The sequence below is a fragment of the Equus caballus genome, chromosome 2 (assembly GCF_041296265.1).
Source record: "Equus caballus isolate H_3958 breed thoroughbred chromosome 2, TB-T2T, whole genome shotgun sequence".
NCBI lineage: Eukaryota > Metazoa > Chordata > Mammalia > Perissodactyla > Equidae > Equus > Equus caballus.
Genome location: NC_091685.1, coordinates 86,591,662 through 86,870,886, shown reverse-complemented (window position 1 = coordinate 86,870,886; position 279,225 = coordinate 86,591,662). Strand labels below are relative to the sequence as shown.

Genomic DNA, 279,225 nt, shown 5'->3' with positions numbered 1-279,225 from the left:
TGTCACTCCTTAACAGCCCTCCAAGTCACACAGGTAGTAAAGTGAAGGTGCTACAGCAGTGACTGAAGATATTGTTCTAGAGTTGTTTTCTAAACCACCCTTTTAAACATCCTGGGCATGGTGCCTTGCATTCCTAACTTCTCCTGACAGTTTTGGGGAAGATGCATCAGGATATTTTATCGCCTTGAGGTGGTCATTGTTTGAACTAAAGGTGGCGCTTGACCCAAAGCTGTCCAGTGACCCACAAGGTTGTGGGCCTGAGGGCTTTTGCCCTATAAAGGTGATAATAAACTAATCTAAATTTGTCCCTCTGAAATCTGGACTAAAGGTTTTGCAGCCCCTTGGCCAGTTGTTGGTGGAAGGAGATGGACAGAACTCACAAGGATGGAGATAGGAGAGGCCTATGAGAGAGACCATGTGAGTCAGACAAGCTGTGAGAGGTCCATCCATAAGCATCCTTACAGTAAAGCCCCTTCTCTTCAGGTGCTCTGACGTCCTGTTTTTGCTTTGAACAATCAAAAGTGCTACATGCTCATTTTCATTTTAGTATTCCCAGTGATTTGCATAAGCTTGACACAAAGCATGTTTTACTGCTTATGGAAATGAAATCATTCATTTGTTCTCTCAAACAACATTGTGTTCAAGATCTTGGGAAAACTCCACATAAAATGTCATGATTACAAAACACAGTATCAAGGGAATTAGCAGATAAAACCCAGATTGGGAGAAAATATTTGCAAAAGATGCTTCTGATAAAGGACTGTTATCCAAAATAGGCAAAGAACTCATAAAACTCAACAATAGAAAACAAATAAACCAATTAAAAAACGGGCTGAAGAGCTTAACAGACACCTCACCAAAGAAGGTATACAGATGGCAAATAAGCATATCAAAAGATGCTCTACATCATGTGTCATCAGGGAAATGCAAGTGAAAGCAACAATGATACACCACTGCACACCTATTACAATGACCGAAATCTGGACCACTGACAACACCAAATGCTGGTGAGGATGTGGAGCAACAGGAACTCTCATTTATTGGTGGTGCGAATGCAAAATGGTACGGCCACTTTGGAAGACAGTTTGACAGTTTCTTACAAAATGAAACAAACTCTTACTTTATGATCCAGCAATCATGCTTCTTGTTACTTACCCAAAGGAGATGAAAACTTATGTCCACACAAAAAACTCCTGCACACGGATGTTTACAGCAGCTTTCTTCATAATTGCCAAAATTTGGAAGCAACCAAGATGTCCTTCAGTAGATGAATGGATAAATAAACTGTGTTACATCCAAACAATGGAATATTATTTGTTGCTAATGGAAATGAACTATCAAGCCACGAAAAGATAGAGAGAAATCTTAAATGCATGTTACTAGGTGAAAGAAGTCAATCTGAAAGGGCTACCTACTGTATGAGTCTATCTGATGTTCTGGATAAAAGCAAAACTATGGAGACAGTAAGAAGATCAGTGGTTGCCAGGGGCTGGGTCAGGGAGAAATGAATAGGCAGAGCACAGAGGACTTCTGGGCAGGGACTCTACTTCATATGATGCCATTAAAGTAGATTTATGTCATTACACGTTTGTCCAAACCCATGGAATGTACAACACAAAAATGAATCCTAATGTAAACCATGGACTTTGGGTGATAATGATGTGTCAGCGTAGGTTCATCAATTGTAACAAACGTGCCACACTGATGGAGGATGCTTTAACGGGGGAGGCTATGCAGGTGTGGTGAGGCTGTGTGGGAAATCTCTGTACCTTCTTCTTAATTTTGTTGTGAACCTAAAACTGCTCTAAAAAAACTGTTTCTTTTCAAATACCAAAAAAAAAGCCATGATTCTTGATCTCAAGGAATTTATTATGAGACATATACACAAATATCTACAGACAAATATATAGTAATTTTAAGATGGCTAAAATAACATGTATCATCTAGGATGCTTTCGGCTTCAAGAAACAGAAGACCTAACTTAAAAAGGCCTTAAACAATAAAGAGAGCTCACATAACAGAAGTCTGTAGGTAAGGCAGGTCTAGGGTTCGTTGGTTCAGTGGCTCAACGACATCATCAAGGACCCAGCTTCCTTCCATCTTTCTGCTCTGCCATCTTCAAGATGTTGACTTTGGTCCTGAGGCTTGTTGCCTCATAGATGTCAGATTGCTACTCCTCCTCCAAAGAGCAAACGCTCACACAACAGCCTGAAGTCTGGCACAGAGAACCTTCCTGCGTCCTGTTATAAGGAAACCTTTCCCAGACACCCACCAGCTGACTTCTCCTCACTTTTTATTGTCCATTTTACACCTGTCACTGGCAAGAGAAATGGAATTACCTTTGTTGGTTTAGCCTAATCAAGAGTCACCTCTGCTAACACTGTACTGTATAGTTGAAATTTGCTATAAGAATAGAACTTAAATGTTCTCTGTCACACACACACACAAGGACAAATAAGTGAGGTGATGGATGTGTTAATTAACTGGGTGGGGGAATCCTTTCACAATGTACACATATATCAAATCTTCACGATGTATACTTTAAATATCTTACCACTTTATTTGTCAACTACACTTTGCTAAAGCTGGAAAAAAAGAGCCACTTCTGAGACTTCAGAGAGGCTGATGAAGCACATGACTACCCAGTTCCTCAACCAAACAGGAGTCTGGTTAACAGGAAAGGGGGGACGTAAAATGACTCTTGAGCGGGCAACTAACGGTATCTGTCCCATGGGGGTCAAAAGGGCAAATAAACTACTGACAAAATAAAATAAAGTCTAAATTAGAGTGAAAGGTGGTAAGAAAAATCCAGATAAAATATAAATTAAGAAAAAAGTTAAATATATCATAGTTTAATGAGAAAACATAAGTTGAGGAAAATTAAGATCTAACTAAAATGTCAAATCCAGAAAACTATAAGGATGAAATGATAAAATGAATTAAGACCAGCAGTTCTCAAAGTATGGTTTTTGGACAAACAGCACCAACTCATCCTGAGAACTTATTAGAAATGCAAAGGTTGGGCCCCACCCCAGGGCTACTGAATCAGTTACTGAACCGGAAACTCTGGGAGTGGGGCCCAGCCATCTGTTTTGACAAGTTTTCCTGGTGATTCTGATGTAGCTCAAATTCCAGGATCCAAAAGGAAAATAGACATTTTAAAACGTTAAGGTTGCAAAACTGAAAGAATCAAGAGGCAAAAAGGACAAAATGAAACTGGCCACTGGACCAGTTCCAGAGTTAACGCCCTTGTGCTGGGCAGACAAGGTCCCCTGATCCCCTCCACCACCCCTCCACCCGCTCCCAACTGACCACCTATTTGATTGTCCTGCCAAAGCTAAAGTCAGAGGTTCTCACGCTGGTTACACTTTAGAATTGGCTGGAGAATATTTAAATGTCGTGGACAGCTCAGATCCTACCTCAAGCCAATTAAGTCCGAATCCCTGGGCTGGGGACCTGGCCCCTGTATTTTGAAGAACTCCTTAGGGGATTCTCATGTATAGCCGTTGTTTTAAGCCCCTGGCATAGGGCCTCTGGGCTGAGGGCTGAGGCCCTTACTCTTTGTGGCCCCCTTTGCCTCACATTTGCTGCTCAGACTCCAGTGGCCTGGCTAAGAACACTTGGAAAAAGACACTGTGAACACGTGCGCAGCTCATTTCTTTTCTCCAGCAAGCCTGCACATACCTGTCCTACCCACATGCATCTGACTCTCAGATAACTCCGTCTGGATCCCACATTACCCAGTGTGGGAAAGCAGAGGCTGTTGCTGAAATCCTTCACTGATGTCTCTCACGTTTTCTAAACACTTGCTGGGAACACAGTGTCCTCACCCCCAGACTGGGCCAGTCCTCCAGCTAAGCAGCAACCTGTCAGTGCAGCTGCTTTGGATGGGTTCAGCATGGCCCCCACAGGGGCTGGACATAGCAGTCAAAAGCAAACCACATGAGGCCAGCCCTGGTGGCCTAGTGGTTAAGTTCTGTATGCTCTGCTTTGGTGGCCCTGGTTCAGTTCCTGGGCAGGGACCTACACCACTTGTCTGTTAGTGGCCATGCTGTGGCAGTGGCTCACATACAAAAAAAAAAAGAGAAAAAGAGGAAGATTGGCAGCAGATGTTAGCTCAGGGCAAATCTTCCTCAGCAAAAAAAAAAAAAAACGCAAACCACGTGGTCCACAGCTCATCTAAGCACTCCCTCCAAAAGTGACCCTACTCAAGCTGATCTAGTACTTTGCTCTCTCACCAAGAATGGGGCCACCCTTTTACCTCAAACTTGCTTAAATATATTAGCTAGTTATCCTTCCTAGTTCATTTTCATCCCCTCTCTAACATCTGACATGTGCTCACTTGATCCCTTACCCTAAGGCACTGGACTCCTGGGGCTCAAGGCCCACTCCACAGACCCCTCATTGAATCAGGAATGCCTGCAAGGTAAGACACTGCCTGCTCACTTGGAGAAGGATTTCTGGAGTCTGAACATTAAAAGACCAGAATTCAGGCCACTGGTCCATTCTTGATTCTTATATATGTATATGTAATTATATATTTTATGTAATTATACCATATGTAAACATCTTTACATATGTGTAATTATAATGTTATACATACACATATATAAAACTCCTCAGACTACAAGTACATATATAAATTCATATATATGCATAATATTATAATTACATATAATATACAAAATAATTTGTGATATTATAATTAATATATTGTATATTAGTTACATATGATTATATATTATATGTAATTATAATATATATAAATTCCTTTATATATTATATATTATATGTAATTATAAAATTATATAATATAAATACACATGTGTAAATATATAATATTGTAATACTGTGTCTACATATATATAAATTCCTTAGGTTCTCAGAGATTCTGATTTGAGTGGTCCAAGGTGGTGCCTGAGCATTTTAGAAGATTCTTAGGTCATTTTTCTGAGCAGCCACCGATTTAGAAGGAAAGCTGTGTAAACTCCGGTCTCTAGATAAGGTAAATACAACATATTTAAAATAAAAAGGAGAAATCCAGCTAACAGAAGTCCCCACATAGCTCACGTCAAAGGGAAGAAGGCCCGGCCTGCTGCCTCCTCTCTGCCCTCACCCTCTGGAGAAGCGTTACCATCGAGCCCACAGCAGACCCCTCAGCCGCACCGACTCTCCCGTTGAACCTTGCTCTCTAGGTGATGTCCCAGAGGCTCTGCCCTCACTCCCTCTCCCAGATAGGGAGCTCAGGTCAATTGTCTCTTTACATTTGCCCCCTGACTACGGCTAAGCCTCAATTGAACCAACAGACACAAATAATGCTCCCGAGGCTTCTTTCCTCCTGTCCTCAAGGCTCAGTTGAGCTGAGTCTCCCCAGCAAGGGTGAAGCAAGATCCATGACAGGGGTGCCGTACAGAGACCAGCAGGCAGCCGTGGAGGTTCGACAGAAAAGAAGATGGAGAGGGCTGGGAGGTAGGGTGGCCATCTGTCCTGGTTTGCCAGTTTCAGTGCTAAAACCAGGACAGTGTTGGGGGAAAAAACCAGGTCAGTTGGTCGCCTTATGGCCAGTCACAGCTTTGTATCCTTCTGGAATGGAAACTCAGGTGGGGCAGTGAGGTCTTACTTAACACAGCGTATCATACTTTCGTCATTGTTCTGTGAGCATGCAGAGAGCTCATTCTCCAATTTTAATTTTTGCCTTTTAAAAAATTAAACAATTGATGTGTCAATCATAGAAAAGTTTAAATATTCAGAGAAGCAAGAAGAAAATAAATAAAATCGCTTGTAATCTCACTTCCTATCAAAAACTACTTTAAGAGTCTAGTGTTTTTCCTTCCAATCTTTTTATGCACATATATTCTAAATTTCTATGCATATATAAATACGTGAAATTTATTTTTCTCCTAGAGAAATCAAAGAAGTTGGGAGAATGGAAAAGATCATTAGGCACAAATAAAAGATGGTGTACCGGGGCTGGCCCCGTGGCCGAGTGGTTGAGTTCGCGTGCTCCGCTGCAGGCGGCCCAGTGTTTCGTTGGTTCGAATCCTGGGCGTGGACATGGCGCTGCTCATCAGACCACACTGAGGCAGCGTCCCACATACCACAACTAGAGGAACCCACAACGAAGAATATACAACTATGTACCAGGGGGCTTTGGGGAGAAAAAGGAAATAATAAAATCTTTAAAAAAAAAAAAAAAAAGATGGTGTACCAGGGGAAATGAAAAATAAACCATGAATGATTAGAGTAAAAGTGGAAAGCATGCGAGCTCTGCCGGGACCCACAGCCTTGCTCTGAGGCATCAGAGTGAAGCTTTGTTCGTGGAGGGTGGTGTGCTAGAACCATGAGGCCACGCTCCCGGCATCCTCTGGGATGGTGACCAGCATTCTGTGTTCATTTCTAGGCTCCAGACACAAAAAGGCTGGACAGCACTTTGATGGGAGGCCACGGCTGAAAAAGAGAAATAAAGATGACGAAAGGGGATTACAGGGAGACGTTTGAGCAGAGGTGAAAAAGAGCAGAACTATTCACCCTGAAAGGAAAGGAAGTCTGAGAGACAACTTAACAACCCTCTTCAGGATTGTTAAGGCAGATGAAGGGTTTGCACCCACAGGGCCATGACCCGCTGTTCTCCACTCTCACTAAAGACCGAAAAAGGAGAACAAATATTCCCGTTGGTTGATATCTTCACAACATCTTTGAGATCCTGAAGGTGCTTGCACAAGGGGTTGAAGTTTATGCAGGAGAAAATGCTGTGAGGGTTGTTAAAGCATCCAACAAAATTTTCTAGGGAGGTAACAGACTCTTCTTGTAATGACCAGTCAAAATAGAACCATTTTTCCTCAAATAGGGATGCTTTATACATCACCCTCCCTAAGGACAGGCAATAGCAGGTGCGCCTCCCATGTATACAAGACACTGTTCGAATTATCTTTCACTTTCCTAGATTCATTCAGTCTATGAACCAATCATTTGAGGTTGCGGGGAAATATTCTTTTCCCATTTTCCAGATGAGAAAATGGAGGTTTAAAAAAGTGTAGTGACTTGCCCAAGGTCGCACCGTGAATTGTGGAGCTAGAGTACATTCTAGACCTAATGATTCTTCGTTTCCAGGACTCTTGCCACACTCGTTGTTCTCAGCCTCTAGCACACATCAGAATCACCTACAGGGCTTGTCAAAACACAGTCGGCTGGATCGCCCCCAGAGTTTCTGATTCAGTAAGTCTGAGGTGGGGCCTGAGAATTTGCATTTCTAAGAAGTTCCCAGGTCGTGCTCATGCTGCAGTCTGGGAACCAGAGAACCACTGAGCCACCACCGGCCCTGCCGGCCAACCACATAGGGAATGGAAAAGAATTGCATAAAGGCCTGGGACCCAGAGAAGTTTTATTTAACTTGAAAAATCATCTCCATGGAGCTCACTAACTTCTGATCACCTTTGCTAACTGGACCCGTGTTAGCAGAGCAAAATAACCCGCCTTCCCAAACAGCTTCCCAGAACAATATGACCCGGAGGGGTGGAAGTGGAGCAAGAAATTGAGAAATATTGAGCACTTATTCTCATCTGTGGCAGGCAGTCTTCAGGGTCTTTTTTTTTTTTTTTTTTTTGGAGGAAGATTAGTCCTGAGCTAACATCTGCCACCAACCCTCCTCTTTTTGCTGAGGAAGACTGGCCCTGAGCTAACATCCGTGCCCATCTTCCTTACTTTATATGTAAGACACCTGCCACAGCATGGCTTGAGAAGTGGTGCATAGGTCTGCACCTGGGATCCAAACAGGCAAACCCCAGGCCGCCAAAGCAGAATGTGCGAACTTAACCACTACACCACTGGGCTGGCCCCTATAAAAATGTATTTTATGTTTGCAGTTATTCTTTGATATAGAAACATATTTTCTCATTTTACAGATTACGAAACTGAGGCTCAAGAATGTCATACATGAGGCTGGCCCAGTAGTGCAGCTGTTAAGTTTGCACGTTCTGCTTCAGCAACCCAGGGTTTGCTGGTTCAAATCCTGGGTGTGGACCTATGCACTGCTTGTCAAGCCACGCTGTGGCAGGCGTCCCACATATAAAGTAAAGGAAGATGGGCACGGATGTTAGCACAGGGCCAGTCTTCCTCAGCAAAAAGGGGAGGAGTGGCAGCAGATGTTAGCTCAGGGCTAATCTTCCTCAAAAATAAAAAAAAAAAGAATGTCATACAACTTGCTTAAGAAAAGAATTAGACTATCCAGCTTCAAAATGTATTTTTCTTTGACATCATAGATTCAATTATTTTAGATCCTTTACCTGATTTCTGTTATACTTATCCTAATTTTTGTTAGGACCTCGGCACATTAGTCAATGTTTCTTTTCCCCTCTTTTCATGGTTAGTTATTTTCCCCCCAGCCTATGGCATTATACTTAATTTCTTTTTTATTCATAAGGCTCTTTTTTGGACTTTGGTGCCTAAATCATGTAGGATTTGTTAGTTGGCTGATTCATTTGATGCAAAAGACCTACCTGGGAGAAAATTAGTTGGGTAAATTGTGGTACATCCATGTGATGATGTTTTAGTACATATTGACATGGAAAGATTGTCATGCTATATTTAATTTTCAAAAAAGCAAGTTAAAAAACATGCAGAGTATATCTTTTCTACAAAAATAATCATATGTAAACATATATATATGCATATGCAAATGCACACACTACATTCCAACATATAGAATCAAGAAGAGGCTGCATCAAAATGTTTAGAGTGATGCCGGCTGGGTCCATGGCCGAGTGGTTAAGTTCACACGCTCCGCTTTGGCAGCCCAGAGCTCACCGGTTCAGATACTGGGTGTGGACCTACACATTGTTCATCAAGCCATGCTATGGCAGCACCCCACATAGAAGGACTAGAATGACCTACAACTAGAATATACAACTAGGTACTGGGGCTTTGGGGGGTGGGGAAAGAGGAAGTTTGGCAACAGATGTTAGCTCAGGGCCAACCTTCCTCACCAAAAAAGCATTAAAAAAAAAATGTTAGTGATTAACTCAGAATGGAGAGATTATGGGTGACTTTTTAATTTTCTCCAATTTGCTTTTCTAAAGTTCGTAAGTTTGCTTCCATGGGTATACATCATTTTGTGTAAGAAGGCCGTCTTCACCCACCCTTAAATTTTCCCCTGTTCTCTCTTCACACTGAGTTCTTTACATGTTCCTGGGGTTTGTTCTCCCAATTAGATATTTAGCTCTATGTTCTTCTCTATACCAGAAAATAAGAGTTCTTTGGGGGCAGAAACTAAAAAACCCTCCCACCCATGTCCAGTTAGCAAAGCTCCCTGGGGCCCATATTTCGTATGCACAGTGGGAGCACATCCAAGGGCATCTGAGAGCTGAACGTATATAATATTATTTCTTCAGCACTCCTGGGCTCCGCAGGGCATGCAGAAGAATGGACTACACCAACTCGTAAATCGAAATGATTTATAACCAAAGCAAACCTACCATAATAAATACTGATCGAAATCAATGAACAAAACTTATATGTTGCAGCAGCACCCGAACAACATTCAAAAATTAATAGCTGGCGTTTGAAGCCCTCGGTAGAGTAGTAAATTCTCTAGCAATTCTGCGCCCAGGTGAGTCGACTCCAGTGCGCTGTGGACTCACAGCTGTGCGGGTTTGAAGACGGAGGATGGTGCAGTGTGACGCCCGGGCCCCTCAAGGAACAGGCTCAGGTCCAGGCCTCTTCCGGTAAAGACCTTTCTCCAGTGGGAGAGGGACCACCAGGTGACGCCCCAGGTCAGGCTGACCTTGCTAGGTCACATCTGATGGCCTGGGTCAAACCACCCACCCAGTTAAAAGGAGTGGGTGGCAATCTGGTGTCCCCACAAACAGAACCATCTTTGACCTCCAATGCCACTGGAGCCAGAAAGGGAAGGAATTTGTCTTCTTTCAGGTGAGTTTATGGAAAGGATGAGGGAGAAATCATTCACGGAGCAAAGAGAAACGTTTGAAGCCAGAACGTCTCTAAGCCTGCGAATAAAAATCTATGAGTCCTCAGAATAAGATCATGAGGGTGACAGCACTGTCTGGCCCAGGTCCCACCCCTTAAGCACTTCATCTAGGCAACCCCCCTGAGGACAACAAAGGAGCCACCCTCCTTGGGGCCTGCTGGGCCGGCCTGGAGGCTGGTTGCTCTAAATGGATGATTGTTCTCTAAGGAGCTCTCAGGGAGAGCAAAAGTGAGAAAACCATTTCATGGTTTCTGTCTGCGAGGGTCAGCCTCTGGCATTCTTGGCCCTTCTCCTGAGCCCTATCCATCACTGTCACTGTTAGACACATGGGGTGGGAGCTGGGTATGAACAAAAAATGACTTCATGGCCACTGCCCTGCTGGTTAGGGAACATGGTAACTATTTGCAGCTGGGCACCCAATGGCCAACAGTGAGGTACCATTTTGCTACATTTCCTCTGGGGGCTTGATGAAGATATTTCTTCTGAATTATATCTTGGCCCTATTGCTGTACTGATTGTATCGCAGACTCACTTCCTCTCTGAGGTGATCTCTTGGAACATATGAGTGTGGGAGGCTTCTGTTCCCCGCCCCAGCCTGCCTTCCTCCTGTGAATTAAATCCACACTTCGGCCCGAGCCTTCAGCAGTGAGCAGGTTATCCATGGGGCGTTTCTTCTCCCCTCAGCACTCAGAGGGTCCAGAGTGCAGACTGAAGCCCCGGAAAGACAGGCAGGCAGGACAGCAGTGAACTGGCCAACGTGGCTGTACCTCACAATCTGAGCACAACAAGACACAAAGTCGCTGTCTAGCCACAGTCTCATATTCTGCACTTCCACCTTCTGTGTTTATAACTCCTAACCCCTCCATGTGAACACTGGCCGCCTATCCCTCCTCCAGAAAGACCCAAGGGAACAGTACCTCACTGAGCTGTCTTCTAGAGTCACAGACTGTTTCTCATCTCCTGCATGCTAACTATAACATACCTTTGCCCCTCCTGGAACAGAACCAGGGCTTCCTTCTCCCTTCCTGTCCTCCTCCGTCTTGTGTATCCATCTGAGAGAACGTTCACTCCGCCCTTCTACATTTTCATCAGACACTCCTTCTTTTGGTAGCATCACACAGGTCTTCGTTATCCGCTTGCTCTCTCCTTATCAATTTCGCAGGGTACACTGTTTTACTTTGAGTTTCTAAAACAGCTTATGTAGACAGGTACGAGAGAAACAGTCCTATGGTGTGGAGAGCCTCAACCTCAGCTACTAAAAATGAAGCTGGAGCAAAACATTTGAAGAGGTCACCAAAAGAGCTAGATGGATGGCAAGCAAGCACATGAAAAGATGCTCAATGTCAGGCCAGCCTCATGACCTAGTGGTTAAGTTCAGTGCACTCCGCTTTGGCAGCCTGGGTTTGGTTCCCAGGCATGGATCTACACCACTCGTCAGTGGCCATACTGTGGCAGCGACCCACAAACAAAATAGAGGAAGATGGGCACAGCTGTTAGCTCAGGGCGAATCTTCCTCAGCAAAAAGAGGAGGATTGTGAACAGATGTTAGTTCAGGGAAACTCTTACTCAGCAGCAAAAAAAAAAAAAAAAAGTTCAATGCCATCTGTCATTAGAGAAATGCAAATTAAAACCACAGTGTGAGCTCATCACACACCTAGTAAAATGCCTTTAAAAGAACAAAACAAGCAATATCAATCACTGACAAGGATGCGAAGCAACTGAAACTCTCATACACTGCTGGTGGGAATGTAAATGGTACAACCACTTTGGAAAACAGCTTGGCAGTTTCTTATCAAGTAAAACCCATGCATATTATATCACCCAACAATCCCACTCCTAACTGAAATAAACATCTATGTTCACGTGGCAACCTTCATGCAAATGTTCTTGGTGGCTTTATTCAAAACTGCCCAAAGCTGGAAACAACCCAAATATCCTTCTACTGGGAATGGATAAACAAAGTGTTTATCCTACAGTGAAATATTACTCAGCAATGAAAAGTAATGAGCCACAGATTCATGCTACAACATGTATGAGCCTCAAAAACATGCAAAGTGAAAGAAGCCAGACTTGAAAGTCTACATGCGTATGTTTCCGTTTATATGATATTCTTGCAAAGGCAGAATTTTAGGGACAGAAAACAGATCAGTGGTTGTCAGGGACTGGGGCTGGGGAGAGCAACTGACTACAAATGGGCAGGGAGGAATTCTGGGAGTGATGGAGCTGTTCCGTATCTTAATTATGGTGGTGGTTACGCTACTGTCCATGTTTACTGAAACTCATGGAACTATACACATAGGGTGAATTTTACCATATATAAATTATATCTTAATTTAAAAAAAATAAAGCCAGAGCTGGAATCTGTCTTCAAGCAGGCTGTGTAAATGCCCATGATGCCATGTCTCTAGTCAGCTGTCCTGAAGGGGCATGTCACTGCTTTTCTCTTCCCCCTCTCTAGGAGAAAGGTCACCTCAGAGCCACTGAGAATAATGGCAGCTTTCCTACAGGCTTCTAGCTCTGGAGGAAATTGCTATTGCTGCTTAGTTGACAGAGGTGACACTAGTAAAGAAAGTCAGCTTGTGTGGCTGGCTAAATGTAATTGGAAGGGGCCCGTCAGAGCTGCCCTTTATAAACAGTGTCATAGAATCAGTGGTCACATAGTAAGTGGCAGTCACTGATGTTGAACATGGTCACCATAAGCCATTTAACACCAGGATAACCCCCAGGGAGAAAGTGATCAGAGGCAGCTCTGCCTACCATGTGGTCAGCACATGACAAGCTCAAGAGGGTCCCCAAACCCAGGTCCCCCCCCCATGCCTCCCCTTCCCCTGACGCACAGTGCACAGTGCCATGGGGCCACTGTCCTGGTGAGCAACACCTCACTCTTCAACCACAGAGCTCTCTGACTTTCGCTTAGAAAGCAGAGAGCCAGGCATGGCTCGGAATGGACAGGCCTCCACTGTCCCTTGTTTCTCTGATAAGGGAGGTCTGTTTCAGAGACAGTTTGGGAGTGTGGATTCCCTCCATCACAGAAAGCATGTGTTCCTGGGAGCCAGCCTCCCACTGGCTCTGGAAAGAATCCTTTGGGCCAGAGATGGACTGGGGCCTGGATGGCTCTCCCAGATGAGTTTCTTCCCAGTTGGCCAAGCCCAGGGCAGGGCCTTAACAAGGCAGGTCATCTTCCCGCAGTGTGGGGGCCAAAGGGTGGCAGGACTCACCCCACCTCTGGTTTCTACCTCATCCTGGCTCCAGGCTTCTCTCCATTATCTTTTCTCCTCGTCATTCTTTCCTGGCTCTTGGTTATTCTGACCAGCATCTTCTCTCTTTCAATCTCTAACAGCTTTGTTGAGGTATAATTGACATACAATAAGCTGCACATTTTAAAGTGTATAATTTAATAAATCTTGACATGTGCATACATCCAGGAATTCATCACCAGAATCAAGATAGAGAACGTATCTATCACCCCCAAAAGTTTCCTGGTGCCCCTTTTGTAATCCCTCCCTCCTGCCTTTGCTTGCCACTCGTTCCCAAGAACCATGATCTGCTGTCTGTCGCTATAGCTTAGTTTATATTTTCTAGAGTTTTATATGAATGCAATCACACCTTTTGCTCTTTTTTCCTTTTTTTTTTTTTGGTCTGGTGGCTCTCAGAAAAATTATTTTGAGATTTATGCATGTTACAGCATGTATCAACAATTCATTCCTTTTTATTGCTGAGTAGTATTCCATCATATGGCTACACCATATGTTATCCATTCATCTCTTGGGGGACATGTCAATGTTTCCAGGTTTGGGCAGCCTTTTTCTCAAACCAGCTAGGCTGGAAGTTCTTCAGGAAATACCCAGAGCTCCTCACTGCCAAGGCTTCTTGCTCTGACCCCTCCTGACCTGCTGCGGTGGATGCTGTAGGAGTCGTTCCACAGAGCATGGGAGGAGTTGTGGGGACAGCTGGCCTCACCACACAGCCCCTCTGCCACCCCATCTCCCTACTGCCTCCATTCCTCTCAAATCCTCAATGCCTCTCAAATCACACTGCCCCCCGCCTTTTTTTTTTTTTTTTGAGGAAGATTAGCCCTGAGCTAACTTTTGCCAATCCTCCTCTTTTTTTGCTGAGGAAAACTGGCACTGAGCTAACATCTGTGCCCATCTTCCTCTACTTTATATGTGGGACACCTGCCCCAGCATGGCTTGACAAGCAGTGCGTAGGTCTGCACCCGGGATCCAAACTGGCAAACCCTGGGCCAGTGAAGCAGAATGTGTAAACTTAACCGCTGTGCTACTGGGCTGGCCCCTACAACTGCCCCTTGATTTGAACCAGAAAGGGAGGTGACCCTATGAGGACTGGGAGGAACGGAACGATTCAATTGTGACACCTCCCACTGCTTGCCCTTTGAGAAGAAGGCACGTCTCTGCAGAGTGGTAAACTTCTGACAGCTTTATAATACTGGCTCTTGGAACATGTTTTTAAGAGACCAATATAGCATCTCTATGGCAGTGCTTCCTAAACTTTGATGTGGACACAAATCATTATAGGATCGGGCTAAAATGCAGATTCTGATTCAGTAGGCCTGCAATGGGGGCCTCAGATTCTGGATTTCTGGGAGGATCCTAGACGATTTGATGGTGCTGCTCTTCAGACCACACTCTTGGATGGGGTCCGCCACAGCTGTTTAATCATCTAATAATTGCTTTTTAACAAGTGTTTAATTACTACCTATAAAACTCCACTAAATACAGGCTAATCCCAGCCTTCCGTCTCCTGGAGATCCCCGCAGCTATCCTGAATTGGCCAGGGCTGCCTGCTGAGTGCCTCCACGCTCCCTGGAAGCTGGGCCTCCCATTAGAGCTGGGTGGTGTCAGATTTTAGAGCGTCAAGAACAGCACCTCCCACTGGCAAAATATCTACCGTGTCTCTTGTTTGCTGCCTTATCCCTTAGTTCCTGGGAAATAGTAAGTTCTGGAACTAAGACTCTGCAGAATTGGGTTATGGGATAGGCTGAGAGGTGGTAAAAAAGAGAAAAGAAACAAGGGTATTGATAGGAAAAAGAGGAGGAACTCCTAATTGCATTCCCAAGGCTGATCCAGCGAGGGGCCCAGGGACTGAAGGGTGGATCTGAGATGTGCCGGAAGTCTGAAACCTAGACCTCCAGGAAAACTCCCCAAATAGGCCTCACCTGGCCCACCACTCTCGTTAAATGCCCCTGTTCTTCCTTTCATTGGCTCTCCATAACTCCCGTGTTTGAGGAATGGCTGCATTCATTTGGCTCATTCTTCGGGCTGTATACACTTCACCCAGAGCCTAACTTTAATGGAATCTTTTTTCTGTGGGGGCTGACTATCACAGACTCATCTGGAAGGGAAATGTGCTGGCAATGGGAACTGGAGACCACAGATCTCTGCGTGTAAAGTTCTGATAAAGTGATTCACTCAATCACGCACATGAGTGTTTATCTCCTACCATGTGCAAGGCACTGTGAGGACAGTCCTTCCCCTCAAGGGAGGATGACACATAAGCCCATATATCTATATTCACCCCAGTTGGGAGGTACAAATGAAATGCTTTTGGAGATCAGAGAAAAGAAGGATCACTTCTAGCTATGGGACAGGGGGAGAAGGCAGCCAGGAGCAGGTGGCATTGACCTGAATGATCGCTAGGAGCTGGGGAGAGGGAAAGTTAGAGAGAGGATACTCCAAGCAAAAGGCACAAAGGCGGGAATGCCTGCTGTCTTTAGGGAAAGGAAGTCACCCAGTCTTTTGTCGGGAGGAATAGAGCAGGAAGGTATGAAGGGAGGCTGGAGGCCTACCTTGACTCTATTTCTACCTGAACTGTGTTTGGTGGCTCACTGAGGCTACAGAGTGACAGAACCAAAATGGAGCTTTAAGGTTGATCGGCCCCAATGTGCTTTGATGGATGAGAGTGGAGGGAGTCAGGAGAGAAGGAGAATAGTTAGGAGGCCGTTGTGTCAGTCTAGGCAAGGGCCTCGGCCAGCACAGGGTTCTGCGAACTGAAACGGCGGGCTGAATGAGAGGGTAGGGAAGAAAGACGCCCCAGGATTGGGTGACTACGTCAGGGGTAATGGAGAGAAGGCAGTGATCACGCTGTGATTTTGAGTTTTCTGGTAGAATGACAGCTCCAAACCATGCGTTTGGATTTAGTTAAACTGAGGCGTGTATGTGAAAACGTCCAGCAGGCAGTTAGAAACACAGATCTGTAGCTTTGAGAGCCAGGGCCTCCTGGAGACACACATTTAGGTTACTCACATTGAGGTCTTTCTACAAATGAGCCAGCAAACAGCTGAGACTCTCTAGTACTCCACACAGTGCTACTCACTGGGGCAACAAAAGAGAGAGAGACAGTCTTCCCTTGTGTATTCTCGGAGTCGTAGAGGAGACAGGCCCCTCCTGCAATAACAGATTCCAGTGCCCGGGGCAAGGGCTGCAGGAGAGGTGTATTCGGGGTGCTGTGGGGACATGGCTGCCCGTGGGGAAACCCTGGGGTGGATGAGATGGCTGAGGAGGCTGGGGCAGGCTCTTTTCTTGAGAGCTCACGATGTCCCAGGCAGTGTACTGTGCACTGCAAATTGCAGGCTTGTGACCACTGTGCTGCACTGTCCCACTACGGACTGCCTGCATTCTGCAAGCAGAAGAGAGAAATTGGACAGAGAAGGAAAAGGAGGGGAAGAGGGCCCAGGAGTAGAAAATCAAGATACTGAGATGCCCCTGAAATCAAAAAGAAAACAGTTTCAAGGGAGAGCCATGGTCATCAGTGCCGAATGCTACCGAAAAGTCAAGGAGGCTAAAAACTGAGCAGAAATGACTGATTGGGGACTAAGAAGTCATGGTGACCGTTGGTAGCAACTTCAGTTGAGAAGCATCAGAGAAAGTCATATTCTAAGGGATTAAGGAATGAGTGGGTTATGAGAAAGTAGAGGACCATTGAGTGTAGATGCTTTTTTTGAGAATTTTGGTAATAAAAGGGGAAATGAGTGCTGGTGGTTCAAGATGAGAGCAATTTAGGATTTTTTTTTTTTTTTTTTTTTAAGATTAGAGAGTCTGGGCCATGTTGGTATTCAGAGGAAGAAGGAACCAAGGGAATGGCAATGTTTAAAGATTGAGGAGATAATCGATGATCTAGATTCCAGGGAGAAAGTGTGGAGGTCTCCTCAGCTGCTCGCCTCTAGGGACCCTGCTCTCCACGTGGCCATCACTCAGCCCTCACCTGTGCTTGCAGCCCTTGCGGGGGGAGGGGCTGGGAAATGGGCTCCTGGTCAGAGGCATTCTGGTGGGACCCTGAGTCCTCCTGGAACCACGCTGCCCTGACCAGTGGCTTCTCCCTCCTACTCCGTTTCCCTGAGAGTGAATCTGTGGCCTGCAGCCCAGTTTCCTAGTGGCATTATTTCTGCATTCTCACCTGCAGATAAACTCTTGACCAGACCCAAAGATCTTAAGAAACTGGTTTTTCTAGTTCTGAACATTAGGATCCTCTGATAGCCACTGCCAGCTCCTTTAAGTGCTGACCATCTGTCCGTCTAGATTTGTGTGAATGTCGACACTCAGGATTCGGGACTCGTTTTGGAAATTTTGCTAGCTGTTCTCCCAAGAGACTTTACATGGAAAACAGCTTCTTAACACACAGCTATGAAATAACCTACCTTATTTGCACCCAATAACTAGTGAAGGCCCTCTCCAGTTTAGCTTAGCCTGCTGTTGGCTTAGCTGCGGGGTTGAGAGCAGAAGAAATAGTGACGAAGAGTGTCGGTCAGTGGGGGCGCACCCCTTCCTCCTGGGAAATTTTTTTTTTTTTTGAGGAAGATTAGCCCTGAGCTAACTACTGCCAGTCCTCCTCTTTTTGCTGAGGAAGACTGGCCCTGAGCTAACATCCGTGCCCATCTTCCTCTACTTTCTATGTGGGATGCCTACCACAGCACGGCTTTTGCCAAGCAGTGCCATATCCACACCTGGGATCCGGACCAGCGAACCCCGGGATGCTGAGAAGCAGAACGTGCGAACTTAACTGCTGCACCACCGGGCCCGCCCATCTCCTGGGAGGTTTAAAGCAGGAGAAAGATTAGGGAATTCAAGCAGGTCAGCTTCAAGCTGCCCATTCTGCAGCCCACCAGCCATCCACCTATCCATTCATTTATTCATCCTCTCAATCACTCACGGATCTGTTTACAGTCAATAAAATTTGTGAAGCAACCACCATATGCCAGGCACCAGAAACAAGAGACAGAAACACTGAGAAATTCTCAAGAAAGACTGAAACTAGCCCATCAGTGACTCAGAGACCTTGACACACCCAAAGTCTCTCTTGCTTCCAGCCAAGGAGCAAAGGAAAAACCTGTTTTATTCACACATCTCGGTGCTGGGGCTTACTTCAACCAATTAGGATCTCAGGTCTCTCTCACCCTCCGATTCTCCTCCTAAGGGGTGTGAGCAAAGCCACCATTTGGCAATTCTGGGTGAAAGGCAAGCACAGGATGCCAAGTCATTTAAAGACCTTGCCCGGATTGCCAAATCTAAAGGTGGGGATGAACACTACCTGCTTAGTAATTCTTGCTATTCATCATGGCAACAGGAAAATGAGTACATGTAACATTTGAAACTCAAATCTAACACCAGGCCTTGCTCCAGCAGAAGCCCCATTATTAGAGGCTTCTCAGCTTTCCACTGCTTAGCAGTTAGAGACCAGAAGTGGGCCCCACTCATCCCAGCCCCCCCACCCGCCCCCACAGATGCCTGCTTCTGGCTCACGGGACCCAGAATCCCACCAGCCTCATTGGCTCCTCCAGGACCAGAGCGGAGCCCAGGCTTAGGCCAGGGAGAGGAAGAGGCAGGGGTCTCAACTACAAGGTGGAATGAAATGAAACACGTGACAATTGAGCAGGAAGGACAAATGCCCTCACCCTGCCACTGTCCGACAGGGGAATACGCAATGGGATTACATCTAAGAAATGCTCGTTTAAAAGTAGATTCGTATATTAACATTTCTGACTAAAAAGAAAAATATTGTTATCGCGGAAATTTGTAAAATATTGAAAAGGACTAAGAAGAAATAAAAGTCACCCAGAAATAACACTTAACATTTGGTCCATTTCCAGTCTTTTCCTCTTTGCCTATATATGTATATATATTTAATGTATTTACAAAGTTGTTAAAAGTTATCAGTATTACAGAGACTCTTTTGTAATCTGCTTTTTTTTCACTTCAAATATCATGTCCATTTCCTCATGTTTTTATTTATTTATTTTGAGGAAGATTAGCCCTGAGCTAACATCTGCTGCCAATCCCCCTCTTTTTGCTGAGGAAGGCTGGCCCTGAGCTAACATCTGTGCCCATCTTCCTCTACTTTCTATGTGGGACGCCTACCACAGCACGGCTTGCCAAGCGGTGCCATGTCCACACCTGGCATCTGAACTGGCGAACCCCGGGCCACCAAAGCAGAAGGTACGAACCTAACCGCTGTGCCACCCAGCTGGCCCCTGTTTGCCAGTTTTATAGAAAATATTTTTTCATAAAGTTATCAGCTATTTGCATTTTTCTTTTATAAAAAAGCCAATTTGTTTGTTTACACGTTTTTTTCTATTAGGGTATTCTCTTTTATTTTATTTACAAGATTTCCTTATATATTAAAGTTTCAAATCTGATGTCTGCTATGTATGTCAGAAACATTATTCAGGGTGGTCATTTGCCTTTTAATGTTGTTTACACTGGTTTTTTAAAATAGACAGACATTTCTAGTTTTTGCTGTGTCAAATTCACTGGTCTTTTCCCTTATGTTCTATCTTTAATGCCATGTTTAGAAAAGATTTTCCTATCTCAAGAGAAGATGAATATTCGCTTCTATTTTCTTGCAGTTCTTTCCAAATAACGTCATTTAATGACTTTATGATCCAGTGAGGAACACTGCAGCAAATCAGAACAACTTATCCAATGACTTGATTGATTGCCCAGCTCAATATCTACTTTGCCGCTATTTAGAAAACATCCCTTTTCGAGGAAGATAGGACTCAGTGCCATTTTGTGGGTCTCCCGGGAGCCGCCCACCATCTGACTCAGGGACTTTCACTCTCGAGCTCTCCCAGGCTTCATCTCCCATCTCAGAGGTTGCCTGCTGGAGTCAAGATGATTCCTTTGCTGCTGTTGATGGGAGCTGTGGGTTTACCATCTGTGTGCACTTGGACCAGTTTTCTTTCCTCTTCAGGCTCCTCCAAAAAATATGTTTAGGAAAAACAAACATGTAGAGCTTCCAAAGACATTGGAAAACTGGTCCAAGTTCTCCAACATTTCTTTTAAAAAATAATAATAATAATAATTGCCTTTGTAGATGCTCACTAAACCTTGTCCCTGCTGGAACAACCCCACCCACGGGACCACCCTCTCCCTGCCTGTGATCCTAACAGCAAAGCTGTTTTCCAAACCCCACTGGGCATTCTTGCTGAGGGACGGGAAGACTCAGGTTATTGAGCTGCATTCTCTCAGCAGGCACTGGAAGTAAGAAAAAGATAATTTACATGCACAAGAGTCACACACTGCCGGCATAGAGAATCTTTCTAGACAAACTTTACCAGGTGGGGAATGAACGAGATGCATCCTAACTGCCTGAGCAAGAAGCTGACAGTCGAGCAAATGGAACCATTTGTGAGTAAAGAGCCTATGAATTCAATATTATAATATTTCTCCCTCCCTATTTTGAGTAAAAGAAAAATGTTCTCTCTGTATAATTTATCTTCATCCCCTACTTCCATCATCTTCTTTTCCCTGTATTACCATTACTACCAAGGTCTTTCAAGAACGTTCTCCAAGAGAAGTGTTTTCTCCCTACAACGACAAAGGTGTAAATGAAAGGAGTTTCTAGTGAGACAGGGGAGGAGGGCCTAGTCCCAATCTGACTGAATTCTTAGACAACAACATCATTGTGTTAATCCCACAGTTTTCTCCCTCCCCTCCCCTCCCCCTGCCCCCAGGAGAAGCAGGTCTGCCAATGTCTCTACAACTCTGAGGCGGAAACCAGCAGTAAGTCTGAAGTTAGAGGCAAACAGTTCCTTCTCCTGAAACAAAGGGAGAGGAATGCCTATGAAATACCAACTTTCAGTCACTTTCAATTTCTTCTCTCACAAACATACTTAAAACAGTCTTTAGCTAAGGATTTAGTGGGATTGCTAGGGGCAAAAGAACATTAAAAGTAGAAACGAGAAATTCTAAGAACTTGGTACATCATACTATCATACTATACCCAATAACCAATAGTTTTGTTTTTTTAAAATCACTTTCTGTTTTAGGACAGTTTTAGATTTACAGAATTATGTGAAGATAGTACAGAGTTCCCATATATCCAGTTTCCCCTATTATTAACATCTTACAGTAGTATGGTACATTTTTTTATAATTAAAGAACCAATATTAATACATTATTCACATTTTCTTAGTTGTTACCTAATATCCTTTTTCTGTTCCAGGATCTCGTCCAGGATACCACATTCCGTTAGTTTGTCATGTCTGCTTAGGCTCCTCTTGGCTGTGACAGTTTCTCAGACTTTACTTGTTTTCGATGGCCTTGACAGTTTTGAGGAGTCCTGGTTGGGTATTTTGTAGAATGGCCCTCAATTTGGGTTTGTCTGATATTTTTCTCAAGATTAGACTGGCTTAATGTTTTTAGGAGGAAGATCACAGAAGTAAAGAACCATTCTCGTCACATCACATCCAGGATGCATGCTATCAATATGCCTTACCACGGTTGATGTTGACTTTGATCGCCTGGCCTGAGATAGTGTTTGCCAAATGTGTCCACTGTAAAGTTACTGTCTTTCTTCCTCCTTTCTATTGTACTCGCAGGTGGAAAGCCACCATGCCCAGGCCACACTTATGGAGCGAGGAGTTACACCCCACCTCCTTAAGCACGGGGTGTCCACATTAATTACTGGCGTTCTTCTGCATCTGTCTTTTCTTCTCCACTTATTTATTTATTCAGTCATTTTAGTCATATCACATTGATTCACGGACATTTATTTTATTCTTTAGGTTAAAATCCAATAACACTTTAACCAATAGTTTTTTTTTTAACTTTTTATTATGAAGAATTTTGATTATATACAAAAGTAAACAAAATAATACAATGCGTCCTCATGTGCCAATTGCCCAGCCCCAATAACCATTAAGCCACAGGCAACTGTGCCGCCAGAACATCATATCATTTCATCCCTAAATATTTCTATATGTCTCCGAAAGACAAGGATTTTAAAAAAATAACTATAATACAATGACCACAGCTAGGACAATTAACAGTAAGTCCTCAAGAGCAAACAGTCAATGTTCAAATTTCAAATTGTTTCATAACCGTATATTTTATAGCTTTTCTTTTAAATCATGACCTGAATATGATCCATATCTTATGATTGGTTGATGTGTTCTTTAAATCTTTTTTGATCTATAAATTCCCTCTTTCTCTCTCTCTCTCTTTTTAAAGTCTTGCAATTTATTTGGTGAAGGAATCAATTGTATGTCCAGTCTGGATTTTGCTAATGGCTTTCCTGGGGCATAGTCCAGTATTCCCCTAGCCTCTGTAGTTCTTTTAAATTGGTCGCTGGATCTAGAACGCTAGTAGTTTTAAAAGCATCCATCAATTGTCAGTGAATAGTGAAACAGAGTTTTATCTATACTGTTAGTGTGACCAAGGATACAGAAGCAGGTCTGGGCAGAGCCACATTCAAGCCTGGGACCAGTGTGGCCTTTAGGTCCTGCCTGTGATACACCTTAGGAGATGGATACCTTTGTTATCTCTGCCCCTTAACAGGCCCAAGCAAAGGCACCTCTGCAGAGCAGAGCACTTTCAATGCCAGAACCTGCTGAGTCCTTTGTGGAACGACATAGGACACTGACACATTACACCCCTCCACGACAAATTCCCCCTCATCGGACTCGTGGAGACCCAGAGGTCGTGGGGCAAAGGCCTTGGCCCTGCGTCCAGGGCACTCTGGAACTGTGTCATGGCTGGTTCCACTGCATGGCACCAGGGGAGTTCAGATTCCAAGAACTCTATGTCCAGTGCTGTGGATTTGTAGGAAACTTTCTTGTTCTTAAGAGATACGTACTTAAGTATCTGAGGTGGAGCATCAAAATGCTACAACTTATTTGCAGATGGTTCAGGGTATATATATATATATATATATATACTATATACACAATACATATGTAGAGGTAAGGGAGGGCCTCTCTAAGAGTGTGCCATGTGGAAATCTGAGGAAAGAGTGTTCCAAAACAGGGAACCATAGGAGCAAAGCCTTGAACCAGGGTGCCCTAGCCAGGCAGCTAGGGTGGTGAAGCTAAAAACCTAAATTTAGGGTTCCAAAACCAGACGGGTACCTCCTGCAGATCCTACTTCCCTCCATCCTAGTGTTTATCGCGATAGGAACTTACTCTACTCTATAAATCGTTTGCTTCTCTCCCCACTAGAGCATGAGCCTGAGACAGGAACCAGCCTCAGGAGAGAAGGCCATCTGCAAGGCCCTGGGCCTAACAAGATCGGCCCTAACCAATCAGCAGGCTGGGAGAATCAGACAGAGGCCACCAAGATCCACATTCCACAGCCTCTGGGCTTTCCCGGTTACACATGCGCCCTGGAGTCCGCTGAAGGTGACCCCAGCCCCAGCAGCATAGTAAAAATCACACCCAGGAGTGGAGAGCTAGCATGCTAATGAGACGTGCGTCATAGGAGGTGGCATCTTGAATGACAGCACAGGCACAAGGAAAGCCCCACCTCTACCTGCCATGACAAGGCCCTCCTCCCCAGCCTTTGCCTAATAAAAGCCCCACAATCCTGCTCCCCAAGGAGCCGGTCACCTGCCCCTTTCCTTTCCGCACCGGCTGCTTTGGGCCTCTCCTGTGCACAAGCTAATAAACTTTTACTTTTCTACTCCTGTTTGCTGTCTCTCATGATTTCTATCCTGGGTGACGATAAGAACCCAAGATTCCATAGCAAACCCATTAGAGAAGGAACCTTGTTTTTCTTATTCACCCTGTACCACTGCCTCCCAGCCTAGAACAGTCTGCAGCAGGAGGGACTGGATCAGTATTTGTTGACTGAATGACGATGTATGAATAAATGGTCAAAATGTTTGTTTAGCCCAAGAACGTCTCCAGGGCCCATTTCTGCCTTGGCCTCCTGCGCACTGCTGGCTGGAGGGGAAGAAAGGAATCTGATCTCAATCAAACTGACTGGTCAGATCTCCCGCTGCAGCTTCTCCAGAGTGTGAGACGTCTCAAAGAAAGCAAAGGGAGGGGATAGTGCTGCTGCTTGAACGGCAGACATCTGTGGAAGAGATGGTTGGGATGAGCGGAAGAGGAGGACCACAGAGGGGAACTTTGCTGCTTTTCAAATTATTCCACATAAACAGAGTTTGGACCCCACCCTCCCTTTCCTTCTGTGGACCCTCCTAAAATGTGCATGCATGGAGGGTGGAGGAGTTGCTCTGGGTGTTATTTCATCCTTGCTCAGCAGCTCTCTCTCATCAGAAACAGGAATGCAAAGGGCCAAGGGTTAAAATACCACTAAGAACCCTCACCAGGCTCCCCACTGGGCTTCACAATGTGGTGGAATTAATCTCCTAAGGTTTAGGCATAACCCACCGACTGATTTTATTATCATAATTTTTCAATCTGGAAATACACAGTAGCAGGCTGCTTTTAAAGGGAGATTGACATTGGCCTGTAGAATGTTGATGATCTAGCAGAATACAGTGGAATCCAGGGCCACGTTTTCTCATAATTTTTAGCAGACAGGCCTATTCTGGTGCCAAGAAAAAAAAAGAAAATGAAAACAACTGTCTGGGAGATCAAATAAAATGATAATTCCGGACTTTAAAAATCAGAGTTGGAGGTATGCCACAGGGCTCAGCCCTCTTGTCAAACATGTTTTAAGAACAGCAAGTTTCTTAAGTACAGCACCACATGCGGTATTGGCAAACCGGTGAGAGTGCTTCCCCGCCTTGCGAAAACGTGTGCATTTACTCATCTCAAAACACCTTGAAATTGTCGAATATTCAAAAGTAAAAATAGGACTTGTCGTGTCACGTAAGTAGGATTAATGAACCAAATATACCTGGTATGTCAGAGAACAAACGCCTGAAGCATGGAAGGAGCTGGAAGCTTGAAAATCTAAAGGGGTTTTTTCATATCATTCCCAAAAGCCAAGAAAACAAAATAAAAATGATGCCAAATTGTTCCAATATTTCTCTCTGCTGGAGAGTTTAAAATCTTTTTAGGGAACAGTCCCGCCGTTGAGGGAGAAAAGAACATCAAGCCCTTGACCTTGTCACAGATGAAACTTCTTAAGAGACTTGGCCCTTTGCCTCAGACTGGAGCTAGACACGCCGAGTCCACAGACACATCAGAAATGGAGGTGGGGATCCCCTTCCAGGAACAAATATCAGTCTAGCCACTTGGCAAATGGATAAGTAAGCGTTCTGTTGGCAGACAGATAACACTGAAGCAAAGAGACAGCTTGAAAGTTTCTGTAGCTTTTCTCACAATCAAAGGAACAGAAAGTTGGTTATAGCAACCAGCCCATTATGGACTAGAAAACCTAGCATTAAATATTCGATTGCAGCACAGCTTGTTCATACAAATGACTAATCTAACCAATCTAAATACATCTAACAATAAGTAGACATCTGTTTTATAAGAATCGTCATCTAAGTTTTCATCATAAGTCATCATAAGTTTTAAGAACAAACTTAAAACTGCTAGCAAGATCAAGCAGATTCCTTTAGAGGATAAGCAAGGTTCTAAAGAAGACCTCTGAAATGGAAGGAGGCTGAGTTCACTGTCTTATTTTTCTTTGGATCTTTATCTCCGTTTCTTTTGCTTTCAGGGTAGGGCAAGTCCTTTCTTAACAGTGCTCAGTCACTGTCTTAGAAACTACACAAGTAAGAACACGGCTGGCCCAGTGGCACAGTGGTTAAGAGTGCACGTTCTGCTTTGGCGGCCCAGGGTTCACTGGTTCAGATTCCGGGTGTGGACATGGCACCGCTCAGCAAGCCATGCTGTGGTAGGTGTCCCACATAGAAAGTAGAGGAAGATGGGCACGGATGTTAGCTCAGGGCCAGTCTTCCTCAGCAAAAAGAGGAGCATTGGCAGCAGTTGTTAGCTCGGGGCTAATCTTCCTCCAAATAAATAAATAAATAAATAGACAAGTAAGAACAGATATAGGGACATAGGCTGTGGAAATATCCTCCAAAACATATGACTTAAATGATAACAGTACTTTTTAAAATAGTTTGAAATCTGAAACTGTTTTCTAAGATCTGTATCTAAATATTAGTCTGATAACTTTTTAAAAGACCAGGCTTTCATGAATTCACTTGGAAAAAAAAGTTTGTTACATGTGTATGTTGGAACCAAAACAATGCCTTTAATTTTTAATCTCCTTTTCTTTATTCATATAAATGAAATAGTAATTTCTCTCTTATTGTTGCTACTGGATAGAAAAAATGCCCCCAGTAAGATCCTCAGCAGAGAGCGCTGATCATGTGTGCGATTTTGGTCTCTCTTGCCTGTAATATGCACCATTCATCCTCTGTCTATTTACTGAGACCTACTACGTACAAAGAAACGAACTAAAGGCTTTGGTGTGTATAGAGTTGATGTGGATCATTTTCCATGGGTGTCTAGGATAAGGAACACGCAGACTTAGCAACCGGGAGACTGAGTTCTAATCCTGGCTCTGCTGCCAGCTATGCATCTCTTGGCAAATCACTTAACCCCTGGAGGCCTCACCATCTTCACCTAGAAAACGAGGGAGAAATCAGATCAGTAGTTCTCAACCTGGAGTCCATGGCTCTCTAGGTGTTCAAGGATAATATTAAGGGTCTATAAACTTATATGGGAAAAAATGCATTTTATTTCCACTAACCTCTGACTGAAAATGGGCATTTCCTTCCATTGTGAACGTGGGCAACAAACCACAGTAGCATCGGCTGTGCTTTGTCACCCATAGAAGTCACAGATATCTCCATATTATATGGCAGTTTTTGCAGATGTCTTGAACTATTGTTTAGGTTCATTATTACTTTGAAATTATGGTAGTTATTTGACATGCTGCTAGAGTTTTTTTAAACTAATATGTTAATGAAAAGCATATATATGTTACTGTGTTACACATTTGCTTTTAAAAATATGTTGAGAACTCCACCTCATACCCATTAGGATGGCTACTATTAAAAAAAAAAGAAAAGAAAAGAACAGGTGGTGTAGAGTAATTGGAACACTTGTAAACTGTCAGTGGGTCTGTAAAATGGTGCAGCCACCATGGAAAACAGTATAGTGGGTCCTCAAAAAATTAAAAACGAATTATCATATGATCCATCAGTTTCATTTCTGGGTATATACCCAAGAGAATTGAAAACAAGGACTCAAACAGGTATTTGTATACCTACGTTCATGGCAACATTATTCACAATAGCCAAAAAGTGGAAACTACACAAATGTTCATCAATGAATGCATGGATAAACAAAATGTGGTGTATACATACAATGGAATATTTTTCAGCCATAAAAAGGAAGGAAATTCTGACATGTGCTACAGTATGGATGAACCTTGAGGACATTATGCTAAGTGAAATGAGCTAGGCACAAAAGGGCAAATGCTGTATGACTACAGTTCTGTGAGGTACTTAGAGCAGTCTGATTCATAGAGACAGAAAGTAGAATGGTGGTTGCCAGGGGAGGAGAGGAGAATGGGGAGTTATTGCTTACTGGGTATAGAGTTTCAGTTTTGCAAGATGAAAAGAGCTCTGGAGATGGATGGTGATGATGGTTGTGCAGCAATGTGAATGCATTTAATAACACTGAACAGTACATTTAAAAACGGTTAAGACGGCAAATTTTATGTTATGTATATTTTATCATGATTTTTTAAAAAGCAATAAAAATGTATATTGATAACTGTATTTCAACATGATTGCCATTTCTGGAATCTTATGCATTTTATTTTATGCATTTAAAAATATTATTCTGAAAGAGGTCAGTAGGCTTCAGAAGAATGCCAAAGGGATTCATGACACAAAAAGACTACAAACTCCTTAAAAACCTCAAAAGTGTTTTGTTGGTTTTGAATTTCTATGATTCTTTGAAATGGAAAAGGAAGAAAGACAAAAATACCTGTTTTGTGAAATGGATGAATGCTGCCGTATGTAGGAATATTTGAACCTTCACTATAAATGCATATCTTTTTTTTCTAATAAGAATTTTAAGCTGAATTCAGAAACATTGAAAATGTTCTTTAAATCTCAAGAAAGAACAATCATATTATCAGCTGCCCTTTTCTACAAAGCACTCACCTTGGGAGTCTGGTCAGGTGCTCTGTGAATGATTTTAACTATTGATTACAACTAATCAAGCCAGATTTTTTTCAACATTTGCCAAGATACCAAAACAGGTTAAGAACATGGACTTTTACATCATTTTGCAGATAGGAAAAAAATAGAAAAGATCTCCTTCCACTTTTTTTATGTCCTAACTTCAAATGAAAAGAGGAAAGTATCTCAAATCTTCGAAACAATTTATCTGTTTCCATTACCTGCCCCAGCTGGCTCCACCGCAGGAGGCGCAAGGTAGTTTAGGCAAAAAATCAAAAGGAATTTTCCTCCTCAAGAAGTGAAGCCTTCTTTATCAATTCTGTTTTCTATATCTGATCCCCAAGGTTTTGTCTAATTACTTATGCTGCAAATAGGTCATTTTCAGTTGAAAGGATTTTAATATAAGTTGCTGAATAGTATGTCATCTGTATAGGCTGCATGTCTTACAAAATACTTCAAAATACTTTCATATCCCTTATCTTAGTGTCCTTATGACGGCCATTTTGTCTTCCAGGGCTCATTTGCAGAGTCTGGAGACTTTTTGGGGTGTCAGGACTTGGCGCTGGGGAGTGCTCTGGCATCTGGTGGGTAGAGGCCAGGGCCAGGGACACTGCTAAACATGCTGTGATGCAGAGGACAGCTCTCCATGACAAAAATTATCCTGCTCAAAGTGTCAATAATGTCGATGCCGAGAAACCCTGCCTTATCTAATTTTGCTAAAAAGGAAAGTGATTTTCAGATGTCTCTTGAGAGCCATCTTGGATGAGGGAAGGTGGGCAGGGGAGGGGAGCATAAAATCACACTGAGCCAGACTCACTAAGCAAAAAAGAGAGAAGTCTCAAATAAATAAAATTAGAAATGAGAGAGGAGAAATCACAACAGATAGCGAAGAAATACAAAGGATCATAAGAGAATACTGTGAAAAACTATATGCCAACAAATTGAACAACCTAGAAGAAATGGATAAATTCCTAGACTCATACAACCTCCCCAAACTGAATCAGGAAGAAATAGAGAATTTGAATAGACCAATCACAAGCAAAGAGATTGAAACAGTAATCAAAAACCTCCCCCAAAATAAGAGTCCAGGACCAGACGGCTTCTCTGGAGAATTCTACCAAACATTCAGAGAAGATTTAATACCTATCCTTCTCAAACTATTCCAGGAAATTGAGGAAGATGGAGCACTCCCTAACACATTCTATGAAGCCAGCATCACCCTGATCCCCAAACCTGACAAGGGCAACACAAAGAAGGAAAACTACAGGCCAATATCACTGATGAACATAGATGCAAAAATCCTCAACAAAATTTTGGCAAACCGAATACAGCAATACATCAAAAAGATTATACACTATGATCAAGTGGGATTTATACCAGGGACACAGGGATGGTTCAACATCCGCAAGTCAATCAATGTGATCCACTACATTAACAAATTGAGAAACAAAAACCACATGATCATCTCAATAGATGCAGAGAAAGCATTTGACAAGATCCAACATCCATTTATGATAAAAACCCTCAATAAAATAGGTATAGAAGGAAAGTACCTCAACATAATAAAGACCATATATGACAAACCCACAGCCAACATCATACTCAACGGACGAAAACTGAAACGCATCCCTCTCAGAACAGGAACAAGACAAGGGTGCCCACTTTCACCACTCTTATTCAGCATAGTACTGGAGGTGTTGGCCAGACCAATTCGGCTGGAAAAAGAAATAAAAGGAATCCAAATAGGCAACGAAGAAGAAAAACTCTCGCTGTTTGCAGACGACATGATCTTATATATAGAAAACCCCAAAGAATCCATAGGAAAACTATTAGAAACAATAAAAAGCTACAGCAAAGTTGCAGGGTATAAAATCAACACACATAAATCAGTAGCATTTCTATACGCTAACAATGAACCAACAGAAAAAGAACTCAAGAACTCAATCCCATTCACAATCGCAACGAAAAGAATAAAATACCTTCGGATAAATTTAACCAAGAAAGTGAAAGATCAACACAAGGAAAACTACAAGACTTTCTTGAAAGAAATCTATGATGACATAAAGAGATGGAAAGACATTCCATGCACATGGATTGGAAGAATGGACACAGTTAAAATGTCCATACTACCTAAAGCAATCTACAGATTCAACGCCATCCCAATCAGAATCCCAAGGACGTTCTTTACAGAAATTGAACAAAGAATCTTAAAATTCATATGGGGCAACAAAAGACCCCGAATTGCTAAAGCAATCCTGAGAAAGAACAAAGCTGGAGGCATCACAATCCCTGACTTCAAAGCATACTACAAAGCTACAGTGATCAAAACAGCATGGTACTGGTACAAAAACAGGTGCACAGATCAATGGAACAGAATTGAAAGCCCAGAAATAAAATCACCCATCAATGGACAGCTAATCTTTGACAAAGGAGCTGAGGGCCTACAATGGAGAAAAGAAAGTCTCTTCAACAAATGGTGCTGGGAAAACTGGACAGCCACGTGTAAAAGAATGAAAATTGACTATTCTTTTTCACCATTCACTAAAATAAACTCAAAATGGATCAAAGAACTAAAGATTAGGCCTGAAATAATAAGTCTTCTAGAAGAGAATATAGGCAGTACACTCTTTGACATTAGTTTCAAAAGAATCTTTTTGGACACCATAACCCCTCAGAGAAGGGAAACAATAGAAAGAATAAACAAATGGGAGTTCATCAGACTAAAGAGCTTCTTCAAGGCAAGGGAAAACAGGATTGAAACAAAAAAACAGCCCACTAATTGGGAAAAAATATTTACAAGTTATTTATCTGACAAAAGGTTAATCTCCATAATATATAAAGAACTCACACAGCTCAACAACAAAAAATCAAACAACCCAATCAAAAAATGGGCAGGGGACATGAACAGACATTTCTCCAAAGAAGATATACGGATGGGCAATAGACACATGAAAGGATGCTCATCACCACTAATCATCAGGGAAATGCAAATCAAAACTACACGAAGATATCACCTTACACCTGTTAGAATGGCAAAAATATCCAAAACCAAGAGTGACAAATGTTGGAGAGGTTGTGGAGAAAAAGGAACCCTCATACACTCTTGGTGGGAATGCAAACTGGTGCAGCCACTATGGAAAACAGTATGGAGATTTCTCAAAAAGTTAAAAGTAGAAATACCTTATGACCCAGCCATCCCACTACTGGGTATCTATCCTAAGAACCTGAAATCAGCAATTCCAAGAGTCCCATGCACCCCTATGTTCATCGCAGCATTATTCACAATAGCTAAGTCATGGAACCAACCTAAGCGCCCAGCAACTGATGATTGGATAAAGAAGATATGGTATATATATACAATGGAATACTACTCAGCCATAAAAAAGGACAAAGTCGTCCCATTCACAACAACATGGATAGACCTTGAGGGTATTATGTTGAGTGAAATAAGCCAGACAGAGAAAGACGAACTCTGTATGACTCCACTTATAGGTGGTAGTTAACATATAGACAAAGAGAACTGATTGGTGGTTACCAGGGGAAAGGGGGGGGGGGGGTGGGGGGAGGGCACTAAGGGTGAAGTGGTGTACCTACAACATGACTAATAATAATGCACAACTGTAATTTCACAAGGTTGTAAACTATCATAATCTTAATAAAAAAAAATCACACTGAGCACTTCAGACTTTGCTTCTTAGCTTAAATGCTCACCAAAACCATGTGTTTCAGGCATTTTCTCCATTTATACAAGTGAACAAACAGGCTCCATGAAGTTAAGCCACTTGTCCAGGTCCTAAAGTGACAGAATGAGAATGAACCTGGGCCATTCTGACCCTACAGCTTATGCTGTCTCTGTTATCTGTGCTGTAAGTACTGAAAATTCAGCTTGAGTGTAATAGAATGAACCTCAAAAAAAACAAATCCCTGGTCTTTATTAGGTCCTGCCACACCGTAGACAGAGACTCAGGATCTTATACAATATCGCTTCTAGCCTAACTCTTTGTTGCTAAAGCAGCAGCATACAAAAGAAGTATTAGATTGGTTCTAGGGGAGAAGAAATGAACTAAGGAGAAAAAATGAGTCTGTACGAAGCTACTAAATAACAGCACGATATATTGTAGCATAGTGTATTGAATGGAAACAATAGTGCAGAATATTGACAAGTGTTGAATTACTTGACACCAGTAGTGAGTGCTGTGGGAGTTGAGAAGGAGACGCTGGTGTGGGGGAGTAGACAGGGGGCTTCATGAAAGAGTGAGAATTGAGTTTTGAGAGAGCACAGGATTTGAAGACAGAGTTAAATTCAGGAGAGGAAGGCAATAAATGATTCTAAGTACGGAGTGCTCTGGAGTCAGATTCCCTAGGTTTAAATCCTGCCTCTAGCACTTAATAAGTGGTGTGACCTTGGGCGAAGCGTTTAACCTTTTTGTGTTTGTTTTTTCACATGCAGAATCCAGATACGACATTTTTTATTAGGTTGTTACGAGAAGTAAGAGAATGCCTGTAAAGTCTTAGCATAGTGCTTGCCCATAGTAAATGCTCACTGAATGTTAGCTTAAAAAGGGGGAGAAGGGTAGGGTGTGTGTGTGTGTGTGTGTGTGTGTGTATCGAGGTTCTTATTTAGTGGCAACAGAAAGCTAGCTAACTTAAGGAGGAAATAATTTTGCTAGAAGGCTACAAGGTAGCTCAAGGAATGGACAGAAGGCAAGAAAACCTGGATTAAGAAACCAAGGGCAGCTGGGTCACTGAAACTATAGCCAAACTACAGGCAGAGTCCTGCCTTCCACTGGACTCACACAACGAGGAGGTCCCCCAATAGGAAGGGCATTAAGATGTTGAGTAGCTCCTAGATTAGCAAATATCTACTAAAGTAGGTGTTATGTTTTGGGGGGAGGAAGAATGGATTCTAGGGTTTTGAGTTTGATGGTGAGGGATAACAGGAGAAAAGCCTCAAATACTGAATGGGCACAGGGTCAGTGGGTAGGTGATCAAGGGCGCAGATGGAGCCTTCTGAGGGTGACTATACGAGTGATGAAAATGAAAAGTGGCATGAGTGGAAAGGAGCATTTCTAAATCTTCTCACCAAAGCACCTTGGCCAGCAGGCGGAGGAAAATGAAATTTCACCTCTGAGGGACCGGAAGGAGCAGCCCAGAGGAGCCTGCCACAAACTCAAACCTTCTTTTAAGTGTCCTAGTTAGTCTCTAAAGTTCCTGTGAATTTAATGTTCTTGCTTATAATGTTTATTTTAATATATAACATAATTTAGATTATATACTAGTTAAATTCTTTAATATTTTCTCCTCAAATCTTCAAGTAAAATTAGGATGTCACAGGAAAATATATTTTATCCATGTGACTTCACATATCCCCACCCAAACTGGCCTTGTCCTCTCCAGGGAGATCTGCAAATTTTCAAGCATTCTTTCAGCAAATGTTGATTAAGCCCCTCCTATGAGCCAGATGTTAGATACAGTCACGTGCAGCACAACAACATTTGGATCAACGACAGATCGCATATATGACAGTGGGCCCATGAGATTATAATGGAGCTGAAAAATTCCTATCAGCTAATGACGCTGTAGCTGTCCTAATATCATCGTGCAACATGTTACTCACGTGTTTGTGGTGACACCGGTGTAAACAAACCCACTGTGCTGCCAGTTGTATAAAAGTAGTGCACATACAATGATGTCAGGTGCATAATACTTGACAATGATAACAGATGACGAGGTCACTGGTTTACGTATTTACTGTAGTATAGTTTTTATCATTATTTTAGAGTGTACTCTTTCTACTTACAAAAAAGAAAGTTTACTGTAAAACAGGATGCTGTATTACGTCAGCGGCAGCCTCATACGTCTCGTGTTTACCACATCTCTTGATTGCATCATTTTCTCTTGTGCTTAATTTAATCTCATTATGGCCCCTAAGCATACAAAATCCACTGCTAATCTTACTAGTGAGAGGCCACATTGAGTGATTGACCTAGAAATGAAATGAACAGTGATTAAGGACTATGAAGATTGAAAATCAGTGATGGTTAATACTTGCCAGTCAGGCATGTCCCATTCCACCATAGCTGCGATCTTGAAAAACAAGTGCAAAGTGATGGAAGCTCTTAAAGAATCTGCTTCATTGAAGGCAATGAGACTAATAAAAATTCTAGAAGGGCCTATATCAGACGTGGAGAAATTTCTAATGACCTGGACTAAAGACCAGACATAGAAGGGTATCCCTCTCAGCATCATGAAAATCGTGGCCAAAACAAAATGTTTGTTTGCTTTGTTGAAAGAAAAGGCTGGACGTGCCTACGACGTTGAATTTACTGCTAACTCTGGATGGTTCAAACAATTCATTACACAATGTGAAGGTAAGTGGTGAGTCGATAAGTGCCGATGTGAAGGGAGCCGAAGAATTTTTGGAAACTCTAGATAAGCCGATTGTAGAGGAAAATTACTTACCAAAGTAAATATTCAATGTGGATGAAACCTCTTGATTCTGGAAACGGATGCCTAAAAGGACTTTCATCCACGAGGAGGACAAGTCAATGACAAGTTTCAAGGGTTTTAAGGACAGGATAACAGTCTTTCTTGGGGGCAATGTTGCAGGCTACAAATGGAAATCCTTTGTCATCTAGCACAGTGAGAAGCCCAGGGCCTTCAAGCATATCAGTAAGCACACACTTTCAGTGTACCACAGGAGCAGTAAGAAGTCATGGATGACCCAGTCCCTCTTCCAAGCCCCTGAGTTGCTCTGCCAGCAAAAATGAAGTACTGTTTGGAGAACAACATACCTTTCAAGATTTTGCCTATTGTTGATAATGCTCCCAGGCATCCTCCTTTTATTGGTGGTCTTCATCCCAATATCAAAGCAGTGTTTCTCCCTCCAAACACCAACTCTTTGATCCAACCAATGGATCAAGGAGTTATAGCAGCTTTTAGGCCTACTACCTGAGGAGGACCTTTGCCAAGGCTATTGGTGCAACTGAGGAAGACACTGATGCAATTCTGGAAGGATTATAACATGTATGACCGCATCAAGAACCTTGCTGGGGCTTGGGGTGATATTGCAGAGGAGTGCTTGACTGGCATCTGAAAGAAGACTTCAAAAGATTTGCCAAGGATGAGGAGCTTGCAAAAATCACCAAGGCTGTGTTTGAGATGGCAAACAACTTTAACCTGGGTGTGGATGAGGATGCCACTGAGGAGCTCCCAGAGCTGGTTCCTGAGGAATTGGCTAGTGAGGAGTTGCTGAAACTGCAACGGGAATGCACAGCTGAAGAAGAGGCAAGAGAAAAGGAAACTGCAGGAGAAGAAAAAGAAGAACCCCCAAGAAAATTCACAGTGAAGTGTTTAGCAGAACCCTTTGCACACCTCAACAAGCTCCGTAAAAATTTTGAAAACGTGGACCGTAGTACCGAAAGATTTCATTGATAGAGAAGAATGTTCACAGTCCATTATCTACTTACAAGCAAATAGTCTATGATGAAAAAAAGAAGCAAACCACCATGGATATATTTCTGAACAGAGTCACATCTCCTCAAGAAGAGCCTCAGGCAGGTCCTTCAGGAGGTATTCCAGAAGAAGGCATTTATCATAGGAGATGACAGCTCCATGCATGCTATTGTCCCTGAAGACATTCCAATGGGACAAGATATGGAAGTGGAAGACAGTGATACTGATGATCCTGACCCTGTGTAGGCCTGGGTTAACGTGTGTGTTTGTGTCTTAGTTTTTAACAAAAAGTTTACAAAGTAAAAAAGTAAATAATTCAAAAAAGAGCAAAAGCTTGTAGAATAAAGATATAAAAAAAGAAAATATTTCCGTGCAGCTGTAAACGTATTTGTGTTTTAACTATTCTTACAAAAAAGTCAAAAGTTTAAAAAGATTAAAAAGTGTATAAAGTAAAAAAGTTACAGTAAGCTAAGGTTAATTTATTATTGAAGGAAGAAAGACATTTTTTAATAAATTCAGTGTAGCCTAAGTGTACAGTGTTTGTGAAGTCTACAGTAGTGCACAGTAATGTCCTGGGCCTTCACATTCACTCCCCACTCACTCACTGACTCACCCAGAGCAACTTCTAGTCCTACAAGCCTCATTCATGGTAAGTGCCCTATACGGGAGTACCATTTTTTAATCTCTCATACCGTATTTTTACTGTTCTTTTTCTATGTTTAGATACATCCATCCTTACCACTGGGTTACAATTGCCTACCATATTCAGTACAGTAACATGCTGTACAGGTTTGTAGCCTAGGAGCAATAAGCTTTACTATATAACCTAGGTGTGGAGCAGGCTGTACCATCTAGGTTTGTGTAAGTGAGTAGACTCTGTGATGTTTGCACAATGAGGAAATTGCCTAATGAAGTATTTCTCAGAATACATCCCCATCGTTAAGTGATGTATGACTGTGTGAAGTGAGTAATAACTGGTGAGGTCCTTTTTCTCACGCTGCGATGATCTATATCATCCTCCAGTCTAAGGAGCATAAACCCTAGAGGGCTGCGAACAAATGTAACTGGAGAAATATAGATGGAGCAGATCAGAGTGGGTCTCAGCTCCACAAATATCAGGCCTTAAAGAGAAAAAAGAGTTCACACCAAGGAGGAGAGGCAGTCAGGAAAAAGAGAAAATCAGAAAGTGGGCAGAAAATATATACAGACAGACAATGTGTATGATGTCGTTACTAACAGAATATATATGAGAAAGAGAGGCAGCACAAAGGAGGCGGTAAAGAATTCTGCGGAGGAGGAAATGTTGGCCTGAAGCTGATTTTAAAGGATGATTAGGAGCTGACCAGCAGACAAGAAGAGAAGGGCGTTTCAGGCAGACAAAGATAAAGCACTGTGACATAATGTGGTGTGGCGGGGTGTTTTCAGGGTAAGGAAGGGAGTGGAGAGAAGATGACTAAAGAGTTGATCAGGGGTCCGATTGTGGCTCTTTTTTCTGTCTGTCCCATAAGTGCTGAAACTTTATCCAAAAGCAATGGAGAGTCACCCAAAAGTTTTGTAACAGGAATGAAAGGATCAAATTGTTTTCAAGAAACATAACCATGGAAGCAATGAGTGGGCCTAAAAAGGCAAAACCAGTGGCTGGAAGGCAACTTTTGAGACTAGTGAGATAGTCTAGACAAGAGATAGTGAGAGCCTGAGGTGAGAAAATTGCTGTAGGGGTTGAGGGGAGGGGACAAATCCAGTAGTGATGAAGATGACAATGATAAGTATAGCAATAAAAAACCCCAGGTAAGATGAATAGAAATATTACTATACACTAGGCACTGTTCTAAGGACATTACGTGAATTATTTCCTTTCGTTACTTCATTCAATAAATATTTCTTGAGCGTCTACTATATGCCAGACACAAATCCAGGCAATAGGATACAGCAGTGAATAAAACAAACAAAAATCCTTGCCCTCATAAAACTTAGATTCTACGGATACACAATAAACCAGATAAAATTTAATAGTGTGTTAGATACTGCTAAGAGCTAAGGAGAAAATAATACAAGGAAGGGGAAATAAAGTGTGGTGGAGGGGTGTAAAAATTTTACATAGCAGAGCCAGGAAGGGCCTCAATAAAGGGTGAGATTTGAATGGACTTGAAGAAATGGGGGGAACCAACCACAAAGATATCTGGGGGAAGAGCATTCCATGCAGAAGGAATAGTATGTGCAAAGTCTCCCCAGAGGCAAGAGTGTACCTGGTAAGTTCCAGTAACAGTGGGGAGGTCCGTTTGACCAGTTTTAAATGAAAGAGGAAGTGAAATTGGAGGTAGGATAAATTCAGACTTGGAAGGACTTTGGCTTTTATTCCGAGTAATATGGAAGCCACTGGAGCATCCTGAGCAAGATAGTCACACGATGTGACTTTAATTTTAACAAGATCACTCCAGCTGATTTTTGAGAATAGATTGCAGGGAAAAGGGCAGAATTGGAAAAACCACTAGTTCTGTAATCCAGGAGAGAAATTATGGTGGCTCAGACCAAAATGGTTGCAATGGGGGTGGTGGGAAGTGATCAGTTTCTGATTACAATTTGAAGATGGAGTCAACAAAATTTACTGTTGGATCAGATACAGTGTGTGTGTGTGTGTGTGTGTGTGTGAGAGAGAGAGAGAGAGAGAGAGAGAAAGAGAGAGAGAGAGAGAAACTAAGGATACATCTAAGGGTTTTGGCTGAGCAAGTGGAAAAAGTGGAATAGCCCTTAACTGATATGGGGTAGACTATAGGAAGAGAAAGTTATTTCTGCAGGGAGGTAGGTATCAGGAGTTGGATTTGGAACCTGTTAAATTAAGGATGTCAAGTTGGTGGTTGGATTTATTGGCCTGGACTTCAGGGGAGTGGTCTGCACTGGAGGTAAACACGTAGGAATGATCACCATATAGGTGATGTTTAAAGCTATGAGACCAGATGAGATCAAGTAGGGAGCGAATAAATAGAAAAAGAAAGGGTCCAAGGACCAAGCCCCTGTGCATTCTGACATTCAGAGGTTGAAGAGTTGAGGAAGAAGAAACTGAGGAGATGAAGACGGAGCAGCCAGAAAGGCAGGAGGAAAACCAGGCAAGGGTGCTGTCCTGGAAGCCAAGGGGAGGAAGTGTTTCAAGGAGGAGAGCGTCAAGCCACCGTAAAATGGTGCTGATGGATCAAATTAGAAGAGGACTGGGAAATAACTACTAGATTTATCAAAATGGAGTCACTGGTACCCTGCTAAGAGCAGTTTCTGAGTGGAGAGTCAAGAAATAACAGGAGGAGAGAAATTGGTGTCTGTGAGTATAGATAATTCTTTCAAAGAGTTTTGCTCTAGAGGGAATGAGGGCAATATAGCAGTGCCAGATGGGGGACTGGGGTCGAGAGAGATTTTTCCTAAGATGGGAGAAGTAATAGCATGTTTGTGGGTAGATGGAAATGACCTTGTAGAGATGGAAAAACTAATAAAGAAAGGAGGGAGAATTCTTCAGTAGTGAGGGAGATGGGCTCTAAGGCGCTAGTCGTGAGTTGACCTTAGCTAGGAGCTCAGTTCATCTGTAGAGACAGGACAGCACAAAGAGAATACAAGCACAGAGAGATGCTTTACGTTTAAACTAGTTAAACATTAAATAACACGTAAAATTCAGTTCCTCGGTCACACTGGTCACATTTCAAGTGCTCAGTAACCACATGTGACGGGGGCTGCGCTATCAGACACAGCAGATGTCAAACAGTCCTGTCATCGCAGAAAGTTCTTTTGGACAGTGCTAGCCCAGAGTATGACCATGGGAATAAGTGCCTGAGGTCCAGTGGAGGATGAGACTGTTGGAGGAGAGGCCAGGGTGTTGGAAAGGTCACCTGTGTGTAACCTGAAATTGCTGAGACTCAAGGCGGGGTCATTTTGAGAGAGTGAGAGGGGTGTTAAAATAATCAAAAAGTGATAAGAATGGCTGGAGACTAAGTGTTACGGTCTGATGATAAGATCATCAAAGCTGAGCCAGCGTGGGCTGGAGGCAGCAAGGAGGAGAAAGAGGAGCCCCACCCCACCTCCAGGCCTCATGGGAGAGAATCCAGCCACCACTGCACAGGGCGGCAGGGGAAGCAGTGTCCCCAGGAAAAAGAGCCAAGTTTCAGTTAGGGGGTGAAGGGAACGCTCAGAGGAGAGACAGATTTTGGGGAAGGAGGATTTTGCTGATGATTGACTCAAGTTCCAGAGGGAGGTGAAAAGGTTTCAGGAGATGGGGAGGGGTGCCAGATGAGGTGAGAAAAAGTGGACAAAGTCATATGGGGATTAGTCTCCCGGGATGAGAGATGACCTGAGAGCCCCAGGTCTTGTGGGGATGGACATCAGCAGGGATAAGGGACATGATGGGGTTAGTCCTGATGGTCACAAGGCAGATACTGAGGGATCCAGGGGTATTCACAGGAGCTAGACAGCTTCTGGGGATCCCCCTTGATGGCTGCTGGGAGAGGCATGGAATCCCACACAGGGGTGGTCTTACACTGAGCGGGGCCCTCTCTTAGCCACTGCCTAATAGTGGCCTTATTTAATCCCACAACACTGTGAAGTGAGTACTGTTATTCCAACTTTACAGAAGAAGATATATTCAAAAAGCAATTAGGACGTAAAACCAACAGGACTGGGTGAATAAATGCCTTAAATTGCGAGTTGAACCTGGTCTTAATCACCAGCAAGGACGTTGCGAGGGAGCCTATTTGGGTGTGAAAGTGGAGGGGAAGAAAGGACTGGGAAATGGATTCCCGTTCGAGAGGTTTTGAGTTGAAGGTGCGGGCAGCGGGCACTGACCGGTGGAAATGGGTTGAAGATGGTCCGAAATATAGAGGTAGGCTTGGCTCGTGCATCAGAGCGGGAGAGGTTGGTTGGGAAGCCAGCAGCCCTAGCCAGAGCAGCTTTCCAGTCCCCAGATCTTCCCCAGGTACAGGTCTTACCACCACAGGGAAAACGGAATTGTTTTCTAGGGGTGAGAAACCAGAAGAGATTAGAAGTGAATTTCAATTTAGGAACTTGATAAAATCCCGGCTGTGGCCTTCAAACTACCCACATAATATCTTTTCACTCGTGTTCTGAAGGATTCTCCCTCAATTATATTGCTGGTTTAAGGCTTATGCTCTGGAAATATCGCTTTAACAGTGACCTCTAGTGTTGGAAAGAGATCTCTGCTATCTGAGGAAGCGGTCTGAACACAAAAGTTCCCTTCACCTGAGTTACGGTGTGGATTCATATTGCCAGAAGGTACCTGAATAAATTATTCAGTCCGGCTTTCTGCCCGGAGGGAGGACATCGCTTGAACAATTCCAGGTCACTTCCCTTCAAGGCAGTTGTAATGGAGCTTGAGAAAGTTCAGAGAAGGGCAACTGCAGTAAACAAGGCGCGAGATGTACTTCCTGTGAGAACAGATTTTAAAAGAACACACCACAGACTAGAAAGTGGGCACGAATAAAACACTGAAACAGAGAACAAACAAATCTCCAAGTGCTAGATGTAACAGGCCCCTACCGCTTTTGAGCATTTGCTTCCTGAAAGGCATGCTTACCACAACCCGTAAGCCATCAATTATTAGCCAAGGGGATACAGCTGAAAGGGGGCAAAGTCAGGATTGGAGCCCAGGCTTTTTTTTTTTTGGAGGAAGATTAGCCCTGAGCTAACATCTGCAGCCAATCCTCCTCTTTTTCACTGAGGAAGATTGGCCCTGAGCTAAAATCTATGCCCATCTTCCTCTACTTTATACATGGGACACCTACCACAGCATGCTTGCCAAGCAGCCCACCATGTCTGGACCCGGGATCTGAACCCGTGAACCCCAGGCCACCAGAGTGGAATATGTGAACTTAACTGCTGCACCACCGGGCTGCCCTAGAACCCAGGCTTTTTAACTCCCATGTCTGTGCTCCTAAGATCTAGACGCAACAACACTTTAATAAACGGGAATGCTAATGTAGATACAGCATGCACATAAATCAGTAAATTGGCAAAGGTTGAAAATATAAATTTGTTCAACAAAAGTGTGGATGTGGACGTGACATTTTGGGAACGTCTGGGATATTTTCGGGCACGGGTGGCGCACCCAGCATTCCTCAGCCCTAGTGAACCCCTGATCTGACCCCTGATCTCACGTGCTAGTTCTCATGTCTTCAGGACATACCGAGTCTATAGGCCTTCAGAGAAGAAATCCCATACAGGCTGAGCTGTGCACTTCAATTTTTAATAATCTTGACTAGCAGAGAAGTTCTTCATGTCTGATCTAAATCCCTCCCATTGATGCCCATTTTCTTTTATGCTGTCATCGGTGAAGATAGAAAACAGTTGGGAATAATCCTCCCTGACCCTTTCTATGTGTGAACACCAATGTTAAGTCACTCTCCAGCCTTCCAGTCTACCTGCCTTTGCGATACAGAGCCCCCATCCTTTGGAATATCTCCATAGGTCTTATTGTCTATCTTGAGGCTTTAATGCATCTTATGGGACCATTTCCAATCCTAAAGAGAAGTATATGTTTATGTAATTAATAAATCATAAAAATCTCTGCCTCCATAACATTTACACAACGTTTCTCATTTTCAAAGGAATCTCGTATTCTTTATCTTGCTTGATCCTCACGTTTGTCCCAGTTTAATAGAAGAGAAAGTGAGGCTCCAGGAAGTAAAGTGATTTGCCTGTGGTCCCATAAGGGAATAGTGGAAAAAATAACAAGATTGTCAAGAAAAGATGATACATGGTATTTGATGACTCAAAATCAGAGAGAATTATTTAGATGGCATGTAAGGGTTGAAAAACAATCCGTTTTGCCTTTTCTGTTTGTTTTGGTAGCTATCAGCATCTAGTAATTCAAATATCTAGCAAATGAAACAAAACAAAATGCATTCTCCCTTTGGGGTCATCCTCTTGGCTTTCATTTTCATAACTGGAGCCCAGAGCCTCTCCTTCAACTTACCGGCCTTAGGTAGCTGCCAACACAGGGCCACCTACTTATTATGTGGTGCCAGGCACTGTCCAACCACTCTATGTGTATTAACTCATGAAATCTTCACAACGACCCCGTGGGATGGGTGCCATTTTTAGCTCTCATTCTACAGATGAGGAAACAGGCACAAACAGGTTAAATAATCTGCTCAAGGTCATATAGGTAGTGCTGGTGACTATAAAGGTAAAGTTTATGGAAAAGCCATCGAAATTCTGCTACACAGCAGTAAGCATTCATTACAGACTATGACCCATTATAATGCTGTAAGCTAGGCAGGACCAATGTGATTTCAAGGATGCAGGAGGAATTTGGGTCTCGCTGAGGTTAAGGCATTCAATGTTGGTCGTACAGCGAGGCAGGGCTGATATCAGTTGGCACCCACCAGCATGGTCGGACTAGTTGTTAAGATGATAAATTTTTATGTACAGGTTGGCACTGTCTGCTGTCTCAAGTCCTCCCAGGCACCCCCATCTCCCCTGCTGCCCAGGCCTCTCCCCTGCAAGCCCTCCAGTCTCCCTGTAGCCCAGCCACTCCAGAGGCCCCTGCCCCAGTGATGATTTCACTCAGCCCTGCAGGCTCCCTTTGGGAACTGGGAGACAGGAGCGGGGTGCTGGCAGGGCAGGCGGCCGGAGGAGAGAGGGCAGCCCAGGACACGTGGCTTTAAGGGGTGTCTGCTGCATAGTTGGTTTCACTTTTCCTCTGCATTATTACCCAAAAGACAAAAATAGGGAACAGGAACAGCATAGAAAGTATTTTGTTTTCATATTTGCTGAAGAAACTCTAGGTGTCCGAGCAAGGAAACAACCCTGTCTGTGGCGCAGAGGTGCCCAGGGCGACTTAGAGGAGAGAAGAGGAGAATTTGGGGAGAGCCAGAGGGCTGGAAATGAAGACTTAAAGATTCTCTTCTCTCTGTTTGGGGGATACATAGTAACGCGCGTGCATGAAACCCTCCGATATAGTGCTGAGCCCTTATCTGATGCTCAGTAAATACGTATGTACTTTCTTGACTGACTAAGTTCTGATGTAAGTGATTCAAAAAGAGCAGTGAGAATCTGCTTTCGGCCTTGAATTTAGTAGGGGATTTCTACAGCTCCAGAGCAGACAGGCCGGGGCCAGGAAGGGGTCACCAAATAAGGAGGCGTCGCTTCGGTAAAAAAAGAGAGTCTCTGAAATGGGCCCAGTAGTTATAAATACCAAGGGCAAATGCCTGTAAGCTGATGTAAGAAGATGAATCGGAAGAGCATGGCTGTCTCAGAAAAGACCTGAGCATAACCGACTGTTCCAAACGTAAATCCACTGGGTTAGTTCTGAGTCTCCGTAGGCCTGACACGGAAAAGAGGGCAGCAGGCAAGGCGCCCTCCGTCTGCACAAACACTCTCCTGCCAGTGCCTCTCAGGGCACAAGGAAGCAAACAGAAGCGAAGGACAGGATAAATGGCACAGGGTGAGAAGTCAAGATGATGAAAGACAACCAACAGATGGAGCCTGAAAAGTAGCAAGGAGTTTGAGAAGAAGTGTTACTCGATTGACAGAGATTCCACGAAGAATCTCTTGTTGAGTTGAATAAACTCATTCTTGCAAAGGATGTAGCAGAAAGAGAAATGAGTCCTAAAAAGCGAAAGGTGGTTGTATTGCTTTCTTAGGGCTGCTGTCATTTCGTGACTTAAAACAATAAAATTTATTCTATCACAGTTCTGGAGGCCGGAAGTCCAAAATTCAGGTCTTGGCAGGGCCATGCTCCCTCTAAAGGCTCTAAGAGAGGATCCTTCCTTGTTTCTTTCAGCTTCTGGTGGCTCCTGGCATTTTTTGGCTTGTGGTAGCATAACTCCAATCTCTGCCTCTGTCTTCACACGGCCTTCTTCCCTGAGTGTCTCTTTGTGTCCTTTCCTCTTTTTTAAGAACACTGGTCATTGGATTTAGGGCTCACCCTAAATCCAGGATGATTTCATCTCGAGATCCCTAACTAACTACATCTGTAGAGATGCTATGTCCAAATCAGTCCACATTCTGAGGTTCTGCATGGACATGAATTTTGGGGGAACATTATTCAACCTACTACAGTGTGTGACCCATTGCAGAAAATGGACAAAAAGAGGAGATTATGTATTTAGAAGACAGGAAATTGGTGTACGATTTGTGATTAACTTGTTATTCTTACTTCAGTTATCTATCTACTGATTGTGGACAGTCAAAAGCAAACTTGACCTTCATCTGTACTATTCTGTAGGACAGTGGTTCCCAGACGCTGGACAATGGAACAGCAGTGGTCTGAGGGGAAGTTTTCAGAGGCTGAGGTATCTTACCCCATGAACCCTGCAGGCTCTACGTTGAGGCCCTGGGCCTCCAGCTGCCCAGCCTCAGCTAAGAGCAGCCACTGAGTAGGAGTTTCTTAGAGGTACCAGGGCTCCACTCAGATACTTCAAGACTTGGTAAGCAACAAGGGTACCCTCAGAGCTGTCAGCGAACTTGCTTCAGTTTACACACAATATTCCAAATTAAGGGAAATGCCACTAAGAGCGTTACTCCCATTTTTGTTAACAAATCTATGAGAAACTGAATTTAATAGCAAATGATAAAGATAAAATATGAGAATAAATTGAACATTTATGCTCCACTTCATGATATCCATTGAGTATATAACCACAAGCTGATAAATGTGTATCAAACAATTTTATACAATGTGATATTGTAAAATAAAACTTTACATTGTGATTCTCCTAAACTCAAAAATAATATATATACTTGTAAAAATATATTTCATCTGTGTTTGTTGTCGGAATACTAACTGTCCTTTATGATCTGTCCTTTTACTTTGGGGATGTCAAATTATTATTTCTTTCATGAAATAATAGTAAAAATAGATTTTTGCCTCAGAAAATATAAAGCGGGCAACGTTTTGTTGGTCCTATGCTTTTAAAAAAATTTTATTGAATATATTCTACATTTCAATGATTTATTATTCAGTTGCTTTGGAGCACAGAATGACTTCAGAAATAGATTTCAGAATATAAAAGTATTTCACTGTAAGAAAGCCTGCCATTTAAAAGTCAAACTTAAAGGACAATTTGGTTAAAATATGATTATTTGTATTGTTTTGCTTTAAAGTAAGAGAGTTTGGACTTAACAGAAGTTACACCATGGAGGTCGTTTACACAATAAACTCCTAAAGTGTATCTATAATATGATTCCATTTTATATTTAAATCCAAAATTTCAACATTTGTAACTGGTAGATCAAGTTACACCTCCAGTTCTTTCCTGAGGCAGTTGTCAGTAGGCAAATTATTCCAGCTACAGCACCCACCTCTCCTACCCCGCCGCCTGCTGCCCAGGGGCTTTGAGATCTGGTGGGCGGAACGACCACTGAGGTGGAAGCCATACCCAGACTGGACAATTGTTCTTCCCAGGACATTGGCTTCTCTTTTCCTGGGCTTTTACTCTGATTGACCACCATCCGACAAAAACTGATAGTGATGGCAACGTTCCTAGATAGTTATTACAATCGCTTTCAAATGTCAAAAGACCTCAGACTTCCTTCAGATAGAAACTCTCACCCCTCGTTTAAAGGAAGTATTGATCACCTGCTCGGTCCCAGGAGCTCTAAGGGGAGTGGCTTATTGTCTAATTGTGTTTTGTCTCTATATCTCCTTGATGTTTCTCTTGTGCAATTGTTTCTATGCTTCCCTCCCTGTCCACTTAGGGAGAGAAGGCAGAAGTTTCGGATGCCTTACCATGAGTTGTTTTTGTCAGCTGCTTATAATTAAAAAGCACTAAACTGTCTTGTAGTCTTTCTGAATATTTCAAGCTTTTAGAAACCAAGGTCTTACTCCTTGCATTTTAAATGTTTGAGTTACAACCAGAGGCCTTATTTACCAAAATCCAGGGTACAGTCATAATCTAAAAGATATGTATGTAACATGGCTGACTTGCTTTCTAATTGACTGTCAGGGAAAGTTCACCGTGTGCTTACATATGTGGGTACAGCTGCATGCATGTTTCTGGCTGATTCCCAATGAAATCTCTTATCCACCTCCATGGAGATACACAGTTTAACTTGATGCATCCAGACTGCTTGATAAATCTTAAAAGTTCCCATCACAAGAAAAAAAAATTCTGTAACTATATGTGGTGATGGGTGTTAACTAAACTTATTGTGACAATCGTTTTGCAATATGTACAAATATAGAATCATTATGTTGTACACCTGAAACTAATGTAATTTTGTATGTCAATTATACCTCAATTAAAAAAAGAAACCACTTGAGCTCTGCCTTCTAGAGAAGAAGCTGGCATAGACACAAGGATGGCAGGAGTCTAAAATAGATGAAAAACACTTAGTTTCTTCTTGGTCTTTCCGGTGCTTCTGCAATTCATACATAAAATATATTACGTCCTTGGAAACGGCCTTTTCCCCCCTCCCCTCCTACCATCGTGTCAGAGTCCAATACATCATAGTGTAAGCCAGATGTAAGCATCTTTTTGGATTGAGCTGGCTGGCAAATTAACTTATGCTAAACGGCTGTCTGCCCATGACTGTCAACTCTATCATCTTTGTCTGTCTCCTTTTCCCTTTCCCAGACATTTCATTTCACTGTGGGTGACATTTCATTTCATTCTCAATACCATTTCATCTCCTTGCAATGTATGAAATTTTTCAGGGAACAGCTTACTCGCTGACCCTTCTGAAACTGACAAGGATACTTGTGCACTTCAAACAAGTTCAATAATGCAACACGGCGTGGCTTTCTTTCCAGTCTCTTCCAAGCCAGTCTAAACTTCAGAGGCTGAGTTCCTTAAAAGGAGCACATGTCCCGCCTGTGCTCGACCCTCAAAACTGGACATAAGCCTGCCTTGTAGACACACGCCATCAAGGGTAAGTGGTCATGTGAAGGTCCCTAATGGACTAGCGGGCAAAGGTCATCTGGAAATCAGAAATCCACAGATATTTTCTGAGCACCTGCAGTGTGACCTTGGATATAGGGTTGATCTCAAAGTCACCTTAGGAACACATGATCACTATATGCTTTATGATAATAGGCAGAGATCCATATTTCTACCATAGCCACTTTCTGAAAGTCCTCTATAAATATATGTAGGGCTTTAAATTCTTTCTACCTCTTCAGTCCAGATATAGAATCATTTTTTCACACGACCTTTTATTGAGGTCCTACTAAGTGCCAAAATATCTATTAAATGCTGAAGATATGATGCTGAAAATGATAGGTATGGCTTAGTTCCTCACAGAACTTATGGGCTAGTTGAGGAGCTAGACAAGAAAATTATTATTATTATTATTTTTTTTTTTTGAGGAAGATTAGCCCTGAGCTAACGTCTGCTGCCAATCCTCCTCTTTTTGCTGAGCAAGACTGGCCCTTTGCTAACATCCGTGCCCATTTTCCTCCACTTTATATGTGGGACGTCTACCACAGCATGGCTTACCAAGCAGTGCCGTGTCTGCACCCAGGATCGGAACTGCGAATCCCGGGCCGCCGAAGTGGAACAGGCAAACTTAACTGCTCTGCCACCCGGCTGGCCCCTAGATAAGAAAATTATTAAGTAAACGAGCTGAGAAGTATAAAATGCTGTGGGAGCACACAGAAAAAATCCCTTACACGGGTCTTGGGAATCAGGAGGGCTTCTTGGAGGAAGCAATATCTAAACTGAGACTTGAAGTGTGAGTAGAATTTAGATAAGGGATAGTGATGGGCCGACATCAAAGCTTTCCCATGGATTAAGCATTGGCTGGTGTAGGGCCAGCCTGGTGGCACAGTGGTTAAGTTCAGCACGTTCTGCTTCGCTGGCCGGGGGTTCACCGGTTCAGATCCCGGGTGCGGACATGGCACTGCTTGGCAAGCCATGCTGTGGTAGGCGTCCCACATAGAACGTAGAGGAAGATGGGCACAGATGTTGGCTCAGGGCCAGTCTTCCTCAGGAAAAAGAGGAGGATTGGCAGCAGATGTTAGCTCAGGGCTAATCTTCCTCAAAAAAAAAAAAAAGGCTGAAGCATTGGCTGGTTTACTGTAGTAATCAGTGTAGTAATCACTCACACACACATACACACACACTACTGCGGACCAACTGTAACTGACATCTTACTATTTCATGCTCTCTGAAACCTGAGATGTCGTTTCTCATTCTCCCTCCCAGTCTGTACAGCTCAGGCTTGTCCCAGCCTCATAGATCAGGACTCTAGGAGGAGAAACATCTATCTCTTTTGTAGAACAACAATTACCAAAATGACAATAACTAACATTTGTTATCATTTCTAAAGCACTGGCAGTGGCTCATTTCATTTGATTCTTGCGATTTGTGACATTTTATTATCCTTATTGAACAGATAAAGAAACAGAGGCTCAGTGAAGTGAACTGATTTGACCATAATCACACAGTTTGTAAGTGGCAAACTGGGACTCAAATCGCGATCTAAGAAGGGTCAGTATATGTAAAGTGCTTTGAACAGGGTCTGGCTCATAGTAAATGATACACGGATGTTGGTTAAATATATAACAAAAAACATTAATAAAATAGGCTTTCCAATTCCAAAAACAGAGCTGTTCCCTCAATGGTTTCCCATGTGTCCTGTGGAGCAGTAGAGTTCTTTGGGGGTCACTGGGACTCTAGTAGGCAACGCAACTGGGACTCAAGGCCCACCCCACCCCCATGCTGCCAACCAGAACAAGTCTACCGCTTACTTTTCTTTGGATAATTCTTTGCTTGGAGAATTTCTTGGGGGTCAAGGGAACAGGGGGTCGGAGGAACAGCCTCACCAAAGGCATAGTATGCATACATTCTACAACTACTGTGTGGGGATGATGGTGATGTTATCGGAAAATTGTAACCTCAGCAGGAGAACGAGAAACGAGGGCTTCCTAATTTCCAAATGCATAGCGTCCCATGGGGGAGAATAGTTTATATCAGGTGGATCACAGGCAGAAGTAGCGTTATCTCCTGGGGGTGGGGGGCGGGGGAGAGACCTGGAAATTTTCAGGTTGAGAGATTTACATTTAAATCCCAAGGCTTGGGGGGCCGGCCTGGTGGCGCAGCGCTTAAGTTCGCACATTCCGCTTCGGTGGCCCAGGGTTCTCCGGTTCAGATCCCGGGTGTGCACATGGCGCCGCTCATCAAGCCATGCTGTGGTAGGCGTCCCACATAGAAAGTAGAGGAAGATGGGCATGGATGTTAGCTCAGGGCCAGTCTTCCTCAGCAAAAAGAGGAGGATTGGCAGCAGATGTTAGCTCAGGGCTGACCTTCCTCCAAAAAACAAAATAAATAAATAAAAAAGAAACCCCAAGCCTTCAACTGGCTAGTGTTGAAGAGGGGGCTAATAACCCCCCTTTATAAGATTATTGTGAAGAGTCCTTGGTTTTGTTTCACTGATGTATCCCCAGGCCTGGAACAGCACCTAGCACATGGTAGGTGCTCAATAAATATTTGTTGCATGATTGAAATGAAATGATAATCATGAAACTTTCTAACCCAATATCTGGCTCATTGGAGACATGTTACTTTCTGCCTGGGAAGATGAATCAACTGGATGGAGGCAGAGAACGCTTTTGGAGAGATGGTAGACTGAAATAGTAATAATAGGTAACACGTAAATGCTCTGTACCGGGTACTATTCTATGTGTTCACACAGATTAACTCCTGTGTCCTTAGGAAAGTTACTTAACCTCTCTCTGCCTCAGTTTGCCATCTATAAAGTGGAAATAGTAAAATAATAATAGTTCTGACTCATAGCTTTGTTGTGAGAATGAAATAGGCTAATCCATGTACAATTCTAGAACAATTCTTTGTACATAGTAAGCACTCGATATGCTTTAACTCTGATTAGGTTGTGAAATCCCCACTACTCCGTGTTTTCCTAATGTGCTGTTCTTCTGAATTCAACACGGAAATGCTTTCCGAGTTGAGATGAAACCCATGTAGGCACGAGGAGCATTTCCCAGAGGACACAGGATTGAAGCTGGGCCTCCAAGACGTGGATGGGCAGAGTGGAGTGGGAAGGGCATGCCAGGTGGAGCGAGAGGTATAGCTGGGCATGGAGTTAGAATCATCTTCTAAAATGCTGGAATTCCAGCTTGGCCGTTTACTAGTTTCCTCACCTGTAAAATCAGGATAATATCTGCCTCATGGGGTTATTGCTATTCAGGTGTCATAGGAAATAATGAACATGAAATTCTCAGCACAGTGCCAGGTGCATTGTAGGCATCCCATATAGGTAGCTGGCATTACCATTACCACAGATGAGATAGAAGGGCAGAAATAGAAGTTTGTGAGACAATGAGAAAACTAGCCGATTCCATCCAAGAAATGAGCTAGCCCTGGCTGCCCAGAATGTATCATTCACTTTGTGATTTTTCATCTGCATAAGACCTTATTAGCAGCACAAATCTGGTTTAAGAGGAGCCTTAAGTTTTAATGGTTTGGATTTGGGGCGTGGGAACTGATTTTGAGTATACTACTTAGAATAGCTTCTGGACTTTTATTTAAATTGGTAAACGTTAAAGTTACTGTGAAACTGAATTACTGGAAAGTGAACCAGATAGTGCATTTTGTAATTTGCTCTTTCCTCAAACGCCTTCGCACAGGCAGAGTCGTGCTCCTCTTAAGTCGCCTTGCCTCTGATGGGGCAGGGAACAAGAAGTAACATGACCCGGGATTACGTTCCAGCCACTCCTTAACATGCTTGATAGAAACTTTGAGCTCCCAAAATAACTTTCTTGACCTCAGTGCTCTTTGGGCTCTGGTATTCCCTACTTGATCCTTTCATCCACCCTACACTGGATATCTCATGGAAGCATGAGCTTAGGCCTAACTTTTCCTTTCATATCTATGGCAGGAATTGTTATCTCAATCATTTTTAAAAGTTTCATTGTAAAAGTTACACGCACCTTTGGAATGGAAGGGCATTTTCTCATCGGAGCTTGATGTGATCAAGGCTAGAGTTTTGTGGATTGGTCTACAATATGCTCAAGCCTGAGGTGAACCAATGGGCTTGTCTTCTGCAATCTACATGTGGAAATATTGTAAATGTACACTCTTTCCTCCTTACATACGATGCTGAAAATATCCAACTAAAAATCCATTAGAAATTCTTCCAACCTGGATTAACTCACCCCGCACTTCACCTGTGCAGGCCTGGGACGCTCTGCCTGAAGACTTCCTGGCTGCTGCAGCTCACAGCAAGCTCTCTCTGAACCCTTGGAATTCTTTTGTCACACTGAGTTGAAACTTAGCGTATAATGGTTCTTATCACCCACTGTCTTCTGTCTTCCCAACTAGATGGCAAAATCCAAGGGAGAAACCAGCTCTTTGACTCCTTGATCTCCTCTCGCTACCTAACACAATGACTGGTGGAGAAGGCTCTCAAAATAACATTTCACCCCATGTGGCAGTCCTCCTCCCTGGTCAGAAATAGCTTGACTAATAATGCTTGTACGATGGAATCGTGATTTTCCTTGCTCCGAAAACAGAAAACACATCATTCCTGGGAGGTTAGCTTGGGGTCTGTAATGTTCAGTTTTTAAACACTGTGTTTCTGGTGCTTCACTAGATGATAATATCACAGAGTGTCACAATGAGCGAGTCCCGGGTGGGGAGATTCAGCCCGGTACTAAGCCCCAGCTCTGTGTTCAGCCTCTAGAGAGCACAAGGCCTCACACAGTTCTATTTATTCACTGGCAAGGGGAGTTAATTCCTTGTAAAAATACACAAGCAAGCTATTAAAAATAACATTCAAAGAAGAAAGTTAAAAATAATGCACAAAAGAAGACCAAATTGCATAATTCAAATACATGTTTAGAAAAATAATTCTATTAAAATCATTTTAATTATTTATTGGTAACACTGACGTGTTTTAAAAAGAAGGATTAAATGTGGGATGTTAGCTCTGTCTCCTCAGAGACTGAGGGTTTTTTTTAACGTTTTGTATAACTTTTAATAATGAAGACTTTATAAGTGGAAAGATGAAGCAGGGTTTCTTAATAGTGAATCTCCTGAAATTCTTAGCAAATTTTATATACCTGTCTTTTTGCTGGGGAAAATCAAAGCTTTATTTGGATTCTCAAAGGAGGCTCTTAAGAAGAGATTTAAAAACACAGGTGTTCTTCCTACACACCACTCTGAGTTTAATAGGTGGGATGGAGATGCTGCCAAATTACCTTTATTTCAACTACATCTCAGGTGCATTTTTTAACTTATTTCAAAGTAAACAAACCCCCCTCTATCTATAACAGTCTCAAGATTAAAAAGAAAAAAAGACACCACAGGTAGTATTTATTCAAAGGCTAAGGTTACATAATGATCCCATGGGCCTCTGGAACTTGACAAGGATTTCTAGAGTTGCTCTTGAGAGCTTTGTCCATCTGGAGTCCTCACAGGAGTGGGGCTGCTAAGTCATTAAAAAGTGTCAGCTTTTTAGTTTGCCTGATTAAAAATGGAGTATCATCTCCCTCAGGTCCCACAAAAACCACTAGAAGTACTTAACTGATTCCCACACATGCAACCATTCTCTGGGCAGTTAATTAGGAGCTGTGCCTCTCCCAGACCCAAAGACGTTTTCAAACTGCTCAGCACAGTGTCTATTAACATGTTGAAAGTGAAAAAGGTTGCCTGAGCTGATGCGAAAAGCTCTCAAAGAAAACAAAAATCAAAAGAGCCGTCTTCTAACCGAGGGCATTGTGCGAAATAAAGTTAGTTTTCAAGAAGTCTGGCTTCTTGTTAACTAAATAGGGTGGAGGTGGAACAGTGTGAAAAGAAAAACCGGTTTTCAGGGAAAGTAACTTTACCGGCTCCTGCGAATGTGCTCATCATCAAGCAGTGAATGACACTCCATCTGACAACAGTGGTTACTCCAGGGACAATGACAGAATTTGGAGAGAAGAGTGAATGGTCCTAAAAATATATTTTCTATCTTTTATGTTAAGGATAGCTACAGAATATCATTAAAATATCAAAGAAAATATCCAAAATTAAAAATGAGAGAAAGAACCTTATCTGTTGTGTTTTCTGTGTCCTAAAATAGACTTGTCTTCTTCCTTCTTGACACCCGAGCCCCCGTCTGTTATACAGAACAACATATCTTGTTACTATACTAGACAAGAAAAAAAAGGAGGAGGAAATCATTTATTAGAAATCATTGTTCTTAACTAAGCATTTATTTCGCCTTGTGTCATTTTTTCCCCCTCCTCAGGTGTTTTCAAATCTTCCTTTTGAGGCTCCAATGTTAAAATACATAGCTTTTTGGTGGATTATAAATTTCTTGTTCAGGAGCATGGAAGATATTTTATTCCAATGGGATGTTAATTCCCAATAAGGCCATTGGAGAGCACTGGCCTAACACAACTCAAGCTGCCCCATGAGAAACCACAGCTTAAAACAGAGAATTAGGAGAACCTTAGTTATTATTCAACCTGTGCTTCCTCATTGCACACACATATTAACAGAGAAGTGGCAGAAAGGAAGTCAAGAATGTTAATATGAGATCATTGAAATCTATTTTATTGGTTTTGTAAGGTGTACATCTTATGGTATGACTTTATTTGTTCCATATATACACTCTTTGCTTCCAGGTTATAATTTATATTATTAGCGTTAAGGAAATGGTTTCACTATGGGAGTATGTGTTTGGAGAAGGAGGTCAGTTACAGGGATCTGAAATGAGTTCACTTCAGGTCCTATTCCAAGTTCAGGGATGGAAAGATTTCTCTTCCTCACCCCCACCATCTCACGAGGTGTCCAGGGCCCAGCTGCCCTTCTCTTGGGCAGATAAAAGGTAGGTTGCTCACATGAGGAAGTGGACAAGCTCTGACAAGGTCTTGGGGCTAAGACTGGAATGATTTCTGCAAGGTGGTCACCAAGGAAAGTACTGGCTGTAGTCAAAGGAAGACTTCCCAAGGGATGCTGTAAGGAGGCAGGACCTCTGATGTGAGGCCTGGGCCCAGGCAATAGACACTGCCCATTCAGTGCTCATTCCAGTAGGAACTGCAGAGCCAGTTCAACTCCCATTAGTTCCTTGGCCTTCAAATAATGTCTGTCAGTGACCTTGGCTGTAACCTTCCTCATTATTATGTGGCCCCATTGATCTCTCTGCTCTCAGGGTCTTTCTCTATTGCTTTTCTCCCCACACCTGGAGGGAAATTTTCATCTTTGAAGAGACTCTGCTTTCCTCACTCTATTTTCTCTCTAACATTTTGCATATGTCGTGAGTTCCATTCTTCTGCTATGGCCCAGGCTTTGGAAAACAAAGATAGAAAGAGTTCTCCTTTTCCTCCTGCATTTTTTCTTATAAAGGAGATAGTTAATGCTTACCCAGCCCTAACTACTGGCCAGTCCCTGCAATGCTTGGCTCCTACCTGCCTCATCACACTCTTCCTCGCTCAAGATGCTTTCTTTCAGTTCCTTAGCTGATTCACGCACCTTCCTTTGCCCAGAATGGTCTTCTCCTTTTGCCTCCCTTGCCTAGTTAACTCCTATTTGTCATTCAAATCTCACATCCTCAGTTCCCGACACTTCTTCAGTGACTCCTTTCCTAATCTTGAGACTAGGTCAAATTCCCATATTATGTGATTTTATAGAAGCAGGTACTATTCCTTCAGCATATTTATTGCAGTTGCAGTTTTATATTTGTTTGTGTCATTACTGAGTAATGTCTGCCTCCCCAACTGGACTGCCGAGTCCATAATGGCAGGGATTTTTTTCACTCTCACCACTAAAACCTCAGTACCTGGCATAATGAGTATGCTAGGCTCTCATGGAATAAGCAGTCTTTTTTTTCTCACTACAATCTTTAGAGTCATTAGGCTTGAATCAATTCTATTCAGAAAACTTCCTGAGCAATCAAATAAACTAGGTGAGATTAATCTGGACTTCCTACGATTTTGTATGATTTCTTCCATAGAATAATTGAAACTGGCAGACAATGATCAATTTTGGAAGAAAAAGACTCAAAGTTGAAATTCCATAGCCTAAGTATAAGTAGATGTTATAAAAGGTTATTAGCCTTTAGAAGACTTAAACTGTACACATTATAGGTCAGGAATGCAGATACATACTTTTTTTTAAAAAAAAAGTAAACTTTACTTGCCCGCTAGTCCCCATTCGCATTTAGTGGCAGAAAAACAACAAACTTAATCTTTCCACTTAAATATAACTGTCTTTTAGTATAAAGCTTAATTGTGTCTGAGAAATTATTTGGACATTATAGGATTTAAACTCTTCTCCAGCGTTCTCTCAGTACAGGTGCAGAACTCGTTCTAAACAGAAAAGGCATTACAACAGAAGAAACTAGTCAATATGTGGTGGTGACTTTCCCTTTAGGGAAAATAAGATTAGATCCTTGCCTCTCCAACGTAAGTTAATAGAAGAAAATACAAAGAAATATTTCATGGTTCTCAAGTAGGGACAAGAAAAATAAAATAGTATAAATAAAAGAAACAAAGAGATTAAGTCTTCTCTACTTATAAATGATAATGAAATGATCTGACTAGAAAACAAACGTGAATTAATAAGAAACTTTGGTGATGAGATTAGATAAACAAAAACAGTCACGCTTCGCTTACTGATGGGGATTCATTCTAAGAAATGCATCATTAGGCGATTTCGTCGTTGTGTGAGCAGCATGGAGTGCACTTACACAAACCTAGATGGTACAGCCTACTACGCACCTAGGCTGCATGGTATAGCTTATTGCTCCTTGGCTACAAACCTGTACAGCATGTTACCGTACTGAATACTGTAGGCAATTGTAACACAATGGTACTTGTGTATTTAAACATATCTAAACATAGAGAAGCTACAGTAAAAATATGGCATAAAAGATAAAAAGTAGCTCACCTTGTATAGGGCACTTCCACGAATGGAGCTTGCAGGACTGGAAGTTGCTCTGGGTGAGTCATTGATGGAGTGGTGAGTGCATGTGAAGGCCCAGGACATTACTGTGCACTGCTGTGGACTTCACAGACACTGTACACTTAGGCTACACTAAATTTATAAAAGATATTTTTCTTTCTTCAATAATAAATGAACCTTAGCTTACTGTAGCTTTTTTACTTTATAAACTTTTTCATCTTTTTAACTTTTTGACTCTTTTGTAACAATGCTTAGCCTAAAACACAAATACACTGCATATCTGTACAAAAGTATTTTTTCTTTATATCCTTATTCTATAAACTTTTTTCTATTTTTTAAATTTTTGGGTTTTTTTTTACTTTTTAAAGTTTTTTGTTAAAAACTAAGACCCATGGGCGGCCGGCCTGGTGGCGCAGCGGTTAAGTGCACACGTTCCGCTTTGGCGGCCCCGGGTTCGCCAGTTCGGATCCCGGGTGTGGACATGGCACCGTTTGGCAAGCCATGCTGTGGTAGACGTCCCACATAGAAAGCAGAGGTAGATGGGTACGGACGTTAGCTCAGGGCCAGTCTTCCTCAGCAAAAAGAGGAGGATTGGCGGCAGATGCTAGCTCAGGACTAATCTTCCTCAAAACAAAAGAAAAAACTAAGACACAAACACACACATCAGCCTAGGCCTACACAGAGTTAGGATCATCAATATCGCTGTCTTCTATCTCCACATCTTGTCCCATTGGAAGGTCTTCAGGGGCAATAACATGTATGGAGCTGTCATCTCCTATGATAAATGCCTTCTTCTGGAATACCTCCTGAAGGACTTGCCTGAGGCTCTTGAGGAGGTGTCACTCTTTTCAGACATACATCCACAGTGTTTTGCTTGGTTTGATAATGCATCATCATAGATTTGCTTTTTTTTTTTTTTATCATAGATTCGCCTGTAAGCAAATGATGCACCATGAACATTCCTCTCCAGCAATGAAAAACTTTTGGTGTTAGGGTCCATGTTTTCAAACTTTTTAAGGAGCTTGTTGAGGTCAGCAAAGACTTCTGTTAAATCCTTCACTGTGATTTTTCTTGGGGGTTCTTCTTTTTCTTCTCCTGAAATTTCCTCTTCTCTTGCCTCTTTTTCAGCTATGCATTCCCCTTCCAGTTCCAACAACTCCTCATTAGTCAATACTTCAGGAACCACCTGTACCTGCTCCTCGACGTCATCCTCATCCACATCCTGGTTAAAGTTGTTTGCCATCTCAAACACAGCCTTGTTGATTTTTGCAACCTCCTCACCCTTGGCAAGTCCTTTGACGACGTGGACGAACCTCTTGAATTTCTTCTTCCAGATGCCATTCTTATACTCCTCTGCTGTATCACCCCAAGCCCCAGCAAGGTTCTTGATGCAGTCATAGGTGTTGTGATTCTTCCAGAATTGCATCAATGTCTTCTCAGCGTCTTCCTCAGTTGCACCAACAGGTTGGGCAAACCTCCTAAGGCAGTAGGCCTAAAGAGCTTCCATGACTCCTTGATCCATTGGTTGGATCAAAGACGTGGTGTTTGGAGAGAGAAACACTGCTTTGATATTGTGATGAAGATCACCAATAAAAGGAGGATGTCTGGGAGCATTATCGACAATAAGCAAAATCTTGAAAGGTATGTTATTCTCAAACAGTACTTCTCCATTTTGCTGGCACAACAATTCAGGAGGGCATCTTGGAAGAGGAGCTGGGTCATCCATGACTTCTTACTGCTCCCATAGTACACTGGCAGTGTGTGATTACTGATGCTCTTGAAGGCCCTGGGGTTCTCACTGTGCCAGATCACGAAGGGTTTCCATTTGTAGCCTGCAACATTGCCTCTAAGCAACACTGTCATCCTGTCCCTACAAGTCTTTAAACCTGTCATTGACTTGGCCTCCTTATGGATGAAAGTGCTTTTAGGCATCCATGTTCAGAATAGGGAGGTTTCATCCACAGTGAATATTTGCTCTGACAAGTAATTTTCCTCCACACTCAGCTTATCTAGAGTTTCCAAAACTTCTTCAGTTGTCTTTATATCAGCACTCACAGAGTCACTGCTCACTTTCACATTATGTAAGCAGTAATGATTCTTGAATCGTTTATACCAGCCAGAGCTAACAGTAAATTCAACACCGTAGGTGGGTTCAGCCTTTTCTTTCTACACAGAAAACAAACTTTTTGCTCTGGTGTGATCATCATTGTGCTGAGAGGGATATGCTTCTGTGTCTGGTCTTTAATCCAGGTCATTAGAAGTTTCTCCACGGCTGATATAGACCCTTCCAGAATTTTTGGTAGTCTCACTGCCTTCAATGAAGGAGATCCTTTAACAGCTTCCATCACTTTGTTCCTGTTCTTCAAGATCATAGCTATGGTGGAATGGGACATGCCTGACTGGCGAGCAATAACCATCACTGATTTTCCACCTTCGTAGTCCTTAATCACTGTTCATTTTGTTTCTAGGTCTAGCACTCAAGATGCCTTCTTACCGGCAACATTAGCAGCGGATTTTGTACTCTTAGCAGCCATGATGAACAAAAAAACACGAGATTAAATCAAGCACAAGAGAAAATGATGCTATCAAGAGATGCAGTAACCATGAGACGTATGAGGCCGCTGCCACCATAACCTGGCATACGGTTAACCTGGCATACTGTTTCACAGTAAACTTTTTTTTATAAGTAGTAAGAATACACTCTAAAATAGTGATAAAAAGTATAGCACAGTAAACATGTAGACAAATAACATAGTTGTTTATTATCAAGTATTATGTACTGTACATAATTGTAAGTACTACACTTTTTGGGACTGGCAGTGCTGTGGGTTAGTTTACACCAGCATCACCAGAAACATGTGAGTAATGCATTGCACTACAGTGTTACAATGGCTATGATGTCACTAGGTGATAGGAATTTTTCAGCTCCATCATAATCTCATAGGACCACTGTCATATATGCAGTTGTTGTTAACAGAAACGTCATTACGTATTGCATGACTGTAGTCAAAAATCATTCACTTTTCTCTGTACTTGTAGTATGGTGAGCCTTCCGTATCTGCGTGTTCCACACCTGTGGATTCAAGGTTGTGTCTGTTCTGAACATGTACAGACTTTTTCCTTGTCATTATTCTCTAAACAATACAGTATAACAGTTATTTACACAATATTTACATTGTATTAGGTATTATAAGTAATCTAGAGATGATTTAAAGTGTACAGGAAGGATGTGCATAGGTTATTTTTAAATACTATGCCTTTTTTTTTTTCTTTGAGGAAGATTTGCCCTGAGCTAGCTTCTGCCGCCAATCCTCCTCTTTTTGCGGAGGAAGACTGGCCCTGAGCTAACATCCATGCCTACTTTCTATGTGGGATGCCTACAACAGCATGGCTTGCCAAGCGGTGCCATATCCACACCCGGGATCTGAACTGGTGAACCCCGGGCTGCCGAAGCAGAATGTGCAAACTTGACCGCTGCACCACTGGTCCAGTCCACTATGCCATTTTATACAAGAGACTTGAGCATCTACAGATTTTGTCATCCTTGGGGCATCCTAGAACCAATCCCCCCAAGATATTGAGGGATGAGTGTAGTCAGAAAATTAAAAAGGGAAAATATTACATTCACTCTTGCAACGAAGCTATAAAATACTTAGAAATTAATTAAGAAAATGAAGGATATATTTGGTAATCTGAAGCAAATATGGTAATATTAATTACGTAAATTGGTAGATAGATATCTGTATTATATATACTTTCTCATACTTTTTAATGAAAAATTTAAAATTAGAGTATGTTAAATTAAAGATTATTCTCTTGTGATATTATATGTCTTCTTTTTCTAAGTTTATTGTTGGCTGACTTTACAATAATTGTGAAAAATTAACAGGCTTGCAGTGCCAACATCTGAGTCTTCCTTGTTATTACTTGCTTTATTTTGTTTCCTTAGGTTTTGGTAACTAACTTCCTGGGTTTAATTTGGTAATTAATTGTTCATTACATGAACAGTTGAAATTCTCTTAGATACCCACTTTAGAATATAGGGGTGGGGCAAATATCTTTCTGCAAACCACTCCAAGAGTTGAGAGAGGTGATTCTGAATTCTTTTGGGGGAGTAGTTCCTAAAGGGGACAGGTAGTAACATGAAAATGGCTCTTATCTCTGTGCTGTGTTAGTTATGTTGCAATATAGAAAATGAGGCGTGGTACCAACCAATAACATGGCCAGTGACTTTGCATTAACAACAAGGAGAGTTTAGTGGCATAAAAAGAGGAAGTTAGGGGAAAACAAAACAAAACACAAGACTAATCTTTATTTCTAATACAGGAAACAAGACTCTGTAACCTTTCACTTAGTTCTCCAAATAAGCAAATATTTAATTGTATCAATAGCCTGCTTGTATCTAATAGGTATGGGGAAATATAAGGGGCTTATACAAGAGTCACACGTTTTTTAAAAAAACCATGATCTTGTTGGGATTTGACGACTAAGAAAAAATAAGTACAAGTGGAATGAAGTGGGGCCCCTATCTTTTCAATTTTTCTCTCTGACACATTGGCTAAGAGTTCTCTAGTCAAGGAAGCTGACTTCTTTGGACTTAAATCGGGCTATTGCATGAAGATGACGTGTAATTTATAATAGGTTAAACCAGCACGTCTAGATTTTCACCAATTCAGTACTATGCTATAGTTCCTATTTTACTTGGCAAGGAATTTTCTAGCCTTGTGCTGACAGTGAGATGTTCAACAGGAAGAACTGGAGGAAGAAGAGATTTTAGTTTCGGAATCTGCAAGTCACATTTAGAAAATACCCACTTCAGCTCAGGCAAGTAAATCTCCATATTATATGCAAGTGAAAAAAAAAAGGTTGGACTTTGATGTTTCCTTCAATAAAAATATGGATAATCAATTTTCTATTAAAAACATTCAACTAGTGGGGGCTGGCCCCGTGGCCGAGTGGTTAAGTTCGCGCGCTCCGCTGCAGGTGGCCCAGTGTTTCGTCGGTTCGAATCCTGGGCGCCGACATCGCACTGCTCATCAAACCACGCTGAGGCAGCGTCCCACATGCCACAACTAGAAGGACCTACGACTAAGAATATACAACTATGTACCGGGGGGCTTTGGGGAGAAAAAGAAAAAGAAAATAAAATCTTAAAAAAAAAAAAACATTCAACTAGTTTTCAGTCTTTTGTTTTTAAGCTATTGTAAGACTGCAATCTTTTATCTGGATTCTGAAATGTGAAAAGGTCTAAAAACCTTTTTGTAATCCATTTGGTGGTAAAAGTGGAGTTGACATGAACTTATTTGGCAATGAAAACTATACAGCTGTTAAGTTATTTACAACATTTACATATCTGACTTCATGTGAATATGTTTCACTGCAGAATTATTAATGTTTGATTGTGGGATGCTGACCTATACACCCTGGAGGTGTCATATAACATGAAGTATATGCATATATTACCTTTTTAAAAACTGAGAAATTCTGATTTCTGAAACATATTTGCCCCTAGGGTTTTGGATAAGGGACTATGGACTGGTATACGCTGCAATAAATGATCTTAATATCTTTGATTTGTTAGGATAAATCTATATCATGTACTATATATATATTTTTTTTTTTTTTTTTTTTTTGAGGAAGACTGGCCCTGAGCTAACATCCATGTTCATCTTCCTCTACTTCATATGTGGGATGCCTACCATAGCATGGCTTGCCAAGCAGTGCCACGTCCACACCTAGGACCGAAACTGGTGAACCCTGGGCCACCGAATAGGAATGTGAGAACTTAACCGCTGCGCCACCAGGCGGGCCCTACAACATATTTTTAAGTCAGATTTTTTTGGGTTTGAATTCTAGTTCTTTATTTATTAGCTGTAGCTATACTAAGTTTTCTCAGCAGTAAAATGGGGATGGTAATAGTTGAAGTCATTCTGAGGATTAAGTAGGTAACACAGGCTAAACACTTAGAGCAGTCTGGTAATTCGTAAGCATTTAATACGTCAGCTATAACTATAATAACAGTGTACCGATTCGTATTTGTGACAACTGGGCACCCATTTCTCTATGCTCTTGCTCACATCTGGTATTACCATTCTTTATAGTCTTACCTAATATGATAGCCCCTCCCCAAAAGATATCCCATTATTTTGCTTGCATTTCTTTGATTTCTAGTGATGTTGAAAATATCTTCATACTTTAACTATCAGTATTTCTATACTCAACTATTTTTCTTGAGTGTCATACTTTTTAAAACATCTTCCCTATGAAAATATTATTATTTACATTTACTTATATTTTTCCCAGTATTTGCAAGTTTCCTTTCTCTCCTTTTTCCCCCTTCCTTCCTTCCTTTCTCTCTTTCTGTCTTCTGCCTTTCCTCTCTTCCTTTCTTTCTTCCAGAGTTTAATCCTTTTAGGATTCATTTTGATGTATGCCTTTTTTAAAAAATCATCTATTGTTAGCCAGCTGCCCCCAAACCCATCACTGAATAAGCTATCTTTTCCACCACTGATTAAAAACCATTCTTGAGTCAGCCCTGAGGGCCTAGTGTTTAAAGTTTGGTGCTCCCCACTTCAGTGGCCCAGGTTCACTTTCCAGTCTCAGAACCACACCACCTGTCTGTCAGTTGCCATGCTGTGGTGGTGGCTCACATAGAAGAACTAGCACAACTTGCAACTATGACATACAACCACATACTGGGCTTTGGGGAGGGAAAAAAAAAAAAAAAAAAAGAGGAAGATTGGCAACAAATACTAGCTCAGAGTGAATCTTTCCCTGCAAAAAAAAACACCCCAAAAAACAAAAAGCTAAAAAAAAAATTCTTATCATATGCAAATTCTGTCTTTTTTTAGACATCATATATTATTCCTTGGCCTGACCTCTTAATTCTCTTGCCCACTCCACATTGTTTAACCTTCTGATACAGGTCAAATACTCTCTATTTTTATTTTTCAAAAATGTCTTAGATATTGATACATATTTGTTCTTCCAGATAAAACTCAGAATTATTTTGCAAAATTTTCAACAAACCTGCATTGGGATTTTGACTGAGATTAACTTGGAAGAAAGAGACACATTTCAACATTGAGTCTTTCCGTTTATTCAAGGACATGAAATATGTCTCCATTTCTTCTTGAAGTTTCGTAAACTTTAAAGTCCTTGCTAATAGCTATAGCTGATTAACAAGTTCTGAAATATGTGCAACCTTATAGTTTATAGCAAATTGGAAACTAAATTGATTAATAGTTGAATATATTTATTGATACCAGTTGTTATAGCCTGAATGTTTGTGCCACCCTGAAAATTTATCTATTGAGAACAGCAGGGGAAGAAGACAATTCCTCTACCCTCTAGATCCTTCTGGTCAGTCTAAGAATTAAATTGACGTGAGACAGAGTAACAGGAGAAAATCAATCAAAGTTTAATAAGATGTATACATGGGAGAAACCCAGGAAAACCGAGTAACTCACCAGAGTGGCCGAGATTGCTACCTTAAATACCGTCTTCAGCTAAAGACAAAGGAGGATGTTGGGGGTTGGGGGGAGTCAGTTAAGGGAGGTTCCCAGAAAAGCACAGTAAACAAGAGTAAGGTTATTATGCAGATTTAAGTCCTTGCCTTCTACATCTATTAGAGTTTCTAGAGAAAGGTCATCCCTCTCTTCCTGGTACAGAGAAGGAGACACCTTTACAAATGGAGATTTCCCTTACAAATGTAAATGTCTCTTAGAAAGGGTGACTTCTACTTGGTTTTCAGCGCTTCTCCCACTTCTGAAGTTTTGCAAAAATGACCAGCCCAAAATAACACCAGAGAACTTGCTTGCCCCGTTCCTCCTCCCCTCCCCCCCGCACAAAGAACAGGTCATGTGAGCATACAGCCAGAAGGTGACTGCCTGCACCTCAAGGTGAAAGCTCTAACAGTAAGCTGACCATGCTCGCACTCTGATCGCAGACTTTCAGACTCCAGAATTGTGAGAAAATACATTTCTGTTGTTTAAGCTCCCCAGTCAATGGTACTTTGTTATGGCAGCCCAAGCAGACTGCTAGAGTAGTGTGTTTATTAGTCTTCCCCTAGACTCTGGGTTACCCTTGGCTTTACAAGTTAATCACGGCCCAAGAAAATAGCACAATTGAATCAACTAATGGGGTGACAGAAAGGGCTACTTCGTGATGAGTACTTATTTTATTGAATTGCTTTGCACAAGGATCAAATGAGGAAAAATGAAAGTTTCTAAGTCACCTTATGTCCTCATTCAAAATGAAAATAATTTTTTAGTTCTACAGATGAATTGCATATTTCTAGAAATGTTGGCTTCCCTATGTTATTGCACAGAAGAATGCCAATGAGAAAATTGTCATCGATGTTTAGTGTCCACAGGGTTAATACTTGGGCCTATCTGGAAGTAGCAGCATGGAGGCACTTTTCTAGTCGTTCTTTTCAGTTGTGGAACACGTCAGAGTTTGCTAAGTGCATTCACATACAAAGTTTTCTTTCATCCTCAAAACAAATTTAAATGAAGCGTCAGTCTCATTTACGGATGGAGCAAATTGAGATTCAGAGAAATGAAATGTCTTTTGCAAGGTAGCATAGAACTAGAGCTAGATTTTACTCCATTGAAGGAATTTTTCTGAGAGCTTATTGTGTGTACACTATGGCCCCCAACTTAGGCCCTTCTCTCCCGCGCTGGTGGGATCTCCTCTCAGCAACTGATATAGCTTCCTGGCTGCCTTATGCCGTGCTGTACTTCTCCGAGCTTGCTCTAAGGCAAAGATCCAACCCATCGCTGGACTCTGAACCTGTGGGCAGATGTGTGATGCTGCCTCTCCTAAGGGACAAATCTCTTTCTGCTAGTCTCTGCCTAGCCCCTACTGGGCCAATGACGGCAAAGGGCTTCTCCAGACATCTGAGGTGTTTGCTTGGGAAACTCTCCTTCAACTTTCCCTCTCCTTCTTTCCTCCCCCTCCCAATTATCCTGCTTAGTATACAGTCAAAGGGAGGTTTGACATTTGCTCTTAGGTCCAAATGAGAAGCCAGGCAGGCACATGAAACCCACAGGCCTTGATTTACTCATTGTCCTACTTTATCCTAAACCAAACTTTTCTTTTTTTTTTTTTTTGAGGAAGATTAGCCCTGAGCTAACATCTGTTGCCAATCTTCCTCTTTTTTTGCTTTTCTCCCCAAAGCCCCAGTACATAGTTGTATCTCCTAGTTGTAAGTCATTCTAGTTCTTCTACGTGGGTTGCCATCACAGCATGGCTTGATAAGTGGTGTGTAGGTCTGTGCCCAGGATCCAAGTCGGTGAACACTGGATAGCTGAAGCAGAGTGTGACAACTTAACCACTTGGCCACAGGGCTGGCCCCAGGTAAGTTCTTTTTTGAAAAGACAAGCGACATTTAGTCCCAACTTTGTACTGACTGTGTATAGAGAGGATAAATGAGGAGTGAGGGATGCAGCAGTGACTGTCTGTCTGAGGAAAAGTGAATTTAAAAAAATTTTTATTCTGAAAATCATTTAAATTTATCTTGTAAACTACACAGAAGAGTGGACAATATTAACAATTTAAAGTTTATCTCTGAATTTAAATCTGCAGGCATCTTTTTCTTATTCTTTACAGGAGTCTTGTCTCATTTTATCACCTTTAGATTTATTATGCCCCACAAGTCAAAAATGGATCATGTCAGAGTGGGGAATAAACGAGTAGATTAGTTTCTCAGCACTTTGGAAATATTAAAGTTGCTTTAAATATTTTCTTTAGAACTCCACTGGAACCTCTGTGTTAGACTGGTACAGAATTACCAAATCAGAAGGTCCCGGCATTTCCCTAGTAACAGTGTTCTCAGGAGAGATCTTGTGAATAGAGTCATGAGCACAGATCCAGCATATTCTCTGAAATACTTCACCCTTGGGCTCCTAAATTCAAGGGAAAAAAAATAGAATTTTCTTTTATACATTATAGAAAAGCATTGTGGAACATAGAGGAACGCAGGACTAGGTGACAGGGAGCTACGGCATCTCAGTTCTGGCCCTGAGATTTTAATCAAATCATCTTTCTGGGGTTTAGTTTCCCCATCTGAAAAATGGAGATAATAATTCATATGTCATAGAATATCTGTAATTGATACTGGTTAGCACAAGGTTGACATAAGGGAAGCCATATTGTAGAAAAGAAACCACATTTTCTTTGAATGATCTCTGATTAACTAATCCAGCTGGACATGTACCCTCCAGGACATATACATGCCCTGTAGATTTTATGGCCCCTCCCAGCTGCAATAAATTGGTAACTTTGTTTTTTTGAGTTCCTTATTAATGTAATGACCTCTAGGGCAGAGAGTCTAGGCGCTTAGCCATCATCAATGACAACTGAAAGATCTGGGTATAGGGCAGTTCTCCAGTCTCTGATGCATATCCAGTAAAACAAAAGATTATCAGGAACTAAGACCAGATGTCTGCCCCACCTGGAGACCAGCCCCCTATATAATTGGCCTGTGGTCTTTGTTCTGTCCTTTCGGACATTAGTCAGCCATCTTCCCCCTTGCTAGCAGGCTGTAATGAAACCCTTTCTCTCCTACCACCTTGCCTCTTGACTATTGGCATGTCTTGCAGCAGGCAGACGACCTCTCTTGGGAGGTAACATAATGATTAAATAAAAAATATTTGACATCAAATGGTATGAACTAGAGAAAGAGAGAAAAATTATTGAGGGCTCAATATAGGCCAGGTACTCGAGTTACAGCTAGGGTTCTTAAGAGAGATTAAGGTCCCTGATTTAGGTCCATGATTCTATCACAACAAAATTTTAAATCAAATCATTAATAAAAAATGTTTTAAATTAAATTTAAATGATCCATATTTCACTCTAGAAGAAACCCTCTTAATTTTATTACATATTTAAGGCTTACTTTACTAAAGCTCAAAAGCAGAATAAATCAACAGTGGAAAATAAAAATACTTTCTATAAATATTTCCTTCCAAATGTGTCTTTTGTTAACAGACTAATAATAATTCATAATAAAAATAATCTGTATGACGTTTTACATTTTTTCAAAATACTTTTCAAAGGAGACCCTAAATTAGATGTAGTAAGTTAAATAAGCATAGTATTAAAATTTAACAACAGAAAAGTCTGACACATTGTTATATTTTCCTACTGTTTAAAAATTATTTCATGGATGGAGAGTAAATAATTTCATACAATTTAAAACACTGTGTAGACAAAACTTCCTCCAGCAGAAAGTTAATCCAAAATGTTACCCATTAAATGTGAAAAAAAAAAGTATTAAAAACATCAAAATACACGGAAAGGACACTCAGTTTAAATCAAGAAAATAATTAAATATTATATATTAAAAGTTTCAGCTGTTAAAATTAGAAAACTATGAACCACATAAGATATTTTCTTTTTTTAGTAACTGCATATGTATCTTCATAGTACTTTTTAAGAGTAATCTTATTGAAACATAAATATCATAAGAGTTTAATAAATGTTTCACTAATGTATTTTTCTATCACACACACATATATACATACAAATATTTAGGAAGAATCCATATTATCTTCTGATTATGACCAAAAAAATCTGATAAGGTCATAGTCTTTCATTTGACCTTATATAGAAATAACTTGAAAGTAATGAGACATATATTTTTAACCATTTTGGTATATAATTGGATCAGATTTTATTTTCAGTAGTTTTTCATAATTTCTTATTAGGAAGATAAGCTAGTAATGAGAAAAATAAAGTAATTAATTATAAGTATTAAAGTTAATACTTGATGCTTAAGAGTCTAGTTAGAATATATGTCTTAAAAAAATAAATAAGCAATAGATGGGTATTTTATTTCTTAGGCAAGGTAGATAAATTAAAATATTTTAGAACATGATCTGAATTTAAAAGAAAAAAACAATAGAAAACAGAAATTAACAATTCAACCTGAATGAATTAAATAGCTGGAGAATTCTTAATATTTTTGACATATATACCATATGTTTTAAGTACAAGGCCTCTGAAATACATTTTCTACTCCCCAAAACCTTGCTAAATTGAAATTCACATTCTTCATTGACTTACTCATTATTTAATCTACCTAGGGAATTTTGCGATTCAGACCAAAGACATTTGCAAATAAACCAAAGATTACTAGCTTTTCATTTTTTATGTTTAAGTGGTATTTTCCCTTTATATATCTTAGATAGTGAAATACATCAAGAAAAGCTATTACTCTTCAGATGTTGTACAATAAATAATTATTTAGATGATAAAGAGTTAATAAAAATTTCAATATCTGCTAAAGAATTATGAAGCCCATCATTTATATCTTGACTTCTAAGAAAATTTTTAAGAGTATCTAAAGCAGCTATTGCCTCATTTTTTGATGGTAAAGGGAGTTCGGTTCCTAGAGATCCACCGTCATCCTCTTCGTCAGAAGCATAAAATCCTGTTTCATCTGATTTACTTTCTTTGGTCCATACCGAATCACCATCTGGCACTGCTTCACACGTCTCCAAACCGTCATCCAGGGCAGCATACTCTTCTACAGATAGACCTTCAGGAAATTCCACTCCTGCTGCCTGGGCATGGGGGACCAAATCAAGACCAGTGTCTGTCTCTGCATTTGTCTGGTCACTTTCTTCCTTTTGAGATTTGAATCCTGCCTCTTCATAGCTCTTTGCAATAGTCTCTGGGGTTACAGCCCTCCAACAGAGATGCAATGTATCAATTGCATCTATTAAGGAAAACGTAAATTCTTTGCTGCCTTCAACAGAGCTTAAAAATTTCTTGATAAGACAATGTCGGTATCTGATTTTAAGGCTTTGAATAACACCTTGTTTCATGGCTATAAATTTGGAAGATAAACATGATGGAAAGAATGCTAACTCAATGGACTTGAGGTTCTTTACATCTGGATGTGCAGGAAAAGAATCAACAAAAATCACCACTCTTCGTTGCTGGGCTTGAAATTTCTCATCAAGCTTCCGCATCCATTGATCAAATATATCTGAGGTCATCCATGCCATTCTGTTAGCTTCATAATACACAGGCAATGACTTTATACCTTTGAAACAATGTGGATTTCTGTTTTTTCCAATGATAAGCAGAGGAAGTTTCTCTGAGCCATCCATGTTTGCCCCAACCACCAGAGTTATTCTGTCTTTGCATAACTTTCCAATTGAACATGTTTCTCCTTTAAATGCAAATGTATTCGTAGGTAACATTCGGTAAAGCAACCCAGTCTCTTTTATATTAAAAACATTTTTAGGATGATAGTCATTTAAATAATAAGGCAGTACGTTTTGCTGCCAGACAGTTGAAGGGTCTACTGCTATTCCTGTAGCTTCTACAGGTTGAGCTCTGAATACTAAGCCGTATCTGGATTTAAAGCGATCCAGCCAACCATTACTGCACTTAAAATCATTATGTCCCAGTTTCTGGGCAAAATCATTAGCTTTTAGACGCAACATTGGACCATTAACTGGTACATTTAGACACTGAGCAATTCGATACCACCTCATTAATGCCTCTTCCAGATCTGTGTAAAAAGCAGTTCTCAGTCTTTTTCTCTTTGGATCAAATCTCAGCGATTCAAAGGCTTCTAGAACCTTGTCTTTATTCTTCATAATAGAAGACAATGAATTTTTTTTTATTCCATATTCAGCTGCAATCTCTGCCTTTTTCTTGCCACTTTCTACGGCATTTATAATATCGATCTTTTCTTCAATGGATAGACTTTTCTTTTTCTTCACTGTTACCGGCAGAGTTGAGGTATCTCCGGAAGCTTCTGCCATCTCAACCACAGCTTACGTAGAGATTTCTCGTCCTTCTGGTGCCTGTTTCTTTAATTAAATTTCTTTTCCAGTATGATACAAATTGCGGCTTTCTGTCCCACTTCATATACTGAAAGTTGGTAAGTGTCTAGTAGTTTTATTCCTCAGGAAATTGATGAGTAAATATATTTTTTTCAAAGGATTAGAATAAGAAGAATGTTACGTGCAGCTAGAATATTTTAGAAGAGAAACTTCCTTCTCAGGACCTTGTGTAGCTCAGTTTATAGTTTATTCCGAGTTCCAGAAGTCAGGCTAAAATAGAATCTCATTATGTCAAACCTGTCCAGTCCTGCTGATATATTTTTGGAACTTCAATCCTTTAAGATGATCCATTTTATCCATGCGCGCATTCAACCTCCTATTAATTCTCTACAGAAGGCCTCAGAGATAAGAAGAAAAAGCATTCAGTAATTTTCATGCAAAGTGTTACCCATTAATTTCCAAGTCTCTTCAGGATGGAGAAGAAAATGGTAGAATCCTTCTAAGACTTGATGGTATATCTTCTGTGTCTTGAAAATGTAAAAAAAAAAGTCATTTTAGCAACGATAAGTCAATTAAATATCAAAAAGAACATTTATATGAATTAGTTATGCTTTTAAATAATAATGAAAGAATGAGAACATGTTTCTGAAAATACAATAACCTAAACTTCCAGGAGAAATGCTTACCTCCTAAAGGGGCTCTTAAAAAGCTCTCTAGCTCTGCTCTGTGCATTTGAATACTCACTTGCCTTTCAGTGCTTTATAATATATACTTCTGAAATAAATCAGACAAATTTAATCTGTTTTGAAAATGTGGGTTTACCAAAATTACAGAACTAAAAATGATGCTGGATAGATATTTGGTGGCTATTTTCTACATGAAGTCACAGACTGCCCCCTCTGACTTCTCTAAAAGAAAAATACAGTCAGACAGTAGTCACAAGGTTCAACTTTTAATAGCACATGGCAGACAGTGTCTCCTTTATAGGAGTCTGGTAGAAAATGCTTCACTAAAAGTCAAATCAAGCGATCCCATTACAAATTTTTTAAATCTAAATCCTATTTTACCTAAATGCTTAAAATCCTAGTAACTTTTGTATCAATTTGACACGTTAGCTGGATGCACAGAGACCAGAAATACTTGACAAAATGCATAAGAATAAACAAATTATTTTTTTATTTTTATTTTCTCCCTGCTTTTTCTCCCCAAATTCCCCCAGTACATAGTTGCATATTCTACTTGTGGGTCCTTCTAGTTGTGGCATGTGCGACGCCATCTCAACGTGGCCTGACGAGTGGTGCCATGTCCGCTCATCTGAACCAGTGAAACCCTGGGCTGCCGAAGCGGACTGTGTGAACTTAACCACTCAGCCATGGGACTGGCCCCTAAAAAAATTATTAAGAGGATATAATGCAGAAAAAGACTGAGATTAAAAGAGAGGAGAGTGACCTTGCGTCTTAACCTCTTAGGACTTCCACTTCCTTATCTGTAAAATAAAGGGCTTATCATACATAGAATAAGGATATTGGCTTTGGTGCCAGACAAACCTGAACTGACAAGCGACTCTGCCATTTAGTACTTATGTGATCCTGGGTAGTTTACTTAACCACCGGAAGCCTCAGCTCCCTTATCTGTAAACTAGGCATCATTACAGCACCTACCTCATTCGGTTATTGCACATTCAACGAGCTTCAGTGGCAGAGTGTAAAGCACTCAGCACAGTCTTTCAGCACTTACAAAGTGTTCAATGAATGTGTGGTGATGATCGCATCATCATTGTCTTCTCTCTAATGTCCCTTCAGCTGTGTCAGTCTATAAAATTCAGAGATTTTACAAAATCCTACGTGCAAGTAGAAGCAAGAATCTCACCTTAAATATACACTGAAAGCAGAGCTCTTCTTAAACCAAACTGTACTGTGAGAACAGTCACAGGGCCCCAGGTGGGCTCACCCCTACCCTCCTACACAGCATCTCCCCTACCAGGATCTACAGGCTTTCGGCCTACTGCAGGCCAAGGTAACCAGCTAATTTGATAAGCAAGTGTTACTCCCTGTGACATAGTGTGGGCATCTATCCTTCTAGTTTGTCTTTCTGTCTCCCAGGTTTCAAGATGACACATGCTTTTTCTTTCTTCTTCTTTTTTTTTTTGGCTGAGGAAGATCTGTCCTGAGCTAACATCTGTTGCCAATCTTCCTCTATTTTTTTTTTTAAGTGAGCCGCTGCCACTGCATGGCCACTGAAAGACAAATGGTGTGGTTCCACGCCCAGGAACCGAGCCTGGGCCGCTGAAGTAGTGCGTGCTGAACTTTAACCACTAGGCCCTTGGGGCCAGGCCCAACACATGCATTTTTTTGCACAAAATCTTTTGACAAAACTCCTCTGCCTTTGTAGTTCAAATAAAACAAGTAATTTTCATCATAGAAACTAAAACCAGTAAAGGAGTTTTTGTTGTTGTTATTGAAAAAAGTCTTAATAATAATTAGGATAACCCAGGGCTTTAGTTTCCAAACTGCTTTACATCCTGTATTCCAAACAACTCAGGAGGAAGATATAGCTGGATTTTAAAGCTCATACAGTTATAACGTGGTTGAGTGCAGTCTGGAAATCCAGGCTTTCTAATGTCAAGTCTCCGTTCTTTTCACTATATTACAGTGTCCTTGAATCACATTGGGATGACCTCCTCTGAGAACAGTTACACATTCTATACCCCCAACACCAAGCCAAGTCAGCATTTCCAGTGCCTATCCAAACCTAACCAAAAAAACAAACCAAAAAATACCCTGAAACCAATATCAGGCCTCCACAGAGGAAGAGGCCATTATGAATTCTGTGAACAGCAGATATCAGCCATATCCCACTGCGAGGGAGGGCTGCCCTTTATAAGGAAATATTTGACCATTCAACTAAAAAAAAAAATCTTGCTCATATATGGGACTTCCCTGTACATTTTTCTGCAATTTCCTATAAGTCTACAATTATTTCAAAATAAAAATTTTAAAATATCTTGCTTTTATTAGGAATATACCAACATTAAGAAATTGAGGTAGCAAGAATCAATTTTTTAAGAAAAGACGAAACCAAGCAAAATTACTCTCCAAGAAAAAAAGGGAATCTCCCACCTTCTCTCTTCCTCCTTTCTTTTGTTCTTTCTTCTTCTTTTCTTCCTTCCTTCCTTTTTTCCTTCTGCCTTATTTCATTCGTCAGAAATAAACCCTATCATCTCAAATAACAAGGATTACAGAAAAAGTAACTTGAATTTCCTCCCTTACCCCATTCCAAATAAAGCAATACATATAATCAGAGATTACTGATTATCTTCACCAAACTGAAAATAGTGACATGTTTTTTTAGGACATTTTTTTTTCTGAGAGTTAACAGTATATATTTCCTTCTAAAATAATAGTCAATGCTACAATTTTCCATGGTAAGATACAATATATCTTTATTCCTGAAGCAATCATATTTCTAATGCCAAACCAGAGAAGATAGACTTTTTTCCTAGAAAAGAATAAGGCACCAATACTGTCTAATCAATGAAGCTGACATTTTCCATTCTCCCACTGTATAATGTCTGGGATTTTTTTTTTCCAGGAAGTAATGGCAGCAGCTAATACTTCTCAGAACTCATTTTCTCAATTAAGCTCATTAATCATTTTACCCCTTGAAAATATTACAGCAGAGAAATGCTGTACTATCTGGTAGGGACTATTTTCTCTATGTAAAGCTAACTAAAGAACAAGAATAGGTAATTCATTAAAAAATTGAACTCCAAATAAAGAGAACAATGGCCAGTTGTACTGGTCACAGGAGAAATGTAAATCTTCTTTCAAAAGAGAAGATACTTTTTTGTCTTTTATTTTTGCCTATCAGAATGGCAGCACCTAGTGTGTGCTAGGATGTAGTAACATAGGTTGTTAGGAGGTATAGAAATTGGTACGAAGCATATGGAGGGCAAATTATACAAAAACCTTAAAAATGCACATAACTTTTATCCAGCAAGTCCTTACCCAGGATTTTTATCCCAAAAGAACAATTATAGATGTAAAAATAGTCTAACTTACAAATGTGTTCATTTTCCATTGCTGCGTAACAAATGAGCACACATTTAGTGGCTTAAAACAACACCCATTTATTATCTTACAGTTCTGTAGGTCAAAAGTCCAGATGGGGTCCCCTGGGTCCTCTGTTTAGCACCTCACAAGGCAGAAATCAAATGTCAGTCAGGCAGGGCATTTTATCTGGAGGGTCTGGAAGAATCTGCTTCCAAGCTTACTCAGGTTATTTGCAGAATTCAGCTCCTGGTGGTTGTAGGACTGAGGTCCCTAGGCTTTTCGTTGGCTGCCAGCAGAGACTGCTCTCAGCTCCTGGAGGCCTCCCTCAGCTCTCTGCCTGTGGCCCTCTTCATTTCAGCTACAGAGAACCTTCCTCATGTCAAATCTCTCTCACACTTCAAATCTCTCTTACTTCTTCTGCTGCTACCAGCAGGAGAAAGCTCTCTGCTCTTAAAAGTCCCATGTAATCAGTTTAGGCCCACTCAAATTATCTCCCTTTTGGTCAACTCAATGTCAATTGATTAGTAACCTTAATTACCTGTGCAAAAATCCCTTTTGCATGTTATATAACATAATCATGGGAATGACATCCTATCATATTCACTGGGGAGGGAATTATACAAGGTGAGGGTGATTGCAAGTCATCTTAGAATTCTAACACACAAGAATATCCCTAACATTGTTTTATAATTATAGACAAAACTCGAAATAACGTAAATGTGTAACAAAAAGGATTAGGTAAAGAAATTAAGGAAAATCTATACGCTAAAACACTACTGAGCCACTGAAAGAATAGTTAATGATATGAGGAAGATTCTATAATATATTAAGTGAAAAAAACAAAATACAAAACCATATGCCAACAATACAACATATATTGAAAGTTACATGAAGGCAGAGGCTTATGGCGATTCCTACAGTGCTTCATGACCAGCAAACAGTAGGTTCTCACAACAATTTGTTAAATAAATGAAGAAAAAGAAATATATGCATAGAAAAAAAAAGACTGACCAAATGTCGAATGTTAACTCTAGGTAACAGAATTATGAATAAGTTCCGTTTTTTTTCTTCTTGTAGTTAAAACAATTTCTACTCTTATGCTCTACTCTTTCTACTATTCATGGGTTTTTAAAAATGTTCCATTAATCAGTATCCCCTAATAAAAAGTATGTTTCCAGGGAATTATACTATGCAATCGGTAACTAAATAACTCTCCATGAGAAGGGAGCTGTTGATAAAGAGTGATGAAATTATTGTGACATTACCAGAATTCTCCTAGAAAAGAATTGAAGGTAGCACCTTCTTCTTTCTCTTGAGGAAATAATATTGATAAGCAGTATGCAGTATTCAACATTTAAAGCAAAGAGGAAAGGTCACACATACATTTAATTCATTCAGAAAGGAATAATAACACTATCTTTCAACCTGTTGCCTCCTTTCCCTCCTGGTCAATAAATGAAAGACAGGCTGCCTGAGTTTCCCATAAGTCAAGTGAATAAATGGTACGTGATTTTTCAAAAGCTGAATAATAGCCCATAGCAGTGCAAAGGTACATGAGTAGATAATCCTCATGTCATAAACACATATGGCAGGCAGTTATTCCCTTTTTTCTTACCTCTCCAAATATAAAGGCCAACTGACAGAAAAGTAGTAATCTTCTAATCTTCCTAGAGAGAATGGACAGGCAAAATTCCCCAAACTCTAGGGTGAAAGAAAGGAAGGAAGGAAGGAGAGGGGGAAGGAAGAAAAAAGGAGGGGAAAAAATTCTCCATCTGAGCAAGGTTAGGTTTAAAATAAGGTGTTTCAGTTAATATAAGAAATTTTCCCCAAATCCAAAGAATACTGGCCACTGCTTCCTTTTTCCCAAAGAAAGTGTATAGAATTTCACTGTTTTCCATCACCAGCTGAAGTAGCTTCCAGTGTTTTCTTCGAGCCAATCTACATTCTAATTTCCCTCTGGGCAGCAGAAATCTTAGGAAGAATGAGGACTAACCATGCACAGTACCAGAATCGCACTGGACTAACGAGTACCTAACACAACTAATAACACCTTCACCAAGCAGAAGTTAGTATTAGTTTCAAGTGGTTCCAAGCCCATCAGAATCTCCATCAAAATCACCAGCAGTTGCTAAGGAAACTATCCAGATAAGGACAGATAACTAAAGCAAGTGTTCAAGAAACACCTCTGAGCCTAACAGTCTAACAGTTAGACTAACTTGAGTGAAGCTAAGCATCCCCAAACTCAGGAGACAGCTAGCAGGAGTCCTTAAGGCACCAGCCAGCTCAAACAGTTAAGCATGCAACATCCAAGCACCAGAGAGCACTGCCACGCACCTCTTCCTAGTCATCCTTCTGAAACTCTAAGAATAACACTTGTACTCAGCCACAAAGTTCCATTCTTTTGGGATCTATTTCTTATAACCGACAAGACTAACAGGATGGCTTTGAACAAAAAAATCCACAGTAAACTACAGAACTGCAGTTAGTTTTAGTGAATTGGCATATATATTTGCTCTTTGGTGAAAGACAGAGCCATTTAAGATAAGGGCCCTTTATACATAGATTTATTTTGGGGGATTTCAGTACTGTTCTTTGTCAGAGAAGGTGTCCTGGAGATCTCAGACAATAAATAGTTAGTTACTTTTGAAACATTGTGGTGTCATGGGTATTTACTATTTACAGATATGGGGAAGAAGATATCTGTAAGAGGAGATACTGTTCACTATGCTGGAACTTCCTAGAAATCCGCACAGGCAGAGTCCTGCCTTTGGGCACTTACTCATTAAAAACGTCTTGTCAACTAATGAGACAAGGAAAGGCAGGTGAGAAGTATGGTCTCACGGAGGGTAAATCCCACGAGTGCACTATTATCCTTTGCATTTCTGCAAGTGAAACGGCGGTAAAAATGAGCATCCAGGGTTGTCAAAGGAAAAGCAGTGCAGAACCCTGAAGGGAGATGTGTCTGGACGGATCAACCGTATGTGAGGTTAAGCTTCAGGGATGTCTCCAGCAGTCCATTCCCTTCCATTCAGTGCTGGAGATAAGGGAGAGCATCCGAAGCACAGGTTGGGGCCTCAACTTAAGGAACTACAAAGGGCTCTGAGAACAGGGATTGTTCAGGGGTTTCTGTAAACAGGGCAGTGATCTACTTAAGAAGTAACGGGGCAAGTAAAGAAAGCAGACATCGGTCTCTGGTTAAAGAAAGAGGAACAGGAAAGAAAAGTATTCCAGGAGCCACTGTCAGCGAGGGAGCAGACGCAGAAAGTGATCAGAAAGACAGAGCAAGTAATAAAACTCAGGGATGCCGGGCGTGGGGGTCTGGTTTTCCCGAAGGAGATGGGCGTGAGTGACGTGGCCGGAGGGGGGCTCTCCAGGCACTGGGGAAGCGAGGGTGAGGCGCCCGCATCCCGTCTGCTCCCTTACCCCCGCATTCCCTCCACCGTCCCACCCTCGCGGGACTGGAATAACCTTCTACGTGCTTCCCGGCAGCTGAGAAAGAAGCTTTGGCTCTCCAGTGATATGCGTGGCGTTGAGCTACGTCCACCTCCACCCTCCCGCCGCCGGCTCACCGTCTGCTGGGGGGACGCCTAACGCGTGAGGCTGGGGTGTGTGAGTGAGAAAGAAGGGATGCTGAGGGCTCCTGGAGACCTCCGACCACTCAAGACCAGGCCGGCGCGCCTTTCTGCAAGCTCCCAGCTTAGGCAGGCGCATGGGACCCGCGCGCACACCCCTCTCTAATCCGGCCGCAGCCAGAAAATTACCCGGGCAACGGCACCGGCAGAGCCCCGGATGTGGTTGCTAGGGCCGCAGCGGGAGGGGCGGGGCCAGCCTCCTGGAGACGGGCGGAGGGGGCCGGGTGGGAGGCGCGCTGGCACCATCGAGACGTGGCCGGGCCGGGACAGATTCAGGGAGAGAGAGGCCGTCCAGGGCCAAGGACACGCTGCTTCCGGTCTCCTCACTTCCGGCTCAGTTGCTCTCGGTGCTGGTGCTGGAGGCCGGGTGGAGAAGCGGCCGGTCTGAGTGTCCGCGGCGGTTGGTCAGTGTGAGGCGGTGACAGCTGCAGTTGCTCCCCGCCCCCGAGGAGCCGAGGTGCGTAGGGGGAGGGGAAGAAGGAAAAGGCCCAGGTCTCGTTTCTGCTCGCTTCTTGCCAGGGTTGCGGCGATTCCAAAGAGCGGAGGCAGGGATAATCCTCGACGTGAGAGCTGCCGGGTTCCCCGAAGACAGGTGAGGGCGGAGCTGGCCGGCCGGGCAAGAGGCGGGGGAAGGCTGGGCGGAGGTGGTTGGCGGGGGCGGACACGTAGCCTCTGGGTTCGCCGTTCCGGACTTTCACAGGGCACTTCCATCCTTAGTCTCTGCCGTAGCTGCCCAAGTATTCGGCGTTTGGTTTCTGCCCCTTGATTCCTCTTGTGCCCCTGAGTGTGTCCCCGAAACAGCCGGGTGAAGAGGGAGGACTGGCCCTTCCAGGGCGGCACCCTTTTGGCTTTGCATGCATTGGGTGGGAAAAGGGGTTGCAGGATCCAGGTCTTTCTCGACTAAGTCTTGGAGGGGGGCCACCTTCAGGCTGGTGTCCAGCCTTCGTTTCTCTCTCTCCTTGCATCCCCCACTTCCTCTCTCCCGCAGCGAGAGGAAGGGAGAGTGATAGTCCCTCGGAGAGGTTCACCGGGCAGTGGTGCTGGGAGGAGCCTTGCCTCTGAAATGTCCCAAGCCTGATCGTGCCTGTGGGACGTTCAAGGAACGCTGGAGTTTGGGAAGGAAGGTTGTGCTGTCGTGTCCTCGTCTGTTCCTCCTTGCCAAGTTACTACTGTTTACGTGTCTAGGAAGAGGAAAGAGGTTTTCTGGGTTTTTTTTTTAACCGTTTCTAGACGCCTTTTCTTCTTACTTTATAATTACTTCCTTTGTTTTGTTCTTATCTCCTTCTTGAGTCCTTTGATCTCAAAACTGTTTGTAGTTTACCCTTCCTTCAGATTCTTTAGCCACTCCCTTTTAGGATTTTTGTTCCCCTCCCTTCATTTTCTCCTGGATTAAAGTATATAATTTCTGTAACTCGGTTCTTGTTTGACAAGGAAAAATGGAAGATTTGCAGGACTTTTCATAAACTTGTGCTTTCACCTGCAAGGGTGCGTTCACGTTTGCCACTTAATTAACTTCATTGGCGTGGAAATATGCACCAGAATTGGTTAAGTTGTCAGTCCTGTTTAAGGCTGCAGGAATTGGCCGTTTCATTGGTGCTATCTCAGAGTGACTACAATAGACTGTATGTTAGTACTGTTTTGATTCCGCTTTGCTTCCATTTATTTGTTTTCCTTGCTCAACATGACCAACACCCTCTCCCAACCACCACATCTAACACTCACTATCTGAGAAAATAATTCTGATCTTATTTTATTTTCTGGATTAAAATCTCTGCCTCAGATACTTTCATTCCTTTTTAAGTTGATGAATTAATTTGCCTTAAGCCTGGGTTATGCTTTAGGGTCCGTGGTCTAGGGGTCAGTGACTTTCAAGGGTCTTCCTCCTCCTTACCCTAGAAATTATGTGCAAAGCTTTGTTTGAGTGCATTCTCTTTTTTTTCTGGGGAGAAGGTCTATTCTTTTCATCAAATTATCAAAGGAGATATATAACCTCCAGATAGATTAAAAACCACTCCTTAGATAGTGTCTTGTTGGAGTTAATGAAAACTATTTGTGGGGCTAATTTTTCAAACTGTAAATAGCTTGTTTTGGGAGAGTAGAATGCAGAGATTCTAGCTTTATATGGAAATCTCTAACTACTTCAAAACTTCAGTGTTACTAAATTCCTTCCTAGTCCTAGAGAAGGAAGTAAGACTGCCTACTTATTTAGTTCCTGATTTGTGGTCTTGAGGTTTCTTTTTAGGGATAGCTGTTTGTGGCCAATGCTGTGGAGATCCACTGGATTTATAAATTAGTGTGTTTATTATTATTTAATACATTTTAAATATCACCAACCTACGAGGCACAGTTCAGAGTAAAAAATTTAAATTCTGGTTGTACCTTGCTTTCATTTTCTTGTTTTTCACTTGAGGCATCTACTTTGGCTTTGGCTTTGCTAGGAAGGGCAGATAAGATGTTTCAGTGGTGTCCATAAACTTTTGATATGTTGCTGCTTATTTTCCCAGCCCCTTTTCCTCCATTCTCTCTTAGGTATTTTAATGATTATTCTCTTGTGTGAATAAGTTAGTATCCTTCCAAACATAATGTAAGTGTAAAGTGCATATTTGAACTTAGTGATTTGGTTGTAAAGTGCTTGTTGATTGAAGGTTGAAGTTGTAAATGTTTGACAATTGATTCAGAGAATGTTAGAACTCGAAGAGACCTATACAGCTCATCATAGTCCATATAGAGTAACCAGTTTCTTCTGCTCAAAGAATAAAATAATTTTCCCTCTGTCTAGCATCCTCACTTGGGGCAGCAGAAAACATAACTTTGTAAAGAGTACATTATGCTAAATTAGTTTCCTTCTAGGGTACTGACAAAGTCAGAAGATAGATTATATCTAACACTATAACAGTAATTAAGCTTTGTTTGCTTACTGTGTGCCAGGCATTATTGCTAAGTACTTAACATAATTATCTCATCTAATCCTCACAGCAACCGTATAACATGGCTAAAATCCCCATTTTTATAGATGAAGAAACTGAAGCTAAATGATTAACTGAAGCTGAAGTAATCTGCTCAGAATTAACACTGGTGGAGAGAGGATTGAACTTAGGTTGTCTCACCCCAGACTGTGATCTCTTAACTGCTACTCTAGACTGCTTCTACCATGTTTCCTTTGCATCTTTTTTGGCATGAGTTGGGGGTATCTCACCTGATTTTGAATCAGACATTAAGAAAAGAAGATATTTTCCTTTATTAATCTTCAGTGGATGAACACCTAGTTGAATGTCCTACCAAAAAGTATGATAAAAAGAAATGAATTTGGAGGAGGCTTGTGGAGTGTTATTTAATAGAGTTTTCCCATGGGGATGGATATAAATCTATGTGTATGTGGCTGTGTGTGTGTATACTATGACATGTGAGGAGTAGAAAATGTGACAATAAATGTTTTAAGTAATAAACTTGGCATTTTAAGAGTCTGGAGGTATAAATACATTCCAGAATGATAAATTTGGAATGGAGTAAGGAACAAATTCAGGATGGAGGAAGGAATAAATTCAACAGGGACTTTAAGATAATATGGCTGTGGATGGAAAACTAATAATATATGTACAGACTGGAAAGAGTAGTTCCACATAATATGGAAGATGATGAGTTAGGGACTATGACAGTCTAAAAGTCAGATAAGCAGCAGCATTAGTTCTAGGATGTATGAAAAAGACTACAAAGCAAAAGAGTCTGAAAATAATCTTATCTTTTGTCTCTATGATCTTTAGATAGTCATGGAAGCTGCTGAATAGCTCTTGCAGATTCTCAGCTATCCTCTACAAAAGTATATATTTTCCTTTTCTTTTTCCTTTATTCCTTTTCTCTTTCTTCTTGCCTCCATCTCTTATTGCCCTCTCCTCCATTACTTTTAAACCTCTGTCTTAGGATGATTATAGGCAGGTATTGCTGGAAATTGCCCAATCTTTTGTGAAAATATGGCAATATCTTTACCATAGTCTCACCTAAGAGTTTTTATTTTGTTTCATTTTTGTATATCTGTGATAGCGTTGGACTAGCAGCTCCTTGATGTTCAGGCTTGATCCTTTCTGATCCTTTGGGGAACTGTGACATGCTATCTTTGGAGCAGGATGGTAAGAACAGCAGAGTTGTTGGTGAGGCTTAAATCATACAGAGGAGGGAGTCAGCTGGCCAACTCCAGTTGCTGCTAGCATGAGATAGTGTTGTAGAGCAGGGTTTCCAAACTTTTCTGCATCATGGCACACATAGAAAATGATTATATTTGTATGGCAGACTATAGCCAGGCTCACCATAGCTCCCTAAAGGCTAAGGGTGGGGGAGAGGGTGTTAATATTTCACCACATCTATAATCCATTCTTGACACACTGGTTGGAAAGCTTTGCCCTAGAGAAGAGGAATACGTTAGTCTTTAATTCCTTTTGTTTATTTAGCATATAAAGTTTTACAAAGCACTTTCACATACATTCTCAGTTTAGTTTTACTCTGTCCGTGTCAAGTAGGTAGAGCAGGTAACATCACCATGTTAGAAAGAAGAAATTGAGATTTTAGATGAAGTGCTTTGTATAAGGTCACACACCTAATAAGGGATGGATCGGGAATTCAAGTCCCACGTGGAAAGAGTCCCTGGGGGTTGAGTCAGTGGCGTGTAACCGCCAGGGTGGCTGGGACCCCATCTGTTAATGTTTCAGAGTGCTACCTTCAGCATCTAGGGCAGTGACAGGCACATAGAAGTCCATAATAATTGTCATTTATTGAGTGCACTCTGGCTAGGCATTATGCTGTATAGATATCTGTGTATTAGGTATTCTTATTTTTCTGTTAACAAATGAAGAAGCAGGTATAGAAACCAGCAGAAGTAATTAGTCCCAGGTCACTCAGGTAGTAAAAGAGGAACCACAAGACTCATAAGCGAAGTTGCTTGACTCCAAATCTTGTACTCTCTTCACTGCAGTAACTAAATGATTTCATGACACTGTGGGGGTGGAGAGTAGGTTCCAGTTAAACTGTGTGACATTGGTGGCAGAGAGTGATGGTGAGGGTGGTGAAAGGGAGAGAGGCAAGTGGACTATTAAGTGTTTACTTTTGGCAGTGTTTTTTTTTTTTTTTTAAATATTGGCAACTGAGCTAACATCTATTGCCAATCTTTTTTTTTTTCCTTCTTCTCCCCAAAGCTCCCCACTGCATAGTTGTATATTCATATGGGACACCGGCTCAGCATGGCTTGGTGAGTGGCGCCATGTCCACGCCCAGGATCCGAACTGGTGAAACCCTGGGCCACCTAAGCGGAGCGCGCAAACTTAGCCCCTCGGCCACAGGGCTGGCCCCAATTTTTGGCAGTTTTGAGGTAGCTTTCTAGAGATGATGGTTATCTAATAGAATTTCCAGGATGTTTGGGGATGGGGATGAAGAGAAATGTGATAAAACTCGAAGAGAGTAACTTGGCCATTGGTGCTACTTCTAACAAAAGGGTTAAAAATGTAGATCCTCTTCATATATGGCTAAATATTAATTGTAATTTATTTCTTAAAGGTAGGTTTACAGATTATTTTTATTTTCTATTCCTCTATTTCCTAATTTTTCTATATGGCATATTAATTACTTTTAAAATTAAAAATATTTTTAATTATACAAGTAATATATATTCTTGAAATAAAAATTCAAATAGTATAGTAAGCAGGTGGAATGGAAGTTTCCACTCCTCTGATCCCTCTGTCGCCCACACCTGCTCCCAGTTAATTCGCAAGGTAGCTGTTAGAGAGAAGCTGAAATTCATGAGGAAGCTCTCAACTGGCTGTCTCATACCAGAGCCACGAGCCACACGTGGCTATTTAAATTAGTTAAAATAGGATTAAAAATTCAGTTCCTCAGTCACACCAGTCACATTTCAAGTGCTCAGTAGCCACATGTGGCTAGTGGCTACTTTATTGGACAGCACAGGTATAGAACATTTCTAACAACATTGGCCTACCCTGCTAAAACTTTAAAATACTATACGATTAGTGACAATAATTACTATACTGTTGAACCAGAATTTTAAAACATCTCTGTTCCCCGTGGTGCCTAGCAGTTTTTGTTTTGCCCGTGAAATATTATTGCCACGTTCTTTCTCCACTTTTTGTTTTAACTAAATCCAGATGGTCGAAGTCTAATGTTTTTCTTGGATATTTGGGGATTATAGTTAACTGCTTTTCTAGGATAAAGATGTCAGCTTTTCTAGGAGCATGAGTGTTTTCTGTCTCCTCTGAGCTCCAGACCTGTATATCTTGCTTTCTAGTTGGCACCCTCTCTTGCATATATTAAAGATATTTCCTCAAATACAACGTGTCTAAAACTAAACTGATTTCCCCTTCACTCAAAAAAAAAAAAAAAAAAAAACCAAGCCCAAAATGTTGCTCCTCTTTCTTTTTTCCTTATTTCAGTGAATGAGTCTATCTTTCCAGTTGTAAAATCCAGAAAACTAGGAATGATCCTAACTCCCTCTTCCTGATACATCCAGTCAAGTTTTATTGATCTTACTTTCTAAATATCTCTTACATCTGTCTACTGCTTCCCTTTTCCATTACCACCACTTTAGTTTGTTACCATCATCTTGCCTGAAATTTCTACAATAGCCTCCCTTCTTGTCTACGCACTTCTGTTTTGGCCCCTCTCTAATCCATTATCTATCTTGAAGACTTAGTGATTTATTTTGAAACACACATCTGCTTGTCACTCTGCCCTTCCTCGCCACTCTTTTTACGGCTTCCCATTGCTTCTAGGATAAAAATAAAACGACTTACTGCTTAGCCCTCCAGCCTCATCTTTTACGATGTTTTGCTTAACTCTCCTCTTCAGCCATGCCGGCCTTCTTTTACTCCTTTGTGCTTGTCTTGCTCTTTGCCACTATAAGGCCTTTGTATATGCTTTTCTCCCTGACTGGACCGCTCTTTCTTTATTTTTGTTTTGCTTGTTGGCTCTTAGCCATCATTCACACCTCAACTGAAGTTTTGCTTTCTTAAGGAATATTCTAACCTTCCAGATTAGGTAGTAACATCATACATTTACCACAGTGGCAATTGACATTTATTTGTATGATTATATGATTGGCTTTCTCTTGTACTGCCTCCAGACTCTGTGAAGACGGGGGCCACATCTTCTTTCTTTATTGGCTCATTATTGAATCCCTAGGACTTAGCTCAGTGCCTGACACCTGGATATTGATTGAATTTTCAAGTTGATCATATTAAAGATTTCAGTTCATGGAGTTTTGTGATATGGGATTTTGAACATGAATATTTATAAATATGGTAATTAAAATAGTATTAGTTAAATTGCCAGTTATACTGGTTTTTTTAAGTGCATGCAACAAATTATTATTTTAATAGTATAAATTTACATTATCAATTAATAATATTGTTGAAAACAATAATTACTACAAAGTATAGCCTAGTTTTCTTAGATTACTGTTATGCGCTGCTTAATGGCATTTTGATCAATGACAGACCGCATATATGACAGTGGTTCCATGAGATTATAATAGAGCTGCAAAATTCCTATCGCTTAGTGATATCATGGCTGTCTAGTGCAACACATTACTCACGTGTTTGTGGTGATGCTCATGTAAACAAACCTGTGCTGCCAGTTGTATAAAAGTATAGCACATACAATTATTTACAGTACATAACACTTGATAATAAACAACTATGTTACTGGTTTGTATATTTAATATACTATACTCCTTATCATATTTTAGAGTGTACTCTTTCTACTTACAAAAAAAGAGTTTACTGTAAAACACTATGCCATGTTAGGCTGGCAGTAGCCTCATACATCTTGTGTTTACTGCGTCTCATGACTGTATCATTTTCTCTTGTGCTTGATTGAATCTCGTGTTGTTTTGTTCATCATGGCCCTTGAGTGTACAAAATCCATTGCTACTATTGCCAGTAAGAGGCCACGTTGAGTGATTGACCTAGAAATGAAATGAACAGTGATTAAGGATTACAAAGGTGGATTTACCAGTGATGGTTATTGCTTGCCAGTCAGGCATGTCCCATTCCACCATAGCTATGATCTTCAAGAACACGAACAAAGTGATGGAAGCTGTTAAAGGATCTCCTTCATTAAAGCAACGAGACTATAACAAAAATTTGAGAAGGGTCTGTATCAGACGTGGAGAAACTTCTAAGGACTTAGATTGAAGACCAGACCTAGAAGCATATCCTTCTCAGCACTCTGATGATCACACCAGAGCAAAAAGTTTGTTTGCTGTGTAGAGAGAAAAGGCTGAACCCACCTACAGTGTTGAATTTACTTCTAGCTCTGGCTGGTTTAAACAATTCAAGAATCATTACTGCTTACATAATGTGAAAGTGAGCAGTGACTGTGAGTGCTGATGTAAAGACAACTGAAGAAGTTTTGGAAACTCTAGATAAGCTGAGTGTGGAGGAAAATTACTTGCCAGAGCAAATATTCACTGTGGATGAAACCTCCCTGTTCTGAACATGGATGCCTGAAAGGACTTTCATCCATAAGGAGGCCAAGTCAATGACAGGTTTAAAGACTTGTAGGGACAGGATAACAGTGTTGCTTAGAGGCAATGTTGCAGGCTACAAATGGAAACCCTTCATGATCTGGCACAGTGAGAACCCCAGGGCCTTCAAGCGTATCAGTAATCACACACTGCCAGTGTACTACAGGAGCAGTAAGAAGTCATGGATGACCCAGCTCCTCTTCCAAGATGCCCTCCTGAATTGTTGTGCCAGCAAAATGGAGAAGTACTGTTTGAGAATAACATACCTTTCAAGATTTTGCTTATTGTCGATAATGCTCCCAGACATCCTCCTTTTATTGGTGATCTTCATCACAATATCAAAGCAGTGTTTCTCCCTCCAAACACCACGTCTTTGATCCAACCAATGGATCAAGGAGTTATAGCAGCTTTTAGGCCTACTGCCTGAGGAGGACCTTTGCCCAGGTTATTGCTGCAACTGAGGAACACACTGAGAAGACACTGATGCAATTCTGGAAGGATTGCAACATGTATGACTGCATCAAGAACCTTTCTTGGGCTTGGGGTGATTTCATCAAGGAATGTATGAATGGCATCTGGAAGAAGAAATTCAAGAGGTTCGTCCACGTCTGCAAAGGACTTGCCAAGGATGAGGAGGTTGCAAAAATCAACAAGGCTGTGTTTGAGATGGCAAACAACTTTAACCTGGGTGTGGGTGTGGATGAGGATGCCATTGAGGAGCTCCTAGAAGTGGTTCCTGAGGAATTGACTAATGAGCAGTTGTTGGAACTGGAACGGGAATGCATAGCTGAAAGAGGCAAGAGAAGAGAAAACTGCAGGAGAAGAAAAAGAACCCCCAAGAAAATTCCCAGTGAAGGATTTAGCAGAAGCCTTTGCACACCTCAACAAGCTCCTTAAAAAGGTTTTCATTATTAGAGGGGAATGTTCATGGTGCATTATCTACTTATAAGCAAATCTGTGATGAAAAAAGAAACCAAGCAAACCACCATGAACATATTTCTGAAAAGAGTGACCTCCTGAAGAAGATGCTCAGGCAGGGCTTTCAGGAGGTATTCCAGGAGAAGGCATTTGTCATAGGAGATGACATCTCACTGTGCTGTTTTTGCCCCCGAGGCCTTTCCAGTGGGACAAGATGTAGAGATGGAAGGCAGTTATATTGATTATCCTAACTGTGTATAGACCTAGGCTAATGTATGTGTTTGTGTCTTAGTTTTCAACAATAAAGTTTACAAAGTAAGAAAAAAAAGTTTTTTAAATAGAAAACGTTTTATAGAAGAAGGATATAAAGAAAATATTTTTCTATAGCTGCACAGTACGTTTTAAACTGTGTTATCATGAAAGAGTCATAAAGTTAAAAAAATTAAAAAGTTTATAAAATAAGGGCCGGCCCGGTGGTGCAGTGGTTAAATTCGCACGTTCCGCTTCTTGGCGGCCCGGGGTTCGCCGGTTCGGATCCCGGGTGCGGACATGGCACTGCTTGGCACGCCATGCTGTGGTAGGCGTCCCACATAGAAAGTAGAGGAAGATGGGCATGAATGTTAGCTCAGGGCCAGGCTTCCTCAGCAAAAAAGAGGAGGACTGTCAATAGTTAGCTCAGGGCTAATTTTCCTCAAAAAAAAAAAAAGTTTATAAAATAAAAAAGTAAGCTAAGGTTAATTTATTATTGAGGAAAGAAAATTTTTTAAAATAAATTTAGTGTAGCCTAAGTGTACAGTGTTTGTGAAGTCTACAGTAGTGTATGGTAATGTCCTGGGCCTTCACATTCACTCCCCACTCACTCACTGACTCACCCAGAGCAACTTCCAGTCCTACACGCTCGACTCATGGTAAGTGCCCTGTACAGGAGTGCCACTTTTTATCTTTTCTACTGTATTTTTACTGTACCTTTTCTGTGTTTAGATGCACATACCATTGTGTTACATTTGCCTATAGTATTCAATATGGTAACATGCTGTACAGGTTTGCAGCCAAGGAACAATAGGCTTTAGCATGTAGCCTAGGTGTGTGCTAGGCTGTACCATCTAGGTTTGTGTAAGTGCACTCTATGATGTTCACACAACAATGAAATCGCCTAATGATGCATTTCTCAGAACATATCCCTGTCATTAAGCAACACATGATATTTATAATAAACTCTTATTTTAGAATTATTGCAGAGATAGTGTAGCGATTCCTGTATACCCCATGTCTAGTTTCCCCTATTATTAACATGTTACATTAGTATGGTATATTTGTCACAATTCATGAACCAATATTCATGCGTTATTGACTAACGTATGCTCAGATTGCCTCAGTTTTCTCCTAATGTCATTTTTTAATTCTAGGATCCCCTCCAGGATACCACGTTACATTTAGTTGTCATGTGTCCTTTTGGGTTTGACAGTTTCTCAGACTCCTTGTTTTTGCTGACAAGTTGATAGATTTGCCGATTACTGGTTAAATATTTTGTAGTCTATCCCTCAGTTGAGATTTGTCTGATGCTTTTCTCATGGTTAGACTGCGTAATATGTTTTTGGGAGGAAGACAACAGCGGTAAAGTGCCATTCTTATGTTGTATCAGGAGTAAATACTATCAACATGCCTGACTACTGTTGATGTTAACCTTGATCACCTGGCTTGAGATGGTGTTTGTCAGGTTTGTCCACTATAAAGTTACTTTCCCCCCTCCTCTGTTTGCATATTGTACTTTTTAGAAGAAAATCACTATGTGAAGGGCACACTTATGTTGCACCTCCTTAACGGTTTGTGCATAAATTTTTTGGAATTTTTCTGCAAAGGAGATTTGCCTCTCTCTCCTGTTTATTAATTTATACAATAATTTATTTATATCAGTATTGACTCATGGATAATTATTTGATACTAGCACCTTGTTACTTTCTGGCATGTCAAGATGCTCCAGGATTATCTTGTATATTTCCTGACCCAGTCCTAGAACCAGCCATTTCTCCAAGGAACACTGGTTCTGTTTATTGGAGAATGGTATTAGAAACCAAGATCTGGGTACTACGTGTGCTCGTTATTGTTGGGGTTCCTCCTAGGAAATATACACTAGCTCATGTATATACACACATAAATATTTCTGTATGTAACTATCTGTATCTATATTAAGCCATGTTCTTAGATTATTTACCCTGAGCTTTTTTCCATTGAAAAAGGTTACCTGTGAATATTGAGGGGTTTCTTTTATATGGTTTTGGGAATTAGTAACTCCAATTCCCTTGGTTGGCTTCACTGCTAATGTTCTGGAACTCAGCTAGCCATCTATGAAGAATGAGGCCACAGTACACTGAATAATTTAGAGTTTATTTACAGCTAGTTTTCTTTTCAGGGAGTAATTTAGTTTTGAGAGTCTTATCATTTTACTTCTCAGTAGTTTCTCTGTAACACAGTCTTAATGGGGAATATAAAAAGACTTCTCCAAACAGTTATTTTGTTACTTGGTTAAAAGTTGCTAATGATGGTGGGGATGGGAATAGTTGAATATCTGTTATTTTGATTTTTAAGTTGTTTCCCATTATTAAATTTAATGGAGAAAAAGCTTTCTACTTTTGAGTTATCTAGACTGATTTGTTTATCTAATGAGCAACCTGAACTTAATTTATCACTATCTAAAAGGACTTATAGGTGTCTAGCAAAATAGCTTTTACAGATCCCAGATGTTTGTTGACTTAAAGACAGCAGCATAGTGTAAATGATTCTTTATTATCTCGTTTCTTTTTATTTGGTTATTCTACTTATGAAAGGAAATGTAAGGTACTTTGAATGTATTGTGGGGTAAGCCATTTTCATTTCAATATCATTTGCTTTGGACAGTAGGGAAAAGGATTTTTTTCCCTGTTTGAAGAAAACTACCTTCATAAAAAGCAAAATTATTTTAAATTTTTTTTGACTAAAACAGAAAGCTTCTATATTTTGGATATTATTTTTCAGCTCTAAACATATGTAATTATTTAATGTAGTCATTATGTATTTTAACTCTAAATTTTTTATTGGTAACAAGTCAGTTCAACTTGAAAATTAATATTGAATTATGAAATTAAAACAAGTCTTTCCATTCTCTTACTATTTATCCATTATCAAGAAAAGATAGACATATTCCAATAGATTCCATCAAGAATGAAAGAAATAGCCCACTTTCTTTAATCTTTAGCTTGGGAACCAGCCTCTAGAATATCAACGATATAACAATTTAAAGAAACTAAGCAAGTTCAGATCAAAGCAAGCTCATGTTTTGCTACTTTTCGCCCTCAGTTTTTGTATTTACCTCTGTAGCATTGTCCTTGACTCACCAGTCAGAACTCCTTGGTCTCATATATTATAATTATTTCTAGTACTTCTCCAACTTTTTTGCTAAAGTACTCCTAAAAGGAGTAACTCTTCACATGTTTCTTTGGAGACTCTTATTTAATCATACAAATTCAAGAAATTTCTTAGACGACTTATGTGTATTGTTTTATTCAAGTGAATTTTGCTTTAGATTCCATAATATCATACTGTAATAAAAAGAGTGTAAATTCTCATTTCAGTATGATGTGCCGTGTTTATCCTGTTTATGGCTGACCTGTTCATATCTGCCATGGAAAGTGCCTTGAGCATACCGTTTCAGACCCCCTGTGGTATGCGAGTACCTTAATTTGAAAAACTTTTGTTATGATTTTTGTTCAACAACACTCATCCTATACATAGATCCTTTAGTATTAGACTTTTGAGTCTAACTCATTGACATCATGGAGACTGTAAGTGCGGTTTTTTCTTTTCTGGTATCCATGGAGTCTTTTGTTTTTCTTATCTTCCAGGATCCTGGCAAATCTAGGACCTCCTGCTCTCTCTTTTGTGGGTCCTAGGGAGACCCTAAATGCATTTAGTAGTTGTGAGGTATAGAATTCTCCCTTGTTAAATTCTGGTTGAAGTTGTAATATAGTTTCCCTCCAGATAGATCTAGTTTATTCAGTTTGTAGAAATCAAAATGTGACTTTGATAATAAAATAAAAAACAACCCCAAATAGTTGGATGGATTATAAACCTCAGGTGATATTATTTATGTGTTTTTTACAGATGCTAATTAGTATTTCACATTATAGGTCACTGGTTCTTACATTCATTAGTTAATGAATACCTCTGGCTGATTTATTAGAAGCAGAGCCCCAGAGATGACTTAAGGTGTTTCTGGCCTCCAGAATAAACTGGCCTCTGAGGCCTGAAGGTTAATGGTAGTTTTGTAATAGTAATTTATCATTCTCTTTTGAAGACAACCTTTAAAGATAACTGAATTCATGTAAAGATCAGAAAACGTGTATCTTAAAAAAGCAGAAATTGTTATTAATTTTTTAAATCTGTCATTCTCTATGTATGTTAATTATCAAAGTTATGAACAAATGGACTTTTTAAAAATAAATGTGAAGAAGGTCAGAGCATTTGAAGAATATGAATAAAACACAGATTTAGTATGTATCTTTGTAATTCTCAGACATTTGATTCCCTGTTTCCCTGTCTGCCTGAGGTCATTTAGTTTTTTCTTGAGTTGGATAGTAATGATATATCTTCCCAATTGGTACTACTGTTTAATACAGGGGAGCACATGTTAATTCCTATTTCACAAGAAAGTAGAAGACAACAAAAATGAACTGCCTTAACTTTCTTCCATTTTCCGTTTCACTCTTCGCTGTCTCCACGGATTCCTGCCTCTTATTCTTCCCTCATGGAAGAGATTTCCTCCTCCTTTCTGAGAGTAATTCCTCTACCTTTGCTCAGAATTCATACTGTTCTTAAAAACCTTCTATTTTTATCTAACATTGGATTTGCAATAATAGTACAGAGAATTTCCTTATATTCCTTGCCCCACTTCCCCCAATGCTAACATCTTACATAAACATAACATAATTATCAAGAATAGGAAATTAACACTGGTACAATATTATTAACTAAACTACAGACCTTATTATAATTTCACTAGGTTTTCATCTAATTGTCCTTTTTCTGTTCCAGGATCCTATCTAGGAATTCACATTGAATTTAGTTATTTCTCTGTAGTCTCTTTCAATCTGTGAGTTTCTCACATTTTCCTTGTCTTTCATGACCATGACACTTTTGAAAAGTACTGATCAGTTATTTTGTAGAATGTCCCTTAGTTTGGGTTTGTCCAGTGTTCTCTCATGATTGGACTGAGCTTATGCATTTTTGGTGAGAATACCACAAAAATGGTATGTCCCTCTTGGTGCAATGTATCAAGGGGATTATGATGTTGATACGTCTTACTACTGGTCATTCTTGGTCACTTGGTTAAGTTGGATCTGTTAAATTTCTTCACTGTGAACTGTGAGTTTCTTCACTAACTGTCTGTCCCCTTTCTGTTGATAAGTTCTTTGAGGGAGATCTTTGGAGATAATGTAAATGCTGTTTCTTTTCAAACTTTTGCCCTCTAATTTTAGCATCCATCAGTGGATCTTGTCTGCAACATTTATTACTGTGATGTTTGCCTGATGGTGATTCTGTTTCCCTCTTTCTTTTCTATGTTTATTAATTGAGATTCTGTTGTGAGGAAGAGTTGTCTCTTTACCCCCATTTACTTCTTTATTTGCTTATTTATTTATATCAGGATGAACTCATTAATATTTGTTTTAATCTATGGGTTTAAATCCAGTACTACCATTATTTATTTTGTTGCTCGCTTTGTTTCAGCATTGGCCGTTGAGTACTCCTTCAGGGTGACTCCTCTGTTCTTTTGAGAATCCCACATCTTACTTTTTGCGCTTTTTTCTTCGGACACCAGAAAATGTTCTAGGCTCATATTGTATTATCTCTGCCCCAGCCTTAGAATCAATCACTTCTCCTGTGGTTCTTTTATTGGAGACCAGACCTGAGTACCAGGTGTACTCGTTGTTACTGAGTATCACTGCTTCTAGGCCCCCTCAGTGAACAAAGCTAGGAAACCTATACATAGATATACATATGTGTGTATAACACACATATCTTATGTATACACACATATGTTAAAAACTGTGAGTTTATACTGACAACTCTGATTCCAGTCCAACACCACAGGATTTATTTTAGCCTTTCTCCTTTCTTTGTTTATAACTTCTTTCTCCAAAAGTGAGAAACTTAGCTCTCAGTATCTACAGTCTTTTTGCTTATTTGGTCAATTCTATTATAGACATGATTTCAGAATTATTAACCCATACCCCTGTGAGAAAAACTTTCACTAACTAGATTAACATTTATGTACGATCTTTCTGCTTTCTCCTTATGGTGTCCTGTCAGGATGCTCTTTTCTCCTTCTCTTCCCTCCCCTCCTCTTCCTTCCCCCTCTTCTCCTTTTGCCCTACCTTCCCCTCTCCCCCTTCCCCCTTCCCTTCCCTGGGTTATTCATTTTTTTTACTGAAAGGTATGTGAAAAATTACTGTGGTTCTAGGAATCAGAATCATTTAAAAATAGACATTTGGAGAGGCTGGCCTGGTGTCATAGCGGTTAAGTTCACCCTCTCTGCTTCAGTGGCCCGGGGTTCACTGGTTCAGACCCCGGGCACAGACCTATGCACTGCTTATCAAGAAGTGCTGTGGCAGGCATCCCACATATAAAGTGGAGAAAGATGGGCACGGATGTTAGCTCAGGGGTAACCTTCCTCGAAAAAAAAAGACATCCAGGGAAGTGTCACTCCCTCCTTATCCCTGCTACGCTGTTTCCATTTCCTGCTTCTTTCCACTCTTTTCCTACCTGCCTCCTATAGGTAACCTATCTCCTTAGCTTCTGGTTTATTCTTCTTGCATTTCTTTTGTTCCAATGATCAGAAACATGTATTTTCATATATTCCTTTTGTTTTTACATGAAGGTAGCGTACCTATAGGTATTTTTGGACTTTGCTTTTTTCACTTAACAATATGTCCTGGAAATCACTCCATATCATAGAGATCTTCCTCTTTTTTATTTTTTGCAGTTGCATAGCACTCCATTGTTTGGATGTTATCATAGTTTATTCAATGCCTTTCCTATGTATGGATATTTAGGCTGTTTCCAATATTTTACAATTATGAAGAATGCTGTAATGTATATGTACTTTTGTATTGTTGGAGGTGTATTCCCAGGATGGATTCCTAGAAATGGGTTGCTGGGTCCACAGTTAAGTGCATATGTGATTTTGTTAGGTGTTACCAGAGTTCCCTCCAGAATGGTTGTGCCAATTTCCCATCAGCCATGTATGAAAGTGCTTGTTTCCTTACGTCCTCGCTAACAGAGTGTTTTGTTATATTTTAAATTTTTTTGCCATTCTCATAGGTGAGAAATGGTATCTCAGTGTTGTTTTAACTTGGATTTCTCTAATCATGAGTGAATTTGAGCATTTTGTATGTTTTGGAGGGCTATTTTAATGTATTTTTCTGTAAATTGTCTGTTCATGTCTTTTTCCTGCAGTCTATCTAATTGTGGTCTTTTTTCCCTTTGTTTCTAAGAGTTTTCTGTATATTAGGGATATTAACCTATTGTGGCATATATTGTGAACATTTTATCCTGGTTTTTCAGTTCTCTTTTGTCTTCATTTATAGTGTTTGTCACACAATTTTTAAAACATTTTAGTCAAGTTTATCAATTTTTTTATTGTCTCTAGATTTTTAGTTGGAATTAGAAAGCCTTTCTGTACACCAAGTTTAAAGCACGGTTCACTCATGCCTTTTTTTTTAGTACTTTCTGTGGTTTCATTTTTTGTGTCTAGATTCCTAATCCATTTGGAGTTTGTTCTTGTGTAAGGTGTGAGATATGGATCTAATTTTATGTTTTTCCAAATGGCTACCTAGTTTTCCTGGCATCAATTATTGAAAAGTCCATCTATACTCAAGTGATTTGAGATGCCACCTTTGTTATATACTAAATTTCTGTGTATATTCACATCTAATTCTAGACTCTTTTTTTAAGCTTTAGTACATGGTTGTGTATCCTAGTTGTTGGTTTTTAGTTCTCTGTGTGAGCTGCTGCCACACTATGACAACTGACAGATGGGTGGTATGGTTCCACAACCAGGAAACAAACCTGGGCCATAGCAATGAGGGTGCCAAATCTTAACCACTAGACCACCAGGGCTGGCTCTAGACTTTTTATTCTTTTCCACTGGTATTTTTGCCTAGTCGTGCGATAGTACCATAGTGCTTTAATTATAGATGCTTTATAGTATGTTTTAATATCTGATAAAGGTAGTACCCTTGTGACCCTTGTGATTTTCCTTTTCAGTGTTTTCCTAGCTATTCTTGCTCATCTGATTTTTCCATATCAACTTTAGTATCAACCTGTCTGATTGTATAAAATAGCTTGTTATTTTTCTTGCATTGAATTTGTAAATTTCAAAGGAAGCAATAACATCTTTATAATGTTGTCATCGTAGCTGAGAACGAGATGTCTTTCCATTTGCTTAGGTCTTCTTTAGGGTCTCTCAGTTGTGGTTAGACATTTTTTTCATATAGATTTTACACATTATTTAGTTTATTTCTAAATATTTAATCTTTGTTGCTGTTGTAAATTAAATTTTCTCTGCCATTGTGTTCTCTGATTCTTGTTTTTGTATATGAAAACTATTAATTTTTATGTTAATTTTGTATTCTACTTTTTCATTGAATTCTTTTGTTTTTTTAGTTAGTTTTACTATTGATTCTTTGGAGTTTTTCAGGTGTACCAGCATATCATTTGCAAATAGAGATAATTTTCCTTCTTCTTTACATATTATTTCTTTAATTGATTTATCTTGTTGATTTGGTTAATACCTCTAGTACAATGTTGAACAGTAGCAGAAATGGTGGGCATCTTTGCAATGTTTCTGATGTTAGTGGAAATGCCTCTATTATTTCTTTCTTAAGTAAGGTAATGGTTGTAGGACTAAAGTGTATGTATGTGTGTGTACATATATATTTTATCATGTTGAGAAAGTCTCCCTTAATTCCTTTTTCCTTGAGTGTTGAATTTTGAATGAGTGTTGGATTTTGTCAAAAGGTTTCTCAATGTCTATGGAGAAAACCATGTTCCTCCGGAGATTTATGAATACAGTAGGCCCCCCTTATCCGCAATTTGAGTTGCCTGTAGTCAACCGTGGACCAAAAATAATACAACATCACAGTGCCTAAGTCATTTCCCTCATTTCATCTTATCATGTAGGCGTTGTATTGTCTCACATGATCACAAGAAGAAGGGTGAGGGGCCAGCCCGGTGGCACAGCAGTTAAGTTTGCACATTCCACTTCAGGAGTCCAGGGTTCACTGGTTCGGATCCTGGCTGTGGACATGGCACCACTCGGCAAGCCATGCTGTGGCAGGCATCACATGTAAAGTGGAGGAAGATGGGCATGGATGTTAGCTCAGGGCCAGTCTTCCTCAGCAAAAAAAAAAAAAAAAAAAAAAAAAACCGAAAGAAAAAGGAGGATTGGCAGCAGATGTTAGCTCGGGGCTAATCTTCCTCAAAGAAGAAGAAGAAGTGTGAGTACAATACAATAAGATATTTTGAGAGAGAGAGACCACATTCATATGACTTTTATTACAGTATATTGTTATAATTGTTCTGTTTTATTATTAGTTATTATTGTTAATCTCTTGCTTTGTATAATTTATAAATTTATCATAGGTCTGTATGCATAGGAAAAAACATAGTACATATAGAGTTTGGTACTATCAGTGGTTTTGGGCATCTACTGGGATCTTGGAATGTGTCCCCTGCCAATAAGTGGTAACTACCATGCAGTGTATATCAGTAGATTTCCTAATTTAACCAGTCTTGTATTCCTGGCATAAATACCACTTGTTCATGTTGTATTATTTTCTTAATGTGGTATTGGATTTAGTTTGCAAATAATAAAATTGTATATTTCAAGAGTAAAAATTTTTCTTTGAATTACAGTACCTAACATGGTGTCTTGTAATTGTTTGTCTCCCTGATTAGATTCAGAGTACTCTTAGAACCTGAATTAGATTTTACTCTTCTTTCTCCTTAGTACCTAACAGAGTTCTTCATATATAGTTAGTGTTCTCTAAATGTTTTTGAATAAGTTAAAAGCAGAAGTAGCAAGGGTCGGCCCCATAGCCTAGTGGTTAAGTTTGTGTGCTCCACTTCGGTGGCCAGGGTTTCACGAAACCCAGGTTTCGCTGGTTCGGATCCTGGGTGCAGACGTGGCACTGCTCATCAGGCCATGCTGAGGTGGCATCCCACATAGCACAATCACAAGGACCTACAACTTGAATATACAGCTACTTACTGGGGGACTTAAGGGAGAAGAAGAAGAAGAAGAAAAAAAGATTGACGACAGATGTTAGCTCAGGTGCTAATCTTTAAAAAAAAAAAAAAGCAGAAGTAGCAGATTAAACTTTATTGGATGAAATCTGAGTATAGTTTTTGACTTAGACAATGGACAGTCATATCTGTTATCAGTACTAAAGAGCAGTGGCCAGGGAGGTGGAAGAGGTCTGAAACTTCGGTTTCATATGGGTCATAAATAACATATTTTTGGCTTCAGACATCTTTGGATCTCAGTTTTTTCATCTGTCAAATCAGGTTGACACTCTGATCTTTTAAATTGTGTTTCATATCTAAAATGATTTTATGAAATTATTTTTTAATCATTGAGGTATGTATTTTTATATTCTGCATACTTTTTCTGAGATTTTTTTTTTAAATTGTTTGCCTCTTAGAATCAATAGATACTCATGATTGTAGATAGTTTTGGAAAGCAAATTCTGACTGCAAATCAATTAGTTACGTTGTGGAGTATTTGTAAGAATGTCGATGAGGTGGTAGAGCTCTGTTAACTAAATTATTTAATGTGTGCTTAAAACATTTACTTTTAGGCATGTCTGACTGCAGCAATGATACTACAACTCTGGGTGCATCTAAACCAGCCACAGAAGAAGCCAAGTCTAATTCTGAGGTGATTGGGTGGTATTTATGTTGTTTAAAGTCAGACCGTTTCAATCAAAGTTTTTGACTGTCCAGATTGACTTAGTTGGTCTAAACATGTGCCATTCTAAACAAACTAATACACATAGACACCGGAAAGGGGTGGGAAGAGAGAAAGAGATTTTTTCATAATGGGAGATACGTTACCATTTGCATTTGTGCATCTGAAATTCTAGAGTATACCTGTCACATTAAAATGAACGTAAAAGTGGAAGTCAAACTATACTTTTTAATTCAAATATGAAATGAAGTTTGTGTTGAAATAATGGTAGTAATAGGTCCATATTTGAGCTCATCTACCATATTCTTTCTCTAGTTAGGTATGCAACAAAATCCAAGTATAGAGTTTTTTAAAAAAGAAGTATTGAGTCCTGGACTTCACTTCAGACTCACTGAATCTGAATCTATAGTGATAGACCCTAGGCCGTGTTTTTTTGTTTTCTTCCTGGAGATTTTACAGGTGATTCTAATATATACCACTAAGAACCACTGTTCTAGTTCATCAGATTAAAGACAAAGATATTAAGAAGTTAGTTTTATATTGACTTCAAGTCACCAGATGTTTTTTGAATGCCTAGTACTAGTAATACCTCTCATATTTATAGAGATTTATTTATTTATTAAATTAAAGATTTACAGAGTAGCACTTTCATATTGCCCCACCTTGATCTTAGGACAATTTGGTATAATTCAGTTAGATAAGTGGAACAACTATTATTTTCCCCATTTATATGTTGAACATATTTAACTTTCAGAGAGGTAGTGACTGACTTAGAGGAACTGGCAAGGCTTGAACACAACGTGGAATAATTGGTTGCAGGGCTTAGAAGGACTGGCTAATGCCCGTTATTACGTTGCTGTTAAATTTAGTAGCATGACGTGAAAGGTCTGAAAAAGCAACAGAAGGCTCAGACTCAGTAAGACTCAGACTGGACTCAGTAAGAGAACCAAGAACTGCAGCTTCTATATCAGTGGAAGAAATAATGGCCTAATAGGTACCATTCACTGAGAACCTGTTAGGTGCCAGGCACTGTGCTGGGTTTTACATATATTATCTCATTTAATACTGCAGTAACCCTGTTTGTAGTTGAGGTTTTCGCCCTCATTTTATAGATTAGGCAACAGAGACTTGGAGAGGTTAACATAGCTAATGAGGAACAGATCTGTGATTAGAACCCAAAGAGAAATGGAAAAGATGAGTAAATTTAAGAAACTAAATAGGAAAAAAATTATTTAAATTTAAAGGTAGAAGACAGGAAGTTGGAAAACAAGCAAATAAAGTCTTAAAGTCTTTTTTTTTTTTTTTTTTTGAGAAAGATTAGCCCTGAGCTAACATCTGCCACCAATCTTCCTCTTTTTTGCTGAGGAAGATTGGCCCTGAGCTAACATCCATGCCCATCTTCTTCTACTTTATAGGTGGAACGCCGGCCACAGCTTGACTTGAAAAGCAATGTATAGGTCCACGCCCGGGATCCAAACCGGCAAACCCTGGGCTGCCCAAACGGCATGTGCGACCATTTGTGCTACCGGGCCGGCCCTAAAATCTGTTTTTAACAACAACAACAAAGGAAAGAAAGCAAAGTAGTTGTGTTAGGTATTTATTGGTGTATCATGGGCTCATTGCTTGAATTCTTTTCTCTCTGCCCTTCAGTATAATAACACTAATGCATACACCAATTTCTTTTTTTTTTTTAAGGACTTTATTTTTTTCCTTTTTCTCCCCAAAGCCCCCCAGTACATAGTTGTATATTCTTAGTTGCGGGTCCTTCTAGTTGTGGCATGTGGGACGCCACCTCAGCGTGGCTTGATGAGCGGTGCCATGTCCGTGCCCAGGATTTGAACCAACGAAACACTGGGCCACTGAAGTGGAACATGCAAACTTAACCACTCGGACATGGGGCCAGCCCCCACACACCAATTTCTAATAGCCAAAAAGAATATACAAATATTTGCATTCTTCTTTTACGTGAGTAACCCAGAGGTCTAAAAAGTGAATTGGGTAAAGATCCTGCATTCAAGGTGCCTGTTGATTAATAGAGGAAATTTTCAAATAAATAAATAAAATGTAGAATAATAATGCCTTTAGAGTGGTACAGATAAAGAACTGTGACAGTTCAGAGGAATATCAGCCAGGAATATCAGTGGAAGTGGCATTTAAACTGAGTTTTTTTTTTTTTTTTTTAAGATTTTATCTTTTTTCCTTTTTCTCCCCAAAGCCCCCCAGTACGTAGTTGTATATTCTTCGTTGTGGGTCCTTCTAGTTGTGGCATGTGGGACGCTGCCTCAGCGTGGTTTGATGAGCAGTGCCATGTCTGCGCCCAGGATTCGAACCAACGAAACACTGGGCCACCTGCAGCGGAGCGCGTGAACTTAACCACTCGGCCACGGGGCCAGCCCCTAAACTGAGTTTTATAGTGAGTAGAATTTGAGTATTTGAGTGATGATGGTCACTGCTTGAGCAAAGGCATAGAGAAGGGAGATTGAGAGACATGTATGAAGAGGTATGAGTAATTAGTTTGACTTAGTAGGGCATCTGAAGAAGCATAATTGGTGGAAAGAAGATAGTTCAGATCATGGAAGGATTTTGAGTGTCAGGAGGAGTTGGCTTTTATGTTGTAACCATATTGGGGAGGGAGCCAGACATGTTAAACATATACATAAATTATTTTCTAATGCAGTGTAAAGTAGTCTTGACCATCACTCAGCAGGATAAGGGGCTAATGAGTGATGAAGAGTGCTGTTTTACGTCAGCTGCTCAGGGAAGGCCCTTCTTAGTGATGTTTGAGCAGAAACTTGAATGAGATGTGGGAGTCATGTGGAATTCTGGGAGTAAGAACCTTCCAGGAAGAGGAAGCAGTAAGGGCAAAAATAAGATTGGTGTGTTTGAGGAATGGTGGCTTGACATAAAAATGAAAATGACAGGCAGAAGATGAGAAGGTTGGGAGAAGGTTTGAGATGCAGTATTCAGGTAGCATGTGGTTGAAAATAGACAAATTAAGTGTTGACACAGATTAGAACATTTGTTAAGAAACATTTGCAGTAGATGAAATAAAGGTTAAATAGTGAATGAATTTCCATATACTCATTATCCAGATTCAATATTTATCTGGATTTTACCACATTTGCTTTATCCATCCTTTTATAATAATAGGTTTGAGGGTCATCTTCCTTTTAAAACCTTGATATTGCCAAGATAGAATAAAGAAAAAAAAGAACAAAGTTATAAGCAATAACATTTGTAACAATAATTCAACTCTGTCTTGATAATTGGTCTGTTTTAGAAAAGTGTAATTAGGGTACTCATAGTGACAAAGTTAGGAAGAGTAGCTGTGCTGATAAATACTAGTATTGATGGAGCTACGCCAGTATTTGTCCTGTTGGTCCTGAGCTGAAATCAATGTGATATAATAATAACATCTTCAAATAGCATTTTCAGTTCTCCAGGCAATTTCACATTTGGTTCTTATAATAGCTGTATGATATATAGGTTAAAATCTCATTTTATAAGTGAGGAAATTGAAGTTGAGGGAAGTAAAGTGACTTCTGTAAGATTCTAAAAAGAGGCAGAGCTGGTCCGTGAATCCACATCTCCTGACACCTTGGTTAGTTCTCCTGAGACTTCACCTAGTAAACTTATACACCTAATGCTTTTGAACCACGTTGAATGAACACTTTGTAATAAATATGTGAACCATTTTTAAAATTTTATTGAGGTCATATTGGTTTATAACATTGTATAATTTCGGGTGTACATTATTATATATTGGTTTCTGTATAGACTGCATCGTGCTCACCACAAATAATCTAGTTTTTATCCATCACCATACACATGTACCCCTTTACCCCTGTCACCCTCCTCCCACCCCCTTCCCCTCTGGTAACCACTAATCTGTTCTTTTCTCCATGTTTTTGCTTATCTTCCACATATGAGTGAAATCATACTTGTTAACCATTTTTAAAGAAGCTCGTGTTTTTACTAGTACAGAAGGAAATTTCAAAGACTATTTGAATTATAAGTTTAATAGAATTGCTTTCTCTTCTTGTAGGCAAACAAAAATCTGAATAATTTCATCTGACATGGAAGGCATTTATGCTGTTTGGTACTGGACAAAATATGGTCTCTGTTGACATGCATAATTAGTCCATCACACACTGCGACCTTCATTGTCTGAAGCCATAACTAGAACAATTAGTGTTGAATATTTGTGGCCCCTTTTTTCTTTTCTTCTTTCACACTGTTTACTTTCTTCTGTGCTCTTTTGTCTGGAATTGACTAAAATTAAGAATTTAGTCCTTTAAATTAGAAGAAAATACAACTACTTGATAGCAGAACAAAATACCTACTGAATATATGCACTCAGTGGACTGAGCATTGGAAATATTTCACAGCACTTTTTAATGAATTTTCAAATAACTCTTTTTTTTTTTTAAAGATTTTATGTTTTTCCTTTTTCTCCCCAAAGCCCCCCAGTACATAGTTGTATTTTCTTAGCTGTGGGTCCCTCTAGTTGTGGCATGTGGGATGCCACCTCAGCATGGCTTGATGAGCGGTGCCATGTCCGCGCCCAGGATTCGAACTAACGAGACACTGGGCCGCCTGCAGCGTAGCGTACAAACTTAACCACTTGGCCACGGGGCCGGCCCCTCAAATAACTTTTTTTAAATGGTAGATTTAAGAAGTAATTGGAAAAATTTTAAGCTTATTATTATACCACTTTATTTGTGCTTGCTCAGTGATAGATTGGATTAAAGATCAATGTTAAGTGTGTATTTTAGAAGATATAACACCTTGTATAGTTCCAGAAGTCTAATTAAGGCTAAGACAAGTTCTTTTACATCCTTTCTAGGAAATTTCTACCTCATTTCTAAGCATTTTAGAAATTAGATTTTGTCATTAATAATGTAATATATTGATAACAGCAAGAAACTTATTTCCAGTATGCCTTCTCTTACATTATTAAGGTGGATTTTTTTAGTCTTTGGGTGAATTTTTGTTAATGCTGTGTCTTTTATTTTCCACGGGGTGTTCACCTGTAAATGCTGACCATCATATGTAAAGCGTTTTTTAATGTTAATGTCAAGGTATATTTTCAGGATTTGAAAAACATAAGTAGTGCCAGAAAAACGTTACACGAGCTTTTTTCTTTTAGCCTAGGTCTTGAGGCAGCTACAGAAAAAGCTATAGACTAGGAGTTGAATTGACATGGGGAAGAGTTACTGTGCATCCTGATGGTGAAAATGAAGTTAGTAGACATTTGGTTGCCTAATCGGCCAGTATGGAGAGAGTTAGGGGAGAGTATGGTATGAGGAGCAGCTGGGAAAGTAGGTAGGGGTCAGACTGTAAGCACTTTTATGAGTCATGTTATAGCTATTGTAGTGTTGAGAAAGTTTACTGGAGTGATGGGTAGTGTTAAGTGGTTTGCCAAATGAGGGTATGGGGGAGTTATTCTCCCCCAATGGAGTTGGTCTCATGCTTTGAAATAGGTTACATTTATGACATTAAAGTGAGTAAGTATTAAGATCCTTGGGGCCTGCTAGTGTAAGAAGCAGTTTATAGCAAAAAGCTGTTTACAGAGTTTTTCACCTATGACATATTTGGCTAGATCATTTTTTATTGTGGGGGATTATCCTCCACATTGTAGGATGTCTGGCAACATCCCTGGCCTATACCTTCAAGATACCAGCAGCACACCATTTCCAGCTTTTATAAGCCAGCTGTTAAACACAGACATTACTTAAAAATTAAATTATATAAACTTAAAATTTAAAATACGTATATTAAAAACAAAGATGATAAGGGGCTGGCCAGGTGGTATAGTGGTTAAGCTCACACGCTCCACTTCCATGGCCTGGGGTTTGCTGGTTCGGATCCTGGGCGTGGACCCATGCACAGCTTGTCAAACCATGTTGTGGCAGGCATCCCACATATAAAATAGAGGAAGATGGGCACAGGTGTTAGCTCAGGGCTAATCTTCCTCAGCAAAAAGAGGAGGATTGGTGGTGGTTGTTAGCTCAGGGATAATCTTCCTCAAAAAAAAACAATGATAAGTTCTCAAGACTTTTCAGTTCCTATTTTACATATTTTACTGTTATCTATACTGTTGAGGTTATGTATGTCTATGGTATTCTGTGATGTAAATACCATATAATTATGTGCTACTGCACATCCCTTCCTACCTCTGGATTCAGTGAGGTCATGTTGGAAGCCTGAAATTGGCCCTAGTGGGAGTGTTGACACCATGGAAATGGGCAAATGCCACAAATTAGGCTTTATTATTATTTTTATTTTTGGAGTACTGGTTGTTAAACATTTGCTGGCACACCACTGGAAGCATCTTTCTGTTATTTGATGAATGCCTCCTGTGTGCTAGGTACTCTTTATAAGTGCTTTGAATATATCTTCCCTCAAGTATTATCTGAGATGTGAATATTTTCTTAATTTTATAGGTGAGAAAAATAAGATTAAGTAACAAAGATCACAGAGCAACTGTTATATTATAGGGCTGGGATTTTAGCTGAAGTCTCTCATAGTTCAAATTCTTAACCCTTCTCTTTATACCTTGCTGTCTCTCTGAGGCTTTGGAGTAAGTTTTATAGAAAAGGTAACATTTGAGCTGAGCCTTAAATTATGGGCAGGATTTTACCAGATATGAAGCTAGAAGAATATTTTAAACATTGGAAACCATTTGAGCAAATTTTTACAGATGTCAAAGTGCATTTCATTCCAGAAATAACAAGTTAAGTAGGTTTAGTAGTAGAGGATCTTTAGAAGGGTAAAGTTAAGAGAAGTAAAGCCTGAAAGTTGATTGGCCCCTATTGTGAAGGCCCTTGTCTTAGTCCCTTCTGGCTGCTACAACAAAATACCCAGACTGGGTGGCTTATAAACAACAGAAATTTATTTGTCACAGTTGTAGAGGTTGGAAGTCCAAGATCAGGGTGCTGGCATGGTCAGGTTCTGATGAAGGCTCTCTTCCAAGTTGCAGACTGCCAACTTCTCCATGTATCCTCACTTGTGGAAAGGGCTAGGATGCTCTGCGGGGCCTCTTTTATAAGAACACTGATCCCATTGATGAGGGTTCCACCCTCATGACCCAGTCACCTCCCAGAGGCCCCACCTCCTAATACCATCACATTGGGCATTAGGATTTCAACCTAAGAATTTTCGGGGAGATAGAAACATTCAGACCATAGCAGATCTTAAATAACATGAACTTTGGAACAAAAGAGATTCCATTTTTATTTCTAAGGACATAATTATTTCCCCAAAGCCTTTTGTGTAATTATTTTGAGTGTCTAATTTAATTTAAATTTAAATTCAACTTCAATTTAAAGCATGAGTGAAGTACTGTGAATGGTTTTTGCCCAGGGAGATGACATGGAGTTTTTGGTTTTGAGCCCCATTCTGCCCATTTGTGTGTTGGCTGTTAATTTTTACTCCTATAATTAATGTTTAGTAAATGTTGTTCCTAAAAGAAGGTCATTTTTTGTGGGTAAGAAAATGAATAGATAATAGCTGGAATTTTTGTATATCTTTTGGCAAATGATATTCCTATTACCTGCTTTATGGCATAAAATGGTATTAGTTTATCGCTGTACTTCTCATTTTGCTGGGAAAGATTCTCCCTGAGTTAACATGTGTGGCCAATCTTTCTCTTTTTTCTTCCTCCCCAAAGTCCCGGTAAATAGTTGTATATTCTAATTATAAGTTCTTCTAGTTTCTGCTATGTGAGCTGCCACCACAGCATAGCTACTCACAGATGAGTGGTGTGGTTCTGCGCCCGGGAACCAAACCCAGGCTGCCAGAGCGGAGCACGTCAAACTTCAACCACTAGGCCATCAGAGCTGGCTCCGTACTGCTCATTCTCAGAACATTTGTTTCCTATATAAAGTTACAAACTAGAACAACACATAGTCCCACTACTGTAGTTTTCTCTGCTAAGTCTGCGTTGTGAACTTGATTGCCTCCCCCGCCATCCAGCCTACTGACTCTTTTTTCCATATTCTCTGCCTTTTAAAGTTCCACTGGATGTTTCCCTTCAGCTTCTGCTCTTGTCCCTCTTATCGGTTCACACCATCCACATCCCTACAGCAATAACTCCCAGATTTAGGTCTTCAGCCTGGAGCTCTAGACCTGCGTTCCCAAATTCCTAGTGCACTAGTGGACCTGAGTAGCCCACAGACATTCTCAAATTCAGAATGTCTGCAACTGAACTCACTTTCTCACCTTTCCAAGCCAAATAAACCTGCTTTTCCCACTTAGTGCACATGTTCTTCTTTCTAGTTGCCCAAGCCACAAATTGGGTAGGGCACAGGGAGGGGGCATTGGTCATCCTAGATGCCTCCTCCTCCTGTCTCTCCCACAATCCAGTCGCTCTGTAAGTCTCTTACTTTTCCCTCCTGAATAACTCTCGGATCCACCTTTTTTCATTCCAACAACCTTAATTTAGATCTTTACTATTTCTTACTTTGACTGTAAAATAGCCTCCTAAGTAGTTTTTCTACCTCCAGTCTTTCTTTCCTTCCCCTCAGTCTAACCTCCTACCAGACTGTTCTCTAAAATAAATTGATCAGACTCTTTGCTACCGTCTTCTTCCTTCTCCTTTTCAGGATACAGTCCACATGTCATTGTCCTGGTGTTATAAAGCCCGCCACGATAGCCTTCTGTATACTTTTCTAGCCTGTTATTTTTATTTTTAAAACTTTAATTTTGATAAGATTTCATACAGAAAACATAAGCTCTTTACCCAGATTCACCAATCATTGTTTTGTCCCATGTACTTTAACATTTTCTCTCTCTGTATATAGTTTCTTTAACCATTTGGGACTGGTTTGCAGATATGATGTCCCTTTATTCCTAAGAACAAGGACTTTCTCTTATATAATCTCAGTACATTTATCAAAATTAGAAAATGTAATTAAAAAATTGATATACCGCTATTATTTAGTCCACAGTTGTTCCGATAATGTCCTTTACAGCGACTCTTTTGCCTAGTTTGTGATCCCGTCCAGATTGTATGTTGTATTTCGCTGTCATTTATTTTGTCTCTGTTTATCTACAGCAGTTCACGTACTTTTTTCTTTAGCTTAAGCTTTTTGGAGTATACAGGCCAGTTTTTCTACTGTTTCCTTGATTTTTGGTCTTTCTTATTATTTCTTTCCTACTGCTTACTTTAAGTTGAATTTGCTTTTTTCTATTTTCTTAAGGTGCAACCTCAGATCTTTCTTCTGGGGCTGGCCCCGTGGCGGAGTGGTTAAGTTCACGCTCTCTGCTTCGACAGCCCGGGGTTTCGCCAATTTGGATCCTGGGCGCAGACATGGCACTGCTTGTCAGACCATGCTGAGGCAGCGTCCCACGTGCCACAACTGGAAGGACCCACAACTAAAAATGCACAACTATGTACTGGAGGGCTTTGGGGAGAAAAAGGAAAAATAAAATCTTAAAAAAAAAAAAAGGATCTGTCTTCTACACAAAAGTAAACATTTAAAGCTATAAATGTCTCTCTAAGCATTGTTTTAGGTGTACCCTGCAAATAGTGGTTATGTTTTCCTTATCATTCAGTTCGAAGTATTTTTTTCTTTTGTGATTTCTTCATTGTCCCATTAATTATTTAGATGTGTTGTTTAGTTTCCAAATTTTGGGGGTTTTCCTGGATATCTTATGATTGATTGTAATTTAATTCCACTGTGGTCAGAGAACATACTCTATATGGTTTCAATCTTTTTTTTTTTTCTCCTGCTGAGGAAGATTTGCCCTGAGCTAACATCTGTTGCCAGTCTTCCTCTTTTTCTTGAAGATTTGCTCTGAGCTAAGATCTTTTGCCAGTCGTCTTCTTTTTGCTTGAGAAAGATTCACCCTGAGCTAACATCCAAACCAGTGTTTTTCTATTTTGTATGTGGGTCACCACCAAAGCATGGCTACCAATGAGTGGGGTAGGTCTGCACGTGGGAGCCGAGTCCGGGCCACCAGAGCAGAGCATGCCGAACTTAACCACTAGGCCATGGGGTGGGCCCCTGGTTTCAATCTTGAGGCTGGTTTTATGGCCTGAAATATGATCTGTTTTGCTAAACATGTGTTCACATGAAAATAATGTGTATTATGCCATTATTGAGTCACTCTTCTATAAATATCAGTCAAGGTGGCTGATAGTGTTCGGATCTTCTATGTCTATGATGATTTTCTTTGTCTGGTTGTTGTTTCACTTGCTATGAGAGTAGTGGTAAAATCTCCACCTATGGTTGTGGATCTGTCTGTTTCTCCCTTTAATTCTGGCAGTGTTTCATTTATTTTGAAGCTCTGTTATTGGGATCAACATGCACATTTATGATTGTTATATATTTCTGATGAAATGATCCTTTTTTCATCATGAAATGTGTCTCTTTATATCTGGTAATACTTTTTTTTAAACTATTTTATCAGATATTAATAAAGTCTTGTCAACCTTCTTATGCCTACTCTTTTCATGGTTTATCTTTCTCCATTCATTTAATTTCGGCCTATTTATATCTTTGTCTTTAAAGTATGTCTCTCATAAATAGTGAATAGTAGGGTTATTTTTAAAAATGTATCTGTTCTGACAGTCTCTGCCTTTTAACTGAAATATTTATTCTAATGTTTAATGCAATTATTGATATGGGTCATTTGTATCTACCTTTTTAGTTTCTTTGCTTTATACTTTTCTTTCTTCTGTTCTTTTCCTCTCCTCTTTTCCTGTCTTTTTATTTATTCTTTGATTATTTGAATATTTTAAAGAATTCCGTTTTTATTTTCCTGATGGCTTTTTAGCTATACTTCTTTGCATTATACTTTTAGTGGTTGCCATAAGGATTATAGTATATATCTTAAACTTTTCATATTCCACTTAGAATTGATAATGTACTGCTTCACTTAAAACATAGAAATTTTTGCAACCTTTTAGGTCTATATTTTCCTTATCTCCTCCCTTGTTCTTTGATATGGTTGTTATGTATTTTGCATCTAGATACCTTACAAACCACAGAAATTATAACATTTTCTTCAAGCAGGTAATATAGTTTGCAAAGAAATTGAGAGGAAAAGGCAAAAAGAAAAAAAATAGTCTTTTGCATTTACCCAGGTATTTACCATTTCATTTCCTCCTCATTCTTTTCTGAACATCCATGTTTCTATCTGGTTTTATTTCCCTTCAGCCTGAAGAACTTCCTTCAGCGTTTTTATAGTGCAGGTCTACTGGTGATGAATTCTCTTGGTTTTATCTGAAAATAACCTTAATTTCCTCTTTATACTTAAAGGATATTTTCACTGGATATAGAATTCTGGTTGGACAGTTTTCTTCTTTCACTCCTTTAAAAATGTTCCACTCTCTTCTGGCCTTTATAGTTTCTGATGAGAAATCAACCATTAGTTGGATTGCTGTTCCCTGATAGTAATGTATTGTTTTTCTCTTGCTGCTTTGAGGTTAGCTCTTTGTCTTTGCCTATAAATAGTTTGACTATGATGTACCTTGGTATGGACTTTGTGTTTATTATGCATGGTGTTTGTTAAGCATCTTATATCTATAAATTTTTGTTTTTCATCAAATTTGGAAAATTTTGGCCATTAATTCTTCAGATACTTTTTCTGTACCATTTTCTCTCTCCTCTTCTTTTTGTATTTTAATTACATGCAAATTGGAACATTTAATATCATCGAATAGGTCTCTGAAGCTCTTTTTTTCTTCATTCTTCTTTCTCTCTGTTCTTTACCTTTGATATTTAGGTCCACTTACTCTTTCCTCTGTCATCTCCATTTGGCTAAGTTCATCCAGTGAACTTTTCTTTGAGAAATTATAGTTTTCAATTCTAGAATTATTTGCTTCATTTTTACTGTTTCTGTTTCTGTGCTGAGATTTCCTATTTTTTCAATGAGATTTTTTCATTCATTAAAAATATTTTGTGGGCTGGCCTGGTGGCACAGCGGTTAACTTCATGTGTTCCGCTTCGGCGGCCTGGGGTTTGCTGGTTCAGATCCCGGGTGTGGACATGGCACCGCTTGGCAAGCCATGCTGTGGTAAGTGTCCCGCATATAAAGCAGAGGAAGATGGGCACGGATGTTAGCTCACGGTCAGTCTTCCTCAGCAGAAAGAGGAAGATTGGCAGCAGATGTTAGCTCAGGGCTAATCTTCCTCAAAAACAAACAAACAGAAACAAAAAATATTTTGTTTTACTTAATTGAAGTAGTCATAATAGAGTCTTTAAAACCCTTTCCTGTTAGTTCCAACCTCTAGTTCCTTGTAGAGTCAGACTAGGTAATTTTGGATTGTATTCTGAATGTTTTGAACATTGAGATGTGGAGATTCTTAGATTATTTTATTTTTCTCCAGTGAGTATTGCTTCCTTTGTTTTAGCAGATGATTTTCTTGGCTGTACTTGCATTACAAACTGTTTCTTGGGCAGCAGCTCTGGTCTCAATTCAAATCTTCTGTCTTTAGCTGAGCTCTTTTAAGTCTGTTCTGTGCAAGTGCGTTCTGGGGTTAGTCACAGATGTGAGTAGCCAGAGTTTGGGAATCCTCTTTCTAGATCTTTCCTTTTCAGGATACTCCCATTCCCTTTAGTTTTGTCAGCTCAACTCAAAAGAACTACAGTTTTCCCCAGAGTACTCTGGCAAATACTGGGTGCATAGCATGAATAGGACTTAGTTTTAGGCTAAAAGGCAGGAAGATGGAAACTTGCTTGTATAGCTCACTGTCGCCCCTCCTCCAAGCAAGCATGCCCTCTCCACCAGTCTCTGCTTCTTTTTACTCTCCAGTACCTTCAAGTAATTGCTTTTTAAATTATGTTCAGGTTTTATAGTTGTTTTCTGTACAGCAATGGGGAGATTCAGTAGGGTCTTAGTCCAGCAGTCCCAGAGGCAGAGACCTGTCTTCTTTTTACCTAAGCTCAGAAGCCTCCTGCTATGATTTTTCTTCTACCTTACTTGCCAATCCTTATAAATTTTCTTTGCTGGCTCCTCCCTTGTCCAAATATTGGGATATCCCCAAGCTTAGTCTACAGACTCCTCTTTTCTATCTACATTGACTTTCTAGCTCAAGGATCAAGCCAAATCCATGTCTAGTCATTTACAGATTGTCTGTGGCTGCTTTGGGGCTTCAACAGCAGAGTTGAGTAGTTGTCACAGACAGCTTATGGCCTACAAAGCCTAAAATGTTTGCTATTTGGTCCTTTATAGAAAAGGTTTGCTGATCCCTGTTCAAGGTGATCTTATCCAGTCAAAAGATTTTAAATGTTATCTATACATTGATGACTTCTCAATTTCTTATCCCCAGCTTCAAGCTTTCCTCTGGACTTCAGGCTCATGTATCCAAGAGCCTTCTAACTTTATCCACTTGGATGTATAGTAGGGCCTGTATATTAAGGCTTGTTAACCTTAATATGTCTAAACTAAACTCTTCATGTTTCCTCTACATCATGCTCCTCCCCAAGTCTTTCCCAGGTCTGTTAATGGCAATTCCACCTTTCCAGCTGTTCAGGCCAAAAACTTTTGTAGTTATCCTTGACCTCCTCTCTTTTTCCCATCTCCCACATCTGTCTTTATACACACAGTCTGACCACTTACCTCCTGGGCCTCATCTATCACCCTACTCTAAGCCACTGTCATCTCTTGCCTAGCTTATTCCATTAGCCTCCTAATTGTTCTCCTTGCTTCTACCCTTGCTCGGTTATAGTTTAATTCCACACGGCAGGAAAAGAGTGATCCTTTTTAAACATAAAGTCAGATCATTTTCACTTTTATGTTCAAAACCCTCAAGTGGCTTCTCATTTCACTCAGAGTAAAATTTAAAGTTCTTTTGATGGTCTCTAAAGCCACACATGTTCTTGCCACTGGCTGCCTCTCTGACATTTCCTACTGTTCTCCCCCAGCTTTCCCCTCAAGCTGCATGGTCTTCTTGTTCCTGAAAAGCGGAGCATGTTCCCACCTCCTCATCTTTGTATTTACTATTCTGTCTGCCTGGAATGCTGTACTTCTGGATATCTTTATGGCTCACTTCCTCATTTTATTCAGGTCTCACAGAAATAGGAGGTTTTGAGGTTTTCCCTGACCACCCTATTTAAAACAGCACATGCATGAACACATGTGCATTTATACATGTCCATTAGTATTTATGACTGTATGACATGTGTATTTATTTGTTTGTATTCTCCAACCAGAATGTAAGCTCTATGAGGCTAGGGAGTTTGGTTCACCACTCTGTCCTGTGTGTCTGAAATTGTGCCTGACACGTTAGAGAGCTCACTAAATTAGTTGAACAAATGAATGTATCAGTGAGTGGTTAACATTCTAGCCAAGTCCCTTTACTTGCAGATTCTAGAATGTATTAGGCTCTTTTTCCACTGTGCTCCTATTATTCCTTCTATTTAGAATCTCTTCCTTACTGTGTCCCCATCTGTCATTCTAAAAGATGTAGCTTAAATATTACTTCTGATTAAATTTTCCCTCTTAGTGCTCACTACATTGTTAAGTGCTTCCCTCTGGTGCTCACCACACTATATTATAATTATTTTTTATCTACCAATACACTTTAAGTTCCTGGAAGCCTAAGACCTGATTTCCATTTCTATTTTATCACATGCACATTGCTTAGAAGATAGTAAATACCTGTTGAATCACCAGCTATTTTTAGGAGGAAGAAAGTAAGAACATACCTAACAATTTAAAAGAGTGATCATTCTTTAGATAGCTAGATCTTAGTCTTCTGGTTGGATTAGAGACCAAATACTTAGTGTCTGTACATCTCTTACTTGCAAGGAACAGAAACTTAACTCCAGTAGCCACAAGTAATCTGGGTGTATTGTAAGGATGCAGTGGCAGTGAGGAAAATAGAAATCTCAAAAGAATCTAGGATACCAAGAGAATTCAATGGAAAAGGAAAGTCTCTTCAACAGATGGTGCTGAGAAAACTGGATATCCACATGCAAAAGAATGAAATTGGACCCTTATACTATACAAAAAATCAGCTCAAAATGGGTCAAAGACCTAAATGTAAGATCTAAAACTATAGAATTTTTAGAAGAAAACATAGGGGAGAAGCTTCATGACACTGGATTTGGCAAAGATTTCCTGAACGTGACACCAAAAGCATTGGCAACAAAAGTAAAAATAGACAAATTGGACTACATCAAAACTAAAAACTTCTGTTCACCAAAGGACACAATCAACAGAGTGGAAAGGCAGCCTACACAAGGAGAGAAAATATCTGCAAACCATATATATGATGGGGTTAATATCCAGAATATATAAAGAACTCCTACAGCTCAACAATAAAAATACAAATTACCTGATTAAAAAATGGACAGAGGATTTGAACAGACTTTTCTTCAAAGATAATATACAAATGGCCAACTAGCATGTGAAAAGGTGCTCAACATCACTAGTCACCAGAGAAATGCAAATCAAAACCACAATGAGATATCACCTTATACCTAGTAGGATGGCTACTATCAAAAAAACAGTAACTAACAAGTGTTGATGAGGATATGAAGAAATTGGAAACTTTGTGCACTCTTGGTGGGAATATAAAGTGGTGCAACCATTATGGAAAATAGCATTGTGTTTCCTCAAAAATTAAAACATAGAATTACCATGTGATCTATCAATCCCACTTCTGGAGGTATTTCCAAAAGAATTGAAAGCAAGACATGAAGAGGTATCTGCACAATCATGTTCATAGCAGCACTATTCACAATAGCCAAGAGATGGAAGCAACCCAAATCTCCGTTGATGGATAAATGGATAAATAAAATGTGATGTGTATATATAATGGAATATGATTTAGCCTTAAAAAGGTAGGAAATTCTGATGCGTTACAGCATGGATGAATCTTGAAGATACTATGCTAGGTGAAATAACCAAGTCACAAAAAGACAAATACTATATGATACAATTGATATGAGGTATCTACTGTAGTCAAATTCATAGAAAGTAGAATGATGCTTACCAAGGGCTTGGGGAAAGGGAAAATGGAGAGTTGTTGTTAAATGGGTATAGAGTTTCAGTTTTGCGAGATGAATAAGTTGTGGAGATTGGTTGCATAACAGTGTGAATATAATTAACACTACTGAACCGTACACTTAAAAATGATTAAGATGGTAAATTTTATGTGATGCATTTTTTACCACAATAAAAAAAAAGAATCTAAGAATAGAAGATTGTCGTAAGGTCATAATTTAGAAACAGAGGAAGATCTAGACACAGATAGAACTTTGTCAACAGACGTTGACAAGTTTGATAACACTTGTCAACTAGAGTTTTGTGAATTTTAAGCTGTGCCCTGTCATCAGCAATTCTGCTCTTTGCTCTTCTTGTGCTCTCAGTTGTCTTCCTAGTATCCCAGTTGACTGATGCTCTCGGCATCCCCAATTCATACTTCAAGAAATTCCTCTTTCTTCTATTGGGCAATGCTTTTCTCACCTGGCCTTCTCTTAGTTTATAACCTGTGGATCAGCCAGCCCTGAGTTGGGGCTTCTTCTTTGGTTCAATCAGTGGCCACCCCTTAATTGGAGACTGAGAAAGAGAGTTTTTCTTAGTAAAAATCAGTGAACTTCTGTAAATTTATGCATCAAGTAGCCAGATAGCCTTTAAACCAAACATTCCACATCTTTTTAAAGCAGATACTGCTTTACAATAGTAATAAGGAGGCTATAGTGGATGCTGTGGTGAGTGGCTCAGTTACCTGTTTAGGATCAAGGCCCTCATTTCGGGAGTGTTGCCTGGTGAGGGTTCATAGCTGAGTCTTCCCAGGAATTGCCTCTTGCAAAGAGAGCTGCGTCGTCCGCAGTTACACCCCTACCCATGGGATAACCTGCATCTAATGATCAGGGAGACAGATGTGGGAGTACAAAGGCCTGGCCCCCTTGCCTTAATTTGGAGCAACTTCAGAGAGCCACCTCAGCTTCAGTGCTCCCTGTCGGGTGGCCAAGGCCTGTAATATTATAACAGCATCACAGCTCTGTCCGATCGTACGGCCCTCGTTCACTGGAAGACTCCAGTAAGTTTCCTGCATGTAGACTTCTATTTCAGAGACTCTTTCCCCTGGAACCCAACCTAAAGCAGAGGAGTTTTTGTTTTCCCTTCTTTAACTTTTGGAATTGTCTCTCTGAAGTGTTTTTTTTAACTTTCAAGGCTTACATGAGACGCTTAGTAATACCCTTGCTAGTTTGAAATCTGATAACATAAACTCTGAAATATGACTTTTTTTAAACCAGTATTTTTTAAATAAGATATTTAGGAATGCAAGGAAATAAGTAAGGTTTCTTGGGAAATGTTTTAAGTTACATTAGCAGGATTTTGCGTTATTGTTGAAGTTCTTTTTTCATTGACCTAACCAAATTAGGATTTCAATTTCACATTTTTGTCTTTTATAATAACTGTCTCAGAATAATTGAAGTACACTGATTTTGAGACATTCGATAATTCACATTTTTTTTTTTCCTATTTCAGACGTTTCCCCTTGGTTTGTTTTACTGCAGTGATGTCTACAGATGTAATGATTGTTATTACGTACTCCGTGGGTGAGACAAGGGAGAGAGTGGGTGTAGAGCACAACTGTATAATGTTCATTTTAATACCTTCTTAACTACAAATCAGACTTTTGGTGTAGTTGATATCCTTTCCATTCAGTTAAATGTATTGGGAACTTCTTGCTTGCCAAACCCTGGGCTAATCTCTGAGGATACAGAGCTGGCGAAGACTGTCTCTGTCCTCAAGCACGTTGCTTTACCAAAAGGGAGAGTATTCATTTGTTCACTCAGATCTTCGTTCTGTTACCCTGGGGATACGGAGATGTAAAGATAGTCTGTTCATTTTCGTGTCAGACAGTAGACACATTATTCTGTGTAAAATTTGTCATGAGAAAGAGAAGGAGGTTTGTATAAGAAGTAGAAGTGTGGGCCCGGCCTGGTGGCTGAGCGGTTAAAGTTCCGCGTGCTTCGCTTCAGCTGCCCAGGTTCCCGAGTTCTGATTCTGGGTGCAGACCTACTCTGCTCACCAGCCACGCTTTGGGGGTGTTCCACATACAAAAAAATAGAGAAAGATTGGCACAGATGCCAGCTCAGGGCTAAGCTTCCTCAAGCCAAAAAAAAGAAGTGGAAGTGTAATATAAATAAGGATCTCTGGGAAGCAGAACATTTCTAGAGATGTCAAGAAATAGAAATATGGCCTAGGAAGAAATATGGCCTAGGAAGACCCTAGGATTTACAGTCTCTAACTATTCCAATAGGTTGGGTTTTAGAGGATCCTCAAGAAAGAAGGACAGATACTTAATGTTCTAGGTATTTACTGAAGAGTCTGGTCAGTCTCCCAGGCTGAGTCGGTGGTACTTTCCCTCAGAGCAGTGACTACCTTATTTGCTTTTTATATTCTCTAGAGTCTAGTAGAGTGCCTTTGGACATAACAAGCTTTCACTAAATGTTGGTTAAATTTATCTATACCAGTGTTTTTCGAAGTGTGGTCTCTAGGTCCTGAGGGTCCCCAAGAATCTTTCAGGGAGTCTCAAGGTCAAAACTGTTTTCAATATTACTGAGATATTTGCAGTTTTCATTGTTGTGTCATTTGCACTGATGGTGCATGAGAATTGATAGATAAAACTGCTGGTGTCTTAGCAGGAATCAAGGCAGTTATCCCAAGTTATACTAGTAGTCATATTCTTCCAACTTGAAGTTAAAAAAACCACCAATTTCGCTCAAGAATGTCTTTAATGAAGCAGTAAAAGCTTTAAATCTTGTCTTTTTAATATTCTGTGTGATGAAGTGGGAAGTATACATAAAGCACTGCTGCTGCATGACAAAGTGCAATGGTTGTCTTGAGGAAAAGCACGTGTGTGATTGAGTTTTTAGCTCAACTAACTGCTTTTTTTATGGAACATCATTTTTTATTTGGAAAAAGGACAGGCAAACTGTGGTTATATTCAGAGCTGGGTATTTGGGAGACATATATTGGAAAACCTGTTATTTCAAGTAGAATAACTGCCATTATTTGTTGCTAGTGATAAAAAAAGTTTTCAAGCAAAATTAGAATTTTGGGAAATTTGTATTCACCAACTTGAGCTTGCCAGCTTCCCACTACTTAAAGACTTTTCTAAGATCAGATATAAAAATATGACTTAAAAAAATTGTATAAAGGGACCAGCCCAGTGGCATAGCAGTGAAGTTCGCATGCTCTGCTTTGGCAGCCTGGGGTTTGCGAGTTTGAATCCCAGGCACAGACCTACACACTGCTCATGAAGCCATGCTGTGGTGGCATCCCACATACAAAAATAGAGGAAAATTGCCATAGATGTTAGCTCAGCGACAATCTTCCTTAAGCAGAAGAAGGAAGATTGGCAACAGATGTTAGCTCAGGGCCAATCTTCCTCACCAAAAAAAAAAAATATATATATATATATGGAACTGCATCAATATTTGGATTATCTGTATAACTCATCGAACCAGTGTTTTCTAAATGACCAATGCATATATTACCAAATCCTGCATATGTAAAAGACCCATTCAAAGTACAAGGTAGACCAATGGATTTTTAATGTTATAGATATCAAAAGTTCATCATTATAGTTTTATATTCCACACTGTAGTTCACTTTTAAGAAATTACCACTTGTCAAGTTTTGATCTAGTTTTGAAGTATATCCATAATTATTTGAAAAGACAGCCATATAAGCTGGATTTTCTTCATATACTTTTAACAAAACACCATTTTGCAATAGATTGAATGTGGAAATAGATATGAAAGTCCGCTGTCTTCTTATAAAGTCAGACATTAAAGAAATTTGCAAAAATGTAAAGCAAAAATGTAATGTGTGCTACCGCTCCCACTAAGTTTTTGTTGTTATGAAAAATAATTATTTTTTATTAAAAGATTTTATGTTAATATGAGGTGGGCTTATAGTTGTTACTTTAAAATGGATTAATAAATATTTTAAAAAATTTACACCATTAATTTCTAATACAGTAAATATTGATAGCTGTAACCCACATAAATAAAAGCTTTTTGGGGCACATAGTGATTTTTAAGAGTGTAAAGGGGTCCTGAGGCCAGAAAGTTTGAGAATTGCTGGTCTGTAGTGTTGCGAATAGATTATTTCAGTCATACCTCCAAATATTTGACAGTATCTTTATCTCACATACTTACTCATATACAGAACACTCTGTGAAACCTGTTGTTGGATGTCATCCAGTGTATTTTAATAAGCCTTTTGATGTTTCATGGAAGTACAGACCAGACCACAAACCTATCTGCGTTGATGTTGCCTTCTGTAGTATGACTTGGCCTGTAATAATCCCCTAAATTATGAAAGTGTAGTGCAGGTTTTTTCTGAAAAGTTTTCCTCGCCTTTCACCTTTCTTTAACTCCTTAAAAATTAATTTAAAAAAGGTTACACTTCAGCTACATATGTCACTATTTTAGTTATTTGAATCTCTTTTTTACAAAATTCTTTCAGAGAAAATCAAAGAACCTCTTAATAATGTTCTTGGCAGTAGATTCAGGTCTGTAGATTAAACACACACACACATTTACTTAATTGTTTGGTTTGATGTTTTTAATTCTGTGTAGTATCAAGTAGCAACTAGATTCAGGTTTGAGCATTAGAACATATATTGTTAGGTATTAATTCTGTTCCTAACATGTATTTCTGTCAAGGCCTTTATTATAGTGGGCACCATTGTTAAATGTGTGTACATAACACTTTGAAAGCTATTACTGGTTAAAAAAATGGGGGGGGGAGGGAAGGGCACCTGTTCTCTATGAAAAGCTGAATAAATTGTTTATTTACTCTGAAGTTTTTTAATTTTTAAAGTAAGGGAAAGTAGATTATTTTTAAGAACTTTTTTACAGAGATGAATTCTTGTTTTAACTTGAAGCCACATGTGTTTTTTTAAATAACATACAGTTGGAGCAAGACAGTTTTTACCAATCATAATTGATGTTCTATTATTGATTAACTATATTTAGTTTCTGAAAGAAATTTATATTTTCTATGGTTGTAAAATTAAGGAATGTATTTTTAAATATTATTTAACTTTTAGAACAGTAAAGCGAGAATGTAAAACTTAATTCTTCTAGTATAGAAGTTAAAAAATTGTTGTTACAGCAAAGAAACTTTCTTTTGACAAAAGCAGACTTAGAAGCCCATTATATACAACAGGAAAAATAGACCTGTTTTAGTTAAATTCATAGTCAAGCTTGGCTTTCTGTAGTATTTTTCCAGTTGTAAGTAGTAGTCTTTCATAACACTGCGAAGCAAGAAAATTGCCCCCGGTACCTACAACAAGTAACTTGTTTTTAATGAAAAAATTTAAGGTGAGTGCAGTTTTAAAAGCCAGGTGTATTTTTTGTTATATTAGTGGTGTGATTATTATGTAAGTACTAGGTAGGTTTAATTATTTTAAGAATGTTATAATGTGGCTTTTAAGTGCTATAAACATGAAGATAGTCTTTGATTATTTGCCTTTTATGATTTAATGTTATTTATGACCATTTCTTTTCTCCTTTTTTTAGGAGTCTACCATGGCTCAAGAATCTCCCAAAAATTCAGCAGCAGAAATTCCAGTGACTAGTAATGGAGAAGTTGATGACTCTCATGAACACAGCTTTAATAGGGTGAGAACACTTTTCTTTCTCTTAGCACAAAGAGGCTGATAAGCCCTTAAATGTTGAGATGAAAGTAATACAGTTTAATATAGGGATCTTTTCTTAGATTGGCTGAAATACCAGGGATCTAATGTTATTAAGTAGGGATGACTAGGTGGGTGGTGTTACTGATTTGTCAGTATAAAGCTCCAGGCCAGTAAACATTTAGGCTTTGATGTTACTATCAGTGATTCTATTGTATGACCACAGCAAGAGTGTGTGATGATTTGGGTATATAACTTTATAAAACTATGTAATTTTATTTGTGATAAGAAAAGATATTAACTATACATTATCCTTTTAAAAATTGGCACTGTTTAATCTCTTTTCTATGTATCCTTAGTATGTCATAGGGTACTCCTGACTTTGCTGTTTACTTCCTAAAGTGGCATACTTGACTTAGTGGAAAATGAATGTTGGGGTATTTTTAAGTTTGATCTGCCTCTCATTTTAAATTGAAATTTAATACATTTTAATGGAAACACCATGGGTTTGGAGATAATCTGGATTCAAGTTTCAGCTATGCCATTTCAAGTGGTGTAACCTGAGCAGGTATTTATTTAATCTCTTGTAGGTTTTATTTTTTAATCTCTAAAAATGAGAATCATTTACTTTGATGCGGGTAGTAATATAAATAGTTAAAATAAGTAATATGCCTAATATAGTTCTAGAAATGATGGTGACAGTTATTACTTCTGGAGATATTTACATGAAACATCCCTTATTATGACATTTGATACATGTGTGCAACTTTAAATAACTTTAAAAATACATTTTTCATATTCTTTAAAAAACAGTGTTTGAAAGATACTTGAATTATTTTACAGTTTAAATAGGACTCTTTTTACTTTGTATGTTTAAGAATAAAATTTTTTGTCGTGGTTTAACAGAAGGTGATATTTTAGATCAGGATTTCTCAATCGGCACTACGGTAGTCCCCCCATCCTCCATTTCAGTTACTCATGGTCAACCGTGGTCCAAAAATATTAAATGGAAAATTCCAGAAATTAAACAATTCGTAGGTTTTAAATTGCATGCCATTCTGAGTAGTGATGAAATTTTGTGCCACCCCACTCTGTCCTGCCTAGGATGTGAATCATCCCTTTGTCCAGCAAACCCACACTGTATATGCTACCCGCCGTTTAGTCACTTAGAGCTGTCTCGGTTATCAGATCAACTGTTGCAGTATCGCAGTGCTTGTGTTCAAGTAAGCCTTATTTTACTTAATAGTGGCTCCAAAGCGTAACAGTAGTGCTGCTGGCAATTCAAATATGCCGAAGAGAAGTTGTTAATCTCTTACTCTGCCTAATTTATAAATAAAACTTTATCATAGGTATATATATAGGACAAAACCTGTGTGTGTGTGTGTGTGTGTGTATGGATGGTAATTTGGTGCTATCCATGGCTTCATGAATCCACTGAGGGTTTTGGAACATATTTTCTGAGTATAGGGGGGGACTACTGTATCCACACTTTGGGCCAGCTAGAATTCCTTGTTGAGGAGGGTTGGCGTGGCGTGTAGGATGGTTAGCAGCATTCCTGGCCTTCTCCTACTAGATGCCAGTAGCACCCTCCAGTTGTGACAAGCAAAAATGTCTCCAGACATTGCCAGATGTCTCCAGGAGTGGGGAGAAGCTCACCTCTAGTTGAGAACCACTATTTTACATAGATCATTTTAATTTATTTTAGAAAATTCTACTGAATTTCACTTATATTTGCCTCAGCAGTCCTTTAGAAGGAACAAATGTGTCTTCAGGCTCGAGGTTTGTTTCTTTTAATTGCAAGTGTTTTAACTTGGTTTCTAAGCACCTATGGCCCAGTATAGAGTGACTCACAGAAGAGACTTAAATTCTGAGCCTACAAAGGAAATTTTCACTTCGGGTTTTAGTCTTTCTAGTGTTTGAAAACACTAAGACACACCTGCATAATAAGGAAAGTATTTTACCAATTACTTTATAAACTTCTTTTAATTCAAATAACTAATTATACTAAGATTTTAGTTAATGATTGCTTCATCTTATTTTTGGTAACAGCTCCTTTTGCAAATTTATTTGGCAAATATTTATTGAGTATCTGCTGTGTACCAGGCACTGGAGATAGAGCAAACATGACAAATACGTGCCACCAGAGAGCTGCTGTTCTAGTAGACAGCCTAACAACACTAAGGACCTTTGTCCAAGAAGAATGCGAAATACATACAAGAATATGCTGCGTTGTTTGGGGGATTCACCTGCCATCAAGCTTGTTCTTTTTCTTGTTGTTGTTGAACTACAGCTTATACACAGTTAAGAGCACAAATAAGTAGACAGCTCACTGGAACTACCGCCCACATCAAGATGTACAGCATCTCCAGGACCCTGACTCCCTCTTGCCCTCTTCTAGGCAAGATACCTCCTTCCCTCTCAGGGTATCACCACTACTCTAACTCTGTCATCATAGGTTGCTTTTGACTCTTCCTGAACTGCATTTAAATGTAATCATACAATATGTACTCTTTTTTGACTGGTTGTCACTTGACATAATGTCTGTGAAATTCCTTCATATGGTTGCTTGTGGCAGTATTTAATTGTTTTTTCATTGTAATACAGTTTTCCATTGTTTTAACATACCACAGTTTGTATATCTGTTCTTTAGTTGATGGATACCCGGATTGTTTCCAGTCCATTACTCTTATGAATAAAGCTGCCATGACCATTCTTGTACAGGTCTTTTGGTGTACGTAATCACCGATTTCAGTTGATTATATACCCAAGAGTAGAATTGCCGGGTCATGGGTACATGATGTTTGGCTTTGGTAGATATTATCAACTAGTTTTCTGAAGTGGTTGATCCAGTTGACAGCCCTACCAGCAATGAATGAGAGTTCTAGTTGTTCCACATCCTTATAAATTCTTGGTGTTGTCATACCTTTTAATTTTAGCTATTCTGGTGGAAGCATAATGATATCTCATTTGTGGTTTTCGTATGCATCTCCCTGGTAACTAATGATGTTGAGTATATTTTCATGTTCTTATTGACCATTTGGGTATTACTTTTATGAAGTGCCTTTTCAAGTCCTTTGCCCATTTTTCTGTTTGGTTTGTGCCTTTTTCTAATTGATTTGTGAGAGTTCTTTTTACATTCTGGGTATAAGTCATTTGTTTGGATAGATGTATTGCAGGCATTGTCTTCTAGCCTGTAACTTGCCTTTGCACTCTGTTAATGGTATCTTTTAATGAACAAAAGTTGTTAATTTTAATGAAGTCCAACTTATAAGTATTTCCTTTTAGTGATTTTTGTGACCCTTTTGCAAAATCTTTGACCATTCCAGTATCATGAAGATGGAACAAATATTAGCTTCAACCTTGATACCTGGTAGTTAATTCCTCCAGCTTTGCTCTTCTTCGGGGTTGCCTTGTACCTTAAACATGTTAATGAGTCTTTATTTTTTTTGTTTTTTATTTTATTTATTTATTTATTTATTTTTGAGGAAGATTAGCCCTGAGCTAACTACTGCCAATCCTCCTCTTTTTGCTGAGGAAGACTGGCCCTGAGCTAACATCGTGCCCATCTTCCTCTATTTTATACGTGTGATGCCTACCACAGCTTGGCTTTTGCCAAGCGGCGCCATGTCCACACCTGGGATCCGAACCAGCAAACCCCGGGCCAGCGAGAAGTGGAACGTGTGAACTTAACGGCTGTGCGACTGGGCTGGCCCCTTAATGAGTCTTTAATTAAGAACCTTTATTTGCCTTTGAATAGCACTGAAAAGAGGTTTTTTTAATCCTTTCAAATGTTAACTTTAGAATAAAGAGTCATATTAGAATGAGGTGAATTAAACCATAATATATCAGTGAGTTCTTTGCTTATACAGTCAAAGCTAATTAACTTGCTATTTGTAAGTTTGCTCATTGGTTAATGTCAAATTCTCTTTTTGGAGATTCCGCTGCAATGTTATTTTACTTTCTATTGGGAGGTAGAAAAGGAATAAAGGAGGTCTTGTTTTGGAGGTCTCTCCTCATTGGATGTGAACTTTACCAGTAGGCAGGGCTCCTTAGAAGCAATAATCCACATCAACCAGTACACCCCACTTCACCTCCCTAAAGAAATTCAACATCATAAAACTTATTTCTGTTTGTACCTGTTCTTATTAAAAATATATGCAACATGAGTATCTTACGTATTTAATATCCTTTGATTAAAATAAAAATTGGCTGTGTGATCCCTTTCACTGTGAGTGAAAACAATAAAAAAAGCATCTTTTGACTGCTTTGAATAAATTAGACTCAGGATCTGTTAGGCATATATTTACCTAAATTTTGGCACACTTTCCCTCCTTTATTTTCCTGAGCAGTAACATGGAAATTGTTTTTTAACGTCAAATCCATGTTTCTGTTTTAATGGAGATAAAAGTTCATAGGGAAAATAAGTGTTAAGATGTATTGCTTAGCATTAGACTGTTTTGTAGACTAAAAGAGATCTCACGTAGAACTGGATCATAACCAGAGTTTTCTGAGGTGTTTTACTTATATACATCTTCCTTTTATACCTATTTGTTTAAAATCGTACAATGGCTTTTATTTAATGCATACTGCATAATGCACTTTAAAAAGTATAAAGTCTTGTATAAAATTAAAATGGTAGCTTATTAAGTTGTCATAACTTGGCTGGCCAGTTGGTGTCACTGTGGCACAGGCAGTGAAATTGTAAATGTTTCTGTTCTTGTTTTTGTGTCTCATTGCAGATGTTTCATTTTTCTCTTCATTTCCCTTCTTAGTCTGTCCTGCAAGAGGCCCTGGTAAGACTTTAACTCAATATTCACGTTCATGTAGAGATTATAATGGAAGAATTTGTCCTAAAAGTCCCCTGGCAGCAGCTTAACGTATGTTAATGTTTTGAGGTGTGTTACTCTTTACTAAGATGAGGGACCACAGCTATACAGAGAAAGGGTAGGATGATAATCTTACTGTTCTCACAATTTTTTGCAGAAAAAATATTTTTGCTTCCAGATAAAAAGCAATTCTTGTTTTTTAAAGATTAGTAAGGTTTAATCTCTCTAAATACTACAAATTACTCTTTGACTTGTAAACTACATATTATTTACAATCTGTTCTGTTATAGTGCTGGTCAAAATATTAGATTAGAAATGTGCGATTTTGTGCCATGAGTTACAGAGAAGAAGCAAATGTTAGTTCCACAAGGTTGAAACTTCTTGTGAATTAAATTGTATTCGGCAGATTTAGAGAAATTATCTTAGTAGGTATAGCTAAAATGAAACTTTTTTTGTGTTAGGCCCCAAACCAAAATCCCATAATTTAGGTTTTTCCACCTATGGACGTGTTCTCTAGAAATATGTACATATATGCAAAACTACCAAATTTGGCATTCAATTTTAGGGAGTTTAGGACTCCTTGAACCCTGCCTCTGGCTCCTTAGGATTCCTGGGTCTTAACAATTCCTGGCCTACAAATTTTTATTTAAATCACAGGATTTTAGTTTAGTAAGAGTACCTTAGAGATCCCTAAGTCTTGCTACTTTATTTTACAACTGAGGAAGAAGGCCCTTGAGGTCGTGATGGAATTATCCATATTAACTAGCAAAACCAAAAAGCTTTTGTGATTTGACTATCAGTACAGTGAGGGCAAGAATGTGCCCATTAGTTACTTTATCTCCAGGGCCTGGTAACAATGCTGGCACGTAATTGATAATCGAGGCTTTCATTAAAGGTTTGGTGAATGAATGAGTGAATGAATGAACACATGTTAGAGCCAGGATTAGAAACAAGGTTTCTAGACTTCTATGGAACAACAGGGAAGAGATATTGTACTCTTAAACTTGATACAGGTTGTATCCTTAATTTCCCAGCATGCATTGTTGTTGAAGTTTTTGTGTATGCAGTCCTAGTAGTTATTGTTTTACTCTTTAATGCTTTTGTTAAACTAACTAGTTTCCCCATTCCCCTGTACTTATCAGTCTGGATTACATACTCTAGCAGTCTGGAGAACATTTGGGAAGGAACATAAGAATAGAAATTGTCGCAACACTCTTTTGGACATATTTCCTCTCCTCACCCTGATGTTGTAACAATAAATGTTGTCCATTTAGTTATCTGCGTTTCCTGAGAGACTGGAATCACCTTTAGGGCAGACAGTATGTGCACACAGCACAGTTTGTGGTTGGTCAATAAAGGAATGAATTCCAGTATAAGGACTTAAAATTTAATGTGTTTTCTACTTCATCCATCCTAGAGTTTGAACAGCATGTGATGACACTTTGTCTTCATACAATATAGTAATACAATATGACGTTTCTGTGTTAGTGACATCTAAATAATCTAGTAGCACAGTCAGTGGCAGCATTAATTTGATGGGGGGCTTTTTCCAAAGGCCAGTTTTACCAAATATGTATCTTGGACCCTTTAAGAGGTATGGCAAGTGTTTCTCAAGGATTGTTTAACCCATGCAAATCTAGATTCATTTTAATATTTACTTTTCAAGTATAGAATGTATTCTTAGTACTATTACCACAAATTAAGTTTTAAAATATGTGTGTTTGTCATATATATATATCTATTAAATTAACTCTGGATTGAGATTCCTTTTGAAAATTGTGAATAAATATAATTTTTAATGAAAGGCTGAAGCCTTATCTATCTTAATTATAATCTGTAAATTGTGCCTTTATTTATAAAAAACACTTTCATGAGTAAGTTTTTTGATCTATAGGAGGAATTGTTTTGAATGTAAACACATAGAAATGTTTCCACAATGATATCCTTTGAATGAATTCAGCATGTCCTTGATGCAAGTTGGCACGTGATTTTGTTCTTATCAAACTTCAGTACTGCTTAGAATCTAGACTAGGGAAGTGCGGGGGTCGGGGTAAGGCCAAGAGAGTAGGCAGTTAACCGCCAAAAGATAGTGATACTGTAAGTTCTTGTTAAATGTTTATTGAATGAATGAGGGGGAGCAGGGAGAGAGCGAGAGAAATGCGGTTGAGATTTTGAGAATGTGTGTGTGTGTGTTGATAAATGGAGAAAGTAGATAAGTCAGGAGATTTGCTGTGTTGATCAAGTGGAATAAAAGATAGAGGAGGAGATTGTGATCCTAAGGAGATTTATTAGACTTAAGATTCCAGAAGTGTTGCTTCCTGAGTGATAACAAGGTCCAAAGTGACCGTGGGAGTTTGGCTGCCTAAGTAGAATGGGGCGTGAAAGATGAAAGGCATTAGAGATGAAGAGGTTAATGGAATCTGAGACTAAAGTGTAGGTTGGGTTGTACTATATTAGTCTAATATATCTTTTATCTGCCCTCACACTTCTTCTGACCCTTTGTCCAACCACAAATTACCAAACCTGAATCAAACTACCAAGTTTATGCTTCCTACAAGTATAGTGAGGAAAAGAAAAAATCATACACCTTTACAGGTTGTTAGTACTACAACCTATCATTCTGCATCAACATAGGTAGACAGGCTCATGCAATAGATTTTCTCTCTCTTTAAGTATTTCACAGTTTGTATTAAAAAAATAAAGCAACATACTACATACCATGCCATTTGTAGACTGTGTTTTTGATGAACTATGAAAACTCCATTTAGACGCCTTATATATCGATTTGGAAGGAATTGCAAACTGAACATCGAATCATTCTCTGAAAGTCCCCAGTGGCATGCTTGAGAACACAGGATAATGGTAAGAGTTGAGGATAGAGCAGAAGACCTGGATATGCCAAAGCCCTCAATAAAGATTTGGGATTCACTGGAAAGAAGGTAGATGACCATGTTAAGGTAGGGAAGAGGGCAGGAGGTAAGGTGGCCTGTAGGGAAATGGGGGATGGGCATCGGTATTGCACAAGAATGGAAAAGCAGTTCTTTCCAACAGAGTTTCTCAAAATGTAGACAAAGGATTACCTGTGTCAGAATCACCTGGCTTACTTTTTGAAATTCTGACTCCTGGGCTTCACAGTCCAACTTAATGAGAGTCAGAATGGGCAGCTAAGAAGAATCTGCATTTTCAATAAGTTCTCAGATGATTCTCAAACTAAAGTTTGAGAACTGGTAGTTTAGAAGTATCAGTGGAGCACTGAGAAAATCGTAACCTTGCCTTCTACCTGCTTGATAAGTAGAATGTTGGAGAATAATCAGGTTTGACTCAGGATAATTGTAGAGAGGCAAGAGGCCACTATGAGGAGGTTAAGGATGTTGCAATACGTTTACAGTAGAATTTGGGATGTGGTGGTCTGTTTGAATAGTAGCTTTGCTTCTGGCAGATATTCCTTATAGTCAGCTAACTCTTAAAACAACAAAGGGGATTTTAAATTGCCAAAATTCATATTAAATTTAACATAAAATTTTCTATTTGTTTCTTTTAAAATTATATTCTGTAAATGCTTTGGAAGGTTTTATCTACTCTGAAGAATGAGAAAAGATGTTTAAATTGAGGAAATTTATTAGTGAATGAAATATTAGTATTGTGTCTGCTAGATGCTGGCAGTACTAAAGTGGAACATAAGATAGATAAGCAAACTGGTCTTAGAGAGCTTACAGGCTACAGAGAGAGGGAGTATAGGCAAATTAATTTTAACACCAAGTAAGAAGTGATATGCTAGGCCAAGTATAGCATCGTCTGAGAACTGGTAGGAGGAGTATGTAAAGATTACCTGAGGAATTGATGTCCAAGCTGAATCTGAGGGTTGAGCTAGCCAGATGAAGGGTGAAGAGTGTTCCCATCAGAGGCAACTGTAAAGACCTGAAAAAGGTGCAAGACCATAGAACTGAAAATTCGCTAATGTTGGAGTGGAGAACATGGGGGCAAATGTGTGAGAAGTGAGGGTAGAGAGATAAGTAGGGACCAGATCCTGCAAAACTTTAAAACCATGTTGAGGAATTTGGATTTTACCTAAAGGGCAATAGAGGGCCTCTAAATGACATAAAAATGAAAGTGTCTCAATCAGAGTCACATTTTAAAGATTGGCACCTGAGCTAACAACTGTTGCCAATCTTCTTTTTTTTTTTCCTGCTTTTTCTCCTCAAATCCCCCCAGTACCTAGTTGTATATTTTAGTTGTGGGCCTTTCTAGTTGTAGCATGTGGGACGCTGCCTCAGCATGGCCTGATGGTGCCATGTCTGCGCCCAGGATCCGAACCAGCGAAACCCTGGGCCGCCGAAGCAGAGAGCGTGAACTTAACCACTCAGCCACGGGGCCAGCCCCCAGATTCACATTTTGGAAAGTTGTCTCTGCCTGTAGTTTGAAGAATGAATTTCATGGGTGATAAGACTAGAGACAAGGAAGACAGATCAGTTAGGTCACCAAGGGAAGAAAGGAAGGAAGACTTGGGACTTTTCTCCTGTAGAGAAACTAGAACCCGTAAAGAACACCAAGCCATTTTCAAAGTTGTAGATAGGAGAAAAACTGTGAGAATATAGTGCAAGGAAACTAAGGGAGAAGAGAGTTCGTGTAGTTTCCAGACTATTTGGAGAATCCTTACGGATTATTGGTGGTTACAGTACATGCTTTGAGAATCACTCCTTTATTCAAGATTTCTTCTCCTCACCCTAAGTAAAAGGGTGGAGGGAGGATTAATTAATAAATCTCTAGTTCTGTTTATGTATTGTAGTGTTGGGCATCTTATTGAGGAGGTGTATTTTAAAGCACATTTGCTGAGCATTTTGTCTTCTTTATGTGTAGGTTTTGAACAAACTTTCGTTCAAAAGTAGATTACATACCATGCTAAAGCATAAGTTCTAAAGTTCTGTTTTTAACCTCATTCTTATTCTTACCTCTGTTGAAAATATACAAAATAGAGGCAAGTTATTTGGGTTGAAATGAGCACCCCTTCACAGCTTTATGGAAGCTATTACTACAAATATTATATCATATCCTTTGAAAAGAACTTAAAATATACATGAAACTTCTTTGCCAAAAGCATTATGTTTTGTTTTGGCTTAATTATTTATTTTTTAAAACTATTAAATACTCCAGCATTATCCTAGTAGCTTGAATAGAAAGTTAACTTCTGTTTTATTCCATTTTATTGTACAATTGTTAAGTATGACTTTGCAGAGTCTTAAATTTTAAGTTGAATGTCAGCGACATAAAAATGAAAATATGTTCTGGAAGCTATAGGAGTAAATATTTTAAAAGTTGCTAAGCTAGGCACAACCTTGTTACTGAGACACTTTTTTAAAATTTAATGGTTATGTAAAGGCATATTTTAAGTTTTTGTCAACTATGAGGCTAAATTATATTACTTAGAGAGTGTGTGTTTTACAAAAAACGGTCAACAAGTTAATAAAATACTGAGTGTTACCTCAGAAGTTGTGCTGTCCTCTCATATAGCCCGGTCATTCTGTGTTGCCCTTACCTACCAGACCACTATCAAAATGATAATTCTGTTCAGAATCTGAATGGACCCATTTGGTACCACTTTGGGTTATGCTCCTTCTGTTAATAACAGTTTAGGCAAAGGAAGGGCTCAGTGCTTTTCAGAGTTTACAGCTGTTTTACATAAAGGACACAAGGTTTTTTCTGGGAGAACTTTTGTTTGTTGAGTAAAGGACCTCCAGGAGACCAGAGGAAGGGGTTTCAATGCGGTGTAATATTCTTCAGACAACAGAAGTGTCTTGTAGAGGCCATTTGGGACAAGATGGAAGGCATCCCTGTAAGTTCTTGAAAACTTGGGTAATCAGAGATATCCATCATATTTACTATTTAACTTGTTACTAGTTCCCCTCTTCCCAACTACTACTACTGTATCTTTTTTTCTGGGAATTTACACAATTTTTTGTGACAGGACAGATGATTCAAACGAGTAATGTTCTTTTAGAGAAGTTCCAAGGATACAGCAAACACAACTCACCTGGACCTCTGTGCCATTTATTTGTTGTTTGAGTGTTGTTTTTTTATCCCGCATATTTTGAGGGGTGTCTGATACTTTTTTTCTTAAGAGGAGCTGAAAAGCTGTCACGACTTGGAGCAGGGCAACATCCTAGGGAAACCATTCCAAAAAATTGTCAACTTTAATGACTAAACTTGCAAAGTTTAAAAGATATTTTCGTGGTTTGACAGTATTTATTTTGTAAGTGATATATTTGTCTTTCAGAGAGAAAAGATTGTCTGGTTTTAATGTAAATGTGAATAAAAGGATCACTAATATTTAAAACTAGAAACCATTGATTTAGTATGTTAAAAAATAAACTGGAAAGGAAAAGATCACTTATTCAGGGAAATGCAACAGACTCAGAGATTTGGTTTAAAAATAGGAAGTAAATAAAACTGTAAAGAATGTTTTCTTAATTCTAAGTGCTATTCAAAACAATATACAGATGAAAAGAATGTTGTCTTGTGAAAAGAGGTGTTAAGTGACAGGAAGAAATAAGTAAAATGGAATGAAAGTTGTTCATCTGTTTTGACCAGTAGGAAATTAAAGTTGAGAATGTGTTTGCATTAGTGTGTTTAAACTTTAGCAGGTTCTGAAATAATGATTTTTAAAAGGTATTTCTTTAAATAAATCTTTTAGAAAACACACTAGCTAAAATGAATTCTAAGTCTCCAGTACATTAATAGCTTGTGACTATTTACATTTACTATACATTACAGTTAATATTGTTTCTTGAAGTTTAGTCCTAACTATATTGCTAGTTATTTAGTAACTAAATGACACATTTTTGTGTCTCAGTGTTCTCATCTGTAGAATAGTAGTGATAGTACTGCTTATTGTCAAGATTAAATGAGATAATACATAGGCAGTTCTCTCTTTGTATAGTTCAATATGCATTAATTTCAGTTACCATGATTTAATTAAATAATACCAGTCCCCCAACAACATGCTCCAATTACGGTCACCACGGTGTATCAACTGTGATTGTATAAAGTACAAACTTTGCTGTTAGCACTTAAGTCCATAAATCACTATGTAAATATCAGGTGTGTATCATGATTATTGACTAATTTTGTTAGTTCTTTCAAAGTCTCTTGGTGATTGTTCACTGCATATCTGTTATTCAGTTCACACACAGACGGCAAACCTTGTAGTTGTATTACCTTCTTGTCTCCTGATCATAAACTCATGAGACATTTTCCAAAAAGAGATAGTCAAAAGGGAAGGGATGAACAAAGATGTAAGTGTAGCAAAGAAATGAAAAATCATAACACTAGAAGAAGTGAAATTCAATCAAACCTAAATGGAGTTATGGAAGAAATAGCTGACCATAGGAATGTTGATGCTGCCACTGTTTGAAGGACTCTTGGTCCGAGCCAGAAGAACTTAGTGATGGCTAACTTAACAACATAAACAAGGAACGAGTTTTTAATGTTTTGACAAGAATTTTTAAAGGTCGTAGAATAATCGTTTTTTCCCATTAATCTCTTTCCACTGTTTCAGCTTGTTTGATCATTTTTACGATCTTGCACTGACGTGCAAGGTGAGGACTGCCTGTACGTGAAAGTGCTTAGAACAATTCCTGGCACATAGTAAGTGCTCGAGAAATGTTTAGCATTGTAATTATTAGTAATAGCACTAATTAGTTGTACGGATGATTGTAGTAGGGGACAGGGATGGCTAACATTACTGTGTGCCTAAAAATATCTACTGGGTGCTTTCCCCGTATTATCTCACCTAATTTTCATAATACTCTGAGGTAATTTTAACTTCTATTTATAGCTGAGCAAACAAGGGCTAAGAAAGTTTTTAAGTACTTGCCCAGGATCACATAGCCACTGAATAGGAAAACTGGTCTATTGGAGTTATCTTTCCAGGTCTTTCATGTTTCTAGTATAGTTGGTACTGGACGAGACTATCACAAACTTTAAAAAGTGATTTAAGAGTCTTTGCTGTTGATAAACATCTTTTAAGTACGCTATACAAAATTCAAAAGATGATTTCATCAGGAACTCTAATTAGGGTGGAGAAAGCAAGAATACATCTTTGCAGCTTACTTTTATTTATTATTATATTATTGTGCTCTTATGTTTATTACTCTGTGTTTGTTACCATAATGATTAGCAGTTAAGATCCTTAAAATTAAAAAAAAAAAATTCTGTCATACCTTTGTTTGGGTAACAAATTATTGGAGTAGGTATGTTTTTGTTTTTTCTTTTTTAAGGCCAATTCAAAGAGATTTTCCTGGTAAAACTAATGTTAGTTTTCGGTTTTGGAGTAGATCGGTCTCCTCCACTGGATCATCTAACAAAGAGTTTGCATTTGGTCTTGCTAATGAAAAACTTTGAATGTTGAGTGTACTTTGATTTTACTACTACTCTTTTTCTTCCTTTTTTGGGGGGTGAGGGGGGAAGATTAGCCCTTAGCTAATATCTGCCGCCAATCCTCCTCTTTTTTGCTGAGGAAGACTGACCCTGAGCTAACATCTGTGGCCATCTTCCTCTACTTTATATGTGGGATTTCTGCCTCACCACGGCCTGTCAAGTGGTGCGTAGGTCTACACCTGGGATCTGAACCGGCGAACTCCAGGCCGCCTAAGCGAAACATGCAAACCCAACTGCTGCGCCACCAGGCTGGCCCCACTACTACTCTTTTTTAAAAATCTTTTTATTAAATATTAGATATGAAAGAATGTTGACACAATAAAGATACAAAGAATAACAGTACAAATAAAAAGGATCCAGATTGGAAAGGAAGAGGTAAAACTTTCTTTGTTTGCAGACAACGTGATCTTGTATGTAGAAAATCCTGAGAAATCCACCAGAAAAACTATTAGAAGTAACAAATTCAGCAAGTTGCAAGATATAAAAACAATGTGCAAAACTCTTTTATTTCTATACACTAGGAATAAGTAATCCAAAAATAAAATTGAGAAAACAATTCCATTTACAATAGCATCAAAAATAAGAAAATACTCAGGAATATGTGTAAGACTTCTACCCTGAAACTATAGCACACTGTTGAAAGAAGTTAAAGAAGATTTAAATAAATAAAAGAGTATCTCATGTTCTTGGATCAGAAAACTTAATTTATTAAGATGGCAGTGCTTCCCAAATTGATCAGATTCAACACAATCTCTGTCAAAATCCCAGCTGGCTTTTTTGTAGAACCTGACAAATTGATCATACGTAAAAAATGCAAGAGATCCAAAATAGCCAAAAGAGTTTTGAAAAAGAAGAACAGAGTTGTGGTACTCACTACTTCTGATTTCAAAACTTACTACAAAGCTGCAATAATCAAAACAGTATGATACTCACATACGGAAGACATATAGATCAATGGAATAGAATTGAGAGCACAGAAATAGACCTTTACATTTATGATTGGTTGAGTTTCAACAAGGGTGCCAAGACAGTTTTCGGTGTGGAAAGAATAGTTTTCAACAAATGGTGCTGGGACAACTGGGTATACACATGCAAACAATGAAGTTGGACCCAGACCTTACACCATACTCAAAAATTAGCTCAAAATGCATCAAAGACTTAACTGTCAGAGCTAAAACTGAAAAATCTTAGAAGAAAAACAGGTGTGAGTCTTCAAGACCCTGGATTAGGTACTTTGGCTTCTTAGATAAGACCCCAAAAGTATAAACAGCAAAAGAAAAAATAGATAAATTGGACTTTAAACTTTTGTGCTTCAAAGAACACCAGGAAGAAAGTGAAAAGACAGCCCACAGAATGGGAAAAAATATTTACAAATCCTGTATCTGATAAGGGATTTGTATCTTACAACTCAACAGGAAAATGATAAATGACCCTGTTAAAAATAGGGCAAAAGATTTGAATAGACATTTCTCCAAAGAAGATATACAAATGGCCAGTAAGCACATGAAAAGATGCTCAACGTCATTAGGCGTCACAGAAATGAAAATCAACACTACTGCTTCACACCTGCGGGAATGGCTATAATCGAAAAGACAGATAATAACAAGTGTTAGCAAGGATGTGGAGAAGTTAGAACCCTCATACATTGCTTTTGGAATGTAAAATGGTGCAGCCCTTCTGGAAGACAGTCTAACAGTTCCTCAGAAAGTTAAACATTACTATATGATCCAGCCAAAAACATGTATACTAATGTTTATAGCAGCATTATTTGTAAGAGTCAAAAAGTGGAAACAATCCAGGTGTCTATCAACTGAAGAATAGATAAACAAATTGTCGTATATCTATGCTATGGAATATTATTCAGACATAAAAAGAAATGAACTACTGATAGATGCTACAAGATGAATGAACCTTGAACACAGATGCTACAAGACACATACTACATGATTTCATTTGTATGACTATTCAGAGTAAGGAAAACCATGGAAACAAAGTAGATGATTAGTGTTGTCAGGGGCTGGGGAAAGGTAGGAAGAAGGGGTGACTTCTAATGGGTACTGAGTTTCTTTTTGGGGTGATGAAAATGTTCTAAAATTAGATAGTTGTGATGGCTACACAACTCTGTAAGTATACTACTGAATCTTTAAAAGGGTGAATTTTATGACATGGAATTATATTTCAATGAAGTGAGTTCTCAGTACAGTGAATACCTATGTGTATACCACTCAGTTAAGAAATAGAACATCACTGTTAGCTTTACAATCCTTGTTTTCTCTTCATGTAGCCACACTCACTGTCTCACTTTGTTCGGAATTCTGCCCACATTTTACCTCCTCAGAGAGGTCCCACCTAAAGTAGCACCCTTGGCCTGTCACTCTTTATCTCTCTTTCCTGCCTTAAAAACAAAAAAAACTTATTTAGTACTTATTATGTATTTACAGCACTTATTATTACCTGACATACATTTATTTGTTTACTGTCAGTCTCCTCCACGCCCTACCCTCATATGGGTCTAACATGGGCAGAGACTTTATCTGTTTCCTATGCTGCTGTATCTGTTGTGTATAAAGCAGTGGCTGTCATGAAGTTGGTGCTCATTAAATGCTGGTTCAGTGAATAAATAAATCCTTTATGTTCCAGAGCTCAAGAAGTACTTTCTCCTTTCTTACTTGGTTCTCATGGACTTAGTTCCTATTCTGAATTCCTCTGATACTTATTGTCTTTGCTTTGGCACCAAGTTCAACTTCTGTGTTAATGTTTATATGTCTTATAAAGTGAGGCAAGAACTGTACCTTATCTTATTTTTTCTTTGCCCAGAAAGTCTAACATATAGTAAGAGTAAGAAAATACTCATTAAATCAAATTTTAAAATAAACCTATTGCTATAGCAGTTTCTTAATCTATGTGGTATTGAGTCATAAATCCTTTAGTTCATTCAACAAATTCATTTATTCATTCATTCAGCAAATATTTATTGAATATCTACTACATTTCAGGTGCTGTCTCAGGTGCTAAATATATAGCAGTAAACAAAAAAATTGGCAACATCCCTGCTTTCATGAAGCTTACAGTATAGTGAGGGGTGAAAAAATAAACAGATATACACATAGTATGTTACTTAGTGATAACCGCTATTGGAAAAATAGAACAGTCTAAGCAGGATAGGAGTTCCAGTATGAAAGTTGTGGGAGTTGCTGTTTTAAATGTTGTTGGGGAAGAAAACTTCTCTGGCCAAAGGAGCAATAAAAGAGCAAGACCTTTGGATTTCTGGTAGAAGAGTACTCCAGGAAGAAAAAACAAGTACAAAGGCCTTGAAACAGAGTTAGGTTTATTGTTTTTGAGGAAACTGTGTGGCTCCAGGGCTCAGGCTAGTGGGAGATGAAGTCAAATCATGTGATGCCTTGGAACATTTGATAGTCTGGGTCTTACTTCTCGTGAGATTGGGGGTCTTGGAGAGTTTTGTATACGGGGTAACTTTGCTTGATGTGTGGAGTTAGAGGTGTGTCATGGATAGAAGTAGGGAGACCATTTGGGAGGCTCTTGGAATAATCCAGGTGAAATATGATGGTGGCGTAGAGCCGGGTGGTAGCCGCACAGTGGAGGTGGTAAGAATTGGTTTGATCCTGGATATATTTTGAGGGTAGCTCTTGTAGGATCTGCTGATGGTTTGAATGTGGGTGTGAGAGAAAAACAAGATTCAAAGGTAACTCCTAAATTTTTGGCTAAGGTTTTGGTAGTAGAGATGCCATGAGCTGAAAGAAGTGAAAACTCTAGGTGATGGCATTTTGTTCTGTCTGTTGGGGGTGAGGATTTACTGTGGAAATCAGTCAGTTTTGGACATACTAAGTTTGAGATGCCTATTTGATATCCAAGTGGAAATGACAAGTATGTGGTTAGATGTATTGGAATTAAAGAGGGAGGCTCAGGTAAGACAGATAAATTTTGGAGTTGTCACTGTATAGATGATTTTTAAAGCCAAAAGAATCAATAAGATCACTCAAGAAGTGAGGATAGGAAAAAAAGTCCTCTGACTGAACCCAGGGGCACTCCAGCATTTGGAGGTTGGGGAGTTAGGAGCAATCAGCAAAGAGACAGTAGAACATATCAGATGATGTAAGAGGAAAATCGAGAGTGTCCTGAAGCTGGGGATTGAAAGTGTAACAAGGAGAGAACAATCATCTGTGTCAAATGCTGTTTGGTAAGTCACATAAAATGAGAATTGATCTCATTAGTTATTAACTCAGAGTCCACCATACCAATCAAGTAATTGCTTAGGCAAAATTAATGAGCTTCTCAAGAAAAACCCTTCTCAGCACTTGTCAGTTATGAGAGACTGTGTCTGTTAAGTTTTGACTTTGCAAGTTGGAAAAATCAGAATGTTCTGAGTTTGAAAATTATAACTGTACGTTATATGTGGTGGGGTAGAGTATTAAGAAAGGATTTCAAAGATATATTTATCTTTTAGTGCATCATTAACTTGTCATTATTGTGGAAAACCAATAGGATCTATCATAGACTCTGATTATGAAAATTGGGTAATTCCTCATATCCAAGCCAGAGGAAAGAGAGGACTTTTTATTGGAAATCTGTATTTCTTGGCTTTCACTTTTTTCACTATAGGACTGAATGTTGAATATTATATTTATTACAATTACATTTCAATTATAAGCTAATTTGCAGTTAGGTTGACAATATCCCTGTTGAATATAAATCTAAATAGCAGGAAATTTCCTTTACCTCACCCTGATTGAAGTCAGAGAAGCCCTGTTTGCCTGGCTAACCTTGAAATCAAAGGGAAATTAATATTGCAAGTGAATGATTTGTTTATACTGACCATTAGCCAGGCTCATCATGATTATATTAGACATCAGTCAGTTTTTTAATATTAGACATGGCTTTGTAGTCATCTTAATTCTGTTTTTTAAAATTATTTTCCTCATGTATTAGTTGATTAGAAGTTTGAAAATTTAATTTTAATATCTGCCTGCTGCTTAGTTTTAGAATAACGAAAGCATGTTGTGTGACAGACACTGTACCTCTCAATAGCAAATCTTGCTGAGTTTGGTGCTGATTCTACATCATTACAAAATGCTGTGACAGCATAAGGGAATACTACATAGTAGAGAGAAAAATAATTCAAAATGTGATTAAAGGGACAGTGAACTGTTACGTGATGTGAGATTTTTTACAAAGATTTTCTCTTTTATTCAATTGTTGCTAAGGATTTGAAGCGTTCGATACCCAGTGGACTTGGTCTCTCAGAAACCCAAATTACATCTCATGGCTTTGACAGTACCAAAGAAGGGGTTATTGAAGCAGGAGCATTTCAAGGTAAGAGCCCATATATATATATTTGTGTGTGTGTCTGTGTATACATATATTTTTTGGTAGCTGAACCACATATTTTATTTGTTTACTCTTTTCTTTAAAGTTTTTTTTTCAAGAGAATGAAAGCAGTTTATAAACTGTAAAGGGCTACAAAGGTTAAAGGTGGTGTTTAGGTTTACAATCTAGATTATGAGTTCCTTTTGTTTCTGTTTTTTTTTTTTTTAAATTTCAGGTGTACATTGTAATGTATTTGGAATTCTGTGTAGATTACATCATGTTCACCACCCGGGCCCATATATTTTTAAAGATGGCTGGGGAGGAGGAGGGAGAAGTTCACCAAATGCTACCTTTATTAATAAAGCATGAGTTGAGCCCTTTAATTCTGTGATAAAACACCAATTATAAACATAATCCTTTTTCTCTTCAATTTAAATAGTTTAGGAATTGTTTCAGTAGTCTTCTTTATATAAATAGATCAATGTGCATAATTTCACTGATTGTTGTTTAAGAATTGGTTTTAAAGTACTGAAATAAAAACTAAAAAAGTATATCAGAAATGCAGATTTAAATTATTTTAGCTTGTAACCACAAAATTTATAGCTATAAGTCAATATTGATTTGTATAAATAGGTATTTCCTATTTCAAAGCAAATAGGAAAATAAAATTTTTATTTTTCTACTATGCATGCTGTATAGGAGGGCTCCAAGACCACCCTCAGATTCAGCAGTTTACTAAGAGGTCTCACAGGACTCAGTACAGAGTCACACTCGCTGCTGTGATTAGTACAACGAAAGTGTGCCAAGAACGCTTTGCAAAGGCAACAGATGCCCAAAGGCTAAGGGGAAACTAGGCGTAAGCTTGCCAGGGTCTTCTCCCAGTGCAGTCACAAAGGACGTGCTTAATTTCCCCAGCTGAGTTGTGGCAACACATATGAAATGTTGCTAACCAGGGAAGCTCATTAGAGACTCAGTGCCCAGGGTTTTTCTTTTTTTTATTGAGGTCACGTTGGTTTATAACGTTATATAAATTTCAGGTGAAATCATTGTATTTCTACTTCTGTACAGACTGCATCGTGTTCACCACCAAAAGTCTAGTTGCCATCCATCACCGTATACATGTGCCCCTTTACCCCTTTTGCCTTCCCTCTGCCCACTTCCCCTCTAGTAATCACCAGTTTGTTCTCTGTATCTGTGTGTGTGTTTGCTTATCTTCTGCTTATGAGTGAAATTGTATGGTGTTTGTCTTTCTCTGTCTGACTGACCTTGCCTAGATAATACCCTCAAGGTCCATCTCTGTTGTTGCAAATTAGTGCCCAGGATTTTTTTTTTTTTTTTTTAAAGATTTTATTATTTCCTTTTTCTCCCCAACACCCCCCGGTACATAGTTGTATATTCTTCGTTGTGGATTCTTCTAGTTGTGGTATGTGGGACGCTGCCTCAGCGTGGTTTGATGAGCAGTGCCATGTCCGCGCCCAGGATTCGAACCAACGAAACACTGGGCCGCCTGCAGCGGAGCGCGCGAACTTAACCACTCGGCCACGGGGCCAGCCCCAGTGCCCAGGATTTTTATTGTAGATTGCTCACATAGGCTTCCTCTGCCCAGCATGGACCAAGATTCCAGACTCCCAGAAAGAAAGCAGGTGTTTAGCATAAACAATACTGTTTGTATAAACAGTTTAGGCACAGTGAGCCAGTCCTACTGTTTTGGGAATGGAGGGGATCTTCCCAAAATTTAAGTTCTGAGATGCCAACCCAGGGCCAATCTTGTAAGCTGGTCTTTTTAAGGATAAGCAGTTAAACCTGCTACCTTAACTCTTTTCTGCACACATTCCATATATGTCTATTTTTAATATAACGGAAAAAGTTACCTGCTTTTTTAATGCTTTTGTCTAGAATAACCTTTTTAAAGTGTTTTTTCATTTTCACTTGAGTGCAAGACAGTAAAACAAGGTAAACTTTTGGATGTAAAAAGTGGATTGTTTTCTTGACAGAGCTGTAATTAACGTAGTAGCTATAGTTGATGTTCAATTAAGTATATTAATTTTAACACTACATTATATTTTACAAAATGAAAAAGTATCTCCATGCCTTTGCAGTTGTTAGCCCTCTTGCAGGTAATATTCTATATTTTTATTAAATTTATGGCCAATACTTTATTCAAAAACAACTTATATTTTCAAATATATACTTAGGTCCTAGAAACAAGCATTTAGGATAATCCTGTATAATATCCTCTACTCTAGGCTGTAAAATTAATGGGCTATCTAGTGACACCATTTTTTTCCCCTTTTCATTCTAATGTTCAGAAAATAAAGCTCTAGAAAGGGAGCATATGTGTCCATAATCAATAGTCATTGAGTAGCATGTGGCAATCTTATCTAGGGGATAACTTTCAGTTTGAAAGAGTTGACTGAGTGCCTAAAATTACGAGTCCTGAAAGATATAAGGCTTACTTTGCATAATATGACACCAGTTTTGGACCAATCACCAATCCCCAAATTTAATTTCAACATAGAATAAAAAGATACTTTTACTATGAAGATACTTTAAGTATTTCCAGTGAAATTATTTAGGCTGACATTTGGTTTAATCTTTTTCTCTTTAAGTGGAATAGTATTAAACAAGAATCTAAGTCAACTGGCCTTTGTAAAGTGCTTTGCCCTGAGCATGAAAATGCCAATCTATTTCACTTGCTTATAGATACATCCTAATCCTTCAAATTGGAATGAAAATACGTTTCATAATAATGGCAGTAATTTATGTCTGAAATTAGTTAAGCATTTATTGGCAAGTTATAGTTTAGTTAAGTGCCCTTGTTTTAAGACATATGTAGATAAATTGGAAAAAACATGAGAAAAAGCAACATGATTAAAATTTAGGGAATAGGTCTTAGAAAAAAATGTTAAAGGAGTTGGAGCTGTGTTAGCTCTCTGAAAAAATGACTTAATGACAACTTAATAATGACTCTATTGCTTGAACAGTTACTAAAAGAAGAGTCTTACCCATTTACTTTTCCATCTCTAGAGCAAAGTTACAAGAAATCATACTTAAGTTCAGCCTAACAACAACAAATACTGAAATTTGTCTAGCAAATGTGTTGCAGAATCAATAATAGTGGAAATCATGAATAAATCAAAGCTTACAAGACTGAAGTGAATTTGGTAACTGAGTTTTTTTTAATGGGGTTTTGGTCATTGCATGCATATTCATATTCATACTTATATTCATATTCTTGGATTTCTATTGTTGAATGAAACGAATTCTCCAAATTTATTTGATTAGCAAGATCCTAGATTCTTAAGAATTCTTTTTTATTGGATATTAGTGAATGATTTTAGTAAGTAATTTAGTCTAAATTAGTGGTTTAAAGGGTTGAAGATACACAGGAGTGATAATTTGAAGATAAAGAATATTGACAATACAGAGAAGTGATAATTACCCTTGAAAGTAAAGCAGAAAAGCTGAAGTACTCAGTTACCTCAGCACCATGTCTTTTGCTACTTTAGTTTGAAAAGTTCTGTGTCATTTGTTACATGTATTATACACATCTCATGTTGTGTCATGGGATTATTTCTTGTGCAAGATTGATAAACAATGATAACCAGAACAACAGAGCTCTGTTCCTCGGATCATCAAGAAATGGAACTACACTAGTCATCTTTTATTTAACACTGCCTCATGTAAAGATAGTCTTTGTTTAAAATGGTGATTGGACTGGATAATCTATTAAAATGCTTTCCAACTCGACGAGTAATTTGTGGATTGGCGTTTTCTGCATTGAATTTAATAATGGAGATATTATGGTGTTGATTCAGAACATTTGAGTCTCTAATAAGCTGTTTTAACCTCTCTGGGGTCTCTTTTCTCCTTTAATTTAATGTGAGACCAGTTGATTTCCATCATCCCTTCCAGTTTTAAACTTTATGGTTTAACAGATTTAAAGAGACAAATCTCTCTCAGTTTGAAAGGTAGCGCCAATCTATTTAGGTCTATTGCATGTTTGTATTTTAATGTCACAATCAGTTCAAATTAAGGTTTTCATATTATTAGAACTGGTGACTTTCTGCATCAGGACTTAGTATATCTGAGATATGACCAATTATTGCTAATTGTAAGTAAAGAAAGTTGATGTTGATTCTGTCCTATTAGAAAATTTTAATTATAAATTTGATGCATTATGTTTTATAAAGAAGTGGGAAGAAGTGTAATTGAAATAAAAGTATCTTACAGACATTAAAATATTCTCCGCTAGGGTTGGCCCCGTGGCCGAGTGGTTAAGTTCATGCGCTCCACTGCAGGTGGCCCAGTGTTTCGTTGGTTCGAATCCTGGGTGTGGACATGGCACTGCTCATCAAACCATGCTGAGGCAGCGTCCCACATGCCACAACTAGAAGGACCCACAACGAAGAATATACAACTATGTACTTGGGGGCTTTGGGGAGAAAAAGGAAAAAAATAAAATCTTAAAAAAAAATATTCTCAGCTAAATGTGGAAAGATGTGAATAATTTTTTCAACTTCTTTTTAATTATCACTCCTCTACAGATGTACAGCCTTTAGAATTTGAAATAAAGAAAGCAATAGATGCTATATGGTTTTCTGTGGTTTAATGGTGGCCATGAGCAACATTGTTGGGTAGTCAGTTTTTCTTACTTTGTAGATAACTAAAGCTCAGAGATGTTAAGTAATTTGCCAGGGTGTTTATGATACTGTTTGGTAAGTAGAGCTAGAATTTCAAGAGTTAGAATTTAAAACTTAGTTGTATTTTACTCAAAAATTGTGTTCTTTCCTCCTCTTCTCAAACTTAGTTGTGTTTGAGAATCATCTGAGTGGCTTTTAAAAAACTACAGGTGCCGAATGTACAATGTATTGTGTACTTGAAATTTGCTAAGAGAATACATCTCAGGTGTTTTTGCCACCAAAAAAGGGTAACTTTGAGGTGACAGATATATTAATTAGTTTGATTATGGTAATCAGATCACAATACATACAAAACATCACGTCATATACCTTAAATATCTACAATTTTTATTTGTCTAATAAGTAAATAAAAGCAAAAAAACAATTGAATAAAAAAGCTAAAACTGTCCAAAACCAAAAATCCCTGCAGATACCTGTTTCACTGATGATCAGTAAATCTTGTGGAGTGTCCCAGGTATGTCTTAAAACTCCAAAAGTGATTCTTATGATTAATCAGAATAATATCCTGTCATCAGCACTTCTCAAACTTCACATACATACAGATCACCTGAGGATCCTGTGAAAATGCAGATTCGGGTTTGGTAGGTCTGGGGCAGGGCCTGAGACTTTGCCTTTCTAATGAGCTCCCAGGTGAAATAATTGATGTAGTGCCTTGCAGCCATACTATGAATAGCAGTGATCTATACTATGTGTATTTGATTTATGATTTGAAATTTCACATTCCTGTGAATTTTAATTGTAATTTGATTCAGTATTACATGCCTTTGGATTTCTACTTGAATAGCTTTCCTTTGTATGTAAGACTAACAAGTTATAAAATATTTACTTAAGCTTTAAATCATTCAACAATGGGTCTTTAATCACATTCTGTTAATTGATTTGAAAATAGCAGAATCCCGTTAAAGTTCTGTTTAGATGTGATCTTGCCAAGTTTCTTATAGTTGTATGCTTTGTTTGGCTTTAATACTTAGATGAAAAGTTTATACAAGAACCCAGCCTAGTGGCATCTATTTATTGTTAGTCCATTCCTGCAAGAAAGCGAATATATTAATTCCAGTTTTTAATCCCAGTTTTTGAATATTTTAAAGAAATGTCAGTAAACCTATACTCAAAATGTACAGTATATGGAGGATGAAAAGGATTTTCACAGTTAAATATCTACCCTTTCCAGGTTCCCCAGCGCCACCATTGCCATCTGTTATGTCTCCCAGCAGGGTTGCAGCTAGTCGGCTGGCTCAACAAGGAAGTGATGTACTTGTTCCTGCAGGTATTCACTGCCCTGAGTGGATAAAGCCCTTGCTCCTGCTGCAGCTAAACTAATTCACTAACTTTCATAATCACTTGCTTTATATTCTTAGGTGTGTGTTTTTTCTGCCTTTTTTGGTGGCTGCTGCTTTTTTTTTTAACAACAAGGGAAATAATCTTTCTAGCTTTATCTGTCTTTCTGGCTTTTCAGAGTTCTTAGCCACATCTCAAACCTGAAGTTTAATCACTTTAAGTTTAAAAAACATTGTAAAATTTGATTCATTTTAAATATCCTTTCTGTACTCTGGAAAATGTAGGATCGCTTATTTGATCTTAAACTCTCAGCTTTGCAGCTCTCCTCTCTTTTTCAGTTAAATAGAAAAAGAGCCTTCAACAATTGGGTTGTTCATTATTTGGAATAGGTCAAGTGGAAAAGGTTGTGTCTTTCTATTTTCAACCTCAGCTTAAAAATAGTTTGCATATCGCAACAAAATACTATGTAATTTACCAGTTATGCCCAGTGAAAAATACTTGGGGGAAATCCATTTCTTTGCATTGAATTTGCTCTGTACTTTAATATTGCTGGGCTGTAAATACAGGGAAAAAAATTGAACTCTGTATTTCTTTTTATATGAAATGTTAACATTTTGTATTTTGTTTCTGTGAGAATTTTGTAAATTCTTAAATTTGTTTGCTGGTCTAGCTATAGGAGTAAGTAAGAAAGGAAATTTTTGCTGAGTCTAACTTTTTTTTTAATTGAGCTAACATTGGTTTATAACATTGTATAAGTTTCACGTGTACAACATTATAATTTGACTTCTGTATACACTACAGCATGCTCACTGCCAAAATTTAGTTTCCACGTGTCACCATACAGTTGACCCCTTCACCCATTTTGCCCTTCCCCTGCCCTCCTTCCTCTCTGGTAACCACCAGTCTGTCCTCTGTATCTATGTCTTTGTTTTTCTTTGTTTTGTTGTGTTTATATCCCACATATGAGTAAAGTCATCCCGTATTTGTCTTTGTCTGACTTATTTCACTTAGCGTAATACCCTCAAGGTTCATTCATGTTGTCACAAGTGGCAAGATTTCATCTCTTTTTGTGGCTGAGCATTCCATTGTGTACATATATATGTACATCACATCTTCTTTATCCATTCATTCATCAATGAGTTCTTAGGTTGGTTCAGTATCTTGGCTGTTGTAAATAATGCTGCAGTGAACATAGGGGTGTACACGTCTTCTCAAATTCGTGTTTTTATCATCTTATCAGACCCTCTGTCCATTTTTTAATTGTGTTGTTTGGTTTTTTTGTTGTTGAGTTGTTTAAGTTCTTTATATATTTTAGATATTAACCCCTTACCAGATACATGATTTGCAAATGTCTCTCCCATTTGATAGGCTTCTTTTTGTTTTGTGGATGACTTCCTTTGCTGTACAGAAGGCTTTTAGGTTGGTGTATATTCCTATTTGTTTATTTTTGCTTTTGTTTCCATTGTCTGAGGAGACATATCCAGAAAGATATTGCTAAGACCAATGGCAAAGAGCATACTGCCTATGTTTTCTTCTAGGAATTTTGTGGTTTCAGGTCTTATATTCAAGTTTTTAATCTATTTTGAGTTAATTTTTATGTATGGTATAAGACAGTGGTCTAGTTTCATTCTTCTGCATGTGGCTGTCCAGTTTCCCCAGCACCACTTAGCAAAGAGACTTTCTTTTCTTCATTATGTGTTCTTGGCTCCTTTGTCATAAATTAGCTGTCCATGTATGTGTGGGTTTATTTCTGGGCTCTCAGTTCTGTTCCTTTGATCTGTGTGTCTGTTTTTCTGCCAGTACCATGCTGTTTTGATCATATTATAGCTTTGTAATATAATTTGAAACCAAGGAGTCTGATTTATCCAGCTTTGTTCTTTTTCCTCAGGATTGCTTTGGCTATTCGGGGTCTTTTGTGGTTCCATACAAATTTTAGGATTTTTGTTCTATTTTTGTGAAAAATGTCATTGGGATTTTGATGGGGATTGCATTGAATCTGTAGATTGCTTTAGGTAATATGGACATTTTAACAATGTTAATTCTTCCAAGCCATAAGTACAGACTGTCTTTCCATTTCTTTCTATCTTTTTCAATTTCTTTGAACAGTGTCTTACAGTTTTCAGCATACAAGCCTTTCAACTCCTTGGTTACATTTATTCCCAGGTATTTTATTCTTCTTGTTGTGATTGTAAATGGGATTGTTTTCTTAATTTCTCTTTTTGGTAGTTCGTTGTTAGTATATAGAAATGTAACAGATTATTGTATATTAATTTTGTACCCTGTAACTTTAGTGTATTCGTTGATTATTTCTAATAGTTTTTTGGTGGATTCTTTAGGCTTTTCTATATATAAAATCATGTCATCTGCAAAAAGTGACAGTTCTACTTGTTTATTTCCAGTTAGGATGACTTTTATTTCTTTTCCTGCCTAATTGCTCTGACTAGGACTTCCAATACTATTTGGAATAAAAGTGGCAAGACTGGGTATCCTTGTCTTCTTCCTGATCTTAGAGAGAGATAGCTTTCAGCTTTTGACTGTTGTGTATGATGTTAGCTGTGGGTTTGTCATGTCAGCCTTCAAAAACAGAAGCCAGTTTAAGAGGCAGAGTATTTATTTGGGATCAAAGAATTGCAACTCAAGGGGCAGAGATTTAGGCAGAAACCCAAATAGTGTTCCGCTAGGGAGTCAAAGTGAGGGGCTTTTAAAGGCAAAGAAGGGAGGTTATATTAGAAAAATTTTAATTGCAGCTGGAGACAGAGAGCTAGTCTTGGCTAGCCATTGACTGACTATTGAGTCTATCTTCAGAAAGTCAGGGGCCAGCCGCGTGGTCGAGTGGTTAAGTTTGCGCACTCCGCTTCGGCATCCCAGGGTTTCGCTGGTTCAGATCCCAGATGTGGACATGGCACTGCTCATCAGGTCATGCCGAGGCAGTGTCACACATAGCACAATCAGAGGCACTAACAACTAGAATATACAACTATGTACTGGGGGCTTTGGGGAGAAGAAGAAGAAGGAAAAAAAAAGAAGATTGGCAACAGATATCAGTCTGTGATCAGGATGTCCATTCTCCTGCTGACTTCTCAAACAATTGATCGTAAAACAATTGCCGTTTTGGCCCAGTCCAAGGGTTTAGCCCAGCCCAAGGTTCAAGACAGCAAGGCAGTTTCTCTGGAAAGGCAGCTCTGACTCCATTTTAAAACAGTTCACTAAAGTCAATTTTGACAGTCGTATATGGCCTTTATTATGTTGAGATACATTCCTTTTATACCTGTTTTTTGGGGAGTTTTTATTGTAAGTGGATGTTGAATCTTATCAGATGCTTGGTCTGCATCGATTGAGATGATCATTTGATTTGTATCCTACATTTTGTTAATGTGGTGTTATCGTGTTGATTGATTTGTGTTTGTTGAACCATCTTTTGCATCCTTGAAATGAATCCCACTTGATCATGGTGTATGATCCCTTTAAGTATTGTTGTATTCAGTTTACTAATATTTTATTGAAGACTTTTGCATCTGTGTTCATCAGAGATATTGACCTGTGATATTCTTTTTCTGTGTTGTCCGTGTCTGGTTTTGGCATCAAGGTAATGTTGGCCTCATAAAATGAATTAGGAAGTGTTCCCTCTTCTTCCATTTTTTGGAAGAGTTTGAGAAGTATAGGTGTTAAATCTTCTTTGAATGTTTGGTAGAATTCACCAGTAAAGTCCCAGACTTTTGTTTTTGGGGAGGTTTTTGATTACTGATTCAATCTCTTTACTAGTGATCAGTCTATTGAGACGATCTCTTTATGATTCAGTCTTGGAAGGTTATATGATTCTAAGAATTTATCCATTTCTCCTAGGTTGTTCAATTTGTTGGCATATAGCTAGCTATTCATGGTAAACTTTCATAATCTTATATATTTCTGTAGCATCCATTGTAACTTCTCTTTCGTTTCTGATTTTATTTATTTGACCCTTCTCTTTTTTTCTTAGTCTAGCTAAAGGTTTCTCAATTTTGTTTATCTTTTCAAAGAACTAGCTCTTTGTGTCATTGATCTTTTCTATTCTCTCTTTAGTCTCTTATTTTATTTACTTTGCTCTGATTTTTATTATTTCCTTCCTTCTGCTGACTTTGGGCTTCATTTGTTTTTCTTTTTCTAGTTTCTTTAGGTGTAAGGTTAGGTTGTTTATTTGAGATTTTTCTTGTTTCTTGAGGTAGACTTGTATTGCTATAAACTTTTCTCTTAGTACCTCTTTTGTTGCATCCCATGGATTTTGGTATTTTCATTTTCGTTTGTCTTCAAGTGTTTTTTTATTTCTCCTTTGATTTCTTTGTTGACCTAATAGTTATACAGTAGCATGTTGTTTAGTTTCTGCATATTTGTGATTTTTCCGTATTTCTTCTTGTGGTTGATTTTCAGCTTTGTACCATTGTGGTCAGAAAAGATGCTTGATATGATTTCAGTCTGTGTGCATTTATTGAGACTTGTGTTGTGTGCCAACATATGGTCTGTCCTTGAGAGTGTTTCATATGCACTTGGGAAGAATGGGTCTTCCACTCCTTTTGGATAGAATGTTCTAAATATATCTATTAAGTCCATCTGGTCTGTTGTTTCATTTAAAGCTAATGTTTCCTTGTTGACTTCTCTCTGAATGATCTATCCATTGACGTAAGTGGGGTATTAAAGTCCCCTACTATTATTTATTGCTATCAGTTTCTCCCTTTAGGTATGATAATAATTGGTTTATATATTTTCGTGCTCCTATGTCAGGTGCATATGTATTAATAAATGTTATGTGTTCTTGATGGATTGTGCCCTTTAGTATTATATAATTTCCGTCTTTGTCTCTTGTTACCTATTTTGGCTTGAAGTCTCTTTTGTTTAATATGAATGTGGCTACAGCTGCTTTCTTTTAGCTGCCATTTGCAGTATCATCTTCCATCCCTTCACTTTGAGCTTGTGTTTGTTGTTAGAGCTGAGATGAGTGTTCTAAAGGCAGCATATAGTTGGGTCTTGTTTTGTAATCCATCCAGCCACTCTGTGTCTTGATTGGTGAATTCAATCCATTTACATTTAGGATGATTATTCATATGTGAGGACTTAGTACTGCCATTTTATCATTTGTTTTCTGGTTGTTCTGTATCTCCATTGTTTCTTTTCCCTTGTATTTCTGTCTGCCATTTTAGTTTGGTGATTTTCTTAAGTTCCTTTTTTTCTTTTGTGTCTCTGCTCTAGAGTTTTGTTTTGTGGTGTTTGTATAAAATGTCTCATAGATAAACTAGTCCTTTTTCTGCTGATAGCCTCTTATCTTCGTTTGCCTAAAAAAGTTCTGTCCTTTTTCTCTTCCCCTTTTGTGTTTTTGTTGTCACAAATTACTTCTTTTTATGTTGTGAGTTTTTTACCAAATTGACGTAGCTATAGTTATTTTTAATGCTTTTTTCCCTTTAACCTTTGTGCTATAAAGAAGTGTTTAAGAACCTGTTCTGAAGTAGAGTTGCAATTTTCTGATTCCATCTGTCTATTTATTACCTAACTCAAAGTTTTGTATACTTCTGCCCTTTCCTTTCAGGTAGAAGAGCTCCCTTTCAACATTTCTTGTAAGGCAAGTCTAGTCATGAAGAAATCCCTGAGTTTTGTTTTGTTTTGTTTTTTAGCTGAGGAAGATTCACCCTGAACTAGCATCTGTTGCCAGTCTTCCTCTTTTTTTTTTGCTTGAGGAAGCTTTGCTCTGAGCTAACATCTGTTGCCAGTCTTCCACTATTTTGTATGTGGGTCACCATGACAGCATGGGTGCCAATGAGTGATGTAGGTCCTCAGCCAGGAACTGAACCTAGGCCACCAAAGCTGAGCACACCAAACTTAACCACTAGGCCACAGCACCACCCCCCCACCTCAGCTTTTGTCTGTCTTGGAAAGCTTTTATTTCTCCTTTGTATCTGAAGGATAACTTTGCTGGATAGAGTATTCTTGGCTGATGGTTTTTATCTTTCTGTATTTTGAATATATCATTCTACTCTCTCCAGGCCTGTAGGGTTTCTGCTCAGAAATCTGCTGATAGCCTGATGGGGGTTCCTTTCTAGGTTACTGTCCTTTTTTCCCTGGTTACATTTCAAATTCTTTATCATTGGCTTTTGACAGTTTTAATATACTCTGTCTTGGAGGAGGTCTTTTTGCATTGAGATAATTAGGTGTTCTATTAGCCTCTTGGACTTGTATATCTAATTTCTTCCCTAGGTTTGGAAAGCTCTCAGCTGTTACTTCTTTAAATAAGCTTTCTCCTCTCTTCTTCCTCTCTTTTCCTTCTGGGATATCCATTATCCTTATGTTACCTTTTTCTAATGGAGTTGGATAGTTCTCATAGAGTTTTTCAGTTTTTAAAAAGTCTTAGTTCTCTTTCTTCTTCTCCCTGAATCATTTCTAGATTTCTGTTTTTGAACTTGCCAATTCTCTCTTCCATGTAGTCTGCTCTATTTCTAGTGTTTTCTATTGTATTCTTCATTTCATTTGTTGAGTTCTTCAGCTCCAGAAATTCTGTTTGTGTCTTTTTTAGAGTTTCAATCTATTTGGTAAAGTATTTCTTCTGTTTACTAACTTTATTCCTGAGTTCATTGAATTGCCTCTCTGAGTTTTTTTGTAGCTTGTTGAATTCTTCATGATGGCTATTTTGAATTCTCTATCAGTTAAATCAAAATCTTCCATGAGTTTAAGTTTGGTTTGTGGAGAATTGTCTTCTTTTTGTGATACTGTGTTACTGTGATTTCTAATGGTGCTTGATGAGTTGGTTCTCTACTGGGTGCATTTGAGGTAGATAACACATTTCTTATTTAGGTAAAGCTTTGTTTACTTTGATTCTAACAGTTCAAGTGGTTGGTAATTAGAAGTCTTTTTTGTTGTTGTTTTTCAGTAGGTGGCGCTATAGCACAAGATTTTGGTTTCTCTTACCTGAGCCGTGGCTGGCTGTATTTGAGAATCAGCACTTTCCACCCTCTACCACCTACACCAGAGGTGTCGCCAGTGCCCTCATTGGTGCTGGTGGCTTGCTGCTACCTATGTCACTGTGGTCACTGGTGTTGTTGGTTGGGGCATTGTGGTAATGAGTGCCTCTGCCACATGCTGGATCACCTGGGTTGTGGGCACTAACAGTAAGGAGGGAGGAAGCCAGGGTTGTGGGCATCTCTTCCATATCTGGGGTTGTCAGGTTCATGGGCCCCACTGCTGCTGCTATCTGGTTCCCTGTGGCTGCATGTGCCACTGCAGCTGGGAGCCTGGAGTTGTGTGTGCTGCCTCTGCTGCTGCTACTGGGTTCCCTGGGGCTGTGGGCTCAGCCACCATAGGTAGGGGGCCCAAATTGCAGGCACCTCCTCCACTGTTACCCCGATCCTTCCTGCTCTGTGTGTTTCAATTCACACACCTTCTGATGTGCAGATATATGGATCTTCTGGTGGCCTGGTGTTGTCAGAGAAACTTTTGTAGAGTTATGGATGTTTCACTAGTTGTAGATTGAAGGGGAGAGACAAAGGGAGCATCTCATGCCACCATGATGCTGATGTCACTCAAGCTCCAAATTTTTAAAACTATTTTTTACAGCTTTTTCTCTTTTCTTTATTTCATTGTTCTTTTTAAATTTTTGTAAAATTTCTATCCCAAGTCATTAATATCATAAACATTTATTAAGTATTTTTTCTATGAAAAACATTTTACTATTAGGAACTATATGTAGTTGTAGAGTTGCTTGTATGTCATAATTCTTAATTGTTGGAACAACATTGTCAGGGCTTTATATTGCCTTTTTTAAATTATGGCTTTTGGAGGAGGGGATTTCTTGAGGGAAAAAAGGAGGTACAATGTAGGTCTTGTTTTAACCCAGTCTTTCATACTGGTAGTAAGATATTTTTAATTACTATTTGAAATTTGAGTTACATTTTTAAATCCTCCAAAATCATAGTAACGTTCTGTTGTTGTTCTTTTCTGCATAGTTCAGTGGAAGGAGATCACTGTGAGGTGTACGCGGCCTTTCAGATTTTTACTGACGCAGCTTTTTTAGGGTCATTAGGTTATAAGATTAATTGTGGGAATTTTATTGTTTTTTGAAGTAAACAGCAATTTATTTAGAAAAGAAGGCTGATTGCAGTGCTTTTTGTTTTTTTTTCTCTAAGAAGACGGACAAACCACATGGCATTTGTATTTAATGGACAGAAGTATTTTTTAAGCATTAGGAAATTATCCTCAATGATTCCAGGAAGTTCTCGTCCTTCACTTTGTGGGAACCTTTTTATTTTTAAATGCATAAGTAGTTTAATTTGAACAGCATCAATGTTTTGTTTTCTTTCCCTGTTTGTCTTTATCTGGTTTGTGTTTTTATCTTTTGTTATGATTATGCAGGTTGCCAGAGAACACAGACAAAAAGTGGACCAGTTATTTTAGCAGATGAAACTAAAAATCCTGCAATGGAGAAGTTAGAACTTGTTAGAAAATGGAGTCTAAACACCTACAAGGTTTGTGGTTTTTTAATATTTCCACACTAACTAGCTCTAAGAATTTTTATTTGTATGTTATTCGAATTATTATTTTGCATGTATATGAATATATAGGAGAGAATAATGCCATCTAAATATAAAAATACAATTAGAAAATGAAGTCTTTTGTTCTATTATTGGTCTTTTCATAAATGTAGTTTGAAAAGTCAGTAGCAAAAGAGTAAAAAAGCTACTAAAATGCTTATTAGTTGCTGGGTAACACATAATTGAAGAAGAAATATATCGCAGTGGAATATGTTTAGCTGTAGAACTGCTATAGATACGTTTGTCCCCATTTTCCTCTTCTTGATACTTTTATAGTACCTGAATGTGAAGAGAGGTATATTAGTTTTCCAAAGTTTGGATTTCTTTGATTTAATTGTAATAACTAAGCATTACAAGTAAGCATTCCTGTTTTTTTTGTCATATTGCCTTATTCATTTACTGGTTGACCTATTTTCCCTGTTCAGTTTCTAATATTTCCTTTTATGCTCCCTTCTTCCTTATACTTCATCCTAGTAACTCTTTCAATATCTATCACTTGTTGCCATGAAATTATTCTTTTCGTTGTACTTAAATGTGTTTATTCATTTCTTGGCATCATAGAAAAAGCTCTTAGTGCTGTTTAAATATTCAGAGTACATGGTGACTGTCTCATAAATTCATAAGTTGTGTGATTGTACAAAATACCATGAATCACAGTATTTATCATTTTGTTTTATACACTCTTCCCCAAGAAGAAGATCTACATAGAGCACTAATTTACTTTTGCTTCTTCCTCCCCCTTTAACTTTGCTCCATTTGTCCTATTATCTTCAAAATGAATTCTTAATTTATAAGTGTGGAAAACTGGATAGGACCACCAGCTCACTGTAAGTCATTTGCATTTTCAGGGACCTTGAAGAGTAGAGAACTGAGATTCTTAATTCTCTTCTATTTTAAACTTGCTTCATAATATATACCAGTCTCCAATTTTGCATTTTAATTTCAGTATATACTAGGAAGCGTTTTAAATAAAAATCTGGTTTTTAGTGATTATATGAGAAACTTGCTCTGGAACCCTGATGAGTGGTGAAATGACTAGCAACTTTATATTTTCTCACTATAACTTTCTTTACAAAGCTCCATGTAGGTTATCTATAGTACACTCACTTCCTGATTACTTAGATTGTGCTTAAGAGTGTATAGATATCTGTATTGGAATACAAGCTCTGTAAGTTCAATTTCAAAACTTGTTTCAAGTGTCCACATTTATCTTAATATGCCTCATAATCACTATTGCCTTACTTTTCGCACTGCCTTAGCTTCCTGGAAGTAAAAAAACATTTCTCATTAAAGCTTTGACCCTACTGTCTGCTTGTAACCATTATTTCTGTGGAAAAATGGCCACTCAGACAATACAGTAGACCTTACTTTCATTTTGCCCAGTCTCCCAAGCTCCTTCAGTGAATTCTGCCTTCCTGACTTTCAAAAAACTATTATATCTGGGTTGCTATGGAAGGTGTCACATGCTTTGGCTTGTGAATAGAGTAAATGTCTCAGATAATATTGCACAGGGAAAATCCTGGTGTAGATGAAAAGTGGGAATGAGTGGTATATCTCCTTTATCTTGTTACCATTTTAGAAATAATAATAATGTTGATGTTTCTCTCATTAAAATCACAAAGTCTGCAGTTAAACTTTTCTCTCAGTGTGATTTTCATCTCCCAGCATTGTTTGTATGTTTTCCATAGGAATAGTTTTACCTCCCTTCTGTGAGTTTGGTCTCTCACCTTTCCTATCATTTTCTATATAGATAATTTCTCTACTTTTTTTTTTTTTACAAAGAACTTCTTTATAAAAAATGTTTATTCATAAAGATCCTTAATTGATGACAACAGAGAATGTGCCAGGGAATTTGTTTCAATTTTAAATAGAAAAATATGAGTAGCATATAATATGCTAACATTAAAAGGATAATATATATGTTTATGTATACTGACAAGGAAAAAAAGTCTTAAGGTATTTGTTCATAAAAAAGAAATGTTCAGGATATTATGTATAGCATAGCATGGTCTCATGTTTCCTTTAAAAATACTATCTATATGATTATATAGGTTTAGAGGAGCATCTAGATTACCCACCAAACTATTAAGAGTAGTTTTCTACTACTTAGTCAGATTAAATGAAGGAAGGGGAAATTCACCTTTTATTTCATTCATTATTTTAATTTTTACAACAAATATTAATTCTGTAATCAAAACTTTGAGAGACATGATAAAAGAGAAACTTTGCAAATTTTAAAAATTGCAATACTTATTTACTACTTTTTAAGAATAATTTTGTTAACTTTAAATAATGAGGAGTATATTAATTAATGCCCTTTATGGTTACTTTCAAAGTGTATTATTGAATAGTGAAGTTGCTTATAATTTTTTATTTCTAACAAAAATTACTAGGAAACTTATTTCCATGTGCTCTGAAATTAGGTACTTTCAAAAAATTATGAATTCCTATATCATTATTTCTGGGGCTGAATAAAGTATTTAAGGGGAAGATAGAAGGAAAAAAAGCGTTTGCAACCAATAGGAGTGTTGAATTTTGGTATTCTTCTTATTCCTACGTTAACAGTCCGGTATTGTTCTTAAGTCAATGTCAAGTATCTCAGTTGTTTGAAATAATCTACCCAAGTGCACTAAGCTTGAAATATGATTATGTGAGAGAGCTTATCTGGCAGTATTATATAAATTAGCTACTAGTCTTAAAACTTCCTCGGATTAGTACTAGTTATTAGGCACGTTTGGTAAATTTACTTTCTGAGTCCCGATGAACTTCTAAAGGGGCTGACAATTTTCAGTTTGTTAGGCTACCTTGTTTGAAGCCAAAAATGGTGTATGCCATGTGCTCTAGCAATTGTACTTTGGATTGCTATATTATTATTTTTTCTTTTGTTCTTTTTTTTTCTAAACAAAGTGCATCTCTCCACTTTTAGTGCACTCGACAAATTATTTCTGAGAAGCTAGGCCGTGGATCAAGAACTGTGGACCTTGAACTTGAAGCTCAGATTGATATATTAAGAGATAACAAGAAAAAATATGAAAATATTCTAAGACTGGCTCAGACATTGTCAACCCAGCTTTTCCAGATGGTGCATACCCAAAGGCAACTTGGAGATGCATTTGCTGACCTGAGTCTGAAGTCACTAGAACTCCATGTAAGATTATTTTAAGTAACTGTTGGGGGAGGAGAATGGCAATAGGAGTATTCTAAGAGGTAATTTGTACGTTTCTAATTTGCTCAGCTCTTAATAAAATTGGAATCCTGAGGCGTTCTTTTAAGATATTTCATATAATTTTTAAGAAGGCCCAGCTCACTTCTCTCAATATAGTAATCTAGTTGTACCCTAGAGAAGATGTCAGCTGGAGGTTTCAGGGGAAGGGAATTTGTTTAATGGAAAGGAAAAAGAGAGTACTCAGCCTGCCTGAGGGTAGAAAGAATCATAGCTATGTAGAGCTGGGCGTGGGTAAAAAGTAAATTCAGGCACCTATTGAAAATCTCTTACCTAGTTTCCAAGTGTCTTGAACAAATAGTAACTTGCTTGACTGGATTCGTGATATACTTTTACTGAAATCAACATAAGTTACGAATTTTAGAATGAAACTATTTTCCTGCAGCTGTCTCTATAAGTATTCAGCAAAGCATCCCTAAGACTTCTTATGATATCTTAAGTGACTCCTCTTATGTTTTCTGTCTTCTTTTTTTCCTCACCTGGAGCCAAAAGGTGCAGAAATCCCTTGCCTACAGACTTCTAATTTGAAGAGTTAGATAATTTAGAGCAGTAAATCATTTGATAATATCTAGAATCTTGGACAAAGAAAATTTGGCTAGAGATAGCAGTATGTATCATACTAGAGAAAAACACTGAGATTCAGTTCTAACTGCATCATTAGACAGACAGAAGTAGTAGTCTAATATTTGGGAAACTGACTAATCGTAACAGCTGCAATTATTGAGTGTCCACCATTTCAATGTAATGGGCTGGGTGCTTTATAGCCATTATATCGTGTAATTTATCTAACAACAGTACAAGAAATGTTATCCCCATTTTGTACATAAGAAAACTGAGGCCAAGAAAGCTTAGGTAATTATTGTAAGGCCACAACACAAATAAAAGATAGAACTGGAGTTTATATCCAGGCCTGTCTTATGTTTCTTCATGATCTCTTGCTATCTCTTTAAGCGAAATCTTTCGAGGGTCTGTAATCCAGAGAAAACTCCCCACAGTATGGAAAGAAGTAGTCAGGGTATAGGGTCTGGGAAGGTATTGCAGCAATGTTATCAGTGATGCTACACTCAGTAGGCCCTATTAATTATCACAGTTAACACAGATTAGGGGCTTACTATATGCCAGATATAGTTCTAAATGATTTCTGTATGTATTAGCTCATCTAATGCTTAGTCTTACTTAGTAGGTACTTTTATTATCTTTCCTTGCTAGATCTGAAAGCCCTTTTTTACAGAACTGCGAGGTTAATCCTCAGTATTCAAGTCCATTGGACCCAGTTTTAATTTTTGAGTTTCTTGTTTGGGCATTTCTCATTGTATGTAAGGATTGATATTTCATGATTTTTATTCTTTCTTAAAGATCTTCCAATGAGAAAATTTACTTATTTTTTTAATAGAATAAAACTTTTGTCTTGCAGCTACCATATGGGTCCATTTGAAATCAGAGACACAATATGGGATCTTAATGATCTTATTTTCCTATATCTTGTATTTTGCTGTTTCATCATCTTAGGAATTATTTCATCCTTACTCATCAGTTATTTCCAACCATGTTAAAAATGACGAAGATAATAAGAAAACAAAAGAATGATGGCATTGCTAGAAGAATGATACAATAGTCAGATAAATACTTTTTGTTTGCGTTGCCAAAAAGAAATCTGAAGTAACCATTTCTTTAGTTGGGTTTTTTTTGTTTTAATTTTCATGCAACACAGTTGGGAATTTAGAATTTTTCATTTTTGGCCCATAATGGCAAAAAGAAGACGATACTAGAGGAAGACATTTCATAATTATTAGACAAATCAGAAGATGATTACAAAGAGACAGCAGTATTGACTCCTAACAATGATGGCAATATTGATAATATAAGTAGGGCTGGCCTGGTGGCACAGCACTTAAGTTCGCATGTTCTGCTTTGGCGGCCTGGGATTCGCAGGTTCGGATCCCAGGTGCAGACGTATGCATGGTTTGTCAAGCCATGCTGTTGCAGGCATCCCACATGTAAAGTAAAGAAAGATAGGCACAGTTGTTAGCTGAGGGCCAGTCTTCCTCAGCAAAAAAGTTGATAATATAAGTAAAATATCAGGCCATGAGACTTCTAATGATGATATCCTAGATGAATTTTCTTCAATTCAGAAGTCAGTGATATACCAGTTTTACCTCAATAAAATAAATAAATAAAAAAGAGTTGATGAATAACAATGTATTTTTAAGGACAAAAAGGAAATAGGGTATTGTATTAATCAAGATTCTCTAGAGAAACAGAGCCAACAAGATGTGTAAATATATAGAGATTTACTTTAAGAAATTGGTTTATGTGATTATGGAGCTTCAGTGCATCCAAAATCGGCAGGGTAGGCTGGCACGCTGGTAGGCAGGAGACCCAGGGACGAGTTACAGTTTGAGTCCAAAGGCAGTCTCCTAGTAGCGGAATTCCTTTTTGTTCAGTGGAAATCAGTCTTTGTTCTATTAAGGTCTTCAACTGATTGAATGAGACCCACCCACATTACAGAGGACAGTCTGCTTTGCTCATAGACCACCAATTTAAATGTTAATCTCATCCAAAAAACAGCTTCACAGAAACATTCAGAATAATGTTTGGCCAAATATCTGGACACCATCGCCCAGACAAGTTGTCATATAAAATTAACCATCATAGGTATTTTCATTAATCAGGAATGACTCCTTCATGCAACATTTTTCAACAAGAATCTGGACCATCCTATTTTGCTAAAAAGATGTGATATATTCTTCTTTTATATTTATGCACCAAAATGTACCTGATATAATTCGTTAATGAACAAATGCTGAAGGCAAGTGTGTATATAAAAGTGATTTGAAGGAAATAGAGAATGTAGAAATAAAAAAATTCATTGGATTGAACATTTTCGTTTGTGTTTATAAATGTAAAAATAAGGTCAACTAAATCCTATTGGAGAGGTATTTGAAATCTGGAATCAATATTTACAGGATGGATGTTTTTGTATCAGTCAGGATTTTCCAGAGAAATAGAACCAATAGGAGATATGTACATAATACACACATACCCACATATAAAGAGATTTATTTTAAGGAGTTGGCTCATACAGTTTTGGGGGTTGGCAAGTCTGAAATCCGTAGGGTATGCTAGAAGACTAGAAACTCAGGCAGGATTTCTATCTTACAGCAGAATTCCTTCTCTCTAAAATCTGTCTTTTGCTCTTAAGGCCTTCAACTGATTGGATGAGGCCCACCCACATTATGGAGGATAATCTCCTTAAAGTCAACTTTAAATTACATCTACAGTGTTTATCATTGTAAATGTTATTCACATCAACAAAATCTGTACCTTCATAGCAACATCTAGACTATTCGACCAGACAAATGGACACTATAGTCTAATCAAGTTGACACATAAAAATTAACCATCACAGTCTACCCTTTGTCAATTTAGCAGGACTTAGACACATCTCCTTAAACCATACAATTTTCTCCAAATAAAGACAATAACCAAGTCTTACTTCCACCTAACATTATACAACTATTCCTGCATGCTATCAAAGACACACTAACCCTTTCCCCAGAAAAGGATGTGAAGACCTTGGGTGATATTCACTTTTTTTCTTGATATCGTGCAACTTAAATACTATGATGTAAAGTTAGCAATATTTAAATACTATGGTTTAAAGTTAATATATCTTATGTTATATGATAAGGGGATAAGAGAGGGAAGAAAACTAAGGTGTTTGCTATATACACATACACACACACACACACACACAAACACATTTATAACAAAATAAGAAATACTCATAACAATTATAGCCCTCATTTCTACAAATGGTGACATGGTCGTAGCTTCTTGCACTACCCATTCCATACCGCATTTGCCCTCAGCTAGCAACTCAGCCTGTTGTGGTTCTTTGCCTGGTGAGGTGACCCAAACCTTCATTCCTGAAGGATCTGGGCCATTAGCAGCCCTGTATGACCTGGGTTGCTGTAGTTTTCCGTTGACATTAGTCACAGGGCATAGTAGTTCTAAGAGACATCCTAAGGGATTGCCTGTGTTCCAGGCACATTCCTTCCCTCCGTTGCAGGGTAGCAGTCCAGTTCCCCCTTGGTAATCAGGATTCATCACACCAGCCAGCAAAATCACTCCCTTCTCTGTCGATTTTTTTTTTTGAGGGAGAGTTTATAGAGTGCAGTGGTGAAGAGCTGGCGTCCGCTTCCTCTCACCCTATGCCATATTAACTGACATTCGTGAAAAAAACTTAGCAAAAGGCCTGGCACATAGTGGCACTGAATAAGTTATGATGATTGTGATAGCTGTTGTTGGAATTGTGGCATTTGCGAATTGAGGAAGAATTTGAAGGTTAGTCCAATTCCTTCATTTTCTGGACAACCAACATCCAGCAGTTAAAAAAAAGCAGATCTCCTGAAGGGGATAGGAAATGATCTTTTAATGAATGCCTGTCAGCTGTCAGAAAGTTTATACAGGTTATCTCATTACACTTCCTGTCAAGCTTATAAGGGAATTATCTTCATTTTATTAGTAAGGAAATTGAGGCACAAAGAATTTGAATTATTCATGAAAGACACAAGTGCAGTCAGTGGCAGACTCAGGTATGAATTCTCAGACTGTTTGAATTCTCAAACTAGAGTCCTACCATTTTCTCACATGCCTTCTGACTCCTAGTTCTGTTATAGTGGAGCACTGCTTTAAATTGTGATTTCTCAGTTTAGAGGGTAACGTCTACATCAAGATTAGGAAGGTTCACACAATCCATGTTACTGTCAATTACCAATTAGTCCTTGTGAGTCTAGTTTTTTACTGCTCTGTATTATTGTTTAAAATAACCCACTTGTTATTAATTAGGTAATAATTTATGTTACTAAAACTTGGTGTTTTAGATCCAATCAGATGCTTCTGTTTGGTGCTAATGTGTAAGTTTAATAGGAAATGGTAATTATTTACATCTGGTAAATGTTGTAAATAATGTAAGAGTTGCTAAAGAGAAAAAAAATACAAATGTTTTGAAAGTTTATTCTCTTTTGATATATAAAGCAAGCAGATGTTTAGATCGAGAAATTGTGTTGGCCTTCCTTCTTCAGTGGCAGATTAGAATTACAGCCCTGTTCTTGATGTATATACCCTTTGATTATTTTAGGTTTAGTTTATATGTATATAATTGCTAAGGGAATTTATAATAATGTGTAAAATGCAACCTGCCCAACTGAGAATACGAAAATAACATCAACTAAATGAACTTTAGGAGTCATGTTTTATCTTATTTTCAGTGCCCCCAAAAAAGCGTATTTAATTATTTATAATGCATATATGTATGCATATTCATTTCTTTCTAGTGCCCTAATTGTTTTATATCTTTCACTGCTATCTCTCTTGGACCTTACTATGAAAAAGCTTGCTGCTTTCTGCTTTTTTTTGGTGAGGAAGATTGGCCCTTAGCGTAACATCTGTTGCCAATCTTTCTCTTTATGCTTGAGGAAGATCGTCACTGAGCTAACATCTGTGGCAGTCTTTCTCTATTTTGTATGTGGGATGCTGCCACAGTATGGCTTGGTGAACGGTGTGTAGCTTGGTGCCAGGATCCAAACCTGTGAACCTCGGGCCTCTGAAGTGGAGCGCATGAATTTAACCACTATGCCATGAGGCCAGCCCCTGAAAAAGCTTTTTTATTCTATCTGGTTAAGTTTTCAAATTATACATTAAAATTTTAAGTTTTATACACATTTTCTTCACAGAATTATGGGTGAGATTTACATTTATGAAACAAAACTGTGTCAGTTTATTCTCCCTGTCTGCTTTGAATTTAGGCCTATTTTTCTCACCTATAAATATAGGATTGCAAATTTGCTGTGTAACAGTTTGATCTGCTGCATTTCATCTTACTATACTCTAGTGTTTTTGTTTGTTTTGGTAAAAGAGCAGCCTGCTAGGTTGTGTAGATCTCCCTGTGGCTAAAGTAGGACTTGCAGCTTTTCAGTTAATAACGTGGAATCCTGGATGTTGAGAGCTTTTAGAGATGGACAGTGGTCCAGGATATGGTGTACTGGCAGATACTTAGGTGCACAGTGAGGAGAAGAAATTTCCTTGCTTTTTATGAACGTGATATTTATATCCAATCCAACTTTCATATTTTTCTTCCTCTTGTTTGTTGATGTTTTATTTTACCTTTACCTCTCAATAAATACCAAAGATAATAAGCACAGTTGTAACATGGTATGTGAACTTTTTCTTAAAGTTGTACAAATTGCTGTCTCCTGTATTCTATTTCTAGTAACATTTATTTAGTCTTCAGTATATAGCTTAGCTTATAAAAACTTGTTGCCAAAATCTTCAGCTGTCCTGCCTTTCATTTTAGTTTTTACGTACATTGATTGATATTCCTTTTACGTAATCCTATATCTGCCAATATTTGCAAATCAAGGTCTATAAAATTTTGAAGACTGAATCCAGAGTAGAATTATATGGACCTCTCTTAAAAGTAAAATGTTTTAACACAATAAAGATAACTTTGCTTTCCTGCTATTTATTAATTATTGAATATTTTATCACCTAGAAATTTAATTTTAACTATAGTACTAGCATTGGATTTGCATCTTCTTAAATTCTAGTTAATTTAATATTGCATTATTTTTTCAGCTGAAAATTAATGTTTTATAACAAACTTCAGAATTCTCAAATTGAATGGTACATCTTACAATAAGATACGATCAGATTTTTTATTTGGTCACATGTGTTCCTGATAATCTGTTAGTTAATGAAACTTGGACTGGAAAGCCTTTGCTGCTGAAAATTGATTTGTTCTTGCCCAATCTGAAGGAGTCGGGTGTAATGTTTGCTCAGCCAAGACTCCGTTTATTCAGAAAGAATGAACTGAAGCTGGTGTTGAGTGACCCTTCCTCAGCTGTGGGGCCTACACAGACCTGAGCTCGGGGGTCAGCTGATCACTAAATTTACAGAGAGATGTGTATTGTTAATATTTATACTTGGAGGAGATTCAGTCAAAACACAAAAATTGCAATCTACTTTATGTCTGAAACTTTTAGCCAATTGTTACCTAATTTGGTTGTGAAAGTTATAGTTTCTCTGATTAATAATCTGCTATATTTTTCTTCTTAACAGCTGTGCTTACAGTATAATAGAAACAGAATGTAGAAATGAAAATATTCTTTCTAGTACAAAGAGGTTTAACTTTAAAATTATTTGATTTTAGCTATGCATCTGAGCTGATGACAGTTTTGGTTTACTAGACTTTTTCAATAATTATATAACTGGTTGTGATTTAGATTCCTATTTATTTAAACAATGAAAGAAAAAACTTCTATAACTAGATTTCTAAATCAAGTATTTTCCCAATAGTGATACGTTTGAGATTTTTTTAGTCACCTTTACTAATTTATTGTTGGATAAGTTAAGGTGACTTTTTTGTTTTAGGAAGAATTTGGCTATAATGCAGATACTCAGAAGCTGCTGGCTAAAAATGGAGAGACTCTTCTTGGAGCTATTAATTTTTTCATCGCTAGTGTGAACACTTTGGTGAATAAAACAATTGAAGATACATTATTGACTGTGAAACAGTATGAAAGTGCCAGGTAGGTATAAATGTTCACTATATTGTCTGTTTTATAGATGGTACACAGTTCAGTTAAGGTTTTTGGTTGCAGACAAGAGAAACAGACTCTGACTAAGATGGGCAGAAAAGATTGAATGTATTAGAAGGTTATAGAATAGCCCATGGAACTAACAGAAAGGCAGAACAGATTCTAGAAACAGGCAAGAATCAAAACCAAGATAATCCCTCAGAAGGATCTAATTAGGACCCTGATGGTGGGTGCCTCGGGTACTTGATGCTGCCACAGCTACTATAAATCATTTCCGGAAGGCCCCTGAATACTTTGCTTCATTGCCCTGAGGGAGTGTCTGATTGAGTCTTGGTCGTGTACAAAACCCTGTCTGCGAGGGAACAGGGAGGTCGAGGATCTTCCAGCTCCAGCGTCCTTAGAAGAGGACAGGGTGGGGCCAGCCCAGTGGCGCAGCAGTTAAGTGGGCACCTTCCGCTTTGGCAGCCCGGGGTTCGCGGGTTCGGATACTGGGTGCAGACATGGCACCTCTTGGCACGCCATGCTGTGGTAGGTGTCTCACGTATAAAGTAGAGGAACATGGGCATGGATGTTAGCTCAGGGCCAGTCTTCCTCAGAAAAAAGAGGAGGATTGGCGGCAAGTTAGCTCAGGGCTAATCTTCCTCAAAAAAAAAAAAGAGGACAGGGCCTTGTGCTTACCAGGCAGATACTAGATGCCCTTTACAATCTTGCCTAAACCTACCTTTTCACCCTTCTTACCACTGCTTCCACAATAGCCAGACTCAGTTTCAATTCCTTTTCAATATACAAACTCATTTCTGCCTCCATGGTTGTGTTCATGTTGTGGATACCAACTCCCTGATCTTCCATTTATCCAGATTATAACCAACCTTTTCACCTTTTACTTAAATTAAATGTTTTCCTAATATCTTCATAGCTGTTTGTAATGTAGTGTTTTCATACATTTTATACACAGACACACATACGATTTGTCTATCTCATAAGCATCCCGTTAGGTAAACAAAGTACATGTTAATAAATATTTATAAGTGTCTAAAAAAGTAGCTGACACATAGTAGCATTTTTCAACTTTTGATTCTAGGCCCAGTTTTTCTCTCCACTAATTCCAATCACCTTTGAGGTTTTTTCCTCTGAACACTTAAAATACTTATTTTCTGTTATACTTTTTTTTAGATTGGCACCTGACCTAACATCTGTTGCCAATCCATTTTTTTTTTTCCCTCTTCTCCTCCCCAAAGCCTCCTGGTACATAGTTGTACATTCTAGCAGTGAGTGCCTCTGGTTGTGCTCTGTGGGACGCCGCCTCAGCATGGCCTGACGAGCCGTGCCATGTCCGCGCCCGGGATCCGAACCAGCAAAACCCCGGGCCGCCGAAGCGGAGCACGAGAACTTAACCACTTGGCCATGGGGCCGGCCCCTCTGTTATACTTTCTATAGCATAGTTGAAGATAACTGCAAACTTTACCTTTTAGAAGTATAAGTTTACTGTTTTGCCCCTTGTTCTAGTTTAATGATGTGAGAAATGCCTCTGAAAACTCATGTAGTCTTTTTGCAATTGAGTGCTATTCTTAAGTGTGTATTTCTTTCTGTTTTATATAAGTAAAAGTCCAAATCACTTGGAAAGTTAACTTTTGATCTTTTCACAAGAAGAAATGCTTCTTATGAAAGAAGCATCTTCTTCTCACTTTAGTATTAACGTGAGATTCTTAATGACTTAGAAATGAAGGTCAAGACAAATAGCTGTGGTTGTCTGGTAGGAGAAGGGCAGAGATGGGGCTGTGTGCCTTATTTAGATTTTGGACTTGGTTTTTTATTTTTCTTTATTGTTTGATTTGTTTACTACCATAATATTAAAATCTGAAGGTAGAAAAAAAAAACAAGCAGAAGCATATCAATAGGATATCCCTCAAGAACATTGAAGGAATCTCTCAATAAGATATCCGTCAAGAGGAATAGCATTCCCAGTAATTGGTTCTCCATTCTCTATTTAAATCTCTTCATGGGCTTTGTCTGTATTGTTCAAAGGATTTATTATGTATATTTTTAATTTCTATAAATTTTATTTGGTTCTTTTCCAAATCTGTCTGTTCCTTATTCATAATGCCCTAATTTGTTCATAATGAATAGTCTTCCTTTTATCTCTTTAACCATTTTAGCATTCTTTTCTAATTTTTCCACTTGTTTTAATATTTGTGAGTTTTGAAGATGAAAATTATTTTGTTCCAAAAGTACCCCCACCACCTCCCAATTAAGAACTACATGAATCTAGTTGCTGTCTCTTTACTTGTAATTGTCCACCTGTCTGAAAATACACCAGTTTAGTGTATTTTAAAATATATTTTATTTTAAGCATGTAATATCTTTTTCTTCAGCCTTTATTTCTAACATGCTTTTAAAAATATTAACCCATAAAAGAAAGACAAGTTTCTTAGATAAGTCACTGTTCATACACTGAATATCTTATGTTTAATTTGCAGAGGAGAAAAATAAGCCTCTAGAGAGTAAACGGTTTGTTTCTTGGAGCCAATTTCAAAGCCAAAATGAGAATCCATGGGCTCCCTACCTTCTACTTTTGATCATTAGGCTTCAAACTTGAACTGGATTAATCTCAGATTTTCACGTCTAATTATAAAAAACAGTTTTCACATCTTAGAATGAGAAATCTGTCTTAAAGGCAGTGTGATATAAGATCTCAGTTTATCCAACATATAGATTTGTTTGAAACTTTTGAACAAAGTTATAAATCAATTTATATGTACTTGGTAGCTGGTTATCAGGCAACCTTTAGAAACCTCTGTGTGTACTTCAAAAACCAATAACAGTCATATGTTGATATTATAATATGTGATTTTATTCATTAGGTGTAGTTTGGGATTTGACTTTTCTGTGCTGTTTATGAAGTAGCTGAGGACACTAAAACATTGCCTACTGAGGGGTAACATTCAAAAAGAATCCCAGCTTAAAAGTGTCTCTGTAGCTGAATTGTCGTCTCTGTCAAAACCAGAATTTACTGACTTTTAGGGCAAGGGTCAGCTATTTGATCAGCACAAAAAGTGGCAATTTAGGCAAATGTCCGGGTGGCCTTTTAATGCTGCCTATTATGCATTGTGTACAAGTATTTCCTAGCCCTCTGGTGCTTCGTGTATAGAAACTCTTATAACAGCCCATTCAACACGTCTCCACAGCAGCACCGACAAGGGAGTCAATTGTGGTCAAGACTTTTCAGATGTGGACACCTGTTCTCTAGAGGTTTTACATAAGCCATAAATAACCAGCTGTCACTAACTTTATTGATTGGACTCAGTTCAGACTGGCAACCTTGAAGTGAAGAGTTGCATTCTGAAAACTTAGTGTGCTTCTCCTCCTGGCTAGTAATGAGCCCTGTTAGAGAAACTCTTATGGAAAGTTTTACTTTGATACCATCTACAAACTCTGGATGTAAAAATTAAGGGTTATAAGGTCAGTATAATAACTTTGATTATGTTTACATTAATCACTATTATTTAGAAATGTGCTCCAAGGCTATTGAAGGATGTTTGTCTTCACATTAACTCACTACATAGTACTATTTGTTTTTGTTCTGCTTTTTTCTCTTTCATTTCTTACTATTTTTAGTATGTTTGCTTCTGGCTGTCCCTCTTCTAGTTTGGCCATAATAATAAGCACTCTCAAGATATTGGTTATTACCAGGTGTCCTAAGTACTTTACATATATGAAGTTTTTGTGGAGGTGATTATTCCCATTTATAGATGAAAAACTGAAGCAGAAAGAGGTAAAGTAGCTCAAGATATTAAAGCCAGTGAAGGGCAGAGTGGTCATTCAGTTTGGCTATCTAGGACCCATGGAGTTTAACTAACTTGTTATCGTTACCAAGTCAGTCTTGCCTCCTAAATCTTTAGTATTTGTTTGTTCCTTCTTAGCTCCACTGCCATTGTCCTGATTCAGTGGCTCATTTCTCTTTTGTCCACAGTCTCCTAACTGGTTTCCTTGCTTCTGATTTCTTAATCTTTTACTCCAGTCCATCCTCCATGCCTTATACTGCCACTAAAGTCATCTTTCTATTTTCTAGTCATCCAACAAATAAAACATGTTACTTTCTAGATCAAAGTGCTTCAGTGGCTTCCCATCACTTGTCCTTACTGGATTAAATCTGATCCCTTTATTTTAGCATGATCTTTAAGGCCCTGCTTAATCTCAATCCTGCCTACCTGTCTGACTTTAGTTCCTTTCATTATGGTGTTCCAACTTCAGGTTCTAACATACTGAATTACTTTCCAAATGTGTCATGATATCTTAGAAATCTCTGCATTTGTCCATGCTATTTTCTTCCTGTAATGTTCTACCAATTTCCCTGCCCCAATCCACCTGATAAGCTTTCACCGTCCTTTAAAAGTTGATTCTAGTGTTTTAATTATGTTCTGAGAGGCCTTTCCAGATCCCTAATTTGGTCATTATGTCTCTTGATTTCTACTATGCTTTATCCTCCCTCCCTCACGGCAGTTTCCATGATCTCATTTTGTTGTAGTTGTTTAAGAACTTCTCTCCCTCTAGATTGCAAGCTTCTTGAAGATAAACTTTATCTGTTCATCTTTATAGCTCTAGTTTTTAGTGCAGTGCCTGGAATGTAGAAGTTACTCACTTAATAATTTGGTGAATAAATCAGTGTATCAATGAATGAATGAATGATCCTCTTTTGGTCCTGAAAGATCAAGTTTGTTAAATTCAGTATAAGTTAAGAAGAAAGTAGGCTCAGTGTGAGGGACTGGTGTATTCTTTCTCAAGTCATATATACAATATAGGTTATGTTGTTTAAAATAGTCTTAATTCCCAGAATACAAGATGGGAATTGTGTTTTAGGTACTTGAATAAAGACTTTTAGTTTTAGGGTGTAAGCTTTGTGATGCTGATTTTCACTAAATTAGAGGTCACTTTGCTGCTTCTTAGCTGAGTACTGAATAGTTGAGACTGCTGGCTAAGTCACTGTTAATAAGCAAGGCAGTGCTGTACTTACACAGATGCTGTGAGAGAGGCATTATGAGGTGCTATGGGATCATGGAGTGATGGTGATTTGGTAACTATTTCATTTAGTGGTGGGAGAATATTAGGGGGAGACATCTCAGGGAACACAAGGTGGTAAAGTGCTCTATGATAGATGCCATTGTCACATTCTAAATACTAATGTTACAGACATCCATGAAGAGTTGCAGTGTCCCGTATGGTAGCCACTAGCTACATGTCTGTTGAGCACTTGAAATATGGCTAGCCTGAATTGAGATGTGATGGAAGTGTGAAATACACAATGGATTTCGAAGACTCAGTGTCTCCCCAAAAAGTTAACTAGTTCATCAACAATTTGTTTACATTGATTTCATGCTGCAGTGATAATATTTTGGGTGTATTGGGTAAAATAAAATATATCATTAAAAAACAGGTGAAATTAATTTTTATTATTTTAATGTGACTGCCAGAAAATTTTAAGTTGCATATGTAGCTTGCATTATAATTCTGTTGTCCATTGGTGACCTAGACTACACTTTAAGAATCACTGACCCTCACTGTAACTTCCTGTTGCCTGTTAATTTAAGTATGTCATTCTGAAGTCTACTGTCCTCACCTGCTTTGACTTATAAGTATTAACCGGTTCACATGGGGGATTGATCACTACCCTTGATCTTGGTAGCTTTAGGTTTTGACATCTGCTTTTTTCTAACTGGTTTTTAAATTTAGGAAATTTTACTTGTCAGTTAATATCGTGCTTTGGGAGGAATAGTTAGTGAGATTAAGAAGCAGCTTTTCTCCCCCCATGCTTATATTAATGAGCTCTTCGTGTCAAAGAAATACATGATTTTAAAAGCATGAGATATAAAATACATATGAGAATTAATCTATATTAATGTATAATATGAGACTATGATGTATTTCCCACTCACGTCCTGAACTTATTTCACTTTGTTTTTGTAGTGTACTTCACTTATTCTCTTCTTTCTAGGATTGAATATGATGCCTATCGCACTGATTTGGAAGAACTGAATCTTGGACCACGTGATGCAAACACTCTGCCAAAGATTGAGCAATCACAGCATCTGTTCCAAGCACATAAGGAAAAATATGATAAAATGCGCAATGATGTTTCTATCAAGTTGAAATTTCTAGAAGAAAATAAGGTAAATTTATTTTTTTACCTTCTGAGATCTTTCTGTGGACTTTAAAATGAAGTCTTCCTAAAGAGCCATAAATAGAAAATTTTTTGTTTCTGTTAACTCTTTCATTACAGTTGCAAAACAGAATTCCATTTATAATTGGTGTTTGAGTTTTTAGAAGTACACAAAATATATTTACCTGTCTGTCATAAAAGTCATCATCAGCTCTGCTGTCCTAGTCTTTCATATATAACAATTGGCAAAAAATACTTGATGTTCAACCTTTGATCTTAAGATCGGTGTTGGTTTCAAGTGCTTTAAAAAGTTATATAATGATAGATTCTGCTCTGAGTATTTTGAAGCCTTTTTATTAATGATAGGTACAGATTTCAGGAAGAGAACAGCATTCTTCCCGGTAACTGGTAAATGAAGAATGACTAAAAGGCCCAGCTTAGGGCTGCAGTTAGCATAACCTCGAAGAAACAAGCCAAGAAATTAATTTTCCATGTTGTTTTCATGTTATGTGAACACATCCAAGGACTAGAACAGTGAGAGCTGAGACGGACCTGTTATACGCTTCACTTGGAGATGGATTCAAATAACAGGCTCCTGAGTTTTGGTTTGAGTAAAGAACAGTTACCCACGTTTAACATTTCTTCCATCACACGCATACTCGATTTTGTGAGAGGGGCGGCAGCTCTGGAAATGGGAGAGCCAGTCGTGAGCACATTTCAGAGTAGGTGTAGCTCAGTCTTTGGAGATAGGGTCTTCCCGTTGCACGCTGGTGGTCCCCATCCTGTGTGTTACACATCCTCTCAAGTCGTCGTAGGCCTTCAACTCGGCTTTTTTCCAAGTACTCTCTTAAAAATAATTCTTCAGTTCTAATTGTCTGTTGATATCTTCTTGTTTTCCTTAACATTTCCTTACAAACTCGTCTGGCTACCATAAAAGCTGCAGAATGATACATTTCCTTGGGCTCTACCAAGTCCAGCACTATCACTCACTTTTATTTGGCTACAATGGGTGAAAAGTATTCACCAGACAGCAATATCATGGCAATAAAGGAAACCTCAGCCGAGTTATCAGACAGATTGCCCAGCATCATACAAATGAGCACAGTGCAGCCTTTTAGCCTTTATGAGCTGAGCATGTAAGATGGCGTTCATTTTGGTTATTCATATATGTATATATCTATATATACATATGTATTTATCAGTTACACTGTTTATTTTGATGGATAAGGATATATCAACACTTAGATAAAGATGTGTATTTTAAATATAAAAATATTTTTGACATACTGCCCTATGATGAATCATCACTATACAGTGTAGTGCTAAATGAAATTTGCTAGCGTTTTATGGGTTGTATCCTAAGCTAATTTGAAGGGAAGGAAAGAAATTCTCCTAATTTGGGGGTTCAGGATCTCTACAAATAGAGAAAATTATTTTAGGAAATCCATAAAATGGTAATTTTGTTCCACTGAGATCTATTGGTATTGTGTGCCAATTTCTGGATAGAGTATGAGTAATTTTTGTTTTCTATGTATTTTCTGTATTTTAGACATTTTCTCTGAAAGGTTGTGTTGCCTTTATAAATAGGAGGGAAAGTTATTTTGGAATCAGTACCCCTAAACCAGCTTATATAGTTCTTGGCAGAATAAGTAAAAAAAATAAGTAAAACAAAGCAGACAGAATCTCTGTCATCTTGAGGTTTACATTCTTATCAGTCAGGTACTTTCATTATCCACATTTTACAGATGAGTGAATTAGTTTTACATCACCTTCTGTGACCACATATGCCCTTCACTTCTCGTCTTTTGGAACTCTAGCTTCCTGATGTCTTCACTGTAAAGATACTCCTCACTTAGTAGGAAGAGGTGTATGACATACCCATGGTCTTCCTTTTCCTGTGTCCAGGATAAGTTCTCCTAGATCCTGGGAACATCAAAATCAATATTTGAGCTGTGGAAAATAAGCTGAAAAAGTGATTTGAGGCCTAAATCTAGTGTCATTACTGCGTAAAGTAACCCTGTGCTGTATCTGGAAAACAGCTGTAGTGCTAATGTGAGAAATAGAAAGGAGGAACAGAGGTGGCAGTTGTCCTTTCTCCTCTGCCCTTACTTTATCTCCCCTGGTTTTTATTGTCCTCTACCCTGCTCTAGAGTTGAATAGTGTAGTCAAATGACTAGACAAGTTGGACTGTGTCTTTTGCAAAAAATCCTAGATTAACAATATGAAAAGCTGGGTTCCAGACCCACTTCTGTCACCTACTAGCTTTATGACCTTGGACAAGATGCATAGTCTCTTCAAGGTTTTGTATTTTCCTCTGGAAAATGAGGGTAAATCATACCTTGTGGTGAGCAAGTAAAAAAAGTGCAGTGTTCTCTGTAAAGTGTAAAGTACTGTTGACAAGTATTTGTGGGATTCCTACTGTATGCCAGGCACTTTGGTAGGTGAAGGGATGAAGGAGACGGCAGATAAAGCTCATGACCTGACAGGGTTAGAAAAACATAAGATGGTATTGTTTTCCAGAAGTTATCACCTTCACACTGTCCCCTGGTGGCTTTTAAACTTAACCTGTGTCCTGACCGCTTTGTGGCATTTTTTGCTGGTATGAACAGAAATTGACATTAGAAAGATGTGCCAGGAGACATGAACTGTATGTATTTGAATGTATTTATTTGAAATGTTAAATTATATAATTTGTCATTACATAAGCAACATTTTCTCAATGGTGAATAAGGATAATGAATCGTCTGAGGTGCGTTCAGCCAGCGCTCCTACCTAAGATAAGTAGTTGGCAAAAAAAGCTGCCGAAGACAGAAACGCTGATCATTTGAGAGTGGAAATAGAGTTCTTTTGGCCATAATATTTCAGACTTGGAACTCACAATAATTTCTTACTCTCTTGTCGTTGTTTAAGATAGCTTTTATGTGCCTTCTAGTGATCCCTCATCTAACGTTGTAGTATTTATTTTTGTAGAGAAGTATGATTATGTTATTTTAGTATCTGTAGTATTCTCTACTCATAGCAATAAATAAGTAGCTATTATCTAGACGTACATCAGGCTTCTACGATTTCAGATACATTGGTGGTGGTCCAAAGGCATTAACACATGCCGGAAAGCTAAAGCAGCTCTGTTCAGTAGAACTTTGGCAGTGATGGACGTGCTCTCTGTCTGTGCTTTTCTGGTAGCCACTAGCCAAGTGTGCTGCTGGTCACGTGAGGCATTGCTAATGCAGTGAATCTTTATTTTATTTTAAAGTTTAAGTAAGTTTAAAATTATTTTAATTAAAATTTAAGTAGCCGCAGGTGGCTAGTAGCTGTTGTATTAGACAGCACAAGTGCCAATTCTTAAAATTTCTCTGATTTGAGAAAACTTGCTTAACCTCTCTGAGCCTCAGATTCCTTATAAATAAAAAGGGGATAGTAGCACCTGCTTTACAAGGTTGCTTTTGAGTAGTAGTGATAATGTGTAAAGCTCCCAATAAATGCCTTGACAACAAGTTAAGAACTTAATAAATGAAAGCTGCTGGTATTGGAGGCAATAGTGTTTTTATTACAGTTATGTTGGGAAGAAAATATGTACAACTTGCCTAGTCATTTGTTAACAAGTAATCCAAAGAAGTATGTGCAAAGTTCCAAATTACTGGCACAGATGACAAGTTCAAAAGTGCTGTGGACTGGGCTGTTCAGGGAAATCTTCAAGATCCATGGAAGGGAGAGGACTTCAGGTCTATCCTTGAGAGATCAGAAGGACAGACCTAAAAGAATTGGGAGGAGAACTTGCTTGGCAAGGGGAGTGGCTGCATGTAAGAATAGAGGAATATACATCTTTAATAGAGAAGTAGACAACCGTCATGGGACATAGCCATCACAAATTTTAAAGGAAGAGAGAAGCAGAAAGGTAGTTGCAAGCCAGATAGTATTGAGCCTTGATCACATGAAGATTGAATTGTGGTCTCAAAAGGGATGCATACTGAATAGTGATGGAAGAAGGGGACACCTTTATCACCAGCCAGATCATCTCTGTAAATTTTTAATGTCAGTCAGATGGCTCTCTCATCCAATTTTATCTTGTTGGCATTGAAGAACTTTTGAAGTTGGGAGTAACAGAAAAAAATATGATTTAAAAACACTCTCCAGGCACTGTAGTTTAGAGGAAGAAGGAAAGTAGAAGCACGCAAGCCCATGAGGAATCTTTCATAGCCAAATGCAATGATTAAGAGCCAGGACTAGGGTCACTACAGTAGCAGTAGAAAGGAAAAGTACAGTGATTTCAAGGCTGTGTGACGGGGGTTGGGAAATCTACATCGGAAGCTGGTTTGGCTTGAAGGTTGTGAGGGATGTGGGATGGGAATTTGTGTTTAACCCGGTGTTTAGTTTGAGATAACGACAAGATTTTCTAGTGGAAACAATTGGTAGGAAGTTAATGATGTGGGTTTGGAGTTTGGATGAGCAGAGTCAGGGTTTCAGAGATAAAGGTTTGGAAGTCATTGTTTTAAGAATAACATTGTTATTGTCTCATCTTCTCTTCTTTTGACCTATCTTACTATCAAGTAAAAAAAGAAAATTGCTTTTGTTCTCAAGGATTTTATGTTCTTAGATAGCCTAGAGATATCTGTTGTTTTTGGCTTTCCACAGTTGTCATCAAGCTAAGTTTCAGTGTGGACTCAATAGACCAGCTATGTCTAAAATAAAATCTGTTAAAAAAACCTCTCATCTTCTTATCTTTTTTATTTGACTCTTCACAACTATAAAGAGATAATGTTGGTCTCTTATTTTAAGCACTAAATAGATATAATTTGGATGAAGACTTAGATCCCTGAGAAAACTTTTCTCTTTTTATTATTGTTGTTAAGCACCTTTTACCCTTTTCTTTTATTTTTAATAGCTCTAACAAAGGGAGGAAAAAGCAAGCCTTTGGGCCTGGGAACTGTCTATCATCCCTGTTTGCTTTCTTGGCAGTTTGAATCTGTTTCTTTGTTCTTTTGTTAAACTACAGCTGAATTTGTACCTTAATATCTCTTTTATATGCAGTTGTCAGGTAATCTACTTAGCACTTGAATTTTAATAAAATATAGTATACTCTTCCTATTTCTTAAATATTGTATATTGAATTTTTTAAGAACATAAGTTATCTGAAACATCAGTGAGTGTGCTATTTTGTAATCTGATGACATCCTGAAGACTACTACTTTCTTCAAAGCTGTTTTCATAGCTTTTTTGGGGCAGGGGAGCTTTCTTTTGATTCTCATATCATGGCTTTTGGAGTGTCTTCCCATAGCAACACTTATCTAAAATGAGAGGCCAGACAACCAAACAGCTAGAATAGTGCATAAAGTAAAAGCAAATAGTCACTGAGTAAAGGACTAAAAGCCATTCCTGTGACTGTCTTAATACATTTTAGTGGCCAAACATTGTGAGAATGTTTTTATTTGTTTCATTCTTACAACTTTTAAAAAAAATTTGAGAGGGATAGGGAGGTAGACTCAGCTATAGTTTAGAAAATTGAGGGGCTGGCCCCGTGGCCCAGTGGTTAAGTTCGCACGCTCCACTTCAGGGGCCTGGGGTTTCCCCGGTTTGGTTCTGGGCATGGACCTAGCACCGCTCATCAGGCCATGCTGAAGCGGTGTCCCACATAGCACAACCAGAAGGACCTACAACTAGAATATACAACTGTGTACTGGGAAGCTTTGGAGAGAAGAAGAAGGAAAAAAAAGAGAGAAGATTGGCAGCAGATGTTAGCTCAGGTGCCAATCTTAAAAAAAAAAAAAAAATTGAGGTGTTTATATTTACTTAGTCCAGCCTTCCTTCTCTCTGGCAAAACAAAGGGAATAGGTGTGTAAAATATACACATTCCTGTGTATGTGCATGGATGAATGTTGAGTGATATGTGCACATATCTGTATTTGTCATTTAACCTTAATGGAAAAACTTGAATTCTTCTGCTATTTCTAGTCTATACTCTATCCACCCACCCTCCTGATATATTGTTTACTTTTAACTTAGACAACCCTTATTAATCTCAGATATTCTCTTCCTTGTTTACTAAACAACATTGAGTTGCATAGCAGTAAGGACAAAGTTAATTAGGCTCTTCTAATGTTTCTCTTTTCATCACTATTTCTCCTTTTTTAGACCTTTAAATAATGTACCTTAAGCTATTTTGTGACTTAAGGCAGTTTAGCTTTTATCGTTCCTTTCAAGTTTCAAAACAAAACATAGGCTACTTTAGTAAAGAGAAAGAATTAGATATTTCTGGTGCTTTGCAGAATTTGTGGGAGTAGGTACCATGCCTTCTTTTACAGCCATCATGATGCCTAGCAATGGTGTTAAAAGTATAGTAGTCATTTAGCAAATGCATATCTGCATTTCTTTTCAGAATTAGCGGTCCACTGCAGGGAAGTGAAGGAGATGAGAGTAAATGAGAGTCAACTAGGATGGGCTAGAAGGTGAATCCTGCTTACCTCACTCTGCGTTAGTAAGGGCAAAGCTTGCTTTCTCAGAAATGCTTCTATTGTCTGCAGTAGGTACTATTTGCATGGAAAGAGGAAGCAAAAATTTAGAGAAAAATAGACAGATCAATGTGAGCAACTCTCATGTTTATTTTTTAAAAAAACAACTTTTCATATGGCATAGAACCACAAAGAATGTGGAAAGAGTAATTTAGATTAATATTTCCCTTAAGATGAGTATAATTTAACTTGGGAGTGGTAAATCTCTTTTCAGGACTACTAGTTTACTGTGGGGGAAAAAAACCCTGAATTTGTCAAAAGATTGAACAAAGCAGCTTAAGATATAAATAAAAAGTCCTTACTCATTATATTCTTATTTTAAGAAGGATAAAATATACTCTTACTTTAAAGCTAATGTCAGTTAATTAGTTTTAACCGTAAATGCAGGGGTTTTTCCCTTATTAGATTTCAGTGACTTACAGGATGACAAGGGGGTCAGGAAAAGATGAACCAGATTTGGGATCTATCCTGGACACATATTTGATTAATATAGCTACTAATTTAAAAAAATGTTTTTCTTAAAAATCGTATCATTCCAAATCTTAGATTGATGAAACAACGGTTGTTTTCACTCACACTATTATTTTATATATAATCATAATACAATAGTATTCCTGTGTGTTAGGATTTCTTTTCTAATATAGTATTTATTACATTATTTCTTTTCTAGTATATTACAGACTTATTTCATGTGTATCTTATTGTGTATTTAACTGTTCAGAGAAAAATCCAGTGAACTAAAGTGGTGAGGCAGGAGAAAGAGGGGAATACAAAGAGAATAAAAAACCTAGAATGGAGTAAACATGCTCATGTAATGTGAGACAGCTATATATGTAGTTGTGATGACTCAGTGGCTTTATGCACATACGTACTGTAATAGGAAATACTCAAGCCTAGTACCTATAAAAATATGCTATAAATGTTTGGAAAGCCAGCTGAAGGTCAGTTGGGCCAGAACATAATGAGGACAGGGGGAGTAGCTCTGGATGAAGCTGGACAAGTAGGTAGGGGCCTACCCAAGGGTGAAATGACATATGTACAAGGTTACTCATTGCAGCATCGTAGTGTCAAAAGATGAGAAACAACCCAATAGTTAGACAATGGAATACTTTGCAGCTGTTTAAAAAAAAAGAATAGGGATGCTATTGTTAGAAAAATCATCGGAACGTAACTATAAAATGAAAAGAGCAAGGTGCAAAACAGTCCATATGGTTCAATACCTTTCCTGTAAGAAGAAGGAAATAAGAATGTATAATCCTGTTTTCTTGTGCTTGCATAAAGAAAAACCGGAAGAGTTAACTAATTAAAATTGGTTACTTATGAGGGAAACAGAGTAGTTGGAGACAGGAGTGAGAAGGAGACTTCTCATTATGTGCTTTTTATAGCCTTTCAACTTTGATCTTACCTATTCAAATAATAAGATTTAATTATAAAAAGAAAGGAAAATAAGTACAGCCAGAAAATGTTTTTTAAATAGTATGCCTTATCTTTTTGCAAAATGAGACTCAACTAGATTTCTATTTTTCAAACACAATCTAATATATGTATTCATATAGCCTATACTTTTCCTCTTAGCTTAAAATCAAATGATCAGTTCTGTGTTGGAGAGAACGGAAAAACAGTTAACTTGCTGGGACATGAGTTCCCTACATCATTCTTCAGTGGCTGATTAGAAATGCTGTGCTGTAGTACCTTCCATTTATATCAGAAAATATTTCCATGTATAGTACCATGTTTGCTGCTGTTAGTGGTTTGGCTCCCAGATGCCTTTAAAATTTTTTCTAAACCCACGTGGAAGAGGAAAAATTTGCCTTTGGTTTGCATTGCCGCTTTTCTTTCTTTAGAAAAGAGGTAGAAATTAACTATCCTTATATAAACCATACAACAAAAAAGAATTGTGAGTTGTGGGTTGATTTTGAAATTAGCATTGTCCAAGCCATACCTATCCAGAATCAGTCAGTAATGTGCAATCAGCCAGTGAATTCAGGAGAGAGAGCATGTCTGATTAAGTTATTCATGTAGTCTCTCTCTCAGTTGTGCTAAGATTTCCAGCAAGCAGTTTTTGTGAAGGGAGGGGTGTTTTGTACAAAGGGTTTAAAAGCTTTCCAGGGGGGGATAGCTTTATAATCATGAATTGCTGTTTTTATAGATTTGATTTGGTTCTCTCTATTTTTTGGCAGTTACAAAGTACGTAATGGTTTTTGGTCAGAAGTGATGAACTCATTTGTAGGGCGGGATGTTTGGGCTTCATTTTGTGTTCTCTATTTTAGAGAGGAGGGGATTCTTTGGTCCTTTCACTTTGAGTGGATAGGATTCACTTGTAAAAGTTCTCAACCATTACTACTACAGTATATCTGTTCTCTAAAATGCGTGATACCTCAGATCCACATTTCACTTATTTTGCCAAGCTTGGATATCACCCAAGTGAGGTCACCCAGTTTTGTGATAAAGGTGAGTTTTTAAGTGATCGATATAAGATTTGAACAGATCACTAATAATCTGCATTGGTTTTGGTGGCAGTAGCTTTACTGCACTTTTTAAAATTAGTTCTTAGTTCCAATCTCTTCGATTTACTTAAAAGTAAAACCTTTAATAATTATTTCTGAGTAAAATCTCAGAAGATGTTAGCAGTATTTAAGAATTTGACTTGGTGGTGTTGTTTTAGCCTTTCCTTGATGTCCTCACAGTAATGACTTAGCACTTTTGTTGACCACATGTATATGTATATTCCTTCCATGACTCATCTACACTTTGCTTTGTTAGATTAAAAATATCATTTGATAACTAGGTTTTTCTTTATTCCTCTTAAACCTTAAACATTTTGGTTCCCTATCCTTATTTCTTCTCTTAAATTTTCAAAAGATGCTTTTTTTTTTTCAGTACGTTTTTAAAGGTGCTTGTTTTGGACTACTATAATGCCTAATCCTAAAGAAATGTTGTATAAAGGTGTTATGACAAACTTCCTACTGACAAGCAACTTACAGTCTAATGGAGAACATTTAATAAAAATCTGTTATATACAAAATGCTGAGTTAAGCATGAGAAAGAAGAAATGTCGAAGTGGATGAAGGAAAACATTAGTGTGGGCTAGAAGTGCCTGCTAGGTTAGGTAACAGTATATAGGAGATTTGGTTTTTAATCTTAAAAAAGAGTTTTCTAAGATATAATATAGAACCATACTTATGAAGGAAAACTATTTTTTGAATGTGAACATGAGTGTGAATGGGCCGTTGGTTTAATTGTAAGTTCCTGTTGCCAAATGTCCAAAGGCCATTGAGAACAGCGTCACCTAATTGATGAAAGGAAATACCCAGTTCCGTAACTACTCTTCTGTACCTAAATTAATTTTGAACTTCGAGTTCAGATGCTAACTTGAATGATTTATGCTACTAAATATTTCCTCTATCAACTTGAAAGTTTCTTTCTTTCTTCCCCTATGTATTACTGTAGTGACCAGGGCTTTTTCCAATTAAAGCACATATCATACTGTGCTGTGAATGCCTGCAGGTCTATTTTTTTCCCTAGAGGTAAGCTCCATGGATGCATCCATAGAGCGTTCCCTTCCTACAGTAAGTGAATTGATGGACCCTGATCTTTTGAGTAACCTGTATATGGAAGAAGCTCTCTGTAAGTATTTTGTATAATATCTTTGTGTATATCTACCTAAACTGTGATCTAGGTGATCATATACTAATGTACAGATGATGCTACTGAAATTTAGAGAAGTTTCACAGTCAGACCAGGATTCAAATCTAGATCTGTTTGATGCCACAGCCCTGCTTTTAGTAAAGTGTCATGCTATAATGCTACTCCAAGTAAGGTTCTTAAAATAGCAGGGGGAGAAGATGGGAGATAACCTTGGAAAACAGAAGCCATATTGGTCGCATCTAAACGTGGAGCTCTTGGAAGGAAGGGAGGAAGGGGAGGGAGCTAACACTGTCCCTCGTACAACAGAAGGGCAATAGACATTTTTGTTAAGGGGAGAAAGCCAGTGCATTGAGACTTTTCATGTACCATTGGATAAAGAATTATAGCATGTTCCCACAGTTTTGTGACCTACTGTTACTGGAGTTTACAGATTATGTTTCATCAACTATCTTCTTTTCAAAACATGACTGCCCTTTTTTCTCATAGGATGCTTTTTTTTTAACCTGCTTGTCAGCGATTTGTTGAAACTAATCCCAATGAGTCAGAAAAATAAAATCTGTTCTTCCACCTCCACTTGTCCTTCATATTTGTCTCTCCTTCTCTCACTCTCTTCCCAATGCCCACACCCATATTTTTGATAGTGCTTCTCTTTCTTAACTGGTAGTTGCTTCGACATGACAGGCATTTCCAAAGCTATTACAAAGTAATAAAATACTTCACGAACCTAATAAAAGGCGAAGACAGGTATACTGTCCTGCTCATTTCTCTTCTGATCTCTTACTTAATGGAAAAGATAATGATGGGCAGAGAAGGCATATAATTATACATTTTTAAGTAGTTGGGGAGTAAAGAAAGGAGTTAATATTTTACATGTTAGTGGTTGGAGACTTCTTACTAAAGAATGATTTTGTTCCAGATTTTCCTCACGTGTAAGCCAAGCTACTGCTCCAATATTGTTGTACACTTAATATAAACCCCTACTTTGTAGAATTACTGAGAGAGCCAATAATTGCTTTGAAGAACTTAACAATTGTACATATATTGCAACTAATTTTCATTTTAACTAAAAATTGCCTCTTTCCATTTAATCACTTCAGTGTCTCTGATAAGAAGGTATACCATCTGAATTTGATTTGGAAAGAATTCATTTGGTAGAAATAAAGTGTCTTTTTATGGTTTTGATGCCGACAAAGTAATACTTTAAGTTTTTTCAGTCAGTAACTTTGTAAATGGCACTTATCTTCTATTGATACATGCTGTGTAGGCAGGAGAAAGTTTTCAGGGTAATCCACTTGGCATCATCTATCAGTCCTGCTCTTAAATTTCTCTTACCCATTTTCTGTTTGAAAGCCCAGCTTGTCTCTGCCTTAGTCATCAGTGTTGAAGTTTGTTTTGCCCTTTAACAATTCACGTATTGTATGGTATATTTTAGGTCATTCACCAGATGTTGCTATGGTGGCTTTGCTTATGTCTGATCTGAGTTGTTCATTGTTTGGCAGATCTTTATGTAAGTTCTTTGTAATTGAGTTCACAATGATTTAGTGTACTTCTAAATTACTGTAATTGTTTCTAATGTTAGGTTTTGAAAATTTGTCAAATTTGTCATCATCCTATTTCTGCCTGGAATGGTTGCCTCTATCTTCTTTTGCTCCTATTTTAAATCTCTGCTTTTCTGTTCTATTTTATTTATCCTTATAACTACTTTAAATCTTTTCTAAGTTAGGACACACATAGATAGTTCAATATAGATTTTTTTCCTGCTCTGTAATTGTGGAAAGATTATATGAAGGTTTAATATTGCATTATTGTTCATAATTTTAGAAAGAATTAACCTTTATTTCTTTCATCTACTCCAACCCTTGTGTTAGATCCTTGTCCTGAGGATATGAAATGCAACTTCAGGGCCAGAGACAAAGTTAGGAAGGAGGTTAAAGTAGATCATTTCTACATTTCTACCCTTTCTTTAAGTGTTCTGCCATCTCTTTTTCAGTTGTTTCAAACTTTATTTAAGATCTTTACCAAATGTTTATTGCTTTATAAATAGAGGCAAGTTAGAATTAGAATAGGTGAAAGAATGCGGGCCAGACTTGGAGTAGCTCTTCCTGAGTTCCCCGAATCCCGGCTCGTCTGCTGTCTGGCCGTCTCAGCTGAAGTAAGTTACTTCACTGTCCGAGTTACATGGAGAGGATAGCAGGCCACACAGAGTAGGTGTAAGGGTAACGTTATCTGTCACACAGAAAGTGCTTCGCAAAATCCACTGTGACCCACCCTACCAAAGAATACTCCACCAAAAACACTCGGCTGTTTCTGTGATTCTGTGTGCTCGTCACTTCTCGTCATCTGATAGCATAAATATAGAACTAAATTGAAAAAGTATAATGCTCCTAAAATATTTCCTCAAACATTTTGGCTTTTGGCCTCTTCTCCTGAAAGTAGAGTTTGATCTTCCGCTCATCCTTCTTCATCTCTCTCCCTAAGCTAATTCTGTTTGAGAAGCCAGAATCTTTCTTAGATTGACCTCTACAAGGCCAAGCAGCCAGTAAAGTGAACCTGATTACCAAGCCAAATAACGTAATACTTTTAAGTCTTCTTAAAACTGCTTATATGTAGTGACAACAGCACCGTCATTACTACAATTGCTAAAATTAGTTATCTTTAAAATTGTATTGCAACTACTTTTCTAATATTACTTAATTGTTCCTTTTATTGGTACTGATTTCTATTTATTTAATGACTGAAGCATCCTGAGGATTCTTTGTAGCATATCAGTCAGAGTTGCATTTAAGACACCACATGAATACATATTATAGTGCAAGTTAGTTAATCAAAAATAGGCAGAAAAGCAGAATATTCTAAGTTTTTAATTCATTTAGTTTAGAAAATATATTCAATATAAATTGATTTATTAGTTTATTTTAATTTCCCTTTATTTTTGATTTAGTAATGGTTTGATTGGATAAAAGAGTCAACTTACTATTCTTATTTAAATTTGTGTCTGATTTTGAAGGCATACTACCAAAACTAAAACTTGTACTAGGATAACACATTATCAGTGCTAATAGAAAAATGAGGTAAGTTATCTGTTTTGGTATAAAATAGCTTCTGAGATTAATGTGACAGTGAAATTTTATACTTTATTTCTATAGTTATAATTGAAAAGCTGTGAATCCCCAAAGGCTCTCTCTCTCCCAGGGAACTGCTCTGAAGTGTGTGTATACTTTAAAAGCCTTACACATCAGCCTTCTCACAATTACTGGGAGAATGTTTTTGTGAAAATACGTATTGTTTTGTTGTGAAAACTAGAATTCAGTCCTAAAAGGTACCCTCTTTGATTGATTTCCCAAGGATTAAGTTCCTTTGGGGCGTGGGGAAGCATTTTAAATACTGCTAATACACTAGGTTTGAGGCTTTGTTAGTGGGCTACCATGCCTTGCTCAGCTACAAGGAGAGGTGTGTCTCTGTGTGCGGTTTGTCAGGCCCCCAGGGAATGAGGCAACTGACTTGTGCTGACATTTGCAGGGTTAGCTGGAAACTGTCCTATGCTCTTCCCACTTTCTGTCTGATTCTGACTTTCTAGACTGTTGCAACAGCTCTCTTACAGGTGCAGGACATGAATCAAGTCCTGTTTTCTGCTTTTATGGTCTCTTCTAATTCTAAAACATTGGGAATTAACATTCAAGTCAAAAAACTTTTGTGACCAAAGAACCGTAAAGTAATTGGCTAGAACCTACTTCTGAAAATTAGAACTTCACATTAAGAATACAGATGCCCCTTAGTTGTTCTGTAATTCCAGGAGCCAAGGATCATCCAAAATAGGAAAACAAGAAAGGCCAAATAATACTAGTAGAGCGAGGTGGAGAATGAGTTTGTGATCCAGGCAGGTTACCAGCTTGAAAACCTTAAAGAAGTACGCTAACTGTAAGTAGAGAAGAGCGTTTAATTACTGGGGTGGTTCGTAAACTGATACATAAACTTTCAGTTGAATTTAATAAATCTCTAAAAGAGGAGCGTTTCTGTCCTTAAAAATAGAAATTTTTTTTAATTGAAAGAAAGGCTTTCAAAAGAAGGGCTTTTTGAGAGCCATTTGAGTTTCCATACATATGTATACCTCTACTTAGAAAGCAATTACTTTTCTCAGAAGATTTTAGTAGAAAGGAACCATAAAAATTATCTGAATCTCAGTTTCTTCATTATGCAAGTGAGAAGATAGTTCACATAATAAACTTGGGACAGAAATGGGAATTGAGCCCGATTTTCCTGAGTCTTTTATTCTACTTCAACTATATCAGCTTCCTTCTGCAGTTAACAAGAGTCGCTACAGGCAAAGAAAGGGATTATCTGCTTAATGGCACAGAAAGGAGAAGATTAATAAATGGTTTATTTGTGTTAAATTCGGTTTGTTCCTAATCTGGAAAATGCCATTTTGGAGAAGGAAATTTTACCTAAATCTGCTTTGCAAAAATTCAAAATACATCACATGTCACTTCGTGAGGATTGTGACATTGTATTTTAGGGACAGATATGAGTTTTCCTTGAATTCTCTGAGGTCTGTTACTTCAGACTCCACAAACAAAGGTGAATGTCTTGAATATAAACAGAACTTCAGAGATAATTAGAATCTGGAAAGATTATTTGAAATTTTCTGATTTAGTTTGATTTTTACATCTGTCAACTTATTTATAGTCTTTTTTTGAAACTGTCTGAAATGAATCATAAAGCTTCATATTTCCTATTTTTTCTCATCTTTTTAAAAAATAACATTTGATATACATACAAAATAATATATGTAATTCATGTATGTTATAAAGCATAATAATGAACATCTGTGACCCTTCCACCCAACCCAAGAACTAGAACATTACCAGGAATTTGTTTCTATCTTCATATTCCTTCCCTAACCCATCCTCTCACCAGTCCCCTACCTTACATTTTGTTTATTCATTCTACTGTTAAAGGACATTTGCACCGTTTCTGTATCTGCTATAATTGTTCCTGACCATGCCTCACAGGGAATTGTGAATGTTTAAAAGATAAAGCCAAATTGTTTTCCAGTGTCGATGAACCACTTTACATTCTCACTAGCAGTGTATACAAATTCCCTTTGATCCATATTTTTTCCAAGTGAGTAAACTGATATTTTTGTGTGTGTTCTTCACTTTTTGTTTCCCTCATTATTTGTTGACCATATATGTGTTTCTTCCAGTAGAAAATGCCAATTCATGTCTTTGCCCATACTTCTGCTGTGTTATTTGGTTTTTTTCTATTGGTTTTTAGGAGCTCTTCATATATTTTTCACTAATCTTTTTTTGGTTATATTTTTATATATATTTCATATATATTTTTAAGATTTTATTTTTTTCCTTTTTCTCCCCAAAGTCCCCCAGTACATAGTTGTATATTCTTCGTTGTGGGTCCTTCTAGTTGTGGCATGTGGGACGCTGCCTCGGCGTGGTTTGATGAGCAGTGCCATGTCCACGCCCAGGATTCGAACCAACGAAACACTGGGCCGCCTGCAGCGGAGCGCGTGAATGTAACCACTCGGCCACGGGGCCAGCCCCTGACATGTTTTGATATATGCAGACACCCGCTGAAAACATCACCAAAACAAGATAGTATGTTCATCATCTCCAGAAGTTTTAGCTCTGACATTTAGACCTATGATACATCTCAGACTAAATTCTGTATATGTTATGAGGTATGACCATCAAGGTTCATTTTTCATGACTTAATCTTTGGATATCTTTTCTGTCTACCCACTCTCTTGATGAGTTTATCTAGTCATGTGGCTTTGAATATTTTGTATTGATGTATGTTGACTCCCAATTTACATTTCCATTCTAGACTGCTATCCTGAACTCTGTCCAGTCTCAAAAATACAGTTACCTACTCAGTATTCCCATGTGTATTCCTGAAAGGCATCTCAAACTTAGCTTGTCCAAAACTGACCTCTTGATATCCAGCTTTCCCCCTCCTCCACACCTGCCCCTCTCACAGTCTTTGCTATATCAGTATATGGCAACTTTATTCTTTCAGTCATTCAGGGCAAAAGTCTTGGCATCCCCTTTGTTCTCTTTCTCTCACATCCCGCATTTGGTCTGCAGGCTCCACCTTCCCTTTATGTTGAGAATCCCACCTCCTCTCACTGCTTCCTCTGTTAGCCCCTACTCCAGACCACCACCATCTCACCTGGGTTACTGCTGCCTCATTCTAACAGGTCTCCCTACTTCCACCCTTGCATGTTTATTCAGTTAAGTCAAATATTGTCGTTTTTCTGCTCAGGACCTTCCAGTGCCTTCTTATGTCACTCAGAAAAGTAGCCAGAGTCTTTATAATGACATCTAAGGTCCTGCACCATCTAGCCCCTCATTACCTATCTGACCACATCTCCTGCCAGAGCCTTACTCACTCTTCTCCAGTCACACTGGCCTTGTTGCTGTTTGTCAAACATACCAAGCACACCACCCACCTCAGGACCTTTGTACTTGCTGTTTCCTCTATCCAGAATGTTCTTCTTCCAGGTATCTTAAAGCTCATTCCCTCACTTCCTTTAGGTCTTTATTCAAATGTCACCTTAGGAGACCCATTCTAGCCTTCCTATTTACATTGCAACCCTCTCTCCTGTATACGCTTCTCATATTCCACATTGCTGCTTTTTTTTCTCTGTAGCACATCATCCAACGTACTATGTAGTTTACTTACCTTGTTTCTCTTTCTTCCCTCAATACAATGTAAGCTTCTTGAGAACACAGTTGTCTTTTGTGTTGATTGCTTGCATCCCAGCCACTAGGGTAGTGCCTGACACCAAGAGACCCTTGGTAATATTTATTGAATGAATGAATGTAAGTAACATTTTAGGTGTGGTATTTTTTTCTCTAAATGTAGAGTGGAGGTGCCTGTAGTTCATTAGAACACTGTGAATAATGTTGATCCTCAGTGAAATCATGATACAGACTTTATCTTTCATAGCCTTCTCATTTTTTAATAATGAGAAAGTGTTAAATACATTCAAAAGAGTATTTAACGTGCAAGCAAAATATAAAGAGTAGCGACAACAAAAAGTAGCAGCCGTGCTCCACACTGCCCAGGTTAAGAAACAAAGCTATCAGCACTGTTGAAGCCTCCTCTGTGCTTCCTTTCCCTCATCCTCCCCCTTCCCTCCCTCCACAACCACGATTCTGAATTTTGCTTATGGTTCCTGTTGGTTTTCTTGATGGTTTTGCCACATATGAATGTGTCATTCAGTTGTGCATGTGTTCGAACTTTATTTAGGTGGAATCCTACTATGGGTGTTCTTCTGCAACTTGCTCTGCTTTGCTCTCTCTGAGGTTCCTGATTCGTTCATGTTGCTGCATGGAGCTGCAGGTCATTTATTTTCACTCCTGTATAGTATCCCCATTGCATGAAGAGACCACAGTTTATTTATCCATTCACCTGTAAATACAAATATTGGGTTGTTTTCTTGGTGCTAAAAACAGTGCTGCTGTGAACTTAATTGTACATGTCTCATGGAACATACATGCAAGCTTCTACAGGGCATAATCCTGTTCTTTTGTTAAATTGCTGTTCCAGAGGGTATATACATCTTTTATTTGATTAGTTAATGCCAAATTGTTTTCAGAAGTAGTTGTACAAGTTTATGCACCAATCAACAGTAATAAGAGTTCTCCTTGTTTTAGGTTTCCTAATTTAGAGGGTATAAAATGGTGTCCCAAGTTAGTTTTAATTTACGTTTTCCTGTTTTCTAACAAGGCTGGATATCCTTTCAGCTTTAATTGGCTACTCCTGTTTCCTCCTCTGTGAAATGCCATTCATGTTATTTGCTCTTTTTTAAAAAATTATTTCATTGAGGTCGTATTGGCTTATAACATTGTGTAAATTTCAGGTGTACATTATTGTATTTTAGTTGCTGTGTCGACTGCCTCGTGTTCACCACCAATAGTCTAGTTTTTATCTGTTACCGTACATATGTGCCCCTTTACCCCTTTCACCCTCACCTAACCCCTTTCTCTCTGGTAACCACCAATCTATTCTTATCTATGTGTTTGTTTATCTTCTACATATGAGTGAAATCATATGGTGTTTGTCTTTCTCTGTCTGATTTATCTTACTTCACATAACACCCTCAAGGTCCAACCACGTTGCCACAAATGGCATGATTTTGCCTTTTTTACAGTTGAGTAGTACTCCATTGTGTGTGTGTGTGTGTACCACATCTTCTTTATCCGTTTATCCATTGATGGGCACTTGGGTTCCTTCCAAGTCTTGGCTATTGTGAATAATGTGCCAATGAACATAGGGGTGCATGTATCTTTTTTAATTAGTGTTTTCATGTTCTTTGCATAAATACCCAGTAGTAGAATAGCTGTAGCATTTGGTATTTCTACTTTTAATTTTTTGAGAAATCTCCATACTGTTTTCCATAGTGGCTGCACCAGTTGCATTTCTACCAGTAGTGTTTGAGGGTTCCCTTTTCTCCACATCCTCTCCAATAGTTGTTACTTCTTGTCTTTTTAATAAATAGCCATTATGATGGGTATGAGGTGATATCTCATTGTAGTTTTGATTTGCATTTCCCTAATAATTAGTCATGTTGAACACCTTTTCATGTGTTTATTGGCCATCTATATATCTTCTTTGGAAAAATGTCTGTTCATATCCTCTGTGCATTTTTTTATTGGGTTGTTGGATGTTTTGTTGTTGAGTTGTGTGAGTTCTTTATGTATTTTGGAAATTAACCCCTTGTTGGATATATGATTTGCAAATATTTTCTCCCAGTTGGCGGGTTGTCCTTTCATTTTGTTGATGGTGTCCTTTGCTGTACAGATGCTTTTTGGTTTGATGTAGTTCCATTTGCTTATTTTTTCTTTTGTTTCCCTTGCCTGATGAGGCATGTTTTCAAAACAATACCTCTGATACCGATGTCAAAGATGCCTATGTTTTCTTCTAGGAGTTTTATGGTTTCAGGTCTTAAATTCAAGTCTTTAATCCTTCTTGAGTTAATTTTTGTGTATAGTGTAAGATAATGGTCTATTTTCATTCTTTTGCATGTGGCTATCTAGTTTTCCCAGCACCATTTATTGAAGAGACTTTCCTTTCTCCCTGTGTGTTCTTGGCTCCTTTGTCAAAGATTAGCTGACTGTAAATATGTGGGTTTATTTCTCAATTCTGTTCCATTGACTATGTGTCTGTTTTTTGGTCTGTACTATGCTGTTTTGATTACTGTGGCTTTCTAGTATATTTTGAATTCAGGGAGTGATACCTCCAACTTTGTTCATTTTTCTCAGGATTACTTTGGCTATTCAGCGTCTCTTGTTGTTCCATATAAACTTTAGAATTCTTTGTTTTATTTCCATGAAGAATGTCCTTGGGATTCTCGTTGGTATTGCATTGAATCTGTAGATTGCTTTAGGTAATATGACATTTTAACTATGTTTATTCTTTCAGTCCATGAGCACAGAATATCTTTCCATTTCTTTATGTCTTCTTGATTTCTTTCAATAATGTTTTATAGTTTTCATTGTATGTCTTTCACTCCTTGGTTAAATTAATTCCTAGGTATTTTATTCTTTTGTGTTGTGATTGTATTCTTGATTTCTCTTTCTGCCAGCTCATTATTAGTGTATAGAAATGCAACTGATTTTACGTTGATGTTTTACTCTACAACTTTACTGTATTCATTAATTATTTCTAATAGTTGTTGGTGGATTCTGTAGGGTTTTCTATATGTAGAATCATGTCATCTGTAAATAGAGATAGTTTTATTTCTTCCTTTCCAATTTGGATCCCTTTTTTTCTTTTTCTTGCCTAATTGCTCTAGCTAAAGCTTTCAGTATTATGTTGAATAAGAGTGGCAAGAGTGGGCATCCTTGTCTTGTTCCTGTTCTCAGAGGAATGGCTTTCAGTTTTTCACTATTGAATATGATATTGGCTGTGGGTTTGTCATATATGGCCTTTATTATGTTGAGGGACTTTCCTTCTATCCCCTTTTTATTAAGATTTTTATCATAAATGGATGTTGGATCTTGTCACATGCTTTCTCTGCATCTATTGAGATGATCATGTGATTTTTATTCTTCATTTTGTTAATATTGCATATCACGTTGGTTGATTTGCACATGTTGACCATCCCTGCATCCCCAGAATAAATCCCACTTGATCCTGTGGTGTATGATGCTTTTAATTTATTGTTGTATTCGATTTGCTAACATTTTGTTGAGGATTTTTGCATCTATGTTCACAAGGATATTGGCCTGTGATTTTCCCTTTTTGCGTTGTCCTTGTCTGGTTTTGGTATCAGGGTGTTGCTGGCCTTGTAGAATGAGTTAGGGAGCGTCCTGTCCTCTTCAGTTTTTCAGAGTTTAAGAAGAATAGGTATTGAATCTTCTTTGAGTGTTTGGTAGAATTCACCAGTGAAGTCCCAGTCTTTTGTTTTTGGGGAGGTTTTTGATTACTGTTTCAGTCTCTTGTGATTGGTCTATTCAGATTCTCTGTTTCTTCTTGATTCAGTTCTGGAAGGTGTGTGATTCTAAGAATTTATGCATTTCTTCTAGGTTATCCAGTTTGTTGGCATATAGGTTTTCATGGTATTCTCTTATGATCCTTTGTATTTCTGTGGTATTCATTGTAATTTCTCCTCTTTCATTTCTGCTTTCATTTGTTTGAGTCTTCTCTCTTTTTTTCTTAGCTAGTCTGGTTCAGGGTTTGTCAATTTTGTTTATCTTCTGAAAGAACCAGCTCTTAGTTTCATTGATCCTTTATATGTTTTATTAGTCTCTATTTCATTTATTTCTGCTCTGATTTTTATTATTTCCTTCCTTAAAAATATAGAAGGCTTCACAAATTTGCATGTCATCCTTGCACAGGGCCATGCTGATCTTCTCTGTATCATTCCAGTTTTTTAGTGTATGTGCTGCTGAAGTGAGCACTTATTTGCTGTTTTTCATTGAGTTTTTGGTTTGTGGGAGTTCTTCAAATTTTCTAGATACATATCTTTTGTCAGTACATGTAATGCAGATACCTTTCCCCAGTTTGTAACTTATCTTTTCACTATCTATAGATGAATAGAAATTCTCAGTTTTAATGTAATTTACCAATCTTTTCCTTTATAATTTATAATTTTTTATCTTTAAAAAGTTCTGTCATATCTAAGATCATCTGGGAACTTTTCTGCCCTTTTTCAAAACATTGCTGGACCAATCCCTGTCAGCCTGTACCAGAAGAGATCTGAAACTCAGTCACACTGGCAGGGGGACTGAGAACAGCTCAATTTTAGAAAACTTTTTTATGTAAAAAGGAATCAGATGAGAGAGAGCCTGTAATGTTTTATTTTTTTTTACTTATTTTTGCTAGTTATAATTTTAATTGACCACTGTCTTACAGGAAAGAGATTTGGTCCTGAAATCAAATGTCACCCATCGTAAGGTGAACCCTGCGTATAACCTTAGTAAGAATGATTTGACCTTAGTGCAGTCATGTGCTGCACAACAACACTTGGTCAATGACGGGCCCCATATTCAACAGTGGTCCTATAAGGTTAGTACCATATAGCCTAGGTGTGCAGTAGGCTATACCATCTAGGTTTGTGTAAGTACACTCTGTGATGCTCACACAATGATGAAATTTTCTAACAATGCATTTCTCAGAACATATCCCTGTCGTTAATTGACACACAACTGTAGGTACTTATGCAAATTAGTTTATCGTTTTAAAGCTTGTTTGAAAAGTGATTGCAATTCCCACTCTAGACATAGAAAAAGAAAGTCATTATGAATTAGTAAAAGTCTCTTTTGTTTTGGGCAGCAAAATTATTCTCAGAGACTGAGACTGTCTTTGCCAAATAGTTTATTCAATACCAGTTCACTGCGGGAATTAAAATGATTTCACAAGCCAATAGCATGCAAGACAGTGTCTCCTAATAAGCCAGTAAAGAAATTTGTTGTTAGTGCCGTTGGGTCAGTTCCAGCTCCTGCTGACCCTGTGTAGAGCAGAGCGGAACCCTGCCCGGTCTTTTGCACCGTCCTCTCAGCTTCTGGCACTATATCAGACAATGATCCGCTGCTATCCTTAGGGTTTTCATGGGCAATTTTTTTCAAAAGTGGGTGGCCAGGTGCTTCTTCCTAGTCTGTCTTAGTCTGGAAGCTCCTCTGAAACCTGTCCGCCACAGGTGACCCTCCTTCAAACAGGTATTTGAAATACCAGTTGCATAGCTTTCAGCATCACAGCAACATGTAGCTGCCACAGTATGACAACTGACAGATGGGTGGTGTGGTTCTCTGACCAGAAATGAAGCCAAGCGCCTATGGTGAGAGCGCCGAATCTTAACCACTAGACTACTAGGGCTGACTAATAAAGAAATAATATACTCCAAACCAATGATAGATTAATCACACTGTTGTTCCAGGCAAGGGGAAGTGAAAAGGATAAAGTCCAAATTTAGTTCAAGATGTACCTTTATATGAGTTGGTACTCAGGAGAGACAGCTTGGCCAACTAAGAGCTGCCAGCACAAAATGTAAGTACTTTGTTGCTGGAGCACATTGTTAGGGAACGACTGGTGCCACTGTTAACCAGCAAGCTGATCTTAAAGAGCTGCCTTTATCGTGAATGCCCCCAAATCTTCAGAGCTGTTTAGGTCAGCAAAGAGTTGCCATGCCCAGACCGAAAACTCTTGAATAGTCCTCACAAACTTTCGGTATTTATAATCGGAATGTCCCCTTGCCATAGTTGCTTCTCCACGTGCTCTTACCGATAAGCCACCCAGCAGTGTTCATCCAGCTGAGCTACTGAGTGCTTATCAATGAGAGCAGATGATACGGTAATATCCTGACACAGCTGACATCATTCTTATTTCAAAAACAACTTCATTTAAGCCATAAACAAGTGGGAAAAAACATATGCACTTAAGTCATAAACAAGTTGCTTTGAAATCATATTAAACCAATACACAACAAAGTGTTTAAAACTTTAGATGTACTACTGTTAACTTGAGTGGTGCTAACCAATGAATAATATGGAAGAAATTAAGTGCCTCTGCAGTGCTTGAAAAATGGGTTCATTTCAGGACAGAATTATGAGGTTGTAAAGGGATACTTAAAGGTTCTTTTGAGATGATCTGTCTAGCAGAGGAATTCCTTCTGCAGCATCCCTGGCTGTTTTCTGCCTTTGGATTGAAGGCCATGTCAAGGCAGACAGTGTTAATAAGCCGACTGTGCCCCTGCAATCTTTTCAACAAAATTGATTTGCTTAGCACACACCTTTTTTTCATTGTGCTAAGGTAAACTTCACATCAGTGTCTATCTTTGAAAAGGAAAAAGACTCTCTGTGTTTCTTCTTTCACACTCACAACACTTCTCAAACACTTCTGACACCAGATGTGTGTTTTTTCCCACACCGACCAGTTCTCTCATTCTCTGGACACCAGCTGGGTGTCCTACAATTCAGTTCAGTCCTGACACTGTGGGGGGCCCTTTCCACCTTTAGATACCAATCGAAAGTCCAAGTTATCACCTGTGCTTCTGACCAACTGGCTATAAATCAAAGGTTCCCACAACTCCCTCTTCAAGTTCGATTATTTGCTCGAGTGGCTCACAGAACTCAGGAAAACAGTTTACTTACTAGATCACTAGTTTCTTATAAAGATTGTTAAAGGATACAAATGAAGAGGCACTAGAAGGGCCTTGAGCACAAGAGCTTCTGTCCCGTGGAGTTTGGAGCCCACCACCCTCCTGGCATGTGGATGGGTTCACCAACCCAGAAGCTCCCCATCCCCATACTTTAGAGACTTCTATGGAGGCTTCATCAGGCAGGCATAACTGATTAAATCATTGTCCATTGGTGATTAGTTCAACCTCTCGCCCCTTCTCACCTCCCTAGAGCTCCCTCCCTGGAAAATTCCCACCCTCCAATTATTGATTTAGTTCCCTTGGCAACCAACCCCCGTCCTGTAGTTATCTAGAGGCTTTCCAGAAATCTCCTCATTAACGTAAAGTCAGGTGTGGTTGAAAAGGACTTGTTATGAAAAACAAAAGACACTCCTTTCACCTTTATAGCTCTGGAGCTATTTCAGGAACAGGCGAGAGAGATGAAATATTACAACAAAAGATGCTTCCGGGACTCTTATCACTTAGGAAATTACCAGGCTTTTAGGAGCTTTGTGCCAGAAATGAGAACGAAGTATGTATATATATTCCTTATTATAAATCACAGTATCACAATCTTACTTTTTACAAGTTCCTAATCAGTGGGTTCTAAATACATGAAATTTTATTTTACCAAGAAAAGTCAATGTCGTTCGAAGATTTGACTGTCAAATAGGTAAGCTTAGATTTCACTGAAATGGAATGAGTGCTTATTGTGTGTCACACAGTGTGCCGGGTAGTATCTCCTTTCGTTTAACCCTTACAACAACACTACAACTTGAGTGTGGTGATGGCATCCCTGATAAACGGATGAAGACCTTGGCCAGTGAAGTTAGAAGTAACCTTTGCCTGGTGTCACAAAGAAAACTGGGACGTGGTACAACTAAGATTGGCACTCATGCCTCCTGATTCCAAAGCTCTTTCCGGTAATTTCTATAAAGGACTAGTACTAATAATGAAGATATTTTACTAATGACCTAGGTGAATAACAAACACAAATTCAGGGAGGCCGTGACCAGTTTCAAACTATGCCTAATACAGTTGTTAGGTCTTCCTAGAAAGTTGGAAGTAAAAATTTTCAAAGATGGTATATTGCATTTACTCTGAGACTGCGGTTAGGTCTTAGGGCTGGTTAAGCATTTTTGCCTTTCTTGTTTGAATCTCTGTTCCCTAGCTGCTTTCTCTCTCAATTTATCTCGTGTATCGCAACCACCCCTGACTCCTAACCTCCCACGTACAGGCCTTTCTTCAGTTTCTTTCTTTATCACTCAGCTTAACCTTTTCTCTTTCCAAGCCTGTCCTCCCCCTTTTAACTTTCCTCCTTTTCACTGTGTTTTGTAAAACCTTTATTCATTCCTAGAAACTGCAGCGTTTACCTTCATCATAGATGTACCACTTATCTTTTGCTGCATAACATGAAACCCAAAACGTAGGCCTAGAACGATAATGGTTTATTATTTCCCACAATTATGTGGGTCTGTTAGGTGGATTCTTCTGGTTTCACCTTCTGCTGGAAGGCCTGCTGTGTGCAGCACCCAACAGGAATGGCTGTCCTCTCTCCCTGTGGGCTTTCATCCCGAAGGAGGCCAGTCCTGGCTTCCTCACAAGGTGGCGGCAGTAGTCCAAGAGGGCAAGCACTTGCTTATCAGGCCTCATTTTCTAATGTTACAAGGCCGAGCTCATTTTCTTTCTTTCTTTTTTTTAACTTTTATTTCTTTATCTTGTTTTACAGCTCTAGGTAGGGCCTCCAGTCAGTGTGGAATGTGAACAGTGATGATTACAAGCTCATTTTCATGGTAGAAGACTCCCCAAGGGTGTGCATATTAAGAGGGGTGATTCTTTGGAGCCATTATTGTAAGAGTCCACTATAATGAAATACCTCACTCACCTCCTGAATTGCCTTCTAGAAACCTGCTCTTCCTATAATTATCCTTTTTCCTTAATAATTGCCCCAGGTTGAGGCTCATCATCTTTTGAAATATCGCCCAGATCGCAGAACCAGAGGGCAGAGGAGTTAGGGTTCTCCTGTCCCAGTGTTCTCCCTCAATCGTTCTTGAAAAACCGTATTGTCCGCACAAGTCCCTGTTTTTTTTTTTTAACTTAACTGTATGTATTTTTACTCCCCATTTATGACGCTAATCATTTTATGTTGCCCTGTGCTTTACTTATCCTTGTATTCTTGTGTCCCTAGTACAGTGCCTGATGCATAGTGTGAACTGTTTGGTTGTCGTCCGTGTTGACTCGGCACCAAAGGTTTCATTTAGAAGGGTGGCAGGCCTTAAATGTCTGACCAGATAAATTCAAGATATATCTCTTTTAGTTTGTACAGACATGTTTTAGTTTGTATTGTTTCATGCTATCTGGTCCTCTTAAACTATTTGCCTGCCAGAAACTTTCTCTTTGTCAGAGGAAGAGAAAAAATTCCTTTTGTTTTAAACGACATTTAGGTCAATCAGCAGTGCCAGAGGCTTGAAAGGTTTGAGTAGTTAGAGAGTTAACCCAACTTCCTCTCAAGGCTTGAGATATTAATTCCCTGGGTGTCAATACTTACTTTGTTTCTAGCCTCCCTCCTACCTTTTCCCTCCCGCTGAGAATGTAAGCTCAGGAGGGAAGGGGTTTTTCCTATATCCCCAACACGTAGAACAGTGCTTGGCACATAGGCAATACTTAACTAATATTTGTTGAATGACTAAATGAATGGAATAAAAAGTTATCTAAGATATTTTAAGTAAAAACCAGTTACTGAAAGTGTACATAGTGCAATCCATTTATATGTTTTAAATATTGTGTATATGCCTAGAAAATTTCTCAAAGGATGCACAATAAAATGTTAGTGATTCTCTGGGGGGGGCGATAAGTGCAGAGTGGATCAGGAGATTTTACTTTATAATCTTGAGCATATGTTATTTTTATAATATTTTAATTTTAAAAATAAAGGCTTTACAAATCAAACATATCCAATATAAACATGTTTGTGTTATTTCGTTTACAGAGGTAGATAGATGAAGAAATGGCTAGAGAGACTATGTGTGTATACGTTTATGTGTGTATATAATATAGTAAATACAAATGTCATATATATAAAATGTTATAACCTGTTTTTTCACTTAGCATTATACATCAGATGTTTTTACATCATTAAAAATTATAAAAGCTGAGCTTTAATGAATATTGCATCGGATGGGTAAATCAGAGTGTATTTTATACTTTATTGTTGAACATTTTATGGTTATAAATAAGACCTCAGGAAACAACTTTATTCAGAAATCTTTGTGATGCTTTGGTGATTTGTTGAAGAAGGATTCATAGAGGTAGTGTTAACTTGGTTAAACATTCTCTTGATCTCATTAGAAATAATAAGCATTGAAAATAAGAGTTGTATGAACTTTGAGTAAATAGGCTTTCTGGGCAACACTTGCTTCCCCTTGTTTATTTCTTTGCAGACAACTGCAGAATTTAAGTGGATAGCCTTTCAGTTTTACGTAAAGTTTAACCTTGATGATGTGCATACTTGGTATATAGCATGTGTCATACAGTCATTATTTATGTACAATTTTCCCTCTTCAGTATTTGATTTTGAGTATATTTAGTTTGAGGTGGGATTTAATGATATTTTTAATTAATGCTCTCAATAATGTTTGAAAATGATGAACAGAGTACATATTTAGTTTCTTAAACTGACCTATTTCCTTTAGGGAAATTAAAAAGTCATCAAAGGCTCAATGACCCTGCCAAGCAATGTGCGTTTGGTGTGTGTGAAGCACTTTGTCATTCTGAAAACAGCTGTTCCTGAGGAGACAGACGCTATTAAGACATGTAATAAGTCACCTCATATTTCATTGTCATTGTTGTTAATTCTTGCTCTTGTCACTCTGCCCTGTTCACAGGTTAAAGTATTGCACAATCAGCTGGTCCTTTTCCACAACGCCATTGCCGCTTATTTTGCTGGGAATCAGAAGCAGCTTGAACAGACACTTAAACAGTTCCATATCAAATTGAAAACCCCTGGAGTGGATGCCCCATCTTGGCTTGAAGAACAGTAAAATCACACCTGGAAAAAAAACAGAAAGTCACATGGTTATATTTCTAAACAAACCTAATAAGAATTAAGCAGAGTTGGGGGAAGAGGGAAGGAGTGACACCATTATAGTGATTCTTGCACAAACAGCTTTAATTTTTCCCTTTTTCATACTTTAACAATTGAACTGTTAAATTTGATAGGAAGGTGGGTGGTTTTAATGTAAACATAATTTCTATAATCTGAACACAATGATTTTCCTTTTTGAGAAATCCTTTTGTATTGTGAGGGTTGATGGCTATTTCTGTAGTTTGAAAACATCTAATATAGATTTGCACTGACAAGACAAAAATTCAAGGTTTTTGGTCCTGGAAATGAGGGCCAGTTGTAACTTTTCCAAAGGGAGGTTTACATGATTTGTATCAACATCAGATATTTTATATATGAATATATTAAACATCTTTAAAAGATTCATTTTCATCTATTGTCTTAAAGAAAAAAGAAACTATTTTGCAGAGTAAAATTATATGGTGTTCCTGCAGCATCCACACAGAGGTGGCAGCTCTAATGAATGAGTGATTGGCTTGTCGAGTTGTAGCAAATAATTTTTTAAAAATGAATCTGTACCATTGTAATTTTGTTTAGACTTTTTTTTTTTTAAAGACGCAGGAATCACACTGTCATTTCTATGAGGCTTTTGAGCTTATGAATTTGCATCACCCAAAGTCATTGGGCAGTTATATTAGCACTTCCTTTTGATTCGTAATGAAACCTGCTTAAGAGAATTTTTTCTGACAGGTGGACTTGGGAATAGAAATTCTTGATAGTTTCAAGAGTAGAAATCTGTGCTCAGAAAGCTAGTTTTTGGGTAAGTTCCATTTTGACAGAAGTGAATTCCTAGACAGCTTTCATTGACTTCCATATGTAACAATACCGGTTAAGCCTTAAATGACAGATATGTGCCTTCTCAGATACAGTAATTCTCATTCAACCAATGTACATAATCCATAAAGAAACCCCTTTCGGATAATGTTTGACGTGTCTGTTCCTTCCTTGGAAAGGAGCACTGTGTATAACTGTTGGGTTTCTTTGTATTTGTTAAACCACATTTAAGGTTTATGGTGAAATCAACTTTTGAATTTACTGTTTGGTTTTTCTTCATTCCTTTTGTGGAATGAGAAGACAGAGGAATTCTTTTCATTTGTGACATGGCACAGTGTCGTGGTCACAGGAAGAAAGGGGATTGGAAAGGCCAGTACTGTGTTAGCTGCTCAGCACTGCTGGTGTTGTGTTGTGGGGGTGGCCTGTCCGCTGTGTGGTTCTGTCAGTAATGTAATCCTTTTTAAGTATAAGCTCTCTTGATTTTTGTCATAGACATAAATTAATATTTTGAGAGGTGTCTCTTCACCCGTTCATTTCTTTTATGTTGAAATGAAGTACTTAAATTACTGTTATACATGAACTTTGTGGCCTGTAAGATTTGTTATATATGTTCAGATGCCTTTTAGCTGGCTTTTTAATTAATATGCCTGTTTTCAGTGCTTAATCCAATGTAATGTGACTGTAAATCATAGAGCTGTTTTAAATCATTCCCTCCTGTATATTTGTACTCCGAGAGAGCCTTATTTTATGTTTCCAGCGGAATTACTACTTGTGATAGTTCATTGACATTCCCCAGAATGTGCCTCTGGTGTGAATTTTGTATTCTTATTAAAAGTGTTTGCTGCAGTACCTTGTTTCTCTGGCTCTTCCTCATTTAAAATAAGAAGCAACTGCTTGGAAATTCTGAGGACATATGATTTGTCTTTTCCAAACTTTAAAAACAGTAACAAAAAATTATGCTTCTGTCGCTTGTAATTGTTTTATCTCAGGAAGTTTTTGTTTTCCCTCAACTGGAATCTCTTTTGGGAGCACAACCTGCCCCCTCTTAGCACATTTTAATAACAGTTGTAGTAGCCAAGGAAATAAATAGTTTCATGGGTTGATGATTTCTCAGAATAAGCTGACAATATCAGTGATTCTGAGTAGTGGGTACATGTGCAAAAGAAATAAGTAAATTAACATATTAGCCAGTTGTGTATTTATTTTGTTAGGAAAGTAATTCATATTCATTGTAGAGAAAAAATTGGAAGATAATTTCAAAAGATTGAAGATAAGTAACTTCCCAAGTAAGTACTGCATGGAACCAGCTAACCCCCTGAAGTTAGATATTTTAATTACAGTGATTTATATTACAAGCTGTAGTTTGAAATTCCTTAACATGCCTGCATTCAGTTTTGTACTCTTACCTGGTTATTCCCTTAGGTTAGATGCTTAGAAGTGAAAGTAAGCCCTCAAAGTATACACACTTTTAAGATTTTGTTATGTGTTATCAGTTTGCTTTCAAGACAGATTTTGCCAAGTTACACATCTAGGAGCATACGCATGTGCCTGTGTAGCATATTTTTAAGGCCAGTATGCATAAAAGGATGTAATGCGTATGATCAGCAGAACATTGCTTCATAAATTTTCTAAGTGGAAAGGGAAAAATTGTCAGGAAGATAAAGGCTGAACAATCAGGATTTGGGTTAGATTTGGAGTATGGACCAGGGGATAGATGGAAATGGCTGACTTTTCTTTCATTAAAATAGAAATTATTCAAGAAAAAAAGTGCAAATCTGTGAAATTGAACTCTTCACCCTGTTAAAAGATAAACTGAGGCATATTAAAAATTTTAACAGCTTATTTGAGCAAAAATTTGTTTGAATCAGGTGGCGCCAAACCAGAAGTGGTTAGGAGTGCTCCGCTGACAGGAGCTGGGGGCTAGACTTACATAGAAGAGAAGGAGGCAAAGCAAGGAAGTGACGTGATTGGCTGCAGGGTAAGCAGTTGCCTTAATGGGAAAGCCAAGTTGGCTGTTTGTGATTGGTTGTCCTTAAGTTGTGATTTCTTAACCTGGAGGCATTTCAGGCTTGTGTGGCTACTAAAGCATTAAAGCCCTCTCAATCTAATAGCTTCCTTGTTTAATTAATTTAACAATCCCAAAGCCTCCACATCTTAGGGCCCAGGGAGGACCTGGGCTTGCAGAAGCAATTTAGCTAAAATCTAGACTTTAAGAAGCATCTTTTCCATATTCAAAGCACACTGATAATGTTACTGAAGCTTATCCCACAGAGTGTGCAACTAGAAGCTTCCTTAGAGATTATCTGTTTTAACGCCCTTTTTTACAGATGAAGACACAAAGGCCCAAAAGTATATTAAACTGACTTAGCCAACCCGCCATCTCCAAATGTAATGCCAGATGATGATTTGCAACTAAATATATGAATCCCCCTTTAAATCCTGGCATTTCAACTGCCTAATTAATGTCAAGAGTATTGTTTCTTCTACTAAAGTTAAGTACAATTTGTATTAAATGTCTTCTCAGTTGAAAAAAATCTATCGACCCCCAAATGGATTCATATTAGGTACATTTCTAAGTATATACTACCTTCATTCTCGCAATCCACTGATCTTTAACCTAAAGTATTCTGAAAAAGAAATCATGTGAACCTGAAAAGTGTATATAAAGTAAAAGTATGCGTGTTGAAAAAGCTAAAGATAAATTTCTTTTAACCAAGGGACTGTTCATTCAAAGAAGAATGTATCTAACTCAAAATGTGCCCAGTCTCCTTTATGTGTCACCGGAGATACTGTAGGTGTGAAAAATAAAAGCAAATTATCTAAAACTGCTAGTTTAGTACATTTGTATGTAATTTGTACTAATTTTTGTGAAGTACTAAGACTACCTATATTCTGTAATAATATTCCTAAATATCTTTTGCCACCAGCTCTTTTCTTGAACCTTTTAGTTGCCTAAGAGAGGTGAGACCATCAGAGAGCCTTCACTCAATTCTAATCAAATTTGGGCACTTAAAAACTCTGATTCCCCCTGTAAGATTGCAGTTTTTTATATAGCCTAATAAGACTATCCAGTGAATAGACTATTTTCTGATCAGAAGGCCAGTTTTATTTTGCATTCGTTCAAAGCTTTTCCACAGGCCACACATTCTTTACTACTTTTACAATATAGCAAGACCTATTAAAACAGAAAGACAATGCAAACAGCTTTCTTCCTCTTTTCAGGACTTTCATTAAATTCTAGTCCATGTTCCCACTTGAAGGTTTCCTGCTCAACAGGTTTCTTGGCATAAATGAGCCTTTATAATAAATTGCCAAGTGGTCCTCCTAATGTACAGGAAACTGTGAAGTTCAGCTTTGTTTTTGTGAAATAAAGATTGACTCAGTAATTTATGAATTTTAAATGAGAACTATTTGTTTTTCTAGTATTAACTCTGAAATGGAAAGAGGAGACGATCCATGTGAGGAAAGGAAATTAGACCCAGTCTGAGAACCGTAACCCTATTTCTGTGCAGTTAATTGATTAATATACTATCAGAGCTGGGAATTTCAGTGACATTTTTACAAATGAAACTTCCACACTAAACCAAAACCACAGTTTGTTTTGTTTGGGCCCACGCTGGGTTTTGCCAGAAGCATCCTCTGTCTAAGATTGTGAGCTTTCTGCAACTATGATTTATCATGAATTGTTGATTCATGAGGAAGATGAAAGAGGAACAAGATACCATTTTGTTGATCTTAAACTAAAGTAGCTTTCCATGATTTAGACTTCCATAGCACTGCTTTTGGTACAGGTGTACGTGTTTGTATAAATATCTTAGGGGTGAAATGTACACCTTGCTGGCATGGGGCACATGAGGAAGAAAAATTTAAACCATATTAGTCCTCACTATATCTTGGGCCTTTGATTATTAAAGTTCTAAAGAAAAAGCAAACTCTGACCGTAAAAAACACTTTTTTTTTTCCCATTCAAATAAGTGGAGGGTATTATGGGGTATGGAGAGGAAAGATAACTTTATTCCTGTCGGCTTGCTGAAAAGTTTTAACTTATGGAGTTTTTAGAATAGCAAAGCACTGAAATTATTTATATATGTGACTTTACTTTTCTCCTCCCCAGAAATGACTTCTAATTCTATATTAGGAAGCTTTTTATGAAAAACTACCCAAAGTTTGAGGCAGATAATTATAATTCTTTCCTTTGAGGAATAGATACTTATGGCTAGACTCTAAGCTTTTGAGAAAGGTGTAGTGTGTGCCTTTTTATTCCCAACTCCTTGCATAGTTCTTACCTCAAAGGAGCCATGTACCAAAAAATTTGCTCAGTTTTTTTATACAAAATTCAAATGCAGAAAAGCATTTGGTGGTTGCACCGCTGTTTCATCTCAATGACTTACAAAGGAGGCAGTACACTTATAATTTATTTGAAATCAATGCCAGGTTGCTACCTAAGATACCACGATGTTTACACAAGAATAGCCAGCTAAAGAAAATGTAGAGAAATTGGCAGAATTAGAAAAATCATTTTGCAGCCCCCACTGAAATATTGATTCACACAGGGATCACCAGTGGATACTAAAATCATTAGAGATTGAAGGAAAACAGATTATGTCCATAATACCAAAACGCTACACCACATATTACTCAATGTGAAGGGGGAAAAAGTACCATTAATGAGAGATTTGTGCTTACGATCTAACTCAAGTGATCAAAGTTAACATCACTAGTCACCTGATAATCATGTGCCTCCAGATATAATGCAATATAAATTATGCAATATCACTTACGAGATATTTTTGCTGGAATTGTTTAACCTGAAACTAATCAAGACTTTTGCCTGAAATTCCAGTGTACAGAAAATACAGAGGGTTGAGGAATAAGTTAAATGACACCATGAGGAATCAACGATAAATTCAGAATCTGGGACATTCTACAAAATGATTGGCTTGGTTTCTTCAAAAAGTCAGTCACAAAGGAAAAAATTATTTTAGAAATATTGTTATAAAATACACTTTAGATCACAGTTCAAAAAATAGCTATGTAAAACATTTGGGGAACAACTGAATAGGCTGAATGTGTATTTGATGCCACTAGGGACTTCTGTTAATTTTTTTAGGTATGATATTATATCGTGATAATGTAGGGGAATAGCCTTATAGGAGATGCATGCCTAGAGTATTCAAAGGTGGAATGGCATGATGTCTGCAATTTACTTTTATTATATTTTATTGAGGTCATATTGGCTTATAACATTCTGTAAATTTCAGGTGTACATTAGTATATTTCAGCTTCTGTATAGACTGCATCGTGTTCACCTCCGATAGTCTCGTTTCTATCTGTCACTATGTGTATGTGCCCCTTTACCCCTTTCACCTTCACCCCACCCCTTGCAATTTGCTTTTAAATGGTTCAGCAAAAACAAATGCATTCATACATACTCACATAGAGGGAAAGCTGGAGGAGAGAAAGAGAAAAGGAAGGAGAGAAAGATGTCTTAAAGTAAATATGGAAGTATGTTAGCAATTGTTGAAATGGGTGGATATGTGGGGTTTCACTGTACTACTTTCAACTTTTCCTTTTTTGAAAATTTTCGTTTAAAAAACCTAGGGTATTTGGTCCAGAAATGCAGGGAGGATTCTTTCGCACTTTCCCCTCTTGCACCAGGGTGGCAATCAGGGTTTTTTTGGTACAGCCAATGACGCTGCTTGCTTCACTCCTGCACTTATCAGAATCCCCCTTCTAGCATGTGAAAGACATTGGTTTGTACTTGGAGACAGAGAAATTCAAGAAAGGGTAAAGTTGAACAGTTTTCTGTTTATCAGTAAAAATTACAGAAACTGGGCAATGGAAGAAGCAGAAATAGTTTAGGATACAAGACTAATTAGAAAAAAGAAGTCATGGGGCCCACCCGGTGGCACAGCAGTTAAGTTCGCATGTTCCAGTTCGGTGGCCCAGGGTTCACTGGTTTGGATCCAGGGTGTGGACATGGCACCGCTTGGCAAGCAATGCTGTGGTAGGCGTCCCACATAGAAAGTAGAGGAAGATAGGCACGGATGTGAGCTCAGGGCCAGTCTTCCTCAGCAAAAAGAGGAGGATTGGCAGCAGATATTAGCTCAGGACTAATCTTCAAAAAAAAAAGAAAAAAGAAGTCATGTAGGAAAACATACGTTTACTAAACTAGATTTTTCTCTCTCTTGTTTCTCCTCAACTTTCTAAATAGCTGTTGGAAACTATATGGAAAGTTAAGCCCAAAAATAAAACACTAACTTTATTTTAGCTTAATGCCAATGGTTTCTTCTGTCTCAATTTTTTCCCCTCTTCTCATAAATATTCATGTACTACCATTCTGTACTATTACTCCAGATTTCTTAAACTTAGCTGCTTATAGCTTCATTTATTTTAGCAACTTAGACTGTTTAAAATAAATTATATCTGTACGTTGATAATTTTTAATAACATTTTCAAGCTGAAAAGTATTTCATGAGCTGGCCAAATTTCCCCTAATTCACACTTCTTAAATTAATAAAATAGCTTAAATCTTTAAAGAACTCCCCAAATAAATAATGGATGTTTACATTGTTCTTAAATTCTCTGTTTCCTGTTCCCTCACCCCTACCTTAAGTCAGAACAAGGAAAATTCTGTGGATTAAAGTCTTCTAACTAGTTTACACCAATAATAGAAGCAGCAAAAAGCCGAGACAATGTTTTGAGAAGTGAGTTTTTACCATGGCAATGGTTACTATATAATCACTGGTACTATCTAGTGGGTTGAAAAAAATCTATGTAAATTTAAACGGTCATGAGTATTTGCTGAATGACTGGTCAGCTTACCCATGTTGACTTTCATCACCTGATTCCAGTAACACCTTCAAGAGGTTCAGATGGCCCCTGAAATGGGTCTAACAGTTTCTTCTTAGACTAGTGTTGGCCACTGGAGAAGGCTAGACCTTAATTCATCATTTAGATTTCCTATGGTATTGTCTTTTAAACCATGTCTTTCTGTTCTTTAAACTTTATCTAAAAACACTCGCTATACTTCCTTGTGAAGTTCAGTTAGCATTTTCCTCCAATTAAGCCAGCCATAAAACAAGAGAAATTAGTTAGACATTGCAAATGAACGGCCTAAGTCTAATGGTTTTTTTTTTTTTTTTTTTTTTTTAATATAGGAGACCTTGCCTAAAGTCACAAGGGAAGAGAAAGTAAGTATTAAAGCTTCACAGCAGGATCTGGTCCTAATTTGCCTCTTTGTCCTTTAGAAATTTAAAAAAAAAATTACAGGGGCCGGCCTGGTGGTGTAGTGGTTAAGTTTGCACACTCCACTTTGGAGGCCCAGGGTTCGCGGGTTTGGATCCCACATGTGGACCTGCACACTGCTCATCAAGCCATGCTGTGGCAGCATCCCACATACAAAATAGAGGAAGATGGGTACACATCTTAGCTCAGCAACAATCTTCCTCACCAAAAAATATATATATATGACATAATGAGAGGCTGTAGTGCTCTCTTTGGGTTTTCAAGCTTTTGGAGTCACCATTTGTGCTCATGCCTAGAGCCATGAAAACAAGTCTTTTTCCCAAGACAATAGTTGCAGTCCAAGCTACTCCAGACTTCCTTGCCAGTGACCCCAACACTGACCTTGACTTATTCTAGGAAGAACGCTGCCTGTTTAGTTCTTTTGGCTCATTTTTATGTGAATTCCTATTCACTAGCGGTGAATTGAGATCACTCAATTAAGAAAAACTTCATTCATGATTAATTTCTAGGGTGCTGACTTTTCATATTATAATATCTTTTTTCCTTACAGTAGCCTCTTTGGAATCTTGTTCACCCAGCCTATGGAAGCAGATTACCCAAGCAGCGATGGAGCAGACAGCTGTCTTACCAAGGGCATGCTTAGCCCCTCCTCGTTTGAAATCAGGAATCCCTGTCTCTTTGGTGTTGTCCTAAAAGGAGGAGAGGATCACAGTTACATGCTTCCATTCTCAACCCACTATCAAATTTCAGAAGAGAGAACTCCATCCCAATCACTTTTCTTGCAAAACCGTGTCAAGGCTGGAGGTGTTTGCAGCCAGCACTGGGCTGCACTGCTTTGGGTCGAGCATTGGCATGTCTTCTGAAATGTTTCCCCTGACTGATCTATGCACGTCTACATTTCTTCAGTTCGCCATGAAATGTTATGCTATCTGGCTGTTTTCTCCATGTGCTCTTATATCCTGCTTCAAAGAGTTTGAGTCTCATCTGATGGATTCCCTTCTGGAATTCCATTCCGATCCTCTTGAGGGCAGAACTGTTTTGAACATTTTTGTAGCCATCTATGTGCCTTGCACACAAAAGGCGTTCAGTTTTGCCAATAATGACGATTATCATTGTCAGAGCCTCTAGCTTTGAAGGACTAGAGGTCCACTGGTGTCATTTGCTGGTGATGAGGACCAAGTTTAGTTGGCAGAGACACTGACTAACTCTATTGTCAGAGCGCTGGAGTAGCTACTACTGAGATGTGAAGATGAATAAGACAGCCATGCCCTCAAACTTTTTGGTTTAATGGGGAGAAAGTCTACACAAATCCTGGGAATGAATGGTGTGGAGAGGGGAGGGACCAGTGCGCGGAACATACTATTAGTGGTTGAGTGTGGAAGCAGCCAGCCTTCAGTTCCAAATTGGAATGTCTTGCACATCTGTGTGTGTTGGGTGCAGAAGGGTGCATTTTACCATTCTACCATGGCAGCTTGGTCACTAGAAATGGTCCTATCCATATTGTCAAACTAAACCTCATATAAATCAAATCTTAAATATAGTACAATATTATTTCTTTGTAGGCTTCGAGTCTGAACACTTTTTTCCCCTACCAGTCAGACTAACAGAATGCTTGATCCTTTTTCACCTGGTAGCACTAGAGTATATTTGGACAAAGAGGCAGAATTTGTCTACAGCTTCTAGGTCATCAGGAGAGAACTGTTGGTCAGAAGATTTAGCAGTTTAATATGTGACCTTAGTTTCCATCTGGAGGTCAACCTGATTGTTCCCATTTTTAAGAAGAAAAAGAAATTAATAACTAGTTACCTAGCTGAATGTGTGGGTTATAACTAGGCACACAAGGACTGGGGTGCATGAGTGTTTCAAGGTCGCCTGAGGAAGCCTTAGAATCTGCAAAAATGGCTTTCTGTAATTTGAAAACAATTCTGATAAAGTCCTTTATTGTCGTTTCAATTATTGCAGCCTAATGAAGAAGAAATAAGCTTATTTTGACAGGGAAGACACACATGCAAAACATGTCTTTGCTGGTTGTCTCAAGAGCTTTGTCTAAAGTAGAATGACGTGTGACTTCTCTTAAAAATCAGGATGGGAATAAAAATTTGGGGGTGAGTCATAATCTCCATGGCTTTCCCTTCTTTTCTTACGTCCCTGTGCCTGCTCCAGCCTTCTGAATTAGCCCCTCTGATTTCTTTATGGTGCCTCTACCCAGCCTGTCACACAGGACAAAGGTCTTTGAACCATCACATGACTTCTGTAGACTCTGTACTGTGAGCATGGGGATCACATGGGGCCCCCTTTTTTATGAGCCCTTGTGCAGTGGAGCTGCTGGGGTAGAATTCCTTCCTCTGCTCTCCCCTTCAGTAGACGAGGTTTCACCTGATTATGGCCAGCGGGCAAGTAGACGCCCTCAGAATTTAGACTTCTTATTGAGATCAACTATGAACAGGGCATGCTTGTAAAGGAAAGAACACAAAGCTAGAAAATATGTTCAGATCTTTGATAATGGCGGGTACAGAGAGAGGAATGAAGATGTGTGAATGAAGATGTGTAAACATCTAGCATTTTCTCTGCTTTCCCTTATTTATACTCCTCTTAAAATTACAAATATGATGTGTCTTTGTGTCCCCAAACTTGAGGTAAATAAGAATCCACAGTGAGAGGGTATTCAATTTCCCTGGGAAGAAAAATTACCTCTTTTGTGTGTGTGTATGTGTGAAGCCATTTCCGGCATAAAAATAATTCCATTGTACAGTGTAAATTAAAGTCCGGTGTTTAATTGCGTGCTTGCCCTGCACCCCCTCTGACCCCCCCTGCCATGTAACACAGACACCCCAGTGACACAGCCCATCAATCACTCCCCAGGAAGCCTGACACAATTCAATTCAAAACTCAAAAATTCAGAAATTCATTTACCTGTGTCTTCAACAAAGAGGTGTGGTGGGGAGTGAGCCCAGGGTTTTACTTAGAAAACCAGCAACATCTCAAGAAAAATTAAAAGTAAAGTCGTTTACTCTTTTCTCTTGTCCTGAGAAATCACCACCAATCAAAAGATACTTTGTACGATAAATTTTATGACCTGATATACAATTTAACACACAAAAGTTGATCATACGCACAAAAATACTAGATAAAAGGAACTTAGAAAAGTGAGGGAAAACTTTTTCATCCACTTTAAACTACAAATGGCTGAATGCTTAGTACCACCCCTCTGAGTTCCATCAAATACAGGAGGCTCTTGTTCAGGGGCGGCCAGCAAGTTAGGAGAGAGGATGGAAAGAGAAGTCCTGGCTTAACCCCAATGCACCCCTTTTAGTTTTAGCCCGCTCAGGCCCACAAGAGGATGTTAAAGGTGAGCTAACTGTGATGCTTAAGAGTTTTGGTAGGAAATTTCTTTATGGCCTAAGCCAGTCAAAACTTGAATGATGGTATTTCCACTAAAAGCCTAACTCTCTTTACTTTCTCCCCAATGGTCCATTTTAATTATTTCTATAAATCTGCCTTGAGAAATATTAAGATACTAATTGTTACGGGCTGGTTTTGTTGTTTGCTATCATATCCAAAGTATTTACCTTCTTACTAAAAACAGAAGCTTAGCGCAAAGGGATCGTTCATAACTGGTCTGCTAAACGAAGTATACACCCAATTTCAAGGGGAGTAAAAAAGGCTTTACAAATTGCAAAGCCACCAACATGTCCTTTTGCCCACCTTTATATGCCCTACAAAGTCTTGCATGGGACGTGCACATAGCATTTCCCCAGGGAAACACACATACACGCGCGCGCACACACACACACACACAAACACACCCCACATACCAATATTGTTGATTTATTGGGTTTCTGTTTGGGGACTGCCTATACTGTGTGTGTTATGGTTTCAAATTACTATTTGCTCTTCTCACTTCTTAGAAGGGTAAACAACTTGAAAACAGTTAAAACCGGTAGGAAAAGAAATTGGCATCTGACATACTCTTTAACTCAATTCCTCTTGCAGAGACTCACACACTTGTTTTCAACAATGGGTAGTGGAAAGAAGTGATTCGCTTTTTTGTTGTTTTAAAGCTATTTTTCTCCTTAAAATTTGAATAAGATAATAGCCAGATCCGACATGTACAATTAACACCAACCAATTTTCTAAGGACTGTACCAATTGTCAACTAAAAAAAAGGCCTAGCTGAAGGTTTTTGGGGTAAAAATTCTGATATATACAGTATGTCTCTTTCCCTAGTTTCATCTTCCATCTTGCCTCGAAAACACACACATACACACACACCCCTGAAAAGAGAAAATGGACAATTTGCTGTAAGGAAACATAGATAGGCAGGGACAAAGGTCATCGGATGTCTAATTACCTCATTCCTATATGTTGGGTAAGCGTGGTCCTTAATCAATCCTACCCTCAAAGAAACCGGGCACTGGTATTGACAAAGTACCTGTATTTACTTCTGGCGAGGGAAATGCTGCTGATGCTGCTATGGATATCAACATCACATGTGGAAGCATTTTCTATTTAAAACTTTCAGAAATCACTACTTAGCATCCAGAAAAAAAGTTTCTCCTTCTTAATGATCAGAGCCTAGTCATTACTTACTATATTTAAAGGCAACTATTTAAATTTCTTAGCCTGCAAAAATAAAACATCATTTTGTCAGTTCAAAGTTCTTTGGGAAATTAGAGCAATATAGTGTGTGCATTTTGCCAATAAGACATTTGATGCAAATTTGCATTCACAGCGATAGTAACAATTGTGCTGATTTTATTTTACGCTTTCCATCCTTTGAAGGAAACGAGGTCTAGCAACTTCTCTGAGAAATGGCTGTTGCTAGAAGGGTTAGTGAGTCTTTGTCTGCAAGTCTGTTTAACTAGAGTTGGTGGAGTTCGTTTCTTTTGCAGTTTCCAATTTTAAGAGTAAGGACACAGCCTATAATCTAAATACAGAAAAACTGATCTCATCAGATACGTTTTAAGAAGAATAAAGATTAAGTAAGTCTCAGTCTGTATCAGAGAGAGAGAAATTTAAAAATCAGTTTGATGCCTCACTCCCATGGCAGAGGGGACTCATTTCAGTGTGTCCACTGTGGTTCCCTGGAGCCCCAGGAAGTCAGCTCACGGGTTAGACTTACCCCCTAAGCAAATAAGGCTATTTTAGAACAGTAAGGTATTTTTTTTTAGAAAGGATCCTGAAATTTGATTCATTTTGGTTTGAAATCTTTGTTTAATGGCTCCTAATGCCAGATTCAAATACAAAATGCTGTATGTAGGAGAAACTGAAAGCTTCTCAGGGCTGAGGAGATAACACCAGAAGAAGGAAACATGAATTGAGCAAAGGGCATGGAGCAATCTGGAAGGGACAGCCTGGGGAGAGGGAAGAGCAAGCTGCACTGAGAGCATTCTTCCATAGAGCTTGGAACTGGCACGTTGTAAGGCCTGTTGCCTGGGCCATGCTAAGCTACTAACACTCTCCCTGAGACGTTTGGCTTGCTTGAAAAAGTGCAAGCTGGCCACACTGTGCACTGCTCAAGAGCCCTGGGCAGTAGCCGCAAATTCCAGGGGCTGGGCTGACTTTAGGCCCCCCTGGCTCGAGGTGTCTTTCCAGCCTTGCTTGCTGACAGAGTGGCTGGCACATCTCTGGAGATAGAGGCGGATGGCAAGTCCTAACCCTCAAGCATGCACCTCGGTGAGATGAGGGAGTGGCTAACAATAAGCATATTAATAGACAAAGAATATATTGTCCTCTAGATTTGCAGGCTTCAATCCAATCCCTCGAGACATTAACTCTATTTGAGAGCTGTGCTCTGCTCTATTCGGGGACTTTTTGGCCTCCTAATATGCACAGCATACAAAATAAGAGTCGAATAATCATGACACGTTCAGGGGCCGCACCCAGCGCTGCTTGAGTGAAACAGGATGCTTGAGACTGTGGGAGATGAAGGTAGGATGCTTCTGGAGTGTCGGGCTGAAGAATGCCATCTTTCTCCTGTAGGCACATATGGGAACCTACAGAAGGTTTTGAACAGGTAGGTAATGTGATGAAATCAGACTTTTAAAAACACTGACCTGAGAGCAGAGTCAGGGAGAAAAGAAGAGAAGGAGAAAGAACACTGAGGCAGTGGACGCAGGACTCCAATTTAACTTCTCTAAGCTAGAAAAATACAGAATGTAGGGTTTCTAGGATTGTTGTGAGAATCAAGTGTGATGCCTGACACATGGCCGGCAGCAGATAGATATCAGTTCCCCCTTCTGTAATGGGGGCTAGTGCAGTGGCAGTGGCTATAAAGTCCAGATGTAAGAGCAGCAAATTTGGCAAACACTTGGATATAAGGAATTTAGAAGAGAAAAAGAGCCAGAGGAAAGCTGGGATTTCAAATTTTGAAAATCAAGTCTTAAGTAAGGGGTGTGGACAGGAAGAGGACTAGTTTTGAGAGAAAGATGAGTTGACTTTGGACACTAAATTTGGACTTGAGATATCCAGGGACAAAAAGGATTCACGGCTCACCATCATAGAGTGAAATCAGAAGCGGATTTACCTCGGAACTCAAGTTTTCATGCCCCTCACTTTCCCCGGACACTTCCAAGGACACATGTCTAGTGTTGTGTTTGGAAGTTTTTATTGTTCTTCTTTAAAAAGCTCCCTCAAGAGTTATACAAGCTTCAGGCCCCACAAAATCAGGACCTGTCCAGGTTCAAGTCAGAAGACAGCACCCATGGGATGGTGGGAGATAAAGAGTTGGAAGAATCCAGTTACTGTCCTCAAAGGACAAGAAGGGTCAGCAGAGGAGGCCAGAGAGGCAGACAGAAGGCCTGTAGGCCAGGAGGCTGCAGGGAGATCAAAGCGATGCTGGGCAGAGGATGGGTCACTGGACTTGACCCCTCAGAAAAGTGCCTGAGTTTAGAGTACACTCTCAGTGGAGTGCGAGGGAAGCCCAGGCTGGGGGGAGGGGGCTCGAAGAGGAGGAAGTGTGCAGCGGGGGCGGTGGACCTCTCATCTTCGGAGGCTGACAGAAAAGAAAAGGAGAGGATGCCATTCCACTTCTCATTTTGATTTTCTGTAATTTCATTTTATCTGTTGAATCTATTTCTCTTCATGGTGAGTGTAAGCCTGCTCAACAGCTAAGAAATGAGCTATTGGCTGGCGTGGATTTTGTTTGTTTTTTTGTTTGTTTCGGTTTTCACCCTAACAGCTTCTCTCTTTTTCTTTCTTTCTTTTTTTTTTTAATCCATATGGAGGTTGGGAATTCTGTTCTGGGAGCTCAGGCGCTGAGGACCAGGGTGGAGGGGTGGAAGACATCAGGCACCAGAGGCTGGAAAAGCTCTGGTCTGTTACCTGGGATCACGGTGTCAAAGGTAGCGATGACTTCACCCCCGCAGAGGGTTCCTCCCCAATCCTGCAACTGATTTCCGATCAGCCGGTGTGCCCGGGAGAGGTTTTCTTCGACTGCTCGTTTCTCCCTGCGCGGCGTCACAAATCACTTTGAAAAAAGATGCGATTACATGTTCCCCGGTTTCCTCCTGTGAGAAGCCTTTCCCAGACAGCGTCTGTTCATGCGATCAGGCTTGGAGTGGAGCTTTTCTTTTCTTTTTTGTGCTTAAAGATAACCGAAAGCTCCCTGTTACCAGCATCATTGAGACGATTTAAAAAAAAAAAAAAAAGTAACAAACTTACAGGTCTGCAGGCCCCGGGGAGGAGCTGACCTTTGGGAAGCTCTGCCCAGCAAGGATTCTGCTACACGGGCTAGGACGGCTCACTCAAGCGCTGCCTAGCGCTCCGGGGAGAAACAAGTGCGCGGCAGAGGTGGCCTGGCGCGCGTTTGTGTGGGCGTGCATGAGTGTGCGTGTGCGCACGTGTGTGTGCGCGCGTGTGCGCAGGGGAGGGTGCCGGGGAGGCTGCCGCAGAGGCTCCTTTGTGGAAGGCACTTGCCGCTTCAGAAGCCAGCTTGGCGCCTCCCCTTGCTGGTTCCACGAGGACACCTGGCTCTTCGCAGTCGGCACCTCTCCCTCCCCCGCCACCCCTACTTCCCTCGGTGGCCGGCCAGCCGGCCCCGCGCCAGCCTTCGCGCGCGGGGAGCAGCGTGCCCAGTGGCGGCTTCCAGGTCCCCGGGGCCCCGCGCAGGTGAAGGTGAGCTCCTCAGCGCCGACGTAGGAGCTCGGAGGGTGGAAGGGGCCGAGCAGGAAAGGGCGTGCTGTCCTTTGCGGCTGGCGCTGGGAGCAGCCTCGTCTGCAGCATTGTTACCTGAGGCCCCGGCTGCGCCCCGCCCCGCGCCGCCCTGCCCCCTCGCGGTCCGGGCAGCCGGGCTGCAGTGACCGGGGAAGAGGCGGCAGCGCCCGGAGACAGCGGGCGGCGCGCAGCGAGGAGCGCCGGCTGCGGTGAGTGTGAGCTGCGCGGCCGAGGCAGGGGCGCCCACGGCCCGGGGGCACCGGGAACCGGAGACTCCCCGGCTCCAGAGGGGCGGGGCGGGGATCAGCCTGGACCCGGAGCTGCGGCGCCGGGTATCGGCTGCCTTCGAGCCTTACTGGGAAGGCTGGGGAGGTTTGAGCTCCCTCCACACCGACCCAGGGGACTTTGGTGGCTTCATTCCCCAGGACGCAGAGGACAGCGATCGATCCCTTGAGGCGAACACGCGCGGATCTGGACCCGCGTGCGGAGAGCGAGCTAGGTCGGGGCTCGCGGGCCGCCTCCGGGTTGGACGTGGGTCAACTGACTTAGCTTTAGCTGCTAGGGCTTTTGGATAGACTGCGCCCCTACTGGATCCCCGCCTGTCCAAGAGCGCGCGACTGGGGGCGCCGCGCCAGAACCCTGGCCAGCGGAGAGCCACGACTTGACCCTCCTGACAGTGGGTGCGGGCTGAGCGAGGGCTGCGTCTGGGTGATGCAGACCGAGGACAGGACAGCTCTCTGTTGGGTACACTCGTTCTGGTCGTGAGAGTTCAAGTTAGAAGTTGCGCCCTGCGCTCATGGAAGTTTGCAGGGGAAGCGGTGGGCTGGCAGGTGACCTCCAGCCGCTGCACTGCCCCCAGCTCGGGGCCAGCGGGCTCTCGGTTTAATCCTCCGACCAAACGCCAGGAGTCTCCCCTCTCTGATTTTCTCGCCGGCTCTTCCAGGCTCCCTTTGGCTGAGCCGCAGTGCGGCCGTGTGGCTTTCTCCCTCGCGCCCGGGACCGTGACCGGGACCTGGGGAGGTTCACCGCGGAGGTTCGAGGAGAGAGTGGAGCCCGTGTCCGCGAACCAGGAGGACCCCCCGCCTTTCGCTCCAAGCACAGAGACACATTCCCTAGTCAACCCGTTTCTCCCCGCCACCCGCCAGCTTCTGGGAGCTTCGTGTAGCTGCCCTCGCGGAGGGGGCGGGCACCCGGGATGCCCGTCCGGGGGTGGGGGGGGCGGGTATAAAGCTAGAGCCCTCGGGGCAAGGGGGCGGGGCCGAGTGACACCATGGCCCGCCCCGACCCGCCGGCCGGAGGGTCCTCGGGAGGGGCGAACCGGTGCGCCTGCTGCTCCAGTTGCTTCTGCTCCAGGACGTGCGGACGCCTGGCGCGTCCAGCCCTGCCCCGGCGTCGGCGCTGTCGGCCCCGCTGTCCCCGCACGGCAGGCAGCGGCCTCGCCCCGGCACGCGACCCTGCCCCGCCGCGCGGCCGCCGCAGAGCCTGCGCGGAGCGTGTGGGCGTCCCTCCCCGCCGCGCGCCCGCGCCCCTCCCGCCGCGGCCCAGATAAAGACGCCGCCCGGGGCTCGCGCCCGCCTTCGGGGACCTCCCACTTGGGGACCTCCCACTTGCGTCCCTCTTGCTGCCGCCACACTCTGAACGGGGCTCCCCGGGGGATCAGACGGACGCGGCTGTGTGGCCGTCGCTGGCCAGGGGCTCGCGGCGCTCTCCGAGTCTTTTGTGCCGCGGAGCCGGTGGCGCTTCGGTGAGTGGCTGGGGCGGGACGCGGGCGCGGGGTTGGGGGCGGAAGGACGCGGTGGACTGCTCGTCGGTGCAAAGACCTAGGAAACTACTGTGTGTCCAGTAGTTTTTGAAAGAAATTGTGCCCCCGGTGTCCCCGGATCTAGTAGTCAGTTTTCAAACATCTGTTTGCGCTGAAACTGCCCCCAGTGTTCGGCCGTCTGTGGCCCCCTCTACCGACCCACAGTTGTCTTCCTGGAAGGAGTTTCGGGCTCTTCCCTCCCTCTCTCTAGAGCATCCTTTGGCGCTTGTTTGCTTTTTTCCTTGGTTTGGAGACAGTGAGAGAAACTGACAATGCGCATTCAGAAACGTTCCGTACCCGCTCTCAGGGTATCGCGCTCGGGGCCATCTGTGAAATGTTAGTGTTGTGCTGCCATTGAACGCGCCGACTGGAGACGGGGTTGGGTTTTTTCTCGGCTGGCCAGACAGTGCCACGGCGAGGAGTGGGATGTTGCCAGCTGTGCTGCGACTGTGTGATTGACATTCCATGTTTAATAATCAAGAGAGGTTTTGAAAGATACGTGGTGGAGGAGGAGCCTTTTCCCAGTAAGTTAGTGAAGTGAGAGCAAAGATTCCGTATTTGAGAATTGCCTGTATTTCCCCCGCCCTTTCTTCTCCCCCACATAAAGTAGGGCTGTGTGTTCCTCTGTCTGTTCTCTCCAAACCCGGCTTGCTCTGCCCCCGTTTGTCGTCAGAAGGGTGTGGGCCAGCCCTGCCGGCTCCCACCTCGTCTGTGACACATGTCAGGAGTCAAGAGAAATGGTTTTCTGGCAGGTTTTCCTTGGCGTGTACTTTTGATTATTGTTGACCTAGGGAGTGAGTGACTAGCTGAGCAACAAGGCCCCGCTAACCCTCCTTCAGGAAAGCTCTGAGCTCTGCACTGACGTTCAGGAACATATTTTCTTCCTAAATACTCTGTGAAATGAAGCATACATGCTTTCTCTTTTCTTCCCTCCCACCCACTCCCTTCAAGAGAATAGAGCTTCAGGGATGTTTCTTTTCTTTTCTTTTGTTTTAGCTTCCAGATTTTTTTTTTTCTTTTTCTCCTCAAAGCCCCCCAGTACATAGTTGTATATCCTAACTGTGAGTGCCTCTGGTTGTGCTATGTGGGACACCCCCTCAGCATGGCCTGATGAGCGGTGCCATGACCCCGTCCAGGATCCGAACCCGCCAAGCCCTGGACCGCCAAAGCGGAGCGCGGGAACTTAACCACTCCGCCACGGGTAGGTGGCTACTCCAGCGATGTTTCTGACCCCAAAAGCAAAGTAATGCCGGCTGTTTAGTCAAGAAGAGTTTAGGAGGGGCCAGAGGGCTTCTTTGAAGACCCTTATGAACTTTCTAATTCTAAGACTTTTTACCTATGATCAGCTAAAGGCTAAGTACGTGTTCGCAGCGTCCCGTATTAAAAATTCACATAGTTAAAAGATGCTCAGCTGAGTCGCGGTCTCCCCCGGGGCTCCATTGCTCAGACACACCCCCGATGGGTCCTGATGAGCTCTCAGGGGACTTGAAGAGCAGTTCTCATCCTCAGAGCCTTACCGTGGCTGATCTGCCTTTTACTCAGGGCTGGGCATTTGTCAGCCTTAGCAGCAACCCTCCCTGCTGCTGAGATCTCCAACCTGTAGGTGAGATGTTAAATACAAGTCTGTCTCTGTCTGCCCTGGGGAGATTGATGGGACTCTTGACATTTTTCAGACAGAGCCAAGGCTAATTCCATTGTCCTCGCTGGTAGTTGCCAGCTGTGTGAAACAGCCAGTGTCTTTAGGGCTGCTGCGTTACCTGTGTTCTCCTAGCGTACTTGGACAGTATGCATCTGCATCTTTGCTGTGGACAGGACCATAATAAATCAAATGTTTTTTGCGTGTCCTCTGTTTTAAATATCTCGTGAGACTGTGGAAAGGGTTGGAATGTGTGTGTCTGCCCTCTCTTTTTTCCTGCCGCTGGAAATCTTCGCCAAGGGGGCAGCCTTCTCAAAGCCCTGTTGAAGCCGGTAGTAAAAGCATTTGCTAATCATTGCTGGAGAACTTATTCGTTAGAAGCTGTTGGGGGCCTAGGATCCTTGTATGTTACCCTGGGGAAAAAATCAGCCAAACAACATACCAGGAACTTTGTTGTAAATTTTCTTTCATTCCTTTAACTTTTTAAAATAACATTCTTTTAAGATAGGGCAGTGGTTAGAATGAAGCCAATGCATAGCTAACACATGTCATGTTTTACTTTGACAAGCTTTTATCTGGTGCTCCCTCTGTGCAACACACAAGACTCAAAAAGGCTTGCTTCCTTCAGAGCTTTAGTGTTAGAAGATAGTACTGTTGCACAACCTCCGCCTGTGTAGTCTTTGTCTTTCTTCATTAGTATCTCTACATTTGCTGTGTGAGGTTTAAGGCCACATCTGTGCATAGACTTATGTAGCACTGAATGAGTTATTGCTTTCTAGGATGGAGACTTAGCTTATCACCATTCTTAGCAGGGATAATCTATGACCCAGTCAGCGTATCTGGGATTGGAGGTGAATTGGAGGATTAGCAAGTCTTCTATACATGAGGTATTTTATGTACAGAAGTATTTTAAAATATGTCGGGATAAACTGCCAAGATTACCTGTACTGTCTTGAAAAAAGAAGAGTTCAAATATAACTATAAACTGTAATTGACAATGACTCATTGGCTTTAGGGGTGCCAGCGGTGAAAACAGCCTAGTTGTGTCCTAATGAGAATTATGAAAACTCCCTTTAAAAGCCAGTCGCATCTCAAGTGAGCTGTAAGTTGGCTTGGATAAATATTTTCAGTTTTACTTTCTAAAATTTACCCCCTGGTGATGGCTGCACAACACGGTGAATGTACTTAATGCCACTGATGTACACTTAAAAATGGTAAAACATGGATTATCCAATTAATAATTGGAAATGCTATTTTCTACCCATATGTAATTTTCTGAGCTTAAATTTTCAAATGTGTCATAAAAACATTTGTTCTTGTAATGTGGAGATAATTTAATATACCATCACCGAGTATTGAAAAAGGACAAATCTCACAAACCTAATAACTTAGAAAGCAGAGAGTGGAAATATTAAAAGATGTTTCAGGTAGCCATGAGGTAACTTAGCATTTATCCATAAACCCAATACATATTTTAATGCAAATATAATCCCTGTGAAAATAAAGAGAAATCGTATGTATGTATGACACCAGTTGTTCTTGTTAATAATAGCTGACTATGGACCAGGCATCTTGGTAAGGGCTGTGCATTTGTTAGCTCATTTTTTCTTATACAAACCAATGAAATGGCATATCCTTATATCATAGTTGAGGATGCTGAAATGTAGGTTGGATAAGACACGTCACCTCAGGTTGTACATCTAGGAAGTAGCAGAACTGGGATCTGAGGGAAAACAGTCTATTTTTGGTGAGGAGGATTATCCCTGAGCTAACGTCTGTGCCAATCTTTCTCTGTTTTGTACGTGGGATGCTGCCACACATGACTTGATGGGCGGTGTGTAGGTCTGTGCCCGGGATCTGAACGGGTGAACCCTGGCCACCGAAGCGGAAGTACGGCCCCTAGAGCCTCCGCTTTTGTTTCCAAGGCAATCCTGGCTTTTGTATATGGTTCTGTGTAAACATTTTGTAATATTTGAATTAGTGAGATCAGACAGTTTACTCCTGTGTCATCCAGTATTGTTTGACCAATGTATTTGTAAGTGTGAACTTTGACAGTGATGCTGTAAAAGATGATTATACTCAGAAGTCCGATCTGAAAAGCTCTTTATGACCTGGAGGCAACAGTCCCCTTTTCACATGCCCACATGGTTGGAGGGCTCACTCCGTACCCCCATGGGGTCCCTTCTTCCACATCCCCACTTGCCTGTTCTCATAGCTGAATAAATGTAATTGTTTGACCCCTGTTTTCACATCAGGCCCGTAACAACCCAAAACCAAAAACAGACATTTAAAGGCTGATAAAAGTACAGGCTATCAAAATAAGTCAGTGGCTGTGCAGATAAGGGATAGATATGTGGCAGGTTTGATATGGGCAGCATGTCCTTATGTGTGTGTCTTCTTTGCTAATTGTGTCACGGGAGAAGCCAAAGAGGCAGCTGAGAAGTTCTGATGGTTTCTGAAGAGTGGCTTAACTAGAATCAAAAATGATAGCATTGGGGGCCGGCCCCGTGGTGCAGAGGTGAAGTTCTCACGTTCCCCCTCTCAGCAGCCCAGGGTTCACTGGTTTGGATCCCGGGTGCGGACATGGCACCGCTTGGCAAAAGCCATGCTGTGGTAGGCATCCCACGTATAAAGTAGAGGAAGATGAGCATGGATGTTAGCTCAGGGCCAGTCTTCCTCAGCAAAAGGAGGAGGAATGACAGCAGATGTTAGCTCAGGGCTAATCTTCGTCAAAAAAAAAAAAGAGAGAGAGAGAAAAAAAAATGACAGCATCGGAAGCAATGGTGGAGGTCATGTAATGTAACCCAACCTCCTAATTTTACAAATGAGAAAACTGAAGTCTAGTGAGGCGAAGTGACCTGTCTAAAACTGTAAGCAGGAAAGCCTGATTTAGAGCTGGAACCTTTAATCTTTGTGTCTAGTGCTCTTTTCTCTGTTTGCAGGGAAGCTGTATCACCAAGTGGAGCAGGAATATGGTGGCCCTGACTCCAAGGGAATGAGTTTGGCTGTTATTTTATCATCTCCAAATGCCCTGCCTATTACGTGCACGGTGGAAGGTGCCCTTTGACCCACTGATTGGTAGGGGACGTGTCCATACTCGAGAAAGGCAGGGTCACTAACACCTAACGCATCAGCCATTTGGGTAATTTCCCTAGGGGTTGGGTATCCATTGCCCAAAGAAAATGAGCCAGTTAGGGCACAGTGGTTCATTCATAAAGTGACCAATACTGGCTGAACCTATAGGAGGCTCTCAACAAATATGTGTTCTATTGATTAATGGAAGGTTCCAAGTTGGATTTACTGCTGATGCTTTGGGAGCATTTCCAGGTAGTAAAAGTTGGTTCACATTTGGGAAAGTATTAGTTCCTTTTAATGCCCTTGTGGATGTGTTGCCCCTCATTGATGTTAATGTCCAACTATTCTGGAGCACTGGCGCTAGCCTCTGAAGGGAATAGGTAGTATTAAAATGTTTTCCTGTGCTGATTTTAAAGTTGTTTTTTCTTTGTAGGTTTGCAAGATGACACACAACAGAAGTGCCTTTTTCTCTGGCGGCAGACTGGCAAGCGTATGATGCAAATTTGATGTTTGTGTCTGCTTTCTCAAGGTCGAGAAGTTATCTCCTTAGAAGGCAGCAGTACTATGCATGTTATGAATTGTGTCTCCTTGGTCAATGATAAAGAAAATGGGAATATCGCCATGGCAGCTGGATTCATGATCGGGCAAACACCACCACCCCCTCCTCCTCCGCCACCCCCTCCACCTCCGCCATGTCCCTATTCAGGGGAAGGGTTTCCTCCTTCTCCTCCTCCTCCCCCCCCACCTCCACTACCTGGGGGGCCTCTGGTTCCACCGCCCCCTCCAGGCCTACCCCCAACTTCTCACGTGAATGGCTACAGCCACCTTGGTAAGAAAAAGCGGATGAGAAGCTTTTTTTGGAAAACCATTCCAGAGGAGCAAGTTCGCGGCAAAACCAACATCTGGACTTTGGCAGCCAGGCAGAAGCATCACTACCAAATTGATACGAAGACCATCGAAGAGCTCTTTGGGCAGCAAGAAGATACCACCAAGTCTTCCCCTTCTAGGAGAGGAGGAAGTGTAAATTCGTCCTCCAGGGATGCTAGAGAAGAGGTAAGAATGGAATGTGGAGGGATAAGCCTCCATACAGTGTGTTGTTATATGTTTTGGGTGGGGGGGGTGGTATGTGCACATATGTTTCAGAACTTGATAGAATCACTAAGAAATAAGATGATGCAAGCGAACGTGCTCTGGAAATGATAGAAAGGGCCTTCTATGATGAGCTGGAGCCGAGTAGCTAAAAAGTATAAGAAGCATGTGTGCTGTATCCTCCCAGACATCCCAGTGGATTATGACCTCATGCAGAGAACATGCTATCGGGGGCCACTGCTCTCTGTCCTCCCGGCACTGCCCTGTCTCTAGCACATCTGCTGCCTTTCCCCTAGTGGAGCAGTTGTGCTCAAGTCCAGCATTATTAGTCTCTATTGAAACAGAAAGTCAAGTTCCTGAGCCCAGTTATCTGAGACTAACTGGACCTTTCTGGGACAAAATGCCTTTGGTTAAATAACGTCATTAACTAATATACATCCTTAGGACTTTTATCCATGGTTTTCCCTCCACATTTTCTTCCACAATTGTTTTGAGATGGCCTTCATTCCTCAGATCTCTGAATTGAATTGTGGCCATTGTGGAACAGAGATTTCCAGAGAGCCAAAGCATAAAGCTATTTTCAGATAGACTTTCTAGGAAGCGTATTTCCAGTTAACACTAAATGTGTTATTTGGGAAAAAATACAGCTGGCAAATTATAAGAAGTTAACTGAAAGCATGGCCTCAGGGCTGCAGATCACCATATGTTATAGAAACGGAGTCAAAAATTGCATTTGTAAGTACTCTTTGTCTGGAAACATGAAAGTAAATTAAGAAACCTCTGCTTGTTAGAAGAAATAATTAGGAAACTAGGAATTAAAAGGAAAGAATGCTTGGGGCCAGCCCCATGGCCAAGTGGTTAAGTTCGTGCACTCGGCTTTGGAGGCCCAGGGTTCACCAGTTTGGATCTTGGGCACAGACCTAGCACTGCTCGTCAAACCATGCTGAGGTGGTGTCCCACATAGCAGAACTAGAGGGACCTGCAACTAGAATATACAACTATGTACTGGGGCACCTCGGGGAGAAGAAGAATAAAAAAAAAAAAGAAAAGGAAAGAATGCTGCCCGCTAATAAAAACTAACCAAATAAAGACAACAAGGGGCCCACCTGGTGGCCTAGTGGTTAGGTTCTCGTGCTCCTCTTTGGTGGCCCTGGGTTCGTGGGTTCGGTTCCTGGGTGCTGACCTGTGTGCCACTCATCAAGCCATGCTGTGGTGGTGTCCCACATGTAAAATAGAGGAAGATTGGCACAGATGTTAGCTCAGCGACAATCTTCCTCAAGTAAAAAGAGGAAGATAGGCAACAGATGTTAGCTCAGGGCCAATCTTCCTCATGAAAAAACAAAAAACAGGGCAACAGAAATGCATCATTTTTTAATCTGTTGTAAAAGGAGCAGAGAAGATAGGTCAGAGATGGAGTTGACTAGATAAGAGAGTGAGCAGGGCTCTGGAATGAAGTAGCAGATCTCTGCATTATTGAATTCTTGAGCTGACAATATTGGCTTCTTTTCTCTGTCTGGCTCGGGAGCATGTTAACTTCTCTCCAAAAATTCACTTAGAGGCCTTGAAGCTGGTGGGATCGTCCCCTGTTGAAAGAGCAAGCAGTCTATTATAAAATGCGAAGAATGCTGGGATTAGAATTAAGTGTGAACGGTGGAAGAACTTGGAGCAGAATTCTTCAGGACAACCCTTAGTGCCCCTCCGGTGCTGAATATGGGCTTTTCCCTGCTTTTTCCTTCGTGCAAAGTCCTTTTATTTCTCAGCAGATCCTTTCAATATTGGAAGGAGCCAGAAGTCATTTCCTTAGTACCCTGGCCTTTGCCCCAGCTTCCAGCAGAGGTTCCTTATTATACAGTAGGTCACTTCTCACCATTGTTTCCCAGCTCTGCTTACTGAATTTCAAGAATTTTGAAGGAAGGAGAGAATGAGCGCATGTGCGAGCCGAGCGTGTATATCAAATCACCATGATGGGGGCTGGCCCCGTGGCACAGCGTTAAGTGCACACATTCCACTTCAGTGGCCTGGGGTTTGCCGGTTCAGATCCCGGGTGTGGACATGGCACCACTGGGTAAGCCATGCTGTGGCAGGCGTCCCACATATAAAATAGAGGAAGATGGGCACAGGTGTTAGATCAAGGCCAGTCTTCCTCAGCAAAATGAGGAGGATTGGTAGCAGATGTTAGCTCAGGGCTAATCTTCCTCCAAAATAAATAAATAAATAAAGAAAATAAAGAAATAAAGAAACATCCATCTTATAAAAAAAAATCACCATGATGTACAGTTTAAATATCTCACAATTGTATTTGTCAATTATGCCTCAGTAAAACTGAAATCAAGAAAAGAAAGAGAAAACACAAATGTTGAAACATTTGAGGTTGTTCACTATGATGTCTGTAGTGATATTACAATTAATATTAATTAATTAACCATATAAGAAATAACTAAAATCACTTACTAGAAAAAAAGAGTAAGGGGGAGAGAGGAAGAGAGAAAGGATGGAAGGAAGATTGGTTTTTCTAAATTTGTGAGAAGAAATGCTTTATTCTCTCACACTGTTATTCAGGTGTCAGTCATGCTTCCTCAATTTTTGTTATGATCCCTGTAGGTTCTAGAATTCTGTGACATGCTCCATCCAGAAATCTAGAACTAGGTAGAATATTTGAAATATATTTGAAAGAAAAAAAAAAAAGCTTCAACTGGGTTTTCATTTTTTCCCTAAAACAGAGAGAGGAACATTTCCCAATTGATAGCCAACCGAAAATAAAAAAGAAAATGAAAAACCATTAAAAACTAAAATCTAAGTCCATTTTGGAGGATACAGGAAGGTTTTAAAAATTTTGCTTTTCAGAATTTGATATAGTATTGAAATAAGCACTACTTAGTGTTACTTAAATAGGTGAGGAAGCCCCCTTTGAAATATTGAAACAAAAGTGGTTTAAAATTTTCTCCTTCCTCCTGAGGACATTACACCTAGTGAAATAAACCAGTCACAAAAGGACAAATACTGTATGATTGCACTTTATGAGGTACCCACAGTAGTCAAATTTGTAGACACAGAAAGTGGAATGGTGCTTCCTAGGGACTTGGGGGGAGGGAGAAGTGGGGAGTTGTTGTTAAATGAGTATAGAGCTTCAGTTTTGCAAGATGAAGAGTTCTGTGGATGGATGGTGGTGATGGTTGCACAATAGTGTGAATGTACTTAATGCCACTGAACTCTACCTTTAAAAAAAGTTAAGAACTGGGGCTGATTCAGTGGCATAGTGGTTAGGTTTGCATGCTCTGCTTCGTGGGTTCAAATTCTGGGCACACACCTACACACTGCTCATCAAGCCATGCTATGGCAGTGTCCCACATATAAAATAGAGGGAGATTGGCACAGATGTTAGCCCAGGGCCAATCTTCCTCACCAAAAAACCAAACAAACAAACAAACCCAGTTCAGAAGGAAATGTTATATGTATTTTACCACAACTAAAAAATTTCTTCTTCCTTTAAAGAATATGGGAGGCAGATTTTTTAGTGGATTGATACTGGGTGAAAGCACAAGAATTGTAGTAGAAAAACTAGGAGAGCTTATCTGGAGGTTTTAACAAGAAATGTGGTATAGCCATTGACCCCCTTTACTGAGTACATAGTACTGCTGTCTCAGTGCCTCAGAGGGCCTCAGAGCAACCTGGCCACCCTGGCAGTCAGTGGGGAGCCTGTTATTATAGCCAGGTTTCCCTCACATCTTAGTTTGCCATCCTCAGGATGGGACGAGTTGAGCACATTACCTTCCATTTTAGCTGCCCTGTTTGCCGGGGACGGTTGAACTCTTCGGTGGGCCTTTAAGGGGAAAGAAAGCTCATGAGCTCCAGCACCCTGACTGTACGGCTGTTGCAGGCCCTGACTTCAGTAGGGTCCTGCCCTATGTCCTGCGGTGTCCAGGAAAGTAGATACAGATTGACTGGAACCGGTGGAGATGGGGGGGGCCAGGTCGGTTCTTCCCTGTTCTTGGGGCGGTTTGTCTCAGCCTGCACAGCCAGGGCCTCTCTCGGGGTCCCATGTACAGTGTTCACTGCTTTGAGTGATTTTGAAACACTGCCCAGTCCAACACGTATCCGTTTCTGAATTGCCCAGCTTTTGAGATGGCAAAGCACTCGGTCAGTAAGATAAGCAAATTTACATGTGTAGTGATAACCCTCTCGAAAGGACTTGAACAGACGCTTTCTAACACTGCCCCAGAAGAATCAAGCATGATAACCTGTGAGAATGCGGCTGCTGCAACGCTAGGCAAATCTGAGGATGCCCGGGGACAGTGGGATGGTGCCCGCCGTGGTACCAGTTGTCTCGTGTTCCTGTTGTTGGATGAGGTGCTGGGCTTTGTTTTCCCTTTGAGGTGCTCAGTCATGGCCAGCCCAGGTCTTTCCTTAGGAATATTGCTGACTTCTCTTAAACTAGTGACCAGTTTCTGAAGCCTTGCTTCAAGCTGTGGAGACAACCGCTGCTCCAGGCCGTGGCTGCCCCTGTGTTGAGCATGAAGGGCTGCCCCTGGAGGCCCAGGGCTTCTGCTCCTGGAGCCATCTTCGCAGGTGAGAACACAATTTCTATCCATCACCCCACACTTACATCTCTGGGGTCCCCAGGGGACTTGGCCAGACCCTATGGATGGCCTTCTACAGATCTGCCGCTATTCCTGGAGAAATATCCCAATGTGAATACCAGGCTGATGATGGAACATTTGCCACTTCTCTATATGCCCATATCCTTGGCGATATTAAAACTCACAGGAACTAAGAGAGGAGGGGAGTCAGAGAGACCCAGGCTAGCACTGCAGTTCAAGTATTGCTTTGGGGAAGTTATAAAATGACATCTCTAAGGCTCCGTTTCATTATCTGTCAAGTACAAATAAGAGTAATTTCTCCATCACTTTTCACACAACTACAGCTATGGATCTGGGCCAAGGGTACCGAGAGTCCCAGGGGATGGAGGGGAAGAGGATGAGGGTAGGGCTTGGGGTGCGGGGAGGGTGCTGCCATCAAGGGTTCAATACAGCAGGAGGTGGTAATTTAATGAGAGAAATATAAAAGAAGTCTTTTCTTCTCCCTAGAATGGAGAGAATGGGTGGAGAAGTAGGCGCAGAGAAAGGTCTTCAGATGTGGATGCAGCTCTGTCAATATGCATCTTCTTACTTGTGGCTTTCTAATTTATGAATTATAATGAACACATGGTTTTCTGTCTTAATAAATTTGGATTCTTCTTTTGGTGTGAGCTTTCCTTGTTAAGGGGTGTTAAGTTGGAGAGGTTTTATTCTCAGCCTTTCTTTCCCCACTCCTCTCCCCTCCCTTCACACTGAACTTGAACTGCGATCCCTGGGGAGGATCCCAATAAGGAGCCTGCCCTTTTAGTTTGGGAGTTTATTTTATGGCTGTCAGGTGATTGTGTTAACATGAAATAAACCCCCAGGGTAGTAAATAATGTGATTGTTTAAGATTAGTCTTCCAAAAGAAGGCAACTGTACTCTTGTAAAAATTTAACCTTATAGCCAGGAAGTGCCATTAACTTTGCTTAACAGTCTTGCTGCTGCTTATATGCTTAGAAGCAGGCCGAGACATCAGGAATTTAATCTGAAACCTGATTCTCTTTTGTTCACAGTGAATCACATACATTTGGAAAGGAAGAGCATTATAACAACATTCCTATTTTAGCTAGTCTCCCTTTACCAAAAAACAAATGGAAAAAATTACAGCAGTTTTAAGATTGTCTTTCCTCCACACGGCCTAGATATTTACTTCCAAAGAAATGGCTTCGGTTTTTAAAAACATCTCCCCTCCCCACCAAAAAAGTGTTCTATATAATTTCCAGTCTGATAAAACCTTCCAAATTATTAATCTTGAACAGCTTAAACCTATTGTACCGCAAATCTGGGTTTTGATGGTACATTAGGATGGCCGCCATATTTGATTACATCAAAGATGAGCCATGCGTTGTAAGACGTCCTGATTCCAGAGATGTTAACATGCAAAAAAAATATGTCTTAGACCTGGTGAGTTACAGCACGAGTTTTCCTTCTTAAATTATGAGTAAATAAAATGTAGGATGCTTTCTTACCTCCTCCTAAAAGGGCTGTTGGACATATATATTCTTTTTCAATGAAAAGAAATTTTTCCTTTAGAAAAAAATGAAGAATTTTATTATGTTTCTGGAAATAACAGTGTTGATCTGTTTATATCCCTAAATCAGGGTTGGGACTCGCTCTGCAATGTCTTCAGTTATTTTTTACTTCCTTAGTTCAAATCTCATATGATTCTTGCTATGCTAAGACGTCTATTTCCAAATCGGGGCTTTTAAATGTGGGCTATATTACTGTAAAAGGAAACAGCTTAAATGAAAAACTTTAAATATATATAATCTATTAAAAATTATATAATATTAAAATAGATATAAAATTATTACAGCTAAGGAAATAGAATGTCATTGCAGAAAATTTGGGAAGATGATAATATTTTAATATTCGTAAAACTATGTGAGGTATATCAATTAATCATCAGATTTACATATTGGGAATTATTCTCTTATAAATTAGTGTTGTATTTTGATATGTTTTAATTCTCTTCTTTTCTCCAACTCTTCTTATTTGTACTTTAATGATCTTACATGTCTCTATTTTTTTCCAGATTACCCTCTTGGATGCAAAACGGAGCATGAACATTGGGATATTTCTTAAGCAATTTAAGAAGTAAGATTTTGCACACATTTGAAACTTTAGTCATATCCATGCTGTCAGCATCAGAGCTGTGGGTGTGAGCTGAAATTTAGATTCCAATATGAGTGAAAGTCTCTCCTCATACCTTCTTAGGCACATAGCTTAATGAGTCTGCAAGTGTGTGTCACTTTCTGCTGTTTTCCTTTCTGAAAACATAAACTAGTGGCTTGAAGTACAGGGATTGTCCCCTGGGGTGTCTATTCAAGACTGCTGTGTGAGGGAATTTGTCAGTTTATCTGGGGTGCTGCCCCTTGAGGGGAGGTCGGACGGGTGAGTCCAACAGCGGTTAAATTTAAGGGTTGTGAAGTAGAAATGGGCAGGCTCTGCAGGAGTTGCATGAGCCCAAACGGGATTGCTTTTCTTCCACCAAGAAGACCCTCAGTGTTGCTGCCACTGTCATCCTTTCTGGGGTGCCTGAGGATGGTTTTCTGGGTGAAGGGGCCTCTGAGTGCTGTATCAAGATCCCTGCTTTCCCGGCAGTGGGGCTGTTGTGATCCCTGACACAAAACCACCTGTCAGACTGGGAAGAAAGCAGGATGGAGGGCGGAGGGGGTTTTAATTTCCACTGGCCTGTGTTTCTCTGGCACTCCAGCAAATGTGAAGTGGAATCTTAATTAATTGTCTTTTTCAGGTCTCCTCAGTCCATCGTGGAAGATATTCATCAAGGAAAGAGTGAGCATTATGGAGCAGAGACATTGCGAGAATTTCTGAAGCTTTTGCCAGAGTCAGAGGAGGTAAGGAGTTTGGCACGTGAGTTTTAGGTGTTAAGAGTGATGATAAAAGCATAATATTTTGGGGAATGTCAAAACTCAAGTGAGAAGGGCACCCTCCTCCCCAGAACCAGAGTTTTCTCACATAAAAGTGGAAAGTGACCCAGGAGAAAAAGTATGGGTTATGGAGGTAGAGAGTCTAGGGTTAAATTGGAGCTTTACTCTTAATTGAGAAACTTGGGCAACTTAATTCCTGTGCGCTTTAATTTCCTCACCTGTACAGCGAAGATAATGATGCTTACCTCATTGGATTGTCAACATGACTCAGTCCTAGTTATGCGTGTAACGTGGTGCTTGGCACATGGGAGCTCCATAAATTTCAGTTCCCTTTTCCGTCATCTACCGATGATCTTTGCCTAGGGTGTACCCAGGTTCTTTATAATACGTATACTTTTTAACAAAGAAAAAGAAAACCCCCATTTAGATAAAGATTCTCTAAGAAATTGGAGAGAGAGGTAAACTGTTAATAAATGTTGTCTATATAATTGACTAGAAGGTAGAAATTGCTGTGATTGTAATTTAGTACCACAATATAAGGTTAATCAGTTTTGTGTGTCTATGAGGAAGATTGGCCCTGAGCTAACATCTGTTGCCAATCTTCCTCTTTTTGCTTGAGGAAGATTGGCCCTGAGCTAACATTCATGCCAATCTTCCTCTTTTATGTGAGATGCTGTCACAGCGTGGCTTGACGAGCAGTGCTATGTCTACACCCAGGATCGGAACCTGTGAACCGTGGGCTGCCAAAGCAGAACACATGAACTTTGACCACCATGCCACAGGGCTGGCCCCTAATGTTTTTTGTTTTTTGGACTGAATTAACTGAATTTTTGAAGGGTTAGGAGCTTATTGGGAAAACACAGAAAAACAATTTTGCAAAACCTTCTAAAATTGTGATATTGCCTTTTATTTCTGAAGAAGTGACCCTTGGAAAACATTCAATAAGAAATTGCATGACTACATGTGCTTGTAAACATTTGGATATTATAAAATCTTATAAAGTAAAAAGTTGTTTCCCTTTTTACACATGCTGCTCGTTGCTCCCGTCCCCATTCCACTCCTCTTCCTAGACTTAATTTATGGAACTTGACTTTAGTGCCATTAATAACAACAAGAGAAATATATATTTGTGCTTTTCTTTTACATCAGTCAGTGATAAACTCACAATGCCAAATCGAGGGGCTTAGTGAATAGCCAGATGTTCTAGGCACATCTAATAACCTGAAGCTCTCTCTACCGTGGGTTTTCTGTTTGCAAATTAAGTGTGATTCGCCTAAGCTGAGATTAATTAATGACATTTATTGATGTTAATAAAGAGTCTTAAAGTATTGAGGGAAAAGTACAGTAAATCATGATTTACCCTGGATCTTATATCCTGAACACTCCTTAGGCTTTCTTTAATGTAAAGAATGGGAGTTCCAAAATCTTTAATTAGGATGGCTAGGGTGGAATTAATTTGAGTTTTTAAAAACGTTTAGTTGCTCTGGAAATCGTATTCCTGCTTGGGCTTTTCTCATGACTGCTCCTTAGGACTGCTGGGTCTCCACTCCTAACTGACCTCATTGTGATTTCAAGGGAGAATTGAATTTGATAGCACATGCGAAAGTGCTCGGAAAAGCTCTAAATTTCTAACTAAACGGAGGTTAGGCATGAGGGAGGCTGCCAGCTTCATGCTGTGAAGAGGTGGGAGATTAAGTATGGTTTTCTTAATATCTTCATTACTAATTTAAAATTCAGAGGTGATTAGACGGCAAAGGCTGTGGAAGACTAAGGGATTTTTCAAAGAAGCAGCTTAGCTGTCAAACCTCTCAGGTTTGAAAGAACTCTGTTTTTTGAGTTGTGTGTGGGATATAATTCGAAGGGCAGAATGTTAAAGGAAGGTGACTAAAACCCACCCAAGTGCTGCCCTGAGCCCCCCAGGCGCTACCCACCCCCCACCCCGCCCCTAATTAGCTAACCCCGGAAGACAGTGCCCTGCTGAGATGAAACCTTGCCCACGGCTCCTGAACTGCCTTGCCTGCCACTGAACCGGGCTGCAGCTGTTTCTCCCGTCACCCTCATGCGGCAGGGTCATCCTCAGCATGAATATCGGACGAGCTTGGTCACACTTCTCCTTGTTTATATTAGTGAGTCTTGGCTTTAGCTCACCACACCCTCCAAACTCAACTGGGAGCTTCCTTCAGCAGGAACTCCCTGACGGTCCCCAGGGCTGCTGGGCGCCCCTCCCTAAATCACTGTATGCTGGCAGAGCGAGCTGAAGCCACCTCAGGACTCATGCCCACTGCACGGACAGATTGGCTTTGTTATGAGTGCATGGCCTCTAGCACCACCAGGATCCGGGGCTGACCCTGGAGGCTTTGGTGGAGGATGGGGCTGAGGCCGAGGAGGAGCCAGGGCCAAGTGACAGAGGTTCAGGAATGTGGCAGAAGTATGCTAGTAAATGCATAAGCATGTGCATAACTGCGTGTCGCTAAGACTGTGTGTAACATTCTATGCCCATTTTTAGCCCAAGAAGGGACTAAGCACTGAGTGCCCCCATGTTCCAGACCCTGGACAGGGCAAAATTCAATCAAGGGAGGTAATATATTTCACATGCTTTGCCCACTGCCTGGCATAGAAAGTCAAGAAATCATCACTGTGAATATTTTGTGTATTTTTTTCATTTAATCCTCTCAGCCACGTTATAAGATAGTCCTCATTTTACAAAGGAGAAACTGAGGCTCACACAGTTAGCTAGAGCTTGTCTTGTGTTACGTGATTGATAGGCCCGAGTGGAAGGGGATTTGAACCCTGATGGTCCGACCCCAGAGCAGTTCCTTCTGCTCCAGTCCACCACCTCCCTCTGAGGAAGGAAGGGCAAAGGTTTGCAAAGCCCCGCCCTGCACCGTGCTGGGCCCCCAGCCTTTCCATCACCTCTGCCATCCCCAAGCGCTGGTCTGACTGAGTGTCACTTGAATAATACTGTAATCTTATCAGCATGCAGAAAAATATGAGCGGAAACAGCCCTTTTCTCTCCTGCGTTCTCAGCTGACAAGCCAGCCTGAGGTTAATTTGTTTTCAGGATTTCTCTGCCCTTCCTCACAAATCTTTTATCTGGCATGTTTGTTCATCTTGCCTCACGCTTGTGATTCCAACCTGCAGAGGAAGAAGGTAGACCCAGAAATAAAAGCACCGGGAGAGTGCTCTCTGTCCCGCGCAGTATTCCCTCAGCCTGAGAGGGGGCTGGAGGAGAAGCCAGGGGGTGGTGGGAGGGAGTCCCCTCCCAGCCTGCGAGCCCTTCCCTCTGGTGAGGCTGGTACCCTGTGGCTCCATCTTGGTTTCAGGGCTACAGGGCTGGAAGGTGCTAGAAATTTTCTGTTCTCTCTTGAAGCAGGTTGAGTTGCCTCCTCTGACATTTTTGTCTCCTCATTCCTACCTTCTCTGTTTCTTCTGTGCCTGGGAGGGGAGTGACAGGGACCAAAGCCCAGGGTCATCTGTTGGTGAGAAATCCTCCTATTTCAAGGCCATGTGAGTGGAATTAGATGGGATGAAGGAGTCCTGCCTTTGGGAATGTGTGAGTCTTCAGGAGCGTGCTGTTTGCTGTTAGGGCAGAAACCGGGCACAGCGAGGTCATGACGAGAGTCACTTGGCTCAGCCAACGAAATTATGCCTAACAATGCTGGATAAATGCTTTTTGATGATGATGAGAATGCATAATAATTATAGGGTTTGTTCACCTCTCTTTTTTACCTCCCTGCCACTGTGAAGGTAGAGTAATCTCTCTTAATGAACATAAATCTCATTTTGAAATGGAATTAAAAACTGTATGCATGGCATTTAAATTAAATGCTATCTTTTCATCACCATTCTCTTGAAATCCATAAACATTTTTAGCTCTTTACATAAGGGAAGGAGATTAATCATTGTTAAGTTACACTTGAGCACATGTTTAATAGAAATATCTACCAAGTTTACTTAGCGTGACCTGTTCTTGTGCTTTAGACAGAAAACTGTGCTGTTGTTTTCAGAAGTTTTGCACATGCTGCATATATGGTCTTATAAAAGGCACAACCTCACTTTGCCTCTGCCCATATATAGTGAATTGTTAGACTCTGGTTCAGAAGGGATCAGAATTCATCCTATGGCTTTCTCAGGTCAGAAACTAGGCACTGATTTGGGTTTAGCTAACCCAGAAGCTCCATCTCCCCTTAAATTTAGTAAGGCTAAAAATGGTAAATTCACTTTGGGGCCCCAAAGGTAGGGGAAATAATGCAATTCTATAAATGACCATTTTCTGCCTATGGGGGGACAAAAAGTAGTCTTAAGGACCAGTCTTCATACTAGGGTGTGCATCTGCATGTTACATTTTATGTTTTCAGATAATTGACGTGGATGTTTCAGTTTGTGAATCTTTGTAAATACTCCCTTCTCTGTGTTTTTGAGCTGTCATTTCTTACTTTTCAAGTGGCTTAAAAATCATGTTCTTTTTATGGGCACCCAACATAATCTAGGGGGTAAGAAGAGAGAAGGCTTTATAAAGAATAATAAAAAGAGGTTAGGGCTTATTGACAACACTTAGCTGCAAAGAGGGGCTGTCTACTTTCCTAGTAGTCTTAAGGCGCTACTCAGCAACAAGTGTTTCTGTTGAAAGACTCTGTGTTACTGTGGGCGGAGGAGTGTTTTTGCCACGGGGTTGATCCAGTTGTCTGTTTAGGGGAGGCGTGACCTGCTCTGTGATGCGGTTTGAGAACTTTCTCTTCGCCTCCATTCCCACCTACTCGCTGTTTGGCTATATTCCTATGTCAAACTGTTTTTTTTTTTTCTTTACTACAGTTCGAGGAATATTTTAATAACTTTTAGTTTAAACTTTTTTTACAAGAGTAATATATGTTCATCGTAGACATTTTGGAAAATAAAAATGAGCAGCAGAAGAAAATAATAATCATTGTAATACCATTACCTAGTGGAGGTGGGGCCTTTTAGTCTTGTCTGGTGTGGGCAGTGTAAGGTTAGGGGATGGTAGACACTTTTTTTTTAATTTATAGAAAAGGCATCCTACTGTACATACTGTTACTTTATTACCTGGTTTTTTCATAGGGGGATCTCTTGACATTGATTTTTCAGTTCAAGCCTTTTTCCTTTTTATCTTCCTGCTGGAGAGTTAGTGTGTCTTGGCCTCAACATACAACAGTCCTTTCTTGTAACACCAGAATATATGAAGGGGACTTTATCACAGAAGGGAGATCTTGTTGGACCGTACCCAGTCCAAGTATTTCATATCCCAAATACTCAAAACAATAAGGCTTTTCACTTATGACTTAAAGGACCGTGTTATAATGACTACCCAGTCTCCTCTTCCTTCTCTCTTCCAGATTATAATTTACAGAAAACTGTCATCTTTCGAACTGACCCTGTTTCTGTCTCCCTTTAGTTTCCTCCTGAGGACTCTGGTGGCTCCTGCTCTATGGCTTGTATGGGATTGTCTATACCCACAGACGTGACTCAGCTCTTCTCTTTCTGATTTGTTTGTTTGGTTCTTCTTCCTTTTTTAAAAAAAAAGTAGTAGATGTAATGATTTCCTTTTCTGTCTTTTCTTAGGTCTACATTTTTATCCATTTGAATTTAGCACTGAAATTCTGTTTTCTTAAATTCTAAGATGAAACTTAAAATCATGTTATATTTTAATCATGTTATTTTTTTCTCTGCCCCCCTTTTTCGTTTGTCTTTTAGATCAAGAAATTAAAAACATTTAGTGGCGATGTGTGCAAGCTGTCCCTGGCAGACTCCTTTCTGCACTGCTTAATTCAGGTGCCAAAGTAAGGACCACCCATCATTGTTCTTTGCAGAGTAGGGTTGTTACATGAATGACATCAAGTTCTACAGTTCTGCTTTTTAAAATTTTGCAGCTATTCACTTCGGATTGAAGCCATGGTGCTAAAGAAGGAATTTTTACCTTCTTGTTCTTCTCTGTACACAGATATAACAATTCTAAGAACTGCTACAAAAGGTAAGTACATACACGATGCTTCATGTCATTTGTTTTTATTAATTGTGGTGGCAGTTTATTTCTAAAAACTATTCAATTGAAATTAGGAGTGGAAGGTCCCATTTCTGATACACCCTAGAAAGGGAAGTGAGATGTCCCCAGGGATGACATTTAAGGCTTATTTTCATTTCCTTTCCCCCCTTGTTAGTGAATTATTTAATTAACTGACCAATCAATCAATTAATTAGTGTATTATCCTCCCATAAAAGCAGCTTTCTTTCGTCTCAAGCTTCGGAGTAAAGCTTGCTGGTTGCAGCTCATTCTTGTTCTTTTCCTAGGTTAGCTTTCTGTGTGTGTGTGTGGAGTGTGTGTGTGTGGGGGGGCGGGCTGCGGTGTGTGTGGTGTTTATGTGGTGGTGTCTGCTCACAGCCTGGGCCCCTGGGCCAGTGGCATCTCTCCTCATGCTCTGGCCTCTGTTGGTGTCTCAAGACCTTCCTTTTCCAGAAGCAGACCTCCTGACTCCTGACTCCTCCCGGGCGTCTCCAGTGTGACCCTTCTCCCAGCATCCTGATGTTTCTTCTACCACCCACTTCCCCTCCAGACTCTAACATCTGGTGGGCTAGTTACATTTGAGATGGGCGAGTTGGTCATTTCCGTTTCTGTGTACAACTTGCTCCATTTTTGCTCACCTCGCATGGGTGGACCCTCAGAGTTGCTCTAGTCTCTCACTCCACAGGGATGGGAGCTGTGCCTTCTGGCATTTATGGCACTGAGAATGCAGCCCCAGCATTTGCATTTGCCTTCTTCTGGTCTCCTCTCCGAGGCAAAATCTCTGGCGCTCCCTGACCCTCACATTTTCCGGCATTCCTCAGCACCAGCCTGATTTCCCCGCGGTCATTTTCCAGATTTCTTGTTACTGTTGTAGCATGTCTATTTGTATGTGATTTTCCTGTTTAGTTGCTCTGGCCTGTGTCGAGATAAAGCTTTTCTCTTCACCCCGTCATATGTTCTTCATTTGAGAGAGGAGACAAAGAATTAAGGAGAATTTTTCTTCTTTTAGTATAAAGGCCTTTTCAAATTTCTTCCATTACCCAGGCTATTGCAGCAACTTTGGGAGGGTTGTTCCTCCTGTTCAAACAGAGGTGGAAGAACGTGTTTCCCATTGAGCAGTGTAAACTTGCAGGCACGGTGGAAGCGTTTCTTATCTAGTTACCCTTCCAAACTGGCCTTCTTAGATAACATAATATAGGCAGTGATCCAAATGTAATTTTTTTAAAGTAATACCAGACTTAATGGAGAATATTAACTTAAAAATATCATAGGTGACATTTTATCATTGATATAGACTGTAATATTAATAATCGAACTTTCTTTTTACCTTTTCCTATACATTAACAGTTTTTAATAGTTTATTTGTGTAGGTGTGTATACAAAAGATTCTGTGTTTAAAGAACCAGTTTACCAATATATTTCAAGGGATAAGTTCCTTTTTAAATCTTTAAGCCAATCCAAATGAAATGCGTAGTTTTGAATAAAATGGAAAGATTCTCTGGGTGACTGGTCCCGAAGGGAAGGTACTTTGCAAGTTATTTGCATGTCATCCCAGTCTGTTTATTTTTTATCTCCTTGTAGCTCATCGACTAAGCAAAATGTTGCTTGCTATTAGTTTTCAGATTCCATAAATATAGTCTCAAAGGCTAGTGGAGCTAAAGGAAGAAAACAGAGGAATAACAGCTGAGGAGAAACTTATTCCTATAACACAGTGTGCTGCTTTTCATCAGGCCTTTGCGTTGTCCACTGCTTGAAAATTTTCATTATTGAAGTCTTTTGTGATATTTAGGTGTCGTATGTATTTGATTCCCAGGTAAACACTAGGACTCGCATTGCCAGTAGCAAATGGTGCATCAGATGTACCATCGATGTGCTGCTCTGTTTGTTTCTCAGTCTTTGCACAGAGTTTCGGGTCAGAGCCTGCTTCAGACACACTTGAATTTGGATGTGGGAGCTGTCTTTTGTGTATTTAAGCTGAAGGCTTCTCTAAGCCCTGCGATGTGTTCTTTTTGACAGAGCTGATGTCGTGCGAGGAGCTGCATTCGATATTACACTTGGTGCTACAGGCGGGGAATATCATGAATGCAGTAAGTAAAGTTCAAGAGAATTAAAATGTTCTATTTCCAACTTTATGTATCTGTCTAAAGGTATATGCATATTTTTTTCTTTTGATTTGTCTTCTTTAGGGAGGGTATGCTGGCAATGCAGTAGGATTTAAACTGTCTTCTTTGCTCAAATTGGCAGACACAAAAGCCAACAAACCTGGGATGAATCTTCTGCACTTTGTCGCACAGGTATGTGGAAGTGACTTACCCAGAGAGAGAAAGTATGTGACTCCCCCTGGAGGGGCTGGAGTTTTTACGAGGCATGAGGTGGCGTCAAACAGAGTTAGGAAAGGGCATGGCGGGTTCCAAGATGGTTCTGTTTGCAGCAGCCCTATCTGCAAATTCCTGGGTTGAGCTGTGCCTAGGGTTATAGGACTGGAGGGAAGTGGAGGGATCAGGGGAGTGAGGCAGAGGTCAGGGCTGGTGAATCAAGATTGGGAAGGATTCAAATCCCGAAGCTAGGGAATTTGGATTGCATGCTTTAGCAGTGGGGAGTCAATAGAAGTCTGTGCACAGCCTAATGGCCTGACCAGGTTTGTTTTTGTGTTTAAGAAAATGAGGCAATGTGGAGGATGGGTTGGGGCAGAGAGAGAACTAGAAGTAGAAACGCCTCTTGGTGGAAGTCGACTCTAATTATTTGGTGAGAGTTAAGATTCAGAGTAATAGCCACAAGGATGCAGAGTAGAGGCCTGGGTGTTGAAATATTTCCGATGTTGAATTGACTTGATTTTTCACTATGTGTGAAGAGTGAGGGGGTCAGAGCAATTAAGAAGATCACTTCCATTTTTTTTCCTTTGTGAGCTGTGGGTTAGAGTGCCCTACCACAGGCTAGCACAGAGTTTGGGATCTGGACCCTGTCCATCACTTCCATTTTTGACTGGGTCCGTGTGACATCAAAATAACTAGTTAGAAAGCGAAGAATCAGCCAAGGACAGTTATCTCTTTGTTGTTAAATTATCTCAAATAACGAATTGTACCGATTTGTCCGTCCTTCATTGAGTCACCCTGTTGTTTTGACAGCAATCACATAGAGGTAACTTGAACGCTCGGAGGAAGCCACATTGCATGCTTGTTTCAAGTGTGAGCTTCAGAACGGGGCCGAACTGGGAGATTGTGACTTGTCCTTTATTAGCTGTACTTCCTGAGACAAGTCACTTAAACCTTAAGACCCTCAATTTCTTCATCTAATGATGGGGTTAGTGATACTTACCAAAAACCGGGTAATTGACGAGGCCAAAGGAGATAATTCCATAAAGCACTTAGCTCAATTTTGGAATATAGTAAATGCTCCATAAATAATACACACTATTATTACTATATACTTCTGAAGACAGAGGGCACATTTAACTCAGCACTAATTTAAAAGTTAATTTCAGGGGCCGGCCAGATGGCATAGTGGTTAAGTTCTGCACACTCTGCTTCAGCAGCCCAGGGTGCTCAGGTTCAGACCCCAGGTGTGGACCTACACTGCTCATCAAGCCATGCTACGGCAGTCGATGACCCACATACAAAATAGAGGAAGATGGGCACAGATATTAGCTCACAGACACTCTTCCTCAAGCAAAAAGAGGACGATTGGCAACAGGTATTAGCTCAGGGCCAATCTTCTGCACCAAAAAAAAAGTTAATTTTCAGGGCATTCAAACCAGAAAATGTGTTCCTCGGCCCATGTGGTTTGCAGAGAGTTCTTCAGGCAGCTGTTTTAGATCCATGATCCAGGTGCTCTGTGTAACTAGGTCCCTGCCCATGGGAAAAAGTGTCCCGAGTTGGTAACTGCTCCCTTCCCATCTGCCTGCCTCGCCCCCTCTGCACAGATAAAGAATCCAAACACCCCTGTGGCTTGTGCACCTTCTGATTAAACTCAGTTTGCAAACTGGTTTAACCGCTGAAGGTATCTCAGTTATTTAAAGGCATTCTCATAGGTACGGGTGGTATTTAATCAGCATATATTGGATTCTCTTCGAGACAATGGGCCCTGCTAAGCTGCCACCCCCTTCTGTTGAGTATTCATGCACATGAATTGTGTTTTGTGTCAGGATCAGTAGCTCTGGGAAGTTAAACGTATCTTGAGAGTAGGGGAGTTCTGGTAAGTCTTACTGAGAATATCAGAGTTCATGGCTCAGTGAGTTGCTTTGAATGAATCAAGCAAAAAAACGGGAACAGTGATGTTAAATTTCCCTTAAGCCCTGAGAAAATGATTTTGTTCCAGTTTTATCCATATAGTGAGAGGAAATTCTGTTTTTGTTCCAGGAAGCACAAAAGAAAGATGCCATTCTTCTAAACTTTTCTGAAAAATTGCATCACGTTCAGGAGGCTGCTAGGTAAGCAAGGAAGACTGAAAGAGAATTGTGAGAATTCAAGGGTTTTTTAAAAACTATCTTCCTATGAAAATTGATGGATATTTTATAACTTTTGCATTCAAGTTTGAACTTTAAAAAGTTTTGTCTTGTTGAACTTTCAGACATTGTTTTCATTTGCTTACAGAGGTGTGTGTGCACCTTTGGAATTTGGGAGTTTTGAAAAATTAATCTTTCTTTTTAATCTAAAAAAACCTGTTGCAGTCTATTCTAATGAATATCATCAGTGTAAAAAAAAAATATGGATTAAGAACTTCAAATCCCTCCACACCCAAAAGAAAGAGCTCAAACAACACAGCCTGTACCCTGGGAGTTGGTACATATCAGTCAAACTTGAAGGACCGTCCCTCACTGTTCCCATGTATAATCTAGCATGGAACATTTATTTTCTATTGCATTAGAAGAAGTTGGAAACATACCAAGGGCTGTGAAAGGATTTTGTTTTAAACTAGTCACTTAACTTTACAGAGAAAGTACCTACCCAACACAAAGCTCTATTAACATCACTTTAATTTTCTTCTGATCCTAATATAGATGTGTATTTTATAGTTGTAATCTGTGTATACTGCTATTTCAACTTCTCTGTTTTTAAATTTATAATTCATTTTCATGTATTCAGTGGTAAATGTTCTATAACTAGCTTTTTGGGAAAAAAAGTCCTCATTTGCAGCATTTGCTGATTTCCATGGCATAAATACTGTTACCGTGGCTGATTTCAAGCTACCAACGTGGCATCACTGACTGCGGAGTTGGGAAGAGGTACCCATACCCATAGTCGCCTCTTGAGAGCTGGCTTCAGCACCCTACTTCATGGATCAACCCAGTTTGTGTCATATACTTATTATCTGAGTGATTGTATCCAGTTAGGACAGCTCTGAACCATGTGCATAAACACATGAACTGTAGTTTTTTGAGCTAAGCCCTGTCACTGGACAGTATCTCAATGTTATTGACTTGAACATCTAACCACAGATTGCATGTCTTTCCCGAAGGGAGATTATCAGTCCAAAGGTGTAAACAGTTCACAGTGCATGTTTACAGATCATCTGATTATTCCCCCCAAAAAACGAGCATCTTATAAGATATAGACTGTTTTGATTTTGAATTACTAAAAGAAATTAGTGTGGGAATACTTTTTCCTCTGATTAGTATAGAAATGTTACTAAGAGATAGAGAGAGAGAAATAACCATTACATTTTTGAACTGACATTTCTGGTCAGAGTTAGATGGAGAAGGTTAGCTAGATATTGTCTTAGAAAAAAACCAATTCAGTAAGTTTTGTTTATTTGAAATGGAAGGTGAAATACGCTTGTGAAGTACAAACAGATCATAGATGGGTGCCAGTGACCAATGAAAGTGGAAAGCTTTATTGCAAAAAGAGAAGTTAGATTGACAATGGAAGCATGAAAGCATCCTAATTTATAAATTTGCAAATGGAATTCCACCTGGATTTTAGATGTCATTTATGCACTTTACCAAGTGACAAAAATATCATTCATACTCTACTAATCTTGGTTTGACATATAGAACAAAAGCCTTCAATCAGTCCTCCCATTGCTTTGCAGAATTGGTAGCTCTGTGTTAGCTCTCTCTAAAGCACGCAGTGCTTACCCTGGCTGTCTGAGGCAAGCGACATGAAGTCTGCTTAGAATCTCCATGTTACCCTTAATGTTGGGATTGTCAACATACGTGCTGTCTTGCTTTTCCTGAGTTAGAGCTTTTTGTTTGTGTTTAGTGGCCAGAGGAGCGTGTAAGGATCTGAGTCCTGCTGGCTTTAGCTTTTAATGCTTATTGCATAAAGGTTCAGACTAGTCCCATGGTTTTGGTTATCTCGCTACCAAGAACAAGGCTACAGCATACTCTCTCTGACCCAGTGTGTCTTCAGGAAGGAATCACCTCCTAAAAAAACATAGAAGGAAGCTCTAAATACAGGGATGGGTAAAGGTGACCACAGTAGCTCTCCCTTTCTGTTTCTAGGGTTGACCGATGGTTGGTCTTGTTTGATGTACCTGCATGACACATGGCTTCCCTGTGCCAGCTGCCCACTCTCCCCTTTCTTCTTTTAGATTATCTCTGGATAACACGGAGGCAGAGCTACACTCGCTCTTTGTCAGGACGAGATCTCTAAAGGAAAACATCCAGCGGGATGGTGAACTTTGTCAGCAGATGGAAGATTTCCTTCAGGTTTGTGGGTGATTCAAGTCAGTCCCTCTAATTTCATCTTCCAGCAGCACCGCTGAGGCTGGTTAAATTTGCATGGGTGTGTTTGTGGAAGAAACAGGTGCCCATTCATATTTTCCCCCCAAGTCAGTAAAAGGAACTTGGTATTTCACTGCTCATTCTCTGCTGGATTGTTTTTTCAGCAGAGGCTATTCAATATAGTCCAAACCGAAGATGTTTGTTGGGGCCTGGGCCCCTGTTGATCACGGCCCCATTTGCGTGATGGCACCCCACTGTAGTGAATGGGCGTCAGCTCTTGTGCTTACACTTGGCGGCTCATGCCTGGCAACTCAAGTTTTGGTTCTAAACCATGGTTTAGGAGTGCCTGTCTCCCACTCAAACTTTTGGACAACAGAATGAAGTTCCCCAGAAGTCGTAAAGACACCTGAGAACTTGGGCTGTTGTTCCTCCCCTTGTTTTTATTGAAGAAGCAAGCGGTGTTTGGCGTGTGTTCTAATGAGCGCGGGAGACACAGTACAGCTGCGCCTAGCAACGCCCAGGAGACATCAGCCCCACAGGGTGTGTCGGGCGCTGCTCCGAATAACATCAACAAGAAAACAGCAGAGTGGACGTGTTTGTGACAGCTCATTGTGACTCACTAATCACATAGTCTGACATACTTCTTCTATCTTCCTTATTTAAAAAAAAGTGGCCCCTTTTCATGCTTCCAGTCTTCAGTGAAACGGCGTGCTACCGTAAATGTCAGTGCTTTGAGACTCACAAGGTGGACTCTGTGTGGCAGGCTGCCCTTGGCACCAGGAAGAAACAGTGAGCTCCAAAGCTTGCGCCAACCTAGGCCTTTACTCGTAATTAGGCTACCTCAAATATTATGAGCTTCAGCTCCCATCGCAAACATTTGATTTTGTTGGGCTCTGCTGTGAGTTGATTTTTATCGTTAAACGTGTGTTCCGTATTTTCTTTCAAATATAACCAAACTCTGATTTTCCCTTTAAAGTGCACAGATTTTTCTCAAAGTGAAACCACAGAGCAAACGCCGCCACAGAAATACCTGACAGTAGGCAAGAGAGTACGCCACAGTAAGCACATTCAAATGAAACCAGTCCAGAAACCCAGGGAGAGGGCCCATCACACATCGAGATAAGAATTCTGGATGTCTCGTTCTCCAGTTCTTACATTAAATATTAATATCTTATGCTAAATAGTAATACAGAGAGGCTTATGATGAAATCAGGTCTGTCTTAGCTGCGCCTCTAGCCAGCTCTTCAGAGGCAACCTTGTTTTTAACTCCAAATGCTTCTTTCTGGTGGTAATTTTTATCTCTGTAAATAAAATCTTACACACAGCTATTTATTTTTCTTTTTCAAATTCAATTTCTTTTTAAATAGGGGAGATAGAATTTTTTAAGGTGGGTTAAGGTCAGGCCGTGAAGGGCTCTGAATGCATCTGAACACTTTGGACTTTGTGCTTTGAGCCGTGGAGAACCACTGAAGATTTTTGACCAGAAAAATGACAGGAACACAGTTTTGCAGATCTATGTCAGTATTTTGACCCTGTAGGCAAGAAATACCGAGTAAATTGTTTTGGAACTTTGGTCCGTAACAAACAAGTTGGAGATGGAAAGTTGAATTTGCTACCACAACTGCTAATCTGTCATCAATCACGCTTGTCAGTGTAGCTTCGGGCTTTTTCGTTTGGGGCCCTAAATGTGTAGAAAATGAACTCTTGGCAAAGAACTCTGAGCTTGGTGATTTTTCAGATCCATATTTGGAATGTTTAGGACTTTCCCAAGTCCTAAAGGTGACTGCATTGCATTGAAGTTTTTCCTTCCTGGTATGTTCTCAATACCCACCGGATCTAGTGATGAGACCTACGGGGTGGAGCTAAGCGACCATATAGATTCTTGTCAAGTGTCCTCTTTTTCTGCACGTGAGCTGTTCTTGGCTGGAATCCACCTTTCCCCCTGTGGAAGAATGACAGGCAAAAATTTATCCTTTCGTTAACAACCTTCTTTCCATAAAGAAAAATATGGCATGCATGCACACACTGCCTTGGGCTACTGACTCAGATGGTTACTTTCTCTGCTATTAGGTTTCCTAAATAGTGTTGGTTTCCTGCTACCTCTTGAATGTGTTTGTAAGAAAAGGGCTTTTAAGGGGGAAAGTGCGTTGGAAATTCCAAGTCTTCTTGGAATTTCTCTTTCGGTTCTGTAACTCTCTGGCCATGTTCAAGTGGCAATCCCACTCCTCAAGAGTGGGCAACCTATAACTTCACGATTGCTAGGCCCGTCCCCTCACTCAAAAAGAACTTTCTCAAATATAAGCCTTTTTAAAAACATGATGTGTTATTTCATAAAGTAAAATACTTCATACATTTCTTCCTCATATAAGCCTTATTCCCCAGTGAAAAAGAAAGCAGCATGAGACTTCACCGTGATCCCAGATATTCAGCCTCCAGGGGGTGGTGCCTCCTCCAACCTGCCGTGTCCTCGTTTCAGCTCAGCATTCGATGTCACTGAGTGGCAGTCAGGGAAGTGTGTTTGTGCCCCTCGACCCTAGTGGATCCCCATCCTGGAAGCGTTGGGAGCTCACTAAAGGAAAGCAAGCTCTTTCATTCCCACTGCTTGGTTGCGGCAGTACTTGGGTCTGTAGGGGCCCTGCAGACTTTGTCTAGAAGAATTAGGAGAAAATGAAGAAGTAAAGAGGATGGACTTGTATAGGGCAGTAATTCCCAGCCGTGGGTACCCATCAGAGTTTTAATAAAGTATTAATGGCAGGTCCACCGCAAGCCTACTAAATTGCGTGGGTGGGGTCCAAGCACGGACTGTAGACAGAGGTCCGTGGCTGACTTGGGTAAGGACCCATGCATGAGTAGCCCTGGCTGGGCTGTCGGTCTAGGCACGAGAGCTTCAGTCCTGTGGGGGTGACACTGACCCTGACACAGCTCATTTGGGGTTAAATTTTAACTCGCTTTCAACAGGGCAGCCTTCTCAGCAGACAACTCCTCCATCCAACAAGGGCCTTCTGGGACCCTGAAGTAAACTCTTGGCCAGTGTAAGACTCAGTTTTAAGAGAAGGAAGACGCAGACGCAGAATAGGTCTTCCTTAATAAAACCAGCTGTACGCCCATGTCACTTTTTCAATGACATGAAAGGTGAACATTTTGTTAGTTGTTTTGTTAGTGGCATTCTCTTGTGGCTTCCAGGGCTCACGCAGGAGTTCATCTTGCTTCCCCAAGGTTTGGTTTGGGTTGAATTTCTTTCCTTTTGGCTCCGAGTGCATTGGGCTCACAATAAACCTTCCCTTTCTCAAGACCTGAAATTGAACCCAGGAGCATGTCTTCCCTGGGCACCACTCGGGCCGCTGAGCACCTCACCCGCTGACCCTGTTTCCTTCAGCGTGTGCTTGTTTGTTTTCCTGCAGTTTGCGGTGGAAAAGCTGACAGAACTGGAGCGCTGGAAAGGAGAGCTCCAGGACGAGGCCCACACCCTGATCGATTTTTTCTGTGAAGACAAGGAAACCATGAAACTGGACGAATGCCTTCAGATATTTAGAGACTTTTGTATCAGATTCAACAAGGCAGTTAAGGTACGGCTGTGGCCATCTCTGTGTTTTCTGAGTTGTTTGGGTTTTTATTTTTCTTCTTCCGAACCCAGCCCTCTGCACACGGCGGAAAGGTGGTTCAGCATTGCCGCAGTTCCGGGAAAGTCTGGCCTCGGTGTTCTTGCCAGGCTCCTGGTTGGGGTTACTGGGAAGCGGCTGTGCCATCCCAGCCCTGAGCGCTTCCGTATCGTCAGGAATCTGGCACTTGGCTGCTTCTGCTACTTTGCTGCTCATACAAACACTTGCTTCAATGCCCTGAAAGCATTTTGTTGGTAAAGTTTATTTATAATGGCGGTCACAATATTAAAAAGTCTGAAGATCCTGAACATCTTTCTCACCCTCCCCCCAGCCCCAGGGGAGAAGGTTTCCTCTTTCAGGGAGGACTTCTTTGTGGTGGGATGATCCAAAGGTCCCCTCTCACCTATTTTAAGCACCATAGCCCTTGCCCAGGGTGGGGTTGGCACCACGGCGACCGTGTTGTCCCAGCCAGAGCGGGCTTTGAAATTCTCAAATATTTAGGGAACCTATTGCCGTCTGAGCACAACAGTTACACTTCTTGCCCTTCAACCACCAATTCTAGTAATCTCTGAGTTCAGTGCAGAAGCCAGAAGACTCTCTGGGTTGCTTGGCTTTGCAAATAAAACTTTCATCTGTCAATTAAAAACAAAACAACATCTTTTCACGTCAGGTGGTGCCGAGGAACCGAATACTTGTGCATCCTCTCTTTCCCTATATTTTAAAAGCAGGTTTGGCCATAGCTGAATTTCTTTGAGGACTGGCCAGATTTCTCTGCAGTCCTAAGTGAGTAGCCCAGAGTTACTTCAGACCTCAACCCTTCCTTTCTCTCTCCAGCTAAGAGAAGGCAGCTAAGCCTCTGGCCACGTTTACTCTCCCATGTCCAAGCAGTGAGCTCAGCAGGGGAGGCGGTGGTGGGTGGTTGAGGCGAAATCGGCTCTTTCTGAGGCCGTCACTCCGGGTCAGAATCATATAGGCTGGAGAGGCCACCTGTGGGATGCTGTCCACCCAGCTGCCCTGAGAGCCAGGAGCTGGCCCTACCCCAACTGCAGGCAGCCTTGAAAGGAGAGGCCTCAGAGGCCTAGGAACACAGGGAGTCTGAGACCAGAGCTGCAGGAGAAGCCAAGCGTCCCCAGCCAGAGCCAGAGCCTCACAGAAACTTGGACGGGAAAGTCCACCGTCTGGGGAAAGTGATTTTCAAGTAAAAAGTACTAAGGATAACAGATTTGGGTTGTGAGAGCCACATATTTATGTGACACAGATATATTTAAAGTGCACAGCCAGGCGGTGAAGTGTGCTTTGGTTTGTGCATTTGTGCTGGTTGCATTTTGTTGGGGGAGCTTAGAGCAGGGATGTTCACCAGGGAGCATTCGGACAACAGAGATTTGAAAGGCCTCTCTTAATATCTTGGGTATACATTTATGCATCCAAATCCTTTTTAAGTAGAATGTGCTGCACATGAGTGTGTGTGTATGTGTGTGTGCGTACATGTATTCATGCAACTCAGAGGTACAATTTCAGGCTCCCTCTTTTAACACCCATGGTCTTTTTCTCTCTGCCACTGCCTACATAGCCCTTTCCTGGAAGTCCTTTCTCTCTTGCCCTGCTTAGAAACCAGGTTGGGTTTCCTGGGAGTTGAGGTTGCAGATATGTGTGGAATCATAGTCTACCCTGAGGGGACAATGGAAGTTGGGCCCAGAGATCCGATGAAAACCTTAGCTTGTTGGGGCCAGACCTGATGTGCTCCTCCCGTCAGATCCTCAAGTGGGGCTGGGGGAAGCCAGCCCTCCCCACACACACGCACGTGCAGACACACACAGTCTCTCTCAGTGAAGCTCGTGACCCAGGCCTCTCCTCTCTGCGCGTCTCGCTCACTGGGCTCCCGGGGCAGGTGGCTGTGGAATTGCACGTAGGACCTTCCCTCGTCGTGCCTCATGCATCCTTGGGCTTCTCTCTGCCCCTTTTCAGGACAACCATGACCGGGAGGTGCAGGAGCTGAGGCAGCAGCAGCGGCTAAAGGAGCTGGAGGAGAAGCGTCGCTCCTGGGCAGCCGGGGAGCTTGGGGGCTTCGGCCGGAGCAGCAGTGAGAATGACGTGGAGCAGCTGACTAAGAAGGGCGCGGAGGCCCTGCCCTCGTTCCTGCACGCCAGGCCCGTCAGCCCCTCCTACCGCCCCCCCAACGCGCGCCGCTCGCGCCTGTCGCTGGGCCTCATCGCCGACCGCGAGCTACTCACCTTCCTGGAGAGCTCCACCGGCGGCCCCTCCGAGGAGCCCGCCAGGTTTCACAGCCTGCCCCGGAGCAGCCCCCGGCCCGCTGGACCCACCGTGGCCTGGACGGATCCTGCAGAGCCAAGGGGCCAGGACTCCGGGCGCGCACACAGACCTGGGGCCTCAGAGAGCCGGGAGGAAGCCCCCGAGTCCCCCTCAGCGTGGCAGAGCCAGCCGCCAGCGCCCGGGCCTGCGGAGCCTGCCTCCGCCTCCCCCCGAGCGCAGCGCGGCGGGTCCAGCATCCTCCGAAAGAGGAACAGCGAACCTGTGGGCCTGGGTCCCGCCCGGTCCCCTCCACTCTCGCCGCTGGCTCTGGGGATTAAGGAGCACGAGCTGGTGACCGGACTGGCCCAGTTTGACCTCCAGGGTTCCAAAGGCCCAGAGACACCCCGGCTGATCCTGAATGACTCCAGCCCAATGGCGTCTCTGGGGGATGGGAGCCGCCTGACACCTGTGGGCAGAGGTGCCCAGGCGGGTCGCAGCCCAGCCCCGGGGGGTGATGGGGCTGCCCCTGATGAGCCCAGCAGCGCAGCTCTGGTATCTGTAGGCAGCAGCGACCCTGAGAGCAAAGATCCGGGGTCTCTGATCTACATCTCGGACACCACCGACTGCTCGCTGACCCTAGACTCCTCGGAGGGAGCCGACTCCAGACCGGGACCTGGGGAGCGGGAGGCGGGGGGCGAACGAGATGGCTCCATGTCCTCTGGGGCTGGGGAGACGGCTGGCAGCCAGGTCTCCTCTAACCCCGCTTCCAGCCCCCCCAGGGAGGCCCCTGCCCCGGTCTCCGTGAAAAGCCAGCCTAGCTCCAAGGGTGGCCTTCCGAGGGACAGACCCGCCAAAGGGAAGGATGTGATGGGGCCGAAGAGAAACTCCCTCAAAGACGCGTCCCAGGGGGCCTCCAGGCCCGCGAGCGCGCGGCGGGGCCAGGGGGCGGCGCCCAGGCCGGTGCGGACCCTGAACGCGTCGGAGAGCGAGAGCATGCGCAAGGTCGTGCCGCTCTCCCGGGCCGGCAGGGGCCCCGCGGGCTGGACGCGGCCCCCTCGGGACACCCCCGGCAGCACCGACGCGCCGTGGTCGCGCCGCAGCTCTGTGAGGGGGACCTCGGAAACGTCGCCCAGGAGGCCCTCCACGGGGTCGGGGGCGGTGGCGGAGGAGCAGAGGCTGCCCCGAGCGAGCGGCAGCTCCAGCAGCGCGCGTCCCGGGAAGGAGCCCCCGCTGCAGCGCAGGGGCTCCGTCAGGAAGCCCAGCGCCAAGCCCCTCAGGAACGTCCCCAGACAGAAACCTGAGGACAGTAAGATCTGCTGCTCCAACTCCCAGGGCCTCGGGAGACCCCAAGAAGAGCCCAGGCGGCCGCCGGCTCCCAGCGTCCCCCGTGTCCAAGCCCCCATCCCGAGCTTTGCCCGAAACACTGTCGCCTCCTCATCTCGGTCCACGAGAACAGAGGCCCCTTCTGTGGCCAGAGCCCCTGGCATCACGCGGACAGTCTCGCAGCGGCAGCTGAGGGTGAAGAGTACCCCTGAGGATGCTGCCCCCAAGGACAGCGGCGCCCTGCGGCGGGCCAGCAGCGCCCGCGCCCCCAAAAAGTGTTCAGAGTCTTCTGCGGGTTCCAGTACCAACACGGAGGCCCCTCTGAAGGGCAGAGGGGCTGGGGAAAGGGCCTCGCTCCGCCTGAAAGACTCACATGCGACCACGCCCAGGAACATCCTTCATCCCTTCCGGAAGTGATGGGTGCCTGTCCTTTGTCACCTCCTGGGGTTCAGATGGAGAGGACTGGCTTCTGTGAAAGGCCAACACCAAATGTCTTTGTTCCACGTAAAGAGACCCACTGGTGTCACCGAAGGCACAATCTGGGAGGCCGGTGGACCGCCGCCTGCTGCGCTGACTCCTGCTATGAAATCCTGAGTCTGGACGTGTGTCACCCGGTGAGGGGCCGGCACCTAGGCGCACACACCGCGGAGGTGTGTGCAAGCGAACCCTCTCCCCCAAAACGAAGACCCAGTCGACGTGTAAAATGTCATTCTTATGTAACGAGTAAAAAAAGAATTTTGGCCAGTTTTTATACGTCAAAGACTTATTTTTTAATATAAGAATTAAGTTTTGTTCCAGTTGGTTCCTTTTGCAGAGTGAAATGCCTCCCTGGAAAAAAAGAAGAAAAACCCCTTAATATGAAGATATTTTTATCTTCCTGTGTTCCCTGGTCTCAGGGTTCCCCCTGCCCACACACCAAGCATTGCAGGCGGCTGGACTTCTCTGCCAGCCCTTGGTGTTCTGTGGTTGGCCCCATCTCCTTGAAGATGTTCCTGCCTTGCTCACCCCTCACTGTGTGACTCTGGGTGAGGGTTTGCGTGTGAGCAGGAGGGAAAGCGAGACTGGAGGACAGAAATCACATGCTGCGGGCAAGTCTTTCCTGGAGATGAGCGGCAGCCCCTGGGAGGATGCTGGATCTTCTAGAGTTTAGAAGTGCCGAATTATAATGGAAAGGCATCAAGGGCTGTCCAGCTGAGCACGTCTCTCCCGATCTGTGTTTTCTCATTTGTGTGTCTGTTGTAAAACTGAGTGAAGGCTGCTATGACTTGGGTTCACTCCAGTTACGGGAGGAGTAAGCCCTTCCGTGTCCCATTCTTCTTCCTCCCTTCTCTCTTTGCTCCCAGCCCTTCCTTCTTTGCTCATGTGACCTGGAGCCTGGAGAGTCTCTCTGTCTCTCTGTCTCTCTCTCTCAGCGATGATACTTTTTAATGCTGATGTCTATTCTTTGATACAGTGGTTTTAAAATCCCGAGAAAAACCAAATTAAATCGTTGAAAACAGACCAAAAATATGAACTTGCTTTCAGAAGAACTTAAATCATCAGAAACTTTTTTTTTTTTTTAATCAGGCTTCATTCAAAAGAAAGCAGAAAACATACCTTTTCTACTCAGTATCCATTCATTGCTGTCCTCTGAGATTAATTGGGAAGTGTGGGAATTCTTGAAACTTTACTGAGTTTAAAAAATTTCCCTTGACTTTTTTTCACTTTTGATCACTTATTAGTGAAACCTCATGTTAGATCCAACAGTGATGGGTGGATTTAGGCCAATATGATGTATTTGTGATGAATCTATGTGGGTAATGTTACAGTCTCCCTCCTGTAAAATGTGGCCATCCATCCAAATTAGTTGGAAGCTGAGCTTCCATAAGTCAGCTAAATTGAAAAAGTAAATTTTATGGCTGAAGAAGTAAGACATCTGACCGCAAAAACCTCTTGTAAAAATAGCCCTGAGTGGTTGTTTCCAGGGCTGCACAAAGATGGTTATGGAATCCTGAGCTGTTTGTCACCATCTAAAAAAGCCTAAGAAATCATATTTAACCGTGCAGACAACGTTCAAAACATAGGGCCCATGGGTGGGTGGAGATGGATGAAAGAGGTCAAAAATTTTTGGATTTGTGGATGGTGATGGGGTCCCGACCCTTAGGCAGGACCTGGGGACCAGGAGCTGGAGACCCAGCTCCATCGCCAATGCCGTGTGACTTTGGCAAGTCACTCCCTCCCCCTAAACTCCTGTTTCCCAGTCTGCAGAAGTGGGGACATGGCCTCAATGATGGTCTCCAAGGGCCTTCTAGCTCCAAGAGTGCGAGTCATCATAAGCAACCAATGACCCATCTGCCCTGGGATGAACTTCTCCCAACCAACCCCCAGCATCTCTGCAGCACAGGCCTCGCGTAAAGGCCTGCTCGGAAGAAGGCACCTTGAGAATGGGTTGCTGCTGTGAAATCCCGAGAAGTGGTGTATTTACTTAGCCCTGTGGACAACTTCTGTGTATACATCTGTGCGAGCAGGTGATCATTCTATTACCTTTTATTGGTAGTAAACTTGGAAAAATAATTTAAGTATATAAAGGAGAAATGTACATAAGTTTCTATATAAATTTGTTAAGATGAACTGAATGTATTTAAAGGTCCATTTATATGTTCTTTTACGTACCACGTAGTTTAATAAAGTTCCTGTTTATGGGAGTTGTGTTTTATGCTTTACCTGCTTCTGTGGGGGTGTGCGTGTGATCCTGGCGGGAGGGTGTGTAATTTCCCGCACAACGAGAAGGTGGATGCAGGAGGTGCGGAAGGGTTGAGATACAGCAATCTTATCCTCAAAAGCCTCAAGAACCAAAATTAGGTTGTTGATGTGTGTCATCTTGGTAGCACAGAACCTGCATTTAACTGAGGGCTGGGGAGCGGGCCTTGCGCCAGACCTGTGGGAACGCAGGCGTGCATCTGATACACAGGCTGTCGATGGAATGTTCAGCATCTCGTACACGCTCACATTATTCCATGTTTGGGGCCAAGCTTTGTGTAATCTCCATGGGGCCGGCAAGTCTGGATCTGCTCCTGTGTGTCCTCATGTGTTTTGGCTCAGGACACTATTGGGAAATCGCAGCTCACCTCTGCGGCTGGCTCAGGAATGAGCAGAGAAGGAGGGGGGTGTGGTTTTTATTTGAAATGCAGAGTTGGTGCTCATTTGAAAAGAAAGGGGGATTGTGCAGAAGCTGCGCCTCATACTTCAGGGTTCCATATCAAGTTTTAGCCCTGGTGACTCTCCTGCTTTATCTGAAAGCAGGTTAGGGGAAGATGTCTGCGTCGGGCACCAACAGAGGAGGGAATAGATGTCGTCATTTAGAACCTGGGTTTGCCTGTTATAAGCAGTGTGGGATGCCAGACCCCTCCCTATACCTTCAACCCTGCTGTACCAGGGGTTACCGACATAACCAAAAAAAGCCTTTTATTTTCACAGTGAGTCTCAAGTATTTTTCTTTTTACCTTTCCTTTTTAATGGCTTTCACCAAGAGCCTGTGTTCCAGTGCTCCTCCTAAAGATATTTTTTAGTTTAAAGGGCCATGGTGTCCTAATTGTTCATTCAAGGTTCTGCATATTTACATATTATGGTGAGGGCCACTGGAATCGTTGGGTGGAACTCTTAATTGGGCCATCCGAGGTCAACAAATTCACCAGCTCCTGCCTCTTAGGATGCGATATCCTTCCTCTGCCTCCTCCCATCTAGCAATGAGGATATTCTGCAATTTCACAGGATTTCTATTGAAACTTAAACTTTGCTCTTACTTCTTTATTATACTTTTGCTTTATGCTCCAGTCCCGCCCAAAAAAAAGAAGAAATTTTTTTGTTGGTGTGTGTCCTCAAACACATATAAGCATCAAACTTATAAACCGAATGTGAATAAAGGGCGTTGCATCTGGTCACTCAGTACTTTGTAAAATTATCTGGGCCATGAGCACAAAGGAGATGGGGGACAGCGCGTCTGCAGACTCACCTTACCAGCATCCACGGTGTAGTAGCACTTAGCTCAGACTGAATCTGTGGCAGGGTTGAGAGAATAACCCAGAGCAACGTCTCCCTGGGTTTTTTTTTCATCATCAAATATCTTCCAGTAAGATGTCTTGTGGCTCACCGATCACCTCAGTGAAGACAAAAGTAATATTCTTATAGGTTGAAGAAAATGGCTTTTCTATCTTCTAGGCCAGAGCTCTACAACGAGGCTTTTGGCTTCCTGGTTGGTACGTAAGACAATTGGACCCCCTGCAAGAGGGGCCGCAGCCCCAAGCAGCATTCACCGTCTACTCATCCATGGGCCCTTGACCCAGAGCCCTCCAGGAGCCTGGCACGACCTGACTGCCAGCCGGCAGACTAAAGATGGCTGAATGCTGCTTGAGGTCCCCATAGGCGCATTCATGCCAGGCCTCTGGAATTAGGGTCTGGGCTTTGCCCCCAGCCTCCTCGGAAAAATTCAAAGGCTGAGTCTTACAGGCAGACCCTAACTTGCAAGCCGATGACGTTCCCCAGGATTGCTCGCAATTAGATTTGAGAAGTTCCGAATGCACTTTCCCAGAGCAACCTTCTCATGTGTTAGAGGTGGGTTTCCAGGACAACCCATTAGGAACCTATCTAACCCATCTGTGGGTGGACTACGGCACCAATGTTCCTATAAAAGAGAACCTGGCGTGTAGCAGTGTTCCCGGCAGAAAATGCCAGAAGGCCAGGAACATTCCTCCCCTGCCTCATGGCATCAAGTAGAGGTTAAGGCACTGCAGCTTGAGGGCACCAGTGATGTTGACTTTGCACTGCTGGATGAGAAAAACCCTCTCCACTCCTGAGGTCAGACACACGAGCTCCCATCTCCGGGGCCAACTCCAGTAAATATATCGGAGACTACCTTTTGTCTATTCTTCCTAATAGCCCCACAGAAAGGCGTACACCCTCTGCTTTCAATTTTCTGGGAGGAAGGCTGGATTCAGCCACACTCTCTTAGCCTCCTGATAACCAGTGAGAAGAAGGCAGGGGTTATGGCCAGGGCCACGGTTTCATGAGCCAAGGACAGCTGGTAGCGGTAGCCAGGCAAGTGGGCCCCTTCAGTGAGAGCTGGATGTTTGCGGCAGGTGGTGAGCTCTCCGTGGTGCCTCCCAACTTCTGACAGTATTGGAGCGCCCTGTGGCACCCACTTTGCTGCACTGTGGAGCGCTCCAATATGCAACAGTATCCCCCGGGGCTGGTGGGCGATTCCTGGTCCCACCCCAGACGTAAAACAAATCAGAATCTTTCTGATGGGGCCCCCAAATTTGCATTTTAAACAACTCCCCAGTGATTCATTTTCACCCTGCTGTTGAGAACCAGTGGGCTGGAGAGAGGCCAGAGGCTGGGGTTCTGATGTGGGGCTAATGAGGTGTTCTCTGGGCTGGGCCCCTCTCTGAGCCTCTGTCAGGACAATGCAGATGCTTTTTCCCCTGGGCAAGCCGTGCAGGGCATTGACTCTGAGCTCAGCGCCCGGTAGGGAGGAGAGCTGCCTCATGTGAGCTTGAGGAGGTGGTCTAATTTGGATCTTAAAACAAAAGCACCCTCAGTCATACACGTGGCCACTCCTTTGAGTCTGGAGATCTCAGTAATGCAGCATCAGAGCTTCGGGAACAATGGTTCCAGGGGAACACAGGAAATGACCCTTCACCCGAATCTTGTAGCTGCTGCCCTTTAGGAGGATTATAATTCAGTGTCTATGAAGCAATTTGCTAGTAAGTGCTGAACAATGCCACACCTATGCAAGTCCCCACAGTGAGATTTTTGTCAGCAAAGCTTCTCTTTGGAGCCCTGTTCCCTGGGCCTCTGGAGCTTTCCACAGCCTTCATGAGCATCCCTTCAACTCTGTTCTTGGGAATTTTTCTTAGTGGCTGCAGTTCCTTCTCTTCCTGTACTGGGGCCAGGCAGGCGAGCATCTGGGCTGACCTCACCAGCTAGGAAGGGGGTGGGGCGCAGCTCTCCAGGGTGCTGACTCGGTGCAGGATGGGAGCTGGGTGCGTGCTCACGTGCAACATTCAGAACTCAGGCAGAGGAAGGGATGTGAGAAGACAACCCCCTACACCCATTTTAGCATGTGGAAACTCTCCCTGGAAGGAGGACTGAGCCCTGGTTCTTTCCAAAGCCGTCAGCACAGAATAATTTGCTTTTCACCACATCGTGCTCTAAATGGCTCCCCATCAGGCCGAGAAAGTTACTGAGAGAGTCTGGACAGTCTTGTCACTTTCAGGGACAAGCATTTGGCCAATTGGGGCAGGTGCAGTAGAGGGGTTTGAGCTATATCTGGATTGAAATGATGGTTCCGCTTTGGAAGTTGTCTCAGCAGAAGGAACAGTGCCTCCATTCAGCTGTGGTTGAGCGGAGACGTCAGACTCCTAAGGCACCAGTGTTTCCCACCAGCTGATTCATCCCCAGGGAGGAGAGGGAAGAGGTGGGCTGCCTGCAGGGCAGGCTTCTTGCTACCGCTGAGAGACAGCTGAACAGCCTCCCCACCCCCGGAACTCCCAAGTTCAGGTTCGACTCCAATACAATAGAAGTAACAGTCACTAGATAAGCACCTGGAGAAGGTGCCGAATGCTCTCAGCCCTTTCCCAAGCCCCTGCTTTTCTCAACCAGCTCATAATGGGCTGAACTCTGGCTAGTGCTTTTCTCCTGAGAAGCTCCTGGCTTTGCAGTTACTCACCACACACCCACCATCCCTGTGACCCTGTGGGAGGTAAAACTTGTCATTCCCACTTTTCAGTGGAGGTATGTCTTCTGGGAGAGGTGAAAGGGGAGCATATGAGCCGGTGGTCTCACATGGCTGCCCGAGGTACCATCTCTGGAAGCGATAGCACCCAGTATGAGATCCAGCTGCTCAGTTCACATCTGGACACTGTCCCCAGCCCTGGAACAGCTTCCAAAAAGAAGCTCAATGAGCTGGAGCATGACAGAGGAGAATGACCAGGACAGCCAAGGGTCTGGACACCTTGCTTGAGGCTGACTAGCTTGAGGATGAGTCTGCCAAGACCATTTAAACTGAAAAAGGATAATAAGAACTGGGTAGTGGGATAAACCTTATTCTGTGTTGTTCCAAAGCAAAATGGAGATAAATCTTCACGTACAGGAGGAGTTCACACCACAGCTGCACGTCCACCTCCCTTGGCTGGAGGACCTCTAAGTCCCTCCTACCTGGAAGACTCCAAACTTGTGAGATGCCTGCCCCAGACTGAGTTGATCTGTTGATCCGAGTTGATCCAGTAGCCCCTTATGGCCATTTTTCCCTTGCAGGGGTCTCCTCCTGGAAGGCCCAGCTGCATCTATAACGTCATGAGAAGAAGCTTTATGACAGGCATCCTCCTCATCACACCAAAAAGCATCTGGTGAATGTCTCCTGGGCATAGGGCCCACTGTTGCCATGGGCAGCCTCTGTGTGTTCTCTTGGATTTGTCCATATGGCAGGGCTCTGGAGGCAAGGACAGTCACCTTATTCTCAGTAAGAGTCAGAGAAAAGTTTGCAATTCTGGAAAGCTCTGAGTCTGGCAGGGATTCTAACAGGTGCCCAGGCCTGCGTTGTCTAGTGGCTCCTCAGAAGCCCAACCATCCTCCAAGTCCAGCTGGAATACTTCTTTCCCTTCCACCAGCTCTCCTCTGACCCCTCACTTTGGAAATTGATCTTCCCTTCCCCTGAACTCTCAGAGCACGCGGGATTATAACATTGATCCCCGCTGCCTTGTACAATTGTGGGTCGTATTTGTTTGACTCCTGAACTAAGCTGTGGCCTCCTTGGGGTGCGTATGCGTTGGTTAGGTGGGGGTGCTTCTTCATCGGTGGAACCCTTGAGGCCACGGTGCTGGGTGGCACGGGGTAGGTGCTCATCATGTTGGGCTGATGGAATTGAATGGGTGAGGGGAAGATTTGGGGACCTGTGCCCCAGGGGAGCACATGACTGAGGACCACTGCCCAAGACCCCTCCCTCATTGACAGGTCTCTGCTCTGCCTGGGCTGGGCCCTAGGAGGTAAGGTAGTGGCACCCAAGGCTCCCAGCTGAAGGCCCTTTGGAGGGAGCAAAGGGCTTCTGGGAGAGGAGAACCCTTAGAGGCCAGAAAAGGGACAAGGACAGAGATAAAGACAGCACTGAGTGCCCCAGGCACTGGGCCTATGCTTTACGTTGAGAGGAATGGGACCCTTACCTGCAAACCCTCAGGTCTGCCGGGAGGCAGCTCCTTCTGGGGTGGCCAAGCCCCATTGCAGGGCTGCATTCATCTGCCCTGGACACCCCTAAACCACTCCCCCGGGCACTGAGAGCAAGGAGAAGCAGCCACCAGGCATTTCAAACATGGCCCCTCCATCTTTGATTTGCAAAGGGCCCCAGCACACTTCTGGGGATGTTGGGGAGATAGACATGGCTGGGTGCCTGTCCTCCACTGGCAGCTAGGCTACTGCCTCCTCGGTCATTTACTAGCTGTGTGACCTTGGTCAAATCTCTGTTTGGGAATCATAGCCCGATGTAACTCCAGAGCAATTGAGAGGGTTAACTGACTAAATATGCTAAGACGGTATAAATGTTTGCCATTATTACTCTTCAAGGTCAGAGCCCCACCTGGCATCTTCTGAGGGGGCTCAGGGATGTGGGCTGGCTTGCTGAGAAGGCTTTGGAGACCCATGTGCCTCAGGCAGGGAGGCCAGCATGTTCCACAGCAGCCTGCGGACTCAGTGCAGTGGGTCCTCATCTGGACCCTGTCCCTATGTGGCCAAGTGACCTTGCGCAGTCCACTAAATCCAGCTGTGCCTCTATTTTGCTTCCTCCTCCAGCAGTGTAAGCAGACAGGGCTCCGTGACACCTGACAGTACACACATGACCGGGTTGTGTCTCATTTATTGGATCTATAAAATGCATTTACTTGCAAGGCCCATGATCTCACCCTCGAGGCCAAAGTCTTCAGGGGATTCCCACCTGGGACTCCTGGCGTCCTTTCTCCAGGGAAATGTTTGCCTGACACATCTATGGAGGGAAGATGCTCTGTACACAGCAGCAGGCTTGGTGTTGGTTCACGAAAGGTCAAGGAAACTCCCTGTAACTGGAGTCTCCCTCAAGGTCAACAAGCCCAGCGGAAGCATGAGGAATGGGAGGCTGTGTCTGCAGCCCAGCATACTCTTTCCTGACTCCCCTGTGGGACCACCTGCTTCCCCGTGGACACCTGAGCAGGTGTGTCCTCTGCCACATAAAAACTGCCACCTTGACCGCAAAGAAAGGAAGAGACAGCCAGAGCTCCAATGTCTGCAGACACTGGCAGAAAGGAGTCACCAGACACTGGGAAAAGACCAGAGGCCTAGAATTCGGGAGACCTCCTCATCCTGCCCTGGATGACCCGGGCCAGTTACACATCTTCTCTAAATGTCAGTCCCCTCATTCCTCCGGGGGAGGTGGGGCTCCATGCCCTCCAAGTTTCCATCAGGGTTGATGTCTTTGATTCTAAAGGTCCGGTTCCTGGTGAGCATGTTAGAGATGTTGGGGCCACATCACAGTCCACCCCTTCTGCTCCATCTGCTCACATCTCACCCCAGCGGCCTCACATGTCTCCTCAGAAGGGACTCGAAAAGTCTGCCCATCCCTAGTCGAGGTGGTTGCCCTGAAGGCCTTCCTGGGACCTGTGCAGACTGATGGGTGAGAGTGTGTTTTGGAATGGGTTTTGGAGCTGGCAGACCTGGTTCAAATCCCAACTCTGCTGTTCCTAACTGGGTTACCTTGGGGAAGTGGCTTACCATCTGAATCTTGGTTTCTCCTCTATAAGTGGGAAAAATCAGGCTTACCTTTGGGAGTTGTTAATAAAATGGGAGATGTATCCTGGTGCAAAGAAGTACTCAATAAACAGGAATAGGGATTGTTAGGGAAGTCTGTTCCATGAATATTTCCTCTGTGCTTAGTGACAGTGGACTGGGGCTTTGTTTCCTGTTGGGCACACATGTGAGAAAAACGGTGGGTAGTCATACAAGCTTACACTGGGCTTTCATCACAAATGTGCTACAAACACAAGACAAAAGAACTCTGGCTTGTCATCTGGCTCCAAAGGAATTTCTAGAAGAGAAACTCTAAGAGTGATTTGAGCACATCAGACTATTGCTTCTCACACGTGGCTATAATGTTTGGCTGTTTCCCGCAATCCATCTTTAAGGCTCTGAGGTTGCTTACCATTGAGGCCTCTTGGAGGAAAGTGCCAGAAGCTTGTCCCAGGCCTCTACATCATGCCTCAAACTTGTGGCCCTCCCAGCAGGGCCCAGATGGCTCAGCAAAGAGCTGCAGCCCATTGCAGGATGCCCATGGAAGTCAGATGGTGCAGGGGAGCCGGGAGCCAGGGGGAGGCCCTGGCTGATCTGCCAGGTTACTGCCGACTCACTGTGGGCCTCCGTGACGAAGCAAGCCACTTAGTTCTCTTTGTGTCTCAGCAGCCCCCAGGATGGGAACATTGCCGGTCACCTGCCTGTCTCACAAGAGAATAGTGGGGTCAGGCACTCATATTTTAAAAGGGCTTTAATCTTGAGTGACAAGGCAACTTGGAACCGAACTGTATTTAACCACATCATCGTCTTTCCAGGAGCTAACCATGAGTGGTGTTTTGCTGTAGGTTCACCCCAAATACAAACACAGCCACCGCCTACTTGTTTCCTTCTTCATTCTGCCGGTCGCTAAATTGGCCTCTCTGAGAGATTTTCCAGACACTGGTTGCATCTCAGTCTAGTGACAGAACTGCTCGCATGACCCATACATGTCAGGAAGACATTTCCAAAAGCTTGCCGCTCCAAGCCGGGTGGAACCCCACACGTCTGGAGCTAACTCAGGTGTCACCCAGCATGGGGTCTCTTGTTTGCTGACACCTGTGGACTCTTATGCTGATGGAGTTAAGATGAGGACTCACAACTCTTCTGTGCTATTAGGAGTCAGCAGACTGGCCAGCCTTTGGAGGGTGAGGAGTGACCTGAAAGGGACTCGGGGGACTTCTGCCATCTGGGAATGTTCTGTAATTTAATCAGGGTAGTGATTATATGGGTATGTGGAATCTGTGAAAATTCATCCTTATATTATGTGCAGTTTTCTATGAACATCCATTGTGCTTTACTAGTAAAAAACTGGGCCATGCAGGATTTGGGGGCATTAGTGACATAAGGCTTTCTCGAAGGCTGCTCCTTCAATAGACTCTCGGACACATTGTTCATCCCCTCTCTCAGGAAAGTTACTGTCATAAGCCTCCCCCTGCTGCCCCCGTGAATACCCTGCTGGGTTTTCTTGTCAGCAATTTTATGGGTCTGTGGGTTCCAGCAAAAGGTTGACATCAGCACATTGTACCCACACTGCGCAGGGGCTTCTGGACGTGCCACAGGCAGAGCGAGTACTGAATGGGCTGTGGGAAAGATGGGTCCTTTAAAGACTCCCTCCTCCTGCCCTCAGCCCCACGATGATATCATTTCCTCCAACAGGATCCACTCCGGTTAAAGCCCCGTAAGGTTCTGCACTCACCTGCCCAGGCGAGCCATGAGCTCATCTGAGCTTCGAGGCAGTTGTCCTGGAAGGAGGAGAAACACCAAACAACAAAGATAATGTGGTCCCTGAGCCTTCCAGCTCCCTATGAGGTGTTTACCTTAAACTCTGCTCAGGAAGGGCCAGTTAACGCCAGGGCATTACTTCAGACTGGGCGTCCGTGTGCTAAGGTAAACATAGCCGAGCCCTTTAAACAAATACCATGGGGAGGTTAGGTTGAGCAATTAGAAAACAGAACCAGACACAGGGTGCCAGCTGGGGGATAGAACCAGCATCAAGTCCTCAACTTGTTACCAAGGAGCTGTGCAACTGGAGCAACTCACATGCCCTCTCTGGGCCTTGAGTTCTTCGAACCTAAAGTGGGGAATTGGGTTGGAATAATTCCTAAGGCCCCTAAAAAATGGAATGAAATCATTGTGCCCGTGTGAAGCATCCTTCGTCAGGGTTTTTACCAGTTGGTTGGTTGGTTTTGTATTGTCTTGTTCTGTGCTGGACCACAGGAGCAGCATAAAGCTGACCATACTCAGTTCTTGGCACACAATTATCTGTACAAAGTCTACGCATGTTATTTTATTTCTCCCCCATCTCCGATCTCCACTCACATTCCCTAGTCCTCAGTAGGCACCTAACATAGTGTATTTGATATCTGTTCTTAGATATGTGTGTGTATCTATATGTCTATATGTAGATATAGATATATCCTTGTAAAATATGCAGCATTGTTTTGGGTGTGTATTTTTAATTTACATAAGTGATTGGATACTATGAATCTCGTTCTATTTCTCTACTCCACTCTGTTTTTATGATCCTCCCATGTTGCTATGTATACGCCTAGCTCGTTCATTCTTACTGAGGCACAGAATTCCTTAGTATGTGGCCACCTCATTGTTCTTATCCATTCCCCTATTGACGGACACCTAGGTTACTCACACACCATGTTATCTCCCGTGGCACCGCTATGAACATTTCCACACACCTCCCCTTAAGGACCCCAGAGAGAGCTTCTTTGGAACTGCCACCTCATATTATGAATGTATGATCACTGTCAGTAAGTACCACCAGATTGCTCTGGGTTGGGGACAGAGGACAGCTGCAAAGCACTGAGGAGGCAGAGCCTGGCAAAGGGTCTGCTGAACAAGAGCATTGTTTGGCTGAGTTGTCTGGAGCTGGCTCCAGATTCCCTTCTCTGGAGAAGGCACATCTTTCATTGATTGGCTCCAATTTTGAAAGCCACGTATCCCTTTCCTTTGTAGTGATTAAGTGTGATTTGATTGACTATTTGATTGTGTTTCTCCTGCTAGACTGCAAGTGCTCTGCAGGCAGGTTTTTCTCACGACAGTTGTATTATGTCCGAGATGCCTGATGCCCAAGACAGAGCTAACACCATAGGTGCCCAGCAAATATCTATTAGATTTAGAAATCAGTGAGTGAGCTTGGGCTCTAAGGAATACAGATGAAGCCTCAGCAGGGCCAGGACCAGGGTGAGGGAAGAGAGGCGCCCAGGGCACAAAGTTGAAGGAGGCCTCGCTCTCAGGTGCTGACCTGCACATGTCCGAACTGAGATTGGGGGTCTCCCTTGCCTTATGCTAGACCAGCTCTGACCTCAAATACAGTTTCCACGGGAGAAAAGCTTTTGACCTCAAGTTTAGTGTCTAACCTGGTACCTTCCTCTCCCACTTCCCTCTCTTCCTTTCCCTTTCATTGGGCATCACTGTGTGCCCAGCCCTGTGTTAGGATCTGGTCTAGAGAAACTCTCACAGGCACTGTCCAGTAGGGGAGGAGGCCATGAAAGCAATCCTTATAATGCATAGAGATGAGTTAAAAAAAAAAAAGAAAAGAGCAAATTGTCACTCACCCAGGAGGTTGGAGGCACGGAAGAGTGGGTGGTTATCAAGGCAGCATGGAGGGGGTGATGGCTGGGGTTGAAGGCAGGAGGAGAAGGGCATCTGGGGAGGGGCACCTTGTGCAAAGGCCTGAATCAGAACCACAGAGTGTGGGCAGCGGCTTGTGAATGTCTGCTTCTGGAGCATCAGGTTCAAGGCTGGGAGGCAGGGTAACAGGTCTGGGGAGCAGGGAGGTGAGGCTGCAGGGGGACAGGGATGTGGGGAGAATGAAGAAGTAAAGCGAGTGCGGCTCAGAGGGGCCCCACGGACTATATCCTGGGGGCAATAATTTATCAAAGAATTATAAGCAGGGGAGTGGCAGGAACAAATTTGTGCTTTAGAAGGTTACACATTTGTGCAAATGTGTGTAAATGTGTGGCCCTAGGTTTCCAGAGAAGAACTGAGGCGTCTGGGGAGCTAGCGGGTAGGGTCTCACCCGGGTAAATAGAAAGAGAGCCCTTTGAGCCAAAGAGACAACTCCCCATGGAATAGGGGTCCCCAGCCTCGTACAGCAAACAACCATTGGCAAAGTTGTTTTCCAGAAGCCAGAAAGGTCACTGGGCAAACTAGACCCTAGGAATGGCCATCCAGGCTGCCTGGCCATCCTCACTCTCTGGGCGGAGGGCACACAGCTGAAGCCTGGCCGGCAGAGCCTTGGACAGGGCCACTCCCGGCACTGGGAGGGCGCCTCTCTTTATACCCGAGCTCACAGGCCAGGATGGGGGAACTTTTTCTTTCTTCTCTCCTGAAACTGAAACCTAAAGAGTGGCCTTTGAAATTAGTAGGACCCTCCTGAGCACACCATACTGAGGAAGCCTCATTACCTGAGGGAGAAATAATTATCTTTCTGCTTACTTCAACGTTCACTTTGCAGAAAAGACACTTTTATTTCCTCTCCACCCATTGACCGAACTGGACTTTCAGGCTCTGCTTTTCTCTGGGAAAGTGTCCGGGGGTTACCGCGCCTTCAAACCTTGATCCTCCTCCCACTGCCCCGCCACCTGACAGCTCCGTCTCTTTCTTTTTGCCCTTCGAGTCTCTCCTTTGTTCCGGGACCTCAGATCCCTTGCCATGCAGCCAAGTTGAAAACCGGTGCAGTCTCTGCCATCCTTCTTCTCCTCTGCCCTCCCAGCTTCCAGAAACAGCAGCAGCAGAGCAGGCAATTCTCTGCCAGGGCCCCCCCAAAGGGCTGTGAAGTCCGCTGTCAGCACAACACTGTCCGACCAGGAAAACCCCGGGCTACAGCCCGCTTCCTGGCAGAAGTGAGCTTCCTACGCTTAGAAACGGTGCCAAAAATTGGCCTCTCATGTCTTTTCAACGTTGGTGACACTGGCTTTCCTCAGGCAGCTCTCTAGCCCCTGCATGCCCGTCCTAGAGGAAGTCCAGGCTTTCTCAGTTTCATCCTGGAAACAGGACCTGGGGACATATTTCAACCTAGCTTGGTTAGAGTGACATATAGCTGTGGCTCTCTGCTTAGGGAGATGTCAGAATCACTGGGGGGCTTATTTTTTTTTTTAATAAAATGATACATTCCATTGTTTTGTGTTTTTTTTTAAAAAAAGAAGTTCACCCTGTGACAGCTATGTTGCTCTCTCTCCTTTCCTCACCTCCTCCTTCTCTTCTCTCTCTCTTCCCATCCTACCTGGGCTCTAGGTAGACTCAGGAAGGCCCCGTAGGGTGCAGATCCTAGGAAAAGCTCCCCAGGGGATTTGGTGCCACCCAAGGTTTGGAAAGAGAAGCTACATCACGTATTGTTAGCGGACTGTTTGCACTAGGAGAGGACCGGGTCATTTAGATGGTAAATCTTGACCTGTGTCTCCAGGGAGTGAAGGCCTGGGAAAGCAGATAGAAAAAAGAGGACGTAGTTACTTGGGGCTGGAGGGGCAATTTGTGTCCATGGAACCCAGCAAGCTATTTGGCCTGTTGGTCAATGAAACCTTTGATCTCATTTCTCAAGGGTCTGAACATTTGAAGCCTAGGCTTTCAGTATCTATTTTTTTTTTTTTTTTTTTTTTGCTTTATCTCCCCAACTCCCCCTCCCCGTACATAGTTGTATATCTTAGTTGTGGGTCCTTCTAGTTGTGGTATGTGGGACGCCGCCTCAACGTGGCCTGACAAGCAGTGCCATGTCCGCACCCAGGATCCGAACCCTGGGCCACCGCAGCGGAGCACGTGAACTTAACCACTCGGCGGAGCGCGTGAACTTAACCACTCAGCCATGGGGCCGGCCCCCTCAGTATCTTTGAATTCAACTGTTTTGCTATGATTTGAGCCAGATTTTTGAGTTCCTGGGTCTGCCTACAGCCCAGGTAGAATAGGAAGGGAGAAGGAGGAGACGAGAAAGGAGGAGGGGACAGCACAGCTATTCTGGATTCTGAGGGAAAGTTTATTTATTTGTTTTTAATTGTTCATAGTAGTTTTTTATTTCACACACTTATGCCATGCAAATTTATACAGCACAAAGTAAGAGTCCCCCTCCTTGCTAACCCTCTCCTCAGGGAGCTCACGGCTAATGGCGCTTACTGGAATAGGTGTGTGTCTCTCAGGCCCTTTTTCTCTGCACACTACACAGACGGCGCAGGTGTGCCATTGTCCCCATGTTGTCCCGCACTGCCTCGTGCATGCGCATGCAGGGAGGACTGGCAGCTGGCTCTGGGCTCTCCAGCAGGTGAGTAAGCCAGCAGTTCTTCCTGCCCGGCGGTGGGTGAGGTCACCTCTCTGGTGCCAGCACAGGAGCGAAGAGAGTGATTCACAGCGCTCTTTTCCTTATTTGTCCAGTTTGTGACGAGCCTGGTCCACTTGAATGAAGGCTCTAGTAAGGATAGGCCATTTTATTCACCCATGTAAGTCTCTGGTTTGGGGTTTCTTCTTAAACACGTGGTTCATAGGGCTACTAAAGGCAGCTCAGAGTCGTGGAAGGGCACTGGACTCCAAGGTCATTAGTCAATCAACAACTATTTATTGTGGTCCTACCGTGTGTCCCTGTTCAGGCATAGGGATGTGGTGGAGATGAGACAAGCAAAATCCCAAGGAGCTTACATGCTGGTGGACGTGTGGGTAGAGAAAAGACAGGAAGTAATCATGGAAATACAGAAGGCATCTTAGACACTGGTCACTGCCATACAGATAATATGATGGGGTGAGAACCTGCATACTTGGGGCAGCTCCGGTCCAGCCAAGAAGCCACTGTGTGACATGGGACAAGGCATGGACTTCAAATTCCTCCATTGCACAGTGAAGACGTTGACCTAGGTCACCTCATGTCTCCTTCTAGCCACAGAGAGAGCACGCAGGACATTCAAGCACAATGTCCGGTGACTGGTTCTTCCCAGAGTCCCTTGTCTGTGGCTGCAGCCTCTAGGAAGGGAGATCTCCGTAAAAATCCTTCATCAAACAATGGCCAAAGCTCTAGAGAACACAGAAAAGCAGGAAGAGGAACCCAGCCTCGAAACTAATATGTTCTATAGAAGTTCAAAGCGGCTTTGTGCCCTCTGGGCCTCTGCTGAGCGCCCAGGTGGGAGGATGGTTCTCCAGAAGTGAGAGCACTGGGCAGCTGGACTCACACAGTCATAAACCACGGGGGCGGGGCAGAGCTGCGGGGGGAGGGAGCCGGAGGAAGGTGGCTCTCACCTAGAGGGCGGCAGAAGCTCTGTGGGGCCCTTGGGGACCAGAGCCCTCAGCGGCAGCACACCTGCCTGCTAAAGAGGCCCCCAGTCTACCTGTCACTCCCCAGCTCCACCAAGTAAATCCCCCTTGGCACAGCCCTGCTGCAAACAGGGTGAGCAGATCAGGTTTGCCGGGTGTTCTCAGGGCCAGCCCAAAGGGGACTTGAGTTCAGGCACCGCCAGGAAAATCCTGCTTTGCAGAAGAGGACCAGTTTAGGCCTTGAGAACCAGAGGTGGGAGGAAGGAGTGGAGATTTCTGCCTCCCCTCCCTCCAAGTGCAGTGACTCATACGATCGCTCTTATTTTTAATTTTCAGGTTCACTTGTCACTTAGAAAGTGGGGACAGTGCCTGGGGGTCTGGGACCCTGGGCTCTTTGGACTCCAACAGGTGTAGAATTTCGAACCTCAATCCAGGTTGAGGTTTCTCTGTCTCAGCCCAACATGGATGTCACACGCCTGAAAAGGCAGCAACGATAGTGCTTTTACTTTGGGGGGAAAAAAGAGGACTCCGTGGAAACCTGCTCTCCTATCTGATTCACACTCATTAGTAATGTAGCAGGCTCAGGAACCGTGAATGACATATTACTGCAAGAAAGCAAGCTGGTCAAACAGATTCATATATCACCACTCCTGTGACATACAATTACTCACGAGACTGGGGCCTGGAACCCTGCACAGGGAGCCAGGACAGCCAGAAACAGGCAGCTTGGGGGTGGGTTGGAACAAATGAAAGCACCACACTGCACCACCTTCAGTCTCTGAACCTTGGACGTGCCATTGGAGGAACATTTTGATCAGACAGGTCTACGTACAAAGAGCAGGGCTCTTGCTTGGCAGTCGTGGGTGAAGCTTCCCCATTTTGTACTTTTCTAAGGAGTAGCAGGTGGGGAAAGTGGGGAGATGGGGGCAAAGGGAAAGAAGCATCGACAGTGACCTCCAAACCTGAAAATTCCCTCCAGGCCAGGAATCTTGGCAATCTGCCTGACCCACCAAAGGCAGAGCTCCCATTGCTCAGCCAAACCTTTCCATACTCTAGTACCTTGGGAGCGTACGTACATAAGCTGGACTGTAATTCTCTGCCTCTGCATTTCTGCCAGAGCCATTCTCATTCCAGTGGCAAATTCACTGTTGGGGGTGGGGGCACCAACGAATGCGATTGTACTCTGGGAGCTTGACTGAGGTTTCCGGAGACTGGCCTTGAGTTAAGTGTCTTCATACTGCCCCTCCTTCCTGCTGTCCACTCAGACCGCTCCCACTTACTGTGGGAAGATGAATGGTGGGTGCTCTTCAGGGCTGGGGTCCCAGGACACATCTCTACTGCCTGTACCCTCACGCAGTGACCAGAGGTGGCAGGGATCTCAGAGGGTGAGGGGTGGGCCCTGGGATGGCAGCACTTCTGTTCTGCCTGAGGCTAAGTGCAGAGGTGCTCACGGAGAAGAAAGAGGTTTACGCATTATGAGAAGCTGCAAATTCAGTCCTTCCTGCTTCTACCCTAAACCTCTGACCCTGTGCTCCATCCTTGCCGTGCAGCCACTCAGAGCTCCTTTGACAAAATCCTTTCCCAAAGCTGGGGAGGGAGAGAGAGCTATGAGAGGGCAAATGATTGGGGCAGGTGAAGGGCAAGAAGGACCCTTTCATTTCCATCATTAACTGCTCACCGCCCCGACCAACCCACTCTCCAGGCAAAGCAAACCGCCCTCAGTCTGGGAGTGGCCAGCTGCCTCCTCCCTGCCCCAGCTGTCTGGAGATCTTTGTCACTTTTTAGGACCCATTTTAAGGGTCATTTGCTCTGGGAAACCTGACCTGAGGCGCACTGAAGCAGAGGTGACCTGCCCTCTTTTGCGCTGTCCCTCCCAGGAGCAGAACACAGCTCCACACTCAGTGTCACTCGGAGATGAGACAATCTCTCTCCATGTCCCTCTTGCACTCTGTTGGTGTCATGTACTTCTGTGTGTCCCCGGCAATTATCTCAATGGGCATCCAGTGCATGCTTATTATATGAGGAAATTCGCTCACTTGTGAAAACAAGTCAGGGGCAAGGAGCACCGGCTTAGAGCCCGGAGATCCTGCAGTGTCACTTTCTGTTCGCATGACCCTGGGAGAGTCAATGAACCTTCCAGAGCCTCACCTGTTAAGCAGAGAGATGCCCATTTCAGGATTATGGTGAAAGTTAAGTGAAATAATGTTAAGTACACTAATAAAACACTATGATTGAGTGTCAATCATGGGACAGGCACTGCGACCAGCCTGAAGAATCAAATAAATTAGAGACTGGCATGAACAGACCTCAAGGAAAAGATTTGCATGGGAAGGCCCCTGGCAGGTGCTCAGTACAGAGTACCATGTTCAGTAAACAACAGTGAAAGGCCTGGGGTCTGGCGGCCAAAGCTGACCTAGGAGACCAATGGGAACTAATGGCTGGTGAAGGTTCCTGGCGGAAAGTCCTAAGGACAACAGCGAGCCAGCAAGAGACTGCCTCTTTTCGCACTTCCCTATAGCCCGAAGAGGCACGTCCTTGAAATTGGAGAAAGGACTAGAGACTTTTCCACTTTACAACTAAAATAAATTAAATGATATTAAAGAAGTACTTCCCTGGACTTCTAGAAAGCACTAGAGATGTGTTCATTTTGTAGCTAAAAGGATTAAGAGATATTCTTGGGAAATTTTAGTCTGCGGTCCTGAGCCATCTAGCAATGCCTTGAGGCTTTGCTGGTGGCAGACAGGTTCCAAGTTCCCCTAAAAATTTCTACGTGTGCCAAGCATTGATATATTCACAAGGAGAGTGAGAAAAATTATAGTTGGGAGTACTAAGGCCTTTACTCTTACCTTTAAAGGCTCGCAGGAATTTCTTATGGGCCTTGGGCTTCATTTATTTTCAAGGGTGACCCTTTCCAGCTGTGCCCAGAGGAAAGCTTGGGCTGCCCAGCATTGCATTTCTGAAAAGGTTACAAACAGCTGTCTCTGAGACACATCAGCTCCCAGCCTAATTTCTCCTAGGGAGGAGGGATATGAAATGAGGAGTCGTGACCCTAAGAGAGCTGGAGGAATGTTCCTGAGAGATTCATAGATCCTGAAGTTTAAATGCATTTACAGAAGCTCAAGCTGGTCTCTCCCCATCCTTCTGTTTTGAAGAGCCAAGCCTTTCCCAGTGGTGCTTAGTGGCTGATGGGCATGGGAGATGTGTCAGAAGGGCCTGAAGAGCTTTTTGTATTTTGGTGGGGTTTTTTTGGTTAGAAAGGTTGTTGCTGAGCTAATATCTGTGCCAATCTTCTTCTATTTTTTGTATGTGGGGTGCTGCCACAGCATGCCTTGCTGAGTGGTGTGTAGGTCCAGGCCTGGGATCCAAATCTGTGAACCCCGGGGCCACAGCAGTAGATGGTACGAACTTAGCCACTATGCCACTGGGCTGGCCCCCCAAAAGAGCTTTTTAAAAATGTATTTGCCACCTCTGCCACCCATTCTAATTCTCTGGGGGTGAGGGGTGGAGGGGAGCCGGGCATTTTGAAAAAAGTCTCTGGGAGGCCTCTTTGACTAGCCAAGGAAGGATTCACAGGTCTTACCCTCCAACTGCTTAATGGCTCACTACCATCCTTCAAAATGCTACATACTGGTTTTCTTTCTTATTTTTCAGAGAACGGGCTCTGGAGTTTGCCAGACTTGTGTTTTAATCCCAAATCTACTGCTTGCTTCTTGCTCATTTTCCTCATTTCTTCAACTTTGCAGGCTGGGAGCCAGCATCACATGACATAATATGTTTCTGGTTTGTAAGGCTCCCAGGAAAAGCACCCAACCAGGATGACAGAGAACTGCCTGGCTGGGCAGGGAGCGTGGCGAGCCCCCTTGGTTCTCTGCAATGGTGAGGGAGCGCTGGGCAAGTCCTCGGAGGGGAATCCAGTGTGAGAGGCTGGGATCCCATGGGTGTCTAGGGGAGCCTGCAGAAAAACCCCAAAGCTGGAGTGGCCCTGAGGAATCTTTAGAGTGACCCGGGACTGAGGAGGTTCCTGGGATGTGTGACTTTCAGCCCCAAAATGGGACAGTCTCAGGCAAATCAGACAAGTTGGTCCCCCCAGTAGCTTTTATCTTGCTGGGGAGAGCCGGGGGATGTGGCCCAAGGAGAGTCACTCTCCCAGAATACAGAGACATGGCTCATTACGGCATTTAAAATAGAAAACATGATCCCACTGCCACCAGGGCCTCCGATCTGCGATCTGCGATCTGTGAAGGGTGGATGGGGCAGGCTGATGGCTCCTCAGTGGGGATGCTGGGAGCAGGGAGGCGAGTCAGACGCTGCTCTGAGGCACTTCTTTTCTTTCTTTTCCCCCTTTGTCATTCAAATCACCACCTTGGAGGGAGAGGCCTTTGGACAGCTGTTTTCTGGTGAAGGTGAAGAAAAGAAGGGAGCAGAGGATTAGGGGACCCCACACAGCTTCCTCTGGGGCCTTCACATGCAGGTGGGAACAGCCAGCCCTCCTTCTGGGCAGAACCACATGAAGGCCCTATTTGTCCTGCCCTTTTCCTGCTAGAACACGCTTTGTCTACAGCAGACGTTTAGTCTGTGGGAGTGGGTTGAGCAAGCCTGTGGCCAGGTACCGAGGCTGCTGCCCCTGCGAGCGAGCAGCTGTTCTCTGGCCTGTCTTCTCTGCGTTCTCCTCTCCTTGCCTCTTCGACTCCTGATAAATCTATCGCTTTCTCCCTGACTCTTCACTTCACTCTTATTTCTTTTTCTTTCACCTTCCTGCACCCCTCCATCACTGTGTCCTGATGGATAGAGTAAGGTCTTGTCAGGTCCCTTGGCTCAGGCCTTCTCCCCGCCTCAGAAATTCTTACATGTTTAAAGGAAAGACAGCTTTTCACATAGAAAGTGTTAACTTTCCTCCCTTCTCACTGGGCTCTGAGTCCCACGAGGGTGGGGACCCACTCTTCCTCATGCCCTGCTGTCTCCTGCAGCCTGGCTTGTAAACCTGTGTTCAAAGAAAACACAAATAAATAAAGAAGGCTGCCTTCAACAAGGTTGGCATGTGATGACAAGTGAGGTAGAGAGAGAAGGAGAAGGAGATGTTCAAACTTATTTATTTACAAGTACACCTTCTTTTAAAAGTATTGAATTTGGTCAATGTAGTCTTAGGCCATTGTCTGGGTCTTCTTAAGAGATGGGAGTTGCGAGGAGGGCCTGCCTTGCCTCCAGCTCCTAAGGAAGTCCCATTAATACAGGCGCGAGATCAGGGAAATGAGAAGCAAGAAAGTGGGACAGAGGTGCAAATTTAGATGAACTTTCTCTATCTCTCCATCTAGCTGGCATCTGTGCTTTGTCTGTCCTGCCTCAGGAAAAGCTTCTTTCTACTCTAGAATCCTGAGGAGGGGAGCAGGGAAAGGAGCTAATTTTATTGAGCATCTATCATGTGCCAAGCAATTTACATAAATTATCTCGCTGACTCATAAAAATCTAGCTCGATGATGTTATCCTTTTTGGACAGAACGAAGTTCAATAATTCACCTAAATTTGCCTATGAGAAGTAGAATCACGAATTAACTGCCCCTCTGGTTCTTAAGCCTGTAACTCTCTTTCCCTTATATTATGCTACAGAGGTTACTAGAATATAGGAGAAAACACAGAGTAGAAGAGGAGAAGGATCTTTTAAAATTAGAACCATATTTGTAAATATTACAAATTTGCACTGGGCTTTGGCCTCAAAGCTGGCCTATGCAACTTTAGAGCAGTTTTCACTGAACATTTTGAATCCTAGCTACCCCTCGCTTAGCTACATTTATCTTCCAGGACTGAGTCTATTGATTTAAACTCTTCAAACCCATTTTTAATGTCATCAGCCTGTAGCGTCCCTTGGGCTAATGAATTCTTTGTTTATCACCTTCTCTAAAAGTACTGCTTGTTTTTATTTGTCCTACAGCTGCTTTTACTAAGTTTCAAGGCAATACTTGTTCGTTCAAGTGTTCCAAAATGTTCTCCTCTGAGATGTCCGTGAGCTCTTAAATTTCCAGCATATTCTCTCTTAGACTTTCATCTTCCATACCAGAGCTTCCTTCCTTCTTGGATTGTCTGGGATCATCAAAATGCCACCCTTCTAATCCCCTCAATGTGACTTTTTGTGCCAATAATATCTCAGGACAGTCTTCCTACTGTGGCGTCTGAGCTAGCCTCTGGTTAATAAGATGCTCGTGTCAACCTCAGTGATTTGTTGAGGGCCAGCTGGGCATACAGTTTGAATAAAAAGCCTTCTATTCCCCTCTGTTTCTTGGGATAATCAGAAGAGAGAGTTCCGGCAGGGTCATTCCTCCCGAAGAAACCCTTGATGACTTCCCCAGAGTGTGTGGGGAAGAGGGAGGAAGGCCACGCCGAGATGCTCCTGCTGGGCGGGCGCTCAGCTAGGCGCCCCCACCGCTCACTGACTTCATTTGTCAGCCCCACCAGACGGTGTCAAATTCATGCCCTAGACAAATGACACATTCCTATGTGTCTCAGAGCTTCGGTTCCCCTTGAATACCGGAAACTGTGAGTGCCCAGGAACCACTGAATATCAAGAGAGAATTGATCTTCCTTTCCTCAGTCTGGAGGGCGGGCACTATGGCCAATACCCAGCACCGGGGTGAGGAACAAGCAAGTGCTGGATGATCCTGTTTCTCCCCGGGGCCAGGGCTTGGACTGCCTCCTCGTCTAGCTGTTGGCGCCTCCTCTCATCTAAGCTGATCATCAGTCTTCCCCTGTCAGGGGCTGTGGCCTGATGCTTAGAGCGGGCATCCAAGGGGGTGGCAGATTCTCCAGTGAAACCTCAGTTTGGGGAGGTTCAAAGGTAGGGGCTGGTTTTTCCAGTCTAGGAGTATGTGTTCTGGTTCTCTGAGCTATATCATCACCTTCTTTCCAGAACTAAGTCCAAATTAAATGTGGGAAATGCGGTGTTGTGGGTTGAATTGTATTTCCCAAAAATGCGTATGTTGAAGTCCTAAGCCTCAGCACCTTAGATTGTGACCTTATAGGGAAATAGGGTTGTTGCAGAGGTCATTAGTTAAGATGACGTCATAATGGAGTAAGGTGGACCCCTAACCCAATATGATTGGTGTCCTTATTAAAAGGGGAAATTTGGACACAGACACACACAGGGAGGACACCACGTGAAGATGAAGGCAGAGATCAGAGTGATGTTTCTACAAACCAAGGAACACCAAAGATTGCCAGCAAACCCCAGAAGCTAAGGGAGAGGCCTGGCTGGAACAGACTCCTCCTCACAGCCCTGAGAAGGAGCCAATCCTGCTGACACTTTGACCTCTGACCTCTGGCCTCCAGAACTGGCAGACGATCAATTTCTATTGTTTAAGCCATCTCATTTGTGGTATTTTGTTAACACCACCCTTGCAAACTAACACACCTGGGTCAGACCATTTTCTTGACTCCAGAACTTCTCAGAGCTTTTAATATAAATTAAATTTGTGTGCAATGATTTCTAAATTTGACATTAGGACACTTTTCCTCCACTGGGCATCTGGGAGGGGTAGTGTTTACAGGAACACACTCTGGGAAACACTGTTCCTATTCCCTCCTGTGAGTCTGGTCTAGATCCATCAAAACTACCTACGAGAAAGAGAAGACGCTGTTTCAAAACCACCACCTGAGACTATTTCATGGGTCTTGGCACCCAAATCACTGAACTTCTCTGTGGCTCCGTTTCCACCTCTGTGCAGTCAGACACGCAGTCCACTCAGACCAGGGCGTGATGCGCTGCAGGTGCTCTGCAGGTGTGGGGGGAACACCTCCAGTGCTGTTTTCAGAAATGGCACCATAAATGATGCCGGGGCATGGGCTGGGGTGGAGCTGGGGTCTCCTGTCAGTTCTGCTGTGGAGCCTGGAACACAGGTCCTGGGGAATGTAGGGTGGGGAGACGCAGCCCTTGCAGTCTGGCTTGAATCCAAGAGCAGCAGCGTGAGCCAGGCCCGTTTCCGAGAGGCCTCGGGGACAGCCTGAGACAAGAGTTTCCAGAAGGTGGATTCCCATGGTCCCGAGGACTAGCTGATGGAGGTCAGCCTCCGTCATTGCCCTTCTGCTTTCCAGCAGCCGTAAGTACTCACTCTTCGCCTAGGACTCGCCATTATCTATACTGTCCACAGCTTCCAGACAGAAACCCTGGCCAGCAGGAGCTATAGGAAGGGGCCAGAGCAGGCAGCATGGAAAATGGTGGTTGTGTGCTGAAAATAACACATGCAGCCAGGGAGTGTCACTTCCTAATTCCTACCTCAGGATGGATCTGGCAGATAAGAGGGAGGAGCAGGACATGTGAGGGCAGGGGGTGAGGGACACTAATTGTTATGTGGCAAATACCCCGCCTCCAAAAGCACCCAGCTGCACTTGGGGCCTCCATGCAAGTTCACCTCCCAATCGTTGTGAAACCGACTTAAAAGAGTTCACACCCAGGAGAGGAGGAGAGAGGGTGGGTGCAGGGCTTGGAAGCAACTGTGCTTGTCAGCTAAGTAGTACAGTGACCTCAGGTTAGTAATCCCCTCTTCCCACCCCAGAGCCCCTGAAAGGCGTCAGAAAGCAAAGGAAGCAGCAGCAGTTGCTGGCTGGAGCATGGCGTGTGCGAGGAGGCTGAGGAAAGAAAGATTGGAAAGGCAGGTGAAGGCCACACTGTTGGGGTCTTCAAAGTCTCAATTTGCTTATCTGCAAAGGCTTTCGGGTCATATTCCTAGGCCCATGGGGAAGCGCAGTTCTTCACACAAATGACTGACATTTCAGAGCAACACTTCCCATGGCTCCGACAGGCCGAGACTGGAGATGGGGACCCGGAAAGCGATCGAGACAGGAAGCTCTGAGACGCCTCACTGAGACGGGGGGCAAAGGGGCACACAGAAATCACTACAAAAGCCCAGAGCCTAAGAGGCTGGTGGGTGGAAAAAAGTGATCCTTGTCCCTCCTGCACCTGCTAGAACTAGACTTAAAAGGACTGACAATAGCAAGTGCTGGTGAGATCTCGGAGCAACCAGAACTCTCACACATTGCTGGCGAAAGAAGACACAGGGAAGAGACGACCCATCTCCTGCTTGCTGCTAAAAGATGCAAACTCAAGGGGCCGGCCCTGGGGCCGAGTGGTTAATTTGCATGCTCTGCTTTGGCCACTAGGGGTTTGTCAGTTCAGATCCTGGGCGAGGACCTACACACCCCTCATTAAGCCATGCTGTGGCAGCATCCCATATAGAAGAGCCAGACTGACTCGAAACTAGGATATACAACTATGCACTGGGGCTTTCAGGAGAAGGGAATAAAAGAGGAAGATTGGCAACAGATAGCTTAGCTCAGGGCCAAGCTTCCTCACATAAAAAAAAAGATACACGAACTCAAAATTCTGATGCAGGTCTGAGAAACTGCTAAACCATGTTTCAAAGTGATTGTAGGGGCTGGCCCGGTGGCACAGTGGTTAAGTGCACACGTTCCGCTTCTTGGCGACCCAGGGTTCACCCGTTCGGATCCCAGGTGCGGACATGGCACCGCTTGTCAAGCCATGCTGTGGTAGGTCTCCCACCTATAAAGTAGAGGAAGATGGGCATGGACGTTCGCTCAGGGCCAGTCTTCCTCAGCAAAAAGAGAAGGATTGGCAGCGGATGTTAGCTCAGGGCTAATCTTCCTCAAAAAAAACAAAAGGGGCTGGCCCTGTGGCCGAGTGGTTAAGTTCATGTGCTCCGCTTCAGCGGCCCAGAGTTTCCTGGGTTCAGATCCTGGGTGTTGACACAGCATCACTCATCAGGCCACGCTGAGGCAGCGTCCCACATAGCACAACTAGAAGGACCCACAACTAAAAATACACAACCATGTGCCAGGGGGCTTTGGGGAGAAAAGGAAAAATAAAATCTTTAACAAAGTGATTACAAAACTGCTTTGGAAAACTATCTGACAGTTTCTTCTAAAGTTTAACATGTACCTACCTTATCATTCAGCATTCCTGCTTCTGGGTATTTACTAGGAAAAATAAAAGCATATATCCTCAAAAAGACTTACACAGAACGTTCACAGTGACTGTATTCACAATGGTCAAAATCCCCATCAACAGGAGAATGAATAGATAAATTGGGTAGGTACAGTCATACCATGGAATACTACTTAGAAATAAAAAGGAACCAGCTACCGACATGCACAACCACATGGATGAGTGTCACAGACATGTGGACAAGGCCAGATCTGAGTGAGTACTTACTGTGTGAGTCTGTTTATATGGAGTTAAAGAACAGGCAAAACTAATCCAGTGTGACAGAAATCAGAGCAGTGATTGTCCCTGGGGGTGGGGGGTGAATTAGCAAAGGGCAGGGGGGAACGCACAGGGATAATGGAAAGCTTCCATATTTTATTTGGGTGATGGTCATCCCATAGAAACATTGAGCACTTTTAAAAAATTCAGCATCTGGGGGCTGGCCCCGTGGCCGAGTGGTTAAGTTCACACGCTCCGCTGCAGGCAGCCCAGTGTTTCGTTGGTTCGAATCCTGGACGCGGACATGGCACTGCTCATCAAACCACGCTGAGGCGGCGTCCCACACGCCACAACAAGAAGGACCCACAACGAAGAATACACAACTATGTACCAGGGGGCTTTGGGGAGAAAAAGGAAAAAAAAAAAAATTCAGCATCTGGCAGGAATAGCGTTTATGGGAATGTCCCCTAGGAAACTCTGTTCAGACTCCTTCTGATGTGTCTGGTCTCAGTTCATCAAACTTATCTATCAGAGAAGAGGATGTTGCCTCAAAACGACCACCTGAGGCTCATGTTATGGGAGCGGGCACCCAAAACACGTAACGGCTCTGTGCCTCAGTTTCCACATCTTTACAGCCAGAAGAGGCAGGCCACTCAGGGTCTAGCACGAGACATGATGCATTACAACAACTTTTCTCAATAAAGAAAAGCTGGTTAAAATGAAGCAAGGTTCAGCTCCAGTTTCTAGTCCAGCACATCAGCAGCTTAGAAATTACCACTCTGTTCTAACAACAAGATATAAAGCCAAACAAACTGAAAAATCAACAACTCATCTCAGATCCATAAGAGAAGTGATGTTACAGGGCAATGTGCTTCTCCTCAAGTTGGAGAGACTGACAGGCAAACACAGGGAATCACGTCTTACCAGACCAGAACGCCACGAGCTGAAACCTCATGGGAACCAGCGCTGGGGTGGGGAAACCTCAGCTGCAGTTGATGAATTGCTGGAGGCTCAGTGTGGCCGACTCTGAGCGTTAAAAACTCCAGGGGGACCCAGGCATAGGGAATCCCCAAACTTTTGTGAGTTTTACCTCCTGGAGCTCTACCAGGTTCTCAAAGAGAATATCAGAAAAAAATCCCCTCGCACTTCTGGCAGGGGGAGGGGAAAAGGAACCATTTCGAAATATGACAGCGCACTCTGTTTTTCCTGACAAGGCCTGCCCTCAGGAGAAACTAGTTAACCAGAACCTAACCTGCTGGTGTTTTATCAGACCCTACCTAGCCTGGGCAAATGGAAATACCCATCTCCAGCCATCCTATTCCACTGAAGCGGGGAGAAAAGCTGAGAAGACGGTCCAGAGGCACAGGCTCACTCACAGATGGAGACTGACAAGCTCAAAGGATCCAGAGCACGTCTCCTACCCCGCATCTCATCACCACACTACTAAAGGCCTGTTTATAGCAGTTTCTTTTACCCAGTACATCATGCCCAGCTATCAAGAAAAAATGACCATACATACTAAAAACACAATTGGAAGAGTCAGAGCAAACATCAGACCCAAACTCGGACACGGCAAGGATGTTTGAATTATTAGACTGGGAATTTAAAACATCTATGATCAAGACACTAAGGGCTGCAACGGACAAAGTAGACAGCTTGAACTAGCACATGCGCAGTATAAGCCGAGAGGTGGAAATCCTAAGAAAGAACCAAAAAGAAATGCTAGAGATCAAAAATAAAGAATGCCTTCGATGAGCTTATTAGTAGACTGGACGCGACTGAGGAATGAGCCCCTGATCTTGCCCAGGTCTGGCACGCGGCAGCTGGCCATGCTCTGCGTCGGTGAAGACCGCTTTTCTCTTTCACCCTGTTCATATGGGAACCCATATGATGGAGGCAAGCACATTCTAGAAGATGCACGAACCTGGAGTTGTCTGGAGAAGACTCTGGGGAGCAGGCGTTGTCAGAATCAACCCTCCTCACCAGACAACCAGGTTAGTCAGCTCTCTTCCCTCTGAGCCTCAGCAGCGGCTGCGGCGCCAAACCCAATGGGCCAGAGACCACGAACGTTCACGCTCTTGCCTCCCTTCCCATAGCTCACTTGGGAAGATGTTTGTCATTTTCACTGCTCACTTAGGGACTGAGGTCAGACAAAAGATCAGAACTTTAAGATTACGACTATTTTAGAAGACAGATTTTAAGTCCAAGGATTGAAAATGTGTTTTAGAAGAAAATGGAGGCATCCTGCAGGTAGATTACTGCATGGAGCTCTTGAAAAGGATGATATTTAAAATACTTAACAACTGATGAGGCACAGGCCCTGACCAACCAACATGAGGGCACAGGATCTCGGAGAGCTCAGCAGCACCAGACATTAACCCTTTAGCTACTGAATATTGGAGAGATGATGGGGAGAGTCGGGGAAAGGGTCGTGGGGGAAAGGCCAGGGCTGCGGGGGAGGAGGGGAATGCCTGGGGGCTCAGTTGGTATTGGTACAGAAGTATTTCTGTTTGTTTTTTTAAATTAATAAATTTTATTTTATTTTTTCTTCTTTTTCTCCCCAAATCCCTGCAGCATATAGTCGTATATTTTAGTTGTGGGTCCTTCTAGTTGTGGCATGTGGGACACTGCCT

The 279,225-nt window shown here is 40.9% G+C and overlaps 3 protein-coding genes, 1 long non-coding RNA gene and 1 other non-coding gene across 35 annotated transcripts; 2 read left to right on the top strand and 3 right to left on the bottom strand.

The window, feature by feature from the left end:
• Positions 1 to 66,085: 66,085 nt before the first annotated feature.
• TIGD4 (tigger transposable element derived 4) lies at positions 66,086 to 79,070 on the bottom strand. 11 transcript variants are annotated; one of them, XM_070261466.1, is made up of 5 exons: positions 78,058 to 78,255; positions 73,556 to 73,649; positions 72,098 to 72,248; positions 68,994 to 70,963; positions 66,108 to 66,539 (listed from the first exon to the last, which is right to left on the bottom strand). In XM_070261466.1, the coding sequence occupies exons 4-5, from the start codon at positions 70,413 to 70,415 to the stop codon at positions 66,381 to 66,383; spliced, it is 1,581 nt and encodes a 526-aa protein (XP_070117567.1). In that variant the 5' UTR covers positions 70,416 to 70,963; positions 72,098 to 72,248; positions 73,556 to 73,649; positions 78,058 to 78,255; the 3' UTR covers positions 66,108 to 66,380. The 11 variants fall into 11 exon arrangements, with proteins under 11 accessions (XP_005607865.1, XP_070117567.1, XP_070117571.1 ...); XM_070261470.1 differs by having other exon boundaries at positions 66,108 to 70,963; positions 78,058 to 78,252; XM_070261469.1 differs by lacking the exon at positions 78,058 to 78,255 and adding an exon at positions 76,104 to 76,189 and having other exon boundaries at positions 66,108 to 70,963.
• On the top strand, positions 78,442 to 199,811 carry ARFIP1 (ADP ribosylation factor interacting protein 1). Of its 17 annotated transcripts, none has more exons than XM_070261474.1 (11): positions 78,447 to 78,577; positions 98,455 to 98,534; positions 107,768 to 108,036; positions 120,068 to 120,169; positions 138,665 to 138,773; positions 144,642 to 144,737; positions 153,116 to 153,228; positions 156,221 to 156,442; positions 163,952 to 164,109; positions 170,108 to 170,282; positions 197,950 to 199,811. In XM_070261474.1, the coding sequence occupies exons 3-11, from the start codon at positions 107,959 to 107,961 to the stop codon at positions 198,103 to 198,105; spliced, it is 1,209 nt and encodes a 402-aa protein (XP_070117575.1). In that variant the 5' UTR covers positions 78,447 to 78,577; positions 98,455 to 98,534; positions 107,768 to 107,958; the 3' UTR covers positions 198,106 to 199,811. The 17 variants fall into 17 exon arrangements, with proteins under 17 accessions (XP_003364587.2, XP_070117582.1, XP_070117579.1 ...); XM_070261479.1 differs by lacking the exon at positions 107,768 to 108,036 and adding an exon at positions 132,562 to 132,650 and having other exon boundaries at positions 78,575 to 78,712; XM_070261473.1 differs by having other exon boundaries at positions 78,575 to 78,712.
• On the bottom strand, positions 191,244 to 191,351 carry LOC111772630 (U6 spliceosomal RNA). The gene has a single exon (XR_002806634.1). It is a non-coding gene; the product is annotated as a U6 spliceosomal RNA (small nuclear RNA).
• Positions 199,812 to 203,359: 3,548 nt separating the features above from the next.
• LOC111772535 (uncharacterized) lies at positions 203,360 to 214,023 on the bottom strand. Its single transcript, XR_002806464.2, has 4 exons — positions 213,873 to 214,023; positions 213,534 to 213,794; positions 206,839 to 206,899; positions 203,360 to 205,080 (listed from the first exon to the last, which is right to left on the bottom strand). It is a non-coding gene; the product is annotated as an uncharacterized lncRNA (long non-coding RNA).
• FHDC1 (FH2 domain containing 1) lies at positions 213,954 to 252,005 on the top strand. Of its 5 annotated transcripts, XM_070261463.1 has the most exons (13): positions 214,447 to 214,573; positions 221,310 to 221,929; positions 226,401 to 226,531; positions 228,617 to 228,678; positions 229,337 to 229,439; positions 235,182 to 235,267; positions 235,358 to 235,458; positions 237,505 to 237,575; positions 237,675 to 237,782; positions 239,844 to 239,914; positions 242,017 to 242,134; positions 245,551 to 245,715; positions 247,714 to 252,005. In XM_070261463.1, the coding sequence occupies exons 4-13, from the start codon at positions 228,644 to 228,646 to the stop codon at positions 249,736 to 249,738; spliced, it is 2,883 nt and encodes a 960-aa protein (XP_070117564.1). In that variant the 5' UTR covers positions 214,447 to 214,573; positions 221,310 to 221,929; positions 226,401 to 226,531; positions 228,617 to 228,643; the 3' UTR covers positions 249,739 to 252,005. The 5 variants fall into 5 exon arrangements, with proteins under 5 accessions (XP_023492193.2, XP_014593459.2, XP_070117564.1 ...); XM_023636425.2 differs by lacking the exons at positions 214,447 to 214,573; positions 226,401 to 226,531 and adding an exon at positions 213,954 to 214,325; XM_014737973.3 differs by lacking the exon at positions 226,401 to 226,531 and having other exon boundaries at positions 214,066 to 214,573.
• Positions 252,006 to 279,225: the final 27,220 nt, after the last annotated feature.

What these genes read in the sequence shown, in the direction of transcription:
- ARFIP1 (XM_014737937.3), top strand. Translation starts at nt 98,457, where the DNA reads ATGTCTGACTGCAGCAATGATACTACAACTCTGGGTGCATCTAAACCA. An exon ending in AAGCCAAGTCTAATTCTGAG is followed by an intron (nt 98,535 to 120,067) that starts GTGATTGGGTGG and finishes TCCTTTTTTTAG; the next exon opens with GAGTCTACCATGGCTCAAGA. An exon ending in TGATGTACTTGTTCCTGCAG is followed by an intron (nt 144,738 to 153,115) that starts GTATTCACTGCC and finishes ATGATTATGCAG; the next exon opens with GTTGCCAGAGAACACAGACA.
- FHDC1 (XM_023636425.2), top strand. Translation starts at nt 221,441, where the DNA reads ATGCATGTTATGAATTGTGTCTCCTTGGTCAATGATAAAGAAAATGGG. An exon ending in TCTAAGAACTGCTACAAAAG is followed by an intron (nt 235,459 to 237,504) that starts GTAAGTACATAC and finishes TCTTTTTGACAG; the next exon opens with AGCTGATGTCGTGCGAGGAG. An exon ending in CACGTTCAGGAGGCTGCTAG is followed by an intron (nt 239,915 to 242,016) that starts GTAAGCAAGGAA and finishes TTCTTCTTTTAG; the next exon opens with ATTATCTCTGGATAACACGG.
- TIGD4 (XM_070261467.1), bottom strand. Translation starts at nt 70,415, where the DNA reads ATGGCAGAAGCTTCCGGAGATACCTCAACTCTGCCGGTAACAGTGAAG. An exon ending in CTTTACCATCAAAAAATGAG is followed by an intron (nt 66,540 to 68,993) that starts GCAATAGCTGCT and finishes CCTTGAATTTAG; the next exon opens with GAGCCCAAGGGTGAAGTATT.